This window comes from Megalopta genalis, chromosome 6 (genome assembly GCF_051020955.1).
Source record: "Megalopta genalis isolate 19385.01 chromosome 6, iyMegGena1_principal, whole genome shotgun sequence".
Lineage (NCBI taxonomy): Eukaryota > Metazoa > Arthropoda > Insecta > Hymenoptera > Halictidae > Megalopta > Megalopta genalis.
The window spans coordinates 14,957,122-15,245,479 of record NC_135018.1 but is presented as its reverse complement, the minus strand read 5'-3'; the positions used below and the strand labels follow the sequence as shown (position 1 = coordinate 15,245,479).

The 288,358-nt window shown below is 38.2% G+C and overlaps 11 protein-coding genes, 2 long non-coding RNA genes and 1 other non-coding gene across 42 annotated transcripts in view; 5 read left to right on the top strand and 9 right to left on the bottom strand.

Annotated features, from left to right (window-relative positions):
- LOC117219282 (uncharacterized) overlaps nt 1-27,557 on the bottom strand; it is a 359,703-nt gene extending 332,146 nt beyond the window's left edge. Inside the window, exons 1-3 of one of the 2 annotated variants that reach the window (XR_004489983.2) lie at nt 27,171-27,557; nt 26,617-26,785; nt 25,931-26,062 (exon numbers count right to left, since the gene is read on the bottom strand). This is a non-coding gene — a long non-coding RNA (uncharacterized LOC117219282). The remainder of the gene's footprint in view (nt 1-25,930; nt 26,063-26,616; nt 26,786-27,170) is intronic. The other variant, XR_004489986.2, reaches the window with a different exon arrangement.
- A 5,457-nt stretch (nt 27,558-33,014) lies between these two features.
- Nucleotides 33,015-46,114, bottom strand: Enoph (enolase-phosphatase E1). Of its 2 annotated transcripts, XM_076523264.1 has the most exons (7): nt 45,859-46,114; nt 44,587-44,688; nt 43,205-43,392; nt 42,694-42,826; nt 42,323-42,446; nt 40,755-42,245; nt 33,015-33,298 (listed from the first exon to the last, which is right to left on the bottom strand). In XM_076523264.1, exons 1-7 carry the CDS (start codon nt 45,961-45,963, stop codon nt 33,186-33,188), a joined length of 2,256 nt encoding a protein of 751 aa, XP_076379379.1. In that variant the 5' UTR covers nt 45,964-46,114; the 3' UTR covers nt 33,015-33,185. The 2 variants fall into 2 exon arrangements, with proteins under 2 accessions (XP_076379379.1, XP_033324349.2); XM_033468458.2 differs by lacking the exon at nt 33,015-33,298 and having other exon boundaries at nt 34,855-42,245; nt 45,859-46,113.
- A 1,819-nt stretch (nt 46,115-47,933) lies between these two features.
- LOC117219488 (uncharacterized) lies at nt 47,934-52,124 on the bottom strand. 2 transcript variants are annotated; one of them, XM_076522722.1, is made up of 4 exons: nt 51,065-52,124; nt 50,890-50,957; nt 50,627-50,753; nt 47,934-50,467 (listed from the first exon to the last, which is right to left on the bottom strand). In XM_076522722.1, the coding sequence occupies exons 3-4, from the start codon at nt 50,741-50,743 to the stop codon at nt 48,044-48,046; spliced, it is 2,541 nt and encodes an 846-aa protein (XP_076378837.1). In that variant the 5' UTR covers nt 50,744-50,753; nt 50,890-50,957; nt 51,065-52,124; the 3' UTR covers nt 47,934-48,043. The 2 variants fall into 2 exon arrangements, with proteins under 2 accessions (XP_076378837.1, XP_076378836.1); XM_076522721.1 differs by having other exon boundaries at nt 50,890-52,124.
- Nucleotides 52,125-52,575: 451 nt separating this feature from the next.
- On the top strand, nt 52,576-56,692 carry LOC117219448 (actin maturation protease). Of its 4 annotated transcripts, XM_033468628.2 has the most exons (5): nt 53,173-53,424; nt 53,494-53,575; nt 53,632-54,081; nt 54,158-54,490; nt 54,569-56,692. In XM_033468628.2, the coding sequence occupies exons 3-5, from the start codon at nt 53,867-53,869 to the stop codon at nt 54,768-54,770; spliced, it is 750 nt and encodes a 249-aa protein (XP_033324519.1). In that variant the 5' UTR covers nt 53,173-53,424; nt 53,494-53,575; nt 53,632-53,866; the 3' UTR covers nt 54,771-56,692. The 4 variants fall into 4 exon arrangements, with proteins under 4 accessions (XP_033324531.1, XP_033324519.1, XP_033324539.1 ...); XM_033468640.2 differs by lacking the exons at nt 53,173-53,424; nt 53,494-53,575 and adding an exon at nt 52,576-53,034; XM_033468648.2 differs by lacking the exon at nt 53,494-53,575 and having other exon boundaries at nt 53,173-53,354.
- A 395-nt stretch (nt 56,693-57,087) lies between these two features.
- Nucleotides 57,088-195,967, bottom strand: KrT95D (phosphofurin acidic cluster sorting protein KrT95D). 9 transcript variants are annotated; one of them, XM_076522717.1, is made up of 13 exons: nt 195,773-195,923; nt 126,588-126,653; nt 93,529-93,832; nt 90,701-90,985; nt 86,845-86,977; nt 83,967-84,122; nt 79,716-79,820; nt 69,614-69,882; nt 67,972-68,177; nt 66,576-66,923; nt 65,636-66,033; nt 65,397-65,579; nt 57,088-64,901 (listed from the first exon to the last, which is right to left on the bottom strand). In XM_076522717.1, the coding sequence occupies exons 2-13, from the start codon at nt 126,599-126,601 to the stop codon at nt 64,768-64,770; spliced, it is 2,535 nt and encodes an 844-aa protein (XP_076378832.1). In that variant the 5' UTR covers nt 126,602-126,653; nt 195,773-195,923; the 3' UTR covers nt 57,088-64,767. The 9 variants fall into 9 exon arrangements, with proteins under 9 accessions (XP_076378832.1, XP_033324293.1, XP_076378830.1 ...); XM_033468402.2 differs by lacking the exon at nt 126,588-126,653 and having other exon boundaries at nt 195,773-195,966; XM_076522715.1 differs by lacking the exon at nt 126,588-126,653 and having other exon boundaries at nt 79,716-79,817; nt 195,773-195,966.
- Tre1 (Trapped in endoderm 1) lies at nt 139,910-259,117 on the bottom strand. Of its 6 annotated transcripts, none has more exons than XR_013033635.1 (7): nt 256,296-256,885; nt 254,345-254,495; nt 253,669-253,922; nt 252,555-252,801; nt 249,258-250,908; nt 248,732-248,918; nt 139,910-139,958 (listed from the first exon to the last, which is right to left on the bottom strand). XR_013033635.1 is itself a non-coding variant. In XM_033468564.2 (5 exons), exons 3-5 carry the CDS (start codon nt 253,799-253,801, stop codon nt 250,260-250,262), a joined length of 1,029 nt encoding a protein of 342 aa, XP_033324455.2. In that variant the 5' UTR covers nt 253,802-253,922; nt 254,345-254,495; nt 256,296-256,885; the 3' UTR covers nt 249,054-250,259. The 6 variants fall into 6 exon arrangements, 1 of the variants encoding a protein (XP_033324455.2); XR_013033633.1 differs by lacking the exons at nt 139,910-139,958; nt 256,296-256,885 and adding exons at nt 248,113-248,583; nt 258,883-259,117; XR_013033632.1 differs by lacking the exon at nt 139,910-139,958 and adding an exon at nt 248,113-248,583 and having other exon boundaries at nt 253,669-253,927; nt 256,296-256,886.
- On the bottom strand, nt 198,048-200,052 carry Yif1 (Yip1d-interacting factor 1). Its single transcript, XM_033468606.2, has 4 exons — nt 199,867-200,052; nt 199,466-199,551; nt 199,009-199,347; nt 198,048-198,949 (listed from the first exon to the last, which is right to left on the bottom strand). The coding sequence occupies exons 1-4, from the start codon at nt 199,895-199,897 to the stop codon at nt 198,425-198,427; spliced, it is 981 nt and encodes a 326-aa protein (XP_033324497.1). The 5' UTR covers nt 199,898-200,052; the 3' UTR covers nt 198,048-198,424.
- On the bottom strand, nt 200,510-200,581 carry TRNAC-GCA (transfer RNA cysteine (anticodon GCA)). Its single transcript has one exon. It is a non-coding gene; the product is annotated as a tRNA-Cys (tRNA).
- LOC117219480 (uncharacterized) lies at nt 201,151-227,573 on the top strand. Of its 3 annotated transcripts, none has more exons than XM_033468659.2 (15): nt 201,151-201,327; nt 208,661-208,996; nt 210,300-210,634; nt 215,055-215,331; nt 216,011-216,259; nt 217,402-217,826; nt 218,582-218,837; nt 218,923-219,932; nt 221,089-221,946; nt 223,059-223,447; nt 223,543-223,881; nt 223,962-224,038; nt 224,417-224,571; nt 224,790-224,860; nt 225,973-227,573. In XM_033468659.2, exons 2-15 carry the CDS (start codon nt 208,791-208,793, stop codon nt 226,135-226,137), a joined length of 4,812 nt encoding a protein of 1,603 aa, XP_033324550.2. In that variant the 5' UTR covers nt 201,151-201,327; nt 208,661-208,790; the 3' UTR covers nt 226,138-227,573. The 3 variants fall into 3 exon arrangements, with proteins under 3 accessions (XP_033324550.2, XP_076378829.1, XP_076378828.1); XM_076522714.1 differs by having other exon boundaries at nt 224,777-224,860; XM_076522713.1 differs by having other exon boundaries at nt 201,151-201,412.
- On the top strand, nt 228,087-241,734 carry LOC117219382 (cyclin-dependent kinase-like 4). Of its 5 annotated transcripts, XM_033468530.2 has the most exons (7): nt 230,365-230,433; nt 231,011-231,096; nt 235,656-235,845; nt 239,013-239,360; nt 240,080-240,346; nt 240,410-240,568; nt 240,846-241,734. In XM_033468530.2, exons 2-7 carry the CDS (start codon nt 231,047-231,049, stop codon nt 240,987-240,989), a joined length of 1,158 nt encoding a protein of 385 aa, XP_033324421.1. In that variant the 5' UTR covers nt 230,365-230,433; nt 231,011-231,046; the 3' UTR covers nt 240,990-241,734. The 5 variants fall into 5 exon arrangements, with proteins under 5 accessions (XP_033324403.1, XP_033324436.1, XP_033324421.1 ...); XM_033468512.2 differs by lacking the exons at nt 230,365-230,433; nt 231,011-231,096 and adding an exon at nt 228,087-228,379; XM_033468545.2 differs by lacking the exon at nt 231,011-231,096 and having other exon boundaries at nt 230,346-230,433.
- Nucleotides 242,577-245,748, top strand: LOC117219364 (galactose mutarotase). Of its 2 annotated transcripts, XM_033468488.2 has the most exons (6): nt 242,577-242,782; nt 244,105-244,221; nt 244,360-244,571; nt 244,653-245,023; nt 245,100-245,525; nt 245,584-245,748. In XM_033468488.2, the coding sequence occupies exons 1-6, from the start codon at nt 242,577-242,579 to the stop codon at nt 245,662-245,664; spliced, it is 1,413 nt and encodes a 470-aa protein (XP_033324379.2). In that variant the 3' UTR covers nt 245,665-245,748. The 2 variants fall into 2 exon arrangements, with proteins under 2 accessions (XP_033324379.2, XP_076378838.1); XM_076522723.1 differs by lacking the exon at nt 244,105-244,221.
- LOC143259617 (uncharacterized) lies at nt 245,751-247,636 on the bottom strand. 2 transcript variants are annotated; one of them, XM_076522725.1, is made up of 2 exons: nt 247,019-247,636; nt 245,751-246,048 (listed from the first exon to the last, which is right to left on the bottom strand). In XM_076522725.1, exons 1-2 carry the CDS (start codon nt 247,046-247,048, stop codon nt 245,803-245,805), a joined length of 276 nt encoding a protein of 91 aa, XP_076378840.1. In that variant the 5' UTR covers nt 247,049-247,636; the 3' UTR covers nt 245,751-245,802. The 2 variants fall into 2 exon arrangements, with proteins under 2 accessions (XP_076378840.1, XP_076378841.1); XM_076522726.1 differs by having other exon boundaries at nt 245,751-246,045.
- LOC117228235 (uncharacterized) lies at nt 246,090-247,580 on the top strand. The gene is made up of 2 exons (XR_013033636.1): nt 246,090-246,823; nt 246,943-247,580. It is a non-coding gene; the product is annotated as an uncharacterized LOC117228235 (long non-coding RNA).
- A 7,700-nt stretch (nt 259,118-266,817) lies between the features above and the next one.
- LanB1 (laminin subunit beta-1) lies at nt 266,818-286,333 on the bottom strand. 2 transcript variants are annotated; one of them, XM_033468022.2, is made up of 12 exons: nt 286,026-286,333; nt 283,812-283,945; nt 282,343-282,387; nt 282,065-282,151; nt 280,778-281,003; nt 279,670-279,966; nt 277,508-278,987; nt 276,842-277,037; nt 274,706-275,152; nt 273,734-274,241; nt 272,564-273,647; nt 266,818-271,322 (listed from the first exon to the last, which is right to left on the bottom strand). In XM_033468022.2, exons 2-12 carry the CDS (start codon nt 283,876-283,878, stop codon nt 270,351-270,353), a joined length of 5,409 nt encoding a protein of 1,802 aa, XP_033323913.2. In that variant the 5' UTR covers nt 283,879-283,945; nt 286,026-286,333; the 3' UTR covers nt 266,818-270,350. The 2 variants fall into 2 exon arrangements, with proteins under 2 accessions (XP_033323913.2, XP_033323922.2); XM_033468031.2 differs by lacking the exon at nt 282,065-282,151.
- Between the last annotated feature and the right edge of the window lie 2,025 nt (nt 286,334-288,358).

Below are 288,358 nucleotides of genomic sequence, written 5' to 3'. Positions count from 1 at the left end.
ATAAAAGCATCGTTCGTACCCCTAATTATCTTAATTTGCATCGGATAATGAACGCAGCAATTAAAAATAAAAGAGGAGCCCCGCGTCGAGGGACGAGTCGCTCTCTCCTCTCCTCTCCGCTCCCATCCTCTTCACTCTCGTCCTCTTCGCAGCGAAGAGATTGTAAACACGGATGAACGAAGGCTCCGCGAGCGCGACAACGTGACAAAAGAGGGTGGCGACGCGAAGGGGGGGAAGGAGGAAAAAGGATCGAGACGACGACGCGCGAAAATCGGGGTGGCAATCGAGTGCGCGAGCGGGTCCTGCACGCCTAGGGTTAATGAGTCACCGGGTCAATTAGATAGTCCCGCACCGACCGATGTGAAAATAAAACTACCGGGCTGTTGCGAGCCGTTCAACGTCCCCTTCGGTCAGAGGGCCAAGTCATTTCACCTGTGAACTCGGTGATTTGTTGATCGCTGTTGATCGCGGGCTAATCGATGCATCGAATGTCGCCAGGATCGATCGCCGGAGACGATCGAGTCCTTGGCGACGCCGCGAATGATCAGTGAATCGACTGGGTATCTGAAGAATTATTCTTACACAGGATGTTTCGTCTAACCGAGTGTAGTAAATTCTCCCTAATTGACGCTCGGCTTAGAAACAAGAATGGACAATTTTGGAAGAGCAGGTACGATCAATCGAGCCTTGCGACTCGTTTTTATAGTTACCGAATGTCAACCACTATAAAAACTCCTCTTCCGAAATTGTCCATTTTTGTGCACAATCAGAGAGTGTCAATTAGAGATAATTTACTGTGTCACAGTATGGATCGAAGCTACGAAAAAAAATTGTTTATACAAAAGCTGTTCAGTATAAGAAAGGTGTCTTACGCAATAACTCGACAATTTTTTCATTCACATAATGGCGGAGGATATTCCAAGGACAACTTGACTTATTTAAATCAGATCATACATTTTCTTTTCCGTATCACGACTGTACCCGGTTAGGCGAAACACCCTGTATACATATGATCTCTATAATATTCTATTAACAAATATAATACGTTTTTTAAATTTTCAAAAGTACAGGTTCCCATTTTTCATATTGAAATAATTTAACGACAGTTTTTACGCGCGCACCAATGGTTTTACGCTACTCATTTTCGTAAATGCATAAATTATGGCGCATAAACTATTGCGTACGGATGCAAATGCACGTTTTATGCGTATTCCGGATTTTATGCACACACGACAAAAATGAATCGACGACATGCGGAACGGTGTAAACGTTAAAAGAATTTACGAATACCATAATTAGACTGCGAATCGTTACGCAACATAGGAATTGTCAGAGTTAATTGTAAGAAACATAAATTAGATAAAAAGGACCTTCCTTTTTTTTAACAATCTGTAATTAGTGGGAAATAGAGTAACGATAACCATAAATTCTACTAACGTTTTTATAGATTATAAAATCGGCAGTCTAATTATAATACGATGTACAACTTCTTCAAAGCATTAACGAACAAAATACAATTTTCGTTCGGAACAGAAAAATATAATATCTTGATCGCAGAGATCTTCATGCAAAATAAAAACCGTCTAATCGAATTCTGTGAAACATAAATTCGACAAAAACGTCTCTCCTCGTAAATGTATTTTCCCATAAATGCATAAAATCCGCGTACTATTGATAACAACAATGAAATCTCTAAAATGTAAAATCGCATAAAAGAAAATAATCCACTTAACGAATTATAAATCGTCTGATCGGAGAGCACATTTACCAAAATGATCCGACCCTAAAACCTGTACACGAGAAAGGGGTGTTCGAGTATGTAGGTTGATAAGGGCAAGGGCTACCGAGGTAGACAAAGTTGCGAGGGTTGGACGAAAGGGTTCTTCCACAAAATATCGCGCAATACTTGCCGAAGCTTAAAGATGTATTAAGGATGTATTCCGGTGTGAATCTTTGAAGAAATCGAAGTTTTTTACATTTTCTCGAAGAATATAGGTTCGAGAATACGTGTGACAGAATCTTATGTCAGACCTCTTAAAATTAGAAAAGTTACAGATTTTATTCTTGAAATTTGATTATGTTTCGAAGTAGCCGATGTCACCAAATTTAACGTTTTCCAATCCAAGAAACGATTAAATGTATTGAAACATGCATAACTAAACGTGAAAAAGACGTTACGCAAGAGGTATTATGCTTTCTTCGCAAGAAAATCCCAAAGAAAGTTAAACGGAAACGCAATTCATACTAGAATACTCCGTTAACAAACAGTGTCGACCTGGTAATAACTACTATTAAACAAGTTTGTGACAAAATTTAACGTCGCAAAAATATTCGGACAGTGAATGAATTACATTAATTTTATATAAAATGAAAATCTTTTTAATCATGTTATCATAGCATTAATATTTTGTCGGTTTACCCTTTTGTTTAATTACTTCATGTAATCGCTTGGGCATGTTACAGATGATTTTATTTAAATAATCCGGCGAAATCCGTTTTCATTCGTCTAACAAACGTTGTTTTATCTCTGTTGTTGTCTTTATAGGTGTTGTACGAATTTTGCGGTCCAATTGATCCCATAAATTTTCAATTGGATTTAAATCAGGCGATTGAGGAGGAGAATGCAATACTTTTGGGCAATTGTATAATAAATATTCCTGTACAATTCTGGCCTTGTGTTTAGGATCGCTGTCCTGATAAAACTTCAAACTGTACGTATACCCATATTTATAGGACTTGTAATTAAATTTTTTTTTTTAAATGTCCAAATACTTCATTTTGTCCATAATACCATCGATAAAAACTAGTTCACCTACACCTACAGACGAGACCCCACTATAACTATAACCCCACACTATTACACTCCTACCACCGTGTTTCACTGTCGGTCTTAACTTTTAAATGTTTAATTCTGTATTTACATTACGCCACGCCATTTTTTGACTGTCGGATCCGTACAGATTAAATTTGCTTTCATCCGAAAATATTACATCATTCCACCACCAGTTGTCTTTGTAAAAATATTCTTTTGCAAAGCTCAATCTCTTCTTGCGAATTGCTTCATTTATGTATGGCTTTCTACGAGGAACTCTTCCGTTATAACCATAAGTTTTTAATACCCGTCGTACTGTGTCCGGGTGTACCTTCTTCCCAGATCCTACGAAGAACTTCTTTGTTAATTTTGTAGCAATGATCGAACGTAACCACTCGTAATTCCGCGATGGAATCGATCGCAAATGCTCTAAAATGGATAAAAAGCAAACAAATAGAAGACAAACAAAACAATCGAAAAGACCAGCTATCGAAAGAAAATACCAAAATAAATATAAGATCAAAAGATAATCTCTTCCCAAGGCCCACACGAAAAAATATCAATTCCCCGGATACAGGTCAATAAAACTACCCTCAGAATTTCAATATGAGCCACCCCCGGCGAACGATAATGGCGAAACGAAAAGACCGTTAATTCCATTGCTCTAATCCGCTGTTATCGATGAGAACAAAAACTTCGCCGAGTGAATTTCCCGGCGACGGTGGCGGCGCCCTTAGGAGTCGCTTCGCACCCGACGAAATCATTATTCTAAAACGCAGTCGGCCCTTCTAAAACGCCACGGTTTTTTCTATTCTATTAAGAATATTATTTTCTTCCGCAGAATCGTTCTCCCGCAGTGCCCGAGAACGCGAAGACCAGAAAGGAAGAAGCATCCCCCGATCCGACTGCTGTCTACCCCTCTGCCGTCTCTCTCTCTTTCTCTCGAAGACTCTCTCTAACTCGCTGAGCCTCTCGTTCCGTCTCTCGGGGGTCTCACCCCTTCGCTTTCTCCTCCTCGCTCACGGGGTTCGCAACCTGGCTCCAACTTTTCCTTTTCTACCTCTGTCTCGCTCCCTCGCAACCCCTAGATCCTCTCCTCTGATTTTTCTGTCCCTCGTTCTCTTTAACTCGCCCCACCGACCCACCCCGGCACACGGAGGGGAAATTTCCTCTTCGTGGGTCCTCCCTCTCTCTCTCTCTCTCTCATAATATTTCTTCCTCTTTCTCTCTCTCGCTCTCGCTCTCACCCTCTCTTACTCTTTTTCTGCCTTTCTCTTATCCTTTGTCTATCTTCCTCTCTCTCTCATACTTTCTCCTTCTCTTTCACACTTTTTCTCTCACTATCTCGCTCTCTCTCCCTCTCTTACTCTTCCTCTGCCTCTCGTTCCCATCCTCTCTTACTCTTTTTCTGCCTTTCTCTTACTATTTCTCTCCCTTTTTCTCCCCTCTCTCTCTCTCTCTCTCTCTCTCTCTCTCTCTCTCTCTCACGTCCTCTCACCCTCTCACACTTTTTCCCTCACCCTCTCTCGCCTTTTCCCTCCATCTCTCTCACTTTTGTCTCTCTGTCTCTCTTTTTCTCTCCCTCTCCGTCTCTCCAATTCTCCTCACTCTCTCTCTCTCTCTCTCTCTCCCCATCTCACCCCCCTCTCATTCTCTCTTTCTCTTTCTCTCGCCCGGTTCTTCGCTCGCTAAGCCCCGCTGATATTACTCGGCGAAGAAATTTCACGATATTCCTCGGCGAGAGATTTATAGAAAAATTAATTATGCAACTCTCCGGATCCACCCCACGCCCACGCAGGCCCGCGTCAAAGGTTACGGGCCGGAAGGGTGATACCGAGCCGTGTGCCACGCGTACGGACCAACGATCGCATTTGTATCGATTTTCGTATGTTTCAGTCGTTGACCGGACAAGAAGACGCGACAAAATGTTTCCGAGTCACTCCAAATTCCTCACCGAAGAAATCGTCGTCTCTTCGGTGACCGATGTCGCATCGCCGCGTCACGTTGCGATAATGATATCCGGCGATATTAAGCAATTGTTGGAGTCATTTGTTTCAGAGTTACGCCCGTCCCTCGATTTACGCGACAGTTCTTTTACGCGAGTCTCTTCTTCGTGAGAAAGTAAATTATGACATTATTTAGTAGGTTTCGACTGTTTTTATAAGAACCGTATTTAAAAAACGGGTTTAAAAATCGATTTCTTTTATAATCTTGTCGAGTTCGATAAACGGTTTTAAAATCGTTTAAATACAATTTTAAACGTTAAAATTCGTATGTAAAAATTCATTGTTTAATTAGAAACGTCAATATTTTGACTTGAAATTGCCTCAGCCATAGGCATGTAGTAAAACCGATATCTTCGTGAGTCGGGCAAATGCCTGACACGCAAATCCAGAAACGCATGCTATTATAATGATCATTTCTAATACGAGGCGACTGACAAAGTAACTAGAAACTTAGATTTAATATTTGATGCACTCGAAACGATGAAACCGATTCCAGAAGCCGGTGAAAAAATATAGTATTGTTTTTCTATAGTATCGTAATATACTATTGTTGCTTTCTGGAGTTAAATAAGCTTCGAGTGCAAAGGGTTATATTCGCAAAATAAGAAATATATTCTTATATATATATATAAGAATATATTTCACGATTTGCGTGTCATTATATATATATATAAATGTAACAATCAATGGTAAACTTTCCGAAACGTTTCTCACATCGTTGTAATATGTATTTTGAAATGAAGTGTGAATTAAAATATGTATTTAAATGGAATTTATATATATAAATTAAATAAATCCATTTAAATACATATTTTAATTCACACTTCATTTCAAAATACATATTACAACGATGTGAGAAACGTTTCGGAAAGTTTACCATTGATATAATATAAATTCGTATTGATATATATATATATAATTGATATATAATTATTTATTATTATTTTATTACATTGATATATATATAAATTCCATTTAAATACATATTTTAATTCACACTTCATTTCAAAATACATATTACAACGATGTGAGAAACGTTTCGGAAAGTTTACCATTGATTGTTACATTTATGCTTTAGTGTGGAGATTATTTTTGCTTACGATACGATTCAGGAAACAAATTCAACGACCCGCGAATCGATTCGGATTACGTTTTACGGCAATTTTTCGGCGATTCGTCGTTCGAGTGCAAATAAATCTCGTTTGTCAGTCATCGTATCCGGAAGCATCGTTAAGTAAAAAACGTGTTCGTAATAGCGCGGGGTCTATAACTTGCCGATGGTAATGGAATTTAAATGGAGGATATTTTCTCGGTGTTTTGCCTGGTGAAATAGGGTGCTCTACTATGTGCTAGGGAGATCCGCGAGCAGCCTGGTACATAACACTGACCTACAAAGTGCCGCCTCCGTATGGGCGCCCCCGAGGTTCCACGTAACGCGCTTGTACAGAGCAATGAATAAGATATCGCGATCGATTCATTGGCTGACAACTTCGCTCCTGTCTTGTTAACAGGGACGAAGAGGAACGATGGTGAGTGTCGGCTCCGGGTACACGGCCCCGGTGTAAATTGACGGAACGTGATTTCGCTTTCCGAGAGTTTCATTCCGATCGTAAAAATGTACAATGAGGAGCATTAAAATTTGATTAAAATCTTTGGCCTTCGAAATGTTACACGGGCCGCTATAAAAACATGAGGTCCCTTCGTATAGCGACGAACGGAGGTTGCCGCTGATTTGGCAGCGGCGCCCATGGGCGACACCGGAGCGACACTGCACGGTGTTCGACTCACGAAAACCGGAAAAATTATTTCAGTCGTTTTTGGGAGAGCGAACTATAGGCTTAGAGATGAAACGATGTCAAAAAAAGTCACAGGATAATTAAATTTAGGAATAAACTCATAAATATTTATATAATATAATATATATAATATAATATAATGTAATATAATATAATATAATATAATATAATATAATATAATATAATATAATATAATATAATATAATATAATATAATATAATATAATATATAATATAATATAATATATATAATATAATATAATATATAATATAATATAATATATATATAATATAATAATATATAATATTATATAATATATATTTATAATACGTACAATATAGTTATAAATTGTATTAATTATACTAGATATTGAAAGAGGACGTTTTGAATATTTGGAAGCCGAGACGATATAAAACGAACGAACGAAAGAATTCTAACGTGAGATATTTTCAAATCGGTAAACGCAAATTGTTCCTCATTACGTTTTTAACGGAATGCTTTATGAATAATTACGATTTCCATAAAAGATCCGCGGTCTGATCATCGGTGTGCTAATGACACTTTAGGTTTTTGGTATAGTGTGCCAATTATGTGCTTCCATTTCGTACGGTGCTCTCTTATTGACGCTTCTGGACGTTTCCAGAGTAGGTCTAGATCAGGCTGCCCGCAAATGGAGTCCTTAACTAATAGAGGACAACGATAGCGGGACTCAAAGATTCTTGTAAGTGGCAGTTAACCCATTGGTGACCGTAAGCATGCCGGTACACTCTCCGACGTCTAGCCGCCTAGTAAGTGGTAGCCATATTAACTCAGTCGACGTGGACATAGCTCTATCAAAGAATTCCTTCGACCAAAAATTGGGCCAAATACTTCTCAAAAATACTTCTCATAAAAAAGTAACCAAAGAGTAAACTAGCCAGCAGACCTAGGTAAACATACTTGAAAAAGTATTAAAAGTAGTTAATGAAATTCTCTTATTTGTACGAAAAATAATATTTCGATATTTCGATATTAGCTCAGTCGACGAGGACATAGCTCTATCAAAGAATTCCTTCGACCAAAAATTGGGCCGAATATTTCTCAAAAATACTTCTCATAAAAAGATAACCAAAGAGTAAACTAGCCAGCAGACCTAGGTAAACATACTTGAGAAAGTATTAAAAGTAGTTAATGAAATGCTCTTGTTTGTACGAAAAATAATATTTCGATATTTCGATATTAGCTCAGTCGACGAGGACATAGCTCTATCAAAGAATTCCTTCGACCAAAAATTGGGCCGAACACATCTCAAAAATACTTCTCATAAAAAAGTAACCAAAGAGTAAACTAGCCAGCAGACCTAGGTAAACATACTTGAGAAAGTATTAAAAGTAGTTAATGAAATTCTCTTGTTTGTACGAAAAATAATATTTCGATATTTCGATATCAGCTCAGTCGACGAGGGCATAGCTCTATCAAAGAATTCCTTCGACCAAAAATTGGACCGAACACTTCTCAAAAATACTTCTCATAAAAAAGTAACCAAAGAGTAAACTAGCCAGCAGACCTAGGTAAACATACTTGAGAAAGTATTAAAAGTAGTTAATGAAATTCTCTTGTTTGTACGAAAAATAATATTTCAATATTTCGATATTAACTCAGTCGACGAAGACATAGCTCTATCAAAGAATTCCTTCGACCAAAAATTGGGCCGAACACTTCTCAAAAATACTTCTCATAAAAAAGTAACTAAAGAGTAAACTAGCCAGCAGACCTAGGTAAACATACTTGAAAAAGTATTAAAAGTAGTTAATGATATTCTCTTGTTTGTACGAAAAATAATATTTCGATATTTCGATATTAGCTCAGTCGACGAAGACATAGCTCTATCAAAGAATTCCTTCGACCAAAAATTGGGCCGAACACTTCTCAAAAATACTTCTCATAAAAAAGTAACTAAAGAGTAAACTAGCCAGCAGACCTAGGTAAACATACTTGAAAAAGTATTAAAAGTAGTTAATGATATTCTCTTGTTTGTACGAAAAATAATATTTCGATATTTCGATATTAGCTCAGTCGACGAAGACATAGCTCTATCAAAGAATTCCTTCGACCAAAAATTGGGCCGAACACTTCTCAAAAATACTTCTCATAAAAAAGTAACTAAAGAGTAAACTAGCCAGCAGACCTAGGTAAACATACTTGAAAAAGTATTAAAAGTAGTTAATGATATTCTCTTGTTTGTACGAAAAATAATATTTCGATATTTCGATATTAGCTCAGTCGACGAAGACATAGCTCTATCAAAGAATTCCTTCGACCAAAAATTGGGCCGAATATTTCTCAAAAATACTTCTCATAAAAAAGTAACCAAAGAGTAAACTAGCCAGCAGACCTAGGTAAACATACTTGAAAAAGTATTAAAAGTAGTTAATGAAATTCTCTTGTTTGTACGAAAAATAATATTTCAATATTTCGATATTAGCTCAGTCGACGAGGACATAGCTCTATCAAAGAATTCCTTCGTCCAAAAATTGGGCCGACTACACGGCGATCATTTTATTCGGGTCGCGTTTCGCGTACGCGATTTATCGAATTTATTCGATAATTTAATGTAACGTTTCGAATACATCAACCGGATTAGCACTCGGAAGATTTTTTCCGATGTATTGTACATACTTAACCAGCAACTCGATGCAAATTTTTGAAAAAATCGCGACTCTGCCGTACAAAGCTAAACTGAAGTAAAAATCATGATACCGCTGCGAAATTTTGCAGGATTTAATAAATAAAAGATTTCGTGCTTTTATTCGTGTGCGTTTTCCACGATCGCCTCATTATATATTCAAGAATAAATTATTAGGCAACATCGCCGAAGCTAAATTATTGTTCACCAATCAGACTTATACGTTAACAAGCTTTTTAACGACTGCGTCGTACCTAAAAGAAGCTTAACAACTTACTTCTAAACGACGATTCCAAAAAGACAACGCGGACTACGTCACGGTAGCGAACTTGTTGCTTAACGAATAAAATTCCTATCGCCATTGAAATATTGATCGAAAAGCCCTCGAACTGCTGATCTCCGAGCTGCTAAAAGAACGTTAACGCTCTTATAAAATGCTAAGATATCCTTAGCTACGAATTCTACAATTTATTAAACGTAATCTATAAAATCTAATTAACCCATTGTGAACGAGTTCTCCTGTTACTAAGAGAAATAAGGTACGTATCAAAGTCTCGACACTTAACTGAGAGAACAAAGGAGTCTGACAGACTCTGCTGTAATTATTATTGCTTGTTGCTTCTGTCATAAGTGGTTCTAGAAGTTATTACTAGACCGCGAATTTTATGCACTCGTAACGAAAATGTATTGATCGAATACAAAACAGTGGAAACATCAATACTGTTGGATCAGCTTTAAATTGTGAAAATAATTATGAAACGAAATAAATATCTACGTAGTCCCAGTTTCTTGTAAACAGCGCAGACTATTTTTATTTTGCATACAAATCCGCAGTCAAGTTATTACTTCGATTACCTCCCTCTCTCCTTGCCACCCTCTTGTTAAATGTGCAATACACGTCGTATTTAATTTTTACGTAAAAATTACCATTCTACGTAAAAATTATCATTCTATGTAAAAATGTTCATTCCGTTTAAAATGATTATCCTTTGTAAAAATTACCATTCCATGTAAAAATCAGTGAATTTTGAAACAATCCACTTTTTAAAAAGCATTTAATATTTGCAAAACTGACAATAAGATTTTGATAACAAGTACGCAACGAGGATTTTTAAGATCTCACGGCGGGATTCTTTCAAATATAATAACGAAATGAGAAAAAATTAAATTTCTTAAAAACTTCTCCCGCGCACAGTGAGTTTACGAATGTGCAAAGTGTGTGTGTGTGTGTGTGTGTGTGTGTGTGTGTGTGTGTGTGTGTGTGTGTGTGTGTGTGTGAATTTTCATTTCATGTAAAAATTATCTTTCTATATAAAGATTATCAATTATAAAATATCATATTAATGTCGTGAACAATATATTTGAATATATAGTTATCACACAAAACTCGGATGTCCGTAGTTAAATGTTAAAGAACCGGGAAAATTGACGATATATATCCTGAATCCTTTCGTTACGTATACAATCAAATTACATGCACGCAGCTTCTGGAACAAGATCTACAATTGCAATTCTCGTGGAACACGTCGGCATTCGTTCACGAAGGATTAATAATTTCCGAAAGCTGCGAAACAGTCCGCGGTAGGCAAAACGCGTGAACATGGGAGCAAGATCAGTCTAATAATATCTCTGTAGCCCGAGCGAATGGAAAATTGCCAAGCACAGTCGACGAATACGTTTCCATTCGGCGATACGAACGAATGCCGCGGATTCCGGAAAGATAGTGGCAAAGAGCCGACAATGCCGAGCGTTACAAGGGTGAATGTAACGAGGGGTAGCAACCGCAGCCGGCGGTTGTCCTTTTCCTGACAAGGTCGCCCGGCTATTGCTCGGCGAAGATGCACCGATGCATAGATTACAGGCTCGTACGTGATACTACGCAATTTCGGTGGAAACTGGTTTATTCTAATACAACGTCATTGCGCCTCACCAGACAAAATTAGTCCAGTCCCGGCGAATACCGGGAATTTACAGGGACTTCTGCCACCCCCGATCTCCGCTCGTGTATAATAAGTAACTTCATTCTTCCGGTATCGTTCGCTGTGCACATTCTTAACACACTATACGCGCGGAAAAGGTATTAATACCTTTTTTAAGAAATTTAATTTTCTCGAACGTCATTGTTATATTTGAAAGAATCCCTCTGTGAAATCCTAAAAATCCCCGACGCGTATCTGTTATCAAAATCTTATTGTCAGTTTTGCAAATATTAAATGTTTTTTAAAAAGCATATCTTTTCAACATTCGCCGATTTTCCTCCGTTAGACGTTGAGTAAAGCTCGATCTGTGACAAGCGGATATATATATAGTGTGTTAACATAAAAATTAATCAAGAATTAACTACGCGCTTCCAAGTGCCCATCGCTGTACTTTCTAGGAAAAGAAATTGTTTAGAGACAATTACGCGAAATGTAACGACGTAGTAGGTACGGTTTTTATCGTTCTAGAACGTGAAGGAAACGCTACGAATGCGGAACTCTCGATGCGCAGCGAAATATAATTAACGCCGCGAAGGAAAAGGAAAAATAATTCGCAGCGGAGTGTTCGAATTTCCGTAATTTGAAATTTTAACCCGATGGAAGCGCGAGAGCGGGCGAGACCGGCTCGCGCAAGTTCACTCGAAAGTTCACGGAAGAGAAAAATTAGTAACACAGATTAAAAGCGGAGACGCCGCTATCCTGCGACGCCGGGCGTCCTTAAAAAGCGCCCCTCGGCGCCGCGCGAGAATACGGACGCGACAAAAAAACCTCCCTTCTAGCAGCCACCCTAAAACCGACCTTCCTGAAAGGGGAGTTTCTCTCTCTCTCCCTCTCTCTCTCTCTCTCTCTCTCTCTCTCTCTTGTTCTCTTCTCTCTCTCCCTCTTTCACTCTCTCCGGCTCTTGTAATTTCCTAGCCGATGCTGCTTTACCGACATAGGGGACGCGATCCAAAAACTTTTCGTGGCACAACTACCCCATGACGTCACCCCATCACGACAGACAACCGGTTCGTATTACGGACATCGAATTCTCCCTGTTTTCCTTCTCCTTCGCGTAATTCTATTCGACGGACCTGTTCCGTTGTTGTTAATAAAATAATAAAATGCAAATGTTTATGTAATTTGTGCTTTTTTATTAATAATAATATAATGATATATTATTATTATATAATTATTATATAATATTATATTAAAATATTATATATTATATTATATATTAATATTATATATAAGTATTTTATATAATATTATAGTATATAATATATAGTATTTTAATAATATTAACATAGTATTAAGATAATATAGTATAATATAATTATAGTATATTAATAATATTAATAAAATACTTATTATATATTTGTAAAATCAATTAAGTATTTCCAACAGCATTTCATTTAATACAGAAATAAATTACTATTTCAAACGAAGTATAATATATGTAACGAAGTTGAGAGAAACAGTATTTACAAACATTTGTATTTCTCTGTTGAAATATTTTTAGCCAGCGCTGCTATAGCCGGGAACCTTGAAAAAGGGAAAGCGAATTTCACTGGGCGGGACGTAAGTTTGTTTTGGGCGTTGTTTTGTTCGTGGTGTGATCGCACGCATTAGGGTCAGTAGGGTGCGCACCAGTTTCTGTCACCGTCTTGATTCATTACGCAGAGGAATCCCCGATTCGTGACTCGAGGTCGTTACCACGAAAACCTGCCCGGCAGTTTTGATGAATTATTAGTTCTTTCTTTTTTTCATTAATGCTGATTCCGGCTCGCGCCATGAATACGAAATGCGGCCGCTTCGGCGACGAGTACACGCGTGTACGGATAATTGATTAAACGTGTTTTCGTTCGAAAGAAACTTCGCCCGGTTTCATCGGAGCGATATCGCGTTATATATACGCATACGTGCACGCATACATACATACGTACACACATAGATCCTACGAAATAATGGTAGAAACTTCGCGTACTTGTAGCACGCGGTAAAACAAACGGCGAAGATTTTTCGAACACGTGAAAAATCGATAGCCTCTATTATGTCGCGGGCCGCCATTAGCTCTGTAATATAATGGAATATAGAATGCGGATTTTAGGCATTTATGGTGTTCGTCGTTAGGCTGGCTACGGGGAAATGTGAATGTTACCCGCGGCTCTACGATATTTATATTCTACTTCGTACTTCGTTAAAACGCCGATGGAACGTTTACAGCTTGATCGCATTAACATTAGTTTGAAACGTGTGGCCAGGAAATGCGAGGATCGACTATGTACTCCAAAACGTCGATAACGATGTCCCTTCGTTACACAGAAAATCTGTAATCCTACCAAGAAAAGTATAAACATAATTTTGCATACATTCCCGAACTTCACCGTACGCTCTTTGGTTACCGTAATAGTTTCAACTGTTTATAGTCCTCACGCTACAAGACGACACCGTTGTGTTTACATTCCCCCTCTTACTAGCTGCCCCACTGCCGCAGCTATCGGTCGCTAGTGACCGGCCAATAGCGACCGATAGCTGCGGCAGTGGGGCGGCTAGTAAGAGGGGGAATGTAAACACAACGGTGTCGTCTTGTAGCGTGAAGACTATTCAAATTCACGCAAGTAGTTGTAGACTACTATTATGATTAATTACTAAAATTAGTAGTTAATTTTAATTTTATTATTTTTATATTTTTCACAGCTCGCGACCCATTTTTCAGACACTGTGCCGTTACTTCGGTTACTGTTTACTATTTTACAACTTAGTTTTCCCCTTCTTTTTATGAACCTTTACCTCTGTATTTTTATTTTAACAATAGTATTACTTGTATATCTGGTAATCTTTCATTTATTACATTTCCCGTACAATACATACTCATTATATCTGTTATATATTTATTATATATGCCACATTATTTCTTACTTTTTGTATTATATTATCAAATGAGGTACAATGAAAAAGCGATTGGAGTCGGGCTATCACATATTATTTTATACTTTATATTTTTCTTTGCCGTTTTTATTTTTTATTTTTATATTGGTTGTTGACAATATTAATAGACTAATTTAAAATTTGATAAATGATATTTCTTACTTATATTAATGTCATCTTTTGTTAAAATTCCCTTATTTATATTACGCAATTGATTATTAAAGACTCGTGTCGGGGCTCCTGTATTTCGCTCAATGATTTTGGCTTTTTATTTTTTCATTTGGCTGATTGTTATTTTTATCGTACTCGTGCGACGGCTATAGAAAATCTCTGCTTTTATGTAACAAAGGATCTTTGATCTGCGCATACACGAATAAAATTATTATTACCATTACTATTAATAAAGTTCTACGAGAGATAAGAGAAGGATAAAAGGACAACGGAGGTAAACATAAACAACTGGAATTAGCAAAGAGATATACGATGTACGGAAAAAATAATCTGCAGTTTAGGGACTTAATCCTGAAACAAACCGCGCGCTCATATGCCTCTTTTTGTTAGTTGCAAACATTTCGACGCGAGACAATAAAACTTGTTGCCGCAATGTGGAAAATGTCGATGTTCGGAGACTGCATATTGTAAACGTTTTGGTAATCGATTAACACGGATGTGTTCGAATCGTATTCATTGACAACGCGTGCGCGCGGGCGCTGTTCCTCGGCCGTTCGACACGCTGCGCTACACGTTTTGCAAAATTTTTTCGCGCGCCCGAACAGTCGCGTTTAACGGGATTATTTGCGGCAGGGTCAAGAGCAGATCGCAGATTTTCAAATTCCGCGGCCGGCCGCAATCGAATTTCGACGATCTCCGTTACGCCGATCGATTTTACGAGCCGATTTGTTATCGTAAATTCGCATTAAATCCGCCGATAATATTCGGATCAAATATTTCCCTGCCGGCGCGGCGGGCGCGGGCGGCCGCGGCGGCGATGTCGGAACGCATAAATCTGAAATTTACTTTTAATCTGGAAGAAAAAAAATTGCGGTTCTCCGTCATACTTAACCGCGGCGATTTTTTTGCCGAATACCAACCCCGACCCGCGGGCGTTTTCTTTCGCAACTTCCGAACGAGGCGCGGTAATTATAGTCGCAAAAGTCAACTTAATTAAAGACCAAGCAACTGTTTCGGTTCACATGAGAAAACGGGATCCTTCCGAATAACAAACTGGCGATGTCCCTTAAATTCCTAATCGATACCATCTCGCCAGTCCGTTCTCTTGCGCTTTAAATTTTTTACGACGACCCGGTCAATATTTGCGATACGACCGGGGATTCTAGTGATTTTACGCCCCCTTGCAATTCGAAACCGAAGAGCAAGTGTTATTGTTCTTTCGAGCGCAAGAAACGGCCTCGAAATAGTCGCCCTTTATTAAGCTGACGCGGGGTGCAATGGCGCGCGAAAAATGTTTGTAAAACAACAACGGAGATTCTGCCGCCATTTCGACGTGGCAGAACCGACGATCGAGAATTCGTATCTTCGCCGAGCATTTGTTTGTGCAAATTAACCGGCGCGAAGGTTGGCGCGCTCGTTGGCGCACGCGGAACACATTTTCAAAAGTGTGATCCACTCGACAGCGGATTTTATGCATTTACGTGAAATACCGAGCTACGAAGACGTTGCAAGAATTTAAAGATATTGTTGCAAACAATACATTGCGATTATTGATACAGGAAAGCCTTTTCCAACTATCTCATATTTCTCACGATTAACTTTACTTAGCACAATTTTTATTTCGCGTACAGATCCGCGGTCTAGTAATCAGTTTCACGTTGACACGACACAAGCAAACACAACGTAGGAGAACCAATAATAGGAAATTTATGACATCGGTCGATTTCTGCTTTTGCAAATGAACTTACGCAAATATGAATTTCGATGAAGCACGGCGAGTTTACACCCACGTACAAGAGACACGAAGGAACGAGGATTAGTGTTCGTTCGCGCACAAAAACATTTTCAAAGCAGTCACTTTCACGTTGATATAAAATCTAAAAATAAACGATCATAACGCAGGAGAACCAATAACAGTGAGTTTATGACATCGGTCGATTTCTTCGTTTGCAGATCAATCTTCGTAAACGTGAATTTAGATGAAGCATACCGTATATTACAGCTGCGTACATGTGGGAACAGTAATTTCTCCCTAATTCGCGCTCAAATCGCGCACGACAATGGACAATCTGAGAAAAGATTTCTCAGTTTTTTTATAGTTGTTAACAATCGGTAACTATAAAAACGAGCCGCAAGGCTCAAATAATCGTAGTTTTTCTTTTAATATAATAATAATAATCGTATCTCCACTTCCGAAATTGTTCATTTCTGTTTACAGGCTGAAGGGAGAATTAGGAAGAATTTACTGTACTCGTTTTTCAGTTTCTTTTCGAATGAATCTTGCAGTAGGAATATGCGATTGTTCAATAGCACACCTATAACGGTCTAGAAACGTTGCGTAAAAAATTTTGTTCCGCCTATCGATTAAAATATGTTTCTCGAACCGGGTATTAATTATAGATTTATCTGACCTATAAAGTAGCAACGCGACCGTCGCTTCAATAAAATATCAGGGGTAAATCAAATAATAAATAATCAAGCAGAATTAATGCCGATCTAATAATACAGGCCGCAAAATAATTATACGGAACATTTCCAAACTATTCTGCTGCATTTTCCCAATGGATTCGAATAATTGCACGCAAGATCCGACGAAAACAAGCCGAACGTATATAAAAGGAACAATATCTGATCGTGCATCGATTAAGATTCCATGAATAAATTACTAATAAAAAGTAATACAATCTCGTTTGATTTGCTCTATTGCTAAACGATGAAATCTCGAGCAAAAGGAAGAAATGTAAGCGCGATAAAAATAATTTCTAGATGATAATAATAATAATAATAAAGCAATAGAAGGATATCCAAATCAGAAAACTAATAATAATAACAGTGATGACGAAACAAAAATAGCGATCGTTAACATTTTATCTAGTGGAAATCTATTAATAGGCTCCTGAAGCTCTTCGTCGTATCAAAGAGGTGCTTTGAAGTCTTCTTTTAAATAACAATATCGAAAGATATTTTTAAACCGCATTGCTTGAGGTGGCTTGGGGGCGAGTGAAATTGCAATCGCTCCAACATAATTTACTCGAATGAAACCTTACGCAAACCTGCCGCAAGAACTTTTGCGATTCGTAAAAACAACGAAGTTATACATATAATTAGCAAGAGAAACTTCAAACGCGTTTTTCTCGAAACCATGTTTTCTGATGCGACTGACGCGATATCTCAAGATCCACTTACCCGGTCGTCTTCGAATTTGGACACAATCTTCGATAAACTCGTCGCTGTCGCATTTACCATAATTATCAAAGAATGTTTTCTAATCGTTTCGTGTGTCGCGGCAGTACATTTTCGTTGCACTCTTGTTCCGTATAATTCATGCGGATGATTTTTATTTCGCATAAGCGTCCGGAGTCCGCTAATGAGATAATGCTTTCGACGATTGTTGCATTTAGAGGTTTCCTAAAACCAACGTTGTGTACAGAATCACGATCGAATCACACGAGAAATTATTATCACAAGGTAATTCAATTACATTATAAAACAATCAAATTGTAATTCGTAATTCAGATCTGCGTTCAATTAAATTACAATGCAATTCGTAATTGCCATTCGAGAACAAGTACACAGTGCTAAGTAATTAAAATACATTAATTTAATTAACTACGATGTGATCGAATCAAAATTACGAATAACAGTGCAATTGAAGTAAAATTACGAATTGCGATGTAATTGAAGTGAAGTTACGACATACGCGGGAAAAATGTATCTCATTTCATCTAAGTTCCGGACTGCAATTTGCAAAGTTTGTATTACAATTACATTGTATCACAATTGCATTGTATTTCGATTGCATTATATTTGAATTACGCTCGTGATTAAGATAATTGTCAATTAAATTAACAGAAATATTTGAATTATATAAATAAATTACAACGTAGTTGAATCACTTTGTTGTTGAAACACAATGTAATTAAATTGCAAGATTGAATTACAATGTAATTTAGTAAGTCAGTGAGATACTGTCTTCGATGAGTGTCAGAATTAAGAATTTAATTTCAGTGTAATTTAATTTAATTTCAGTGTAATTTAATTTAATTTAATTTAATTTAATTTAATTTAATTTATTTATATATACGGCTGTGCACCCATTTTTACAATAACAGTAACAACAATATATCTTGCTTTGACCTAATCTAACATAACCTGACATAACCTGGCATAATCTTTATAAAGACCTGTTTTAAGTTTTGTCACACTGGCTGCAAATATGTCTAGCTTATCGCTATTGTCGTTAACGAACAGAAAGTGAAAGTGAAATTGAAATTAAAATTTCGTCTTAACCTTAACTTAACGGGATCCAAAAGAATGGGCCATCCGCAGGACTGCCCATGGTTTTCTGTTGATGTCCGATTGCACGCTGCGGATTCTTTTCACCTGCGACAGCCCAGGACGGGGAACCAGCCCCGGCGGAAGGCTTAAATATGCTTCGGTATACACGTGAAATATCTTTTGGGTCGTAGCTTAGGGTCGGGGACACAAAGTTTCGACTCCGGCAATTCCACAGGCTAAAGGAATTTCCAAGGCCCCTTCGGGATAATGGGCCATGGGCCACGGACCGAAGGTTCAGACCTGTTTGAACTCGGCTCCGAACTTATAGCATAGGCTACGACCGACGCTAGGCGACCGCCTCCCGAAGTAAACTCGACCCCTGTGTGCTTCAGGTAGATCGAAGACAATTTAGCCGAGCTTGGGATTCGTTCGACCACGAAATCGCGATTCTCCGCCGAAAAATTAACGAAGCTCGCCTCTGTCCGCCGTGGAGCCAAACTTGACGGAAAGAGACGTGTATTCGTTAACGAAATGATTTTTGCCGCGTGAATGTACACGTGCTCTCGCGGAGCAACTTCTTTATGATCGGGCCGAGCGATCTGAATTTTTGTTGTCATGTTAGACGAATTAGTTTACAATGGTTGAGAATATTGTTTCCAAACATTCCAATTGGTAAGCATGATAAATGAATTAAAAAATGATGTACCTTCAACTTTGTTATTCGAGCCTACATTATGAAAAATGCATTTTGTAAATCTCGGTTATTTATATACATTATTTATTCACATTGACCAATAAATCAGTCCTTCTGCAATTTCAAAAGAAATTTAAAATATTTAAGAACTGTTTAAACTGTTTAAACTGTTTAAACTGTTTAAACTGTTTAAACTATTTAAACTATTTAAACTATTTAAACTATTTAAACTGTTTAAACTGTTTAAACTATTTAAACTATTTAAACTATTTAAACTATTTAAACTATTTAAACTATTTAAACTATTTAAACTATTTAAACTATTTAAACTGTTTAAACTATTTAAACTATTTCTCAAAGAAATTTAAACCATTTCAAACAAACAAATACTTTCACAAGGCATTTGTCTAACTTCTACAACATCGGTGCCACTTTAACACACCCGGCAATTAATGTTTCCCTAATTATCGTAAAATATATGTCCAATAAGACAAATCCGTTTCCCAGAACGAAATCACGAAAATCGATGAATATTTTTTTAACTCGTGTATGAAATATCGGTTTCGCCAGAGTCCGCTTTTTGACCGAGCAGCAAGAAATGATGAAAGAGAATTCGCTTGAACCGGAAAGGCCGATCTACTTTCTCGTTTTGCGGTACGTCACTTTTCGCCTGGAATCATAATGAATTTCCCCTCGATTTTAATTCTAACAGAAGGTAGAAATTTGGTAACGCAGTGGAACGACGGCGCTGTTTAACCGAAGATCAAAGTTCGCGTCGTGGAAAGACGTGGTCTCCTTTTAAAGGGTCATGGGGTTACATTAAAGTTGACGTCGTGTTGCGAGCCCTTCTCGCCCTACCTACACACTTACGTCGGAAAAGTAGACAAACAGAACGAAGGAAGATTGACCTGTGCAACCGAGTGCTGTGATAGCAAGTTAATAACGACGACCGGAGTTCCTTGAAACTTGCACTCTGCGCGTAGCAAGGAGTGGTCAAATCTTCGAGGACGAAAATAATAATTAATGTTACTAGAATTATTTCATTCAATTTTTCACGAGTCCAAAAATTCACTACGCTCGTAGGATTTCGTATGCGCGAAACTTGGCGCGCTCTACTGGAAAATCAATATGGTCTACAGCGCTACCATCTACAAATCCATTGTTTCATAATAATAACGAGGCCGCAGATTTTTACGCAAAATAAAAATTATCTGCATCGAATGCAAAAAATAGAAACCGAGTAGCAACTTTATTCTTCCTTTAATTAGCTTAATAGGTGATGAGAAAAATACACTAACGTTTTAAAGTGCTTCTAATTTTTACACTATTTTAAAGTCTAGTAATAACAGTGAAATTATTTTCATCGGTATTCTAATAAAGAGACTGCTAATTTTATACGTTCGTAGCCAAAATGAATAGCTGAAGTATCAAACTGTGAAGACACAAACAGTGTTTAATAATATCGTAACACTATTTCGAACTCATCAAAATTATTAAGAGAAACAATTTATTTTTATACAATCGCCTCGGAAAATTTGTTATTTCGCACAAGGATCCGCAGTCTAATAATAAACCGATCGATAGAAGATAAGTTTTCTCAAAGATTTCTTAAGAAATATTGCAATCTTGAATAATATAAATCAATAATTTCTCTTCGAAACAAAATGATTCTGAATATAAAAAAAAGCATTATCAAAATTACTGTTTTCTACTCGGTGTGTGAAAATCCAAGCGGATGCACAACCCCGAAGCTCTGCGAACCAGAGAACAAAGTGAATTTGTTGCATTTACAAAAGTTTCTACCAATTTAGTCTTGACTAACGACGTATGCTGCAACTCAAAAGCCCTGTTAACTAATTGCAGCACTATTGCTGAAGCTTTATGATTGAAAGTCGATGAATCACGATGGAAATTCATTTTCTCCTCCGACTGGCACGGTGGACTGGAAATTTCTGGAACCAAAATTGTTTTAACGTTGTATCAAGGTTTAAGGTTATGTTTTAGTAGGTCGTTGAATTCGTCACGATACCACCTGGAATATCATCGAGTCAGAAATTTGTATTAACATTAAAAAAATCGAGGTGACCATCATTTTTACAAAAAAAAGATAATATTTGCAGAAAACTGAATACTGACCAACTTTTGTTGGAAACTTTTTACAAGCTCATCGGAAATGTCGAAAAATGTGAAAAATCACGGTTCGTTTTTAAATAAAATACGAATCACATTTTTCGAGACAATATAATTAATTAATACTATTAATATATTGTATACCGTATTTATACGTATACATGTGCTACTAGTATGTATATAGTAATATACATAGTACATGTATGTATACAAATACTGTTGGTATCTATTTGTTAAAAATATCGTACACGCGAAGGTTGCTAGAGGTTGTCCCTAACATTCATATCCTCTTCTTAGCAATTGTTTAATAATAATTTCATATAAAAAAAAAAGATCCGATGCTTATGAGTCTTAACACATTTCTTAAAACCGTTCTCAAATTTCGAATTGTTATAAATTGTACGTTAGTTGTATATGGATTAAAAAATGGATCGCAACCAGATTAAATACACTAAATATATTGCCAATATGCATATACAAAACCATCATTAAAACCCGTCTTCTAATATACTAATAATTAATATGCGAAACATTTAATTTTACTTTCAATTTTGTATTTAGAACATATCTGATCATAGAATCATCTAAAACGAATATAAAATAATATTTTTAACTTGGCTATGCTGCAAAAGTTTATCGCATTGTGGCAAGAAAATGTTGTGTAGTATATGAGCCGTTTATTTTGAAAGTGACATAAGTCACTTTACCGTAATGAAAAGTGGCAATTCTTTAATGTTTATACGAAATTACTTATACTGAGAAAAATATCAATATCCTGAGATAACAAGTACAAGTAAATCTCCTCGAAAGTTAGCATCCATATTTTGAAACGGTGTTAAAACGCAAACCCTTAAATATATCGACTTAAAAACAAAGTGACTTACGCCACTTTCGAAATAAACGGCTCATATTGAACTTGAAAAATTGCGTTCGTACACAGAGAGCGGGTTTCCAGGCCACAGCCGACTGGACGTGGCAATCGGATCGCCGCGAATTTTCGCGAGAAGAAAACCCTCGCCGGAAGAGACGCATTAGCAATTAACCTCGCGACGCGGGTCGCGCGAGCGGCCGCGCAAGATACGAGCTTTTGAGTTAATTAAGTGAATATTAAATCCCGTCGTAGTAGATTCGTCGAAATTCTCTAACATAAACGCGAGCCCGCGTTTCCCGGCGTTACAGGAATTCCGCCGGGCCATGGGAACCACTCTTGCGCGCAAACATTTTCAGATTGAATTCGCGGGGGAGTAGATCATTAACGTAATTATAAAATCAGTGGCGGATCCGTCGTAATCTTTTCGCCGGCAGGACCGTCACGTTCGACGATGGGACCCGTGACAGACGCGTTACAGTCATCGGGGAACGTCATCCGGAACTTTGTTACCCCATATTTGCCGTAGAGGCGAACACGTAGACTCCTTCGACGCCCGCCCGAAAACGGAACGTCGAAATCCCAATTAAATTTGCAATTCAACTTGTCATCGACGGCACGTACGAATTTGTCGGGAATGACTCGGAACCGTTCGCGTTTAATTGCGAACTTATATGATCATCGTTCGTCGCTCGCTTCTAATCCCGGCGTACGTTTCCCGACTCTTTTCAATTCGTTTCGTAAATGCAGGGCCGTGTAACGTTACAATAACTAGACCGCGGATCTTTGTGCGAGACAAGAACTTTCTGCGTCGACTGTAACAGACAGATTCGACTGTCTGTCTTCGATCCCTTCTGTAATGATTTCATCGAGTTGAAAATATGATACATCGATTTTCTTTTGTCCGGTTTTTTGAAATTGTTCCTATTCGTTTTTGTCGTAAATGTCTAATAATAACTATAATCTACAAAATAATTCATTTCTTCTAAATCGAAACAAGATTTGTTTCTTTTTCTTTCTGTTGTCAAAATGTTAAAACGAATGGAAACACGCAAGATATAAAATTGTTTTTTCCTTTTTTTTTGTTCTTGGTAGATCCTTTCTCGCACAAGAAACAAAAATTGTTTCTTTTGTACATCCTTTTTTCAGGTAAGCTTGATTTTTCGTTTTCAAAGAAGAAATTTAGGAAGCCTTTTGTCTTCCCGTTACATTAACTATTTGCCGTTGCGTTAATTTGCTACCGACGATGAAGCAGAGATAGAGAAACAAAGATATTGTTGAGCAAGATTACTCTCTATTGAATTCTACTGTAATAATTTAGCGCTACAAATCTATTGTAACCGCCTACCTAGAACAATCGACCGGGTAAACAGCGAGACCTACCAAAGTTGCTCAAAGTACAGTAATGTTCCAACTAAAATTGGGAATTTGTTCCACTGAACGTTTGCTGGACAAGGACAGCGAACCGAATGTAGACTGTGAGCAAGATAGATCAATAGCCGCGCGGATGAGACGGATAGTACTAATCCGAAGTTACACTTCAAAACACGGCGGTAGTGCTACAAAAAATTAGAGGCTGTCGTGGCCGGAGTAATAACTGAATGGTAAAACAGAAAACTTAATGATAAGGAAGACACACAGATCTTTGCTTTCGAATGTTGCAAATTCCGTATCCGTGTGCTGCTGTGCATACTATTCATTTGCGAACTAAACTTAAATGAATTTTCATTTCACGAAAATTGAGTATACCGATTACTTTGCTAATTTATTGGCTATCCGCCTACGTGGTAACATAAAGTGTGTAGTACGATTCTGTAAAAGAAGCTGATTTACATTCTCTGAAGTTTTAATTCTGCCTCTCCACAAAAAGGAAACCTAGAACAATATAACAGTCACGGCATATACAAAAATTCTGTAAGAATTACTAAAATGCATTTAGGATAGAAAAAATCATAATGCTCCAGGTTCTACTGCAGTACTAATTGCTACTTTAACGCTTAAGTGAGCTATTGGCATCACTGCAGCCCTATCCAAACCTGTGCCAACAATTATTTAATTTATACAGCAACGTGAAGACATAGGTGAACTTGTATTATCTTATGGCTAGCCTGCGGATCCCTAAGTAAAATAACCCAAAATTCATTTCTCGACTTAACGCTTTATTCACCGCAAGCCTTATAATGGAATCTTGATTATTTTCATTTCTAATAAAAATATCAGAAGAAATTGTTGCATTAAGTTCGTCCAAATAATTTGTTGAATTATGGACAAAATTTTCATCTATTTAGAACGGTTTATTAAGAAATTTTCACTGTTCATCTTTGATTTTGAAAATACCGTTAGACCTTCTATATTGTGAGAGAAATTCGAAACAGATTAAACAAATACTTTCACAACGTGTTAATTGTGCAATTAACATAGACCCCACGTCTGCGAAAGCATTATAATATTTCAACGTCTGTGGTTACCGGTTAAGGACCCTTCGGTTGCTACACCGCTTTTAAGAGATCATCGAGTCATCATCGGTGACTTAATTAATTTCTAAAGATAATGGACCATCGAGCACGATGGTGAGTTCGTTCTCATGTCACGGAGAACGTCGTCTGCCGGTATTTATACGACGATCGTCGTTTACCGGGCGACGTGTACCTCAGACGGAGAGGAGGAATGCGCGCAGTTGCAGCGAAAAACACTGCAAGGACGCACGCCGGATGCTCATCCGTACACGCTGGCCGACATTCAACAAGTGACTGACACTGATGTCGCGCGAACGACATCCTGCATCCTCTACCCTGCGAGTCTTCGGGGTTGGAGAGGGAGAAGCCGAGGGGGGCAGGCCGATCGTTTTGTTCAAAGGTCAAGATCACGTGAAAAATGTTGTATGTTGCTCGGCCGTTTCGACGCGTCCAGACGAACGATGTAACGACCGGCGGGCAGTAAAACGCAGCCGCTACCGAACCACGTTTTATGTAATCACGACGTCTGCGAAGGAAACTTTACCGCATCCGTAAAACCTAACGGACGCCTCGGCATGCTTCCCGGTTTTTCCCGCGGCGTTTTTCCGAAAAAATCGACGCCAACGCGCAGACCGGAAGCGTCGGCGCACGGTGCTAATTCGCATAACGCGCCTCTACGTGTTCGCAAAAATAAATGTTATCCAACGCGTTACCGTTGACACGGGAATACGGCTTGAAATTTGATCACGTTTGGGACTTTATTTTTTGTAAATCATAAAGCGTTTCTTCGAGAGACTTTAGAAATGATTTTGTACGTGCTAATTTTTCCATTGGAAAATGCGCGGTAAAGCTTGATATGCACGAGGCGCATATTGCGTTCATTAATTTTTGTCAGAGACGTAAGAAACAATGATATTTTTAATTTTCATGCTGTTGCGGTGTCCTCGATTTGTGCGGAGAAATTCGATTTTTTCAGCCGGTTGTGTGTGTGTATTACTCTGTTAATTCATCGATATAGAATTTATCAGCTGGGAAGAAGCAAGGGAAGAGAGAATGGAAAAAAAATATATCCGTCGTGGATTTCAATAACAGAGCGAAAACGCGGGCGCAATAACGCGATGCGACGGGGTTTAATAATTTACCAATTGAAAGTGCAATTACTCACCGCGCTCGCCAATAATTTCAAGTGACTGAAGGGCCCGCGAGACACAGAGTATCTCAAGGGTTAATCCTGCCGATAACGTTGCGGAGATTTCCAGCCGATCGATCATCGGCTGGTTACGCCAATGCAGCTACCCTATAAAACCACCAAAAATTAACGCGAAGCGATAATTGCCGCACCTATTCCTCGAAATGCACACGACCATTCTCGCGCGAGTGCTTCTTGCGTTCCACGGAGCTCGCGAACGAGCTGGTAAAGTGTACTAGCAACAACGATACGAAACAACGTCGTTATTTTTGCCACTTGCTGCTCGAACCGTTGATAGAAGTGCATTTATTAGGGTACCGTACAAAATCAGTTCGGTGGCAAATATGAAACATGTTCTAATTCCACGAATTAAGTTGCGTTTCGCTGCACTCGTTCTCGTTTTTAAATAATAAAGGTTATGTCAAGGCTACTAATATATAGCTATATATATAATATAATATATATAATATAGTATATAATATATATAATATAATATAATATATAATATAATATATATAAATATAGCTATATATAGCTATATATAGCTAGCTACTATATATAACTTAAGGCTACTAACTATTAATAATAAAGGCTACTTTCATTCACCACGTTGGAGAAGCCACATTTTAAACAAATCAAGTAACGAATGCAATTGTACTTACTTACGACCCGATACGATGACATCTGATTCGAACTAAATTTAATTAGGCTACGTGTTTCGTTTCATCGGGTGTCAGGTGACCTCGTCCTTCCGTGTTCGCATTATTGGACAATTGGACAACGCTATTTATCATAATCCCGCATTTACCATTTCGCGAAATTATGGATACGCTGCGAATAAAACGCTTATAGACTATACTAAAATAAGGCTATTTAGAAAATATGTTACCGAAAACGTAATATTGCAATCTATTGTCCGTTGTTGTCAACGCACGACCAATATTTAGAACCAGTGTCCTAAGTCACACTGTGGAGATAGATGTTTCAGTAATGTTACGCAAAACGAAATCATCATTCTATTACTCTGCAGTTAAATCGAAAACCATTTGAAGCTATATAAAATATTTTCTTCCTACAGACAGCGGACTCGGCACACTGTGTCTTCACACTTTGACACGCGAAGTACAACCACTTCGGTTAATAAGCAAAGGTTTATCGGTTAAAGGTTTATTATCGAAAATGCTTGAAATGGCAAACAATGCCGGAATTTATATACCTTGTTTCAAATTCGCGAACAACGGAATTGTTTTGCCATGATCCATTTCCAATTAAAAGTTCGGGAACGTACTTGACTGCGCCTTATTCTGGGATCGTCATTAATTATAAATTGAGCTCGGGCCGAATTAATTGTAAGAAAGGATCACGTGGTAGATCGCAAGTTAAAATAGACTATTGTTACTAAACGCAGCGCGTGTGCAAACATTTTCTAAGTTGCCCAATGGAAAACGTGAGATTGTTCCGAGAACGATCTTACAACGTTCTAACCTCGAATCGCGGCCGTTCACTTGCGCGCGCGCGCCATCACCGAGCGATGGCGCTCTTTTCGCAAGGCAACAAGGCTCTCGCGACGCAGCACAGCATCGACAACGAGAATTGAATTTGCTTCGCGACACGATCGCCTTGTGCGTCATTTGCTCCGGGAACTTGATATGCTTGGCTAAATTTAAAGAATCGCCTAATAACCATGCCATGGGAACACCGAACGGCTCCGTGGAACACGTTTGATATTATATCGAGCAGCAGCTTCGTTTCCGGAGATTGCCGTAATGGCAGCGCATGCTGCACGGGGCCCATAGGCGCGTAAATATCAGCACGAATGAGCGGCAACGAGCGAAGGAAAGGATCGTAGCCTGTGCTCGTCTCAAAGCCGGCACGGCGAGAAAGGGACAGAGAGAGATCGAGAAGGAAACTAGTGACAAAGAACGAAAAAGAGAAAGAGAGGCTAGCAAATAGGAAAAGAGAGAAAGAAGCAAGGGGCCGTCATAATTCCTTGAATTGAACGGCGGGTTATTCTCCACCAAGGTTAGCGACGCAGAGGATGAACGAAGCAGGCAGGCAGAGGCAGGCAGGGCCAAATAAGCGGGCTAGCAACCTAGCGGACAGACTAGCATGCAAGCAAGTAAGCAAACGAGCAAGGCAGGCAAGGCAGTCAGGCTGGCCAGGCAAGCAGACAGGCAAGCTGGCTGCCAGTGAGACGCAGAGAAGAGAAAAGCGTGAGAGGGGGTACATGACGAGTAGGACGAGAAGAGGTTGGGTACGAACGATACGGCGAAGGGAGGGAGGGGAATCGATAGAACGACAAGGACGGCGCTCGCGAGTATATACCGCAGCACGGCAGCATCAGGCGTCGTCGACGGTACATGGACTGCGGTGAGGCGGGAGGAAGGCAGGAGGGTGAAAACGTTTCGAGGCGTCCCTGGCTGGCGGCGCCACCGTCGCGTCGCTGTAGAAACGTGGTACCGATGCCCCGCGTTGTTATATGTGTGTGGGATAGCGCGGTAACGACGTAGAATAAGGCGACGTTGGTAGTGGTAGTGGGAGAGAAAGAAAGAGAGAGAGAGCGCGAGGAGGAAAGGTGGGGGAAACGTCAGGCTGGCAAGCTCGTGGGAGAGAGAAGTGAACGGCGGCGGATGAGAGAGCTCATGGGGCGACAAGGAAGGGGATTGGTCGAACCGACGATACGATTGGGGGGAGGAAGGAGGGCGACACGATCGGGTCGGTAGGCTGGTAAGAGAAGGAAGGATAGAGCGAGAAGGGGGAGAAAGAGAGAGAGAGATAGAGGAAGAAACGTTGATGTCGAGCAGTGAGCTGAGCGAAACAGACTGACGAGGGGAGTGGACGGGTGGTGGGTCGACAGGATGGGAGAGGGACAGAGGAGTAAGGGGAGGCAGAGCCGACTTTATGCAGCTGCGGGACGATAACAACGATGGGCTACAGGACCGCCGCTATAGCTGGGGAAATGCCAAATGGGCTACAGGACTGTGCCGGCCTAGCTGTACGTTCGCTCGCTCGTAGTGGCATGGCGGACGGGCGGTAGAGAGAAGCAGGCAGGAAAGGCGGGAAGGAGAGAGGGATTTCAAGCGGTCGTCTCTTCTCGTCTGCCTCTGCCTCTGCGCTCTACCTATGTATACCTACCCGTCCCGGGTGCACTCTCCGGGTACTCTTCTCTCTACTGCCTGGAACGCACCGTCCTGGCGGTACCTAACCTCTGCTGTTTTCAACGGCTAGCACTCTTACTGATGTTTCTCGGTATCGAAGCACGTAGTCGCTTACGCAGACTTCGATGTCATTCATCTTGAGCGAGGCCAATCATTGTCCTCTTTTCAGGGCCTCCATGTACTTTGCGAATATGATATTAACGCTACAACTACCAGACGGGTCAAAATCACTTGCATTAATCTAATCTTGCTACTGTATGCCACTGTACGTCTATTTGTACTGTTAAATATGGGATTATAATTTAATCTGTAGAATTATAAATAAGCCTCAATGTCCTGATTTCAATTGTAAAGCACACTTTAAAGCACACTGAACTATTCTTCTAGAATTATTTGTTCAACCGATGTGTCTGTAGAGGATTTGAGAATTAAGAATAAAAGATTGAAGTACCAACATTATCTACCAATTATATACATAAATGTTAAAAGACAGTAGAATATTACGTCTTATCTGTACACGGGATCTCGCCATTAAAGTTATTTCAATTCGTCAGGCATACTATACGGCTCGATGAGTTACGTTCTCAGAAGGCGGGTAATCTTTTTGAACGCGCGGCTGCGTGTGGCTTTTCGGTATGAAATATCTAGACCACCGTTTAAAATATCTTTACGTGGCTAAAGTAGTGAAACTTTATAATTTCTTGTAGAACTAAAAAAAAATCAAGTTCCCTATTCATACGAAAGCGACGATATTCGTGAGTTAAAATTAAATTCCTCCCGGTTACGGTAACACAAATTCAGATACACATAATGGAAGCTTTACCAATAAACAGCAAGAAAATTAGTTTTCTCTCTCTAGTTATTTTACAAAGTATATCGCGACCTTTCTGTGATGAGCACAAACGGCAAGACAGTTACCACATGAGGAACAGAAACGAAGGACACACACATATATATATACGTATGTATGTATGCATACGTAAAGAATACGCGAACCGTGAAAATCCATATTTAAAACGCCAAGGCTTCGCTCTTCACAAAATAAATTAATAATTCGTCGCTCTTCTTTCATTCCTCGTTATACCCGAGTTATCCCATTTCCCGAGTCTAGCCACGAAAATTTACATAGAGTCTTTCGTAAACTGTCCTGTTGAAGATGAGAAAGTAGATTTTTCAGGTCATTGCTGGGCGAACGATGGAATGTAATAAAATTGGAACGACCGATTAGCATGGCTGGAAAGAAACCTTTGCCGTGTGTTTGAATTTGCCGCTGATTGCCATAGGTGGATATATAGGCGCGAGAACAGCATGCTTTCGACAATCGTCGACGAGATACGTCGGTCCACGCAATGACGTCAGAGGCTGGTCCAATCCTGTCGTGTACGTCTATAGCCCGATCTCATCCTATCCAGAGGGAAGGAGTGGGAGAGAGACGGGGAGCAAGAATCGTATACACGTAGCCGAAGTGGAACAGAGTTAGAGATACCATACACGTGTACAAGGTACAAGAGAAAAGCAGAGGCAGAGAAGGAGAGAGAAAAAGAGGGAAGGAGGGGAGAGAGAGAGAGAGAGAGAGAGGGGGAGAGAGAGCGAGTCGCAGAGGGACGCAGAGCCAGCAAATGAGAGGGCAGTCCGACAAATAGAAGAAGAAGACAGTTCGAGTTCCGCTCTCCTGCTCTTAGGAGACGTTGTGCACGCCGATTCGAGCCTTGCGATATTGTTACCAGGACTGTTCGCTACATTGTTCAGAATTTTCCCGACGGCGTGACCATCGGGATAAACCTCGACTTCAATCTCGAGTCGCACTTGCGTACAAGTCTATGCATTTCTCTTGCTAAAAAATTGGTTTTCGAACAAAAGAACGAGTAAGGATCTGGCAATTATATCCAGGATACGAATGCCGAGACGCATATTTGCCTTTGTATTGAAATTTTCGAATTACGTAGAATCATTTTCCTTTTTTTGGTAGAATCATAATTCGGTCCGACAGAATCGATAACGATACAAATAAATGCAGGACCGTTTACAAGACTCTACCTTCAACTTAATTTGCCATACTTTGCGTATATGTTTTCGGTATACTAATTATTCTTTTAATTATAATAATGCTGATTTAAGTGCGCGTACCTGTCACCTGGGACTCCTATATCTATAATTACAAGGAAGGTTCGGTGCTTCCCAGAGGGCAGCATTTAAAATTTCAAGTAAAAATCCCGCCTTCCGCAGTTCATTTACATATTTATCGACCGGCGCGGCGACCATAATGAATGGACTTATCAATTGGTTCTCTCTTTGAAATTGTTTATCACCGGTGTGAATTGAAACATCCGATAATTGAAAGTCAAATCTGTGAATATTTCGAATAAATAATACGCGAAGAGCGCAACAGACAAACATAAATTCATTACTTAGAACGTAATAGCAGAGGCCCGCGAAATTTAAAATCTCATACAACGCTTTATACTATACACGATATTCGTATGGAACGAGGAGGTTTAAACTAAATTTCGTAATCGATGTTTAATTCGCCGAATTTAATTTAGCAAATAGGATATCTCAAAATACACGTTTTGGCATTACTGTCACTTTGCTAATTAAAATTGCCGTTTAATTAACGAAGTTCTGAAGTATCGAATTTTTCAAATATGTTTATTAATTCAAGTATAAAATTATATTTCAATATCCATACATACTTTACTAATAATATCGCGATATTAAATTCATAATTTTCATCGGTCATCAATTTCTCTCGCACTTAGAAAATTAAACGCAGGTAATTTCGAATTTGTCGCGAACAAAATACTTCATTCCGGTTATATGGTACTTTTACATCATAACTATGTACAATTAATTTATTACACTTTTACTTTTGAGATTATCAAAACCTGTTAGCATATTTTCAGAATATACTATAAAACAATTTCATACGTAGAAGCCATACAATAAATAAGCTTTTTTAATACCAAGTGTTATGATTAAGACTAAATACGTTTACCATACGAATGGATATGCATAATTTTTTACATACGAATTTAAATTTTAATTAGAAGCGTAGTTTGAATATCAGTCGTTAGCCAGCGCATGCGCACATGCGGTAGTTTTTTGTTCCTTGAGTTCTTTACGGAAAAAAATAACAACGAGTATGAAATGCGTTCCACACGATTAACCTATTGCATCACATTGCAGTGTACAGTCACTTTAGAATTTAAATAAACATTACTTCTAAACAGAATTATCATAGCAGCTGGGAATAATATATAGTTTAACAAATTTGACTGTAACCTTTTAAACAGTACTACGTCAAATTATGTATGCAAATGTAGACAAGATCGTATAGACATAAATGAGTGGAACGCTGGAAAATCATCTACGTATTGTTAAATATGATTATTATAACATATATTTGAATATTTTATACCAATATGTAATAACTAATGCTATTAAACACACTGTTTTAACATTTCAATATTCACAAATCGAGCAATTGGAATTTTCCTTGCGCTAACTCCTGAAACAGTGCTAGCAGCTCCGTCTAGTAGCGGTACCATAAAGCTCTGGATTCAGAAATTTACTCGGCCGATAAATGTACCGCCATAAAAATTCAATTAAAAAATTATTTTTAATCTAAAGGAATTTGTTTTCTTGGTATGTTTACCAATAGATATTTATAATAAATATTTACTACAAACTTCATATACAAACGCCCTTATACAACCAAAATATACTCATTTTCTATAAATTTTAGCAATCAATTAGAACCAAAGAGATAAGATGAAAAGCACATAATGAAATTTTATTATTATCCATACAAATTTTCAATAACTAAGACGTAAGAAGATAATGATATGATCAAATATAAATATTTAATGATGCATTTTAAGTAATCAATATATAATAACATATCAAGACATATATCTTTATTATATTCCTCATAATTATCTTTACTTTGAGATAAAAATGGCGACAATAAGATATATTATATCCGTTATATGTACAAATAGCGTATCTTTGGTATTTGTTAGTAAAGATTTCCAGCAATTAAAAATAACGTGAAACGTCAATACAGTTGCACATCACTTTTTATGAAAATATGAAACAACATTACACTTTACCATATATATACAGCCAAGTAATGTGCGTTTTCTCAGCGAAGTCGTTTCAAAATCAAACCTGATCACCGTCGAAACTAAAACATAAACAAAAGAGAGAGAGATGCATAAATACACTTGTCTTAAAAAGAGATAAAAATAAAAGAGAAAAACATTCCACGTTAATATACCCCCGTAAAACAGCGTGTGCAGTTCCATTCCACGTTTAGATTTTATATTAGCGATACGCGAAACGCGAACTGTGGCGAACATGGAAATGGAAATCAACGTAGAGGGGTACACTTAACCAAATAAATGCACCGACTATAGAGGGTGCAATTAGACGGAACCTTCGCGATGAAAAGAACTTAATAAATCTACGTACGAGATATCGTAGTCTAACGAAACCCAGCAATGGGAGAAGAGGTTATATTGTTCGTAACGTAAAAAGAAATAAGCTTTAAAGCATATACCCGTGGCCGTGGACATAAACCTCGTTGTGCCGGCGAAAAAAACCTTAGACTTGCATCGCGTGCAGTAAAACCTTTCGAACTGAAGCGACTATGAAACAACACTTTTCTTTTTCTATATACGGACAGGCCTCCGTTCGGTAGGAGAAAGTTTAAATGCTTGCGGCCTTTAATTGTATACAGGGTGTTTCATAACACGGGGCACCGCAGTGCGAAGTAAACTGAGAGGACAAAAAGCAATGAAAGAGAAGTTCGTATGGCCACCGTGTGCGCCCCGTTTGACCTTGTTCCTGAGTTATACAGAGTCGTTTTTGTATTCTGCCCGAGTACAGCTGCTTACCTTCGTACGAAGTGCTCAAAATGGCCACCACCGATCTGAATGCGAAACTACCTCTCCGCGTTATTAGAGCCTGCTAACCTTTCCAAGCATTTTTCGAAACAACTCTACCAGTCGAACTCTGTGAACTAATTTCGATCGTACTTTGCGACTAATTCGGGCAGAAATGCAATTATAATTCGAGGACAGGGTCAAACAGCAAATTATCCTTGTTTCAGTGTCCCCTACGGCTTAACCTGCTAATCAGGGAAGACGGGTCAACGACCTGGTTAACAGGTTAAGGAGACCCAACGTTATTACACACAATAATTATGTTAACAAAGTAAAAGTGTAAAATGAGTTTATTCGTATCTGTTCTTGTATGAGAAAAATCCATTTTGAAAATTAATTGAATATTAATGTTGCTCACCCAATACTGCTTGGCTAATGCGTTTTCATTGTTCCACGTCATTAATTAAATCCACCACATTATTAGAATACATTTATCAGAATACAGGTAGTATGTACCGTGTTGTTGTTTTACACTCACGGAATCCGAGATACCGTATAATAAACGTGAAAACAAATTCCGAATTTATTTTTACATGAGAGATAAATTTTTTCTTTCTCAAAAAACTTATCGACTTTTTTCAGTCCTGCTGTCTCGTCCATGTGAAATTCGAACCATTCTTGCGCCATTCTTTCACCACTATATTCTTAAACCTAATTACTCAAGTTGTATTGATTGTATTGAACATAAATGCAGCAGGCAATGCTTATCTCGACGATAATCTCGCTCTTCCTTTCAATGTCGGATGACACAAAGATTCAATAAAGGGCATTCATCGAGGAGGAAGCAACTATCCCATACATTCGAACAATATGTATTTCAAGTACCAAATATTCGATACATCTTGTTCTTAAACATTACGTCGAAAGAAAGAAAAGAAACGTTGATTTCCATCCGGTCATCGTATTATTGCTTCAAAACGGAAATTGTTGTCCGCGAGATTTAACGAATCGGCTGCTCGAGAAAATTGATAGTGTTCAGTGCGCGCAGTAGAATGACTTAGCACTCGAGGATCGATCGGGCGAAAATGCGGTTGCGCCTAATGATATCCGCTAGCTCGGGCCAAAGAGTAACGTGAAACCAATTCGCAGAAACAATACACCGGGGCAATTCAAAGTTTTTTCAATCACGTACATCGATACACATTACGTTTTTTTTTTGTTCTTTAATCATATCTATATTGTTTCTTTAATTCTAGTGTTTACGGACGCTAATCGTTTCTTAATCTTCGTTTAATAATGCAAATACCACGATATATACACCTAAACAAAATCTGCAAGTATGATGAATGACTTGAACGACAGTGATTTCAATACTCTTTCTCTTCTCTTCTCTCTCTTTCTCTCTCTCCCATTCACACACACACACACGCGCGCGCGAGCGAGCGCGCGCGCGCGCGCGCACGCTTTCTCTCGCTTCGATCAAACGAACTAGTGCGTCGTATACAAACACGAGGAACGATTTAAAGAAAGAAATGCTAAGGCTCTTCAGGTTCTAGTTGCAAAATCCGTTTATTTTGCTCTACGTATGCAGTCGAGAGTTCAGAGAGAACAGAATCATCGGATTCAGTCTGTACACAGTGTACAATCATCATCTTTTCTTGTATTATTTCCTTTTGTTTCTGTGGAGGGGTCGGTAATGTGACGTTCTCATTTCGTTTCGCCCGATGAGCGTGTACTTTTAAAGATCCCGCGACCAACTGAAAAATGTCGAATATCTTTTGTGCCTTCGACGTGAAACACACCCGCGCACGGACACATACACACGACGCACACGCACACGTTAGTCGTTTAGAGCACTGAAAAAAAACCGGCAAAACGGTACAACACTACAATTGTTTCGTAACATAAAAGCCGCGAAGGGCGAGCGAGAAAGAAAGAAAGCGGGTGAAATAAGGCAATACAGAAAGAAAGCGAGAAATAAAGCAATACCGAAAGAAAGGGGCGAGGGGGGGGGGGGAGAAAAAAAGAGAACGAGAGAAAATGAAATAGGAAAACACGTCTGTCGAAGACACCTGGCCGAGAAAAGAAAAAGCGACGGAGATTCTCCGTGGGGGAAGAATCCCTTAATCGAATGACGCCTCCGCCGGAAGGTGATCGTTAAAAAGTAGTCAATTAAGTCCGTACATTCTCTCCTACGCTTATATTGACGTATTACATAAAATAGCCAATGAATTACAAATAAAACTCGCTAATCGTTACGAAGCTATTGTTTGTCGGTACTCCTTATCCTCGGTACTTAAAAACGTCTTATTCAAGGTATCTAATAGTTTGAAGAGGACAACGAGAGTGTCATACGCATATACAACTTAGGGGGCAGCTGTTTTCTTCGTAAGCCTGGGCGTTCGTCGGGAAAAATTGATCGCGACCGCCCTCCGATTACAAAGCCCGCGCAACTGCGTGTGCATATCCGCGAGTTCGAGTTGATTCGAAACGGAAGAGTAAAAGAGGAAAGAGAAGATACACAGAACGTGTTCGTGGTTTCGAGGAACGGGCGACACTTCGTCGCTTCTTCGTTCTTTTTTGTTTCTGATTTTCGAAAAAATATCGAATGCAACACATTCGTGTGACTGGCTGAAGTTCCGATCGGTCGATCTCCGTTCGATCCGTGAAATAATAAATAACAAGGCGATTAATCAAACGGCCACACGCGACCGTGCGCATGATCTTTCCTCGCTGATAAATACGTGGAACGAAACGTTGCGTTTAGCGCATATACAGGGTGTATCTCGTAATAAAACGGTACAAACGGCAGACACCGTCTTAAGAAGTCGGAAGAAACGAATCGAGGCGCGTTGGGAACGGTGGCTTCCGGCCTCGGTGCACCGTCGTCGCCGAGGATACTCGTTTCGACGGTGCGCGAGCAACAATATGGGTTCAAAAAGAAATTCAGAAGTCCCCGGAACTTCCCTCTGTCCCTTACAAGAAAATAGTCTTTCTCGTTATAAATTATTATTAGTATACATTTTCGTATAACGAGCGCGTCTTTAAAATCCGTCGCCTCGGGGACGAGCCCCGCGAACGATCGACACCGATCTCCGACGGTCTCGATCCGGTTCCCCGGGATCATCCGCTTTTCGATTGCACCCCCGTGAGACGCTCTGTGTGTATCAGAGCTGCCGTATCACGCGCCGGGTTCTATGAAACGTTGTTCTGAATGGCCTACGATGATTCGTGACGTGTGGTGGTGGTGTTGCGACCGAAACATTTTCACTGTTCAAACTTACAAACATCCGACAATCGACGCGTCGCGGCTCGACGCTGAAATTCGTCATTACCTCGATCCTTGTCCGGATCCGGCGTTCATAGGAAATTAGCCAAAAAAGCACGCAAGCGTCGTGTGACGCGGCCTTCGAAAGCCGCGAAAATATTCATTTTCGATCTCGCGAAGGGGACGCCGAGCCGCGAGGTGCCGAACGCTCTCTAAACTTAGAACATTAACCACGCTATTATTAATAATTAAACGACCGCACGTGTTCCAAAGAAAGCTACACAGGTTCGTTGACATTGAGCATCCGTGAAAGGAAGCCGAGCGACAGGGGCCGGCGACTTGCGGCGGCAACGAGGACACCCCCGGCTATCGACGCAACAAGAGGAATGGATGATATGAGACGATGATGCTTAGCGGATGATGCCGTGAAAAAAAGTCGACCGGGAATGATCGATGGCGCGGGCCGCCCGCCTCCTGTCGCCGACCGGCTTGCGATTTTATTACAGCGATGGCAGTCGATTCACATCTGTTTTACGCGAGGCGAGATAGACTTACGAAAATACGAGTCGTTATCAAAAATGAACGATTAAAAAAGATTCATTATTATGGCAATATGTCGGCAGTTTTACGATTATCCCAGGACTCGGTGGTCCGTTTCAACGGGCCGTGGCCGTTTTTTACGCAGGACAGGGTGTCTCCATAAAATCGCAGTTTTCGTTTCCTTTGCTTTTTTTTTCTTTTTCGTTTGAGCATCTCGAGGACACATGCGTCTTTTCCAGTGAACTTGCAAACCGTGATTCGTTCGACTCGCGATCCCGATCGGAAATCGTTTCGCGCGGCCGCCCCGTGGGCGGACACGTCGGAACCGAACCGATTCGAATCGAATCGACTTCACCGGTCTTACAGCTATACGATTCCCCCTCCGGGCTGTTATAAGTGTCATTGACGAGGAGTTCACCGAGAATTCGATTTCACTTCCGATTCCGGGTCGTGAATACAATATATACGTATTAATTATATATTGTGTTTGTTCGTTCGTTCGTTCGTCCCTCCCCCCTCTCCTCGAGCGAAGAGGCGGGTTTTGTGCAACGCCATTAAAAAACTGATATCGAGCATTCGAAATGATCTGTGTTTTTCTTCTGTTCGTTTTGCCTTTTTTTCCCTTGCTAGTCGCGGTGGACACTATATAAATAAATGCGAGGTTTGTCGAAGTGTCCTGTAAAATATGCGTTCGTTTCGAGTCTCACAATATAATCGTTAGTGACTATACATGTACGTACTTATAGATAACGAGGTCTAAAAACACTCTGACGTCGCACATCGTTTATCTCTCGTTTATGTTTCTCATTTGCGGATCGTTGGATTTCCTTAGCAGTAAGCGTTGCCCACGAAATACGATCGAGTGCACAAGAATTAAGAAGAGAATCGTGTAAATGTTGTGTGTTTGGCTGTGTATAATGAGTGTGATCGCGTATGGGTGTGTATATGTGTGTGTGTGTGTAAACTTTGATTCGCTCACAGTCTATTACTGTCTTCACAGTGACTTGAATCGGACAGGACGCGTTTGAATTTCTTTTTTCCAGTAAAAAAAATATAATAATTATAAGAAGAATAATAGTAATAATAGTCATGTTATATACGATGTAGCCTGCCAAAACAAAATGTGATTGCTACGCGTGAGCAATAATGAGTCGTTTCAAGTTTCCCTATGTCTACTAATATCGTTAAATCACAGTCAATTTTGCAGGAATGGATAATAAATAAATAAACGAGTCCTTGTTAAATCTGGAGAATAATTTACGAATCCTAAAAACAATGATCGCCACATTAACAGACCACATTAGATCGCAGGAATGAAAGCGAATCGAGTTCCAAAAGTCAGTGTTTTCGTTATCACACATACATAATTAAAGAGCTCGACGCATACTCGCGATGTTTCGTTTATATTAGCGTTTCCTTCTTTTCTTGTTGCTGCTTTTTCATTTTCGTTTTGTTCCAATCATTCGAGAACGATTGAACGTCGACGATTATTCGATTACGATACAAAATGTAAGAAAAAGAAAGAAAAACAAGAAAACTAGAACAAAAAATAAAAGGAGAATGTGATGCGTGTAAGTCCAACGTAGTTGAAAGTATTACCAACTAGATTGTATACAATTCGATAAATAAATGTCGCAAAAGAAAAAATAGGAATACGATGTATAGAAACATCAAGGTAAGTCACGTCTGTGGCCACTGGGACTCGAATAAGTTAACGTTTCTTCACATGATCGAATCAAGTTCAATAAAGGACCACCAACTTATTCGGCTTCAGACCTGTAATTCCAAGATCACTGTGTGTGTGTTCGTTTATCTTTCATTTATCCGTTTTATAAAATTAAGTACACAAAAGAGTATGCAAAAATTATAGTGTATAGTCTAAGCCAGCTACTTGTTCGAGGCATTATCAATTCAGTCTTAAAAATCATAATAGTCTCAAAAAAAGTCTCCTGTCATGCTAAACTAAAAAAAAGGATCACCAAGTAAAGAATCGTTGAACGCTGTACGCACGTATATAACCGCATTAAACAAAAAGAGATTCGAAAAAACAGACAAATTCATTCATTTGGCACAGGGTACATACATTCGGTATTTCGGCATACTCCGTCCGTGATGAGTTTCCTATCCTATTATGTTCTCATACTGATAACATTCCGTTTAGGCAGTATAAAAAGAAGATCTCATTACGCATTGTAAAATTGTTATAGAAAAAGAAATAAAATAGAAATAGAGAAGACAAAATGAGAAATACTTGTAAACAGACTTGGTACAGCGAATGACATGTTCGATTATCTTTAGACAATTCATAATACAAAATGCATACCACCGTCTCAATCGTTAGAAAAATTCATCCTCTCGGTAGAAAACGTGCCAAGTAAGGTAAATAAAAAGAATACAGGCCGAAAACACAATCAATGGAATAAGTTAAACAACTTACAAAATACGAAGAAACAAAAACCTTTTACGACCATCTCTCTCTCTCTCTCTCTCTCTCTCTCTCACTCTCTCTCTTTCTGGGTGAGCACAATCAACAAGCATGATGCATCCAAGTTTATTTAGCCGTGAAAGATAATCGAATCTGAAACACGCTGCGGATGTCAGTATCATCGTGTCCCTTCGCATATTTTTTTCTTAGCATTTTTTCTGAAGAAATAGAAATCCTATGAACTTCATTCTTAAATTAAACGTATTACTTCTTTTAACGTCATACGATTTATGTAAGGTGTAGGGAGCCAACTTTTTCAGTTTATACCTGCGGATAAGTATTGTGGGTTGGGGTTATGTATGAAGGACTTCTTAAAATGTATTAGAACAAGATTAAGACGTCGCAGCTACAACTACGGGGGGAACAACGTCAGGTTCGCCGGCACCGTCGGCTACCGTGGAATCAACGACCTTTTTGACTTTTATAGACTCGGCGTTCGCCTCGGAGGAACTCTCTGGCTCACCGTTCTGTGCAGATGTGCTTTCGCTGGCTGCTGACGAGTTCACCGTTTCAGACGATGACCCCTCGTTCAGTCCGTTTCTGTGCAATTTGTCATCCGACACTGGCACGTCGGTGTCTCCATTCTGCGTCGTACCGTTTAATTTCTTCTTCTCGGAATCAACTGTATTCGTGTCCTTCACTTCATCTACCACAACGTCTTCTTTCACTGGCTTCTCCTTCGACTCCTGTTTTGTTGCGTCGCCGCTTGCTTCCTTTTCCTCTGCTTCTTTCGCAGGTACAGCCGCAGCCGCAGCTACCGCTGTTGCCGTCGCTTCTTCTGCCTCTTTCGTGTTAGCGGCCTTGTCAATAACCGGCTCTGTTTCCATTTCCTGTTTAGTTTCTGTTTCCGTTGATTTTTTCGCTTCAGAGTCCGCCTCTGCTTTGCTACTGGTTGCTTCTGACTCTGTTATCGTCGGCGCGGTGACTTTTTCTATGTTGGTCAATGGGACATCGCCGTTCTCCACTGGCTTCTCCTCTGTTTTCGCGGTCTCCTGTTTCGGTTTCATCGTGGTCTCCTCGCTCTCCGGTTTCTGCGCCTCTGCCGTACTGGGCTTGGCTGCCTTTTCAGTGGATTCCTCGCTCGCCTCTTTCTCAGACTTTTTCTTAGGACATTCCTCCGCTTTCTCTTCTACACTGTTACTACTGCTCTTCTCTTGCGACACGCTCTCGTTAGTTTTTACATCTGGTACCGTGCTATCTTCAGACTTTGTTTCTTTCGCGGTTGGCGTGAGTTCTTCAGTCTTTTTCTCTTTAGCGGGAATTTCTTCAGACTTTGATTTAGGCTCACTTGTTGCAACAGGTTCCACGGGTTCACTGGCAGTAGGAGTGACTGTTACAGGCGCGGGAAGCTCTGTAACCTTTTCTGTGTCCATGGGTTTACATACTTTCTCGGTTGCCATAGATTTGTCCGTCTCGCTCTTCGATGATGTTGTTAGTGTTGACTCGGTCTTACTGTTTACAACAGGAGCGTTTTCGGAAACGACTGGTTTTGTACTCACCTCTGACGGTTGGTCCTCTATTTTCTCTATTACCGCTGACTCAGTTACGGTATCGGTATCCGGCGTTTCCTTTGCATCGGTTTGCATCGGTTCATCCACTTTCATGTCTGTGCTTGGCGTTTCTTTCGCGTTTTCGCTTGTTTCCGCTGGAACAGTTTCGGCTTTTTTCGGCTCGACCTTGTCGTCCTTCTTCTCACTGACGTCAGACATCTCAACGTCCTCCGAGGTATCCATGGGTTCACAGGTATCTTTGTTGACGACGTTCGCCTCCTTGGCCGTTGCCTCTTGCGTTTCTGTTGTCTCTAGTTTCTGTCTCTTCGTAGATGCTTGAAATGTTAAGTCCAAGAAAGATTTGATCGTCGTGAAAGATACTTTATCTTCATCTGTTAGAGGAGCGTTACCCTCGCGTTCTACCAGCACTGCCGTTAGACCCGCCTCCTTAGCCGCTGCCGCTTCTATTGTGGAAAAAGACCATTGTTATATGTGTGTATCATTGCACGATTTTGATATTGAAACATTGTGAGACACTAACCTTTGACGACGTCAGTGAGAAAGATTATAGCTGATGGATCAGCTCCAATTTTATTTAATATATTCTTGTAACTACTAGTTTCTTGCTTCGCGCCTACTTCGGTATCAAAATAACCACTGAAATGCTGAAGTAATTGCTTGTTATTATTCTGTGTTCCATTATATGCACACAAGTTGAGTCAATAAGAATGGTTTGAAACTGTATTAATTTAATGAATTATCTTGGACAGCACAGTTTGTTTAAAACGATCAATGTATGAATAATCAACTATTTTAGACGAAAATGCTTGTTGACTCATTCTGTACATTGTCATGAAGAATATTGTCTATTCTCTACATGTATCACATGATATATTGTAAAATAGAAGATACCTTAAGTAAATCTCCATGTACAGAATGTCCGAACAGAAGCTTTTGCGCTTCGACGCTACCACTTGAATAAACATAGACCTTTTTACCGTCATTCGTCCATGCTTCTAGTGCTTTCGGAACATCTTCATAAACACTATATAAATAGTTCATTTATTATTATTCTAATAAATAATTAATTTATTAATTGTTTATGTATTAATTCTGTGTTCGTGAAACTGAAGTGAGCCCTTACACAACATATTCACCTCACACATGTGACAATGGTATACAAATCACGTGTATATCATAGACTTGCACAATTTTTTATTTTCGTACCATTGTTAATGGTATACCATTCTAATGTTAGTAAATATGTAGTATATAGTAATATTTAGGAGTGTATTAGTATGTAGTATATATTTGTAGCACACTTACAAATATATTATTAATACTGTTCAATTATTCTATTGCATGTACAGTACAGAGTACCTTAAATATAAATATACTTCTATAAACCGCATGAATAACTCACTGTGCTTTTACTGCTCCAGAATTGTAAGCCTCACGCCACATATGTCCCTGTAATTGTTTCAATGCGCCAGTTTTACGATCACCATCCATTTGCCATAATACATTTTTGACCAATGATTTCTTCTCTTCTTCTGTATCACCAGCAATTGGCACAAATCCATCAACTTTATCTTCTTCATCTTTCTTAGCCTAAAATAAAAATGTTAATTTGTTTTGAATATATTTAAAAAAAATTTTAAATAAGCAACTTTTCTTTATAAAATATCACGTGCTTCAGTTATTTGAAACATATTGCGGAATAAATAATTATTACTATTTTCAAGAATTTGTACAAATGAAACTGTGAAATAAAAGAACTTGCTTTAGTTCTAGATTAAAAGTGCAACGCATCATATTTTGTTTTGTATTATAAATTTTGTAATTTTTCTTGATGAATGTATTTACCATTTCTTATCTAAATACTATTATTATACATTTCTTGTATATATATATTAAAAATTTGCAACTCTAAAGTCGATTTTATTCAATAAAACTATAAGTATTGTGTGCTACGTTAAGAACGTCTCTACTGTATTTCAACTACGCGAGTATCATCATTCTTCTTCTATTGCATCATTCTATTGCTAATTCAGTTTTGCGAAACTGAAACACTGTCTCCTATTTATTCGGTTAGATGAATCAGTTAGATTTGTGTTCCATTATATGATGCAGAAAGTGTAACATGAAACAAAGGTACTTAAAAAATTTCTTAAGTCCATAAAAATGAAATGATTGATTGAAAAAAATGCATATAATTTCCAAAAGGTAATTGAGAAAATATATATATAATTTCTCCAGTAAGAATTGAAATCAAAATTATTAATGTATCATGGTGAACAGTCAGTTGAGTCTCAAGTTTCATACATGTGCAGGCTAGGGTAGTAAACTTTTGGAACAAAGAATCTTCTCAGGTCAGTTCCTACTACCTAACCACCAGCTGCCACTCTCCTATTATGCCATTGGTCACCTTCCAAAATTCGTGATTAAACTCATACAGCTTGATTTGTTGTAAACACATTATACCTATTCGTAGAAAATTGTAAAATTTTTCATTAAATTTGATTTTTTCGAAAACAAAATCTCACGTGTAAAAATTTTAATTTTCTATATTCGACGTAGTTTTTCGTATAAAATTGCTCTCCCGCCGCATATAACGCGAATAATGGAACACTTTGTACTTCAGCTGTAAACAATTACTACCACTATGTTGAATAGTACAGAATTCTGTATGCCAGAGTTCCAAGAATCTTTCAATAATACCAACCAAATGAGAAGACATTATTTATCACGATAGGTCAGGTATAATCCGTAAACATGTATTTCCACTTTACTTGCAATATTTACCTGTTCTTTTAATTTCTCGAAATCCTTCTTGAATTCTTCATCCTCCCATTTACTTTCGATATATTTGCTTAAATTCTCTCGCACGTACGGGAAAAGGACATCCTGCAAACGAAGGCGAGTATAAATATATCCGAAAGTATAAAGTTTTTTGCGGTTCGAACTAGCGGTGCTAGAAAACTACAAAATTTTAAAAATCGAGAAATTTCGGCTCAAACATTACTTTGAATTAGCGAAAATAAAATGCAAAGGGTCCAGGCTTTTATACGAACCAGTTTTCGAGGTACGAAACCGGAAATACTTGTATACTGACTTTTTAAATATGGACTTATTTTGATACCGACAATCGATTTTCAAAACTTTTGAATTATTTTGTCAAAATATAAATAACAAAATGGACAAAATCATCGTCGGAAATTAGCATTAAATATCGAAAAGCAATTCTATCAATTTCTTAAATATGGGGAAATGCCATTGTTGCTGTCTAGAAGAGAAAATGCAGTTAACAAGCACCCAAAAGGTTGTTCTGTGCGGAGGCGTCGTACGATCACGAATGACATGCATTTTTAGGCCCTACCACGAATTTGTTACAGTTTACATTGTAATTGAATAAAGTATCGAAAACTCGTATCAATCGCGTGTTTACTTTTATTGGAATTTTTCTAGGAAAACAGCATGGTTTTTCGAGTTTTCGTAGTATTCTAACCCCTTGATCGCATAACGCGCCGTTACAATTTCCGTTATTTTGAAAAATCTCAGCACGGAAAAGGCGCTTCGGAACGATGGCCTGCAACCCGTATTTTACGTGCCGTCGAACAGCCGATACTTTTGCGAAACACGCTCGGTTTGTTTTCACTGGAACATCCTGCGGGGAAGGATTACGATATTATGCAGAAAAAGGAGAACGAGCGAATGTAGTACGAAATGCCGGTGTGAAAAATCGGATGCAACGGGACGCGAATGTGTTGCTGTTCGAGGAAACAGCGGCTGTTACCTTCCATGAAACTCGCTGTCTCACGGACAAGGAACCTGAAACTGAACTGGATTTCAGCCGGCATACTGCTCCGTAAGAGTCGCATACAACACGCGCGAAAGCATCGATCATGCATTTTCATCGTTGGAAAAACGATACGATATCGTTCGCGGATTTCCCCGTGAGAATGTGTATGCGGGATGTATTCGAATCATTGGGTACTGTCAGAAAACGAGTCGGAAAGCCGGTGAAATGCGAGAACCGTAGGGCGCGTTCTGCCTCACGGCCATGGTCTTTGTTACCTTCACGAAGCTCACGCTGGTCGTGGTGCCTTCGATATCAACCAAGATCACCGTTCCCGAAAGCGATGTTTCCTCTTGATCCTGAGTACGCTTTTCCCCGGCCATTTTCACGATTAACTCGTCTTCGACCGTAGGATAAATAACAGATATATCACCTCGGTACGTTCAAGCACGGTGTATATGTCGACGCGTTCTTGTTGAGAGCCGGCGAGTAAATTCGCTGCCTGCTCTGCGCCGGTGTGCGCGTGTGTGTGCGCGAACCTGCCTCTCCCTTCGTCACTACTTACACCGAGTCACCAGGATCGTAGTTAGGCCGACTGGCACTCATCTACAAAATTCGCACATGCATTCTTGTTTCGTCGAATAAACAGTATCATTCGTCCAACTATACGCGTTTTCCAATGATCTATTAGCTGCATGCAGCTTAAACATCGTTTACGATGCCACTTTCTTCGCTTCCCCTTTAGGCTACGTAAAGACTGTAAATTTCATTCTACGATAAATAATTAATAAAGGATCGTCGATGTTCGCGATTCTAATGTGTAGAACGATGAAAAATTTCGTAAACATTCGGGATCGTCTTGTTACGGTAACAGCGATGGCATTGTTTCAACGATCTTCGCAATAATTTCAAGCGTTTGACAACAATGGGGTTTTGCATCAATCACTACTTGACGAATAGCAATTATTCTTGCGTAGAATGATCGATCTGGAAAGTAAAGGCATCTAAAACATAAACTGGACAATATTAAATTGCTAAAAATACGAAAAGTATTTGAACGATCGAAAGGGTATTGGGTTAGATTGATACGATCCTGTAGTCTGGACGAAAATCACGTAACAGTGTTGGTGAATATGTATTCGTAGAAAAGTGTGCGTTCGTATTCGTGTGAATCGCTTGCTTCCTTCAGCCAATGAACGGGATTGGCTTGCGTCTGTGCGTTCGCAGCACGACATTATTCCTCCGCAAAAATTATTTCGTCCAACGATGATTGTTAAGAGCTAGAGTTTTAAGAAATTTTTGTTTCAGGGTCTTTTAAAATTCGTACTCTCTCTATTGGGCACATTTCTCGCGCAAACAAATGTATTGTTACAGCAAAAAAGCAGAATGAATATTGACTTGCTCGAACGTTTTCCGATATTACTCCGCGGAAAAATAGTCCCTCCATGTGTTATTTTTGTTGATTTTTCGAACAATCGCAAAAGTTTAAAAGATTTTTAAATGAGAAGAAATGTAAAATACACGATCCATACATGATTTTACGCAATTAATACTTATTTAGCATGTATACAGTTGGAAGTGTGGTAAGCGTATCGCGAATACAAGGCAGCAATACACAGCTGGTAAGTGCGACCACCTGATTTTTGCGAGACAGCGCCGCGTCGCACGTTGAGGCGCAACCATTTAAATTTTGACATTTGTTCCAACTGCACGTGTACGCTGATGATAGCTATATATAAAACCTCTGCGCATGCTACATTGTTAATAATCAACATTAATTTACGTCATTATGTTTGAATAACGTCGGCAAATAAATTTAACTTTATAACACTCCAAAATGTATTCTTCTCTTTAATACAACGTTAAGAATTTTGATATAAAGGAAGACTTACACATTCTAACACGCAGTAAACTAAATTATTATTGTCATAGTTCGTTAATATTGAAAATTTAATATTATTTTATAAAATATACATACGTAGGCAGCAAATGAAAAATAAAATTTCTAAATTAAAAAATATAAGCATTTTTTATTTATTATAAATTATCTTTAACAATTTCTATGTAACAATGAGAATTAATTACTTAATATTTTGTACATAATTTAATAAGAAAAATTACAATACGTCTGTACATATTTAATAAATTATATGTTTGTGTATTATACAATACACGTAGTTTAATATTAAATATTATAAAATTACAAAAACAACGGTGCAAAACAACACGAAAATTATATAAATTCGATAGAATTTAACGAATATGATCGATAACAAGTTTTTCACATTAATTTCCAAGTGTGAAAATATGTTTTGAATAAATAAAAGTGAGGAATTAATAAAAAGAAAAGAGATAGTATCGTTATTAATTTAATAAGTATTATTATAAAATTGATACTAACGAAAATCCAAATTGATACAATAACAAAAACATTTAACAGTAATCCTTCATTTATAGTTTGATCTATGCCTCTTCACTATTTATACTTTGTAGTTCCTTCAATTTTTCTCCAAGATGTTTATTCAAATGGATTCTAACTTCCTGTTGGCTGCTACATTTCTCCTTACACTCAGGACATTCAGGATCTTCCCCGTGTTCCCGTTTCCGATGCTTGGACCGATTATTATATGTAGAAAATGATTCTCCACAATCTGGACACTGATAAGGTTGTTCACCTGTGTGTTTTCTACGGTGATGATCTCTGGAATCTTTTCTTCTGAAACGCATGTTACAATATTCGCAAACATACGGTTTTTTCCCAGTATGCAACAGCACATGATTATACAAGGATTTTGTATCATTGAATCCCTTTTCACATTGTGCGCACTTGTAGCGCCTTTCGCCGTTGTGTTTACTGTTGATATGATTCACTAGAAGTTGCTTAACTCTGTAAGTAGTGTTACATGTATCACATTGATAGAGTGGGTCTACTCTTCCTTCGTGTACCCTCTCTTTATGAGCTTTTAAAGACATTTGATGTTTGAATTTTTCGTGACATTCTTCGCATTCGTACCACGGCTTTTGTTTTGTAAGAATTGGATCCTGATTATTCAATTTATGAATTTCGATCATATGATACTTCAACATACGATATGTTGGGAAGTTTTCTAAACAAATTGGACATCTAAATACTTCTGGTAATGTCACGTTTTTATCGTTTTTCCAATGCTTTTCTAAGTGCTCGTTCATATTCTGTTTTTTACTGAATGACTTATTACACACATTGCAAGTATATCTATTATTGGAAAAATGAATCTTCCGATGTAGCTTCAACGCATTTGTGGTTCTACATTTTTGACCGCAAACATCACATTGATAGGGTCTTTCACCTGTATGAATTCGATGATGTTCTTTCAACCTAGCTTTTAATTGGAACGATTTACCGCAGTGTTCGCAAATATGAGGCCTTGCGCCTTTGTGAACGAAAAGGTAATGCTCGTATAATGAATTCTCTGCCCTAAATTCTTTTCCACAAGTACTGCAAACGAATTCGTTCATGTTTTCATTGTGCCTCATTTCATGAAACTCCAGTCTTTCTTTTCGTACAAAGTGTTTTGGGCACTGAGTGCAGTGATATTGTCGAGGAGAGATTACTTTTGTTTCATTGCCATCTACCATAAGAGAAAGAGTAGAGTCTTCACAGTCGGCACATGTAACTAGATCATTAATAGCATCGGCATTGAAATCGGAAATTATTTTTCCACAGAGATTACAGTTTACAGAATGTTTCCTCTGTTCAGTTTCAGCTATAGCTTTTTGTATGATATCATTGTTAATATTATCATCGCTAGAATTAACTTGGATCTGTTTCACACCTTTATGATTGTACATTTTTTGATGACCATTTAATCTGGACCTTTTCGCAAATAATTTCCCACATTCTGTACATATGTAACGTTGTAAACTTTTATGCGTGTGAAAGTAATGATCCCACAGTAAGTTTTCATTACTTGTTTCTTTACTGCATAATGTACATATGTACTTGTACATTTTATCTAATTTGTGCCTCTCCATATGAAATTCATATTTCATGTGGGAAAGATAACGTACTCCACAAAATTTACAGACATATTTCAAGCAAGATTTATAAATATCATTTTCTTCTTGAGTCTGATCCTTTTCAAGTGTGTATAATTGATTCACGTGTGAATTTTTGTTACTTTTAATATCAGTTTCGCTGTCTGCTTCACAAACATTGTCACTTTCTGGTTCAATCTTTATTAAACTGTTCATGGAGTCATTGTTATAGACCAATAAATTTTCATTAGATTCGTACATTTTCTTCAATTTTAGTACTTTTGTAAGACTACTTGAATCTTCATAAAATTCAGTTTTAACGAGTTTTCTTTTTCTTCTTTTCTGTGTCATTATTTCTGAATCTTCTTTAACGGATGGTCTATCAAAACAATTTGCATCTTCTTGTTGTAACACTGGTAATGTAAAACTCACTTGATCATGCGAATTTTCAATGTCTTCTATGTCTGTCATTTTACTTACATCTTTAAGATGTACATTGTTATTCTTAATATTATTGAAATGTATTAAATTTTTATGTATTTGTATATTTTTCTCTTTTAAAATATGTTTCTTTTCTGAATGATTTACCATAGCTAATGCGATTTGAAAGGTATAATCACAGCCTTGAGAATTACTGACTAATAGAATCATTAAACCAATTTTACAATTAGGACATGTATATACAGCATCATTATGAATCTTTGAAAAGTCTGTCATTTCTCTAGATAAGTCAAACAAAGATTTTATCTGTGATTCATCCTGTAATTCTTTAGAATATTCTAGTACATCTTCAATGAACTTGTTGCAAAGAATAATTTTATCATAGCATGACAAACATATATGCTTTGAACCATTATCATCAATAGATATCTGCAACAATCATTGAAATATTAATTTAGACGAATTTATTATTATTATTGATTATATAATTGTTTGCAGTTTTGATTATGTAAAATAGAAAAAATTAAACCTATGTTAGATAAACAATTTCAATTAATTAAACTTTTAAATTTCAGAAAATTAACATACTGAAATCGGTAAAACTTCTGTAATTTGGTGTATTAAGTCAGATGATTCTTCAAAAATATCTTTGCACTTTCCCTCTACGAGATTTATACCGCATAAACGACATATCAATGCATCCATGATTGAATTTCTGTAAAGTTTATTGTTAAAAACAATTTATACAGCAGAGATACACATGGTTTTTATTGTTTTTTTTTTTACATTAATACATTGTCTATTAATTAGTTGTATTTGGATCATATTATACTGTACGATGGTATACTTACATACAATTATAATGATTTGTTTACGATTATTTTATGTCATTATAGAAACAACACCAAGTATAGGTTATCTGTATTGTATAAAATATGATTTTTAAATATATATAACACATAACTTGCTAGATTGTTCTTGGTACGTTTCGTAAAACATTTATAAATAAGAAAATGGAATTTTAACCTTAATTACAAGTTTCACAACACTGTTAAATGTTGTGAGATACATATCTACATTATAGTACATTTATTATGTCTTTTTATTTTGTGGGTAACGTTTATTAATGTTTCAAATCTTCGATAGTGTCGACTATATACATGTACATACAGAAATCTTGATTCCAATTTTAGACCAATAAATTCGCGTTCTCGAATAGTAACAGCTTACATGAAAAGGTAGGCTTCAAGATGTTTTCGTTAATTCTACACTCGCCTGGTTTTCCAAGTGTATCTGCACCCTGATTGTACGTACATTAAAGCAACAAATATTTGCGCACTCTTGATTTGTATACAGTATCTGTGTATTTAGCTGCATTACGTTATAAGAAAAACAATAATATAATAGTAGTTTGGAAACATGGTCATTTATATGGACCATGTTTATTTAATAATGTTTTCCTGAACATAGTCGTAGATATGATATAAAATAAGAATATTAATAAAAAGAATGATTCGAAATCTAACGTAAAATAATATCAAATTTAAACATAAATCAGAACATGCGAATAAAAACCGCAGTGTACAATTTTCGCAAGCGCTTCTTCTATCATATATAACATTCGTTTTCCAGTTTCGAATTCATGAGCAAGGACAAAGACATTCATTTGTACTCATGTATTCTCTGTGCCGTTTAACACTATGATACTTCAGAAAATGGTTTCTCAGCTGACCATTGTCTATGAGAAGAGAACGACAGGGTGACCTGAACCTGCCTAAACCTAAATATTCTCAAACCATAGACAAGATATAAGAAATAGATTTAACATCTTGCGGACTTTTATGTCACGGGGCTGACTGCATTACTCTGATTATACTACAAACCACAGAGTCGGTAATACAGAACCGTAAATGTATTGTGAAAAAAATGAACCGAAAAATGTATTGCGTGCTAAAGTGGTACCAAACGGCCAGATCCAAGTAATTTATAGCGTCTTGTCTGTGCACAAGTATGTGCACTGAAAATCCAAGTGTGAACATATAAAAAAGAATGTTTTAAAAACACAGAAATATTAATTTGTGAGCTGAATGGTCGCACCTCATTAAACGACCATGTTGATTCCAAATATAAATGTTGCAAATATAAATCATTTAATCATTTTTATACGTAACTAAGTCAATGTACATTGTTGCGTTTATTATTTGTACATACAAAGCAATGCTTCTATGCCTGACCCATACAAGTATGTACCTTGAGTACCATCCGTGATTAAAAAAGGACAACGAAATAGTATTTTGTTTAAAGTAAATGTTCAATTAAAACATTCAGAATTTAAATATTGTGCTTAGGTGCTTAATAACATTTTTAATCAGAGAAACTGTTAAATTGTCTTTAAATATTTCTCGCTTGAAATGGCAAGGCAGCACTGTTCAAAACTCAGCCGTGGATTGGCGGCGAGGTTGGTAGCTTGGCCAATCGGTTTCTGTGCTGTTATCAGACAGATTCGAAAGACTTTATCTGTAGTCGTTGCATGAGTGTACAATCTCATGCGATACGTACAGAAATCCCTGCACCTGTTCCAGTCCAGGTCACAGTGAAAAGAGATAAACAATATATTTCCCGAGGCTAGGGTTCTTGCAAACAATGCGCTTACCTAAACTAGTGGAATCATTTGCGGAGCTGCAGCGGTTACGAGAAATTTCTTATCAGACTGTATAGCGCGACGTACGCCTGCAAGTAAGGCACAGTTTGCTATGTCAGCCTGAGAGCTCCTCGAGAGAGGAACGAATTGGAATCGTATTGACCGAGTAATTGCCGTTCGTAAAAAAATCGCTGCAAACCTACACGAATTCTTAGTATCGTCACGCCAACGTGCTCGAGTGTTAATTCTCGTTTCTGCTAAAGAATTACATAATGTACGTGCATGAGTCACAGGGTGTATAGGAGGGACGTGTAAACGTCAAAATCGTGCTGCCTGTGATTTTCTTGTATTCTAGGTACGGTAAACAAATACTGACTCGCCCGGTCGCTCGTTTTATCATAATTATATTCATATATTATATTAATATTCACGAACACCGACCAAACGAAATTAAATCGGTAATGGATTCTTCGTACTGCAGAATTCAATCACCGTTCACTATTCCGTTCAATGTCGGTCGTGCAATGTGCTGCCATTAGAATTTTCGCAGCGAGTAATATTACTTCGTGTTCGAATTTGTAAAATTCATTCAAGACTTTCTGTATCAAAGTAAAAGTATCTTTGTTCTTTATCGCATCGAGCAACCCGATAGCACGATAATAATTACATTCAGCGGTATTGTCCGAGATTCTTACAATTCACGATTATTGAAACAATGACAGATTGGTGTAACATATTTCTCAAGGTTAAATGACTAATACACAAATGCAATTGTGACAATTCATAATATATCTATTCATTTTTCCACCTGCAGCACGTTTAATCGATTGAACGCTGACATTTAAAGTTTTTAATCCACGGGACATCATCCGCATTTTCGGGCACTCTGTTCTGCGGTTCGTTTCACGAATCACGTTGCAAATTGCATGCTCTATTTTTGTTGATATTTTAGCTCGGGCCTGTCCAAAGTATTCCAAGGAACATTTGCAATGAACAAAGAGCACTATGCTGTCTGGCGGTGAATGGAAAGGATACTATTGAGAAATGGCAATTCTCAAATTGAAAATACTGAAGTATAGGTGCATGATTTCATAGCTGTGGGATTGTCGCCGTTGCACCATAACGTTCAACCAGGTATTTGTTCATCGAACAGAATAGTTGTTCGTAAAGCATTTATCTTGCGAGAAATGCCAGCACCACCTCCGCCACTCCCAAGTTTGCCAGAGGCACCTATGTGTGAAAAAACAGAAGTGAGCGATGCGGATTCTTTGCCTTCTTGGGCCAAGATTACCCTTACTTCTACAGAAGCAGAGATCGAAAAGTTAATAGCACAAAACGAGTTAAAAGATGCGGAAGTAACATATTTTTGTCAAGTGGAACCAATTTTGCAAGATGGGCCACAGTAAGCTTTAATTTCTATTTAGCTGGACAAATCTTACTAGATATTGTATACAATGTAATGCTGTATTATTTTGTAGATGCGGTTTGGTGGCACTCGCTATGGCATCGCAGGAGTACACAAAACCAGTCTCTGTGAGCCAACTTCTAGCAGAAGCCCGTGTTAGAGGCTTCACGCAACATGGAGAAGTATACAGCGTTGATTTCATGGGCACGTTAGCAGCTGAATATTTACCTGATCATAGACCAGATATTTTAGTAGATCTACAGCAATGCCCGGATACTCTGACTCATGCTCTAGCTCACGGGGCTATGGTAATGATCCCATACGATTCTGATTTCAACCACGCTCCCTGCTTGAAAAGAGGTCATAAATCTCACTGGGCACTACTCGTGGGCCTAATTTCATCTAGGTACACTTTCAGTTATATATACATGCTATTTTTTGAACAAGAAAATAAAAAGGACTGGAACAATTATCCATGTTTCAGACAAGGATATCATGTCTTAGCGCGCCATGGAAAATCACGTCACTTAGCTTGCTGGCCGTTGCGCGATTTGATTGAAAGTAATGGGAACTTGGAAGAGGAAGGGACAGCCAGACATGCTGGAGGATACGTTATACCAAAGGGTGGAGTCGGTGGTCAAAGAGGTCTGCGCGGTAGGGCACTGGCGTTGCATCCATACATATAAAATCATGTACAAGAATCTGTAGGTAATTGATATCACAGTGAAAGACAGAAATTACTTTCTAACATTACTGTATCCATATTACGGTATATGGTAAATATTCAAAGCGTAACAACATTTGCACAGCTGCCGCAAAATTCGTTTATGAGATGTGATGGTTCAAGGTGGGATACCATGTGTTTAAACTCGCATCGCAGAAATCTATTCGATATCCGGTAGAGAGTATCGGTCTTCGAAATTTTCGTATTAGATAGAATATCAGATGATATTTCATTCGTTAAGCTCTCCGACACACAACGTACATAATAATAATAATAATACTAATAATAATAATATCATGTGTTTGACTTACATGCACGCGAACTACTTCGAGAAAAAAATAAAACTTTCTTTTATGTGTCGAGTATTAAACTCTTCCTGTGATGCAATACGTACTAAGCATGCGCGTAAATTTAGTCTGAGAAACTGTAGACGTACGTACAGGTGCATGGATGGGCGAACGTGAAGAATTAACGAAAAAAAGTCTATAAAAATATCTATATTGAATAGCTATCTAAGTGTACTAGCTAGGAAGTTATCGAAATCGTAACTAGCTGGGATGAACAGATTTAAGTATATTTATTTAGCGGCGGAAGAGATCGTCAGAAGTTTTTCGGTAATTATTGTGAATATTTTTTTTATGTTGGCATTATACGAATAAAGACTAAATCCATCGCAAGAGTCTCGCAGATTGCATTTGAGGCAATGAAACTTAATGTTCGTGTGCTATATCAGATTGAGCGCATTGCTTTTAAGATGAACAATCGCCTAAATTCAAACAACTATTATACAATAATATGACTACTATGCCAGACTTTTTACCAAATATTATACATACATATATATATTATATAGACATATGTACAAGTAAAAATCATATAAATCGATTTTATGTCGCTATATCCACGACAAATGTTATCACGGTATTTTGTTGACTATCTCGAAAGCAATGTGCTTCTAAAGAGGAATCTTACTGTGTGTAGATTATATAATATGCTTGTTTCACTATTTATTTACTAATATGTAAAGTATGGGCATAGTCCTCATAATTTACAAATATATATATATATACACACACGGAATTATAAAACCTGAAGATACTTTACGACTGGCTGGTTTCTTCAGTTGTGCGGTATCTTCAACGTTTTCTATTAAATCTGTCAGTAAAATGCATATAGCAGGTTCAAAACAGATGCTATAAATTTGTAGACACATTGAATGGTTTCGAATCGATTAAATGAAACCAATGATAACAAAAAGAATAAAGTGTACCCAAGTGCCGCCAAAACGTGAGGTTCATTTATTAACAGAAGAAAATCGTACACTGTGCTGTTTGCCCGTACAAGTGTCTCTAAATTTAATGTCGCGACGTATAAATCGAATTATACTCTGTAAAACAAACTATTTATTTCCGCAAGATGCGTGTCTCGAAACATCGATGAAGATAATCAAAATACGTATTTTCCTGCTCAAACTTCTGAACCCCAAGTCACGTTCATAGGAATCGTATAACGTCTTCCGTTACTTAGCATGGTACGGTCTTTCATCGTAGAGGAACGTCGAAGAAGGGAAACTCGGTTTAGGAAAATGTTTCCAGTCGGTTTCGTGATTTCTGTATTTCGATCTGTTTCTTATGAAAACAGGGAAGGCTATCCAGGAGTTCTATTGCGCCTAATTTTTGTATGCAATACAACGCAATAATTACCTATTGTATCACCTGTGATCCAAAGTGCAACAATAGCCGAGCGGCACATTTATTGTGTTACATTGTAAGAGATTAATATGTGATCATTGTTAATTCTTGTTTCTTTGTGTACACGCATTTTACTTATTTGTTATCGGTTTTTAGCTTTAACCATGATAAATATAAAGAATGTTATAATTTATACACATGTTTGAATTCGTGATTTATTTTATATTACGCGTCTCTTCCGGGTCAGCCGGAAGAGCTGACGTGCAGCCAAGTGTTCTCCGCGAAGCGTATCCGATGTGCATTGTTCTTCCCTCTTGATGCGTTTTTGTTAGCGAGAAAATGTGAGACAGGAGCGAGTATACGTGGTGTTCGCGCATTTGCTAGCCAGCTTTACTAGGAAGAAACGAGAGTATAAAACGTTGCAGAAAAATACGTGGTATTCTCTTCTCCTCTTTCATCTTTTCTTCCATAGTGATCTCGTTCGCAAAGAAAAATGCTGATTAATAAATCCGTGAACACCCTGTACACGAAGGAAAGAAGATATTCTCTGGAGGGATGTTAATCCAGGTGCATTGGAACGCAATGGAATACTAAAAACTGCGTTACATTTATATTTCAAGCTTACAAACATCAACAACACAGTTTCATCTTTCGTTTCAAAGGTTTCAGCATTTCCCGACTGTCGCTCTCCTCTACATACACAGTTGCCATGTTTTTTTTTTAACTATCTCCCAATTATATTATATGTCTACTTGTGTCCTGAGATGTAACGCAACGCAACAGATTCTACATTCACACCTGTAGATATCGTTGAACAGCCACGTGGCCGCCGAGCCGAGACGACGATCCATGGATACTGCCGGCGGTGCTCAAGGACGAAACTATTGTACAGACGGTACTAGCACATCTCTCTACGAAACGATCTACAAACTTATATTGTCATTTTTACGCATTGTACTCTCTGCGTGCGGAGAAACATCTCTGATACAAACAACGTCGTGCTATATAATAGTATAAAACAACCATACACGCCCAGGACACAAGGCGTCTATTCTATAGGTCAATCCTTTGCTGCCTATTGCTGTCGCACAGTGATCGCAGATGCTCGGCGGACATGTCGTGTGTGCCGACATGTTAACAAACGCGAATATGACTGTCATAACACCGAAAGGATTCATAACAATGATAACCTGTATCGAAACATTACGTTTAATAATATGTATCACATATAGGTATTTCGTATTTATTATATCAACAATAGGGGAGTTGAATTAAAAAAGGCTAGCTGATTCACTTTATCAGAAATTTATTTCCAGCGTCTTCTATTTTATCTCTCTCTTTCTCTTTCTGTCTTTCTTTACTCGTCTCTTGCTCGATCTCGATCTAAATAAATCTGTTTTTAATGCGAGTTTCTCTCTCTCTCTCTCTCTCAACGTAATTAACTCTTAGAAACCTTCTTCTATTTAGCATTTTATGAAGCTCGCTTAAAGAAATACAAATGTATACATATGAGCCGTTTATTTTGAAAGTGGCATAAGTCACTTTGTTTTCAAGTCGATATATTTAAGGGTTTGTGTTTTAACACCGTTTAAAAATATGGATGCCAACTTTCGAGAAGATTTACTTGTATTTGTTATCTCAGGATACTGATATTTTTCTCAGTATAAATAATTTCGTATAAACATTAAAAAAATCACCACTTTTCATTACGGTAAAGTGACTTATGCCACTTTCAAAGTAAACGGCTCATATATTACTATATGGGAATCTAGGGGCGTTATCGTCATCTGTGATTTAATTTATTGCTCGGTAACGAGGTACACATGCATCACTGTTGTTACTAATATTGTTACGATACGACGGTGTAATTTTGGGGATTTTCACATTTTTGTGATTTGTCACGACGATAATGTAGGCCAAGTGTTCATTTTAGTGTAGAATTTTGAAGAGAAAAGTAAGTAAAGTAGTTTTGTAAACAATGTTCATCAAATATGGTTACGTTGAAGACGTTATGGAGGGTACTGGTTATTATCTCTTCTGCAGTGTTACAAATTATTTGATAAAATGATAAAATAAACGATTAACAAGTTTTCTATAACACAATTGCGCTCATATTGTGCCCTGAAGGCAAAAACAAAATAACATTACGTCTACTAAACTAATAAAACGTACACAACGATGCTAGAGCGTTAACATTGACGCCATAAATAGTTCCTTTAACAACATTCATATTATTTCTGCAATTTTATATTATCGTTAGAATATTATTTATTCAACTTTGTATATTCGACGAAATCTTAACTAACGTAAACACGAACAAAACGTTAACAAAAATTAAAATCAAAATTTCATCCTGTCATTTCACGATATAAAATTTTATCCGTCAAGGTTAATGATCGAATCATTTAAAAAATTCAAATCATTAAATAATAATTTATCGATATAACAAATAGTCTGCAAACAGTGACATTTACAGAACTAATCTTCAGGTTGAACGAATTTAATATCTACGATAACATTTCATTAAATTGAATCAAAAACTTTGCAGAGAAATTAAACGTTTAATCTTTAATCAAAAAGAAAAAAAAAGACTCATCGATAGGAGAGACATAAGAATAACACAGAAATTAACAATGGATATTTCAGAAATCTTTGAACAACGATGTGCGACTGAGAAGGGAATTTGTCATGTGCGTCAGTTTAATAACTGAAAGAATACGTAGCAAGCTTCACGATAGAAGTTCGAGGATAGACAAAGGAAAGAAAGAGACAGGTACGCGCAGGTATGCAGCGGAAGTACCGTCGCCCCAGCAGCCGTATTCGTTACTCGCCATCACTCGTCTCCCGTCCGATGGGATCATTGACAGCCCTTTTAATTGAACTCTCTAATATCATTGATAACAAGTTTAATAATATGTACATGTACGATTAGACGCCGCCGTTTGTAAGCAGTACAATAAAGACGTCTAAAAAACCTCGTGGAAATGAAGACGCCATCTAATGATCCTTAGTCGCTGTACCAAACACGCGCGTTTAATATATTAATTACTTCTTTTAATTATTGTAAGCTTTGAGCTTGGACGTTGCCCGCCCACACGTGTGTGTTAAATCTTACTATACACCGACGAACAATAGCAAATTCATTATTAATATTATTATTAATATTATTATTTTTTTTTGTCTGTTTCCTTTTAGAATACTTCCCCTGGCAAACGTGTGCTGACGGCCGTCGAGCTCGGACCCGCGAACGAGTCAAGATCGTTGATCGTGATCCAGACGCTCGATAGAAGATCCCGTTGGGTCGCGATACATGCCCAGCATACGATTCTACACATACACGGTGGCCCGACAAATCTCGCGTCGATCGAACGCGGTTCGAATTGCAACAATGGTCTCATATTTTGACTAGAATCTGGAAATTATCATTAAGTCTTAACGAGCGTGCGACTGGCCGGAACACACCGTGCGTCAAAGAGAACCTTACGGAGGGCGGGGGAAAAAAAGGGGAACAACAAAATGGAAAGAAACGAACGAAAAAACAATAAGTCGCGTTTTAAGGCTCGGCCGTGAGCACGCGTTACAGGCGTTGTCTCGCTCGTGTCCCTTACACGACAGTGGTGTCTTCACAGAGTGATAAGATACGGGACGGGTTTTTCGCGCATACGCACCCAGAATGGCAGTTTGCAGTAACGTAACTATGTCCGTGGAGCAGCTAGTGGGGCGGTGTTATTGGTCGAAAGACGTCCAGGACGCGACGAGTGCGTTACAAATTTTTGACGAGCTATTCTTAACATCCGATCTCGTGACGGCAGCTAATTATATACGTACATTAATTTTTCACAGTGAAATCATACAAATTTTTGTGAAATTAATGCCCTGCGATCAAGGTACCCCGTATTTTATTCAAAGACTTACTTCACTGATGCTCTAACTTCGCCGCGCACGCTTGTGAAAAATCCGTCCCGTGTCTCATAGTTTTAATTACGATCCTAAGAAGAGTCAATCGCGCCGTTTTACAAAGCTTATATATACGCAAACTCGACGACAGACAACGGTCGACGGGCTAAACACGCTTATAGCATTTTCAATTGCACGAACGGAAGGAAAGAAACATCAGGGGCCGGGGGGAAGGGAGGGTGGACGATAAAAACAGAAGGTTTCGAGGAACATTAAAACATCGTAAAATCGCTTACACGCTATGTCGAACAGGCTACTACCGTTGGAAAAGAAAAGATGAAGGAAAAGACCAGTTCTATTTCTGCCTCAATACTGAACGTTCGCGGGCCTACGAATGATAAATTTATAGTCTTTTCGAACACTTTCACAATCACGAGAACGAAAGTATGCCTTATACGCGACTCGTGACAGCGTCCTCCATTTTGGATAAACGCTTTGGATTCGCGACTTTCGGGATTATCACGATTAGACTGCGAATTTTGTTCTTTTATTAAATGTACAACATACTTAAATTCTTATGTTAATATCAAACATGATCTATAACAGTTAATTAGCTAGTATATTGCGAATTTTGTTAATTCATAACAAAAAAAAGGTCTTATTAAGATTATTGACAAAAAGAGTAACTCTCTATTTAATTTTTTACTCGATAAAATCGACGCAAACATTTTTCATAAAGATCTGATGTGTAGATAATTAAACATTGTATTATATTCCAAACGTAGACAAATTTTGTGATTATCTAGACGACAAATTTGAACGTAAGATAATGTTAATATTCCAGTTGATCGCTCGATAAATTATATATATATATATATTTCTTTGCTTAAAGATCCACAGTCTAATCAGCCTAATCGCTTCGAGAGCGTATAGAGGCTCTGCTTTGATCTCTGCAAAACTGTTCAACCATCGGAAATGGGTGACGCTGTCGTCGACGGTGAACCGCGACGGAGAATCAACGATATTGTGCAAAACTGCGAAGCAACGCGCGAACAGATGTGCTTGGATGCTTCAAACTGTGTGGGAGCGTATAATATCTATATATGTATGTGTATAGAAATATATACATACACTGTATGGCAGGTTCGACTGCTGAAAACAATTCAGCATGCTCAACGAAAGGGGACAACGTATGTCGTGTAAACGCAAGTGCGATCGTCAGAATGTCTCGTCATTGACTTTCGAAGATTCGTGTGTTGTTGCACATTCAAACGGGATGAATTGACTATTCAAGGTCAATCAGGGATGTTGCCTACACTGAAATATTTATCCGTAAACTCTAATCTTCGGGAGTCGAGAACTTCACTTCTTCAGGATCAGCACTGAAACTAAACAATTAATTTTAATATTTAAAACTTACAGTGATCCTGATAATTCGAAGTGGAAGTATACACTTCAGGAATGCTATTCATATCTCCTTAGGGTACAAGAATTCTAACTTTTCGTTAGATCGTTTAAATTTTTGTTAATTAAAATAACTACTTTCTCTGAAATTTCGGCAACTCAAAATCGTTTAAATTTTCCAGAAAGTTCAGGCTGAGAAATGTCTCATTGCGATGACTTAGCGAAGATTGAAGCAGCTGCACTTCAAACTCCACTTTCCCGTACTTCAGTTTCAACCCTTACGTCATGACCCACTTCCAACATGAGTTTGAAACCTTCCCCTGTTGTTAAATTGAAGAATTGTTTGGGATCTCAATTGTTACATAATTTTATTGCTATTTCATTTGCAAGAAGGCTTTGGTTAACAACATAAGGGGCGAATGAATGAATTAATGACGAGAGTTGACACGATTGTCTTGCAACGACTATACGTTGCCATCCGTTAGTTTTAAGTCAACTATTTTTCCGGGAGTTCGCACAATCAGGATACCGCTCTTAGCCGTTAAAAATGTAAAATGTAAGACTACGTTAGCAGTTCGATACTTGTTAAGAACTAATTGCTGACTAGCAAAGAACAGGAGAAGTGGACTATGCATATGTATGTACACAGTGAGGTGCAAAAATATTCGTACAGGAAGCGTGAGAATGTAAGAGATGTATTTTTATCTCGTCTCGCTTGTGCCTCTAAGATTTAATTGATTTATAAATTTTCGTACTGAATGCTTTACCGAAACAGTGTTCAATGAATTACAAATAATTTTCATTTTTAGTTCCCAATATTCGAATCTTTGAAAAACATTAAAGTATTCAGAAGCAAAATAAAACACGTAATACTACAGAATGCTGGCATTTTTCTGCTTATTGTACAGTCATTTCTTGTAGTAAAACTTACATTTGACGCAAGTTTATAAAGAACTGTCCAAATACGATACACACAATTTTTCTAGGCGAATGCCGATGCGTAATTATCAATATTTTTTTTTGCAAGTAGAAATTTGTTCGTTTTCACGATTACACTATTCGAACAACTTTGATCCTCGCTGTATACGTAGATGTAGGGTGTGCAAGGAAAGACTCCACTGCTGATGTTCCTTTGGCAAAACGCAATCGCCATCGTTAACGGTTCGGGCGTCGTTATCGCTTCTTGCTAACAGAATGCCGCCTCAAAGTCTTATCTTTCCGTTTCGGGATTCTCGGGGAAATTTCGGTAGGCGTTTTGCCATTCTCTTTTCTTCTTTTTGTCTTTTTCTTTTCTCAATTTGGCATTAGGCAGTCAAGACGACGGCTACGTCGCTGGAAACAGTAAAGCACTGTTCTAGAATCTTTTTTCGTTCTCTTTTCTTCACGTAAGTTTCTCGTCTCGTTGCTATGATCAAAAAGGAAGAAGTCGAAAAAGTACGTTTTCTTTTAGTGTTCTACCCTTACGCTAAACAGTTTGTTCCTCCCCGAGGGAGAACTTGTTCATTGTTTTCTCTGTTTGCTCGCTCTCACTCGCTCTCACTCTGTTCCTAATCCTACGACAACGTTAACGTTAGTTCCTATCGTTTATCATTTTCTCATGATATGGTTTTTAAGGTGCGAAGGCTGAAGGATAAGCTAGCCGGACTGTTGCTCGCAGCGGCGCGTCGTTCATTTCTCTTTCGTTACGACAGTGGAAAAGATTCGAATGAAATCATAAACTCCGTCTTCTCGCGACGGAAACGTGCAAGCCACTTTGCGTTTCGACCACTTCTCTCTGTGTCTACGCGAGAAGAGTCTGCTCGTCCTCTTCCGCTCTCGCATTTCAACGGCTTAACGATATATAATCGCGATCGAGTACACACGTACTCTATCGAAGATCGGGAATCGAGTTCTAATATAGGAATAAAGTATTAAATAATAAAATCTGAAAATAGAGTATTTAAACTACAGCAGCCTGGGGCTAAAAGTCTATAAAATGGAATACAAAAAATACGTCGAAATCTTAAACGAGAAAAGGAGTATAAGAACTAATGAGCTATTTTCTTCGTCGTATCGATTTCTATCTCCCGGAGGCTCGCATACTGTTCTCGTCATTCTCTTTCCGACGAACCTGTGTGTACGTGTGTACGAGTGTAATTGTGTCTCTATCGGCGTACGTCACCGACCATGTTCACCAACGTGGTTTGTGCGCTAAGAGAAATGTTTGCCTGTATCACAGACTTCTTCGATAACGTCGCTGGCCGCGCCCCGTCTATCGCAGAACCGCGTTAATTAAATAAATAGATAATTTAATGACAGAAACTTTCCCTCCCCCTCCTGCTCTGCTTTCCCTTTTGTCGTTTTTGCGATTTAGACAAAGATCTATCTTAGCCGTGCACCCGCTATAAAATCGCGCTGCGTTTTCTTAAAAAGTCTTGCACAAACGGAGAGTGAATTTCATATTAGAAAATTTCTTGTCTGTGCTCGAACGATTTCCTATTCGAACCAGATGCGGCACATTCCCATATAACCAACGAAATCCATGGACTGTAATCGTGTCCTTATAATTTCAATACGATATGTGTTACCGTCTCTATATTCACGCGCGCTCTCGTTTACTTTTATACAAAGCCGATAAAATTGTTTCTTAACGGAGGCTATAGATTGCAACAACGGAAATGAAGAAAACAAAATATAGAAATTGGCAGAATTAGGATACTTGCCTGGTCGGCTCCATTCTCGTCCAGTTTCAAAGCGGAGGACTCTGTATTCTGACTACGCTTTTCTCTACTCGCTGCATAAATTTTCTCTTTTTACCTTTCTTTCGTGTCTTTTTTTTGTTTTTGGTTTGTTTCTTTTGTATCTACCGGTAGGATTTGATGGTTATCGGGTTTGCGCGCAAGCTTAAGCTGATGATCCTAATTGGCAATATCGATGAACACAAATAAACGGTAAAACGTGTGTCCTTTGACGGGTGCGGGGGAGGTTTTACGTCGTGTTCGGAGACTGCTGTTGAGAACTGTACTCCAAGAGGGCTATCGGGAACGTCTTGATGTGCGTTTGCCACTGCGCCGATAGTTGGAAGAATTTCACGCCGTACCACTCAGTACCGTCGATGCTCACTGGAAATACGAGAGCACGATGTAATTAAAAATTGATTAAAGTGAACAGTATACAGAATCGTTGCTTAAAAATATATCTTCAAACTATTAAATAATTGCTGGTGCGTTTATGCAAAGTATTAGGTCTACCGGAAAGTTCTGTCTGATAATGTCATTGCAAATTTCAATAGATATGCACATATTCATTTGAGACATATATTCTTGAAAAAAATGTTGCTCACAAATTGCCATCACGCTGGCAAGAGGTCATAAGTAACGACGGAAATTATATTGTACAATAAATATTACTAAATTTATGAAAAATCTATTATTTCCTTTCATTTCTCAAACGGACAGAACTTTCCGGTAGACCTAATAGAATAGAATCTGTTGTTTTCTCTGAAGCACCTAGGTTGAACCACCTTGAGAAAGACTTTAAACATCATTAATTAAGTTATGCTTGTCAAAATCTGAGCGACCCACCTCTAAAAGAATCAATTGCCTCTCCGAACTCACCTCTTAATGGAATGTTATGAGTTTTCGCAGAACAAATTAGTCGCGTGACGCCGTCGACCGTTTGACTCTTTGGCTCGTTTTCCTTTTCTTTTTCTTTCTTCTTGCCCAACCTCATTACTGTAAAAGTAGCAACGTTATGGGATGATATTACGTGAAAGAAAGCAAAAAGGAAGTAATCTGAAACTGTTCAAACATCCTTCATTAAGTTAATAGTCGAACATCGTGTCGCGTGTACGCACTTTTCTGTTTTTTCTCCTTGGTCGTGTAGTTCATGGACAAATGGTTGCCGTGCGTTTCCCCGAGTGGTGGGAGTCTTTGAACGTGAAGGGCCCTGAACGCTTGCCTCAAGGTGTTCTTGCCCTTTTCACCCTGGGTCTGCTTGCTCCAGTAATCGAGCTGCAGCTCGACCGGTTCCCAGCCTTCCCTCATCGGTTGACCAACGTTGGGACTGCTCGGGGGTGTTAACCGACCTGGTGGAGGAATCGGCAGACCAGCGGGTGGCAAAGACGGCGGCGAGCCGGACATCGTTGCGTTGGTTTCGTCCAGATCCACCGAAGCCGAGGAACTGCTGTCCGGGCAGCCCACTCGCACGTCGTTTATGAACGGGATGAATATTTGGCTGCTGTCGTCTGTCTCCCTGTGAGCACATCAAATATTTTACTATTTACTGCTTTCAACATTTCTGCGATCGTCTTGTAAAATTTCCGAGTACGGAACACCAAGTGAAGCTCCCGATCATCCGTGTAAATTCTTTAAACAATAGCTTCTCATTTTCGAGAAAAACAACGAACATGTTCTGTGTAACATTTTCACGAAGCACCGGAGTCGTGAACAACAATCAATAATTTTTTAAAAATATTCTTGGCGAAAAATAAATAACAAGCTCCCAATATTTTGCAGCTGACGGAGAGTCTCCCCTTTTTGTTTCGCCGGAGATAAGAACTTTTTCAGGATTTTCTACACAAGTATAGATCCGCGAGGTAAATAATGTAAAATTATAAAACTGTATTTTCACCGAATCTAGTGTCGCAATTAAAAATGTCGATATATATCTGCAATCTATTAAAAATTATTCGAAAAGAAGGAACAGCGGTTTTTATTGTATAAAATTGACGCAAACAATTTGATATTTCGCAGACAGATTCGCAGCACGATGCTGAAGAACGGAAGGTTGATTACCTGTAGGTAACCATGGCTTCACCGATTGGCAACAGCAAGGTGGTTCCAGAGACAGCCAAATACTCTGCCACCCTCACCGCGCACTCGCCCGCACCCCCGCCCTCCCTGTCGAGCAGCTCCTTCCATTCCTCGCCAAAAAGCATCGAGTACTTCCCGTCTATCGAGCTGAGATACTTCGACAATGTGTTGGAACCCAGAGGCACGACCAAGAACTTCAGATAATTCTGCCAATCTGGCGGCCGAAAGCTCAGCAGATCCACATAATGGCGTAGCACCGCGTTCACGAAACAGTCTCCACCGGCGATCACCACTTTGATCGGTGCTGGGGGCTTCGCCGAGCTATTGCAACTACACAAGAAAGTATTTCTCAAAGAATACACAAAATCTCAGTCTCGATGCATACTTCATTTTAATTTCAATAAGGTTATCGCTTTCATCAACTTTTCCGTTCTCATTACGCAGGATTAGACACACAGAAGTTTCAAATCTCCTTCTACGAATTTATAACGAAGAATCTGAACAATTTAAGTACTATAAGAGTAAACGATCGTCGAAATCAATTCATTGTATATTTGTTTAACCATTCGAGTATCATTCGATAGAGAAATATGCCTGGACTGTGAACTTTATTTATTCGCAAAAATTAGTAGACACTAGTACAAAGCAGTACGAAGCAACAATTAACTCGTTGAAACTATCAAGAGTAAATGATCAAGTTCTGTATTGCAGAACATTTTAATTTTGCATGAAAGCCCGCAATCGAAATATTCCTATAGAAAGATATCTCTCGATCGGTGAACAGGAAAATGGAGAAATATTTGATGTTAAAAGCTGAATCGAATTCGACTGGCATGATTAACCCTTTCGGTGCGAGCGCGTTGTCCGCCGTGACACTCCCACTGTACGGGGCGCCGCGCCGAAAATGCGCACATAACACAGGGTCAGTGCAATTTTTGTACGAAGATTTTCTTAAGCGTTAAGTAATGACTGTGCTTAATCCGTTTCTAAATCTTTCTTTAAATGTTTCCTGTAAACATTCTGTAATATGTACAGAAAATATGGCTTACATAGATACCAGATGTATTAGGCACTCGTCCATATTGGTCATCAGATGGATGCCGGATATATCCGGCGCTCGTACCGAAAGGGTTAACGAATGGGTGTACAGTAAATTCTTCCCAATCGTCCATCAGCTTCTACACAAAGATGGACAATTTCGGAAGAGGAGATACGATTTTATTATTATAGTCGCCGATTGTCGACAACTATAAAAACGAGCTCCGAGGCTCGTTCAATCGTATCTCCTCTTCCCAAATTGTCCATTTTTGTTCTCTAGATAAACGAAGGATTCCAGTTCGGCGGGTGGCAAAATTGATTGAAAACGAATGATAGTTACAATTTTTGTATTCGTGTGACCAAACATGTGAACGTGGCACGAATGTCAGCAGGGGAGGCGGTGGTTAGAACTCGGTGGTTCCTTTCCTGAAGCCTCGCGGCGAGCAACGCTCCACCAGGATCCGATAATGAGACCAATGACACCGCGTCTGGCAGACTGTCATCGGGTAAAACGCGGCTTAATTGCTCCACTAAGGCTTTCCTTGGCTGGAACAGTGTACAAGTTTATCAATATTGAATTAAAACACAGCTGGCTTAACCCGTTGCACTACGATTTCTTTCGCAGCTACGTTGATAAGCACTTTCTCTATCTTCGATGATGATAGAAAAATCAAAATTTATCTTTAGTGGGATTACGTATCGAAATCGTCGTCGCGAGTCTGACTCGTTGCCGTAGTGCAAGGGGTTAAAAGATCATTCGAGACGTGAAACTCGTAAGGCAAGAAATCTATTCGTAATCGCACGAACTAAAATCGTTGTTTACAGATTACAGAGAGAAAGGCTTCGTGAAAATTGTAGACAGTGCTCCACAGTTGTGTTCGACATACTTTCTCCTTCTAATCGTCCACTACCCCTTCCTCACCCGAGCCGCATATCAAGTGAACACACGAAGAGAAACGTTCTACAAAGGAAAATGAAATTCCCTGATCAAAATTCCTCGAAAAAAAAAGAAATATGAAACAGACAGATTGAAATTTTGGCAATTCGTAAAATGAAAAATGTTTGTCCCCGAGAAAGTACGCTACATTCGATACGCCGACGATCGCTTCATCCGCTTCCCCAGAAGCTACGAAAACTTTCGATCAACCCTTTGCCGTGTAACTTGTTCACCAGCCCGAAATATCCCACGAAACTCAAGTATAAAAGTCAATAAAACCAAAACTTCAGAGTTAAAGTTGATCACGGTGACCAGCTACATCTTCAACCCTTTCAGAGTCTACAAATCCGAATGAAATTCCGCTTAATTAGTCAGCTGTTTCCGACGGGTATACTCGTCGAGAACAGCTAAACCGTTAAGAAGAACATATTCTTCGACATTCATCATTAAGTTATATATTTTACAAAAGCGTTGCTCATTTAACCAAAAAATATGAAGAAAATCAAACGTATACTGCAGTATAACTACAGTGACCCGCATACTTTTCAAAGAGATTTCAACAGCTAAATCGTTAAACGAATAAGCTCTTTGAACACGCTTGAAAAACGGTATTACTCCGGCACGACTGAAATGGCAGTCGTCGTGTCAACGCTAAACCAACCAACCCCTAAAAGTAACTAGCGTAAAAAGTGCGCCGCTTTATAACGACGATGAAATACTTCATTTATTCGGACCGTTCTCCATTTTTATCGTAACGTATGCTTGAATCAAGAGATCCGTCGAATCATGTTCCATGAAACAGTTACGGTAATTTCAACAGCCTCGAAACAATGAACGCGAAACCGGTAGGTTTCGCGACGAAAAGAAGCAAACTCTGAAATCTTTCCAAGCGCTGGGCTCATCGCGCACGGCAAGTGGTTGGAAGAGAACCGTGCCCGAGTATGCGTGTGTCGCATAACCGTGGAACACCGTGCGGCCTTTTTCTCTGGACGAACGAGTGCGTCGCGACGGACTTATTCTTTGTGCGGAGTGTGGTGCATTCTACCTCGGAGCTATTCAAGTCGGCGGGTGGCTTCAAGTCTACGCTGAGGCTGTGCTTTTTAGACTTATTGCTACCCGGCGTGCCTCTATCGCGGGCAAAAAGTCTGGTCCTTTTGTCCGAGCCCTCGTTTTTATTGTGCTGCTCGGACTTCGGCGGCGAGCCCGGCACGTAATTCGGGGGATCGTTCGCCTCGTGATCCGTCCAATTCTCCGGATGCGAATCACTGTCCGCTCTCCGGGAGCTATCATCGCTTTGCCTATCCACGCCTCGCTCTGCAATGAAATTTCATTACTCTTCGCTGCAGCGCGCGACCATCCGATGGTTTCGCACCGCCCGCGCCGCAAGCCCGAGACCAACCCCGTTCAACCCCCAAAACAATCGCCCATCGAAACCGACGATTGTTTCCTACGCTTCGAGCCGTTCGTCCATTCGCAGCAGCGCGTAATTTTCGCGCGCGCCGGCTGCCTTCGGGTTCTTTAGTTCTCCATTCGCGGAATTTTGCCGCATAGTTTCCCAACTATTTCGCTTTTCGCCGGCTCGCGCGAGCCACGTTTCAAACATATCTTTCGCTCGGCGCGCCGTCTTTTTGCGAAATTATTTTCGTTCCGAACATTTCCCGATATCTTTCTGTCGACCGAAACGTTAGATCGAGAACTCAGGAAAATTCTCGGCGGTTTTCGGGTGCAGAAAGTTTTACACGTTCGATCGGAAACAGCAAAAATAAATGATACGAGCATTCTCATTGAGAAACTGTAATTCGATGCAATGGATTTGCCGCTTTCCCGCCGTTCGGTTACCGAAGAGTTTATTTACTGCGATTTGAAGCATTTTTGACTCGATCAGGAACGATTTATGCTCGAAGGAACAGACGTGGGCTTTTTGTTGCGGAGAGGTGACATACGCGCTTGCAAATTAGCGATCACTGGAATAATGTGTCCTTATTGTGGCGATAAGAATTGTGAAACGGGACACTGGTCGTTTTCGATTGGATGGATGAATGACTTTTTTGACAAAAATGTTCAAGATCAGATGCGACAGAGTTCGTACGGTATGTAGATTGTTAAACGATACGATTATTAGATCGCGGAGATGTATGCGACGTATCTTTATTCGCAAGTATCGGTCTGAAAACGTTCTTCAGAAATAGATTTATAAACAATTCTTCTGATTTCAGCTACTTTCTTTTTACGTTTGAATTTAAGAAACAACATTTTACCTACATAATGTTATATTTTGAATGAAGAAAGAAAGAAGTAAACAGATACATTTTTAATCGAGAAACTGAAGACGTTGGATAAACATTGAAACGAACGGTTCGTTCTTCCGTCAATTGTTTTCGAATTGAAAACGGAGTGTATCGATAATATTCTTTTTTTTATGAACAATTTTTCTATCCTATAAACGCATGCAACTTCGCATAGTCTAGCGATTAGTATGAATTATTTATAGCTAGTAGTGTAGCGTGGCCTTTGTACATTCGTAATTTATGTTACGTTATTGTACGAAACGCGGTATTAGTGTTAACAATCTATACAGAATACTTTGTTTCATAAATTATTCCAACGCAAAGTAACGTAACTTGTGCACGAACATGTATGTTATGTATTACTTTAAGAGACATGCATGAATTGTTTTGTACTAACTGTGACACAAACAATTAAACACAAAAAAGACATAAAAAGTATTGTCGATATATTATTTGTTCGAGTAAAAATTATCACTGAACAAGTCCGCGTATTTGCTTATATTAAAATTCTCACCTATTGGAACGACTACTAATACTAAGGTTGGCTGCATTCGTATAAAACTTTATCGTTATTCTACCATTCGATGTCATTACCTTCTGTACAAAATCTTGTTCGATCTAAAACATTCGATAACTGCGTTAAATAAAACGACTTCTTTTTTATAAATTCTTTGCTTAAAAAATACAGCAATTTTCCCTAATCGGCGCTCCGATTGTGCACGAAAATGGACAATTTGGAAAGAGGAGATACGATGATTCGAGCCTTCCGGCTCGTTTTTATAGTTGTCAAAAATCGGTAACTATAAAAACGAGCCGTAAGGCTCGAGTAATCGTATCTCCTCTTCCCAAATTGTCCATTTTTGCGTATAATCTCAGTGTCAGAGAGAATTTACTGTGCAGGCCGTGTTTCGCCAAAATGTCTGGCAATCTGAAAATGGGGGATCCCTGAGGTCATTTGAAGTAACTTTTTCCTTGGCGCAAATGCAATCCGCGGCTTCGTTTACGAGTTATTAACGAAAAACGATGACCAATCAGAGTCGAGCTCGGCTGGCGCGAGGCGGCCGAAGCCGAGTTCCGCTTATTGGCTCGGCCGCCTCGCGCCAGCATTATCTCACCTCTCATTGGTCACCGTTTTTCGCTAATAACTCGTAAACAAAGCCGCGGATTGCATTTGCGCCAAGGAAAAAGTTGCTTCAAATGACCTCAGGAACCCGCCATTTCCGGATTGCGATACATTTTTTGGACATCCTGTATATATGTATCGGTGAGTCCAATCTACGCTAATTTATGTACAATCTAAACATTCTCCGAACCGAACCTCTCCACGGAATTCCCGAACACCAACTATACTGTTCGTTCGCAGAAGGTGGTCTCGAGCTTGCAGATAGCACAGCAGCAACGCGGATGACACCGTGTCAGCCGGCTAATTCCCGAAGGAACGGGCACGTCAATTAGATCATAGTTTCCCAACCTTTCAGGCTAACTGTCCTCTCTTCAAGGCTATTAGTGTTCAGCGCCTCCTTCGAGAGATACACTTCTCATTCGATTTTAATTCTTTTAATTTTAACCATCATCTGTTCCTCGTTTTCTCGATATGCTTTGTCCTTTAACGTCTTTATACAACGACAGAAGATTTATATGACAGAAGAATACGTGGTGAAACTTGCCGATTGTCCTCGATAGAAAATGAACGAATAAGACAGGACGAAATTGAATTGTCCACATTATTCGCAAATAATATACAGCGATGAATAGACCGCGGATTTTATGCATCTATGACGAAAACGTGTGTAAAATCGTTTGAAAAATTTCGAAGTACTGTTCTACCATATTCAGGCCGAATCATAAATAACTTGCGATGCAGCTAGATAGAATTCTATTGTTCGTATCTTCTACCAGCTATGAGTCACCGGGACAAACGAGCTTTTGCTTTCACTGAATAGAAAAGGATTCGAAATAAGTAATTTATTAAAAACATAAAAATATAAATAAAAGGACAAAGAAAATAAATGTCCAACAATAACTATTTGTGACTCGACCTAATAATTAAAATTATCGAGACGCGAGATAAATGTTAAATGCTGCTTACAGCTCGTGCGCGCAATTTTCATTTTGCACGAAATGTCCGCGATCTGGTGATAAAAAATCGATACGATAGAAAGATGAAAGTTGAATATGTTCGAACGGCTCTCGTCATCGAGAATGGAAGAACGAGGCTAAGCGAAACGTAATTGCTCTCGAATCAATTTGAAAATAATAACAATAATAATAATAATAATAATAATAATAATAATAATAATAATAATAACAACACAATAGGAGGATGCATAAACTTCCGAACAGTTTTTTACAGAGAATTGAAGAACAAGATGAAGTAAAAGGCAAAAGAAAAAAAATTGTTCGTATTGTTCGCGGACAACGAGGCGATGCCCGGAACCATCCTTCTCTCGGTAAGAGAAAAAGCGAGGAAAAATCGTGCGAAATTGCCACGAGAGACGTACAAGCGGCGAGAACTCTGAAAGCGAAGCGGATATTTTCGAGGGCCTGGTGGTCCGTCCGATCGCCGTTTTCCCGAGTTGGGAAACCATGAGCTCGATTGTTACTGGAACACAGCATACCGGATTGTCCGACGGTTAGTCCCGGCCACACGGAATGCAGAACGTGAACTTACTAAATCGCAATCAGGGACATACCGGCGCGTCTCTCGCGCAATGACACATTCGTGCTCGACGCAGTTTCGGTTTCTACATAGAACAGGTATCGTATGTTCGCTCGGAAACGATCGATCGCGCGTTGCATTCGACGGCGTACCACGGAAACGAAGTGTTAGTCTAAAAGTAGATACACAGTAATTGATAGTAATAAAGATATATATATATATATATATATATATATATATATATACATACATACATACATATATATTGTATATATATGTATATACATACGTACATACATACACACATATACCGGGTGTCCCGCGACACCTGGAAAGAGGTGATTCCCGAGGTCATTTGGTCCTGAGATCCCACAATTATGGGACACCCCGTATATTCACTACACATTTCTTTCTCCCTATATATGTATATGTATATATATATGTGTGTGTATATATATGTATATATGTATATGTACATACGTACATACATACACACATATACCGGGTGTCCCGCGACACCTGGAAAGAGGTGATTCCCGAGGTCATTTGTTGCTGAGATCCCACAATTATAGGACACCCCGTATATTCGCTACACATTTCTTTCTCCCTATATATGTATACGTATATATATGTGTGTATATATATGTATATATGTATATACATATGTATATGTACGTACGAGCAGATAGATAGAGACGGAAACAGAGAAGAGGCCAGCGGACAGGATTTCGAGTACGATTCGAGATAAACGTCTATTTACACATACAGAGAAGCTGCGGATAGCCACACATACGCGCAAAGAAACAGAAAAGTCTCCTGGCAGGTGTGCACGGAGTTCGATCGAGCTGCGAGAAAGAGCGTCCATAGGATGCGAGCGGTACTGTATCGTTTCTCACGGCGAGGATAGAACAAAACGCATTCACGGCTGTACAGTGCTCGCAGAAAAGCGATCACAAAAATAACGACTACAAAGTGATCAGATGCCAAAGAAACGTTTATTTTCTTTCTTTATCTCTCATTTTTCTCTCTCTCTCACTGCAACGGTTACATTCATTGTGTGCGGTTTTACATCGTTTACAACTACTGCCGTCTGTTGCCGACTGTTCGGATGCGATGCAAGAACAACAGAAGTTTTCAAGCGTTAGAGGTAAAAGCGTGGTCCACCCTCGGACGGGCGTCCGGTCGTTGGCTGCAACGTTTCAGCTATGCCCGAGCCTTCAATTTTTACACCGGAGCATGTACTCTGTGCATTCGCGGCAAGAACGAGCGAGCGAAATCGCGGTCAGGTTGAACGAATCCAACTGGATTTCGTTCGATGATTTACGCGACTTCTGTTTTCTTAGTTTGTCACGCGGGGGAAACAAAGTTGCAACGGTTTTATTATTTTTATTGGATGTTACGCGCTCGATTTTGTAATTAGATGGTGCTGCTAATTTTGGGCGATTACGCTGGAGAGAATTGCGTTTACATAATTGCGCACGATAAAATAGATGGTCGATCAATTTTTAAAGACCTGTTCGACGGTGTTCTTGTTAATTCGAAAGCTCGATGACTATTCGAACATAATTCTCGATTTATTAAATTTTATTCCAAATATAACGGCGATCGCACAGGTTATTATGCTATTGGGTTGGCAACTAAGTAATTGCCGATTTCAGTTATAGATGTATCTCACTCCCATTTTTATGATATCCGTAAATGTTATATTATAAAATTATTATTATTATTATTATGTTATTTTTTATTATCCGTGAATGTTAGCAACTGGACAAATTGAACGCAGCGAACAAGGAAAAGCGACCAGAATTGGTCGATCGTAAAGGTGTCATTTTCCAGCAGGACAATGCTAGGCCGCACACGTCTTTGTCCACTCGGCAAAAATTGATGGACATTGGTTGGGAATTGATGTTACACCCACCATATATCCCTGATCTCGCGCCATCGGATTACCACTTATTTCGATCCCTGGACAACTCCCTTCGTGGTAAAACTTTTAACGACGATGACGCTGTAAAATCTCACTTAACTCAGTTTTTGGCCGAAAAGGATCAGACTTTCTACGAGCGTGGAATTTTCAAGTTGTCAGAGAGATGGAAAAAGGTCATCGAACAAAATGGAAAATACATTACAGATTAAACTTCGTTCCAAGTAAAAAAAATTTTTTATTTCATCGAACAAATCGGCAATTACTTAGTTGCCAACCCAATATAATGATCAACGATCCGATGTAACCGTACAAGCTACCCCTCGTGTCGCAGTGAATCGTCGTCAAAAATTTACTCACAATAATTATATTTAATCCCATGAGAGAATTGATTGTAAACGCTCCAAGTTAATAAAAAAAGGAAAAGATTGATTAAAATTATCAAAGTAAGAAATTCCTAAGAAGAACGAACAGCTTGGATTGCTTAAGAAATTCTACGCGGAACGGACGAACGGAAAACGAAGAAGAAACTTCGTCGAACAGATAATTAACTTTCGAGACAGTAGAATTGGCGAGTAATGTTCGGACACGCCGCTTAGCGTCTCGTCAAAAACGAACTTTCGAAGTCGATCATTCCCGGAAAGCGAGGTCTATTAAAAAACATGTCACCGTAAAATTTAACAGACAAAAATCGCGTACAATCGTCGATCGAAAAATGTCGAAAGAAGAGCGTTCGACACAGGCCGGGGTCGGATATGGCACGTCCGAGGGTAGAAATGTGGCAGAATGCGAAGTACGGGATGCTTCGATTATCCTTGCATACGATCGATTCAATGGTCATACTTACTACGGACATCGAATTGTAATTGCAAAGATCAATTGTTTGACCAGGCTCTACTTGCGAAACTACTCGGGCATCTAATTACCGAATTCTTTCGATCATGAAACACCAAGCTTCTGCTGACATAGCAGGGTCATTCATGCGCTGGAGTTCCTTCTCCAATCTACAAAATTGCGTACACACTGGATTTTATATCGATCGTATTTATTGCGAGCGAGCAGGGTTATCATTTATTTCTAACAGCGAAAATGAGATCCCGAGGTTGATCGTCGGACGCGCGACAGTTTCGTTTTGTTCGAACGAAGCTTGAACGGTCTCGATGCTGTTGGGGCGCACGATACAGCCAGTGCCGGGCATGGAAATCAACTACGCGAGGCGACGCATGCGCAGGGAGTCCCGCGCAGCGGCGTGGTACGTCCACCGGGCGAACATTGTTATTCTGAACCACGACGGCGACGCACCGTGGTCCCAATCGATGGATTAGCTGTTCGCGACGATTTTAGCTATGTTTTAAGACGCAAGGACAGCTTTATTATATAGGTCGTTGAATTCGCCTTGACGTCAGCTCTAACATTATTAATGTAAAAAAGATATAGTAACGATTAAATAATCAATTTAATTTTTAATTTAAAATATAATCATATATAATAATCAATTATTAAATAATAATCAATTTAATTTTTATTTTAAAAGAAGTTCTTCTTTTATTTCTTATATTGATGTTTATAGAACACCGAGTATCGATTAATTTTTGTTCGAAACATTTTGTTGTCGAAGCACCGGAAATGACTGAAAAATTGCGATAACGGGTGAATAATAAATGATGTTTGTACATTTTTATTTTGCCAATGGTACGTTTCACGTACTTAAAAATACTATCGTCCATGAGAGATATTGCTTATAATTTATTTGAACATTAATATTCAATTGACTAAGGAGAATTGTCAACGTTTTATATAATTAACAATTAATATCTTTCGAAAATCAACACATCGCGCTTTCTTTCGAAATGCTACTTCAAAGTACTATTTCTACGTACTTTTACCTTATAATCGTACCAACAATTATCAATGGAACAACAACAATATTCGGTAATGACGAAAATCCTACTATAATATCCTACTATATATATTATTCACATGTCATTGCAATTTTACAGTCATTTCCGGTGCTTTGACAACAAAATGTTTCGAACAAAAATTAATCGGTACTCGGTATTCCATAAACATCAATATTAGAAATAAAAAAAGAACTTCTTTTAAATAAAAAATTAAAGTCACCTCGATTATTTAATCGTTACTATATCTTTTTTATTTAATAATGTTATAGCTGACGTCAAGACGAATTCAACGACCTATATAAAGCTGTCTTTACGTCTCAAAACATAGCTAAGATCGTCGTCGTAGCTCAGAATTACAATGTTCGCCCGGTGGACGCTCCACGCCGCTGTGCGGGTCTCCCTGCGCATGCGTCGCCTTGCGTAGCTGATTTTCATGCTTGCACTGGTCACAGCGACGAGGTCGACTCGATAAGTATAAAATATGGAATAGTACAGGGTAATCCAATTAAATTGGAAGCCGCGAGCGCGGAAACCAGCGCGGACAGCAACACCGTGACGCGAGCATCACCGACCATAAGTATCGGGGGTCGTGAACTATGTGTCTATGCCTTCTCTTCCCCCACAGCTATTCTTACCAACGTGGTACAGTTACCTCCCCATTAATATTCTGACACCTTTTAAAACGCGGATAACTTTTTCAAAACTCGATTAAACGATTTGAATATTTTTTAGACAACAAAGGCACTAGTATAGTAGACAATGATTAAACTACTTATTACAATTGAACTACTTGTTACAATTATGCTACTACTTCGAGTGACAAAACAAAATAAATAAAATTTTTTTATTTATGACGGAAATTTGAAAAAATGGCTTTCGTAGATCTCGGTAAGATATCATGCATGCTGTAAATTCCATCGAAATCGGGCAACACAGAGTCAAGTTACAAGCGTTAGAAGATTTAAAAAACTGCAGACTTCTCACACTTATTGGCGTTGAAAGTGTCAAAAATCGGGGCGAAACTGTGATTTTGTCAAAATATACGAAACACAGTCGGACTAATTTTATTAACGAAACGATGATTGTTCGTGGTTTCAAACGAACAGATGCTGTTGCTATCTTGTGAATAATAATTGCAATTAACACAGTTACGTAAAAATACATAATTATAGTTACGTGGAAATGAATAATTACAGAGTTACGTGGAACTAAATAATTACAGTTACGTAGAAACAAATAATTATGGTTATGTAGAAATAAAAAGCTGATACGGAAAAATATTTTGAAGACGTTAAATCATTTCCAAAATAATATCGAGGATAGCTTCGAAAGTAGCATAGATAAAAATGCAAATGTTAACAGTAGCAATTAAGATTGGCAGATATGTGCGTTAGCTAAACAATTATTTCGGAAGACATTAAAACATACGATCCTTCCATAACGCATTTATACGATAAAAGTAACGAAGGAAATTCTTGGTTAGATCAGAGCCCAGATACTTATGGACGGCGGTGAATCATTGGGGTAATTACTCTTTCTGCTTGCATAAATGTACAAATTTAATTGTATCTGTTTTATTAGCTATTTGGGCTTGTGGATGTGTATGTACTGATTTTTCATCTTTACCGCTTGAAGTAATTTTTTGAATCTCTTCATATCGTAGTCCAACAAAAATCGTAGAAAATAGCACAACAAATTCGGAATCATATTGTGATCGAACTTATAGACGTCGGTCTAAGTGAATTAAAATAAAATAAAATATCTAAGTGAATTGAAATAAAATAAAATATCTAAGTGAATTAAAATAAAATAAAATATCTAAGCGAATTAAAATAAAATAAAATATCTAAGTGAATTGAAGTAAAATAAAATATCTAAGCGAATTAAAATAAAATAAAATATCTAAGTGAATTGAAGTAAAATAAAATATCTAAGTGAATTAAAATAAAATAAAATATCTAAGTGAATTAAAATAAAGTAAAATATCTAAGTGAATTAAAATAGAATAAAATATCTAAATGAATTAAAATAAAATAAAATAAAACAAATAAAATCTTGGAGATAGAAAGATTGTTAAGAACGTTTTTCAAAAACCAGGTGACAATATTTTGGGGAAAAGCGATTACAAAGCACTATCAAAAATCGTTCTACAATTTTTGCTCCTCGTCGCATTTCTAATCTACGGGTAGAGCAAGCAAAGACCGTCGTCTGACCAAGAAACTGGTTAAGAAAGAACGAGTACCATGCTAGATTTACGCAGCCATGCTCGCTTAGTGAGAAGCCAGAGGTCCTTAAAACGATCCAGCTAAATTATCCTTAAATCCTGGACTACACGAGGCACGACGATGTTTCCGTATACGTATTGTTTTACATACCTGGCGTGGTGTGTCCGACACGGTGTTTCTCTTTAGGTGGCTGACCTGCGCTCTGTTGACCTACGGCCGTCGCAGAAGTGCTTCCGGTCTCCTCGTTGGTTACTACTACCGAATCGTAACATGCAACAATGCAAAGCCAACCCACCAGACTTTCACTTAGTTAAAAAAGATCTGGACCTGTACGGGCTACGAAACGTTTTAGCCGGGTTGTATTTCTTTACTCTTAGCCGCCTAATCGCCTTCGGACGAGCGATAACAATGGCGATCCTAAGCGAACGTCGACCCTAATACGAAGGGTGACTCGAGAGTTCCACTGGAAACGGTCAGATTAAAATGCAAAGTCTACGGTGGGATCGGAACTGTTGGCGGTTCCGGGGGCAAACCGTGTCCTTTCGTTGTTAATAATAAAGTTTGTTGATCGACAGCGGATGTTTATATGAACAATTCAAATTGTTCTTCATCGATTGCGGCAAACATCAGTCGAATAGAAATTTCTTCCTTCTTTTAAAAATTTCAGTGCGTCGAAAGTAACGCATAAATGTTCCTAAATTCTTTGAATATTTTCATTGTTTTAAAATTGTTGTCGTAAATGCATAAAATCCGCAGACCAGTGTTTACCATTTGTTAGAATTTGTGTTTAACGAATAGACTGTGGATTTTCATGAAGAATAAAAATAGTCTGCGACGATTGCAAAAAATAGAAACTGAATGGAAAGTTCTTTCTTTCTTTAATTATTTTAATAGTTTAGAAACAATACATTGACAGTTTTGAATTCTTTTAATCTTTCTGCTATTTTGAATTGCAACTACTCAATTTTGTCAGAAATGCATGAAAGCTGCACTATATTAATGAATGACTGATAAAACATTTCTCATTCTTGCTTCTATTTAATGTTTTTGCATTGCTTATAAGACGATCAATAAATTTGTGTGTAAACATTTATGAATAAAATGATAGAAATGAATTGAATTAAATAAATTTCTGATAAAGTTTAAGTTCGCAGACAAATTTATAATAAATTAAAAAATTATGCAATCATTTGTAATTAGTATAATATATTAGTATATTTAAATTATCTACTCATTCATAACAAATTTAAAAATGATGTATTCATTTATAATACATTTAAAAATTATATATTAATTTATAATGAAACTTAAATATAAATTTACATAAAATTACATAAAAAATATATAAAATCATATATCAGAGAATTGTTTAAAAAATTTTGATTTGCTGATCTTCGAATAGTTAAAAAATGGAGGAGCTCAGACTTGTGTCGTGATGTCTAGTATTTTTTTGTCGTTCCTATTGAATCATCCCTCTCGTTCCGATTATGATTTTCGCCTCGCCGAAGGCTTTCCTCAAGAGGAACACAGCTTTTTCAGACTGCAATTTTTCGAAGTGGACACGGCTTGTACCCGAAACCCTCAACAGTGAGAACTCTACTGGGGCGTGGATCACGAGAATCGTTCTGGAAATGTTGAAATGTTTCCGTGTACGTTGGCTGCCATATTGAATCCATGCGCGACCCCTAAATTCGTACGATATTTCCGAAAAATACAAAGAATATTCTCCCTCGTGGCTGGTGCCCGAGGTTCGAATTATTAACGCATGAAATAGAGTGCCAAGATTGATGAAATATAAATAAAATAAAATTATTGACAAAATAATATAATAGCTGCGATCTCTACGAACTGTGGAATGTCCTTGTTATTTTCAAAATTAGAGGGGACAATATTTTTATTCTTTCTGTTTGGAATGCAATATCAAAGAAAATTGAATTTTTCTTTAATTATAAAACGCACGCGTCCGAACGATTCGCGAACGATCGTTTCGTATTTCAAAATTTTCAGATCGATCCTCGTAACGATTTGTCACACGTGGCAGGGGTGGTTTTACAACAGACTGCTGTCTCTCTAAATAATTTGGGCAATAATGTGGCGTGTGTCCTCGAATGATTCGTCGATTAACGAAACAGACATATAAAAGTGCGGTATATGGGTAGAACATAGCATAAGCCAGGTCACATGAGAACAAACATTACTTGTAACAAATAAATGCGAGACGACGGGGATATTCGTTCAGGACATAATTAAACGGCCACGTTCAACGGCGCAAAGCGACGCAAACGTTTCGGTAATTATTCCTTAACGTATAGCTCCTAATGGCGAGGCTTTCGTCGAACGAAATGAATCGAAATGAAAAAGGTACTGAAAAACGTGTGGGTCGAGGAAAAAATTCGTTCGAATTTGTTTAACGACGTCTGCGAACCTGCTTTCCGCCGAGAAACCGTGCTTATTAAAATTCCTTCGGAGCTAATTAAAATTTGTCTTTCACGAAGTTTCCGTACTCTTCTTTCGTAGTCTCGTTACCTACCTCGTTAAATGACACAAGCGTGCTCGTCGAGTCAACGCGTGCTCCGATCGTAAGAAAGTGAATTCTCTGTACCAGTTAATCCACCGACACTATCGCGTGCTCCGTACACACGACGATGCGATATTAACGGCCACCAATTAGGCGCGATGATACGTCATAAATCTTCGTTAATCAGTGTTTAAATCGCGATTTATGAACAGCCCGAACGAGATTTTAACGATACGCTTCTTAATTAAGCGATTATCTTATCTCTCATCCGGAATTGTAACTTTTGTATTTGGAGTCGCTTTGATCAATTTCAATCTCCACGAACGCCGACTCGATATCGTCCTCGCGAAACTGCGCGCGGCATCCACTTCATTATACGTGTAATACGCGAAATTGAAACGATTCACCTCTGACATTTTCATCGGGGAGATCGATCCCCCGTCCGGAACCAATTTAGAACTATAGCCGAGAACCGTTTAAAAATTCACGGTGCTCCTAAACGTCGTTGAAATCCGAACGGAACCTGTTCCTCGAGCTGCCGACGGGTATCGGAAAACTGCAACAGCCATATCATGCTGCATCACCAAGACGTCAACATTATGGCCGAAATCGTGAACGAACAAAATTACGAGGACCCTGCACTTCCTACGAACGCGGCGTCGATTCTTCGTCAATCGTTCGCCGAGACTTATTCGTTCGAAGCGTGAACCAGCGACTGTGTCTCGTGTCGAGGACAGCTTATTCGGCAGTGCCGCAGGCTGGGTCGATCGTACAACGATTGAAAATTGCAGAAACTGCTTAAAATCGATACTTCTATTTTGAATCGTTTACGCATTTGTTCACCATTGTTCTCTGCGATTTCATCATTTTGAATGTATTCCCGTGTCACTTCTGCATCTAATTCCTATCTTTTATAGTAGTTTATTATAACTTTGATATTCTTTAATAAATGGTATATTTTTTGAAAGTGTTGTGTATAAAATATAAAGAAGAATGTGAAGAACAATATGAGGAAAAATATGAGGAAAGATATGAAGAAAAATATGTGGAAAAATATGAGGAAAATATGAAGAAAATCAAACATATACGGTATAATTACAGTAATTTGCACACTTTTCAAAGAGATTGCAACAGCTAACTGTGGTTAACGTATCGTACCTGGAGTTACTCATTCTACAGTTAATTATTTAAAAAATCATTTTATCCTTATCGAGCAACGATAATGTTCATTGAAATAGTAGAAGTTGTGACACAGAATACGTGTAAAAATACGTGTAAATTCCTACGTACTTAAACCAAGATCACTTTATAGGATGATATTCTAAATTAGCAATATTATTAGGAATTAAGTAATATCTACGTTAAATTAAGCAGTAATTTTCATGTATCGCTTTGCAAAAGTCAGAACGGACAAAGGAGTCTATCGATCGTCGGTCGAAAACATTCTATACCCGCTAATAATTATTTATGTTAAAACTTGCTTCGCATGGTGCAATAAAATTCGTCAGTTTACCCGATAGACCCAGCCGTCGGCGTCGTCCGTCCGCATCGCGTGATTTGTAGGAGTTCGTAGAAAGTGCAACAACGAATTGCGACTGGTACTCTTTACTCTCTAGCAGAAGCGAGTTCGTGATACAATACTCTGTGAATATACGTAATACACCATTCCTTACCGTGTACCTATAGAACAGAAGGGACATTTAGACCGATTAGACGCAGGGGCCCCGACATTGCATCGTTAATCTCTTATCGGACGGTCCGTAACGCGCGTGACTTGTCGCAGGAAGCGGATTCGTGGATTTTCGTATCGTGATGTCACGCGTCACAAAAGTTCTCTCTACGGATTTGCACGGACGTTCGCGTGGATTCATCCGTTTACTTACCGGAATGAGGTGGCGCCAGAAGGGATCGACTAGAGCTGAAGAAGGGACGCAGGGACGGCTTAGGCGTGCTGCTGACGGACATGGTGTCCAGCTCCGGGCCACTGTCGGACAGGTCTTCCAGCTCGTCGAACAGCTCCTCGATCTCCATGTCTCCACCTATGAAAAGAACCCAGCGCGTATCGTTAACCCTTCGTCTCTTCCATCGATCTTCTCGAAAGGGTTGTGTCAAGGTTATCGCTTAGAGATATTTTGTTCCATCTTAATTCACTTAGATATCTTATTTTATTTTAATTCACTCGGACCGACCGTCTATAAGTTCAGTCACAATGTGATCTTTAATTTTGTCTACTATTTTCTACGATTTCTGTTGTGGACTACGATGTAAAGAGGTTCAACAAATTACTTCAAGCGGCGAAGATGAAAAACCAGTACATACATCCACAAGTCCAAATAACTGGTAAAACGGTCACAATTAAATTTGTACATTTACGCAAGCAAAAAAGAGTAATTACCCCGATGATTCACCGCCGTCCATAAGAGAGTATCTGGGCTCTGATCTAACCAAGAATTTCCTTCGTTACTTTTATCGTATAAATGCGTTACGGAAGGATCGTACGTTTTAACGTCTTCCGAAATAATTGTTCAACTAACGCACACATCTGCCAACCTTAATTGCTACTGTTAACATTCGCATTTTTATCTATGCTACTTTCGAAGCTATTCTCGATACTATTTTGAAAATGATTTAACGTTTTCAAAATATTTTTCATATCTATATAATTAATAAATAATCTATATAATATCAGCTTTTTATTTCTACATAACCATAATTATTTGTTGCTACGTAACTATAGTTATTTATTTCCACGTAACTATAATTATTTATTTCCACGTAACTATAATTATGCACTTATGTAGTTGTTGACAGTCGGTAGTTGTAAAAACGAGCCGCAAGGCTCGAATAATCGTATCCCCTCTCCTCAAATTGTCCATTTTCGTGCACAATCTGAGCGTTAATTTGAGAGAATTTACTGTACTTTGATCAGTCTTTTCTCTACAATCCTGCGCGTTCCTCCGTTCCGCTCGACAATTCTTTCGTTAGGCAGTTCGAACGTTGGATGGATACGCGCAGACAAATCTTTGTTAACATCCCAGCAGCGTTTATAGCGTCCGTAAAAAGTTGTTTCAGATCTGCGTTCCGTCATTCTTACGATAAATTAAAAACCTCGATTTTTCTATTTTCGATGAACGACGATACGCGACTCTATTACAAATATAATTAGAATCGAAGAAAAGTTTCCTTCGCTAACGAAAATATTCGCTCGCTCGCGAAGACAATAATGGAAGTGCAATGTTAGACCTTGTTAATTTGCACGATTTTTTGTGTTCGAGAAATCTGCACGTAATGAAGACGATAATGATAAATCGACGACGTGCTATGACATAAAGAGAGAAATGATTATAAACGATAGCTGCGAAAGCCGCTTCACGTATCGATCATTTAAAAACATCAACGGTCACGAAAAGGTGTCGTTCGTGACATTCGAATTGTATTTTTCTTGTAATTGATTCTTGTAGTCGATTGTAACCTAATCAACTGTGTAACGTTCGACTAATTAATACGAGGTGGAACGATTACTGTTAACGTCACGTTTTCAAGTTATCGGAAACGGCAAACGGCGACATCCGTTAACCGTCCGTTAACGCGTTCAATCAATCGTCATTGAACAATCGCAGTTACTGATGCAGCTTTAACCGTTCGTAACGAGTGAAAATTGGCTTGTATTACAAATTATTTAACGTTCTCGTTGGACAAGATTTGATCGTCGATTACCCCGCTCATTCTAATTAGCTCGAGGCTAATTTTCCGCAACGCGGAGCTACTAAAATTACGAAGGAACAATGGCATTCGCCTGCTACCACGAAACCATGGTAAATCCACGAGTAAAAGTACCAATTATGGAACGATTCTCAGGAGGTGTAACATTACCATCGATTACGTTACGATTAAAAGTGCTACTATTGAATATCTATACTACTTCGAAATATTTATTTAATGCGACTAAAAAGCAACACGAGCAAAATAGAGAAGTACGAGCATGTACCGAGTGCATTGTCCCCCAACAAGCAACAGATTCATACATATTCTTAATTACAAGCATCGGTTTGAACCGTCTGTTGAGTGTAACATATGTTTTTTGTTATTATAACTTTCAATTTATACGGAAAAGATTTAAGTGAATAATTAATTTTCTCTTTCATTCTCTTCTACGTTTGCTAATAGAAATATATGTATATATACTTTAAACCATGCAACATTAATGTTATAAATTTAACCTAAACCTGTAAAATTACATTTTTTCTTCATTTTTTATTTTATTTTGCATCGCATTTTATTTATTCGCGTTCTTTTCTTAAAGCCCTCTCCTGTTTCATTATTCGTTGCTCTTGTTTTACTTACCCGTATGCAAAATGAAAACTCGAGTTTTACATACTACATATCTACAAGGATGTGACGTAACAAGAGGAGTTAAATTTGTTTTACCTTCGGTGTAAAAAAAAATTCGATGAAGAAAATCGCGCACGTGTTCGAAAACACATTCGAATAAACATTTTCTTTTTCGGTTGATCGTTACACGACGGCATTCGTGTTAGTGAATTTGTAAAGAACAGTGTTCAATGATATGGGCAGAATTTTTACACTCAATACTTAATGTACTCTACCTATTTGTTATTGTATTATTTGTGCTACTGTTTCAAGAAGGGGCCCCGATCGTGCGGGGTTTCATAATAGGTACTCACTTCCGCATAATTTCGAAACGTAAATTCGTCCGCTGGATTCTAGCAGATATTTCATTGTCGAATGTTCAATATTCACCTGAAAGTTTCTGTCCGATCTCTTCTTGATCCTGATCAAGATCCTCGGATACCCTAAACCGTCGTTTCAGCAGGGCTATGAACTTCTGCTTTAAATTCCTTTGCTGCAACAGCGACAATCGTTCAATTAAACGCTGAAAATCATAGAAACGACACTTATTAGCGGGATCTTCTGAAGCTCTTTTTGATAATTCGGCGTTATGAGATCTCTTGTAATCTAGTGTTTTGGAAACGAAAAAAACGAGAGAGAAAGATAGAGATAGAAAGAGACAGAAAGAGAAACACGAAACATGTCGCGACTGCCCAAAAACAGCCGTCCACGCTGTTATGATTTGACGAACACTGTATACACAAGACGAAGCATAACAGAACGACTTCAAAGAGACTCCCAAAAAGCCGACTCGGCGCATAAAAATAGTAAAGTAAACGTTTAGCAAGCTTAGTAAAACGTCGAAAGTAAATTGTACCCCGTTTCGTGCACGGTGTTCCAATAATGTCCACTGTTTAGTGCCGCGTTTCCCGACTACATCTGCAACAATCTTCGGGCCAACACTAATTAAATTAACCGACGATTTTAGGGGTCTAGGCGCGCGTGAACTACCGTTCTAATTTTTCCAACCGTTTAGTACGGTATCGCTTAAATGATACAGAATTGATGGATCGTCGGTCACAGTTGACTTTTCATGTTATAAAAGCGACAAACAAAATGGCGCGACACAAAAATGTACGTGTTTAAGCTGGTTCTCGGAGCTACGTGAAAATATCATGGAACAAGCGTTTTACTTGATTCAATGGAAAAATATGTTGGATTAGTTAATTTACTGGATTGACGAAAAATATTGTGGACTAGTTAATTTACTGGCTTCGTTTAATTAACTGATTGGATTCATGAAGAAATACGTTCGACCAGGGAATTTACTGGCTTAATGAAAAATATGTTGGATCGGTTAATTTACTAGGTTGATGAAAAATATGTTGGACTAGTTAATTTACTGGCTTCATTTAGTTAATTTATTGGATTTATGAAGAAATACGTTCGACCAGGGAATTTACTGGCTTAATGAAAAATATGTTGCATCAGTTAATGTACTGGTCTAATGGAAAATATACGTTGGACTACTTCATTTACTGGATTAATGAAACATATGTTGGATCAGTTAATTTACCGGGCAAATGAAAATATTTGCTACTGGCTTAACGAAAATATTTTGATTAATATTTATATATGAAAATATTTTGATTAATAATTTACTGGTGTCAATTTCTACCGTTATCAATTGTCATTCAAATTATCTTATCCTAGAATAATGTAATGCATATCTCAAGTACGATCTATCAGTTGATCACCGATAAACTGCGTCGATCAACATGTAGGTCGTGCTTCTTCTATGTTTTTAGGATAAGGTAATTCAAATAAAACCGCTGGTACCGTGTTGTCAAATTAATCTTCTAGAGTGGTAGACATAAAAATTCACAGGACCACGGACAAAAAAATAGAGAAGTCCCCAAATTTGTCGGGAAAAATATTCTTCACATTCGGAACCATTCGAAAGAACCAGCTAAAACATCAAAATGCATGGTTTGTTTTGTAAATCAACGCTGCAAATCTGAAGTAAAAAATCGAGAAACAGAACAACAAGCAAGCTGCGAATCTTCGACAAAGTGTAACAATAATTATTCAAATATGGATTAATAAAAGTATAGCAAGAACTTGCACTTCGGTATCTTCTAACGAGTGATTCAAACAAACAGTTTCAATCTTAACTTCAAATTTTTGTCTTTACAACACGCCGTGCCTAATCAACTGACTGCGAATTTTACGTATTTCTGGCAAAAATGACTGAATCAGAAAGAAAATTGTAAATTTATTATTATTTATATATATTATTTATAATATATAATATATATATATATATATATATATATAAAATTAATATATATATAATATATTATTATATATATTATATATAATATAATATAATATATATTATATATAATATAATATAATATATATTATATATAATATAATATAATATATTATTATATATATTATTATTTATAATATTACAAATTATATAAAATTATTAACCCTTTGCACTCGAAGCCGTTCTAACTGTAGATCTAAAATCATTTTTCTGACTTACAGTATTTCCAATTTATACGACAAACTGCATTTTATGCATATGAAATTGAGTTATGTCACTCATACAACAGTCATACTTTTAACAATTTCTTAAATCTATACTTTGTTAATATAAAAATTATTTTGGAACGTGACATAACAATTTTAGCGGTGTCTCTGAGTCATCGCTCGGATGCAAAGGGTCAAAATAGGAAAAAAGATCTTCATCCGACTTGCGTTTCTTATAATCGACACGGACAATTTTTATTTCGCATGAAAATCCGCAGTCTACGAAAAACACACGGCGTTACAATGAGATTGTTAATAGTCCGGATCTCGAAGTTCCAAGGTGTCGTCGATAATTGAGCCGTTTATTTTGAAAGTGGCATAGGTCACTTTTTCAAAAAAATCGAGTTAATGGTAACACTAATTACAATTTAACGGTTTCTTTTCATTTTAAACAAATTTGCAATCAATAAGTTGAGAACTATTGAGATTTGTTCGAGAGAAGTTTTGCTAATTAACAGTATAACAAACATGTTTATTTTGAAATTGGCGTAAGTCGCTGTACTCAGGAAATTAATTGCGGGGCTTAGTGTAAAAGAAATAGAAACGTGTGATAAGTGTGTATGAAGTATTGTTTTGAATTATTTTCAGTATTTTTAAAAAAGTTGTGATCACTGGACTTATTTTTATAAGTGCGGAAGAATAGCGCAGTTTTGTAAATTATATTATATAATATATATATTATATATATTATATATTATATATATTATATAATATATATATTATATATTATATTAATATATTATATATTATATTATATTATTTACGCTGGATCTCGTCCTGTTTCTTCAGCAAAATAGAAAGACATGATGGACTTGCCTAATTATATACCCCTATATACCACAGTTATTTAAAAAATTTGAAACAAAACACGATTTCCGAGGACTTAATCACTCCTATTGATGACGAAAATTAAATTGAACCGATGTATTTTCATAGAAATTACTTATACTTATGTTTCAAAATGTACTAATTATTTTTGTATTTTATGAATATTAAAATAAAAAATACTTAAATCAAACCTTTATATTAAATATGTTCATGGTATAAATTATTATTATATATGTAATGTATTCAACAATTTTAGTAAATCACTGTCCTTTCAAAACATCACTTCAGTAAAATACGTCGGACAAAATTAATATATATCAGTCATTTTTCTAAACTATTTATTTCGAAAGTGGCTTAAGTCACTTTACCGTAATGAAAAGTGGTGATTTTTTAATGTTTATACGAAATTATTTATACTGAGAAAAATATCGGTATCCTGAGATAACAAATACAAGTAAATCTTCTCGAAAGTTAGCATCCATATTTTTAAACGTGTTAAAACGTTTAAACCTTAAATATCTCGACTTAAAAACAAAGTGACTTATGTCACTTTCAGAATAAACGGCTCAATTAGGAAAAGAAATTTTGTTCTCGAACATGAGAATTGAACAATTGAATTTCGGCCAGAAATTATTGTTTCCGAGACCACCGTGGAGTGGCAAGTTTGCACGTCACGGTGCGGGAACACATAACCGAGACAAAGTGGATAGCGGAAATGGTGGACGACAGGGGTCGATAGCTGTGTCCCAAGGGTGGAGAAAGAAACGTTCCCCGATGGGTGCGATCCGCTCGACAACGACGAGAATTTAACAAAGCAGAACTAATTCGTTTCACGCACCCTGGCGTTCGGAATCTTCGCTCGGCTCTTCCGCCTGTGCATCTCGAGAGTCGGCTCGCTGTCGCTGCCCTCCGCCTCGCCCTCCGAGCTGAACTCCTCCTCTTCGTCGCTGTATTCCGGACAGAGTCTTTCGTTCGGGTCGTTCATCAGTCTTTTGTCCTGGTCGACCGGCTGCGAGCTCAACGCAACCACGCTGACGCGAGCGAAAGCAACCGAATGACCGGCGTACTTCTCGGCCTTGTAAGATACCAGCTCCAGCTCCAGGTCCATCTGCTTCTGTAGAACCTGCGGACAGAAGGGTTACGAGCGATTAACATTACAGACAACTGGCAGCGATGATGAAGGCGAACTTTGACAGAGAAAGTAAGACCTTTTACGCCAATAAATTGACAACTTGAGCTATACTTATTATTCTTTAACTCGAATATTTACTTTTCTCAAAATACTGGATCTCTGAAAGCACAAATTTCATTAAAAAACGCGATGTAAGGAAACTACATGCGTGCATATATTACTGCGATTATCTATCTATTACTGTGTGCCAAATACTGCGGACGTTCCGATTACTGCGTGTCAAAGTTGGCATAACCCATTTTCTTTTAAATGTACACACACAGCTACAATTCCTAGGATCAAGATGTTCTCACTGTAGCTCTTTACAAATTAGGTATAGGTACTCTACGATTAAGCGTGCTTGCAGCGGCTCATCGAGAACTGCACTGTATAGGTTAAGCTAATTAATTAATTAATTAAACCGAACGCAGTTCGGTAAAGCATCGCAGTAATATACACACATAGTTTAAAACTATGCGCCAAATACTGTGTTAGTAAATAATATTTGAGGACAGATGATACTGAGAGTGTATGCCGATTTTTGATCAAAGTAATGATTAGTTTATCTAAAAAATAACGCTAAAATGAATAGTTTAATATTAATTACTAAAATATAAATGCCTTTCGAACCAGCGTCCACAGCTGCCGTTACAAGTGTTTCGTAAGACTCAACGTTTTCATAAGCTTCCGAATATCAAAAGTCAATAAATGAATTAAAACTGCGATTGCTGTTACTTGCATGCCACAAATTATCAATATTAAATATATAAAAATTATAAGATTCATTTTCAGAAGATTACCCACTATAAAATATTAGATTTTATTATTTTTATAAAATACCGCAGTATTTGGGGTGTCCGCAGTAATACCAATACTTACCATACTGACCCTACATATCCACTTACCCGAACTTTGACGAACATTCTTTTGTACGAGCTTGCAATGTTTCTACTTAAATATCTAGTAAACTAATAATTCGTTGACACGCGAGGTCCAATATCTTTTTGCTCGGAACGATGGATTGAACCGATAAGTGTGTTCAAAATTATATGACTCCGTTTGAAAAAACAAAGTTGACCTTCGTTTGCCTTGCACGCGTTCACTTACGGAACAAATTGAATTATTTTATTGAATTGAATTACGTCCTGTTGCCCCCTCGAAACCATTTAATTTCTGTAGCAAACATTCCTTTTATGCAGTGTATAATCAACGAGTTATTTTCATTTATAGATTAAAATCGGACACTCTGTGCACGTCTTTCCTAGTCGAAGTGTCAATAAAAAGAACAAAATATGACACGTGTTCGTGAGCCTGTTAGTAGTAGACATCTTCACCTGTCGGTCAAAATTGTGCAGAAAGATCGCATCGAAAGAAAACCAACTCGGAGCTAAGAGACCAGATTGGTGGAGCGGAAAGAGCGAAATCTTCGACTTAATGCACACCGGTGTTCCGCGATAACGTCGCAGCAACGACCGACGCTGCCCGAATCTTCCGTACTCCTTGACCAGCAAGAATTTCCATGGCACACATACTGCGCTCGTTCTTGTTACCCGCGCGATCTATTGCGTTGGCAACTAAGTAATTGCCGATTTGTTCAATGAAATAAAAATTTTTTTTTACTTGGAACGAAGTTTAATCTGTAATGTATTTTCCATTTTGTTCGACGACCTTTTGCCATCTCTCTGACAACTTGAAAATTCCACGCTCGTAGAAAGTCTGATCCTTTTCGGCCAAAAACTGAGTTAAGTGAGATTTTACAGCGTCATCGTCGTTAAAAGTTTTACCACGAAGGGAGTTGTCCAGGGATCGAAATAAGTGGTAATCCGATGGCGCGAGATCAGGGCTATATGGTGGGTGTAACATCAATTCCCAACCAATGTCCATCAATTTTTGCCGAGTGGACAAAGACGTGTGCGGCCTAGCATTGTCCTGCTGGAAAATCACACCTTTACGATCGACCAATTCTGGTCGCTTTTCCTTGACCGCTGCGTTCAATTTGTCCAGTTGCTAACATTCACGGATAATAAGAAATAACATAATAATAATAATAATAATTTTATAATATAACATTTACGGATATCATAAAAATGGGAGTGAGAGACATCTATAACTGAAATCGGCAATTACTTAGTTGCCAACCCAATAGCATAATAACCTGTGCGATCGCCGTTATATTTGGAATAAAATTTAATAAATCGAGAATTATGTTCGAATAGTCATCGAGCTTTCGAATTAACAAGAACACCGTCGAACAGGTCTTTAAAAATTGATCGACCATCTATTTTATCGTGCGCAATTATGTAAACGCAATTCTCTCCAGCGTAATCGCCCAAAAGAAAACCGGAATCCGACACGCTAACAACGGAGGCGGAGTTAATGGTAGTTAAGCTAGCCCCTGTGGTCAGCGCGCGTGTTTCGGTTTCTCGAACGGTCGCTTATCAAAGGGTTGATAATGCTGTAGAGGGTGACGGTCCGGCGGGTTTTCATCGACCTACCTGCGCCATGTTGATGACACCCTCGGCCAAGGTCTTGTAGCCGAGCATCGTGCGATTCTTGTATCGTTTCCGTCTCTGCAGCAGTATCAGCAGCTTGTTGCCGTCCCTCTTCAGGAAATGGGGATACTGAAGGGCGAATTGCAGCTCCAGCTCGGTGTCCAGCATGCCGCCAGGAGGTATGGCCATCTCGTTCGAGCGCAGCGTCCTTTTCGAGCCGTGCATCTTCACCGCGATGCTGATGGAAGTTAGATCGGAGCCAAGCGGCCGTAGAATCACCAGCCGGGTCAGGGTCAGGGAGCACAGTCTGGAACACAGACGGACCTTTGACTTGCCGTTTTCTCGTTAACAATGGATTTATTAGCTAATAGATTCGGCCCGGCGATATGGCCGCTGTACACGACATCGACGACTTAATTGGAAACGACGCGCGGCCGTGCCGAGCATGTTCGCGCTTTGTTATCCAACTTGGACTGCGTGGGGGTGGATGGCGAGAGGGGGGGGGGGATAACGAGACTAATTGTCCGTCTTTTGTTCGACTTATATCTTTTTTTCGGGCTTAATCGCTTGCCCTGCAGATTTCGAACACGATCCGCTAAGTATGGATGTTATTCGGGTTTTTGAAAGCGCAATCAAATCCTACCCTTCTGTCGACAATTTTTCAACATGAGATAACAGTTGATAAACGATAAATACGAACGGTCCGTTTTAGGAGTTTATTTATTATAATTTAAACGTGCTGTTGCACTGTTTTCAATTTTTTTAAATAATTAAAGACGAATATCAAAATAATTAGATTTCAAATAATTTAATTGAAAATAGTTGAATAAAAATTGCCTGTGTTAATTGAAAAGGACGTGGATTACACGAAAATGTCCATGCTTTTTTAATAATCGTAATAAATTGAAAATAATGTAACTAAGTATCCTGAAATTGTTCTAATCTCTTTACGGTTCTGTATCTGACTGATTTACAAAAATAAAATAAAATAAATTGTCATTACGTTAAGAACAATAGAAAGAGTAATAAGTCTTCAAGGACTATTTTCGAGAATATGTTTCGACAAAATTAACGAATAAAGCTGATGAGAATTCTGATAATCGTTAATTGTATAATTGTTAGAATGGTCCATCGTCCGAGGATTATTTATCGACGATGAACGAAAAGATTGCGTTTATTTAAATCGACATTATTCGAGTAGACAATAAGATGCAGGAAATTCTGAGGATACTAAGCCGTGATTCTTCGAGCCTCGCGGCTCGTTTTTATAGAAACTTAGGAAAAAAAAACGATGACTTGACTTTTTTTATTTCTAATTTTTTGCTACGATTCGAAGGCAATTCGGAGGGCATGTGCCACGATTCGAAGGCAATTCGGAGGGCATATGCCACGATTCGAAGGCAATTCGGAAGGCATATGCCACGATTCGAAAGAAATTCGGAAGGCATATGCCACGATTCGAAGGCAATTCAGAGAGCATATGCCACTATTCGAAGGCAATTCGGAGGGCATATGCCACTATTCGAAGGAAATTCGGAAGGCATATGCCACGATTCGAAGGCAATTCAGAGAGCATATGCCACTATTCGAAGGCAATTCGGAGGGTATATGCTACTATTCGAAGGCAATTCGGAGGGCGTTATTACACAGGCGTAGGACTAGCACAGGGAAATTCGCAGCAACCCGAAATTTGGCATTTCCGAGAGAAATTACTGTACTGACCTCGCTGAGATTTCCTACCTTTCGGCTGAATAAATTCGAAGAGCGCGGTTTGATTAGAACGCTTAGCATAGCAAAGGCTTTCCGCTCGAGCGAGTCCGAAGGATACAAAGGGGCGTAATCGTCCAGGAATATCCTATACACACATCACGGGTAGAACGAATCTATATTTCATACGGCACGGCATCGCAGTGACGTCTTTAAACGGACATGATTGTTATCGCTGTCTACGTACCACCTGATCGATACCACAGTACCACCGTTTTTGCTTTGAGCGTCAATTCGGCCTCGTTTCTGAACCGGCGCGTCCCCGATTCCCTCGCTGAAAAGTCCGCGGCTTCTGTAATTTCGAGCGAGCCCTTTTTCGGCATTCATTCTCGTGGACGACGAAGCGCCGCGGCGGACTTTCAATCCGCTGGATCTTTAATTAACGACCTCGCGGCGGATTCACCGGCAAATACCGTATACGCGGCGCGGTTTTTTTCCTCCCGTAAGGACCATCGAACGCGTGCAGCCCCCTCTCGGTATCGTTTTATATTTCGATCGAAATTCAATTAGCGGAATCTCCAAGTAAAATTACTTGTACGACGGCGAATGGTTTCGCGTTCGAAACTGCTAAATGCTACCGCGGAATTAATCCTTCGCGCTCGAAGCCGTTTTAATACGAAGCCGTTCGAAACGTGGACACAGATAGCGGAGAAATTATTTTGGACCGCGATGTAACAGTTTCTTTTTTGCGGTGCCTCGGAGCCGCCGCACGAGAATTAACATGCAAATAATTAACTATTAACCGGACTGTCAATTACTGAGAGTACTGTCGTTTCGGTAAATATTCCATATTTCCAAACGAATGAGTGCAGGCAGGTTTTTTAACGTACGTAAATGGTGATTAAAGTTGTTTGTTATTATATAATAATGGGAAACTTTTTTTATACTTTTAAATTGAGTCCCATATTTGTTAAAAAGTATTTATATAGCTACAGATCATATTAATAACCTTACTCCCAAAATATAATACATCATATATAATATGTATCATATACAAAATACGATAATCAAAAACCTTTTTCATATTGTAAGAAATATTCATGTAGTTCTCTAAATCAGATTAATAACTTCAATCACAGAAAACGTTTATTATATAATATAATAATCAAAAACCTTATTTATTATATTTTATATATGTATAATATAGTATATAGTATATCGTTTTATAACAATGAATATATTTTATTTATCCGAACTTTGCACGATTTCTATTACAACGTATGCTTGAATAAAGAAGAGTATTGTAAATTTTCCTTAATTTTCCTTCAACTTGTAAACAAAAATAAATAATTTGGAAAAGGAGATACGATTATTCGAGCCTTACAGCTCGTTTTTATAACTCTTGACAATCGGCAACTATAAAAACGAGCCGCGAGGCTCGAATAATCGTATCTCTTCTTCCATTTTTGTGCGAAATATATTTTTATCATTTTATCATGATTTACATTTTATTATATAAATTCTCCCCAATTGACGCTCAGATTGTATATAATACAATTTCTATATATTATACAAAAATGGACAATTTGGGAAGAAGAGATAACATTTTATTAAGATTAATTATCAAGATTAATACAATTATTAAGCCTTACGGTTCGTTTTTATAGTTACCAATTGCCAACAACTATGAAAATGAGACGCAAGGCTCGAACAATCGTATCTCCATTTCTTAAATTTTCCATTTTTGTGCACAACCTAAGCGCAAATTAGGGAGACATTACCGTGTTCTTCCGCGTCGTATTTATCCGCGTTCGACCGCAAAAGCTTGCCCGTCTAATGTAACTTTAGGCGGCCGCATTTCAATTTTAATTCACGGCGATCGCTCTTAACAAAGGGAAGAACGTTCCGTGCAATGTCAATTTCTTCGGGTTCGCCTGTGAGAGTGTAAACTCGCGCAAACTCCCACAGTGATCGGCGGACGACGACGCGCTCGAACTGGAGCACACCGTAGACAACGTCAGGTAATTGAACCAATGCGTGAATAAAAGACGAGCGTCTATTTAAGCATCGCGGCGTGTATCTTTTCACACAGGGGTGTGCGGTGCTTCCAGGAAACGGTGACGTATCAGCACGAACGCAATGAATTCACCCTCTTTCGTCGTGCGCTGCCATCCATTATGCAATGCATTTCCTTTGCCCCGACGTCGCACTGCTAAGTTCGTATTATTATAGCGCGAATCGATCCTTCTTTTTTCAAAGCTGGCGTTCATTATGGCCGCGATCGAGCCGAGTCCGGCACAATACCTGTTCGGACCGAGATCGAAGTATGGAAGCCTTCAACGAATTTAACCCTGATCACAAAGAGTGCGACGAGTTGCTTGAAGGGGTATTCTAGTGTGAACTTTCGAAAAAATCAATTTTCTTTTTTTCTTGCATATTCTTAAAGGGTATGTTGGGTTGGCAACTAAGTAATTGCCGATTTCAGTTATAGATGTCTCTCACTCCCATTTTTATGATATCCGTAAATGTTATATTAAAAAATTATTATTATTATTATTATGTTATTTTTTATTATCCGTGAATGTTAGCAACTGGACAAATTGAACGTAGCGGTCAAGGAAAAGCGACCAGAATTGGTCGATCGTAAAGGTGTCATTTTCCAGCAGGACAATGCTAGGCCGCACGCGTCTTTGTCCACTCGGCAAAAATTGATGGATATTGGTTGGGAATTGATGTTACACCCACCATATAGCCCTGATCTCGCGCCATCGGATTACCACTTATTTCGATCCCTGGACAACTCCCTTCGTGGTAAAACTTTTAACGATGATGACGCTGTAAAATCTCACTTAACTCAGTTTTTGGCCGAAAAGGATCAGATTTTCTGCGAGCGTGGAATTTTCAAGTTGTCAGAGAGATGGCAAAAGGTCGTCGAACAAAATGGAAAATACATTACAGATTAAACTTCGTTCCAAGTAAAAAAAAAGTTTTTATTTCATTGAACAAATCGGAAATTACTTAGTTGCCAACCCAGTACATTTGACAAATAACATCCCCCGGAACCTCACATGCGAACTCTTAAAATTAACGAAGTTACGGTTGTTCGAAAGACGACGCGACGATCTTTTTCATATCATTAATGATTCATATTTTGATCAAGATTTTAACCCACGGGCTAGATTTTATTTAATTTACTAATAATTATTGAAAGTTTCGTCCTTCTGTTGTTATATATTAAATAAAGAAGTATTGAACTGCTTTTAGCAATTTCCTACGATTTTAAGCGACAGTCACTGTAAGTGTCAGTTATGTTATTTCATTCGCAAGTATTTTTGTTCTCACCAGAACGGATAAAATCGCGTAGGCCAGCGTTTCAGGCAAGACACTCCACCGTGGGACGGATAGAAATGCATAAAATAATTCAGCAGGGAACTACACATTTCCTATCAAAGTTTCATGAAAGCTGCCGCTCGGACTGTGAAACCGGCGAGGGTCGTGTTTCGGAGCAAATCGATGGCAGCGTGCAATTGGAGCTTGAGGCTTATGACACGGCAATTATACAGTAGTGCCCGTTTAATAAACGCAGGCTGCATCCGCGACGCGTCTGTTATCCGGGGAGCGAGGTGTCCTGGGAACTGTCAGCTGCTGTCTTCCCTTGTTTCGCTCGTTTCTCGAATACGCCGAAGACATGAGTCAGAGACAGCGAGCGTGAGCGACGCGGAGAGAAAGGTTCGAACAAAGGTTCTAGGGCAAGTGTAGGTATTACTGCGGTTTCTCAATGAAGGCGAACTTTGACAGAGAAAGTAAGACCTTTCACGTCAATAGATTGACAACTTGAGCTATACTTATTATTCTTTAACTCGAATATTTACTTTTCTCAAAATACTGGATCTCTGAAAGCACAAATTTCAATAAAAAGCGCGACGTAAAGAAACTACACGCGTGTATATATTACTGCGATTATGTATCTATTACTGCGAGCCAAATGCTGCGGATGTTCCGATTACTGCGTGTCAAAGTTGGCATAACCCATTTTCTTTTAAATGTACACACACAGCTACAATTCCTAGGATCAAGATATTCTCACTGTAACACTTTACAAATTAGGTATAGGTACTCTACGATTAAGCGTGCTTGCAGCGGCTCATCGAGAACTGCACTGTATAGGTTAAGCTAATTAATTAATTAATTAAACCGAACGCAGTTCGGTAAAGCATCGCAGTAATATACACACATAGTTTAAAACTATGCGCCAAATACTGTGTTAGTAAATAATATTTGAGCATAGATGATAGTGAGAGAGTATGCCGATTTTTGATCAAAGTAATGATTAGTTTATCTAAAAAATAACGCTAAAATGAATAGTTTAATATTAATTACTAAAATATAAATGCCTTTCGAACCAGCGTCCACAGCTGCCGTTACAAGTGTTTCATAAGATTCAACGTTTTCATAAGCTTCCGAATATCAAAAGTCAACGAATGAATTAAAATTGCCATTGCTGTTACTCGCATGTCATAAATTGTCAATATTAAACATATAAAAAATTGTAAGATTCATTCCTAGAAGATTACACACTATAAAATGTTAGATTTTATTACTTTTATAAAATACCGCAGTATTTGGGGCGTCCGCATTAATACCTGTACTTACCCTATCAATCCTAAAGGGATAACTGCGCTCTGTTCTCTTTACGCAAAGTCCCTTATTTTCTGAGAAACTGAGCTCTGAAAAGTTTCTGATTCACAGACATCCATAAAAACGATCCAATTTAGGGATTACAATTTCTAAAGAGATCGTAAAATGTTGACATATCCGTTGTCAAGCTAAAGCTGTCTTTAGGATTTCGAAATTTCTGTTCCATGGAATCGGTACAGCGCTCGATCGTGTCTCAGAAGAATAAAGATCGTAATCTTCCAGATAACGTATCTTTGTACAAAGAATTTCCTCCGCGTGAAGCGCGTCAACGCGTAACGTAAACAGGGATTATGAAATTGCGTCCGGTGAATAAGTTTCTATCGGCCAGAATGCAGCTAAGTTGAACCGTGAAATTTCATCCTTCACGTGTTCAGCAAGGATCATCGTTCGTCTTACCGAGCGTAGGACCTTGGAATTTAGACATTTCCTCGAACCTACGAAGTTCGTTCAACTCGGAACATTTTGTTACAATACCAGAGTTTCCAAGTAATAGAAAAATGTTTAGACAAAGTCATTCTCGATGTTCACTTTTAAAGTGTACATTTTTAAAGTCTTTAAGTGTTTCGTTTTTTAGAAATTTCCTTAGAATTTAGAAATTTCCTCGAACTTACGAAGTTCGTTCAACTCGGAACATTTTGTTACAATACCAGAGTTTCCAAGTAATAGAAAAATGTTTAGACAAAGTCATTCTCGATGTTCACTTTTAAAGTGTACATTTTTAAAGTCTTTAAGTGTTTCGTTTTTTAGAAATTTCCTTAGAATTTAGAAATTTCCTCGAACCTACGAAGTTCGTTCAACTCGGAACATTTTGTTACAATACCAGAGTTTCCAAGTAATAGAAAAATGTTTAGACAAAGTCATTCTCGATGTTCACTTTTAAAGTGTACATTTTTAAAGTCTCTTAGTGTTTCGTTTTTTAGAAATTTCCTTAGAATTTAGAAATTTCCTCGAACCTACGAAGTTCGTTCAACTCAGAACATTTTGTTACAATACCAGAGTTTCCAAGTAATAGAAAAATGTTTAGACAAAGTCATTCTCGATGTTCCTTTACCGATTGGCATTTTTAAAGTCTCTTAGTGTTTCGTTTTTTATTTTTCAACACATTTTTTAAACTGTGCAGCACGTTGAATTTGTATACGATTTCTATCGATAACCTAACCCGTTTTGTCTAAACTGTGTGTCGAGTTTATTACGTTTAGCCACTCATTCAACTTACGTTAAACATACACTAAAAACGCACGAAATATTAGGTTGTTCGGAAAGTTCGTGCCGATTTTTGATAGGTGGCGTAAGGACAGGTCTGAATATATCAGAACGATTATATATCTGAATATGTATTATATATTATATACTATATATTATTATATACTATATACTATTATATATTATATACTATATATTATTATATACTATATACTATTATATATTATATACTATATATTATTATATACTATATACTATTATATATTATATACTATATACTATATACTATTATATATATATATACTATATATTATATACTATATACTATATATATTATATACTATATACTATTATATATATATACTATATATGTTATATACTGAATATATCAAACGACATGCATACATATCGTGAAAGACGGTACTTTCAGGCATATTTGGAAAAGAATTTGGTTATGATACGTTTATTTTTGTCAGTTTTATACGCCTTCGAATATGAAAGAAAACAAAATGCGCGGCCTCAGGAGTCTTTGATAACTCGACAAAAGTTGTTGGAGCTCGTTTGAGATATTCTACCCCATCCATCATATTCACCAGACCTTGCGCCCTCTGATTCCCACCTATTTCGATCGTTACAAAATTCCCTTAATGGTAAAAAGCTTCAACACTTTGGTCAAGATAAAAAATCACGTAGGAAAGTTTTTCGCTGAGAAACCTGAGAGATTCTGGCAGGACGGAATTTTCAAGTTGCTTGAAAGATGAAAAAAGGTTGTAGAAAAGAATGAAACCTACATATACATACATATAATATAATAAATGTATACTAAAATTTAAATCTCTTGCGCTTCAATTTTCCTTCAAAATCAGCATGAACTTTTCGGACAACCCAATACATACACATGTCGTACAAGTCCGATCACGCAACTTTCTCGTGGTGTACCTTGGGTGATTCCAATGCCGGCGGCGCATTTGTGATGTAAAATGCCATAATTTAGCAAGAAACAATCGTAGCGATTTAATTCGACCCTTAAATTAAAGGGGAAAGCGCTAATTTTGCGATGCTGTGAACGGTATGATCGAAAAATATTTGTCCCAGTCCGTAGAGGCCGTTGAACTCTGCACTTTGTCGGTATCGCGAACATGCCGTCAGATTTACGATACCACAATCATGGAAGCGCACGATATTAAAAATTGGAATATTGTCTCGTAAAGTAGAGATTTCAAGCTTCAATTTCAAAGAAAATTCATAATTTTATGATAGCTTTTAACGGAGTTACAGCTGTTCGAAGATTGACAATCTGTATTTCGGTGTGAAATTAGCGATGCTTTAATTTTGCTGTTGAGTGTACTTAACTACGTAATATATCCTTACGTAACTATCTTTTCAAAAGAAGTTTATTTGCCAAATTCTGTATTACGTGACAGAACTATTTATAGTCTATTTACTATTTCAAAAATCTGTTTTTCCCGGGCCTGGTCGGGGGGTCGTGCGAAGTAACGCCTACTACATAGTCATTTCGACCGGTCGGCGCGACAAGAGTTAATTGCGTTTTCATAGGTGCGTCAGGAGTTAATTGCGTTTTCATAGGTGCGTCAGGAGTTAATTGCGTTTTCATAGGCGCGTCAGAAGGCAGGACGGCGCATTTTCACGTATCGTTTGATAAAAGCCGAGGGGGCCGGCACCTACGGCGAAATAAATAGATTAACGAGACCGCTCTCCGCGGAGAGAAATCGATCGAGCTGGATCGATGTCGAGCGCATCGCGGTGTGCGTATCGTCGCGACAAGTCAACCGTAAAGTGCGTCGCGGTATCGACCGGCTTCGGCGGGGCTCGGCTCGGCTCGCCTCGGCTCGGCGAATCCACGGCGCACCGATGTGTCGCATGAATCACCGAACGCCGTCACGGCTGATGAATGAGCTTCGCGTCAAGTACCCCGTTGAAGCCTCCCCCGCTCCTTGACCCCGGCCCTCCCCACCGCCGCGCTTCGACACCGGGTGGCACGTGATTCGCGTACGCATCTTGACCTCGCTGCACCCTTCTGCGGTGTCGTCGAGGTAATCCGGGGATTAGCGACACCGCTTTTTTCCTCTTGGTCTCGCCCCCTCGACCCCGCCCCGGAGACCTTTCGCCTCCTGATGCGCAAATTCGCACCCTTCCACGGCGTTTCTTCGTCTCCTGTCCCACCTTCTTGCGGAATTTCGACGACAGAGTAAGGACTATCGCAGCTTACACAAGCTTGTAAAAAGCTAAACAGCTTGTAAATAACCAATAAGGTAAAAGCATTACGTTTTCTTAGCACATTTTGCGCGGACGGGAAATCAGTTTGGAAAATGGACACTTTTTAAAATGACATTTAATATTTTCCAAATTAACGATAAGATTTTGTTAACAAGCACATGGACTATTACAGCTTACACCGCTTACACAAGCTTGTAAAAAGCTAAACAGCTTGTAGATATAACCAATAAGGTAAAAGTATTACGTTTTCTTAACACATTTTGCGCGGACGGGAAATCAGCTTGGAAAATGGACACTTTTTAGAATGACATTTAATATTTTCAAAATTAACGATAAGATTTTGTTAACAAGCGCATGCCGAGGACTTTTAGGATCTCAAAGGGGAATTCTTTCAAACATTCTTTCTATATAGCGATATTGAAAAGAATAAAATTTTTAAGAAGGTATTGATTACTTCAATGAGTTGCCAGTAATACATTAATATTGTCAAATCGTTTATATTATATTATTATATTATTTATATTATTATATTATACATATTATATATTATATATATTATATTATTATATAATATTATTTATATTATACATACATGAAATTCGCAGTTTTACTACGACAACACCATTAAATTTGCCTGACACATTCGGTCGTTTCGTGCTTCATGGACGCACATAACTCATAAATGAATAAAAGGCCGCAGTCTAGTTGTGACAGTATCCTTAAAGTCTGACATTTTCAATGTTTAGCGCTTTATGGACACGCTTTTGCCGTAAACGCATTAAACGGATAAACGTGACACAGAACACTAAACACACAAGTGGAATTTCAAAATACTGCAGCATCGCTTTCACCGTGCTAACGCGATTAAAAGAACAAATCCGTTTTCATTTAATTACTGTTTGAAATAATCGATGATGAAAATATTTATTATTATTATATAATATTATATAATATAATAATATATTACATTTATTATAATAATATTATACAATATTATAATATTATTATATTTATTATAATAATATTATATAATATTATATATATTATTATAATATATTTTATAATACAACATTATAATATAATAATATATATTTATTATATATTATTCATTAACATATATTTATATATAATATAATATATTATACTATAATAATATTTATAATATATTTTATTATTATTATAATATTTTATATAATATTATATATAATATTATTATATTATATTTATTATTTATATATGTCCGCCGTACGGCTTACTCTCTGTTGTGTCCGTCTCGCATTAGTGTCCCGTTTGGATTTTCGCAGCCTGGCAATGACGAATGATGATTGTTGCACGCAAAGGGAGAGAGCGCGCGCGCGCGCGCGTCCGTTTCTGTGCTTATAGCACTCCGAATGAGGCACGCGTCAGTGACCGATGCCCGGCACTAAATTTTCTGTTCGGCCAGCGCGTCGGCTACCGATGACCTATGGCACCGAATGTATCAAGTGGCAATTGATTGCGTAGCGCAAATGAAAGGGCGAGCAAAATTAGCTAAGCGCTTATCGTGTCAACACGCTCGCTGCCGGTGCTCGATTTGTCAATGGCGCCGCGGGGATCATCGTGGCGCGCGGCCCTGACAGCAATAATATTAATTACAGCAGCGGACCCGATCAGACAACAATACCTGTAATTTTCTCCATTTGGTTAATGATCGCCCCCGCGGACCTTTGCGGGAAATGCAAATGTTCTGCGCGGCAGTTACGGCGAATGGGACGCAAATAAACAGTTGTTTTCTTCTCTTGAGCGTTTTTTATTAGACAGAAGCAGAGTCGGGCATAATTTTATTCGGACCACGGCTAAGAGACTGTCGAATAAATATCCAATCGAATACAAATTTATCTCGACAACAATTGATTTCGATTAAGATTTCATTGAATAAAATGGTGTTTGTTATTGAATAAGTGAATACTTATTGTTGGAATTTTAGCCTCGAACAAAAATTAATTTATAGTTTACTTAGTAAGATATCTTCAGTTAAGATATCGGTTTACATTTCGCCGGCTCCGTCAGCGGGCAGCGACGGTGACGTAATCTATATATATTAGATGCCGCGATACATCATCGCCGGTACCTTTTGATGTACTTCGTGCCCTGACCGTCACGTATACAATGTAAGACGCGACAAATAAAACGTCTCTGATTGGTGGACACGACGAACCCAAAAAGAGTATAAAAGAAGCGTTTCTTCTTACCGGACTCTCAGTAGAGTTTGATCGCTCGATCGGTTTCGCTCATATACCTTCTTTCATTAAAGAGAATAAATAAAGTCCTTTTAAGCAAAGTATTAGAATCATATTCATTTTCATTCCATAATCCCAATACTTATTATAAGTAACACGTATAAATATACGTGCAGGAATTCGTTCAGAAAATAATCGATTGGAATGAAAACGACAGAATATGAAGTGTTTTTACCATTATTTGTTGGCCAATTTTCTTTCCTGTTAATTTTTAAGATTCATTTGTTTTTCGAACGTTGCATCGGAAATTGTTGTCGTCGCGAAGATAGCAACTAGTATGCTGTTACAGAATTACGTAAAAGTAAACAACAGTCAATAAATATTCGCATTATTGTTCAAATAATTTTGCAATCTCTATCCAAATAATTTATTAGGAACAATTGAATTATTATTATTATTATTATACCAATAAAGGTAATTGAATTATTACTACCTATTATTATTATTACTTATAATCCCATAGGTAATTGGATTAGTCTTAATCTAAGCTATCATGGTACAACGATAGAAATATGTAATTTCATGTGAAAAAACATCAATGACCTTGAAATCTCGAGAAGTGCGACCTTTAAGAGAAAAACTATTCTCATCGCAATACCTGTCCCCTCGAACCTTGCAATTTGTTCCTCTAGCATTTTTGAGTATCGTTAACCATAATTACCTATTATTATTATTACTTATAATCCCATAGGTAATTGGATTAGTCTTAATCTAAGCTATCATGGTACAACGATAGAAATATGTAATTTCATGTGAAAAAACATCAATGACCTTGAAATCTCGAGAAGTGCGACCTTTAAGAGAAAAACTATTCTCATCGCAATACCTGTCCCCTCGAACCACGCAATTTGTTCCTCTAGCATTTTTGAGTATCGTTAACCATAACGGAATTATTGCATTGTAACAGCTTTAACCCCAAATCGCTCTGTAGAATGAGTTCCACCTTTCTAAAAATATAAGATTAAGTTTTTTCAGTAATAGAGCTTACCCGACTCGAACAATCCGACTTCACCCGATGAATTATTCAGAAAGAGATTTTATAACACGTAAAGGCAAATAGCCGGTTGAATTTTCACCGGAACGAATCTTCGCTTTCCTTGGCTTATCTGTGCTCTAAATATTCTGCCGGTTGAAAATTCGTCGCTTTATCTCTGGCCCAAATTCATCGTCGAGTACGAAGTCGATGTTTCGCGTGCACAGCATTGATCGGCATATCGGCGACAGGAGAATATGTAACTTCTCGATAAGACCGGTAGATTTGTCGAGGATATTCGTTAACGATGTTCGTGTCCTATCTTTTTTTCATCGGCGAGTAGCGGCGATCGACGGACTATGGGAACGTAGGGCGCAGGTTCGGCGATAAGCTTATCGGCCCGTTTCGTGCGCAAGAGGGAAAAAGATCGAAGGGGAGAAACCTTCCGGGGCTGTTCTCCCCGATCTGAAGGAGTTCGTTCGTTATCGTCGATATGAAAACTTCAGCTTCCATGACTCACAGTTCCCCTCGCCCGTATCGCGGGAAGCCGGTTCGAAACTCAATTTTCTGTTTACCGCCGCCTTCGTATCGCAGTCGCCCTGCGGCACGGTCACCTGCTTCAATTAATCGAAATATTAAACCGTCCCGCCTCGCGAAATTGTCGACGTTTCGTTCCCGAGTCAACGCTGGTTTCGACAGCTGACGAATTTATGTTGAAGTTTATTCTTTATAATAAAATGGTTATCCAAACCGAACAATCAGAGTACAGTGTATTCAACGTAATGTAATATAATGCGATGTAATGTAATGTAACGTAATGTAATGTAATGTAACGTAATGTAATATAATGTGATGTAATGTAATGTAACGTAATGTAATATAATGTGATGTAATGTGATGTAATGTAATGCAATGTAATGTAACGTAATGTAACGTAATGTAACGTAATGTAACGTAATGTAACGTAATGTAACGTAATGTAACGTAATGTAACGTAATGTAACGTAATGTAACGTAATGTAACGTAATGTAACGTAATGTAACGTAATGTAACGTAAGGTAATGTAAGGTAATGTAATGTAACGTAATGTAATGTAATGTAATGTAATGTAACGTAACGTAATGTAATGTAATGTAATGTAATGTAATGTAATGTAATGTAATGTAATGGAACGTAAGGTAACGTAATGTAATGTAACGTAATGTAATGTAATGTAATGTAACGTAATGTAACGTAATGTAATGTAACGTAATGTAATGTAACGTAATGTAATGTACCGTAATGTAATGTAACGTAATGTAACGTAATGTAACGTAATGTAACGTAATGTAATGTACCGTAATGTAATGTAACGTAATGTAATGTAACGTAATGTAATGTAATGTAATGTAATGTGATGTAATATAATGTATAATATAAAATAATATTAACTGTATACATATACATATATTAAAGTTTATGGAACGAAACAAGAAATGCGCGTTGCTCCGCGACCCGGATGAAACTGAAAAACACGACGTTTATAAACTTATAGCGTCACAACAGTCTTTTCGACCGTTCGACCGCGGCACCGCCGAAGACTCGCAATCAAAACAAACGCTCCACGCGTTAACACTCACGCGACCATACATTGTCGACTTTCACAATTTACGTGTCGATGACGATGAAAGGATGCAAGACTCTCACGGCGAATGCGTTTGTTTTACATTCTAACAAATTGTTCTGGAACCTTTTCATAGGTTTTATTTATGGCAGTGGCTGTGGAATTTTGTTTGAAAAAAGTTCTTGCCTTTATGTTGCAATGAGAATACATATAAAAAGAATTTCTGAAAAATAGAAATGTTGAGACAAATGGAATTCATAAGATATAGCGAAAAGAACAGGAATAGATATTATTCTTGAAAGATCATCGCTAGATTGCGGATTTTACAGGATTTATGGCAAGAATGATTAGATGATATTCAAAACAGTGAGAAAACATTTAAGCAATTTAAAAGTATCGCGTTCAACGTACAAATCTTATTAAGAAAGAAAATAAATATTTGTTAAGCCTCCTGTATTAGCTGTGAATGCAGATTTACAAAACAACGGAGATAAAACAACGTTTGTTAGACGAATGGAAACGGATTTCGCCGGATTATTTGAATAAAGTCATCTGTAACATGCCCAAGCGATTACATGAAGTAATAAAACAAAAGGGTCAACCGACAAAATATGAATATTATGATAACATGATTAAAAAGATTTTCATTTTATATAAAATTAATGTAATTCATTCATTGTCCGAATATTTTTGCGACGTCAAATTTTCTCACAATCTTGTTGATCGCTTATTATACAAAAGAACATGCGCAATAAATAAACAAAATTTATGTTTCTACTTACTTTAAGAAGTGTTTTATTATATGAGAAGACAATTGATTAAATAATACTATCTTAAACAATAAAAAGGAGCAATAATTCTTGTAACAATATCGTGTCCGAATATTAACACGTTCCGTGCCGAGCTTTTTTTACTCGAATCTTCACACTTTGATATTTTACTAAAACTTGATGTATTACGTGCAATTATTAATTCTCGTACACATAACAACGTAACAAAAACTTATCAACGCCCATTCTTGCGGTGGAAATTGATTCTTCGGTTCTAAATTTCTTGTAAACAATTCGTTCAGTTCACTAAGTAAACATGCAAGCGTGTACCATCGATGGTACACGTGGCACGGAACATGTTAATGCGTGTCACTGTACATAGGAAAATTACGAGCAGAATGGGTACACGAACGGTAATAGGTACATATTTACCGTGAGTAACATATAAATTGAATAAATAACTTATAAATGTATCTTTACGATATGGATAATCGTAAATTAAACATGATAACGATCCCGAAGATATTTCCGCGTGGTCACAAAGCGGATATGATTCGGTGTGTACAGCGCACGCGGCACTTCAGAATATGAAAATGCGAATTCGCGCAAACGTTCGGACTAATAAACGGCGTGAATTATGTAATCTCCGGTTCATTTCATTAAAATGTTACGCCCGAACGCGTCCAATCAGCGTAATTCGATGATGCACAAAGGTGTAGCGAGTTCGTCGGTGTTGAATGGTGTTAAAACAATAATCCGGGTATACCCGTGCAAACGTCGACAATTCGGTCTAAACTTCGCGTAGCGGGGCACGAGACACCCAGAAACAGAAAATAACATTTTCAGAAATGAAATCATACATATATTTATGTGTAACGTTTTCATATTTTACGGACATTGAATAAATGAGAAAATTTATAAATATAAACGTAATTATAGAATACAACAGTTAAATATAGATATTGAAAATCGATTTATCACCGCTGACAACTAATTTCCAACAAATGCAAATTAATTAATCACTAATTAAGAACAAATTAACGATAAATTAACCAGCAATCAAAAACTAATTTCTAGGCTTTATATAATTATGCATTATCTTGTTAACATGAAACATTGAGTAAAATTATTTATTTGATAATATTTATAAATAACAATATAGTTATAAACTAGAAATATTACACAAAGAAGAATAAATATTCGATATACTTTCGATATACTATAAATGAATTTTGTGTGAATAAACTTTTTCCCGTTCTTGAGACATTTTCGTACGAGACCCCTATAGCATACAATGGCTATTATAATAATCCCTCATGTACTATTATAACAATCTCTCCAACTATGAACTACAAATTAGCTCCTAGTAGCATTTAATTCTTTTTGCACTTTAAAGTTAAATCTTTACCCTACACAACGACACCAATCGAAGTATATTCCCCTTCTACTAGCTGCGGCAGTGAGACAGCTACTAAGAGGGGGAGAACGTAAGCGCAAAAGTGCCTTCTTGTCGCGTTAGGACTATACCGAATTCCACCGCACTCGTACCAAAAATCGAGAACGAGCAGAAAACTATTAAATGACATACAAGTGAACAAAAATGAATGTACTCTCGAGATGAAATTTTGAAAAATTCGAATAAATGCTTAATACGGTTATTCCCATCAGCAATTGGTTAAGTGAAGAAAGTAACAGCACTGTAAATAACAATTTTATATGACGATTTGAGACGAGCATCTTTGATATCGTGTAGCCGTGTTAGCGATTAATAAAAATTAATGCAAAAAATGAAAACTTGTGCGGCGCAACGGCAGGCGTAACAGTGCGCGTTTGCATCGAACTCGTGGGAACGATTCTGCGTCCTAAAATTATTTGATAACGTCTGCGGCCGAGGCGACTCGTCTGATAACGTATCCGCGACATTCAATGACCGGACGGTAATTCGCACCGAAATCCGGCAATTATATAGAGCATTTGCATAATGTCCGTCGCCACGGCCGCCAAAGTGGCCAGCGTAATAACAGGCTACGCGGTTAGGCCTAGTCTCTCCTCCTCGTCAATTATGCATGTACTTATGCCACTCGCAATAATCGTCGCGTCGCGTCGCGGTGGCAAGCTGCCTAATGACTCTGCCGCCGCGTCCTGTGTCAACCTCTCCGCCGATTAAACGGTTCATAAAATACGAGCCGAGTGCGCGCAAAACCTTGGATCTTTGTCCGTTCGTTATCTAGGGAGCGAATGGGATGATCGGTGACCACGATAACGGCAACGCAATTTACCCATTGTCGCATCACGCACAGCCGCGAGACCACCTTTGATTATTTCACGATGCTTTTATCGGTTGTGGAAAATTCCAACGCGCAGCAGGATGCATTTTTATTGCATGCGATTGGGATCTTTTTTTTTTTCGTTTCGCAACACGCCGGTATACTGTCGCTTCCGCTGCAGGACCTTCGGTCACGTCTATTGTTATCACCGTGGCGTTCAACCATGCGCGATGTATTTGTATTTTATCCGGTTCTTTTAACCGTCTTTGTTGCGGCTTCTTTCAAAAGTGGTTCTAACCGACTTTATTTTTTAAACGCCTTTATCGCAGGCTGTTTCTAAAGCGTGTTTATTTTACGTTGCTTCAAAAGCATCTTTATCCTGGGTTATTTTTATGTGTTAGATTAGATTTTGTGTTACATTGTTTTTGGAGCAATTTTATGGTATATTGTTCTTAGTTTAATTCTATGTTATATTGTTTTCAAAGCGACGTATGTTATACCTGTTCCTGAATCACCTTTGTTTTATCTTGTTTCCAAAGCGTCTTCAATTTATGTTGTCTTTGAAGCAACTTTATGTTACTTTGTTTTTGAAGTATCTTTATTTTATCTTGATCCAAAAGCATCTTTATTTTTCATTCTTTTTAAAGCAATTTTATGTCATACTGTTTTCAAAGCAATTTATGTTATATTATTTCTAAAGCAATTTTATGCTATATTGTTAATGGAGCAACTTTATGTTACTTTGTTTTTGAAGTATCTTTATTTTATCTTGATTCAAAAGCATCTTTATTTTTCATTCTTTTTAGAGCAATTTTATGTTATACTGTCTTCAAAGCAACTTATGTTATATTGTTTTTAAAGCAATTTTATGCTATATTGTTATTGGAGCAACTTTATGTTATCTTGTTTTTGAAGTATCTTTATTTTATCTTGATTCAAAAGCATCTTTATTTTTCATTCTTTTTAGAGCAATTTTATGTTATACTGTCTTCAAAGCAACTTATGTTATATTATTTTTAAAGCAATTTTATGCTATATTGTTATTGGAGCAACTTTATGTTATCTTGTTTTTGAAGTATCTTTATTTTATCTTGATATTCAAAAGCATCTTCATTTTTAATTCTTTTTAGAGCAATTTTATGTTATACTGTTTTCAAAGCAACTTATGTTATATTATTTCTAAAGCAATTTTATGCTATATTGTTATTGGAGCAACTTTATGTTATCTTGTTTTTGAAGTATCTTTATTTTATCTTGATTCAAAAGCATCTTCATTTTTAATTCTTTTTAAAGCAATTTTATGTCATACTGTTTTCAAAGCAATTTATGTTATATTATTTCTAAAGTAATTTTATGCTATATTGTTAATGGAGCAACTTTATGTTACTTTGTTTTTGAAGTATCTTTATTTTATCTTGATTCAAAAGCATCTTTATTTTTCATTCTTTTTAAAGCAATTTTATGTCATACTGTTTTCAAAGCAATTTATGTTATATTATTTTTAAAGCAATTTTATGCTATATTGTTATTGGAGCAACTTTATGTTATCTTGTTTTTGAAGTATCTTTATTTTATCTTGATTCAAAAGCATCTTCATTTTTAATTCTTTTTAGAGCAATTTTATGTTATACTGTTTTCAAAGCAACTTATGTTATATTGTTTTTAAAGCAATTTTATGCAATATTGTTATTGGAGCAACTTTACGTTACCTTGTTTTTGAAGTACCCGTATTGTTGGCTGTTTCTAGAACACGTTTATTTTATGTTGCTTCAAAAGCATTTTTTTCTCATGTCGCTTCGGAAGCATCTTTGTTTTACGTTGCCTCAAAGTATGTTCATGTATCACCTTATTTCTAGAACAACCTCGTTACATCTTCTTTCCGAAGGCGTCCTTATTTTATCCTTTTCACACAATATTTTTATTTTATCCCCGTCTTCTACTTAAGGCGCACCTTCAAACATCCTCCAGTTGGTAAAGGAAACTTTTCCAATTTCGATAACATAGTTGGAACACAGTGAAAAAAAACGAATACTTCGGAAGACTTGTTAACGATGCTTCCTAAAGCGATGCTAGCCTTCGTCAGCAGTGGTTTACTAAGAGAGCAATAAATTGTCCGTACAAAACGTACAGAGAAACAATATTACAAGAACGACGTTTCTTTCTGCCGAGCACTATAAGCAGTGGTAATTTATCGATTCTATAAATGCACATTACTTAATAAGGTCGAGACCAACATTTACATTTCAATCGCACCGAGATGATCGAACAAAAATGAAAATCATGCGACCGATAAGTGTTCAATGCTTCCACGTGGCAAGCGTAGGATTCACCTGATAAATGTACAACAATTTTCGTCTATATTACTTCTTTGTATTCTTACGACAATGCTACTTTATAGCAGAGTTGACCGTTGTTCAGATGAAATCTGGTTCCAAAAATATTTCGTATAAATTCTTCGAATATAATTCCATTCGAGTATTTCGAACAATTAAAACTTTTGAAAGAAGGATTACCGATTCTTTCTTTTCACATTATTTCAGTAAATGCCTATATATTTTGAATAAAATATCGAGTAAGTTCTCCGAATATTTCGAATGAATTCTTCGACTATTTCGAATAAAATTGTAAAGAATAAAATAATGTAAAGAGAAAGAGTCAACGGTCTTTTTCTCCTACAAATTTGGTTTATTGAATAAATCACGAATACAATTTCACTCGAAATATTCGCAGATTTTCGAAGAATTTATTCAAAATGTTCGAATAAAATATTCGATTCTTAATTCGTTAAATAAATCAAAATTGCGAAGCTCAGACTTCTGACTCTGAGGTCGTGATTAAAAAGTGTTCCACAGTGTTCGACATAATAGTCAACTTTCCAATAGCAGGAAACGCAGAAATGCCGCCACGATCGAATGAATGAAAGAAATCGAAGTTTTAATTGGCCTGCGAACTGCGAAATTTCGCGACTAAAAGGACGCTTGCGAAACCGCGTGCGCACGGAGATCCCGTCGGCTTTATTCAAGGGCGACTGTACGATGGCATTTTCAAGCTGCCGATCCTCTGCCAAAATGCTATCCGAAAGGAACTCGCGTGATGACAAAGCCCAGCGCGTCGTTGTGTCGCCGGCTTCTACCGGCAGAAATAAACCAAACGATAGTATTAACTTGCGCAACACGCTAATTTAATTTTCAGCAACTCAGCTCGGTCTGTCGTCCTCGGCTTTGCCCGCCGATCACGAACGAAAAGGAATTTTTCTTTCCTTGTCGGATGATCGACGGAGAGACCTTGTCCCCCGAGCGTGGAGAGCATCTCCTTTCCCAATTAAACGCGGTGAATCATGCGATCCGATTGATCCGTATCTTTGGTAGCGTTGACAGTGGGACAGACAAACTGCTCGGCGTGCTGGAGAGACCGATAACGTCTTCTTGAAGGTTTACGCTTTCCTGCAGCGATCGCGCACAAACGTTGATTAATGTACTGCGGACTTTCTGCGTTTATGACTGCGCGGGCGGCGAACACAAGGGGACACCTTTTAAAACGGTGTAATCTTTTTTACTTCGGTACAAAATATATATATATATATGTCGATTTTTCTGTACAAACTGAGGATCAATTAGGGAGAATTTACTGTAACAGCAAAATTAGAAAAAGATATTTATATATATTTATTTATATATTTATATATATATATAAATATATAATATAATATAAATATAATAATAATATATATAATAAATAATATAATATAATATAATATAATATAAATATAATAATAATATATATAATAAATAATATAATATAATATAATATAATATAAATATAATAATAATATATATAATAAATAATATAATATAATATAATATAATATAAATATAATAATAATATATATAATAAATAATATAATATAAATAAATATTTATTTATATATATATTTTTATTTGTATATATAAATATCTTTTTCTAATTTTGCTGTTACAGTAAATACTCCCTAATTGATCCTCAGCTTGCACAGAAAAATCGACAACTTGGGAAAAGGAGATACAAATATTCGAGCCCCGTGGCTCGTTTTTATGGTTACGGATTGTCAACAAACCATAAAACTTCCCCTAATTGACTCTCAGGCTCGTTTTTATAGTTGTTGACAATCGGTAACTATGAAAACGAGTCGCAAGGCTCGAATAATCGTACCTCCTCTTCCCAAATTGTCCATTTTTGTTACCAAGCTGAGGATCAATTAGGAAGAAATTGCTATACTTGGAATGACAAAAGGAATAAAACTCGCATTTTTTTCACTTTTTAATCCGAGCTTATAAGTGAGTTTATTTATTTATTTTGTCATTCCAAGTAATAGTAAAATTTAAAAAAATATTTTAGTTGGTGTATTGTAAATCAGTCCTTCTATCATCTAAAAAAAATTCAAATTATTCACTTATATTTGCACCCCCCTGCCCTCCATTGGAGATTAAAGTTAGGTATTATTCGAATAAAGTTATCGCATAAATATATCGCGAATAAATTATTATTCGCATATCGTATTTGCATATTTCTATATTAGAAATACTAGAAAATAAAAACATACAAACACAGCGTTTTAGGGCTGTTGTTTAAAGAGATACGCTATAATTAAAAAAAAAGCTTAACAAAACATCGTATTTGTATATACTTCTATATCATAAATAATAAAACTAGAAATTTAGAACCACACATGGTATTTTATCATTAATTATGGAATGCATACGTTACTCTATAATTTTACTATAAAATCTATGCATTTCATACTGAACGACCGATTATTTCGTTAACTTTTCGTTTACGTATCGATAACAATGTAAAAGTTACTTCGAATTTATATTTACGCGGATCGCCGTAGTGTTGTTCTCTCATTTGGCGTTACGCACAGTTAACGCAGATTCGCTTTGGATAATGACTCGACCAGTAACGACTGCGCATCGATAACGTCGAAAATAGCATGCCAATCGGATCGCCGCACGTGCGATATTATTTATTCGTAACTAATTCAGATTTATGTAGGATCGCTCAGCCACCACGGTCGGGATAACAACTTCGTCGAGAAATTAAAACTTACGCGGCGCTCGTTAAAATGTAAATTTCCATCTCTCATAACCAGAGAGCTCCGTTCATATTCCTCGCACTGTTCGGTGTTAATCAGATTTGCGCTCGCATACAAATCACAGATCGAACGACGCATCTTTTTTTGTTTATGCGACTGATCGATTGGAAATCGTTGCACGATCGTTGCCAACATTTATTTATTCATCTATTGAATATGTACTGGAAATTATCTCTCTCTATTGGTTATAAAAGTACAGAGCATTAAGTACGTAAAAAGAGAAAAAGATAAGATAACCGCAATTTCTTAAATTAATAATCAGACACTGCGGATTTTACGCATTTACGTCGAAAACGAGTAGATCGAAGATCGCAAAATAGCAGGAACATTTATACAATTTCAAAATATTATTGTACCACCGTCGACTCGTCGGAATGATTACGAAAAGAAATTAACGAGGAAAATTTTTATTTTATTCTCAGCATGCGTGCAAGTTCACGAGATCTACGAAATGCATTTTTTTAAATTTTCGTTATAGGATCAGATAAAAAGGTTTGAAAAACAGCAATTTTCGATTCTTTTATCGTGCCAATAAAATTGCAATTTTAGAAAATGAATTTTTTAGCCATTGTCTACTAATCCCTCTAACACCCCCCCCCCCCAAATTGGTCCGATTATAAAAAGGTTATTTCGCTTTGAAATGTGTGCGAATACTTTCTTTACCAATATGCTAATTGAATGGTTCGTTTCGGGCCGACGCGACGATTTTGCTCATTTCTGCACGCCGGATTTTTTCGTTCATCGCGCGGACAGGCGGATGAGCCGTGGGAGACCAATCAAGTGGCCTGCTCCATCACGCGATTCCAATCCCCCGGAGTGCTCAGTTCGTGGACATCTGAAAAATGGAATTTACAAGGGCCGCGCGCCTGTCAAGATTATTTAATCCGCGTCCGCTGTTCGCCACGATTTCAGTGGAAAATCCCGAATATTTATTCACAATTCCGTCAGCGAACGTCCGCACAATTTTTATGCAATTTATGCATTTAATGCCAATGTAACTCCATTAATTCGTTTTAATCTCTTAAGCGGGAACGACGACTACCGCTCGCACACATTTTCTGTGCAAACCCGGCGACGGACGCGTATTTAAACGATTAAGAACCATATAAATTTTTTCTGCTAATAAAAGACACTAAAGAAAAAAAACTGTTGAAGTAGATTATGATATTTACACATTCTCTTGCGTTTTCTTCTTGTGTCATTCTAGTTGTAACGAATTATTCGAAAATAATATAATAATATTGGAATGGAATTTAAAGAATTTGTACATTTTGTTCACAATAATCTTTTTTACGTTACGAATTGTTTTTTTAATTTCATTGTAACTTGAGAATATTTGTCTATTTTTATTTATTATTGACATTGCTTTGTCAATTTGTTCCATTACAAATTGAATAGTGCTCACATTTATATCAAATAATTAAATGTATGAAATAATAGAAATGTTTCAGTTTATATTTCATTTCAGAAAAATCGATAGATGAAATTAATCGCCAATCGTCGATAGAAAGAGGCAATTCATTTTTCAATGGAATCGTTTATTATTTTTGTTATATTTTCATAATAAATATATTAAATATATCTTTTTATATTAAATAAATTAAATATATTTTTATATTAAATAAATTAAATATATTTTTATATTAAATAAATTAAATATATTTTTATATTAAATATAATAGAAATTAAAAATCGTTAATCTCATTTAGCGATTAACAGTAATATCTCAATCGTTAATTGCGACTAATTATTAAAAGAATGCAACCGTTAATGGTAATTAACGATTAACAGAAGTAATCGAAGAAGACGTCGATTAATTTTTTGTCCAACTCCGATTGAATACAAACTGTACAGTATCGCGCAAAAACTAGTCGCTGACTTTGATCACAGAAAACAGATGAAAAAAAACCTGCATGCATAAAATAGTAAAGTAAAACTGCTAGTTCCTTCGAGAGTTAGATTGAATAGTTTCACCTGCTACAATTAGTGGAAGCTGAATTTTCGCTGGAACATTATTAAACAGAGCAATAAAATTGTGCGACGCTCGAATGCGCGAACGAAGATCATTGAAATCGACCTATCGCTTATTCTTTATTTGTTAACGGCGTGATATCTGATACGCGTAACGGACGTTACCGGTCCTCTATTAACACGAATCGCTGGATAATTGTATTTGATAATTACACAGCGAGTCTATAATCACAGTGTGTTTGCATTCGTGCAGTAAATAACGCGCATCGAATTGGTTTCACGCGAATTTCCGTTACACCGGCTTCCCCGCGGATGCAATTCTCAATGTAAACCATCCCGATCGACTGTAATTCGTGTTCGAGCTTTAAATTAACATTTGCAGAAACGTGGCTGGTATTTTCGCTGCGCGCGATATTAACGAATTTTCTTCCACGCGGATATTAATTTCGCAATTTCGATAGAAGAATCTCCTTCGATTGGATAGCGAGCGTACAGAAATAATAATTATTTTAGTACAGCTTCGCGAACAAATTGCTGTACATTCGAATTGCTGTACAAATGAATCCGTACTCGAATTAAGCGTTATTCGAATAAATTCTTACTCTTAACGATATTTTTTAAACGATTATTGAGAATTCCTAAATATTAATTATTTGTAATGAAATTCGTATTATTTTATAAACAAGTACATGAATTCATATTGAATTTAGAAATTGTATAAATCCACTGCAATTCAGATTTGTAACACAAATTCATTACAATCGAACCTTATATTAAAAAGACTAAAAATAAAATATTAAAAATTTAAATTTCTATTATAAATCTATTACGATTAAATTGTCTATTCAAATTCCTCTAAAACTCAATTACTGTCTAAATCTGTAACAAAAAATCCATTGCAATTGAACTTTATATCAAAAATTATAATTTTGATTGTACGATTTGATCACATTGCGAAAGGTTTATTTTGAGGAATGGGTTAACTTTATTCGCATTAAGATGATTTCGACATGCGAGAGGATGAGTAAAGCCTGCAAAAGAGTTAATCGAAAGCAGTAGAAAGCTAAAAGGAATTAAAAAAACGTATTATTTTTGATCCATTGAAATTATTATAGAAAAATCGTGCTTAGTTTCTATTTTTTGCGATTTATGCGGATAAATCTCATTTCGCATAAACATCAGCGTTTCGATGATCCGCGAAAGGACAGACTTGAGAGTGGAGAAGAAAGCGTCCTACTAAACGATTAATTTTTAGCGCAACACCTGTATCGTTTTCAGTCGAATCGTGGACCCGAGTTCGAGTAAAAGGAGAAGAAAGTATTTTATTTCGAAGGCAGAATCCCGGGTGACATAAATATTGACACCGAACGGTTCGCGGACGCGTCCTCCGCCATAGTAAACGCGACAAGAGAACGCACGGTTGTTGCTGTAGGCGGAGTGCCGGGGCCCGCGTGCGATGCTGAGCGAATCTGCACAATGCATGTCGATCGGGAAACGCGCGAGACGCAGTACGCGACGAAATGCACCTGTGCATCCAGAGGATCCGCGACCGGTGTGCCACATCCATTGTCCGCGGCGTCGTAAACAATGGCAGCTCTCTCTCTCTCCCTCTCTCATTCTCTCTTTCTTCCTCTCTCTCTCTCTCTCTCCCTCTCTCATTCTCTCTTTCTTCCCCCCCCTCTCTCTCTCCCTCTCTCATTCTCTCTTTCTTCCTTTCTCTCTCTCTCCCTCTCTCATTCTCTCTTTCTTCCTCTCTCTCTCTCTCCCTCTCTCATTCTCTCTTTCTTCCTCTCTCTCTCTCTCCCTCTCTCATTCTCTCTTTCTTCCTCTCTCTCTCTCTCTCTCCCTCTCTCATTCTCTCTTTCTTCCTCTCTCTCTCTCTCTCTCTCTCTCTCTCTCTCATTCTCTCTTTCTTCCTCTCTCTCTCTCTCTCTCTCTCTCCCTCTCTCATTCTCTCTTTCTTTCTCTCTCTCTCCCTCTCTCTTTCTTCCTCTCTCTCTCCCTCTTTCTTTCTCTCTCTCTCTCCCTCTTTCTATCTCTCTCCCTCTCTCTCTCTCTTTCTATCTCTCTCCCTCTCTCTCTCTTTCTATCTCTCTCCCTCTCTCTCTTTCTATCTCTCTCCCTCTCTCTTTCCCCCTCTCCTTCTCTCTCTCTCTCTCTCTCTTGCTTTACTCGGCGTAAAAGACGCGAAAATAGCACGCCGCGCGTTAGCTTCTGCCAATTTCTTTGTAGAACCTGCACCGATTTATCGCGTCCATCCGCCTTGCGATCTAGCCGTGTGCGCGCGATAAGATCTCCCGCGGCGGACAGTCGCGGGAGACAAAGCGTTTTGCGCAGGAGAGCGTCGTCGCTCGTGAAACTTAACGACAGCGATGTCCGATGACATAAACGATGATGAACAATCGACTGATTGGATCGATCGATTTTACGAAACGCGTCAGCAGTTTGTGGAAAAAGGTTCAAAGATCGGGAAGCTTGAGACAGAGTTGAGCGAAATGTGAGCCGATCAATCATTAACGATCATAAGTGGTTAGTTGTTATTAGGCTGCGTATTTTTATGTGGAATAAACATTGTCTGTATGAATTTCAGGAGAGATCGAAACTAAACAGCGAGATAGTTCTGTTTTTCGAATCATTTTAATAGATTATTATAAATTAGTTATAATAATTAACAAGTTATTGATTTATTAATTAACAACGTGTCGGACTATCATTAGTTTCGACGTAATAAAATAATAAACATTCGAACGGCCGTCGGCCCTTTTCGACAAAAATATTACCGAGTTTGCTCAGGATCATTCACCATTTTATTTATTAATTTCTCTCAACATATTTTTTAGATGTACTTCCTCTAGACACGTTAGCATTTCTATATGAATAATACTGATAAGAACAGTAGGGAAAAGTAGGCTAACTAAAAATGACTCGTAGAAATTGTGTCTAATATTGCAGTTACTTTGCGCTGGCAGTAACGCTGCAATTATTCGTCTTTTTGTAACACACGATTAATTTACTAGTAACCGAGTAATGTTTATTAATCTCAAAATACGAAGTGGTTCGTGTTTAGATCATTATTAGAACGTGCGATCATTATAGATTGTGAATCTTAAGCATTTGCGACAGAAGTGAATAACAGATAAAACACGAAACTGTGAAGATAATCGAAACATTTTAGGATATATTGACACGCTATTGCCGACTTATTGGAAGGACTGAAAGAGAAATTTCATTTTTATTTTATGTTTATTTCATTTCTGTTCCTTGATTAGAAACTTCTTTCCGATTGACTCGGAAATTCTTTGCCTGGCATAAATCTATCGGCAGCTTAGCGATCGCTGTTTAGTAGTGGGTGTACTTTCCGTGGTGACTGTACTTCACACTCGTTGCAAAAATAGAGTAAAGGCGAGCTGTTCGATCGATTATTTTTCTTTCTTCCGTCGAAGAACCATAAGAGAGTTATTAGCAAAATCTATGTGCCATGGGAAGAATTTTTGAATAGCTCATAAATTACTCATTTTTTGAGCAGCCTCGAGCCTCTCCAGCCTCAGCTCTGTGTAGACCGCTTAGATGCGATCTCGGTTATTTTCACGCTTGACAGGCTGCGAAAGAGGGACAGAGTGATCCTCGTTCGGTACTTCAAAGCTCTTTGCGGCCGGGAATGGTGCAACAGCATAAAAATTTCAAATGAACCACGTTCCATTACTTTCTGGACTTTACAGGTCCCTTTACTTTATTTAATATTATAGTAGAATCGTTGGTAGAATAAAAGAACATTTCTATCGTCTCTGTAACCCACAAATCAGAATTATGCGTTATTCGAACGAATAATTATCTGAGATCATTATTCGAACGAATACTTTCCACTCGAATATTTTATGCGATTATAATTGTTGAGTGTTTTCCTTTTTACGTAATTTTAATAAATCGATAAACTATGAAAAGACTCCTTACACTCTATCATTTTTATTCGAATCGATTATTTTCCTTATAAATTCCTACACGAATAAATTCTTATTCGAATGAATTCGAATATTTGAATAAAATCTTATTCGCCTAGATTTTTATCTGGATAGATTTTTATTCGTTAGTTTTTATCTCTTACTTTAATTTAAATCAATTATTTCCCGTACGAATTCTTGTACGAATAAATTCTTATTCGAATAAAATCTTATTTAGATGAATTCGAATATTCGAATAGAATCTTATTTAAATTGTGTGTGTGTGTGTGTGTGTGTGTGTGTGTGTGTGTGTGTGTGTGTGTGTGTGTGTGTGTGTGTGTGTGTGTGTGTGTGTGTGTGTGTGTGTGTGTGTGTGAATTGGAATATTCGAATAAAATCTTATTTAGATGAATTCGAATATTCGAATAAAATCTTATTCAGATGAATTCGAATATTCGAATAAAATCTTATTCGTCCAGATCTTCGTTTAGATGAATTTTTATTCGATTGGATATCATTTCGATAGCGTCGAATAAAATTCTATTCTAATCGAATTTTTACTCTACAAAAATTCGCAGAAAAATCAGCGATCTACCAAATTACGCAAAGACGAGAGAATACAAGATTCGCCGTGCATTAAAATCATTTCGCGAACCGATCGATCAGAAACATTTTGTTCGAAAATATCCGATAGAAAATGCCACGATCTTACAAAATTGTTTACCGAACGTCACGAAAAAATCGCGAGCGTAACTTCTGCAGAAACCGACGGTTCTGGTTTCCAGCGGTTGAGTCAACGATTAGAGAAAATGGTATTGGACAAAGGACCGCGGTTCTTAACTGAAATTACATCCATTTACAGTTTCATGAGCTTAAAAGGGCGAGGACGCGTAACGTTTGGTTACCGTTACGCTTTCCGGATTGCGACATTTAAAGCGTTGGCCGCGATCGACATTTCCGACAGGATTCGCGTGCAAGCTTGTAGCTCCGCGCGTTTGCCACTGTGTGTGTTTCAGTGTATCTCTGTGTGAGCGTGTCCGTGTGTGGTAGACAATGCGAATAAGAAAGAGGCTGTGTCGCGACCGTGCCGAACGAATTCATGGTCGAAGCCATGGGATCGGCGACCAGAAAGTTTTCTGCTGCTGGATCTAAGTTTACCGAATTGCCGATTTCACTCTCCGTTTTTTTATTGTGTCGAATCGAACGCACCGCGTGTGCTTCTCAATCGGGATTTCAAACAATGCGCGCTTACTGCCTCTCCTAATTAGCCAATGCTAATTAGCCAATACTCCTAATGCCAATGCAGTTTACGGAAGATCGATCTCGATTCTGCAGTTTTTTGTTGGCGGCGCGGTTGACTTTAAGAGCCGGATAAATGTTGAAATCGTTTATTCTATTTATTCGGTGGATGGCATTTTCAACCGACTCGTAATGTGTGATTTCAAATTTAATTAATCGAATTATCGATTTTTATTAGATAGAACATGTTTTAATCGTTACTTCAATTTAGTCAGTGGTTCAATGGTGAGTCGAGTATTTTTCACTCAAATTATATTTCTAAAGTGTTTGAATGAAATCGTCGACTTTTATTACACAAGTAATTACTTCGGTCAATGTTTTCCATTTATTTAGTGTTTGAAAGGTTAGTTAAAGGAAAACATGTTTCTCAATTTTAACTATTCATTAGTAAATTAACTAAATCGTCGATTTTTATGAGTCTGGAAAATCTTGAATTTCATTTATTCAGCGTTTTCATTGTCAGTTGAATATTTTAATCAATTCAAAATATGTGTCCAAATTAAGTTGACTAAATCGTCGATACTTATAAGACAGGAAAATCTTGAATCGTTTCATCAATTTATTCAGCGTTTTCATTGTCGGTTCAATATCTTCATCAATTAAAAATATATTCCTACATTAAGTTGAATTAAATCGTCGATATTTATGAGACAGAAAAGTCTCGAATTGTTCCCTAAAATTTTGCGTTTCAATTGCGACTTGAGCATTTGAAACCGACTCGAAACATATTCCTAAATTAAGTTGAATTAAATCGTCGATTTTTATGAGACAGAAAAGTCTCGAATTGTTCCTTAAAATTTTGCGTTTCAATTGCGACTTGAGCATTTGAAACCGACTCGAAACATATTCCTAAATTAAGTTGAATTAAATCGTCGATTTTTATGAGACAGAAAAGTCTCGAATTGTTCTTTAAAATTTTGCGTTTCAATTGCGACTTGAACATTTGAAACCGACTCGAAACATATTCCTAAATTAAGTTGCATTAAATCGTCGATTTTTATGAGACAGAAAAATCTCGAATTGTTTCTTAAAATTTTACGTTTCAATTACGACTTGAGTATTTTAAACCGACTCAAAATATGTTCCGAAATTAAAATGAATTAAATCGTCGATTTTTATGAGAGAGAAAAATCTCGAATTGTTCCTTAAAATTTTACGTTTCAATTGCGACTTGAGCATTTTAAACCGACTCAAAATATGTTCCGAAATTAAGTCGACTTAAATCGTCGATATCTACGATACAGAAAACTCTTGAATCATAAGAAGACAGTTTTGTATCTGCTACCAGGCGAGAAAGTAAAACCTCCGAAGAACATTCAATTTTAATCAAGAAACGATTCTTAACAAAACATAAAATCTCGTTTTTAGCTAAAACCAATAACGTTAAGAGTAAAAAGAAAAATGACGAGCAACATCCAGAGACACTTCCAAATAAGAATGCTCAGCTCTCGTTGCTGTTCACACGCAATTATTACGACGAATAGAGATACCGTCGCCGTTCAGATCGTGAATAAAAAATAAATTGAATCATCGATTGGTAAACAAATTATTATTCAACGTGGTTCTCGGTGTGACAGGAGTTACACAGTTTCAATGGAGTCGCAGTCGCGCCGGAACCGAGCATAGCCAAATACGACCGAATCCGATCGGAGGAAGGTAAACCGAGCACCGCGACGAATTAAAAGTAAAGTAGATTGGAATCGCGCGTGTTTGAACTGGTCCAATAGGACCCGCTGCGTTCCTGGAATCCGTTTGTTTGCAACCCGATCAACGGAGTCGGGCGTTTGCGCGACGATATCGATATGATCGATATCGGCTGTTCCGACGTTCGTTTGCTATTTGCATTGCAAACGACGACACGCAACGCGCGGCTCGGAAATCGGAGCGACTTGATTTCGACGCGATTGCATCGGACATCGATTTCTCTGCGAACGGTCGCGTCGCCGATGCTGCGCGCGCGAAGAAGAAAGTTTGTCGTCTAAACATTCTTTCACGTTCGAAGGACGACGACGCCGGACGGGGAACAAATATTTCGAATGCTCGGACGGCTAATTAACAAATCGCTGTTCTAATTCAATGCTGAGACATTTGACAAAAAAAGAAACGTGATTTAGTAATACATATTACTGTACTACGTTTGTGTATGTATAATGCAATATTAACGCAATAATGACTCCCATTAATTGAGCCGTTTATTTTGAAAGTGGCATAAGTCACTTTGTTTTTAAGTCGATAATATCGACTTAAATATATTCTATTTAAGGGTTTGCGTTTTAACACGTTTAAAAATATGGATGCTAACTTTCGAGAAGATTTACTTGTATTTGTTATCTCAGGATACCGATATTTTTCTCAGTATAAATAATTTCGTATAAACATTAAAAAAATCACCACTTTTCATTACGGTAAAGTGACTCTTATGCCACTTTCAAAATAAACGGCTCAATTATTCCGACACCTTTTAAAACGCAATAGCTTTTTTCAGAACTGGACTAAACGACTTGAATCTTTTTTTTTAGACGACACAGGCAGCAGTCTACTAGACCATAATTGGAATGCTTTTTTGAAATTTTGCTATCGCTTAGAACGACGAAAGAAAATAAAGAACTCTCGTTTTTTAAATTTTCATCTAAACCTGTGAGAGTTAAAAAATGTGTTCTGTAGATTCATTCTTGACGAATCGCTGGGTTGTGCATTCAAAACAAGCCCGGATTTTGAACTTAAAATTTGTTAAATTCAGTGATGTTTTTGCTAAATTTTGTAAAATGTTTAGACACGGGAATTCTACGTTGCCCGCGGTTGTAGAATTAATATAAAAAAACCATGGTTCAACGCGTAAACTAAAAATTGCGAAAAAGTACGTTTTTTTAAAAAATCACGGATAAATCTAATATCTTTCGAACGTTGCACAAAGTTCCATCGAACATCGAGCACTGCCAAAAAATCCGTAATTCCATTGTAAACGTTTTCGATGCGTAACTCACGTTTTTCTCGTCATAACTTTGGTCGTCGGGCAAAGCTGCTGTCAGAGAACAAATGCGTTTACGAACCTGCAAAACGAAGAAAAAACACGTTTAGCAATGAAATATACATGATCGAATCGTTCGTTCAATTATTTCTCCATTATTCATCGAGTTAAACACCGACAGATTATTTCGCAAGCAACGCATATTTCGCCGCGAATTTTCCAAGTTCAATCACGTTCTCACGAATAATTAATTTCACTTCGGTACAACGTTTTTATTTATTTGATGCGATGAACGTAGGATTGAACGCGTAGCTTTCGTCGAAGCTGTTACGCTTCGAAGGCGATCGAAAGATAAAACATGATACACGACATTGTATAGCTTAATTAATTTTCGTCTGCGTACGAGGTCAAGCGTCCGCGACACGTGAAATTGGATCGCAAATATCGCGATAACGATGGATCTGGAGAGAATACCTTCCCCTATCCAGGGGACCAGGGTCGGGCATTATTCGAATTGTTTCGAATAAATATTTATCTAGAATAATTACTCGATTTGTTTCGAGTAAATATTCTAGATAATAATAATAGTAGTAGATGATAATAATAATATTCTATATATATATATATAATATTATTATTATCTACTACTATTATTATATATCTAGAATATTATATATATCTAGATATATAATAATAGTAGTAGATAGTAATAATAATTATAGTAATAGATAATAATAATAATAATAATAATAGTAGATAATAATAATTAATAATCTAGAATATTATATATCTAGATATATAATATTCTAGATATATAATAATAGTAGTAGATAGTAATAATAATTATAGTAATAGATAATAATAATAATAATAGTAGATAATAATAATTAATAATCTAGAATATTATATATCTAGATATATAATAATAGTAGTAGATAATAATAATATTCTAGATATATTATTAAATATTATATATATAGAATAATTATTCGATTTCTTTCGAATGAACATCTATCTAGAATAATTATCCAAATTGTTTCGAATAAATGTTTAACCAGAATAATTATTCGATTTGTTTCGAGTAAATATTTCATAATTATTCGAACGAATTCGTCTTAGTCGAATATTTTATTCGAACAAATAATCATTCATTATTCGCGACGAATTATTTTAGCTGTTTATTCGAATAAGTTATTTAAATAAGTTATTTTAATCGATGAACTATATGGATATTATATCAGCATATTTTATCATTTTTATTGAAGTCGATTGTTCCCCGTATTAATTACCGTACAAATAAATTCTTACACGAATAACGAAGAACACTTCTTATTCGGCTGAATTTTCGTTCGAATAACTTGTTGTCCGGATAAATTTTCGCTTCGATAATGTCGAACCAAATTTCGCCCAGCTCTGCAACGGACGAGCATGCGTCGCAGAGAAGACGACGCGTTTCGATAAATCGCCAGCTGGACGACCACTAGGATAAGTACAAACGCGATTACATACATATATATATATATATATATATATATATATATATATAAGTGAAACGCGAACGCAGCGTTCGTTTAAATTTTTGCATTTTTTTTCATAGGCATTCGACGAGCCTGTCCCTCGTTACCGAACAATCATCGACGGCGTAACAATCGTCGTTTGTTGCGCAACCTTAATTACCCGCGCATCGGTGATTATGATAGTCGTTCGGATTAAATATCCCGAGAAACTGAGGCTATTATCTCATCCGCGTGGCGCCGAGATCCGCGTCACGATCATCTTAATGAATTCTTTCCAACGGAGAAACGCCGTGGACTCGCAATTAATAACAATTCAACGCTTCATCGGGCAAAATACGTTCCTATTCGTTTCTTTATCAATAGTTCCGCAGCATCGGTCTTCTTCGCAGTCTCCAGTCGTTCTTTCATTAATCCTCACAGATTCCCTTATTACGCGATTACGGATTATTAATCTCTCTCCGGACCGGTCATCGATTTAATCAAAGGTTTCGTTGTTCCTCTGACACTTCGATTCATTAGTCTTCCGTTCGAAGAGCCCGCGATGATCTTTAGTCGTAATTAGACTGCGGATTCTATGCATTTCGGAGAAAAATGTGTTGGTCGCACATAAGACCGTAATGATGTTCTAATGATGTTGTTACGTTATTTGCAACTTATTACGATCACTGAAAGAGGTAAGATCATTCTGACTAACTTATGTTTCTACCAATCAACTTAGACCATTCGAAAGATCATTCTAAATAATTCATGTTTCTTACAATTAACTTATATCATTTTTAGTTTGCATAAAGATGTTGATATATGTATGTATACATACATAATTATTGTTTGTTAATATATGTATACATACATAATTATTATCTGTTAATATATGTATACGTATTTACATAATTATTGTCTGTTAATAAATATATACACATATGTACAATTATAGTTTATTAATATATATACAATATTATTAATATAATATTATTAATATATATCGATATAATATAATCTACATATATATGTAATTATTAGACTGCTGATTTTATGCTTTTACGATAGAAATGGCCAGCAATAAAATACGAAAATCTAAATGCATCGGATTACTTAAGAACATTGTCGGACATCTCCTCTCCAATTCATTAGAATTATGAAAAGGAGAAATATATTATTATTCAACTTCTTCTTTCCCAGTATTGAATTAGATAATTTTGCACGTATAAAAGATGTTGCATTTTAACGTGCCAATAATCGCGAATTGGTCAATTATTAAAAATGTTAATTCAGCTACGATACCGTTAAGATTGTCACGTAACAAAAATGAAAACTATCTTGTAAAACGATTTACAAACAAAGCGCAAGAGATACAGGAGTGCAAAAATGATGGAAATTCTATCGTGGAAACGTTAAAGAAAAATCTTGAAATCGGACCGAGAGAGAGGAGCACGACCTAAAACTGTCATTCCTTGAACAGACATCTTTGATTCATATGGAAACTGTTATCACGGCGAACCGAGAGAAAAATTAGAAAATTTAAACGAATCGTTCGCCGATCTATCCCGCTTTTCTCGCGGCTCCATTCTCATCCCTTATTTAATTGAACTTATTATTCGGCGGTCTCGATCGTGTAACTACTTCATCCGCCACTTTTCCTCTGAACGCTGCTGCGCCACTATTTCCAATTTATTCATCGAACATCGTCTCACTCGACGATATCCCCGATCGATGCATCTCTGGCGCTGGCAGGAAATAAATTGCATTTAAAAACAACGAGGCACTGGTGGGCCCGTCCGAGGATTTTTAATTGTCCGGTCACGGAAATGCCGCGACATGTTATAATAAATATCAATAATCTACAGTGCGATCGAAGCGCGATTGACACTTTTTACAGGATATTTCAACTTGCCGATAACAACAGCGATAAAATAGGACATATTTGCAGCGAATGTCACAAAATTCACAAAAGTTCTCGCATACTGTTTACCTAATTTACTGATTAATATCATAATGACATAATATGTATTTTTGTTCCGTTACTGTGAAAATTGCTATTTACCCGTACGTATATAAAACAAAATAAAATAAATTAAATTAAATTTCTTTAAGATGTTAAAGGGATCAGTTTACTAGACAATGGCGAAAAAGATTGTTTTCGCAAATTGCAATTGGTTGGAAGGATAAGAAAACATTATTAACATAAACATAAAAACATGTCAGTTTCTTTTCTACGCAAGCATGAGAATTTTATGCTTTATATATTTTATATAATATTAATAATATTATAATTATATAATATTATTTATATTATTATAATTTATTATATAATAATTAATATTCTTAAGAATTTATATTATATAATATTATTTATATTATTATAATTATAATTTATTATATAATAATTAATATTCTTAAAAATTTATATTATTATAATTATATAACATTATTTATATATTTTATCCAAATCAAATTCCTTTCTTTTTCGGTGTGGCGTTTGCGTATTATTGCTCGAAAATAAAGCAATTCAAGCTATCTCCGAAGAAAAAGAATTAAAGATACATATCACATACGTCCGCTGTCATTTTGCCCGGGACTGTACCAGCCGTGCGCCAAGAATCAACGAAATCGCGATCTATTATTTTTGTCCGGTGAATGGAGACAGACGGTATCGATTGTATGTTACGTCGGACCAAAGACGCTTATTCTTCGCGATATAGGATGCCCTTCCCTGTAATCGCGCTTTGTCGACCTTTTCGCAATCCTCTTTGCCGCCCTGGCGTCGACCCGGCCGAAGTATTGGCCGGCTGTAAACACCTAGGCTGGGAAGGTGTGCGTAACCTGTCGAAGGGTCCGTGTCGCGTAAATGAATTACGACGGACGGAAGCGAGCGCGACACCCGTTTCCACGACCACAGAACAGCCTACGTACGTCAAACCCTGTAGGAAAATGTGTCTCCCTATTTACGTCTGTTCGGAATTTCATATTATCGATAAAGTGGTCTTTTTGACGAATTAATTTCTTCATGTAATGTTCCTAAAAAGATTGCGATTTATTTTGACAGAAAAATTTTTGGATTGAAAAACATTTGAAAAATGTACTTGATAAAATATCTACCAATAATAAAATAAGTATTACTCATTGAACAAACTGCCTACCAATAATAAAACAATTATTACTCGTCAAGTAAACTGTCTACCAATAATAAAATAATTATTACTCATTGAATGAACTGTCTACTAATAATAAAATAATGACTGGTCATCAAATAAAATGTCTACCAATAATAAAACAATTATTATTCATCAAGTAAATTGTGTGCCAGTAATAAAATAATTATTACTCATTAAATATACTGTCTACCAATAATAAAATAATGACTGGTCATAAAATAAAATGCCCACTAATAATAAAGCAATTATTATTCACTAAGTAAACTGTCTGACAGTAATAAAATAATTATTACACGTTAAATAAACTGTCTACCAATAATAAAATAATGACTGGTCATCAAATAAAATGTCCACCAATAATAAAACAATTATTATTCATCAAGTAAATTGTGTGCCAGTAATAAAATAATTATTACTCATTAAATATACTGTCTACCAATAATAAAATAATGACTGGTCATAAAATAAAATGCCCACCAATAATAAAGCAATTATTATTCACTAAGTAAACTGTCTGACAGTAATAAAATAATTATTACACGTTAAATAAACTGTCTACCAATAATAAAATAATGACTGGTCATCAAATAAAATGTCCACCAATAATAAAACAATTATTATTCATCAAGCAAACTGTCTATCAGTAATAAAATAATTATTACACGTTAAATAAACCGTCTACCAATAATAAAATAATCACTAGTCCTCGTATAAAATGTCTACCGACAATGAAATAATCGTTGGCACTAAAATAAAATGATCGCCGCAGCCCGATGACACCATCTGACGACATAGATCAAGCTGATTACGAAAATTTCGAGGAGCATTATTTTTGACAAATACAATTAGGTCGAAGTTGGCATACGATTACCATATACAGTGGCTCGCAAACATTTGTTCCGGGAAAGGTGGACGTACATCGTCCGAGCCTACATCATTGTAATTTCGGAATTTAACTTTGAAATACGAAAGAAATGTGTCACGGTTAAGCAAATACGAGCCGTAACAATAATTTTGACACATGCATTGTTTGCCGACAAGGCGCGGGAAAACGCGTGACTCACGCCCGCTCGCGCGAAACATCGCAGCTGAAATTAATGTGTAAACTGCGCCGCCGAATAAAATTGATGCACGCGACACGATATTTGATAAGCGAAAATTGGTGGGGCGTTGTTGACGGAAATTGTCACCGACGGATTGTTTGCTCTCGTTCCGGGGACACTCGACTTGACGGCGGCAAAGAATTGTTGGCTGTAATCCAGACAAATTGGCATCGGACTGTAGCATAAATTACAGTGCATAGTTATGAAAGTTCAGCGTTTATAACTTTGTACGCTCGGGATTGCGGTTATAGACCACGCGACGTTATTTAGAACTCTTAATTAGCTGGAATCGGTAGAACTTTTTTTTTATCCGATAGACAATCTCATTTTTCACTCGTTAATATAGCTTGAACGTAGGCCAAACAGATCAAATACAATCAAAAGATTTAGCCCACAATGAATTTACGTAACGAGCGTGTCATTTTCAAAGCAATTTTCATGCACTCGAAACGGTATCCAATTGATTGCACATGCTATTGCGGTGCGATAAAGAACAAACACCAAATCTACGTTGAAAACTGTTCGAAAGGCTCGTTTTATTTTCAGAATAATTTGCTGTGTATCTTAAACAATGCTTTTTTGAAATGTATACATTTATGAATTGAGTTTCACGATATTTTCTACGCATTCAAAACTTTGAATATTCAACTGTCGTCCGTGTGTGGGCGTGATAAAATGCAATGACCGACGGCATTTTGAAAGTAATTCACGGAGCCAATATTACACTCGGAAGAACTATGACGCGTTGGAAACTGTTAATCAAACACGTAATCGTATACATATATCTGATGGAACGCAATCACTGAAACCACGTTAAAAGTAATTTGTAATGGTAATTTCATTTCCAAAGCAATGTCTATGTACCCGAAAACGTGCTTGAAGTGTTCAATTGCGTGCTCGATAATATACACCGCCAAATCCGCTTCACAAAAGATTTATAGTGACCATTTTGTACAGTTGCGGAGCACTCGCAATAAAAGTCCGCGCTTCGGTCGCGACCGGTGGACCGAAAATCATTTAAAAATTCGTTCTCCGAGAAGAAATCGCGTTTTATCGGTACACGCAGATGCGAAGCGAATCAGCACAATTTTCCGCGGCACTCTGGGTTCCGGCGTCCAGCAATTTTTCCGTAGACAGAGCACACGTGAAAAATTCAATTTGCGTGGTCGCACAAGCATTCGCCGTTTAAGCTTCGAATCGCTTCCGGAACATTGGACGACGATGAAATTTCTTCCACTCGAACGCACGATCTAACGACCAATATACATATAATAATGCATATATCGCGCGTTTCGCCGACAGATATCCAACTCGCCGCGACAAGAATGACGAATGAACCGCAAAGACTTCCCATGGAAAGGCGCAATACATACGTCCCGCGGACCTGAGATCATTCTACGTATCACGAAAGGAAGAAATAATTATTTGAAATCATTCATTTCTATGTAGTTACAAATATAAATTTCTATAATTTTAATGGAGTTCTAAAATCTTTTTACAAACTCGCAAATAAATTTCTATATTTATTATAAACGTACTTGCGAATTTTATGTGATTTCATAGAAATTTAGAACGTTTGTTATTCGAATATTGATGGGAAACAATCGGCGCACCGTGTCGATTATTACGAAGTGACAACACATTCTTTTTGTTTATTCATTTTACTGTCCATATTTTTACACGTAACGTTAAATTAATTTATAAAAACTCTGTATTTATCCTTAAAAAAACGGATCAGAAATGAATAAATTCAATTTTATAAAATAAAATCAATTCAATTTTTGCAAAAGTTAAACCTTCGAATGGTCAGAAATGCTCAATTTTGCCATTTTTTCCGCTACTATGTCGTTTGTCTGATAGCTGACATTTTTTTCTTCCACGATCATTCGTTCTTTAGATACGTGCCACGTCATTTTCTGCATTCTTACCGACTCTTAAGGCACCTGTCATTTTCTTCTGTCACCATTCGTCATCGAGATATGTACCAGTTTTTCCAGTCTTCGTTAATGTCCAGATTATTTTGTCCATCGTTTTTCGTCCTCGTTAATTTACGACATGTTCAACGAAACAAGCGTATAATCTCTATCTCGAGACATTTATCATTTTATTTTATCGTTCCCAGCGTTCGTGAAACATCGTACCTTTTCTTGACCGGCCATTATTTCTTGTTTTCCTTAATTTATGGCGCGTTTAACGAAACGAGCGTTTCCCGGCCAGCTGGTCTCAAGACATTTACCACTTTTTATATCGTTATTGATCTTCAAAATGCACGACATTCTTTGACTCCGTCGATTTTAGCCATGCTGGCCATTATCGATAATCTTCATTAATTCGTGGCGCATTCAACGAGGCCACTGTTTAATCCAACTGATTTCAAAACATTTACCATTCTTTGTAACATTATTAATCCTTCAAAACACGCACAACATTCTTTGACTCCGTCGATTTTAGCCACGCTGGCCATTATCGATAATCTTCATTAATTCGTGGCGCATTCAACGAGGCCACTGTTTAATCCAACTTATTTCAAAACATTTACCATTCTTTGTAACATTATTAATCCTTCAAAACACGCACAACATTCTTTGGCTCCGTTGATTTTAGCCACGCTGGCCATTATCGATAATCTTCATTAATTCGTGGCGCATTCAACGAGGCCACTGTTTAATCCAACTGATTTCAAAACATTTACCATTCTTTGTAACATTATTGATTCTTCAAAACACGCACAATATTCTTTGACTCCGTCGATTTTAGCCATGCTGGCCATTATCGATAATCTTCATTAATTCGTGGCGCATTCAACGAGGTCACTGTTTAATCCAACTGATTTCAAAACATTTACCATTCTTTCTAACATTATTAATCCTTCAAAACACGCACAACATTCTTTGACTCCGTTGATGTTAGCCACGTTGGCCATTATCGATAGTTCTCATTAGTTTATGACACAATTAACGAATCGAGCGTTAAATTCGGCAAATTAAAATTACGACTCTTATATTAATATTACGAACTTTAACTTTATCCATCGTTATGAAACAATACAAATCCATTTTATCATTTTCAAAACATTTACCATTCTTTCCATCATTATTAATCTTTAAAGCACACGCGAAATTTTCCGCTTCAATGATTTTGAACGTACGGCTTATTATTCCCCGTTTCCATTAATTTACTATAAAACGATTCCCGAGAGCGGAAAGTTTCATCCAACTTCTAAGACCGTGTTCAGCCGTTACGGTTCCCAGTGACGCGGATAATTATTTCCTCGGTTAATAAAGCCTGTTTCACGATCGCCGCGTCGAGGTTTAACTGCGGATCAAAGATCGCCAGGCGTCGCTGTAAAACAGCGACGACTTTTCATTAACACGTTCCGTGCCGAGCTTTTTTACTCGAATCTTCACACTTTGATATTTTACTAAAACTTGATGTATTACGTGCAATTATTAATTCTCGTACACATAACAACGTAACAAAAACTTATCAACGCCCATTCTTGCGGTGGAAATTGATTCTTCGGTTCTAAATTTCTTGTAAACAATTTGTTCAGTTCACTAAGTAAACATGCAAGCGTGTACCATCGATGGTACACGTGGCACGGAACGTGTTAAACGAAGAAACCGCTTCGGATCGAAGATAAAGCTGAGATAAGGCTGCCGAGAAGCGCCCGAATTAATACGTATCGAGTACAATGGAAATCGTATCGAAACCATCGAATCGAACCGGCGAAGAGTGGACGCGTCACCCCCGCGTTACTATTGCACACGGAGTTTGGAAAGAATGATCGTCGCTTCCGTCGTTTATGACTCACTGTTCGACTATCTGGTGCGCCTAACGTAGGTGGAGAGGAGAGGCCAGATGGCAGAAGGGCGAACCAGGAAAGCTCCGCGCTAGGCGTCAAGAAACTTTCGCATAAGGGTCGAAACCCACTTACAGTGGCCCACAGAAGTGTTCGTACATCTTTCAAAACGCAATCGGTTTTTGCAAACTGAACTAAATCACTTGCATCTTTTTCAGATGACAGACGCACTTGGTCTACTAGACGATGGCTGAAAAGTTTTCTTTTTTAATTTTGCCATTACTTGGCACGAAAAGAAATAATTAAAAACCCTCGTTTTTTTAACTTTTTTTTAATATGAGCCTTTAACGAAAATTTATTGAAAATTTATTTTATTTAATTTTTATTTATTGAAAATTTATTTTATTTAATTTTTATTTATTGAAAATTTATTTTATTTAATTTTTATTTATTGAAAATTTATTTTATTTAATTTTTATTTATTGAAAATTTATTTTATTTATTTTTGCCTTTCGTACATCTCCGTAACTTATATCCGTGCTGAAAATTTAATCGTAATCGGTTAACCCGGAGTCGAGCTACAGGCGTTGAAGGATTTTAAAAATCACAGATCTCTTACAGTTTTTTTTTTTGGTGAAAATCGTGATAAAACTGCGATTTTTGCGATTTCTAATTTCTCGTAACTCGTAACAACGTGAACCGATTTCGATTTTTGAATTTTCAACACACATATAAGTTATCGAGATCTACGAAAGACAATTTTTTAATTTTCGTTACAGGCTCAGATAAAAAAGTTAAGAAACGAGAGATGCTTATTTCTTTGTCATTCCAAGTAATAGCAAAATTAAAAAAAAAAAAGCATTTCTGTCATCGTCTAGTAGACTAGTTCGTCTATCATCTAAAGAAAAAATTCAAGTCATTTAGTTCAGTTTTAAAATAGTTATTGCGTTTTAAAAGGTGTATAGACACTTTTATTAGCCACTGTACATGCCAAGCACGGTCACGCTCCGAGCCCGAAATATTCTTTCGTTTGGTTTTTACATTAACCTCTTAGGCACTATGCGCCACTATAGTGGCTTTGTTTGTTAAATTGTTAAAAGTTAAAACGCGTGTATCATATCTTTAAGAAAAATTATAATTTAATCGTCAAACACTTCATTCCAATGTACTCGTGTAAAGAACAGCATTATCCGTCACACATTGCAGTGCCGTATCATTTACGCGTAATTCGCGTTGAACTCTGCCGTACAGAGAAACAGCCCCGCGCAAAATTCAGCCGTGCCTAAGAGGTTAACCGTTTGCGTACCAGACGGTTCTGAAAAAACAGGATCGAAAAGCGCCGAAGAGCGCAATAGCTCTCCTTCGATTATGTGTCAAAAAAGGCTGAAGAGCGCAATAGCGCTCCTTCGATTATGTGTCGAGAGAAGCCGAAGAGCGTAATAGCGCTCCTTCGATTATGTGTCAAAAAAGGCCGAAGAGCGTAATAGCGCTCCTTCGATTATGTGTCGAGAGAAGCCGAAGAGCGCAATAGCGCTCCTTCGATTATGTGTCGAAAGAAGCCGAAGAGCGCAATAGCGCTCCTTCGATTATGTGTCGAAAAAAGCCAAAGAGCGCAATAGCGCTCCTTCGATTATTTGTCGAAAAAAGCCAAAGAGCGCAATAGCGCTCCTTCGATTATGTGTCGAAAAAAGCCAAAGAGCGCAATAGCGCTCCTTCGATTATGTGTCGAAAGAAGCCGAAGAGCGTAATAGCGCTCCTTCGATTATGTGTCGAAAAAAGCCGTAAAACATAAAATAAAACGTTATGAATGAAAATATATATACTATTAATTTAGAATAGGTAACAACAAAATGCAAATTGGATCACTGACAGCGATGCGACGCGCGACGTGTACATGCGTCTGAAAGACTGAGCACGTTTCGACAAATTTCGGGTGGGCCGTAGGTCGTCTGTTTCGGCCAAATGCCCTGGCTTTTCTCGACACAAAATCTGAAGAGCGCAAAAGTGGCTCGTGGTACGCAAACGGTTAAGAGTGTTCACACTGTGAGCGCCGCTCACATTGGCCGTGCCGTCAGGCCAATGGCTGTTGGCACAGCACACGCTGGAGCACAGAACCCGAGCTTGGCATGCAAGCGTGTTTCGACCGTAATCGTCTCTTCGTCGTTTATGGGAAACTCGTAACAAAGTTTATGCCAGAGAGGAGCATCGTTGAAATTGTAGCGATAGCGCATACGCGACAAAGATTTTCAAGTTGCTTCACACGTTGTGCGTTCTACGTTCCAATTTATCACGCGTCAACTTTAACGTGTTAGTTGTTCGCCGTACAGTGACTCCCGTTAATATTCCGACACTTTTCAAAAGGGGAAACTTTTTCGGAACTGAACTGAATGACTTGAATTTTTGTCAGATGATTCAGCGGTCAGTCTACTAGATCATAATTAGAATGATTTTTTAAAATTTTGCTACTGCTTAAGATGACGGAAGAAAATAAAAAATTCTAGCTTTTTAACCTTTTTATCTAAGTGTATAACACTAATTTAAAAAATGTGTTTCGTATGTCTTGGTAAGTTATATGCATGTTAAAAATTTCACCGAAATCGATTGATCTTGGTACGAGTTGTAAACAATTAAAGATCGCAAAAATCGCAGTTCTGTCCCGATTTTGGACACTTTCGATCAACAAGTGTGAGAAATTTGTAGTTTCTTACAATCTTTTAACGGTTGTAACTTGACTTTGCGTTAACCGATTTCGATGAAATTTTCAGCATACATCTAACTTACCAAGATTTACAAAACGCATTTCTTATATTTTCGTTACGGGCTCGGATAAAAAACTTAAAAAACGAGAATCTTTTATTTTGTTTTATTTAGTTTATTTTGACATTCCAAGTAATAGCAAAATTGTAACAAAATAGTTTCGTCATCTTAATGTACTAGTTCCTTTATCATCTAAAAAAAAATTCAAATCGTTTATTCCAGTCTTAAAAAGGTTATTGCGTTTTAAAAAGTGTCTGAATATTAACCTTTTAGGCACGACGCGCCACTATAGTGGCTTTCGCGGATGTCATCTTTCAGAACGACACGCCACTATAGTGGCTTTCGCGGATGTCATCTCTCTGGACGACGCGCCACTATAGTGACTTGCTCTAGTAGCTCACTCACTCATTGTTTGAATCAAATAATCGTCTTCATATGCATTGTTTCTCATTTCTTTTGTCTTCACATCGATTTATAACAGTCTACAGGGTGTCACAAAAATGTCTCGCAATCCGGAAATGGCGGGTTCCTTGGGTCATTTGAAGCAACTTCTTCCTTTACAAAAATTTTCTCCGAGGCACCGTTAACGAGTTATTAACGAAAAACAGTGACCAATAAGAATCGAGTACGGCTGACGCGAGGCAGCCCAGCCAACCAGCGCACGAAGTCCAGTTCCGCTCATTGACTCGGCCGCCTCGCGCCAGCTGAGCTGAAATTCGACCGCCTCGACCGCTGGCGCCGCTGGCTCGGCTGCCTCGCGCTAGCTGAGCTGGGATTCGACCGCTCGACCGCTGGCGCCGTTGTCTCGGCCACCACGCGGCAGCTGATCTCTGTTCTCACTGTTTTTCGTTAATAACTCGTTAACGGTGCCTCGGAGAACATTTTTGTGAAGGAAAAAGTTGCTTCAAATGGCCTGAGCAACCCGCCACTTTCGGATTGCGAGACATTTTTGGGACACCCTGTATATACAGACAGAATATACAGTATCAGACTCTGTACAGTACATATCAGACTCTGCCGTCCAGAGAAATAGCCTCGCGCAGAATTCAGCCGTACCTAAAAGATTAATAATGGGAGTCGTCGTAGATTATTATTCGACTCTTTCAGCATCGCGAAGATCTTTCTGATATTTGCAAAATTTGTGATTTTACTGTACCTACGAAGAACGAACTGAAGTGAAAAAATCATTACGATGCTGTGAAATTTTCTAGGAATTGATAAATAAAAGATTCGGTGTTTTATGAAGCAAGTATATGAAGCAAAAAATGATTCAAAAGAAATTCCACTTTGACGTTAATATACAGTAAGATGCTTAACTGAACTCATAACCGCAAGTTTCGTATAAATTATTATTTATTGCTAGGAGTACAGAAGGATAATAGAAATTAATATTATAATTATTTTTTATCACGGTTACAAGTAACTTAAGACACATTTTTCAATAATTAACATCTTGTTGTTCAGGAAATAAATGAGCTTGTAATATAAAAAAGAAGATATAATTAAAGATTAATTTAAGATTCTCATTCCTATGAGAATCATCAATTCCAATGACGTTACCGATTGTCAACAACTATAAAAACGAGATCGAGCAAGGCTCGAATAATCGTATCTCCTTTCCTCAAATTGTCCATTTTTGTGCGGAATCCGAGCATGAATTAAGGAGAAATTACTTCTTTTGTATTCGCCGTTCCGTGTCTCGTTCATTCATTCTTGCTGCGAACGCAGAAAATCCGCAGCCTAATTATGACGCAGCTTCGTCGCATTGTCCTATCGCGCGCCGTAAGAAAAAAAAAACCGGGACTGACAATGAAATCCGAGCGGCGGGAGCCGTGAAAGAAGTCGACGTTCGATAACCGTATACCGGTACCGAGAAAACCGCGAAAGGTCAACGCGCGAACGTGTATCGTTGCGTCACGTCAGAAATAGAGTGTGGATAAGGTAAATGTACCTGCTAGGTGCTGTGTCACCGTTACATCGTGCGCCACGTTAGCGAACTTTCGTTCTTCCGAGCGAGTCTCATTGTTCCCGTCAGGCTCGAACGGGTTCCAATCTCGCGCAACAAGAAGACACACGTCGAAGAAGAAGAAGAAGAAGAAGAAGAAGGGGGCGAGCAGAAGCGAACGTAATCAAGATCATTCCCAAGATGAGAATGATGAAAGCGTTTAAGAGCGAGAGAGCGAGTGAGATCAGAAAGGTCAAGTGCTGATCAACGGATTGACTTTCGACATAGGTTCCTACGGCGACTGAATTTGCATTGAATATTTCACCTTGTACTTGCCTCCGCTTCCGAGCGGCTGTGTTTTCGTCGCGCTTGCAATTGTTACCGCCTCCCAGGCAATTATTGCTACCCGTTCGTTTGACCCTCGAGGGCGGGTCACTTTGATTTCCTCGTATCTAAAACTATCCGAGACTCTCTCCCTCCCTCTCTCTCTCTCTCTCTCTCTCTCTCTCTCTCTCTCTCTGTACTCCCATTTCTTCTAACGATAATAAATAAGGCAAATACACCAATTACTGCGGTATCATGATTCGGTGTTCTTTATTTTAACGCATTGACGACCGCGTCGAAAATATCAAAAATTTCATAGAATTATAGTATTTTATCCAATCCAATAAAAATTGCAAAGCAAAGTTACACGACATCAATTTCTGTTTCGACATTCTTACCTCTTGCGAAGCTTAGTAAAATTAAGAAATTTATAATGGATCGGTTCAAAAATTAATTTTAAATAATTCTGCCACCCACGAAAGGGTAACGCGGCATTCGGTATTAATAGTGTTTTCTTAATAGTGCAATTGCGATACACTTTGTTAATGATATATATATATATATATAAATATAATATAATATAAATATTAGGTCTGCCGGAAAGTTCTGTCTGATAATATTATTGCAAATTTCAATAGATACGCACATATTCATGTGAGAAATATATAATAATATTGAAAAATGTTGCTCACAAATTGCCATCACGCTGGCAAGAAGTCGGACGGAAATGATATTGTACAATAAATATTACTAAATTTATGAAAAATCTATTATTTCCTTTCATTTCTTAAACGGACAGAACTTTCCGGTAGACCTAATATAAATACTATATATATCTATACTTTTGTAGACAAATCAAAAATTTTTGTAATCGTTTCGGACTTCAACAAATTATGTTATCGCAGCAATACGCTTCTGCGGAAAAATGTTACACTTAAATCGTTTCTAGATCCTGGAACATATTCGGAGGAACAAGGTGTATTGGATTAGTGTTAAAGGGAAGCAGTTTGCGGATTGGGAAATGGCACGAAATATGATCGGATCTGCCGCTGATAGGATAATGTTATTACATCCGGTTCGCAATTGCGTGCATCCGGTCTGCGATCAGTGATTCCTGTTTTGATCCGGACATCCGAACTGTGCGAGCTGCTATTTCCAATCTCCGCTAACGAAACAAGCCGAACGATCCTTATCAAACCAAATATCAAATATGCGTTTTATATACGCATTGTTCTCATCAATCGTATCAGCTTAGATCGGCTCGGATTGGAAGCTTTTATCAGCTTAAACCGGAAGCTGCTATATCCACGAATCGGAAGTAACTGACCACGGTCTGACAATATCGGACCGCGAACCGGATACGATGACGTTATCTTATCAGATAATTAGAATAGATCGGATAAAGCTGCGTTAATTGCGCTTCGAAATTGTAATCGTAACAGCTGTGAACGATTCAATTCTGAATTCAACTTAAATTTCGATTTAAACTCATTTATAATTAGACTGCGGATTGTTGTGCAAAATAAAAATTGTCTTTATTAGTTATGAGACGTATAAACTACATCGACAATTGTTTATTTTCTTAATCATTCTAATGAGTTGACCGTGATACTATAAATATGTAAATGTATACATAATATATAATATAAATATAAATATAATATAATAGTATAAAATATATAGTATATATATATATTTATATAGTAATTATATAGTATATTATATTATATATATAGTATATTATATAGTATATTATATAGTATATTATATTATATATATATAGTATATTATATAGTATAAATATAATATAAAGTATAAACGTGTTTTTGCCATTTTCCATTTGATCTATTCACTTTTGTGATAAATGCATGAAATCCGCGGTCTATATTTATAATTCTCTTGACATAAAGATAAATATAAGTTATCAGTAATCTAATAAATATTTCTAATAAATTAATAACTGGACCTCCTAATTCTGCGGTTCCCCAGAAAATTCATTTCGAAAACTTTTCGAACACATACACACACACACACACACATAGTACATAAAAATTACCTGGCGTGTCTGTGCCATAGCCTATCATTTTCCCCCCACAAGCACAGGCGCACACTTGTTGCTCGACTTTGAAACTCAATTTCCTCGAAAAACTGAGTCTTAAGCGAAAAACCTGCTGCATTCTTATTTTTTCCTGAAAGGATCGCCTCGCGCCCCTACAGATCATGCGGTAGCATCTTGTAAATAAAGAACCGCGTGCAAAGTAGAACCGCCGCCGCGTCCGACACCCTTCTCTCATCATAATTCTCTCTATTCCTCGGTAATTATAACTAATGTATGCTTTCGCAAACTTCGTACCGTCCGCTGAGCCCCTCGGAACAAAATGCTCGGCTCGTCCGCGAACTTTTCGGTTCGTTAAAAATGAACGAGTTTCGAAAACCGATTACGAAGAAAGTTGCTGAATTAATAATTCCTCGTAGAGAGTGGGGGAGAGGAAGAGAGACGGAGACGGAGGAGGAAGAAGAGAGAGAGGGTGAGGGAGGGAAAAAACGTGAGAGAGAGAGAGAGAGAGAGAGAGAGAGAGAGGAAGGGAGGAAAAGAGAGAAAGAGTGAGACGGAGAGGGAGGGAGAAAGAGAGAGAGAGAGAGAGAGAGAGAGAGAGAGAGAGAGAGAGAGAGAGGAAGGGAGGAAAAGAGAGAAAGAGTGAGACGGAGAGGGAGGGAGAAAGAGAGAGAGAGAGAGAGAGGGAGAAAGAGAGAGAGAGAGAGAGAAAGAGAGAGAGGAAGGGAGAAAAAGAGAGAAAGAGTGAGACGGAGAGGGAGAGAGAAAGAGAGAGAAAGGTACTGTGCAACGACAGGCCTCTAACGAAGCCATGTTCCTTGAAGATCGCTCAATTACCCTAGACCTTCGCCGCGACGTGTGTTTTTCAAGAGCAATCGATCCTTATTGTTCACCGTCGAGTACGATTCGCGTGTCGTTCCAATGAATCTTCTCGATTACCGATTTTCTCCGGATCGCTTATTCGGTCTCCATCTACTCCTGCATGCACAAACCCTCGAAAAGTACTTATTTAAATGATTATGGACTGTTATCGCGAGACATCCTTCAGAGAACGACCTTCTGGCGCTGAATGTATAAGGCTTTTCAGAATGCAATTGCGAATCATACAGTCGATGGCGACAATATTGGGACACCTTTTTAGAACGGAATAACATTTTTAGTACTGGATTAAACGACTTGAATTTTGTTTAGGTAACAGAGTGAGCGGTTTCACTATCTTCATCTTCCAGGTCTCGAGAATCCTTTTATTATTGCACTCGGAGGATTTTCTCGGATGATCTACCAGCAATTTTTTATTCGCAATTCATTCACATTTATTCTGAAAATAACGGGACAGACGAAATAATGAATGTATTTGAAAACGATTTGCTACAAAGTCGCACAGGTGACAGATTTTACGAAAGAAAAATGTTTAATCCTGACAGTAGCATAATTATCAGCAGCCCTGCTACATAGAGTGGACATCCGAATACAAAGAGGTAATAAGCATCTTCCCGTTGCGTTTCTCACAGAGTGTCTGTTTAACGTATGCTGTCTTTCATTAGCCGTTGTTTGAAACTAGACAGACGTGTCCCGTTTGAAGCCCGAGTAGCGTATCGTCGCAATTTAATAAGCTTTAGACCCGAGAACTTGCCCGAGGTACGAAATTCCCGGACGAACTCGATGCCAGAACCGATTACAGTAAATTCTCTCTAATTGACGCTCGGATTGTACACAAAAATGGACAATTTGGGAGGACGGGCTACGATTATTCGAGCCTCGCGGCTCGTTTTCATAGTTACCGGATTGTCAATAACTATGAAAACGAGCCGCAAGACTGCAATAATCGTATCTCCGGTTCCAAAATTGTTCATTTTTGTTCACAATCTGAGCGTCAATTTGGGATTAATTTACTGTACTCGCAGTCTAAACGTCAATTGCAGCGACAATTGCAAGGAAGCCGAAGGGACATCAAAGAACAACGAACGATCGAACCGACACATTCGTGACACTGAATAGTGTTTATATCGCATTATCATAGCAACGATACGTGACGCATCGAGATGCGCCCAGGTGTCCAGATTGTATAATACTTACGAACAGTAACGCGCACACGCAGAATTCCCATGAATTCTCCCGTGCAACCGCGCGCATCCCGCCTACTCGTAATTTCTTATTAGACGGAATCCCATCAGATTGCAGCGGTGCGTATTTGCACCCACGGATGCAGGTGCGAAACATTTCCGAGAAGAGAACACTCCGAAAGCAAATTAATTTTCATCAACTGCTCGGATTCGGCGGAGCGAAGAACGCAAGCTATGGATCGTGTCGAACGATGAGACGTTACACGACTCCCTTTGACATTATTACGCGAAAAAATAATTCAGAGATGATAATTTGGCTCAACTGGGAGTCTTCAGTTGTTTAGACAATGTCTAGCTTGCATGAAGATTTACAACTCGATATTTCACAGAGAAGCTATCTATATATATATAATAATAATTATTATTATATAATTATATAATTATTATTATAATATAATAATTATTATTATTTGTCTAAAGACGAATTATAATTTACACGAATGCTGTAATATGTTTAAAGACTAATTACAATCTCCAGAAATGTTGTAATATCTCCAAAATCCAAATACAATTTCAGGGGAGTCGTAACATATTAAAAGTTCAATTATAATTTACAGGAAAGCTGTAGTATGTTCAAAGTCCGATTGCAATTTAGGGAAAAGCTTTAGCATGTTCAAAATCCAATTATAATTCACAGAGAAGCTGTAATACGTCAAAAGTTCATTTGCAATTTGCAGAAAAACATGTATCATGTCCAAAATTCAAATCTAATTACCAGAAAACTTGTAATATGTCCAAAGTCCAATTACAATTTAAAGACAAGCTGTAATACGTATAAAGTCTAATTAAAATGTACAGAAAAGCTCTAATATATCACGAATTTTTTACTAACTTTGAAAAGTCTATCCGCGGAAACTTCTTTTCTGCCTCCTCTTTTCCTGAACGATCCATTGTTCGTCCACTTTTTCCATCCACTTCTTTTCTTCCATCATCGTTCTGAATTGAAAAATGCATTTTCCTCTGTCTCCATGTCGGATCTTCCTCTGTTTCCACTTACTATATGTACATTTTACCTATACATGTATCTCTCTAGCCTTATCTTCTTCCTCATCATCCTCCTCTTGTCTTTTGACCTCCAATTCGAAAACTATCGCTCTAATTTCATCGACCATTTTCAGTATTACTGTTAACTCTGATTTGTGAATTTTCAGTTTTATCTTAAACTTTGACTTGCCAATTTTCAGTTTTGCCGTTCACTTTGTACCATTGATGTTCAGTTTTACTGTAAACTTTGACTTGTTAATTTTCAATTTTGCTGTAAACTTTAACTTGTTAATTTCCAATTTTACTGTAAACTCTGATTTGTTAATTTTCAGTTTTACTGTTAACTTTGACCTGTTACTTCTCAGTTTTATTGTAAACCCTGATCTGCTAACATTCAGTTTTCCTATGAACTTTGACCTAATAATTTTCATACTCGTTTGATTAACACCTCGATTTTGTCCTCGATCATTTCTTTTCATTTTCTAATCCGCTTACAGATATCCATTCCTTCGTAAATCTCGGCCACATCTCGCTCTCGCCCATTTTCATTGCCATTTCATTTCACCAGCCCGTTCTTAATGGCCTCTAATCTACCCTTTCTAGCTTTCCTCGACGTTTCTAATCTTTCTCCGCCATCTTGCCTGCTCTTCCCATTCTCCCACCAGCTCCGTTATCTCGTTCCTTATCTTCGTAATCTCCACTTTCTTGGCTCTTTCTCCCATTCTCTCGCCTCTTGTCTTGTTTCTAGGAGAAATTCTATCAACACTGCGCGGCGATAATTACCGATTTTGTGAAGACTTCGCGACGGAAAATATTACACAAGCTTCTTATTAACAATCTCGCCCTTTAAAAAATTTAAAAAAAAATCGATCCTTGATACTAAGACTGCTCGAATCACGAAAATTGTATACCAGGTGTATCGTTAACTTTTGCACACATTTTTCGAGCATCTTTATTAATCTGACAAGAAGCAGTTTACAACGAAAGTTTACCGGTTTCCTGTCGGCTACACGATAAAACATTGAATTTAAAAAAGATACGTCATTCTTTCAATTAAAGAAATCGAGGTCATCTTGATCTCTTTAAATGGCATTGCATATGTTTTACTTCGCATTATCGTATTTCGCGTCGAGACGAATTCAACGACCCTGCATAGCAGGGGTGTCAAACTCAAAAGCTAACTTGGGCCAAATAAACAATGCAAAAAAAAATCAATGTTCATAGAAACAAATATTTTTATTTTGACTAGTACATTGTAATAAACACATATAAAATTAAATTATTGTTTACGTCCTGATACTTGACATCAAAAATGTTCTTCTCGGGCCGCGAGTTTGACACCCCTGCTGCATAGTGACGGGGAAAAAAAAAAACGTTTCGAAACCGTGCGAAGGATTTGCGTTCTATTAAGGGTACGATAGCAGCCTGAAAAAAAGACAATCTCGTTACTTCATTAGACACTTCGCCAAGCCGCGTTTTACGAGATCGATAACGCTATAAATGCATGAAATCCGCAGTCTATTCGCGTCGAATCACGCGGCTAATTATAGAACTTTCAAGAGGAAAAAAAAATGGGAAAGATGAGGATCGTCCGACGATTAAAAAAATCCTGTCGGCGCGATGCTCGCGTTGCACGAAGGTCGAAGAAAAGTTCCGACCAAGGTCACGACCATAGGTGCTACTTACCCTACTTCCAATTCTAATTTCGGATACGGTCTGTATTATAGATAGCGACTCCGCGTCCCGTAGTACGTTTCGAAAATAATAAAATTAGAAACCGCGGAAGAGCCAACTCGCAAATAAATCCTCCGGATGCCAAAATTAAACGGCGTATCAAAGGCGAAGTAACAAACATTAACGAGCACGGGACTCGAGCACCGGATTGTTGGAAGTGGAACAACGGATCATCGGTCATCTGTTTCGCTTGTTAGCCCGGACGAATGTAATTCGTCTTTCACGCTCGACTTCCAGCAATTGGAAACGCTATGTTGCTGAGTTCGGCATTATTCGAATAGAATTTCATTCGAACATTGCGAATTTGTACAAAGTTTTATACGAATAAATTTTCCGAATAAATTCTTCGTATATGGTTTCATTCGAATAAATTTTCCGAATAAATTCTTCGTACACAGTTTTATTCGAATAAATTTCTCAAATAAATTCTTCGTACACAGTTTTATTCGAATAAATTTTCCGAATAAATTCTTCGTACACAGTTTTACTCGAGTAAATTTTCTAAACACATTTTTTGTACACAGTTTTATTCGAATATGTTGGGATTATGGAATGAAAATGAATATGATTCTAATTCTTTGCTTAACACGTTCCGTGCCGAGCTTTTTTTACTCGAATCTTCACACTTTGATATTTTACTAAAACTTGATGTATTACGTGCAATTATTAATTCTCGTACACATAACAACGTAACAAAAACTTATCAACGCCCATTCTTGCGGTGGAAATTGATTCTTCGGTTCTAAATTTCTTGTAAACAATTTGTTCAGTTCACTAAGTAAACATGCAAGCGTGTACCATCGATGGTACACGTGACACGGAACGTGTTAAAAGGACTTTATTTTATTCCTTTATTGAGAGAAGGTATATGGGCGAAAACGATCGAGCTACCAAACTCTACTGAGAGTCCGCTAAGAAAAAACGCTTCTTTTATACCCTTTTTGGGTTCGTCTTATCCACCAATCAGAGACGTTTATTTGTCGCGTTTCACATTGTATACGTGACGCTGGGACCCCCAAACAGTCAGGGCACGATGTGTATCTAATGGTATCGGTGATGATGTATCGCGGTATCTACTATATACAGTTTACATCACCGTCGTTGCCCGCTGACGGAACCGGCGAAAATGTAAACCGATATCTTAGTATCTTAGTACTAAGTAAACTATAGATTAATTTTTGTTCGAGGCTACAATTTCAACAGAATAAATATTTCGAACAAATTCTGTTATTATCTTAATTTGATAAAGCTCTGTTGGGGTGACGTAATGCACGTAAGACTGAGCTTCGAAATGTAGAAAGAGGAGAACAAAAGAAATCGACAAAGTCACTAAAACGATTAGCCGTCACGAATAGTTGGCTGACACAATTATTAGAGCCGTAGAGCGTCCGGTGGGATTCAACTGTGTATATGTATGTAAGTACAATAGACTTAAACAATAGATTCGATTAAAAGAAATATGTCAGACTTTCACCCGTTTTTTCAATTGCCTATTTATTGATTTATTTATCATTTTCTAACCTGCGAGTACAACGTGAATTATTGCAATTGAAAAATTAAAGATGATTTTCAACGTTTCTGGCGACTTTAATATCGCTTACATTGAGCAATATTTATTCGTTTTATTCATTTTCACGGACCGTCTAAAGATGCATCGAAATTCTTCTTTATTAAACAAATGAATATTTCCTATCAAGAATCGTAAATAAAGAAATACCATTGCAAGACACTGGAGTCAAATAAATCTTTGTTTCTTTGTTTAATAATTACAATAAATTGATGATACTGTCAAGCTGTTCTTCACTTATTTATCACTATCGTAAGTGCATAAAGTCCACATTCATTCAATTTTAAATATTTTCTTCGCATACGATAAATCTTATCGTATCATCTACATTCATCATCGAAAACATTTGTCCACGTCAAATACAACTAATTACAACGATAAAACCTCCAAATCTTTCCTTTTCATCTCGCGCAACCGATAAATCACATTCCAAAAATCGACGATCCAACAAATTGATCTCAGCAGACTGAAAATAATGCTGAGAACGTGACCGGTTCGAGTACGTTCGTGCGAACACTTTCTTGCATTTCGCAAATGTCAAAGATGCACGGAGAGATCCTCAAAGGGATTGCGAGCGAACCCGGTTGACAATTCGAAGCTATCCATCTTCGAGGGTTGAAACGCGCGACGTTGTAATCTCCGATCGTCCGCATAATCGCAATCAGCATCGCGGGGCTCTTTTCCGAGCGACAAAGGTGACGGTCGGCCACGCGGGGACGCTACTAATTATACAATGGCGCTTCAACTCGATGGCATTCGCCTCGTTTGCTCCTTTTATCCGACCCGCGCGGGTTCCCTGCAAGACGACATCGAGAATCCCATGACTCGCTGCTGGGGCAGAACGAAAAGGAGCGGAAGAGAGAGAGGAAGCAAACGGGAGAGAGCAAATGAGAGAGAGCAAACGGGAGAGAGAGAGAGAGAGAGCAAAGGAGAAAGGGAGGAAGCAAGAAAGGGAGCAAGCAAAAAAGAGAGCAAGCGAGAAAGGGAGCAAGCGAGAAAGGGAGCAAGCAAGAAAGAGAGCAAGCGAGAAAGGGAGCACGCGAGAAAGGGAGAGAGCAAGCGAGAAAGAGAAAGAGCAAGGGAGAAAGGGAGAGAGCGAATGAGAGAGAGAGAGAGAGAGACAATCATGACTCGTTGCTGGGCGAGAGCGAGAGGGAGTGGAAAGGCGACAAAAGAGAGAGAGAGAGAGAGAGAGAGAGAGAGAGAGAGAGAGAACAAATAAGAGAGTGAAGCAGACCTGAGCAAATTTTATTTGAAAAATTGAAAATGATACATCAAATAACGTTACTTCAAAACTAATCACTGGACTGCGGATTTTATACTACTTATGACAGAAATGAATACATGTGAGAAAGTAGAATGATAAAAAAGACTTAATAATATCGATATACATACATACATACATACTACTGTCGACCTACCAACATTATTAAAGACACAACGCAATTTCTAAGTTAGTTCAATTTTTCGCGACAGCGTCTGAACACTGTTATTCTGCATAAAGATCCGCTATTTAGTGATCACAGTCATGGAAATAATTATGAAATAAAACAACACATTATTTGAAATAGTAATTCGAATACTACAGTGAATACAAATAATAGATACAAATACACATAGTATTTATTTGAAATAGTATTTGAAATAATGTTACTTGCAATATGGCTAGGTAGTATTTATTTGAAATAGTATTTATTAGTTTGTAATAATTGTAAATTAATATTATATTATAAATTAATAAATAGTATTTAGTAGTTTGAAATAGTATTTAAAATAGTATTTGAAATAATGTTATTTGCAATATGGCTAGGTCTGGAATAAGTGAGTGAAAGAACGAGAAAGGGAGAGAAAGAAAGAGAGAGAGAGAGAAGAGGAAGAAAGGAAGGAAGGAGAAGACCGAACCGTTTCCTCCAAAGCTCGACGCGTTACAGCTCGTTGAATTATCGGGCAAAAATTTGCGTGTGGCGGATGCCCGTCCTTTTGCCCGGAGATCGATTGCTCGCTTCGAAGTAGCGATAAAAGGTGAATAGAACCGCGGAGGGAGAGGACTTGCGTGAACTTGTGCAAAGCCACGGCCGTCTCGACGAAAGTCGAACGATTTCCAGGACCTATTATGTTTCCAATAACACGCAGTTATACATACATACCTTCCCATCACAATTAAATCGAATTATATGTATAATAGAAAATTCGTATAAAAATCAATTCAGATCCATCATACTCAGATGAGAAGAATCAAATAACGTTTCAACCGATTGCTATTATATGAGCCGTTTATGTTGAAAGTGGCATAAGTCACTTTGTTTTCAAGTCGATATATTTAAGGGTGTTGGGATTATGGAATGAAAATGAATATGATTCTAATACTTTGCTTAAAAGGACTTTATTTTATTCTGTTTAATGAGAGAAGGTATATGAGCGAAACCGATCGAGCGATCAAACTCTACTAACTGTCCGGTAAGAAGAAACGCTTCTTTTATACTCTTTTTGGGTTCGTCGTGTCCACCAATCAGAGACGTTTTATTTGTCGCGTCTTACATTGTATACGTGACGGTTAGGGCACGAAGTACATCAAAAGGTACCGGCGATGATGTATCGCGGAATCTAATATACAGGGTGTCCCACAATTATTTTAACAGCCGAAAATGAGGGGTAGCTGAGGTCATTTGAAGTAACTTTTTCCTTTGCGAAAATGCAATCCGCGGCTTTGTTTACGAGTTATTAACGAAAAACACTGGCCAATGAGAGGTGACGGTGCGAGAGAGAGAGTCCGCGAGAGAGTACGCAGCACGAGGCTTTGACAGATGGTCGGGACGGACTCGAGCCACGTTCGAAGTATTGAACAAATCACGAAGCGAGAACTTTCCGGATTTTTTTTTACTACGTGACAGTGATATTTTGAAGAAAAACGCTATTCACCTTTACTTTAGAATGTCTGAAGAATATTTACTAATTTTTCGGACCCGAAATAATAAGTAATTTAACCGTGACGGCCGTTTTAATTTTCTAGTGTGCATGACACCTCGTGTGTAACATATGAAATTTTTAAGCAAGGTGTACAGTGAAGATTAACAAAGTACGTAAATGATATTTTACGTTAATGGTATTTTATTTAAATAATTCCGTGTCCAAACATAGTTCAACGAATGATTCGCAAAGCTAATTTAATAAATAATAATCGTGTTAAAGGATGTAAGGGATATGTTTGTTAGAGAAATATGAAGAATATTATCAACAAGAAACTCACCCATTTAGTTGTAAAATCCACTTCATGCACGAAAATGTGTGCAGGAGGATAGTGCATTGACCTCGTACAATGTATGATGAACTGCACAGCTGATCTGTATCCGACGGCGACGAACAGAAGGATATCTCCAGGCAGGCAATTTCAACGTTTACTTTCACTGCATTATCACTAAACACTGATCACTTATCAATAATATTTATGGACCAACTTTCCTGGGTTAATATGTATGGCCCTGAAAAGAGCCGATTGTTTTATGCGACGCGTTCGAAGTTCATATCGTTAAGAACACATACCGCGTTGACGGGATAAACTGCGGAAGACTAGCACGATGGCTGACAATGTTCGCGTTCGATGGAAAACAGTTGAAATTCGCTCGTAGGAGAACGAAACACAGTCGGCCATCGTGCCAGTCTTCTGCAGTTCATCTCGACAACGCGGTACATACGTGTCGTTAACAGTGAGAACTTCGAACGCGTCGCATAAAAAAATCGGCTCTTTTCAGAGCCATACATATTAACCCAGGAAAGTTGGTCCATAAATATTATTGATAAGTGATCAGTGTTTAGTGATAATGCAGTGAAAGTAAACGTTGAAATTGCCTGCCTGGAGATATCCTTCTGTTCGTCGCCGTCGGATACAGATCAGCTGTGCAGTTCATCATACATTGTACGAGGTCAATGCACTATCCTCCTGCACACATTTCCGTGCATGAAGTGGATTTTACAACTAAATGGGTGAGTTTCTTGTTGATAATATTCTTCATATTTCTCTAACAAACATATCCCTTACATCCTTTAACACGATTATTATTTATTAAATTAGCTTTGCGAATCATTCGTTGAACTATGTTCGGACACGGAATTATTTAAATAAAATACCATTAACGTAAAATATCATTTACGTACTTTGTTAATCTTCACTGTACACCTTGCTTAAAAATTTCATATGTTACTTACACACGAGGTGTCATGCACACTAGAAAATTAAAACGGCCGTCACGGTTAAATTACTTATTATTTCGGGTCCGAAAAATTAGTAAATATTCTTCAGACATTCTAAAGTAAAGGTGAACAGCGTTTTTCTTCAAAATATCACTGTCACGTAGTAAAAAAAAAATCCGGAAAGTTCTCGCTTCGTGATTTGTTCAATACTTCGAACGTGGCTCGAGTCCGTCCCGACCATCTGTCAAAGCCTCGTGCTGCGTACTCTCTCGCGGACTCTCTCTCTCGCACCGTCACCTCTCATTGGCCAGTGTTTTTCGTTAATAACTCGTAAACAAAGCCGCGGATTGCATTTTCGCAAAGGAAAAAGTTACTTCAAATGACCTCAGCTACCCCTCATTTTCGGCTGTTAAAATAATTGTGGGACACCCTGTATACAGATTACGTTACCGTCGCTGCCCGCTGACGGAGCCGGCGAAATGTAAAACGATATCTTAACTGAAGATATCTTACTAAGTAAACTATAGATTAATTTTTGTTCGAGGCTAAAATTTCAACACGCCCCCTCAAAAATTAAACAAGAAAGAAATACTTGATTTATATGTAACAAAAAAATATGTATGTCTAATATTCTTATATTTATTAACTAGATATGATATACCTTCTCTCTTCTGGGGAAATACAATATGGTCCAACATTTGTTGCTGAGGGTCAAGGGAAACCCAGAAAAACCTGACCAGACCATTTACTTCTTATAATAATTGAACACAAAAAAAAATTATATTATTGTACGCCCATTCCAACTCTCATTTGGATGAACTTCTGTCCTGGAAGTGGCTTGGTCAGCATATCTGCCAATTGGTGACCTGTTGGAATATATTTTAATATTATCACTTTATTCTCTACCTGCTCTCTGGTGAAGTGGTATTTAATATCGATATGTTTTGATCTTTTGTGACCAGTTGGATTGTTTGCAATACTAATACAACCATTATTGTCTTCATAGATTACTATGGATTCTGACATATTTACTTTGATACTGATTGCTAAAGATTTTAACCATAATGCTTCTTTAACTGCTTCAAACAAAGCCATGTATTCAGCCTCAGTTGAAGAAGCCGCGACTGATGATTGCTTTTTCGTATTCCAACTAATTGTACATTTTTCAAACAATTTAAATATATATCCTGTTGGGCTTTTTCTATCGCACATATCGTCTCCACCCCAATCTGAATCAGCATACCCTGTCAAGATGTTATCATATGTACCTCTTGTGTACGTTAGCTTGATGTCTGTCGTGCCTTTCAAATATCTTAAAACTCTTTTAAGACATATCCATAATTCCTTATTCCTTTTATTTGTGTATCTGCTCAAAATGCTCACAGCTACACATAGATCAGGTCGCGTACAGATCATAATATACATCAAACAACCAATAACATTTCGACAAGGTGCCTCATATTGTTCGTCTGAATTCCAACTAATTCAACTGAATTCAGGGCTTCATAACTAAGCTTACTTTCAAGTGGAGTATTTATGGATTTACAATTATCCATATTAAATTTCTTTAATACTTTTCTAATATAAGTACTTTGGTCTAGAGTTATATTTTCTCCAGTCTTTTCAATTCTAATACCAAGAACCAATTTAATTTGACCAAGGTCCAGCATTGAAAACCTGTTCATTAAGTAATCTTTGAAGCTATTCATTGTTACGATATTTGCTGTCGTAATTACCAAATCATCGACATATAAAACTACATAGATATTTTTAGAAATATCTTTTTTATCTAAAACATAAATACAGTGATCAACTGGGGAATTCTGAAAATCTATTTCTTTAAGAGCCTTTTCGAATTCTTCAAACCAACATCTTGCTGCTTGTTTCAATCCATATAAGGCTTTATTTAATTTACAAACTTGATTCTCTGTTTGCTTTCAATTCCCTCAGGTACTCTCATATAAATTTCCTCTTTTAATATACCGTTCAAAAACGCGGTTTTTACATCCATATGATGAATTAATAGATTATATTGATTAGCATAAGCAATTATAAATCTGAAACTTGAAATCCTTGCAACCGGAGCAAAGGTTTCATTATAATCTACTAAATACCTTTGGCTAAACCCTTTTGCAACCAACCGAGCTTTATATCTTAATGGATTTCCAAATTTATCATCTTTTATCGTAAATACCCATTTACAATCTACTATATTTCTATTGCTAGGCCTTGATACTAATGTCCAAGTTTTATTTAGCATAAGAGGATTAATTTCTTTTCTAATAGCTTGTTCCCATTGTTCCCTATCATTTCTGTTATTTATTTCCTGATATGATGCAGGGATTTCACAAACTACCGATTGTGCACACATCATATAATCAATCTGCATGTCCTCCTCATTATATGAAATGTGCGGTTTCCTTTTAATCCTATCACTCCTTCTTGGTTCTGATAACATTCTTTTATTGCTATTTTTACTATCTGTATTTGTATTGTTATGAGAAGAAGATCTATCTACTGTCATTTCCATATTACCATTATGGAATTTTTCATTGATTCTGTTCGGATTTATACTCTCTAGTTTATCTGTTTCCCCTTCAACAGACTTACTAGATTCACCCACTGATTTTTGACTTTACGTCAGAAACATCAGTTTTACTTTCGATATTTTCCGAACTTGAACCATCTGATTTCCCATTATCAGATTTCTTTAATTCCTTTATTGAATTTGACATTACGTCAGAAATTTCAATTTTATTTTCCAAACTTGAACTATCTGATTTCCCATTATCAGATTTCATCAAGTCCTTTATTGAATTTGACATTACGTCAGAAATTTCAATTTTATTTTCCAAACTTGAACTATCTGATTTCCCATTATCAGATTTCATCAAGTCCTTTATTGAATTTGACATTACGTCAGAAATTTCAATTTTATTTTCCGAACTTGAACTATCTGATTTCCCATTATCAGATTTCTTCAAGTCCTTTATTGAATTTGACATTACGTCAGAAATTTCAATTTTATTTTCCAAACTTGAACTATCTGATTTCCCATTATCAGATTTCATCAAGTCCTTTATTGAATTTGACATTACGTCAGAAATTTCAATTTTATTTTCCGAACTTGAACTATCTGATTTCCCATTATCAGATTTCATCAAGTCCTTTATTAAATGTGTAGCAGTAAGAACGGCGTCACCCCCCCCAAAAAAAAACTCTTATCTAAACTTGCACCGGCTATCATTGCTCGGGCCTTTTCTGTGATCGTCCTGTTCATTCTTTCTGCTACACCATTTAATTGTGGGGTTCGTGGAACAGTCAAGTGATAACTTATACCCTTATCTATACAATAGTTCTTCATCTCATTCGATAGATATTCTCTACCGTTATCACAGTACAAATTAACCAGCCTCAAATTAAAATGAGATTTACATTTTGCAACATAATCTTTAAAAACATTAAAAAGTTCTGATCTGTGTTCCATTGAATATGTAACACAATAATGAGTGTACTCATCTATGAATGTCGCAAAATAATTTTTGTTATTTATTGTGGAAGGAGTGATTGGACCGCACACGTCCGAATGTACTATTAACAAAGGTCTTTTTATATGATTTTTATCTTTTTTCCTTTTAAATGGCAATCGTGCTTGTTTCCCATTAATGCAAGCTTCGCATAGGTTATTATTTGGTATTATTTTATTTACCAATTCTACATCGCTAATCATTCCTTTATTTCTTAACTCTAGGAATTTACCTTTTCCAATATGTCCTAAACGCTCATGCCATAGTTTAAAATCACCTTTGATAATACTGTACATTTAGACTGAGTTCACTTGTTCATGCATTATTTTAAAATCTATTGTAACAAGATTGTTCGAGGACTTACCCCTGATGATCACCTTACCGGATTTAAAAATCTGTACACCTTGTTTATCAAATACAATCGTATTACCCATACTTTGCATCTTCGATACAGAGAGCAAATTATATGGTACTTCCGGCGAATATAGGACGTCCTTCAATTCTCCTGCGACTCCTGTGTCACTGATTACGTTCAGTGTGCCCCTTTTTGTTGCCGTGATGTACTCTCCAGATTTTGCCACCGATATCCTAGTAGGTGTCTTCAGCTCCTCGAAACGTGTTGCCAAGTCCTTCCTATTGATAATATGGTCGGACGCTCCTGAATCCAATAAAAATTGAATCCATTCTCTTCCATCTTTACTGCATTCCACATGTCCTGCCATGAATGCAAATCCATCTGTATTTGCAGCATTTGTATTTTGCTGCACATACTGCACTGTTTGTAATGTTCTCCTGTTTTCGCTATTTTTATAGTCCATGGCTCTCTTGTGGTAGTAACAATCCTTCTTTATATGTCCCATTTTTCCACACTGGTAACATTTTGTCGCATGTGTTGCTTTTGTCTTCATGTTCGTAGATGTTTTATTGCGTATTTTAAAATTTCCATATTTTTTTGTTTTCATAGGAAAGTTTTGATTTGTGAATCTCCTTTCATTATTTTTTTGTTTAATTGCCTGGAGAATCTTTACACTCGTATCGGCATTCTCATTTAACAATTTCACCTCATGATCCAATAGTCTGTTTTTTACGAATGCAATACTTAAGTTGTCTTCAGCTAAAGTTTCAATAGCTGTTATCACTCCATCATAAGATGATGGAAGTGTTAGTAATAAATGAGAAATTGCATCTATCTCTTCTAATTTTCCTCCAGCTGCTTTCAATTCAGTGATTAGGTCGTCAAATGTCGTGAAGTGTCTCATCAATTTGGTATCACTTTGCAATTTCAAGCTCAGTAATTTCTTCCGCAGAGCCAGTTGAGTGGCGAGACTTTTTCGCTCGTACAAATTGTCCAAATTCTTGAAGATTTCTCTCGCATTGATTTCTGGTTTCACGAAACATAGTAACGAGTCTGCCAGATACTCTGTAATTATGCCTTTAACAGTTCGGTCCGCTTTATCCCACTTCTCCGTTTTATTCTGTGGTGGTTCATCGTCGATTACGTGTATAATGTTTAATTCTGCCAGCACAGCACGTACACGGAATTTCCAGACACTGTAACGTTCACCATCGAACACTTTAATGTTTCGTTTTATACCCGCACTTTCCATTGTTCTCTTTGCACAGTCCTTTTACACTTAACAAAGTTAATTAAAAAAAACGTTGCCTGGGCCCATAACCTGTTGGGATTATGGAATGAAAATGAATATGATTCTAATACTTTGCTTAAAAGGACTTTATTTTATTCTGTTTAATGAGAGAAGGTATATGAGCGAAACCGATCGAGCGATCAAACTCTACTAACTGTCCGGTAAGAAGAAACGCTTCTTTTATACTCTTTTTGGGTTCGTCGTGTCCACCAATCAGAGACGTTTTATTTGTCGCGTCTTACATTGTATACGTGACGGTTAGGGCACGAAGTACATCAAAAGGTACCGGCGATGATGTATCGCGGAATCTAATATATACAGATTACGTTACCGTCGCTGCCCGCTGACGGAGCCGGCGAAATGTAAAACGATATCTTAACTGAAGATATCTTACTAAGTAAACTATAGATTAATTTTTGTTCGAGGCTAAAATTTCAACAAAGGGTTTGCGTTTTAACACGTTTAAAAATATGGATGCTAACTTTCGAGAAGATTTACTTGTATTTGTTATCTCAGGATACTGATATTTTTCTCAGTATAAATAATTTCGTATAAACATTAAAAAATCACCACTTTTCATTACGGTAAAGTGACTTATGCCACTCTCAAAATAAACGGCTCATATTGTACTCTGGCGTCGAACCGTTTAACTCTTTGCACTCGAGCGGCGAGACTGAGGCGCCACTAAAAATTGTTATACCATTTTTCGTTCAATAATTGTAACAGTACCAGATTTGTTGTATTTAAAAAACTGTTAAAATTAAAATTATTGTACTTGTAAATTGACACAATTTCAGACGCATAAACTGCACTGAATCGTGTAAAATACAAATACTGCAGATCAGAAAGCATCTTTTGGATTTCGAATTAAAATAGCTCCGACTGCAAAGGGTTAACCCTCGCGCAGCCGACACCGGGTCACCGATGATGACTCGGAACTTGAAAATATGTTTATAAATTTTTACGTTCGACTCCCTCTCCTCCCTGTGTTACAAAGATCATTAGATAACATCCTGCACCAAAAAGTTCGGCGCAAAGCGAACAATGCTAGAAGATTCAGCCACGGGTCGAAAGCGACCCGATGTCGGTTCGCCGTTCATTTTTACGTCGGCAATTCGAGGGTTAAACGCTTCAAATCCTTCGAACAATTACGAACGAACATACGCCGGAAAAATAACCGAAACTCGAGCTCGCGCTTCCGAGTTCGCGTTTTTTTCAGCTTTTTTCTTTTCTCGAGCGTGAATTTTTTCCAATTTTTCATTGAAAAATCTGTTCCACCGTGTTCCCGTTATACCGCAACGGCCATCGAACTGTTACAGACGTTTCGAACGAGAATTGCTCGTTAGAACGTACAATAAAAAAATACCGACGCGATACCGAGTAGGCGCACGTCCCGGGGTGTATCCGACGCTTCAAAGGAGGAGAAGCCTGTCCTTCGAAGTGCCACAAGACCTTATTATTAGCAATTTTATCGATCGGACATGGATCACATGTCGTTTGAGTTCCCGTCACCAAGGTCTTTGTACACACGGGGGTTGGGTTTGTTTTTTTTTCTTTTTTTTTTTTTTATTCCTACCGAACGACGTACAAAAATTTAGGACAGCCAAGAGGACGAGCTCCGGAGATCGTCGATAGGTTTCGCGAAACGAGGTCGAGATTCGTGATTAGGATTCCTATCGCGATTCCGGGGATCTGCTCGGATGATTAGAACGTCGCGCAATGAATAATACATCCGAGGAAGCACGTCGCTCGGAGAAAACGGATACATAGATCGTTCGTTTATCGTAGCGATTCCTTGGAAAATGTGTTCGGCTGGGATACTTGGAGCAACAGCGACTTAGGGTCGCGTCAGAAGTCTTGCCGATTGTGATATGCGATTATATTTTTCAGCGACATTGAGATATACGGTAAATTCTTCCGAATTAACCCTCAGCTTGGAAGCGAAAATGGACAATTTGAGACGAGGAGGTACAATTATAACCTTGCGGCTCGTTTTTGTAGTTGTTAACAATCGGTAATTATAAAAACGAGCCGCAATGCTCGAATAATCGTATCTCCTCTTCCCAAATTGTCCATTCTTGTGTACGAGCTAAGGATCAATTACGAAGAATTTATCGTATTCCTCTATTTTCTAATAATCGCGACAGATTACGATATTTTCGAAGAATTTCCATATGCACGTTTTATATTTTCTAATCATCCCGACATATTACTATAGTTTCTCATCATTTCCGCTCATTGTTACATTTTCTGATCACTTCGACATACAGTCGAAACGCAATAACTTTTCTAAAACTGCACTAAATGACTTGAATTTTTTTTTAGATAATAGAGGGACTAGTATATTAGACAATGACTAAAATACCTTTGTCTTGTAATTTTGCTATTACTTGGAACGACATAGAAAAATCACGAATTTGAACTATAATAGATTTTTAATAGAAATCTAAATAAAAAAAATTTAGATAAAAGAACACGGGACTAATGTCTCGAACTGTCGAGTTATTAGGAAATATCTTTTCAATATATTTAAGAATACATTAAAAGCGTGACCAAATTTAATTACAATGAACTTTTATTATGAACTTGAACTATAACAGATTTTTAATAGAAATTTAAGTAATCCACTGACAGTGGACCGATGTCTCGAATTTTGTTAAATTAATGTAGAAATATCTTTACAATATAATTAAGAATGCACTATGTACCTTGCATCGTGTGTTCACTGCTCTGTTGGAAAATAATTTCTATACTGTAGAATCGAATGAATTGTTATCCATTGTCTACCGCCGTGCTGGAATACGCGAAGAGATACGAAGAATCCGTACAGTACACGCTCGAAACGGACACAACTGTATCTGCGTGCGAAGCTTTTCAATGCCTTTTTGCACACATCCTCCGGCAGTGCCAGATTAGGCATATTACGATAGAGATAGGTGAACGGTAGGCGTATCAGAGTGATTTGCATAATAACGCTGCAACTGCTTCGGGCGCGAGTCCGCAAACTACGGTCGTTACGACTTGATCAAATGATAAGCTGAGCACTATCAAAATTTAGCAGTCTGATGGCTAATGGACGCGTCGATTCGTAACGTTTCTCGGACACGAACAACGATATGACAATCTAAAGTTCTCTACTCCATTCGTCCCAACGATTTTTGCCAATAACGAAACATTTTTCTTTTTAGAAGAAAGTAAAGGGTTTCTGAAACGTTATTTCGTATTTTCTTTTTCAACGGGAAACACGACATGTTTCCACTGAAAACTGATATCCAATCGGAAATTTTATTGTACTCTGGTTTTTAATTTTATTGTTTCACCCGTGCACGATTTCAGGTTTCAAGTGGAATGCATTTGATAACGGTCGCGTTGTTACACCGACGATTCGATTTTTCATTTTAAGTGATTGAAATGAGTGGAAAGAGGATATTCCAATGAATTTTTATGGTTGTATTATTCAGGCATCGAGACACAATTTATATGCATATTGCGCGCGTTTCAACGAGCTAAAAATTCATTTATATTCCGTGGAATTGTGAATATAAAAAGCGAATGTAGACTTTTTGACAGTTTCTTTGAAGTGTAAACGTTTTAAAGTGCAAACATTTTTGTCGTTGACGTCGTGCACGCTTTTAAATTTCGAGATGGAAATTCATTTTATATCCAACGCGAATCCCAATTAAATTTCAATTTTAAGCATATTAAATTAAATTTCCATTCAGTCTAAGTGAACTTGCACATTTCCGTGCTTAAATATAAATCGAATTCTCGTCGCGAAGTTTAAAGGGAAGTTGAATTAAATTTACATTCAATTTGAAATTTAATCATAATCGGTTATTTAATTTAAAATAAATTTAAATTAAGCTTAAATTAAGTTTCACTTTTCCGTTCTCTCGTGCTTAAATATAAAGTGAATTTTCATGTCGAAGTTTAAAATCCGTGAGGTCAATCGAAAGTTTCACACTTTAGAAACATTTCTGCTTTAAATTAAATCAAATAAATTTAATAAATACGACTATTTCTTAATTTATATCGTTCAAAAGAAAATATTATTTTACTATAAACACCATTTTATAGTAAAATTATATTATTTTACTTGAATACTAATTTTGAAAATATCGTACTTCTATATAAACGAATTCTTACAATAAATATTCCTTTCATTACTGGAAGACTAATAAAGTAAAAAAGTAAAGTAACTTTTACGAGTACAATACAGAACGAAATTGTATTAACAGTAAAAATAGAGTAAGAAAATAATAATATACATAGATCGTTTATTAATTAATTTCATTTTTAGCCACAGTGTGGCAAAAGGATTTCATTTCGTTTTCATCTTTTGCTTCGTACTATACACATACAAATCTATACATATACTACATATATCTATAAAATTTGGCCAAATTACTCGAACTTTAACTTTTTATTATTTTATAAATCTATATATAAATTTATTCCAATATAAATAATAAAAAGTTAAAGTTCGAGTCATTTGGCCAAATTTTTAGAAAAGTTGTTTCGTTCAAAAAGGTGTTAATAAATGTTATCGTTTCTGTAAAATTTAACAAATTTGGTTCAATCCAGAAAAAAAGTTATACTGTTTGAAAAGCGTTCAACTATTTTATCGTTGCGCGCTGTAAAATTCAAGCAATTTGCTCCAATTTGGGAAAAACGTTATTCCGTTTGGACAGGTGCTCGGCTATTATCGTTACTCGCTATAAAATTCAAACAATTTCGTCCAATTTGGAAAAAGAATTACATTCCTTTTATAAAGGTGTTCGACCATTATCGTCGCTCGCACCACCTGAAGGGAACTCGGTGTCGCTGGTGAGTCGGTCGTGAAAAATAATTTCGCCCGTTCCAATGTTCCGCATTGCACCCGTTTGATTACGTCACTGTTTCGCCCTTGCCAACCGCGGGCGCGCACTCGGTTTTCCTTTTAAGCCGGCAACAGTTGCGCCGCACGCCAAGGAAACCTTAATTATACGGTACAGAACTTTTCCGCGGCGGTGGCTACGAAATTTTCGCCCGAAATGAATGGAAACGAGCAAGGAGCTACGCTTTGTAAGTAGGGACGACTTATCCACCCCACGAACGGAGAACTGCGAAACGCTCGGGTTTCGAACACGAACGTGTCAGCAATTCTCGTCCGAAACAATACTTCTAACATACTAATTTTAATCACGAACATCTTGAACTGCGTTTCTCGCTGGCCAGAGTTGAGTAAAATTCTATCTTCAACAGCGAATAGCAAACAAACGTTTTATTTTACATCGTGCAGGTGTTTTTGAAATAAACTATTTTATTTGCTCAAAAGAATGTATTTTCAAAAATCAAATATTTTATTTACTCGAAAGACTGTATTTAAAAAAAAAACGAACATTTTATTTGCTCAAACGAATATATATTTAAAAATAAAATATCTTCTTTGCTCGAAAGAACGTACTTTTAAAAAATAATATATTTTATTCGTTGCGAAAAATTTGTAAGATAATATTTCAATTAGTATTTCATTCGAAAAACACTAGAAATATTCGTCTACAGTTCGGAATACTTTATTTACTGAATTTATAATCAGCTGTCTAACGATACGATCACAGGGTGGTCGTACAGGACGGTCAACTCTTTGAAATAACGTTCCCGGTACAGTTCTAACAATTTCATTTCTAAAATATTTCTCGACTCGCTTGCTGTCTTTATCATCGCATAAAATCGCACCGATTTGATATTTCTTCGTCGAAATTAGCATTTTCGTCGGTGGTGATCATTGGAAAAATATTCTGCACATTTGTCCTCAATTATTCATTTACCAAGGTCGCGTCAACGGCTGGGTCATTAGTGACCTAATGACATCGCGTTTCCGACTTTATCCGTGATGCAACAATTTAACATTTTACCCGACAGAAGCCTGTCAACCCCTCGACCCTCGTGCCCTCCGCATGTACGAGCTTACTGAATTGACAAACACCGTGTAATAATCTCGTAAACTTGTTTAAATTTAGAGGCGCATGTGTTCTAATCACGTTTCAAATGAAGCCAAAAAATTGTCGCGAGATTTCAGAACATTGGAGCGTACAAATGAAAATATGATCTCTGCGATAAGCCGATCGTAATTACCATATTTGCTAACTAACAGAAATATAGATATATAACAGAAATATGTAATATATAACTAACAACTAACAGAAATTAACATAACAATTTTTCCCCATCGATGTCTTCTCAATAAGTTGCAAATAATACATCGATTGCACCCTTAAATTCTTATAATCCTTAACTGGTGCGATAATTTTCACAAAAATCTGGTACACGTATCGGGGTCATGATCGATCTGAAGTAAAAAGTGCACAAAGATATGTTAATCCAATTCTGCGATAAACCATTCATATCGTATTTTATCATCATCTACTTTATAAAATAATAAAACACATTTATTACTAGAAAATAACGACCTCGGCACAGATCTGTTTAGCGTTAATCTTTCTACCCGCTTTAAATTCGTTTCTACAATGAATGCATAAAATCCTTTGCCCGGTAATTACTAGACCAAGGACTTTATGCACCCGTCTCGAACAGCAGAGAAATTAAAAACATTTAACCCACGGACGACGGACCATTTTCAGAATTGTACCATCGACGGGATGTTTATAACTGAATAATTCTGAGCTTTTTATTCGGCAGTTCTTCAAAATATATCTTTGAAGATATTTCTTGCAGACTTAATAATATATAATATTAAGGTATGATATAATATTACTGCTTTATAATTATAAAGCAGTAACTTTAGTAATGAAAAGTTTAGCTGACTTTAATAACAAAGCTGAAATAGAATTTATAATAATAAGAATAATAGAATATTCTTATAATAATAAGAATAATAGAATATTCTTATAATAATAAGAATAATAGAATATTCTTATAATAATAAGAATAATAGAATATTCTTATAATAATAAGAATAATAGAAGCTGAAACAGCAATTTCTTTTAATTAATTGCCGAAAATTGAGTAATCGAGTAAACTATTTAAATACTCTGGGTCAGTGCTGACCTAGCCACCGCCTTGCGAGGCTTAAGAATATCGACACATTACTTTCGACCTACTAAAATAATTGAAGAAATAATGCATCGTTTAAGCCACCCTTATATTTTGCAACAGATGCTGACAGATTTTTAATCTGCACGAAGATACGCGGTCTATTAATTACCATCGAACAATTTAACCAAAAAAATTGTTAATCTCGTCAGGAAGAAAAAACCGTCGAGTAATCGCGAACAGGTCGAGCGTTAAATTAGTCGGGCAAATCGGAAAAGCTAGACGGAGTCTTGGAAAAGGTCACAAAAGCTAAATCTGCATTTCATTATGAAATACGTGCGAGCGCGTTATCCGAATGCATCGGCGAAACTCGTTCGAAACGAAAAGATCGCGAACGACGATGACGCCGTGGTTATCATCGTTTAAATGATTCTAGAAACACATTTTTCAATCGTGATTAAACACGTGCTGGAATAACGCATGTGCCGGATAATTATCGCGGAACGCGCACACGTCGTCTTTGCGTGCGAACGATCCGTTCCGATTCGATGAACTAACTGTCCGCGGAGATGGATACGGTGCTCGAACCGACCGAACCGATCGTACACATTGATTTCATCGATCGGTGAGTCAGTCGACGGTCGAAAAGTTTTTCGCCAACAGCGCGAGCCGGGGATTAAGCGCATAGAAACGGTATCAGCGGTTTTTGACGCTACTTATCGTTCCTCGGAAGCACGGGGCCAGATCTCGTAATTGATAACACCGCGAACCATTACCGTATGCAAACTATCGCGAACAGAGCGATTAATTATATCGAAGATTGTGCGCAATCTATCGTACAGAAATTATTATCCGCTGCGTATGCAACAGGAGACAACGTCCGCGGCACTCGCAAGTTCTTTGACATCGTCTGGTACGCTTTCGTTGCCGTGTCAGAGGGGTGAGAGAATTTTTTCAATCAAATTTCCAGATAAATTAATTGACTGTTTAATGACCAGGATGTTACGGCGGCGTTTACGAGGAAAAATAAGTAGGCGAGATAGTAGGCGCTATTAATAAAATTTAACGCATTGATTATATTGTTTGTAATCGGTTAAAATTATCCAAGACGGGAATAAATGTTTATGCAGTTCCTGCCGCTTGCAACCGATGCACTTTGTATTTTGCATAAAGCCGTGCTCGAGACTGGTCTCGTAATATTCGTTCAACTAATTACTTGAAAAAGATCGGAGTATTCGTTCAATTGCAGCGATCACCTCTGACGAAGTTCCATTTGTCTCACGATTTATTATTCGCCGGCAGTTGTCTAATTTTAAAATCGAGGTTGATATTTTTTAGACAATAATTCGAAAGCGGCAATAATCGAATTCCTAATTTTAAAAAATTATTCGGATTGATTTAATGTAATAATAAGTTGTTGCGCGTGAAATGGCGGATTTCTAAGTGAACATTAAATTCATAAACCGCCATGATAAATCGATCCAAACAACGTTTCAAACTACGAATCAAATTATCGTCGCTTTCGAATAATTCTTTAATCAATTTCTGACTGACGATTGTTAAAATTAGAGAACTGCCGATGAATAAATCTACGGTTAAATAAATGAACATTCGTTAGAATCTGACGGTGTAAGAAGGTAATTGCTGTAATTTAATCGTACGAATAAGTTGTTCCAATTTCGCACAGGTTTTACGGGCAATGGCGCGGTGATCAACGTTAATTAGGTATATCTGGTTTTATTTGTGCGCTGAACGATGTCCAAAAGCGGAGGACAAAAGTGTCGTCGTTAACGTTTCAGAAATAGGTGTACCAGCGTCGATCGGGAATTTAATTCCCATCTGGCAATGATCGTTCAGTACGGTTGCCAGAAATGCATAAATCCGTCCGATAAGAAGTGTTTCGCTTGCTATAGGCCCCGACCTTGCATGTCCAAGCGATCCGCGATTACCGAGCTATTATTCCCTTCCGCTGACGGCGTGCTTAACACTTTATAGGTTTTCCTTCCAGCTGTAAAAACTTTTTCCTCCGTTTGCTTCATGCTCGCGTAGATAGCGATCGATCCACCACCACTTTGATAGCAAATTCCGATAGCGGGGATCGCGCTTGAAATCGACGCGATCCCCGCCGCCGTTCAATTGCGAACCACTTTACCGCTTAAATCCAGTTCGAAAATGGAATTTTTAAGCCCCTCGAAATTAGTATGGAAACAATTACAATTTGATACGTGACTGCGCCGCCGAACAATTAGTTTTCCTAACGTCTAACTTCGTGTAAGAATTTCGTGAAACTTTTATGAAATCGGACGACGAGAGCTCGCGATTCACATTTCTTTCGATCCTCGTAAGCTTCGCGGTAATTGCGAGAAGGATCCTACGGTTTCGCTCATTTTCCCTTTACGTTGCAAAATAAATTATGGTTCTTTCACAATCTCGTATTCTAAAGTAATGGAGAATTTATGTTAGTCAGACAGGCAGGAAGGAGTTAAATGTTTCGGTGGTAATTTCGAAACAGAAAATTAGTGTTCTTACTTTGAGGGACAACTTACTTTTCTTGAAATTTCCAGATGAATTTATAGAAACGAATTAAAATTAAATAAATTTGTAATAAAATTTATGGTACGATTTAAAAACTCATAAGAAATCATCACAATAATAAAATCATAAAATCGATACTCATAAAATCATCATCGTAATAACATTTATAATATACAATCTAACATTTATAATATAATATAAAATTAAACAGTACAATTCGAAATTTATGCATAGAAAATAGTATTTATTAAATATAATTTCTGAGCGACACCGTGAAATTGTACCTGTACAATAAACTATGCTCCATTGACAAATGTCGCAATTTAAATGAATTCATATTACAACGCAGACAATAGGAGATCGAACAATTCGTAAAAGCTAAAATGAATTCACAGATTATCGTATATGTGGATCTTTAGGTAAAATAAAAATGATCGGGGTGTCATTCGCAAGAAGAAAGAGCCAAGTAGAAGTGTCTTCGTCGCTTAAAAAGCTAAAATTAATACACAAATTATTGTATATGTGGATCTTTAGGCAAAATAAAAATAGTCGGTGTCATTCGCAAGAAGAAAGAACCAAGTAGAAGTGTCATCGTCGCTTAAAAAGCTAAAATGAATTCATAGATTATTGTATATGTGGATCTTTAGGCAAAATAAAAATAGTCGGTGTCATTCGCAAGAAGAAAGAATCAAGTAGAAGTTTCTTCGTCGCTTAAAAAGCTAAAATTAATACACAAATTATTGTATATGTGGATCTTTAGGCAAAATAAAAATAGTCGGTGTCATTCGCAAGAAGAAAGAACCAAGTAGAAGTGTCTTCGTCGCTTAAAAAATGTTCACAGATTAAGATGTATTATGATTCCAAAATTCTTCTAACTTTTCTAGCGTCTTTTTCATCTAACCGTAAATGCATAAAATTCGGAGTCTCCCAATGAACATCCATTTCGTACAACTATCGTTATCAAATTTTGCATAGAAATGTACAGGCTGCTTCCGTTGACACATGAATGGAAAATCGACGGAGCCGCTAATTTCAAGGCTCCGCTTCATTAATCTTCGCGACTAATGGTACAACTATGCTTCCACCACACGTATAGACGAACGCTGTTTCGCGAGCGGTTCTGATTCCGTAAAAGCAGAAATAATATTCGCGACGGGGCTTTTCAGCTCCATTAATACCAGCCTCGACGGTATCTCTAAATACCAATGTATCCGTTTTCTTTTCAGGGATAATCCGACATCGGGTAATGACGTAAAAATGCGCCCCCGTTCGAGAGAGACTGCCACGAAAAAACGGTCTCTCGTCGGTCTTCTCCCGACAATTCATCTTAAGAACGTTCCTCGGCTGCACAGAGTGGTCCGCTCGAAAAACGGACGCGCATAAATCTGCTGGCGTAAATCAAGCCGCGAGATACGATCCGGGATTAATGTGCTTTCTATAATGAAAATATGACGCGCCGTACCTACGGCGAACCGAGGATTCTCAATAATTCATGAAGCATCGAGAAAATCCTTGGAAACGTTCGGTGCGGTTCGATGTTTTTTTGTTCTATCATTTCTCTCGATGGTCTTTGATAAAAAGATACTTAAATGTCGTCGTTAGGTGATTATTATTATTATTATTATTATTACGTATTTTATATTTTAATATAATAATAATAATAATAATATTTTATTATTATTATTTTATTATTTATTTTATTATTATTATTATTAGGATTATTATTATTATTATTATTATTATTATTATTATTATTCATGACTCCGTGTTGATCAAGATTAATGATATTGCGAAGAAGAATGTCTTAGGCAACATAATATTTTACTATTATTAAATTAAATAATAAAATATTTTATTATTATTATTTTATTATTTATTTTATTATTATTATTATTATTATTATTATTATTCATGACTCCGTATTGATCAAGATTAATGATATTGCGAAGAAGAATGTCTTAGGCAACGAAACGACGTTCTTCCCTAATTTTAGATTTGTCAAGCTGCTGCCTCCAGAAATTCCACAGAATCGAAATGATCTAATGAAGTCGAAACCGCGGTATCATCACTGTTGCAAAAGTCAACGACGTTGGTCGTACGACGAGCACGAGCGCGTGGAGCGTTTGTTTTGATTTCGGGTTTTCGGCGGTCGAACGTTCGAAGGGGGACGGTGACGCTATTAGTTTGTAAACGTCGAGTGTTTTTCAGTTTCGTCCGAGTCGCAGAGCAACGCGCAGTTCGCGCGTTTCGTGTTCCGCAGACTTTTGTATGTACACTGGTGGACGAAACGATGAAACACCTCAAGATTTTTGAACATCTATATTTGAGCCGTTTATTTTGAAAGTGGCATAAGTCACTTTACCGTAATGGAAAGTGGTGATTTTTTAATGTTTATACGAAATTATTTATACTGAGAAAAATATCAGTATCCCGAGATAACAAATACAAGTAAATCTTCTCGAAAGTTAGCATTCATATTTTCAAACGTGTTAAAACGCAAACCCTTAAATATATCGACTTAAAAACAAAGTGACTTATGCCACTTTCAAAATAAACGGCTCATTTGTACATATGCATACGTGGAAAATGAATACACAACAAAATGAGACGTATTGAAGGAATTATAAATAAATCGTTCGACCCATTTGTTATTTACACAAAAAGGAATGAAATGTTGTGTGGACAAAATGATAAGGCACTTTAAATATGAAATAACAAAAGCATTAAAATGAAATAAAATTATATAGTTTGTTTAAATTTTAGCAATGTGTGGACTGTCCTTTACGTTGTAGGACTACGTTGTAAAGCTTTCTCAAGCTTTTAAAATCGTAGATTTTAATTCGGACACTGTATTATACCTTCGTATAATGTTCTTCTGAGATTTTCTCAAACATTCTCGATGGTGATCAGGAGTCCTTGCTGGCCAATTTAAAACCTTTACATTTTCTGTTTCAAAATAATTTTTTACTATGCTATGCTACTTTACTATACTACTTTACAAGCGGTATGCACAGCTGCATTATCTTGCTGAAATATATATTTTGTCCCAGCAATTCTGCGAGCGTAAGTCTCTATCTGTTACTTGATTAAATTTAAGTAGACAGCGCTATTCATACGGCCTTGAATAAATTTTATTTCCGTCTTCCCTCTATAGCCGATACCTACCCATATTACCGTATCACCGCCATTATTCGAATTGTTTCGAATAAATCTTTATCTAAGACGATTATCTGCGTGAATTCTTTTTAGTCGAAATTATTCCATCTATTTATTTGAATAAATCTTTACTTGTGATGTTCTGATATAAGCCAAGCTTGGACTTAAAATAATAGAAAAATATTATCTATAATAATATATAATAATTTTTAATAATATATATATTATATTATTAAAAATAATAATATATATTATATATAAAATAATAATATATATTATATATAAAATAATAATATATATATTATATAAAATAATAATATATATATTATATTATTAAAAATAATAGAAGAATATTGTTAACCTGGCAAAAAATTGGCTTACACCGCTTTCGCATTAAACGGCTCAATCGTTGGAACAGATAAAATGCGGCACGGAATTTCCACGTGTAATAGAATTTAAAGAGGGCGTTTGTTTCAACGCGTCCATCCGTTCTGAGCGTAAATCGGACGAGACCAGTTCGCTAGTGCCGTAAAACGCGGAAAACGAAAATACTGTTCCGACGGAAAGAGGAACGGCACATTAGCCTAATGAAATCCGTGAAACGTACTCGTTAAAGGCGATAAACTAATTTGCTTTTAACGCGAGCCGTGATTCACGGGACGCGAGGGAGATCGTGCCAGCCTCTCTTTCCCGAAATTCTATTCTCCCAGTTTCTCTTCTCCAGTTTCATCGGGTTTGACGATCGTCTAGCAGTCCAGTAATTTGCGAGCGTTCTCCATGGTGTTGCTTTTTTTCGCAGAGAGTTGCGCACTACTCCTCCGAAGCCATAAACTGGCAGAAGAGGCAAGAATTCTGTTTTTTCTACGTACGCGGTGTTGCGCATTTTTCTCTAATTTCGAACAGTGGATTTAACGAAGTACAGTAATGTCTCCCTAATTGACGCTCAGATTGTCCACAGAAATGGACAATTTGGGAAGAGGAGATACGATTATTCGAGCTTTGCAGTTTATTTTTATAGTCACGAATTGTCAACGATTATAAAAACGAACTGCTAGGCTCGAACAATCGTATCGCCTCTTCCCAAATTGTCCACTTTTGTCCACAATCCATGAAGCCATAAACTGGCAGAAGAGGCAATAATTCTGTTTTTTTCTACGTACGCGGTGTTTTATCACGTAATCGTTCTGCGGCACTAACGTTGTGCGCATTTTTCTCTAATTTCGAACAGTGGATTTAACGAAGTATAGTAATGTCTCCCTAATTGACGCTCAGATTGTCCACAGAAATGGACAATTTGGGAAGAAGGGATGCAATTATTCGAGCTTTGCAGTTTGTTTTTGTAGTCACGAATTGTCAACGATTATAAAAACGAACTGCTAGGCTCGAACAATCATATCCCCTCTTCCCAAATTGTCCACTTTTGTGCACAACCCATGAAGCCATAAACTGGCAGAAGAGGCAATAATTCTGTTTTTTTCTACGTACGCGGTGTTTTATCACGTAATCGTTCTGCGGCACTAACGTTGTGCGCATTTTTCTCTAATTTCGAACAGTGGATTTAACAAAGTATAGTAATGTCTCTCTAATTGACGCTCAGATTGTCCACAGAAATGGACAATTTGGGAATAAGGGATGCAATTATTCGAGCTTTGCAGTTTGTTTTTATAGTCACGAATTGTCAACGATTATAAAAACGAGGCTCGAACAATCGTATCCCCTCTTCCCAAATTGTCCATTTTTGTGCACAATCTGAGCGTCAGTAAGGGAGACATTACTGTACATACAATAAGGAATAATATTTTACGTAAAATAACTTGCGTACGAACGCAGTAATCTGTACAAAAATTCGATAAATTCGAAAAATTCGTTATACGATAATAACATCAAATGAACGTATTGCCATAAAGAATTTCGAGCAATAATTCTACAAAGAATGCATATTGGAAATGTACGAAGAATCCGAGCATAAATTGCAGTACATTAGAAACGTGCAAAGAAACCAACCATAAATTGCAGTACGTTAGAAGTGCACAAAGAATCGGACCATAAATTGCAGCACATTAGGAACGTGCAAAGAAACCAACCATAAGATTGCAGTACATTAGAAAAATGTGCAAAGCAACTAACAACGATATATCACAGACAATGACGAATAATTTGCACGTACAACGAAACGACGAGCGCAATTTGAAGGAAATAGATGTGCAATTCTTTCGAACACATTTATTATCGCCGAATCGGAGAAATAAATATTCGTGTGATGTAATAGTATAGATAGATCGAGGTGCTAGCAGAGGGCCGGGCTCTTTCCTGCGCTCGTTACGCGGGTTCGTTCGTTCGTTCGACAATAACGACGAGGCTCAGACGAAAGAAAAAAGCAATATCGCGAAGATCGGGTTCAGTCACCCGTCGCAAAAAAAGCCTAGGACTCCTGACCGAATCGATCCGGGTCACCGGTTCGATCGATTAATTCTGTCGCATGTATTTGCCTGCGCCCCGTTTCTCCGCTCGAGTGAATGGTTTCTTTATCCCGCGATAGTTGAGAAGCTGACGGACCTCGTGCTACGGGCATCTGGATTACGCTCTCTCCCACAGTATACGCTGGCTCCTTGTTACACTGTCCGACAAAATCAAACTTTTTTTCTGGGTTCCTATAGCCACTATGAAATTCTTGTAGAGCTTCGCTCCCTGAACAAGAATCCGAAAACCGAATTGCTCCATCACCCTCGGTTTTTTAAATGAACGAACTTTTGTAAAAACCCAAAATTTTCGACAAAAATGAGGTATTGCATGAAAAGTACAAACGTTAGAAAGTTCTAATTGGTGTTAAAAGATAGAGGAGAGCTTCCCGAATATAGTGGCATGCAATTTATTAATTGTTTTTGGTCCTAAATAGCAATGAATTGATGTCAAAGTTTAAAAAAGTGTCGACGTGCGCAGTTTCTCCGCAATATTTTTGTATTTTTACGAAAAGTTTTTTGTTCAGCACGAAAACTCTACGCAGGATCGGATTCTGTAGACATTTCTGAAGAAGAAACGGCCCGATAGAAGTGTCGGAACGATGTACATTTTGAGTAGGTCGAGAAAATGTTCGTCGGCAACATGTACACGATGTTTCGCCGCCATGTGCTTCGCTGCTCGCTTCTCTCTGTCCGACAGGGCGAAGCTATGGGTAATCAACATCGATGGAGGGATCCAATGGGGCACCCACTTAGTGTATGGGGCGTGCCATTTTTTTTAGTACTTCAATGTGCTGTCTTTTTTTACATATTTTTATGGATAATAATCACCAAACTGTGAATTATAAATTAAAAATGGAGAAATAATAAAAGAAAAATAATGAACAAAAACTATTCATTTTATTCTGAATTTGTTCGAATTACAAGTATATCATGTATACAGTTATCATTTAAATTATAACGATAATGTCCGAGGAACACACGCGATTTCCCATTCGACGGCACGTCCGGTCGGACATTGCCGAATTTTGGGCAGAGGTTAAGTATTTTTGGTACATTATCCGCGGTCGTTATCGACGCTCGTGAGTCATATGCTAATAACAAGCATGTTTGTCGTGTCGCGAGTGTTATTAGTTCTCGTAATCAAGTTAGCTGTTCAAGAGCTTCTGGAACATAACCTAATATGCTTCTCCGTTCCGATGGAAAATTCGCTTCCGTGATTCATTCTACTCGGAAAATTAGTTTCCCGCGTTGTTGTGACCAGTCCGCGGTGCTTCATGCGAAACAGAAATTTCCTTCAGAAATCGCAACAGATAGGAACGAAATTTTCGTTCTTCGTTTAATACTTTTAGCGATGTGCTAATAATATATAGATGATCCTTAAATTTTCTCAATCTCTGCACCGATTCGAATTTTACGTAAACGCGTAAAATCCGATTTCTTGTTACGACCGGTGAATGAATCATTGAAGCGATGCAACGAAGCTCTAATTTTCTAAATTTCTAAATTCTCGAATTCGTATTTTCTGATGCGAAGTATGCCGAATGGATGATCGGAGATCGATTTTACTTTACAGCACAGTAAAATAACAAAATGTTATAGTTATATGCTAAACGATCTCATATGCGATTCAAACGCAACAGCACTTTATTAACATAAACGAACAGAATCGAATCTGATATAATATGATCGATACATGAACGAGCTGAACGTATGAAGCGAGCCGTTTATTTTGAAAGTGGCATAAGTCACTTCACCGTAATGAAAAGTAGTGATTTTTTAATGTTTATACGAAATTATTTATACTGAGAAAAATACCAGTAACAAATACAAGTAAATCTTCTCGAAAGTTAGCATCCATATTCTTAAACCCTTAAATATATCGATTTAAAAACAAAGTGACTTATGCCACTTTCAAAATAAACGGCTCAAGTATCGAGTGCATAATAATCGATTAGGATGTTTAAACCTGCAGAAAACGGCGACTACTGCAGCGATATAAATTGACAAAAAAAATTTGTCCGACGATGTATCAAATGTACCAAAACGTGAGATCCTAGAGATGCAGAATGGTTGGAAACGCAGTTCGATCTGAACTTTTCTTTTCTTTTAATTGTCTCATTTACGGTAGTTGGTAGTTCGACACCCGTCGTGTCGAATATTAACAAGACTTCACATTTTCGCGCTGAAACCGCAGGCAAAAATAGGCTACGCGTATGCATTACATAAACACGATGAGTCAGGAAACAGGTTGCCCGTATTTCCGTTGTATTTGGTTTTCTTCGTGAACGGAAAATATGAAATTGCGCGGTGACCTTAGAATTCTATTTTAATAACCGACTTACATCGATCTTGCGTAGGACTACCAAATGAGACCATACAAAAATGGCATTCCCAACACCGGTTATGTAAGTTACAGCCCCGGACAAAGCGAAGCGTGTGCGCGATCTTCGATCTTTTAAAGATAGCTTAAAATCTTTTCATTTTCGAAGAATTAATGTGCGCAAACGACGCGAAAAAGAAAGGAATTTGATTTTGAATCGGCTCGTTTCCCTTGATTTCCACTCTAAAAATCACACACAAGTGAATTTCGAGGCCGAAATGATAGCACACTCGTAACATTTGTAATTAGTGCAGAAAGGAAACTCACGTGTTTATATAATATATGTTAATATTAATATTATTAATTATTAATTAATATTATTATTATATTATTGTAATAATATTAATATTAAAATATAATATTAATATTAAAATATAATATTAATATTATAATATAATATTAATATTATAATATTATTATATATATTATTAATATTATAATATTATTGTAATAATATTAATATTATAATATTATTATATATATTATTAATTAATATTATTCACGATGCTTTGGCAATTATTTATACGAACATTACGTAAATGTTATATTATTTTTAACGCTTGTATATAAATCATTACACAAGAGAGCGAATGATCGAGGTGCTCGAGACAAAAGGCAGAATATTAAAGATGGAACATCTGTGCTATTATTTTGTCCAGGGACTGTACTGTAACCCCGATTATCGGCTACACCCTTTTTTACGTTGCTTTTCATCAAGTCGAAAAATACCCGCGTCGCAAATAAGAATAGTAGCGCTATCGATTACCGTGCGAGCTTTCTGAATCTGCGGGCAACAATGCTATTATCCATAAGTATTAAACGTGAACGATTTTTTCAACAACAGGGAACATCGGTCTTCGTAGCAAAAAAATATTCATGTAGACTTTTCTATTACCACTTCTTCTGTTCAAGCTACTTTACCAGTTGCAATCATTTTGTATTGTAAATACGCATCGTATCGTCATTTAATAAATACTCGAAACACTATTAATTCTTGGTACAGACATTCTCCAATTTTAGTAAACAATTTCTCCAATGGTCGCAATAACGACGATTACGAGCGTTCGTATATTGTCTATACGTGACGAAACGAATAAAAATATAAAGTTTAGAACATTCGAGAAGATCCATTACATTCGAGAAGCTGTGCAACTTTGAACTCTAAGTCTCGAAGTCTAAACGAATGTGATACATTTATTAACCCCTTGCCGTACTTTGACGAGTCCGACTCGTCATGAAAATTTCTATTATTAACTCATCGAGTATAGATGTTATTTTGTCCTTTAAAATTGCAATAAAATTCTATTCTTTTGTCGTCAATATTTAAGCATTCAAGTAAATTTAGGTGCACAATAAGCATTAATTTCTTTTTCTTTCTAAGAAATTATTAGAATCGAAAAATTTCTAATCGCAGTAACTGCGAAGAAAATGGTATGTCAAGGGGTTAACATGAAATGTCTCTGGGAGCAATGTGCGTTGGCAGACACGTTCCAATATGTCTCTACTACTTATTTCTGCTCTAGATTCTGCACAATAAGATCGCCCGAAGTCGGCGACACCACTGCTGCGACTTCTTCCTGTCATTCGAGTGCTATTCTAAATACAGGATGTTCTACAAATGATGCATGTCTCTGAAAAAGAAGGGCCAAGGCGATTCGAGGTAACTTTTTTTCTTCAGCGAAAATGTCCGCCGTTCTTTCGTTAACGAGCTATCAACGAGAAACGTTAAACTAATAAAAAAAAATTTGTGAGAACACACGTTTCTTTTTTATTTTATTTTTATTATTCCAAGCAATAGCAAAATTAGAAAAAAGTATTTTACTATTAATAAATGATAAATTTACTATTTACTATTTATTAATAAATTTACTAATAAATTTACTATTAATAAATGTAACGTCGTTAACTAGTACTTTTATTGAAGTCCACTTTTATTGAAGTATTTTCTTTTATGCTTTTTCATAAACTTTACAGAAAATTTCGCGAATTCGGTATCAAATGGTTAGAAAAAATTTTTGTGGTATTTTAAGAATTTCCGTCTTTTACATATGTTTAATTTAAAAAGAAAATAAATACTTAATTGAATTTAAATACAAAAATTTGATACGTCTCGTACGATGAATATAAAAAGTTAATTGTGCTTGAAAATGAACAAAAGTCACGATGAATTGGCTACCCCACAGTAATTGGCTCCACTAACAATACGCTACAAATCATTCTTGGAAACGAACGATGGTTCGTAAAGAGCGCGTCCGACAGAACGTACACATTTCTTTGGTGAAACTTTCGACATTGATCCTCGATATAATAGTTTGCCCATCTAGGCTAACTACCCCTCGGACTCTACGACTGTTTAGAGGACAGCCCTTAGTAAAAAGAGATTGATCCAATAAACCGACAGCAAAGTGAGATAGAGTGTCATACGGTGCTCGCAGAATTTCCAGTGTCCCTCGTATATTGTGCGGCTAGAAAACTTTGATCAATAGATCGAAAAGATTCGTTCGATGGGACCGAGTCCTGCTTGATCTGATATCGCAAATAGACCGGCAAACTTTTCTGCGAATTTGACCCAGAAATCGCAAGTTCGAGATTCGAGATAATTTGGATTCTTGTTCCCTCTACGAAGTATCTTCATCGAGTCAAATCTATGAAGTTACATTATTAACACTTATTATAAATAACTTATCATAAAACTTATTAAAAAATAGCACTTATTATAAAATAACACTTATTAAGCACTCGATGCTATGTCAATGCAAAAACCTAAAAAACACGTTTTCTAACGTACAGTACTTTCATTTTCCATTAGTTATTGCGACTTACAGCGGAGTGCATAATTATAGACTCCAAGTGACTTTTGCATTGTTCCTGATATCTGAACGACAACTTAACAAAATATCATATTTTTATACTTATATTTTCTGTTATTTCTAATATAGAAGTATACAAATACGATATTTTATTAAGTTTTTTTTTTATAACATGTCTCAACTAGAGGGATTTTTTTAAAACTGTCTCATCTACAGTGCTCTGAATAATTATAAACTCAAAGTATCTTTTGCATTTTTACCGATATTTAATTTAATTTAATTTGGATGTTTTGTCAAGTTTTTGTTTGAATATCACAAAAAAATGTAAGAGTTACATCGAGTGTGCATATGAAATTGAAGCTATCGACACTTATAATACACGTTCAACACGTTCGACTCTTAGATGTTAACAAAATTATTTTGAAACGGTACAACAATTTTTACTGTCGCTTCAAAGACAAAACTTAACTCCGTTTAGTCCCCGATTCCTTCTGGTTCCTGTTAATTAAACGCGAGACGCTCGAACACGTCACGATAATAATTAGTTCGTAAAATCTGGTTGTACGAAAAAATATGCACGAGCAACGTAGCCGCCGATGTAAAAGAAAATATTACACGGAGCATAAGCATCGGTTTCTTTAACGGGCACGATTGCAGAAAGTCTCGCGTGAACGAGGAATTATTACAGGGAAAACATTCCGAATAATATGAAGCACAATGAGATAAAACACGGGATGTTGCAATCAGCTGTACTTCAGCGCGGCTTATTATTGGTACGAAATCCCGTGACGGCTTCAATGCAAATTCGAAACCGGTTACGGCTCGAGATAATAGCGTTTATTCGATCATTTCCCAGGCTTGGATCGCGGGAAAGCAGAGCCAACACAGCGTCGGAGTAACGCATAGATATTATACCGGGCTGTCTGTCGATTGGAACAGTAAATCCCGAAGGAATGATCGTAAACGTGTAACGCAGCGATGGTACTCCATGAATTACGGGCTATAAATGTTCCAAACGGTTAGCTTGCACGCCGCCGAAAGAACGCTATTGCCCCGAAATATTCATCGACACCGACACCGAAAACTTCCGATTACGCTTCGCTCGATTAATTATTTTAAATCGCAGTTTACGCTAACTCGCTGAATCCGCACGATGATATTTATTGCGTGCGCTTTTCTCGAAATTGGAATCGGATGGTCTCGACAACAGAACTCTTCGCTTCGCAGGTGGAACAATCACAATTTACAGTAATGTCTACAGATTGTGCAGAAAAATGGACAATTTGGGAAGTAGGAGATACGATTGTTCGAGCGATAAATCGATTACGCGGGCGGCGAACACAAGGGGACACCTTTTAAAACGGTGTAATTTTGTTTACTTCGGTATAAAATATCTTTTTCTAATTTTGCTGTTACAGTAAATTCTCCCTAATTGATCCTCAGCTTGTACAGAAAAATCGACAATTTGGAAGAAGGAGATACAATTATTCGAGCCCCGCGGCTCGTTTTTATGGTTACGGATTGTCAACAAACCATAAAACTTCCCCTAATTGACTCTCAGGTTGTGCAGAAAAATGGACAATTTGGGAAGTAGGAGACACGATTATTCGAGCCTTGCGGCTCGTTTTTATAGTTGTTGACAATTCGTAACTATAAAAATGAACTGCAAGGATCGAATAATCGTATCTCCTCTTTCTAAATTGTCCATTTTTGTGAACAATATGAGCGTCAATTAGAGAGACATTACTGTATTGCGATTCGTGCAATTATCAGCCGTCGATCATTTTTGTCACCGATCAACGGACAACGGATTTTATGCACTTATGGCGAAAAACGGTCAGCAAGATATAGACCAGTGAAGAGAGATCAGAAAAATTTGAGAATGTTGTTACGCTGTTTTTTAATTTATTTTAACAATTAAAAGAAGAAATACATTCACGCTTAATTTCTGTTCTGTGGAATCGATGCAGACAATTTTTATTTTGCAATGAATCCGCACTCTCCTAATCAATCATCACTGAATTTCTTTCATATCGAAATGGACTTCTTAGAATTTCTTAAAACAAAAAAGAATGTTTTTTCAATATTTAATTGCTTCTTTCTTTCTTAGAAAATTATTAAGCACGAGAAATGTCTTAATGAGCTTATTCTGATCACTTTGATGAGCTTGATCCGATTACTGTGATGTTGGGCTTATTCTAATCACTTTAGTGAGCCTATTCTGATCATTACGCACGTCTAACAGTTTTACATTTAAAACAATCTTTGATTCACTTACTATCTTTCAATCGCATAAAATAGTACCGTTTCTCGATTATTTTGTTACCACTTGTCAATTATAGATATATAACTGTACTAATTCTATACAAGGGAATTATGCCAGTAAACAAATAAATTAAAATTAAATTAAAATTAAATTAAAATTAAATTGAAATTAAATTAAAATTAAATTGAAATTAAATTAAAATTAAATTAAAATTAAATTAAAATTAAATTAAAATTAAATCAAAATTAAGTGATTTAAAACGTGACTGCAACAAAAATCGTTCATCGAAAGTTAGAGAAGCCAGTTAGACAAAATTAGACAAAGTTTTAGCAGATGTGTCGCTGCGTAATTGCACCCGATGCTCTGCACAATTGGCATGCGTTTATTTCGACTATCTTTAAGTATCGCTAATTACAGACTCGCTGACTCGCGTATCGTTTTTCGTACGAATTTTCTTGGAATCATTAAAACGTTTCTCTCGCCGGCAGTTTCTTTGCCTAATTATCCCTTCCAGCGCGGTAATACAATAACCAATTGACACGAAAGGTATGCGCCTAATTAAAAATGCCGTTCCAGGTTCCAAGAAACCATTGCCATCGAATATACCGGCAATAAGGGTAATTTGCACATTGTGCACAATAGAGCCACCTCTCAAATCCTAGCTCCATTTATGATTGGCGCTCCACCACGCCTTTTATGGTCACCCCGCTATGCACCCCGCTATCTGCGCGATGCAGTTCTCCTTTCCTGCAGCCTCTATTAGAGGGCTGGTTCGACTCTGAATCGAGCATTCGCTGCTCGAACAACCCCGGCTCTCGAATTTTCGTTCTATTCGAGAAACCGACCCGTGATTCAATGACAAACGTTACACGTTTACGATCCAAAAGCGTCAGAGAAAATGTTCGAAACGAATAACCAACTTCTGTTTGGCTCTGGTTTCTTGCAATGGGCAGAGAGAATTTTTATTTTAGTTCATTCAACGCAAAAATATGTTCTTTCGGATATGGTTTTGACATAACACCCTCAACGCTTTTTTTAAAAAAGAGAATACAAACATCCATTGATTGTTAAAAAAAATAAATATCCAATTGCGTAAAAAGACATACAATTCCACAAAAAAATATATAACCGCATAAGAAGATTAAGACGAGTTGAACTTCCAATCGAGTGAACAATTTTTGTAATTATTTTTATATGAATTAATATAATAATTAAAAGTGAAATATATCATATAATTATTTATTAGCGATGCACATTTTTCATTAGAGGAATATAAATGGAATTATTGTTTTCCAATGTTATTTTTGTCCATGGGACAAACGGACTGTGGCCTCGTGGCAATTCATTTGATGGAACGAAAAACAAAAAAGCCGAACTGCAGTCGCGCGGTGATTGCACGACGCGACATAACAACGGAAGAGATAATTGTCGAATCCATACAGTGGACTCCGGCTGGTTGCAAAATATGAAAAACCCGTCACCTCTCACCGAGAAAAATTTGTCGAATATTTATCGCCGCTGGCAGCCACCGTTCGCACGAGTTTCAACAACGTAAACAACTGGAGAGACGTATTTAACGACCGTTCGGAATTGCAATGTTACTCCGCGAAGAGAGGCATGCTTCCTCATCCGTTGCACACAACGATACAGCCTGTGTGCGGCAACATAAAAACGTCGGTACACCGTAATTTTTTATACCTTCGAGAAGATTACGGTTTGTTACAATCTTGTCGTGACAGCGCGCCAACAAATTTTTAACACGCGCACAAAAGCTTATCGATGAAACGACACGTTGTTGTAATTTTACTTGGCGCGCGATTAGAGACTGCGTCGGAAGTTCTTGACCGACGATATTGCAAATAACGATGCAGCGTTGAATGTAATGGAGAATCGTCGTTCGCTTCGAGCTGTTTCGTTTCGATCGTGCGATCGAGACGGCGATTAAATTAATTCTTTGCAGACGAAGTTATTGTAACTATAAAACCGAGACGGTTTGACCAACCATCTATTTATTTTGAATGAGACGGTGACAAACTTCGTTTGAATTGAAAATGAAAGATAACTCGTTCGAAGTAATTCATTATTTCGTTACTTTCTTATTTCAGGTGTAGTAAAGAGATAATCCTCAAAGTAATATAAAATGAAAAGATGCTATATCTTATGAAATCTTCGCCTCAATTTGCTTTAGACAAAACTCTCTCTCTTCGTAAAGATATAATATACGGGATGTTTTAAAATTATGTTACGTCCGAGAAATGTGGAGTTCCTGAGGTCATTCGAAACAACTTTTTCCTCGGCGAAAATGCAATCCGCGGCTTCGTTTACGAGTTATTAGCGACAAAAACATTGACCAACGAGAGGCGAGCTCGGCTGGGGCGAGGCGGTCGAGCCAATGAACGGATCTAGGCTTCGTTGGCTCGGCCTCCTAGCGCCAGTTGAGCTCGCCTCTCATTGGTCGGCGTTTTTCGTTAATAACTCGTAAACGAAGCCGGGAATTGCATTTTCGCTAAGGAAAAAGTTACTTCAAATGACCTCAGGAATCCCTCATTTCTCAGAAATAACATAATTTTAGGAGACCATGTATGATAACATATAATATAATATACAAATAATATATAAATATAAATAATAATATATAATAAATAATATAAATAATAATACATAATAAATAACATAAATAATAATACATAATAAATAATATAGATAATAACAGATAATAAATAATATAAAAATAGAATTATTGAAATAAGATACAGCGAAAATATTTCATTACGAGAAATCTTTGCAGCAGTATGCTTCGAGTGAAACTCTTTTCCCAAAAAGCTCATCGTTAAGAGATTTTTCCGTGAGACCATCCAATATTGACGCGAAAGTAGAGCTGTGTTATTCATTAGAAAAATATTTCTTATTAGTAGATAATTGCGTTTATCAATTTTCTTCAACACATTTTCTACTATACTTCTAACTAGACACGATAGTTCTTCGATAAACTTCAACGAGACGAATGAAAGTTTCCATCAACTGTCGGGAGACTAAATGAACAAATAACAATATTTATATTAATTTATATTTATATAATATATTTATAATATACAGGGTGTTCCACAATTATTTTAACAGCCGAAAATGAGGGGTAGCTGAGGTCATTTGAAGTAACTTTTTCCTCTTATTATAAATATTTATAATATATTTATAATATACTTATAATATATATAATATATTTATATTAATTTTTATTTATGTTAATAACTCTGAATTGTACTCCAGAGGAGTTTTTCGTTGCGCTACAGAGTCGCTGTTCGTGCGCGAAGGGTTCGTAGGCAGGCCGATCGAATTACACGTGTTTTCTTCACGTGTGCCGCGGCCGCTCGCGTTTTTTGTAAAAGGAGCACACACGCACGCAGCAGTCCAGAATTTAATAGCGATATGATTTATTAGCGAGATATCGCGAAAATAGACGCCGCCGAGACGCGCCGCGGCGATTCGCGCGCGTTCCGTCGTTCGTGCCCACTGATATAACAATAAATAGCCTCGAGAGCATTATCTCGGAAGCCAGAACGACAACGGAACGGTGAAAAACACGATAACGCCCGTTGCATCTGGTTACGCACGTTTAATATGTTTTTGACCCCGATGTCGAAACCGATCTGCGCGTCGCTTGGCAGGTCTTGCCAAATTGGTGTAACGTGATTCTGAGCGATGTAATCGTACTTGCTGAAACGCGGCGAAGATACAATGAGAGAGAATAGCGCTCGTGCAGCGACGAGTTAGTTAACCTGGTCACACTATTATGAATGAAAACAATGAACAGCAGCTGCAGATTAAATTGTTCATTGCGAAGATCAGCAATTTTCTGACAGCTTCTTTTCAAATCGAAGATCAACAGAGAACAAATTAAAAGAAAATATTGTTCAAACCGACGATATTTTGATGCACGATACAACAGATTATCTGGATCAACGTAATGTTAACAATTTCTCAGAAATTAATATTTGAGAAAAGAATATACAGGGTGTCCCAAAATTATAGTACTTCCTGGAAATGAGGGGTTTCCGAGATCATTTGAAGTAACTTTTTCCTTAGCGAAATTGCAATCCGCGGCTTCGTTTACGAGTTATTAACGAAAAACAGTGACCAATGAGAGGCGAATTCGGCTGGCGCGCGGCGGCCGAGCCAACGAGCGCACGGAGCTCGGTTCCGCTCATTGGCTCGGTCGCCCAGCGCCGAGCGAACTCGCCCTTCATTGGTCAGTGTTTTTCATGAATAATTCGTTAACGGTGCCTCGAAGAGAATTTTTGTAAAGGAAAAAGTTGCTTCAAATCGCCTCCGGAATCCCTCATTTCTCGGAAATAACATAATTTCGAGACACCCTGTATATACAACTTAGTCATGAAAAGGTCTGTCAACGGTTCCCACTAAATAAAGTGTTGGACAACAATTTCGTCGTGCTACGATCTTTTCACGAAAGCTTCGAAAAAGCAATCGAATCGTACACTCTAAATCGAATGAAGGAGAAAAAAGGAGCATCCGTGCCAATTACAAATTCCCTCGGAATTTTCTCAAGTGTGAAGCCCGTCTTCGTGAATGCAATTACACAATCATAGCGAAGTGTAATAATAAAAGGCCGGAGCCCCCGACAAAGAGAGCTACGTCGCCCGCAGACGGGTCTAGAAACGAAGTTCCCGTAAAAAGGGAATGGAATCGCGGAGTGAACAGCGATTCAAAGGATCGCGAATCGATTCTCGCGGTCGAGGATCCGTACGGCCAGTGAAAAAGCTTCTATCAGCGGCGTCGTCGGGCATCGAGAAGAAGAAACAGGTCGCGATTGATATTTCGCAGGCAACGTGCACGACAGATAACATCTCCCCCCCCCCCCATCCCGGTTGGGTGGTGATTTGCGATTAGTATACCCGTCCGGTCTGGTCGTAACGTGTCCGAGTTCGAGGTCGCGGCGGACGGCGACGCATTGAATACACGCCTGTTCTGTTCGGGGGACGCTCGTTCTCATCGAAAAAGTTCCCAGGCGAGAAGAAAACAAGCGATTTATCGTTTAAGCTCGAACGAATGGCCTGTGCTCGGGATCAGTGATCATGTATCTATCTTTCAAATTGACTCTTATCGCTCTATTACGGGGCCCGGATCGCTCCTGACCGATTTGCCTCGAATATTTCACGGCCAACGAAACGGCGACGCGATCACGGTCAATGCTACAGTTGCTCGCCAAAATATGTACATCCGGACGTCTTCCAAACAGGAATAACTGTTTCAAATCGTATGAATTTCTTTCAGATTCGCGGAGAAAAAGACCTCTATTTGAGCCGTTTATTTTGAAAGTGGCATAAGTCACTTTGTTTTTAAGTCGATATATTTAAGGGTTTGCGTTTTAACACGTTTGAAAATATGGATGCTAACTTTCGAGAAGATTTACTTGTATTTGTTATCTCAGGATAGTGATATTTTTCTCAGTATAAGTAATTTCGTATAAACATTAAAAAATCACCACTTTTCATTACGGTAAAGTAACTTATGCCACTTTCAAAATAAACGGCTCATTTGAAACAATACAAACGGAATTTTAAATGATTCAGATATTGTTGCTGCGTCAGTAGTGTTTCCCTGCTTGTTTATATTTGTTGAACCTGTCGAATTTGATCTCTTTCACAATACGTAAATCCTATATTTTACAGATCAATTATTATTTCTTATATTTTACACGTCAATTAACAGGCGAACTTAATTTTTTTGTCATTGTTACATGTGGCGTGTTCTCTTACAGACATATATTTGTGGACTGTACTTACGGTGAACATGAGTGAACATACCGATAGTTCATTTAACCCTATAACGACCTCTGGGGCTGTCGGCGACCCCACAAAATTCTAAATTGTCTGCAAACATGTAGATAAATGCCGAACCATTAAGGTTATTATATTATTATAATATTATATTATATTATTATATTATATTATATTATATTATATTATATTATATTATATTATATTATATTACATTATATTATATATTATATTATATATACGATGTATAATAGTAATAACAATAATAATATATGTATGTGATCTCTTAAGTATTGCATACATATTACAACGCAACCCCACAATATTACTAATGGTTCCAGCTTCTTGCAATTGATGCAAAAAATTTTGATCGACATAAAGCAGTTTAATTATTTGCAAGAATGTCAAACGATGAATATTTCGAGACCTTGAATTTACACTGTACGATGTTTCTAGAAATTAGAGATACTTGAATAATAATATTTGTGTCCGAACGGACACGGGCTCCGCCGTCCGTGCGTTAATTGACAAAATAGAAGTAAATGTGAGGAAGAGCAACGTCGCGGGACCATAATTTTTGGCAAATTCCGTTGATTCTATAATCCAAACAAAAGCGGCTGTTTGCAGACCGTTACCTCGCAAAATATGGAAGCAGACTTTCCCGCGTTACGTGCCCAGCCACGGCACACGGAATCACTTGCGCATACAAAGGAATAGGTTTTCTCGCGCATTCCCACGTGCTTACATTTCACTTACAAGCTCGTTAATAATAACCGGCTAATTAGGATCCAGACGAGTAGACCGCCGCGCCGGTCTCGAACAGCAACGGTCAACCATAGTCGCGGCCTTGTTCACGGCTCGTGAATCATTTAGAATTTTTATCAGAATTGTAAATATTTTTCAAAGGCTGTCTCGCATGGAGGAAAACGCCGCGAAAGCTGGAACACACGCCGGTGAATTATTCAACGCGAGAAACGATCCCGGGATTGATCTCTTGCCTCGATGCGAACCAATCCCGTCCGTAGCTTTTTTGCTTTGATAAACAATCGAATCTCCGGTATGGTAATCGCATGCGAAATTGAAGAACGAATACTAAAGACTTGCGGTACAGAAAGGTATGGAAAGCGAGCTCGACTTCTAATGTAGCAGAGGCTTTTCGTATTAGTTGGAGAACAAATGTTAAACCTTTTTCTAATATTTGATTTAATATTTAATTTAATATTTAATTTGCTATTTACTTTAATATTTAATTTACTATTTAATTTGCTATTTAATTTAATATTTACTTTTATATTTAATTTACTATTTACTTTAATATCTAATTTACCATTTAATTTAATCTTTGATTTAATGTTTTATTTAATATTTAATTTGCTATTTACTTTAATATTTAATTTACTATTTAATTTGCTATTTAATTTAATATTTAATTTACTATTTAATTTGCTATTTAATTTAATATTTAATTTACTATTTAATTTACTATTTACTTTAATATCTAATTTACCATTTAATTTAATCTTTGATTTAATGTTTTATTTAATATTTAATTTGCTATTTACTTTAATATTTAATTTACTATTTAATTTGCTATTTAATTTAATATTTACTTTAATATTTAATTTACTATTTAATTTACTATTTACTTTAATACCTAATTTACCATTTAATTTAATCTTTGATTTAATATTTTATTTAATATTTAATTTAATACTTAATTTACTATTTAATTTTATATCTAATTTAATATTTGATTTAATATTTGATTTAACATTTGATTTAATATTTGATCTAGTATTTAATTTAGAATTTAATGTAATATTTTATTTGTGTGATATTTTTTATTATTTTAGGATAAAGCTTGAAAATGGCTTGCATAAAAAGGTTGCAACAATATTTTATATTATTGGATTTTACACAATTTTTAATTCATCCTTCGTTGTCCATAAATTTACTTTCTTGACTCGTACTGACTAACACCGTATCCGCTTTCAACGGCACAAATGTGTTACAATAATTTTGTAGAATTTTCAGAAACGTTTGAAAAAAAATTATAATCGTTAATAAAATTGGACCGAGGTCGTAGTCTCGTTACTTAGAAGTTATAGTTTAAAAGTTAGAAGTTTCCGTTAGAAGTTTTCATTTCTCTTTTTCAAGCAGAATCGGACGAACGTTGTGTAAGGCGAATTTTACCATTATCGGTGGCACGGAACATTAAGCGTGCATCACGTTCCCCGAATAATTTAACGAGGCGATACCGGCGGATTTGCAAACAACGCCATACGTGTCACGCATTATCGGCAATGCTCCACATATTGGGAACGTACACGAAACGTCGGGGCGTGTGATTTCGACGGACGATTTTACGGCGAGCTCTCTGCCGTCTTTCCAAACTCCGCCGGAATCTCTCGCGTGGAAATTACAACGATTCACGACGGTATCTTCTGGGGAAATGCAAGTTTCATCCTTTCATTTAACTTGCTCGGGTAGTAAATTCCGGCATCCATCGACGACCAACAGGTGGACGGACCCCGCGCGTACATCGCGAGGACCGCCTGCTCTCGCCTATGTTAAGGCGTAATGTTTCACAGATATTGCGAGACGTTAACGAAGCCGCGGGACAGCAACAATTACCGTCGACAATAATTGTAATTATCGCAGGCGAATAATTTTGCTGCAAACCAGGTTCGGTATGCGTGCTTCCGCGGTTAAGCGTCATAAACTCGAGGTCCAGGCATTGTGTATTCACGGTGGGATAAACCCGTAACTACTTTCCAAAGATGTTGCAATTAGGATACAATGCTACGCGTGGCACTGTTTCTATTATTAAAATTCTAAAGGACGGTCGCACAACGAATATACAAATAGTCATTTTTGTGAACAGTTTTTTAAAAGCCGAAGGTGAGCAGCGATTCATTTTCTGCAACAATTTTTCTAGATAAAAATAATTCATTGAATTCTAGCACTATCTTAGAGCGCGTTCTTCAAAAATTTTCATAAGGTCAAATTTTATTTTAAATAGTAAATAAAAAGATTACGAATTAAATTAATATTTCATTTGCAGATAATAATTACGCTTCGTATTCGGTTAAAACATCGTTTAAATAATTCCACAAATAATTTATTTATCATTTCTTATTTGCAAATAAAATGTTATGCTTTGTTCGAATTTAGGTGATTCAAGCCCCTTTTAAGGCGGAATATGTGTTCCAACCACGCTTTTCTAAGAAAAAAAATTCTTGTCCCATATCCAAACGTTTCTCTCTGCATAAATATTTATGGGTCGAGAACTTTCAGGCACAGTTCTTCGCAAAAGAATTTAATGAATTTTATGAACAATTCCGTATTTGAAACAGCAGTGGAGCAGTTTCGAATGGAAATCGTCGCTTTCTACAATATCATTTTAATGGAGGCTATTCCAAAATAGAGGCCAACATGTTCGCAGTTTTCAAATTCCATTGGTAACTGCTCTCAATAGAAACAGAAGTTTTTGTTTGAATCGTTCGATAGAAAACCATCATTTCCTGTAATCTGTACATAAAATGGATTATCTAAGATAATTGTTCCATAGAATTCTTTTTGGTCGAATATTTATTCGAATGACTAGCATTCATTATTCGTCATAAATTATTATTCTATTTATTCCAATGACTAGCATTCATTATTCGTCATAAATTATTATTCTATTTATTCGAATAATTCTTTAATAAATTATTCTATTTATTCGAATGATTCTTTAATAAATTATTCTATTTATTCGAATAATTCTTTAATAAATTATTCTATTTGTTCGAATAATTCTTTAATAAATTATTCTATTTATTCGAATAATTCTTTAATAAATTATTCTATTTATTCGAATAATTCTTTAATAAATTATTCTATTTATTCGAATAATTCTTTAATAAATTATTCGAATAGAGATTGTAAAATGATTCGAATAGCAATGCGAATAATTGTTGACTGTTCCTCTGTCCTCGCACAATTTTAATAAATTAACAAGCTATGAAGAAACACTTTATGTTCTATCATTTTTATTGAAATCGATTATTTTCCGTATCAATTCCTATACAAATAAATTCTTAATCGAATAAAATCTTAACGGATACATTTTTCTTTTAACTCTTATCCATCAACGAAACGAAACTTTCCCCAACTACGAATGTAGCCCAACAATTGCTACCATTTACACGAAATCTACATGCGATTCCAGCACAAACTATCGCAAAAGAACGGTGAAAGTAATTATTTCAAATGAGAAGCTTCCCATGCTAAATGATAATGTATTAAGAAAACGAAAGGAACAAGTTCCAGAGCACTTTTAGCATCTAATTTATTGTACATTAAAATACGTTTAACAATTCCGAAGGAATGCATAATAAAGTTTCTCAACTGGCACCGTCTCTGTGGACACGTTCGCTAATTGAGAACGCCGTCGGGCCGAAAACTTCCAAGAACTTGTACGAAATCGAATTCCGAAGACAATTCGTTTGAATTGCACTTTCCGCTGTCCGACGGGCTGAATTAGAGCATTGTAACGCGTCCCCGCGATTCAATGGGTTTTCGAGCGGCCAATCTGATCGCGGATAAGCTCGTCCAAACAAAAGGGGATTGTCTTCGGAACCCGATATACGGCTAACTTCCGAAACCGAATCGCGGTTGACACAACAGAGGCTGAGGGGCCCAACTTCGAGGCGACCAGCACGAGCGAAGATTTAATAACCCCATCCCCTTTCTACGGCCACCTCGACGCTTCGCTCATTGGGAATTTAATTAATGGTCTCTTGAAAATGATTCATAATTGATTTCTCCACATTTCGATGAATTATTCAACAGCAATGTCGATTGGTAACCGAACAGATATCGTGAGAAACATAATTATAATAACATATAATATATATAATAAGTATAATAAGTATATATTAAGTATATATATATATATATATAATAACTTATTATAACTTATTATATAATATAATTTAATTATATATTATATATATATATATATATATTTATATATATATTTATATATACTATTATATATATATATATAGATATATATAATATTATATAATAAGTATATAATAACATATAATAACACCGAGGTCCTTTTTCATATAGCGTTGCCATCCAGAAGCTTATCGATTGCTTTTTTTAATAAACCGCGTCATATCACAAGAATTTTCTTGTAAGAAACTGATCCGAGAATGTTACAAGTAGACTGCGGTGTTTTTACGCAAAATAAATATCGTTTTAACTTGGTTACGAGAAACGTAAGTCAGATGACAGTGTCTTTGCTCTTTTAATCATTTTAATGAGTCGTACGTAATATAAAAAATATTCCGAAAATTTGCTCGTATCTTTACAATTTTATTATCGAATTAATCGTTTCTATGAATAATGCATAAAATCCGCGGTCTAATTATAAGACTATTATTATTAGACTAATTATAAGACTGTATATTATATAGTTATATTATATAGTATATTATTATTAGTCTTATTATAAGACTATTATTAATTATAAGACGATTTTTTTTTTAGAATGAAATCATTTTCGAGAGATCATTAGGTGAACGAGTAACGAACTAAATTGAATTTTCCAAAACGCGTCGAATCGTTCGAGTACTACATACCTTTATTGGAAAAAAAACTATCAAACCAACTGTTTACGCATCGGCTCCGGCCACTCAATAGGCTTATCTTTTAATCCTTTTTATAGTCTCGTACGTCCTGCTTTTAGAAACTCTTATCGAACTCGTTAAATCGCCCCGAAAAATTGAAGGTTCCGAAGTTACTTTAATACGAAGATTAGTTCGATAAGAGAAATCATAACAGCACGGTCTCCCCGAGTCGGTAAAAGAGATTAAAATAAAATCCAGGCGAGTAAGTTAAACCAATAAGTCAGGAATGACCGCTCGACGGTCGCCGATAAGGATATCGTCCTTCTATAAATATCGCTTTTTCAAGTATAATTTGTTAGTCCATTAAATACAGCAATTACGAGATGTGATACGAGCACGCAACGGTAGCCAAAGGTTTAACGTCCGATTTTTCTTTTTCTTTTTTTAACGTTCCGACGTGTTGCGATAACTGCGCGAAATTATCACGTACAAAACGATAGTATTAAAACGAACGCGTCGATGTATCGCGGAAACAGGCATACGTGCATACATATTCCCTCGCGTAAGAGTGTGGAACCGAAAAACACCGATATTTTTGAAGTGGTGCAATTTCGTTTGCCACTGCCGCGCATCGTTCGAGTACGGGATTTAACGACTTCTTTAGCCATCGATGTTTCAGCATTTACGACAGCAATATTCGTCGGTTTTGACGTAGAAGATATGCGTGGCAAAAAATAGGAACACATCCTTGCCTCACGGAACAGCCTGCCGAGCGATAACAACGACTCAGGAGATGTGCAGGTAGCATGGTGGCATTATTCGAACTCTTTGGAATTAACCCCTTAACGTGCACGCTCGAGTTAACTCGAGCGCGCTAAACTGGCCGAACTGTGCACACTCGAGATAATTCGAGCGGCGTTGTACTTTATGTTGCTATCATTTTTCACACTCGAATGCAATCGAGAATTGAAAATAACAATGTGAAAGCAAAAAAAAAGACAATCGTTTTATTGATATTTATCATTTACATGGGATTGTATAAGCTATAACACTTACTTATTCAAGTATAAAATATATCCTTTTTCTACTTATCACTTACGACTTGTCTCTTCCTTGTGAGCCATTTTTTTCACCTTGTCGCTCATTTTTCAATATATATTTTACTAAAATATAATGTAAAATAAAATATAAATAATAATATATATATAAATATGATAATAAATATTACAAATACTAGTATTGTTATTATTTATGTTTTAAAAGTATAAATAAATATTTTTACTGATAATAATGTTTATTCTGAAAAAAATGGGAATTCGAAAAGAAAGATAAAAAATGTCGATGTGTGCGTGTAATATTACAATATTCGACTATTTTCTGCGATGTTATCAAAATCCAAAATTGCAATAAAAATTTTGATTATTTTTGTATTTTTGTAATTTTCTTGCCAAGACAACGTTCTAAATTGTGTATTTTTACATTAAAAAAAATTGATCTTTTTTGGCCGGCCTTTTTCAAAAAACTGTGCATTAAGGGGTTAAACTCTTTCGAAACGATTAAATCCTGAGAACAGTAAACGTTTCAATATCTATATTTATATTATTATAATATATATTTTCCGATTCAACGGTTTGGCAACACTGCACAGAATTCCCCATCAATTGTTGCAAAATCGTGCAACGTCAAATGACAAAATAAAGATGAACTAACCCCCGATCATCGTAAAGTCATAAGTAAGAACGATTTTATAAACCTCAGCCTCATGATTTCATTGGAATCTCTGCGTAACCGTGTAACATAAACGATGTAAAAATGAACGAACGGACGAACAACTGAATTACTCGTCGACAGACACAGGAGAACAAGTTCAAATCTTTCCGGTAGCTCATAAATAAACTGTTACATTAAAGCTGCAGCAGTTATAACATTCTTTGGAATATCGCAGAAATTATACGATTCAAAATAAAGCAGACTGTTTACTATCCGAAATACCTACTGTGTCGCACTCGGCAGTGGCACGGACACAGAGGCTCGGTCAGGTGTTTGTGTAACTGGTTGGTAAGATTCGCGCCTAACCATTCGTCGCTGCACGGTCGCGCGTTTCCATCGCGGTAGCCCGCGCGTATCGTTGTACCCCGCGTTACGCGTCCTTCTAATTCACGGATTGTATCTGTGAATTGTTTACTCGCTGCGCAAATCATTGGAAACGTCGTAGAAATCGAAAGAACAGAAACGCGGGTCGGCCGTCGAAGAGGACACAGACAGTCTCGGTTCGGATTATATGCGTGACAGTCGGGAAGCGATAGCGATAGCACGATAAAGTTACCGAGAAAGCAAGGATCTAGATTACGATCTTTGTTCGGGGATCTGTCACACGTCCGATTGACAGCTAGCAGCGAGAGCTGTACACACAGAGCGCGCCACGCAGTCCCAAGCAGCCTCGCGAGACACCACGCACTCCGAACGACCAATGGCGCGTACATATCTTTCTAAAAGAAACACGTTAATCTCGCGCAAGGTCGACGTCGTGCGCGACGACGGCCGCCCTTGAGACAAGGGTGCGAACGGAAAAATACGAGCGACACCGGGGGGAAAAAAAGGGCGTGTGAATGCCCGCCGAGTTCCTGGCGTCCACTCTTGACACGGTGTAATGACACGAATTGCTCGGTAAAAACGTGGACCGACGTCGGATCGAGCGCGGATTATCGATTACCTGGGTATGCAGTCGGGCGCTGTACGGTCCACTTCCCAGGTGGCGAACAGCTTCATGGGAACTGGCCGGGTGGCCGGGGCTGTCGTCTTCGTACGCTCCGCCATTTTTGGCCCGTCGGCCCACAAATACACTCCCCACACCTTCAGTTCACCGCGGCTCGCGGCTGACTGACTAAGCCCGCTCGTGGCGCCATGCGAGAAACCGCTCGACCGACTCGGCGACCAGTCACGGAAACGCACGAAGACACCTCTCGGATAAGACGTCAAGTAAAACGATAGTGCGCTCCTCTACACGGTAGGGGCCCCTCACGCGCCGGCCTGCCCCCTTCGAGAGCGTCGTTTTGTCTTTAAATCATATATGTATACTGCTAGACACGGCGTGCGTATAGGGCGTGTATAAGAAATCCGAGAGTTCAGCGAAGCAAAGATAACAATGGTTGAAACGTTGTGCGTGCGTACGATAACGATGTAGAATCAAAGCGTATTATTCAATTAATAAAAATAATCAGTATCAACGTCTCGATGAAACTTTTTAAATACATTCCGCGAAATTCTAATTCTCGAAGTATGCATATTTCATATTTAGTCGATTCAATTTGTTTTCAGAAAGCTAAACATTTTCGCATATTCATCAATGTCGAACGTTAAAACAGTTTAACGCGTTTAGAATATCAATGTGTTACTTTTTCGAAATTATAGATTGTATATTATACCACGGTGTACGTATTACACTTGTTCACTCTGACGTCACGTAGATGATTTCGTCGTTTGCTTCAAAAAAATGATCTAAAACCTTGTCTATAGGGATATGCGGTTTAAGGTTTTGCCCAATCGTAGCGAATTTCTCTGTAACTGTAGTGCGTTCGTGGTGAAAATAACGCACAAAATTACGGAAGAGAACAAAGAGTTTGCAACCGGCACATGCTAATAAGTTTCATTTTATTTTGCTCAATTCATTTCACAGTGGGGACTTTTTTCTTTATTATTATGATTACATTATCATGCTTAATATGTTAGAAAAAAATAGTTAAAAATTTAAGATTTCAAACCATTTGTGTCACTATAGAAACAAAAAATACCACCAAAGAAAGTATTTGAACCAGGTATATTTTTCAGTGAAGCTCTTCTTGCTTGCAAATGCGTGCAATTTCAAAAATTGTAAATTTCTGCAATAATTGAATTATACAATGGAGAAATATGAGTTATTCTTAATAAGTTTATGTGATTATATTTTCCATCTGAGTTTAAAGAATGTCAGGCAATAAAAATGATCAAGATTTTGTTCAGCTTCTATGCATTACTCAGAATATGTACTCTACAAGAATCCGGTCGTCATTAAATAATTTAGTGATTAGTTTGGAATAATGATTGAAAAATATATAAGGTGGTTACAGTACCTAATTGTTCCGGACATTACAATGGAAATAAGAAACGAAAGAAATATACGAAAACTTGAGGGTACTAGAAGAAGTATAGTGATTTGTAGAAAGAAGAAAATTGTACTAATCTGAAACAGGTACGTAGTATGGTTTGAATTACGCGCACAATTCCTGAGTATCTGCTGCATTCGTTGCAGACCCCTACTATCATGCCGAGCAACAAGATGAATGGGGACACATTATGATGTTGTCTCTTGGGAGATAACTTAGTCACCGCTGAAAATACCTTAGTGACATCACATTTCCCCCGTTATCTTTCCTTCACTGGATTCTTGGATTTCCTATAAACGTACTATACACAAATCGTGTATATTTGGATACAACCATGAATGAGAAGTAATATAGAGCAGTCCTAGTAGGTATAGCGAGGTTTCTGTTTTATCGACTGCATGGAGAACAATACCAGAGACGAAACTTGTATTGGAATAAAAATCTTTGACCACAGACCAGGTATAGAGTAGATTCAGCACTTAATATATTTTTCTGTTCCATGAAAATAGGGCTCGTCTACTGATATTTGAAAAATTTAAGTTCCTTAGTAAGAATCGAGTATTCTATACACCACATTTGTATTACGCTACGTTTTAATAAATTCGAAAATACTCGAGTTCTATTAAATATGTTTACATTTAGACTACTGCATCTGAAATATACTTTTTCTTATGCATTCGATAAAAATAAATTTTTTGACACATTTTCTCTTAGAAATTATCATCCAAAAATTATTTAGGAGGCGATAGACAATTATATGATAAGATATTACAAATATGTACAAATATATATATATATATACAAATTTTTTAATTCATAAAGAATAGGTAAATCAATACACAATAGTTGCAAAAAATATTTTTAATGACATTTACTTTACATTATTATATATTATAAAATTTAAAATACAGAAAATAAAATTTCGTACATAAGGAAACTTTATTTGACGAAGCCTAATTATTTCTGTACAAAGTCTTACAAGACTTAGAAAGAAATAAAAGTATTAATAATTTTACGAATGTTTTCCATAAATACGCGTGCTTTACTGTATATCTAGATCTAATGTAAAAAAATTAAAGCACTATTAAAAGAAATAGGATTTTCAAATTACCACTAAGGTTTCTGAAGAATTGTTTATTACAAAAATGCGTTGGTGACATGAAGAATCAAATAAATATACGTATCCTGTATTTCAAAACCATTTTTCCGGTTCCCTTACATGATTATATCATGCTATGAGACAAACACCACATTAACACAGGTTGTGCACCTGCTACAAAGAATATAAAATAGATTCTTCTTTTATTACCGGATGCTGTGTACGAACTGTCGTTCCTCGGAAGGACTCTTAACTTCAACGACCGTGTCACGAAAAATGCTAAAGATATACTGCAGTACAGCAAAGTCATATAATAACCGAATGTTCGGAAAACTAACGAAGCCAGCAGGGCCGCGTTAATTCCGACGTATTTATAGCCACAATAAGCCAACAAATCTAATGTCGAGAGACTCGTTTCGAGATGCATGACATAGAGACTTATTAACTGCACTACAATTTCTACGATGTTCCACGCGAGAGCAGAACTAGCTAATGTACTTAATGGAGTGAAGCGGTCCTGAATCCCTAATACTAATGCAGCTATAACTATGTATGTCACAAATGCCATAGTTGGAATATACATATCCAGAGCATTTTTCTCAAAGCGTGGTTGCAATGGTATGTCCTGCTCGTACCTGACTGACCAGTCCTGTTGAAGATATTCACAGTTGACTATCGTATACAAATTATTGGATCTAGAAAACTTACTTTCTGAGAAAATGGGAAGAGCAGCAAAGACAGTTTTGTAAGAACGTAGTTTGTATCCACAGCAAAATAGTATTTCAAAGCTGTGACAGGCACATACTTTTCAAATGTTTGACTTCCATATCCCATTAAAGCATTGCCGTATTGCATAGCCACATTTGTAACAACTGGCTCTGCTAATAACTGCGTTGTAAATTGTGGCGTTGAATATTGTTCACTAGGTGGCATAGTTTCAGTAGATGGATAAGTTTGCATTGGCACTGATCTGAATCCATACGACGATGCCTGTTGTTGCGGGATATTAAATCCATATTCTGGCATCATACCGTTGTTCATAGGAACCTATCCACAAAAGTAAAGCTGATAACTCTGTGTACTTGTTATATAATGTACATATAAATACATAGTGCCCATTAATAGATTAATTTTAATATTATAGAGTTATAGTATGTAATTTTACCTGTTGATTATACATGTATGGGTTTTGGGGTATAGACGTTGGAGTTGATAAACCAGCCGACGGATCTAGTATTCTTTTAGGTCTCCCTGTTTCAAATGTTTATTATATAAATAACATAATGAGGCAAAATGTAATCTGGATTTTACTAAATAAATGGATATACTAATCTGAATATATATATTAAATAAAGAAAACTTAAGTAACATAACCTCTTTGGATCACACTATGTCCTTGTATGTTTTTACGTTATTACAGTTTTATTGAAAGTATTGCATACTAAGAGTTAACATTCGCAGTGTTACTTTAAAATGAACTGATAAATACAAATCATAAATTATATTGACAATATAAAATACGAAACATATTATTCATACTGCTGCTGTTCATACTGCTAAACTTACCCCGACGTGCACTCGAATGATTGTAATTCATTGTTGCAGTTGATCTTCTTAATTAGTAGACAAAAACACCTAATTTTAATGCTACTTTGACAGCCTATGGTTTTAATCCACTACTTGCAGAATGAACATTGAAAACAATTCACGTTATACGTCGCCATACTCCGTTATTCACGAAGAAGTCTCCCCCTACAATGTGCATATGTACATATTATGGTTCTGTCATCTTACACTTTACATATTTATCAAATTACTGCAACATCGAAGATTTTTCTTTTTCTTTTTATTTACGTTAATAAAAATACGTCATTCAATTTGATAATATTTAGAATAGATATTGTAATTTACAGTCGCAAAATATTTTGATAAATTTTATTTATATAACGAATACCTATCTAGACATAATCAGTAGGGTTAATGACGCTAAATAAAAATGTACTGTTTTACGAAATCAATATTAAATATAAATAAAATAATAATAAAATGCACGCATGAAATTATTTTTAGCAATATAAAATGCAGTTATCAGAAATACATAAACCTATTACAGAATTACAGTAATAATTCGAAATATCTTATTAGATTAGTAAAATATCAAAAAATGTTACCATAATTTACTAATTTTTAATGAAAAAAGAGAAATTCAAGGGGGTACCCGGGTTTGAACCGGGGACCTCTCGATCTGCAGTCGAATGCTCTACCACTGAGCTATACCCCCAATTGGTGTACTGATTTCAAAACTGGTAAATTGGTCGCAAGGAAATTTCTTCCACATCATTTGTTTACATAATCATCTGTTACAGGAATTTCCTAAGGATCAACCCCTCAAAATATATGTTTCATATTTCCTTAACAATCTTGTATACCACACATCTTAATCTTAAAAGAAAACCATTGAGTCCTTAATGGCAAACTAACAAATACTCTATGGTCCTAGCAATTATACATTAACTTTACAGTTTTATATTGAAAAGTTTTTGTACTATTCCTCCGTCGATGTTTAAACACTTTCTTCACTGTATGAACTTATATCTCGCACATTGTCACCAAGTTTCGGCATCTTTCATTACTTTATCATTTCTTCTTTCGTTACTTTATTATTTCATCTTTCGTTGTTATTCTATTATTTCATGTTCATTATTTAACAGTGATGTAAATTAATTTTACGCGCCGATGGTCGCAATAATTTGAATAAACTAGCGAGTTCTATCCTCCGACGCAGAATTGTGCATTTTCTGTTTCTATTGATACGTCACTGACACAATGGTAACTAAGCAACCCTTACATTAACTGTTCGCAGTATCAGAGGGTTGCCAGTGCGCGTCCCACCCTCGCGTGGTGCGGTTCATAATCAGCAGGTAGAGGGAACCTCGTGGAAGCGTCATTCAGTGTCCTAAACACACCTGAAGGCATACATCGCGCGATGGAAAAAATTCAAAAGTTACCGCTACCATTTTCCCGAAAGTAAGCTTCACGTTAAATCACTTTCCTCGGCAAACGTTTGACATACGCCAAGCTGAACGACTTCTATTTTTCATCAGAAGCGCACGTGTGTAACACATCTATTAAGAAACGATGGTCCTATGCAACCAAGTGCACTGTTTATGACGAACAAACAAATATCGATACACATTCTTACGTTTTCTCTTCTTTTTCATCCTCTGGTACTGCAACAATATATTACTGCCACAAATCCGCAATAGGAAATTCTTCTATCTAGAAAAACTTGAAATTCTCTTAAGGAGTTGAATGAAAATTGTTGCATTAGAACGCATGGACTGCGCGCAAGGGTTCAGAAACATAGTTTAAACGTTTACAGATCGCATCCGATCGTTTTAGAACGGATGGGATCGTGGCAAATACAGATAAGACAATTAGAAAATTGATTTTACCTGTTTATCCGTTGTGATTGCGCATACAGAACAATTTTCTTTTTCGCGATCGTCATTCACGGATCGAACGTTACCGCGTATTCCGAAACATTTCGAATAAATTCCGTAAGCCCGTGTGAATGAATCACTCTAACAATAGGGTCGTTACTATCGCACCAGTCAATTAACTCTGAAATTGCACTAGATAAGCGGAGACACATGCTTCATATGCGTCACATGCACGTAAAGCACAGGCTATAAACACGGCGTTACATACCATAAATATTAATGCTCCACATACCTGTACAACCACCTACGATTTAATTGAACTTTTATTCTCTTCCTACGACGAACTACCGTACTTGCTATCAGTTTCATATATTTCTTCGACGTGAAATCCGTGCGCGTTTCATTGAACGGTGAAAAGCGGAAACGCGGGGTTCATCAATCAGTCGCAGATAGAAATCAGTTGCCGTTCAATTTTCCGCGACAAGGCAGCTTCGAGAGTGAACGTTTAAATAAATTTCCATTTCATTCTCATTCTGTTCGCGGGAAAAACGCGGATATACGTACGCGGGTACACGCTCGCCTGAACTCTGCATAGTCGTTCCGCTACCGTGCCTTCGGTGTCGATCGCGTTAATCGTAGATGGATCATCGATTCGGTCCCCAATAGACACGATGAGTCGAGCGTTCTCACGGTGTTGGCCGCACGTAATCTTACATGAAACTGGAGATGTTATCATTAAATATTAACGACGCGCCATCACGAAGAGCGAACGGCCTACGCGAATTATTAACGGAGCAATAACGATCGACGTGCGGCACGGTGAATCAACGAAATAACGATTTTCAGTCATCGCCGCGTTAAGGCAACACGTGCACACGTGGGTTCGTTGTACGTGTGTATATATATCATTAAACGTGCGCCACTTTGTTAGGGTCGGCCACTCTGATTCAACACCTCTGACCCGTAACATTGCTTCGCATTTTCCTACCATACAACCCTCTTACGGACATTCTTATCTATTCGAAGCGGCTGCGTTCCATCCAGCGTTGCTTAATTCACGCAGAACTCCGAATCTCCGCCGATAAGACGCGAAATCGCGTATCGAGAACGAAATGCAACAGAGGGGAGGGGGGGGGGGGGAAGTTCTCGTAAATGGACTTGTTATGCGTTCATAGCGATGATCCAATTTTGGAATACAGAGGAACAGATTAGTAGCGTTTTCCGTTTACTTTTATCGCCGATAGTCTTCTCATTGACGAAATTACTAGACTGCGGATATGATGCATTTACGGCACGAACGAGTAGGTGCAATTTAAAACAGTGTCAGGACTAAGAGAAACGGAGAACGTTGATGCATTCATCCGAGCGTATAAAAATTATTAACGAAAGAAGAAAACTCGTGCTAAGCAGCTATGTCTCGTAACTGATGAAGACCATTTTTATTTCACGTAAAGAACCGCAGTCTATTACTTAATCTACGTAATTGCAATCAGTATGAAAAATCGATGGTTTTAGTTAGCATTTTCGATTCATTGACCTATTCAAACATCGATGAAGATTGTTCAAATGCTTTCAACTGCACGATTTAATTGAATATTAAAACTGAACTGAAATTGCAGATCGTTCTCATCGATCGCAGCTAAAAAAAAATCAATGCAGGAACAATTCAGGTTGTTGTAAAATTCTGTCAAGTTCAATTATAAATTGCAGGCTAATGGGCCAACAAAATGATTGGTCTCTAGAAAAAAAATCAATTTATTCGCGAACGATTTTTCGTTCCGGTCCCCTGCGTTCCCCCGGCTACTTTTTTCAAATCGATATGTCGCAATTACTGGACGCGCAGTTGCACAAAAAGGGGCTACTATCGTGACGATAATTATTCGTCGCGAGTTCCGACGCTCGAGACGCCGTTAGCGGTGTTGTGTAACACGCGTAACGACGAATTCGGTGGCTCTTTTTTTTTTCTTTTCTAAACAAGTATTACAACCGGTAACATCGTCCGTCGCGTGCGGTTCTTCGCAGTCGGAAGAATCGCGGCAAGAATTTGCGTCAGCGCGAAACAGAATCTAGAAGGGATAGATCGTAACTTCAAAACCGCTATCGATTCTCACGTACTGTTGCACACATTATAAACTGGCTTGAAGTCTGGCTCCGCGATAGCGTGACACGTGACGAGAAACAGCCTAAGAACGTAGATAGTGCTGTTTAAGAACGGCAGTAACACCGTTCGAATTGCAGGGGGAAAATTGGCCCGATGACACACATGCCCGTCCGGAACCGATTTTTGCGTTTCACGTGCAGGACGTCGCCTGACAAACCCGGTCCGTCACTGTCGACCGATTCTCGATTCCTTCGGCAAATCAATCATTTAATTCGTCGGAAAGCTGTCGCGCCGGATCATTCTAATCGGACTGCGGATCTTTATGTAAAATTCAAATTCTGCGCATCGATTGCGGCGTACAGGATTTATACGGAAGCTCGTTTCTCGTATAAATAATGCGAAACGGTATTCCCAGATTATACCAAGGTCTTTGCTGTGTGTTCTCTATTTTCACGAAGGGTCCATTACACAGCAAATAAATTAAATCGAACAATTAGATATTTAATCCGCATATTTTTCCCTACGAATTGTGTCGTAAATCAAGTTGGTTCGGTTATAAATGCAAGGGCGTAGCTTCGCGAAATCTGATACTTTAGGCAACTTCGGTTCCCCTCTTCTTTAACTTCAATTTCCGCGAATTGAGCCACGAGAACGAACGTTTGCTCACACGATCCTAAGCTATTAACGAAGCACGAGGAACGGGTAAATCCTTTGACAGCCGCTATATACATATATATACGCGTCGTCGCTCCGCGATCATCGTTGACGATAATTTGATTGAGATTTTTCATTTTCGAAATGTACTCGAACCCGACCCGAGCTACCTCGTGGATAGCTTCAAGGACACCCGTCGACAGCCGATGGAAGCAATATCGGTTGGCGCTATCACGCCAGTGGCGTGCACGGCTGTCCAGTGTTAATTTCTTATCAAACTTCTTTTCCCTTGGAAATTAATCGATTCATATCGCTCTATTTCCCGGGCACATACTCGACGGTTGAACGCCCAACTTTCGGATGCGCTCGCTTCTTCCAGCGTTTCCCGGCTTTAGAACCGCGGCGGTAAAGTTTCGTTGATTTTAGGCTCGCGACGACAGAATTGGGTTCCGCGTTCTGTAATTCGTTGCGCGGCGCTTCATCGGAAAATACGAACGCGACCGATCGCGATCAGCATCCTTTTATCAATCGTACTGTTCCTGTTAACGCACGAACCTTTTTTTCATTTCGCTTCAAGCTAACGCAAAGGCGAGATTTCTTTTCGTTCAATCCTTGAAGAATTATAATATTATAATATAATATCGTTATTATGATCCTTATATAATTATAATATTATAATATAATATTGTTATTATAATCCTTATATAATTATAATTTTATAATATAATATTATTATTATAATCCTTATATAATTATAATATTATAATATAATATTGTTATTACAATCCTTATATAATTATAATATTATAATATAATATTGTTATTACAATCCTTATATAATTATAATATTATAATATAATATTGTTATTATAATCCTTATATAATTATAATATTATAATATAATATTGTTATTATAATCCTTCAAGGATTAAACAAAAAGATATTATAATATTATTAGAAAAATATGTTATAATATAACATTATAATAATATTGTAATAATAATAGTTCATTTAATCGATTGGCGCCCTTTAGCACACAATGTAAAAGATGTTAGAAAATATATAGAATGAACCTTTTATGTTATTTTATTCTTTTTATTAGCTGATGTTTAAATGGACGTATTTGTTTATCGAAAAAGAGTTAATCCAAAGCGAATAACAGCTGTGCTTAATTTTGAATCTCCACCGATTCCACAGTTCCGCGTAGTAACCAGTTCTCTCGCGATAACTAGGCCTCCAGGCAATTAAAGCGACTGAGACGAATGAGCAGCTGCGCCTTTTAGCATATTCACTTCTTCTCTCGCTGCTTACCACGCTTTACGAAGCATAAATTGCTACTGTGGCTCTTCATTGTCCAAACGTACGTTCGCCATCCAAAGATCGACGATTCAGTGTAAACCGGAGAGTGCAGCATGGATTACGTAAATTTTATTTTGCGCATAAAAATATCTGCTGATGTAATTTAACGTCTCACGTCATTGATCGGAACAATTTTATTCAAATGACGATTGCTAAGCGAATTTCATGGATCTCGAGCGAACGCATGTGCAAAAAGACGCAGCGAAATAGAAAATGTATTCATTCTCATTCGGTTAGATAGATGTAAACGAAAAGGAAATAAAGAAGAAATAAATAAATCTTTAACGCAGATGTCCATGTTATTTTTAATCTAGTAAAATTATTGATGCAAAAAATAAATTTCTGCCAATTTTGAAAAGCGACCAAATAGATATTTCGAAATTCTTTGTCGCAATGCCTGTTCTATTTGGAATAGAATGAAATCATTGAGGCGGTTCTATTCATCTTCAGACAATCGATAACAAATGAATACAAGTGAAGAAAAGCCGTGAAAAAATGAATACGACAAAATTGATATTCCGTGCATACTGCTTAACGGGGGATCATTTTGTATCCGTGTAAGACAAGGTATAAATATTATTTTTTTCCGTTCGAGCTATATTGATGTATACAATGCTGTTACATAATATATTTCGGTTCCTATATTAATGCAGAAACAAATTAGAAATAATTGATAAAAGAACATTGTTAGTACAAAAATGCCTGTTTAAAATTCTGTGGACATGTTTTCACCTTCCCTCAACACATATTCGTCCGCATGACGAAAATTCGTCGTTTCGCAAACAATCACCAATAGCCAAATGACGAAAATTCGTATATTACAGAAAATAATTGATTCTTGTTCTTTTAATTCTCATTAAAACCAACAAAGCGTACACCAAAATTCGATCCACCCGGCAGACTAAATTATGATTTACGTAAACATAAATGCGTTAAAATAATGACCGCAGGAAAATTACCGAAGGAATATGTGTCAAGCGTGCTACAATTAATATGATACTATTGCTATTTCGAATAACATCGTTGCTACGGTGAACGGATCGCTGTTTTCATAAATCGGTCGACGAATTTCGGAAATCGGATGACCGTCGACGGTCCGCCGGATCGCGGCGCAAAAGAAGAAACGGTAAAATTCGTCAAGACGCGACCTTGCCGTGAAATCCAGCATAATAGTTCCCTACGGGTGATAGGTGTTGTGGCGTTGGGTTTCTATGGCAGCGAGTGACCTGGTCAGTCCACCACGTGGACAGTAACCGAGCCTTAAATTCGGGTCGAGTTTAGTGATAAGTTCCTGATAGGATCTGCGATCGTGTCGGGCCGTCTTCAGGGAACGAGGCCTCGGTGTCTGTCAGTCAATTATTAACCAAACTATTCTTTACATCGGCCTATAGAATGAGGTTTATTAGAAAACTGGCCGGCCGATCGATACCGCCTTCTCTCGTCCCGGGGACCAGCGAAAAATCTGCACGCGTTCTCATCATCGTTTATTTGTCGCGGCGCGGCCCGTCGTTACGGAATCACCGTTTCCGTATCACTGCGGCCGAGCAGACAACACCTGCCATATCCTTGTATCGGTGATCATTATTGGCGAGGCTTTCTCTCTGTCGGCCGGTCATTCTCAATTACGCAGCGGCTGTGTTTACTCCTGCCGCGGTAACGGTAGCTTAAACCGTTTCGCTCAGACAGTGGAAACGGATACCCGGGAAATTGCACGGTGAAAAAACGGTAGCAAAACCACCGGACATTGTAGAAACCGGCTCCAGACTTCCAGCTGGCCATAGACTGTCGTTTTGAGGATTATAAGTTTGTGCATTTATTCTTTACTGAATTAATTTTTATGAAATTTATGAGATTTATGAAATTTATGAGATTTATGAGATTTATGAGATTTATGAGATTTATGAAATTTATGAAATTTATGAGATTAATCTAAAGAGAGACTGTTCTTCGTCAGTTCTTCGTTTTCAATAGTTTCCCCACTTGAAGAGACAATTTTTATTCACCGTATGTCTTCATCTATTTTCATTTCTAGATTTTGATAACGGTAAAATAATATTTTATTTCCATTTAGAAGAAAGAATCATATGAAATCTTTGTCATAAGCCTAACCCGTTGTTGCAGCGCAAGGGATTATGAATTGAAAGTACTTTTCACCCTTGATGATAAGGCTGGAGAAATTGTTCAATGAGCATCTTCTATACAACTGCTGACTTCAATTTTTACTATAGTAACATCTAGAGAAGTTTGTTCCACACGAAGATCCACAATCTAGCAAAATTTTTCGTATCAGCGTGCAACCAAACTTCCTTATCAATAGACCGCGGATTTTATGCATTGATAGCAAGATGAGTAGACATGATTTAAAACGGTGTCAAGAGACTAAGCTCATCGAGTTAGAATGACCGGTTTCACATTTCGTGTCATAAAGTTGGCTGAAATTGTAACAACATTTTTCAGAGAGAATCAATGCATTTTCTTAATCCGATCATACATTTTAATGAAAATAACGAAATAAATGCAGTCTTTTCGTCGTTATAAATCAACAATTGTTTGCTACTTTTAGGGCTCGGTAGGCTTAGCGTTAAAATAAACCGAGAACGTATTAATCCGAACTTGGAAAAATGATCAGAGAAAGAAAAGGACTTCGGCTCTTACGTCGCGCAATCGATGAAGACAATTTTTATTTTGCACAAAGATCCGCCGTCCATTTATAATATTTGCTCGTTTGAAACGTGAAACGAAATTACACGATGTCGCAATAATCGTGCGATACTAACGCAGAATTCTGTTCGTTTTTTCAAAGAACTGACAGACTTTAGCGAGCGGTGTGGCACCGGACATTCTCTTCGGCGCGATGAGTTCGATCCGTCGACAGGTCGAAAGATGCTACCGCGCGAGATCAGGCTAGCTTCGAACCGGTGCCAGAGACGGGCATGGACACTAAGACTCCGCCAATCCCGTTGAAGGTCCAGGAGAAGCCAAAACCGAAGCAGCCGGAAAGTGTGGCCGACGTGTCTCTGCCCCCGCTGACACCATACAGGAATCATCGACAGAAACAGAAAACCACCGGGACTCAGTGGTCGCGTGATGCACCAACCGCCATACGTTATCAGGATCATCAGAAAAAAAGGCCTTACAGGTACACTTGCTCTCCCTCCCTCCCTCCCACCCGCACTTCTCGATCGATATGCATTTCTTCCGGCGTTGTTTAGACCGGGTTTCTCTGTTCTCGACTCTGAGTTAACCAATTTTCACGCGCGAAAAATATTACATTTCTTCGCCAGAAATTATCGGAAGACAAAACCAGTCGCTTTTCCCCTGTCTCTCGTTCGAATATCCATTTCTTCTTTCGGAATGATCACTTTGATAAAACATTGTCGAAGAACAAACTGTTCTAGTATTAATGTGAAACACTTTAAAAAGGATCATTTTGGTGAAATTTCGCCAACGTTCCAACTTATTAATTTTGAACTCCTTAGAAAGGATCATTTTGGTGAAACTTTGATGTTCCAAGTATTCGATTATTAATTTTGAATTCTTTGAAAGGGATCATTTTGATGACACATTGGCGAAGTTCAAACTGTTCCAATGTTAATGTGAAACTTTTTAAAAAGCAACATTTTGGCGAAACATTGATGAAGTTCAAGCTGTTATATAAATATTAATTTCGATCTCCTTAGAGAAAGGATCTTTTTGATGAAACTTTGCTGAGGTTCCAATTGTTCGAATATTAATCTGGAGTTCCTTTGTGAAAAGGATCATTTCGATAAAAAATGAATTAAGTACAAACTACTGAAATATTGATTTCAAACTCCAACAGGATCACTTCTAAGAAAAAAATTGCCGGAGTTAAAGCTACTCGGAAATGAATTTCGAAATTCTTAAAAAATATCACTTCGATGTAAAATGATTGAAATTCAAACAGTTATAACTCCGCGAAGAAATGTCGTACAGCAATCTGCCTAGGCTCATTTTAAAGCGTGAAGTTTTCTCTTTCAGAATCCAGAGATCATTTTCGTCAAACGTCTCCTGTAGCGGAGGCATGAAATTGAAAACATTGTATTTTTCCGTTTTCAAAACTTCTTTAAATCTTTGATTCTATAATTGTTCAACAGTTTCCGTCGTTGTTAACAAATTTCGTTCAAGCCAAAAATTAGCGCGAACTTGAAGATTGAAGCTTCCCCTTTACAGCAATCCCTTCAATTTTAATGCACGATTGTTTCTTTCGAATTGGTCGCACTTTGAATCGAAAATGTGGAAAATAAAATATTATCGAGTATCGATGCTTGAAGCCGAAATAAATGGCGAGTTGACAAAAACAATAATTCATAATGGGGTACTCTACAGTAGAGACTACCTTTCAGCCCCGATTATTTGACAACGGTGAAAAGTTTCCGAATCGTTTGATCGTGGTAGTGAGAAATGATCGTTAATTGTTGCAGAGTGTTGCAAATCGGCGCGACGCCGTTGATGCACGCCTGCCAGCAGGGCGACAGAGCGAGAGTGTTAAGATTGCTGAAGGAGCAGAAAGAGACGATAGGCTACAGGGATCGGACACTGAGGAGTGCTCTGCATTATTGCATGGACGCTGGAACCGGAGGTGCCGTCGCTGCGGCGGCACCGGAACTGGTAAATGCACCCGACGCCGAAGGACACACGCCACTTCATTTAGCAGTTATCGCCGGCGACACACAATTGGTGGCTGTCCTCCTAGCAAATGGTGCCGACGTTAACGCTAAGGACTTGGAGGGGCACAGTGTTCTTCACTGGGCCACTGGTAATTCCTCCTCTTACACCTTTCGCCATATTCCGATCGATGACTCCGACGAAATCCGCCGCGACTCGTTTCTTTTCCAACTTATCATTTGTGACAGACGGCTTGGGACGTTACTATGAAAAATACTTACTCTAAAAAATGCATCTCTCGCATTCGAGCCTATTTCCATTCTGCGTCATTCTTTTCGTTTTATACGTAGAAAATTGAGTCTACTTTAGTCTTATCGTTCTTGAAGACGGTCACGAGAACATTCGGACACTTTTTAATACGGAATCAAATATCAAAATATTGGACCAAGTGTCTTGAATTTTGTTTAAACGTTAGAGGAAGAATCGTCAATGAAAAATTAAAAATAACAACGTTAACCGATTAACCACAAACGAGATCTACAAAATGCATTGTTCAAAGGTTAATTATTCGCACAAAGTAAGTAAGAAGGTAAGGTAATTATTATTTATTAAGATAAGGTTAATTATTCGCACAGTAAGAAGATAATAGAAAACTCATATTTTTTAACTTCTTCATCTTCTTATTATAACAATCAATTTTGATTTTTTTCAAAAATTTTTCGACGATTGTTTGTAGTAAACGAGACTCTCTAACATTTGAAGAGAACTCAAATCATTTGGCTCAGCGTTTACATATTTATTCCGTGTTCAAACATGTCCGAATATTTTTGCGACTGTACATTTTTTCAAATTCATTATATAAGGTCCTTAAGTATCCTAAAAATCGTTTTCGATAAGGGCGTAGCAATTTTCGACGGTGTCTCAGAGTCATCATCCGATTGCGAAGTTCAATTTTTGGAGCAGCATCCACATTTAAACAGAATTACAATGATTATTTAATACCCTTATTGTTCACTATTCATCGAATACTTTTCAATAGTTGCCAGAGAAATGAGCCGTTTATTTTGAAAGTGGCATAAGTCACTTTGTTTTTAAGTCGATATATTTAAGGGTTTGCGTTTTAACACGTTTAAAAATATGGATGCTAACTTTCGAGAAGATTTACTTGTATTTGTTATCTCAGGATACTGATATTTTTCTCAGTATAAATAATTTCGTATAAATATTAAAAAATCATCACTTTTCATTACGGTAAAGTGACTTATGCCACTTTCAAGATAAACGGCTCAAATTGTGAACATTTCAACATCAATGAGCGAAACAGCTCGTGTTGTACGAACACTTTTATTTCTCCATTTCACAACATCCACCGAAACTAAAACTTCTTTACGTCGTTTTCGTCGACGCCTGCAATGCGAGACGTTTTAATCGACACTTCAAACCCGACCTCTACTAAAAATATTTCATAGCTAAATCTACCCGCGATTAAAACATTATCAGAGAAACAATTAACCGACACGTTTCCCGGTGCCGCGAAATTTCATCGGCGCCGAAACAATTCCCGAGAAACGCGAACGGCGTGGCGGCGATATGCAGTTTTTACAGCCGGACCACCCAGTCAAGGATCATGACATCATTATGGAAATAAGGGAGAAAAAGATTGGAGTACGCGCGGGAGGCCGAGCCGGCTCGCGAATAAGTAAACTTCGGTGGGGAAAGGTCAGAATCGCGAACGTCGGGAGCTCTAACGATAGTTGAAAAGCTGCGGAAACCGTGAATTACGGGACGGTATCTTTTCTACGGATCTCCGTTGGCGAAACATTGCAGGGGGGAGGGGAGGGGGAGGTCGGTGGAGTATTGGTCAAGTAAGGTTAGTGGGTCAGTTTCGGTGACGACATTCCGGTTCGCCGGTGAACACGCGAGACCCACGCCGAGATAATCCTCGAGATTGACCATAGTCGTCCTTGATGTATTCAAATGACCGAAGATTTATTGCGGACCACCGCGAACGCCCGGTTCAGCGATTCCGCGCCGAGGAAAAAGTTCTCTAATCAGCGGCTGCATCTGTGTAATTCCCGGGCCGTCTCGTGCGAGGACGCAAACAATTCGCGCGGCGAACTTCTTGGAAAGTTCCGCTTCGAGGCCGGCTGATTGCTGCTCCGACACTCTCGGGGTCTAATCGTCTCTTCGACGGATCAAATGCTAAACGACGGTGTCTCACGAGCCGATCTTTTTTTTTCGAGTGATGCCGCGCCCACGGTTATTGATAGGTTCTCACGGCGAATTTAGCGGGGTCGTAAGTCCCGCTTCGCTCGCTCGCGACGATATCGACGCTGAAGATTAAGATCACACCGGTTTCACACAGGGTTTCTTTTAACGCTTTACTTTACTACCGGGAGCCTATTAATTTTAAGTAATAATTTGTTGTCACATTATACGAAACCAAATAATCGTTTAAATTGCTGTCAATTTTGAAGAATTTTTTAACGAATTCTCAACCGTTGAACTTCGACTTTGGCAAACTGCATAAAATGTTAAAATTGTTGAAATTATAGAGTTCTGTCATTATTATACATATACAATAGGTCTCGGAATTATTTGCTCAAATTTGAAAATTAATTATTGCGCTAATCTATTATAACTTTCCAATTGTTTTGGCGTGAACTTAGAGTAAACTTAGAAATTTAACATTGATTGATGCGCTATACAAATGTAATGCAGATTTGGATCGTGATGTTTCAATTGGATCTCTTTTCGATTTCGCTATTTATCGTGTTCTCTTCGTTTCCGCTGTTTATCGTGTTCTCCTTATTTTCGCTGTTTATCGTGTTCTCTTTATTTTCGCTATTTATCGTGTTCTCTTTATTTTCGCTATTTTTCCTATTCCGCCGATTCTAGTTGCGTCATAGGATAGTGGAATCGGGGTACAGACCAATTGCTGTGCGCCTTTCGGTTATAAATTAACTTCATATCTGTCGACTAAAACGTATTCAACTTTGTTATTCTTTTATCTCTGTTTATTCTCGAATAAAACAATTTAATATATCTTTTTAGACTAATACAAAGTTAATCATGCTCGAAAGTGATCACTGTCGAACGTTCTAATTGGTTTGTAGGTGTGTCTGAAATCGTCTTTTAGTCGAAAACGCGAGAAACTGCCATCGGAAGTAGCGTTTCGGAATTTTCCCACGTGACGTCCGTATGTTTGGATTATGATGAAGGCGGTCGTAAACGATTCGAGGCATCGCTGGGCCTCGGCAAACGACATCGACTTACCTCGCGGGAGCCATGTTTGCTCGATCGGCGGATTAGAATTTGCGACAACTACACCAGTCCATTAACACCTTCGGAAAGGCCGCGGTTTACTATGGCATTCATAACGGAACGTCGCGTGTGCCCCGACATTCATGATTTTATGAATGTCGGAGGACCTTTCGAGATGCTTTACATATTGGTTTCATGACGGATTAGCGTTGCTTAATGTTTTGTTCTTGCAAGAAAACGACCCGTTTGACGGCTTGTTTGCCTCGGTATTACTTGGTCGAATTATTGCGCTGGGTTCGCAGGGTGGTTGTTGTCGAGAGCATTGTTTGCAAATTTCCTGTTCTAATATATATATATATATATAACTCGCGTGCAACCGAGGCCGGTTATTAATTCGAGAATGCATGAAAAAATGTGCGTTCTCAATTTCCTGTTCTAATATATATATATATATATATATATATATATATTAATTTATACACGAAAGACACAGCAATTGGTCTGTACCCCGATTCCACTACCCTATGACGCAACTAAAATCGGCGGAATAGGAAAAATAGCGAAAATAAAGAGAACACGATAAATAGCGAAAATAGAGAGAACACGATAAACAGAAAAGTTTATGGTGTATACATTTGTTAAGTTTCAAATATAGCGTATCTCAATCAATGTTAAATTTCTAAGTTCACGTCATATATATATTAGAACAGGAAATTTGAAACGCGCATTTTTTCATGCATTCTCGAATTAATAACCGGCCCCGGTTGCACGCGAGTTTTTCATTATTGAGCAGGTTTGCGCAGAGCTTTTTTAAACGGCATCGCCATGACCTTTCATTTCCTTTGCGTTCCAACATGATAATAAATAATTCATGCTACCTTATCTGAAAAACAAGCGACAACAGTTTGCGCGCCGGGTGCGGGTTTCGCGGGCAGACTTTTTCGGAAATAAAATCCCACGGGGTCGGCTGGTGAATTTATTCGTTCGCGAATGAATATTTTTGAATTTGCGATCAGCAATTTCAGCGCTGCGTTTCGCCAGATTTGAAAATAAATTCTGACGTTAACCTGTTCAGCGTGTCGAATCGAGTCGGGAAAATGCAAAATGCATAATGCAACAAGGTTGGAAGAGCGCTCGCCATCGATCCTGCATCAATTTTCATTAAACGAATTGCTCCGAGTTTGTAGAATTTTAGAACACTCACTTTCTTTAACAAAATCGTTTGCGCCGTGAACGCTGATATTTTCTCTGTCGAGACTCGATGTTTGATTGATGTATTAATAGACTTTCACTCGAATTGCATTCAGTGTGCGGCGAAGCGGAATGCGTTCGCCTGGTGTTAGCAGCAGGCGCTCGTCCTTCGACTCCCGATCTACGCGGAGGATCTCCGCTTCACTATGCAGCTCAGTGTTGTGGTGCGGCGGCTACTGCCGAGCTGGCAGTGCCGAAGAAAGTTGGCCTGAAAGTCCTCCAAACGCTTTTGGAATTTGGAGCAGACGTGAATGCGAAAGATGAAGACGGGAGGCAGCCGATTCTGTGGGCTGCGAGCGCCGGTAGCGTTGAAGCTGTCTTAGCATTGGCTAGGTAAACCTTTGCTCCATCAGATTGATCGGAACTCAGACAAAATCCATCTTTGATAATATTCAGACGCTGGGTATACATCAGAAAACTTCTACGCAGATATTTCTTGATTTTTAACATTGCCTGTTTAACTCCCGGCATCTAAATTCTAATTTACCAGCTGCCGGTTCCGATTATTAACTCTTTGGGGCACGGTGGGATTAAAAATGTCCCATCTTTTCTTTTTTTTGATACACGGTAATGCATTGTGGGACACTTTTAGACCCATCTCGAAATATTGCAATAGCTGCATGCGCATTCACGAGCCCATGTGGCACGGTGGATTGGACTATTTAAGTCCAATCCTATAGCAACAAATTGAATTCAACTATTATTATCTTTTTTATGTTTTTATATTATGCGATTACTTTGTTAATAAAAAATATACCAATTTCGTTTCATTAAAAACGCAATCGAATGTCTGTGCAACTGTGGGTCTACTTTATTCTCTGAAATCCTGTGCCCCACACAGAGTTAACCGCTTGAACGTATCAAGATCCAAACATTGAGAACCATCAGCTATCACATTATTTTACTTGAAACGTGCAAACGTTTCTCACGAACTTTATGAAAGATGATATCTTCATTTTGCACTGTGCAGCTTGAGAATTGATGTGCTCTAAGACCAATGATTAAAATGTAGAGCCGGCGGTTCAGCTGCCGCAGGAGCTGCAGACAAGGATGGCCTCACGGCTCTCCACTGTGCTGCATCCAGAGGACACGCCAGGTGCGTGGAAACTCTGGTGAATATGTGCGGTGCACACCCCGATCATGTCGACGACAATGGTTGCTCGGCGTTGCACTATGCGGCCACCCTCGGCCATGCTGACGCCACAGCTTTGATCCTTAAATTGGGCGCTGATCCTAATCGACAGGATCGCAAGGGTAGAACGTGAGTAGAGCAAAGACAATAATTGAAATTTTAACACTTTTTGCCGTAGAACAGATAGCTAAATTATCTTCCTCGCCCTTGACCCGGCAGTACACGCGTGGAATTCTGAAACGAAAGTATTCACGTGGGGGAGCTCGTAGACCTCCAGTAAAAAAGTAGCATTTATTGGTCACGATTGGACTGCGAATCTTCGTGCAAATTCTTCATTTCGTGCGTTATTTTACGAAAATCAGAATAAAAGAAAATTTTTCTTCGTCGATTATAAAATTATTCATTGTAAGAGGAAAATGCTGTTAGACCTTGTTAATTTACACATTTTCTCGCATTTTAAACATCTGTACATGCGAAAAATGCATAAAGATCTGCGATTTAATAATAATATATGAATATATCTATATACCAAAAAATTATAGCACTGTCGGGAAATGAGGAGTTCCTGAGGTCATTTGAAGTAACTTTTTCCTCAGCGAAAATGCAATCCGCGGCTTCGTTTACGAGTTATCAGCGAAAAACATTGACCAATGAGAGGCGAGAGCTCGGCAAACGTTAGACAGCCAAGCCAACGAGCGGACGAAGCCCGGTTCCGATCATTGACTCGACCGCCTTGCGCGCCAGCTGATCTCGCCCCTCATTGGTCACTGTTTTTCGTTAATAACTCGTAAACGAAGCCGCGGATTGTATTTTCGCTAAGGAAAAAGTTACTTCAAATGATCTCAAGGACCCCCCATTTCTCGGAAATGCCATAATTTTGGGACATATATTTGATATCTCTTTATTCAAATTGAAGCAATATCATTGATATAATGTAAATACGAGAAAGAGATAAGGCGGAGGAGAGCAAGGACTCCCCATTTCTCGGAAATGCCATAATTTTGGGACATATATTTGATATCTCTTTATTCAAATTGAAGTAATATCATTGATATAATGTAAATACAAGAAAGAGATAAGGTGGAGGAGGATTTCCCAATGGCGAGCGGTTCATTTGACCCACAGGTGTGTACTGCCGGGTTAAGAACATGAGAGGGGAGGGGGGGGGGGGTATTTTTACACAGTATTTTGCGATCGGCTTTTTCATGTTATGAATTATTATATGTTATGAATTATTTTGTTTAATTACATCACGATTCAATAAATTGCAGACCAGCGCTCTGCGCAGCAGCCAAGGGTCAGCTGGAGACCCTGAAGATCCTAGCACAGCATGGCGGCTCTCTATACGCAAGGACAGTGAGAGGAACCGGCGTCGCCCACGAAGCGGTGGCATCTGGCAGAATCGAGCTGATAAAATGGCTGGCGAAAAAACGCCCCGGTACCTTGGACGTGGCCACGCACGATGGAAAGACACCGTTGCACGTAGCTGCTCTGCACGGGCATCTAGATTGCTGCAAAGTCCTTTTGGACAACGGCGCGAGGATCAATGCGGTGCTTCGCACCAGCAAGGGCAACTTGATGACTGCTCTGGACGCTGCGCTTTATAGAGGGCACAGAGACTGCGCTAAATTGATTCAGATGCACGGCGGGACCACGGCGCACCAGCTGAAAATGCAGAAGACCGTACCGAATAAAGGTCAGGTTAGGTACATATACTTGTGACTTTCGTTTATTTTCGTTTCTGCGAGGATAAGTGGCGGCTTCTTGGGAATACGGAATGTCACTGCGGGACCATGCCGAATATTCCGTGGTCATGGAATATTGTTGGATATGTGGTTCAAGATTGCAAAGACGATTTCGCAGATGAAGCTAAGAAAATTGAATACACTGCTGAGAAAAATAATAGCAGACAGAAATTTTAGGTAAAAATTGGCCAACTTCGACTGACGATAACTCCGCGAGAAATCATCGCAGGATGGTGACCGTTTTCTTAAGTTAAAGCTTGAAATCTCTACTTTGAGATGCTGTTTATAGATTTTAAGTTTGTTGCACTCTTGCAACGATAACCCTTTACATGCGAGGCCGTGTTTGTTATATCGACAATTGCCAAGTTTGACGAAACGCATGGTCTTCCTAAAATTTTTTTCGGTGATGCCGTTCACAGTCGAACGAAGTTTCATCCTTCCCCTTTAATTTGAAAAAAATGGAACATGGCTGCGATTTTTTTTCGCGAAGTTACAGCACTTTACAGTGACCCTTGTATGCAAGGTTAGGTGAGAGTTAGATCAGCGTACAAGGTTACATTGAAATGTTGTAACTTTGTGAAAAAAAATCGCAGCCATGCTGCTCTTTTTTTAAATTAAAGGGGAAGGATGAAGCTTCATTTAACTTACTTAACTTAAGCACACAAATATTCCCGTCGACCGGACTTTTAACTTGCAATGCGTGCAGTGTTCGCAGCGAGGCTGCAGATGAGGCACGTGGACAGCAGCACAGACTCTGAAAGCAGCCCTCGTAGGCGAGATCGTGGCCACAAACTTCCGGATCTGTACTACGAAGAGCGATGGATCGAGAAGAGAACACGCCGAAGAGGGAATTTGCGGAAGCTGGTCCGTCAGGACAGTCGCAGTTTCAGCGAGGAGGAGGTCAGACTGTCGAAGTCGTCCTCGAAGAGAGATCCAAGGAGGGCTCGCAGCGAATCGGCACGGTAACGAGTGTCCCCATAAGATCGATATCGCGCAATTAAAACAACCTAATTATTAATTTCATTCGTAATCGTTCTCTTGCTTCAGCTACGAAGAAGACGATACGGATCAGAAGATTCGTAGAAGACGAAGTAAAAAGCGGTCGGCGAAGTCGAAGCGCGACTCCAGCGAGTCTTCCATCGAGTCGGAAAGCTGCGAACCCATTGACGAGCAGGCTAAAAGAAGGTCCGAAAGGCGAAAGGAAGTCGGTAAAATGGACAAGAGCAATGGGACCGAGGATAGAGAAGAGTTCAGAAAAGAAGACGAAGAGGAGGAAACGGTGAGCGACGATAGCCTGGAAGTGGTAGTGGTGAAACGGTCCCTAGAGAAGAAGTGTGAGAAGGTAGTATCGGGGAGAAGGTCGAAAACGCCCAGGGAAAGTTCGAAGGAGACGAAGTTCACCAAGACGCACAGAAGTACGAGAAGAAAGCTGAACTCCAGTAGATCGAAGTCGTCCAACAATGGCGACAGTACGACCGATCGGATGCATTCCTCTGACAAAGGCGCGAAAGAGTCACAGTTCCACGAGACAGGCACGCCGAGGACATCCGTCGACGAGGACAAGGACACCCAGGAGAAGATCATCGAAAGTCGATACCGCAGAGACGTGACCGATAGCACCAGCCAGGAGACCGTCGAACGCGTCGTGGTCACCGCTATGGTTCACAAGGATCAGCCTCCGGACACGCCAAAATCCGTTCTGGAGACCTCTAAGGAGGTCACTTTCGACGATAGATTGCGAACGGAGATAATCGAGACGGAGGAAGTGATTAGGGACGTTGGATCCGGTGCTGGCAAAGTGGACGATATCGTGGAGCACAGCGGCGAATCTGGCAGCAGTCTCGTGACAAAGGCAGCCAGCCTGAGGAAGGGCGTGGAGGAGAGGAGGCAGCAGATCACGCAGGAGAAGACGCAGCGTGAAAGCGACAGGAGAAAAAGTGGGGACGAGGGTGCGGGGAAGGACGACGAAGCTAAAAAGGGCACCGACGACGGTGGACAGGACAAGAGAACGGACGAAGGCAAGGAAGAGGACAAGGAGCGGGACGAAGATGAAATAGGTAAGACTCTGGACGAAGTACGGTGTTCTTTTCGCAACTGGCGAAAGATCTCTGCCATAACTGGCAAGATTGCGTCTTCGGACAAGCTCGGCAATCGAGTTAGCGAGCGAAGCAGAAGATTGCAACTTTTCTAATTTTTTTCAGTCCGTTTTACGAAACTTTCACCATCGTATTCGACTCGTTCTGCTGATTAAATTGACACCAAACACGATACAAATTACGGTTATATTGGGTTGACAACTAAGTAATTGCCGATTTGTTCAATGAAATAAAAAATTTTCTTTTACTTGGAACGAAGTTTAATCTGTAATGTATTTTCCATTTTGTTCGATGACCTTTTGCCATCTCTCCGACACCTTGAAAATTCCACGCTCGTAGAAAGTCTGATCCTTTTCGGCCAAAAACTGAGTTAAGTGAGATTTTACAGCGTCATCGTCGTTAAAAGTTTTACCACGAAGGGAGTTGTCCAGGGATCGAAATAAGTGGTAATCCGATGGCGCGAGATCAGGGCCATATGGTGGGTGTAACATCAATTCCCAACCGATATCCATCAATTTTTGCCGAGTGGACAAAGACGTGTGCGGCCTAGCATTGTCCTGCTGGAAAATGACACCTTTACGATCGACCGATTCTGGTCGCTTTTCCTTGACCGCTGCATTCAATTTGTCCAGTTGCTAACATTCACGGATAATAAAAAATAACATAATAATAATAATAATAATTTTATAATATAACATTTACGGATATCATAAAAATGGGAGTGACAGACATCTATAACTGAAATCGGCAATTGCCAACCCAATAGTTACTTTGTATAATAAGCAATTAGTTATTACACCAGTAACTATAATCATAATTATATCGTGTTTGGTACGATTTTAATCAGAAAAACGAAACGATTACGATGGTAAAAGTTTCATATAAGGAATATCGTCGATCAATATCCTTTGCTACGTTCATAATCCCACAAAAAAGTTCAGCACCTCTGTCGTAACTGTCACAGGGCAGACCCGAAATTGCGCCAGTTGTGCAGACAACGCCGTACTATCCTTTAGTCTTAACACGATCATCTCTAGCCTGCGCGTCTCTGAAACCGCGATATTTTAAGGAAACACCTGCAATTCTCTGCAAACTTTCTGTAGAATCCTCTTTCTAGGCAGGTTAGACGCACACGCGACAACCGAGACGGAAAGCCCCACGCTGGACTCCCAAAAAGACTACCATCGACTGGACACCGAGCACGAGGAGGACAAATCCGAGATTGCCACGTTGAAGTCTGTCGACGAGAAGACGGACGCGTCCGGGCGCACTTCCAAGGACGAGCAAGAGGAGTCCGAGCAGACGAGCAGATCTGAAAGTCTCACCAGAGATTCGCAGAGAGGGGATTCTACGCCGAGAACAGCCGTGGAGGATATTCCGCCGTCGGACGATGAAGAGAAGAAGTCGACGGTCGATGATGCCGGAAGTAAATCGAAAGGTAGACGAGGCAGCGTGAAGAGGAGGCCTTCATCTATCGATGAGAAGAAATCGAAATCGTCCTCCGCACAGTCCAGCGAGAGTCCTCAGAAGAGTAGCCGAAAGAAGAGAGAGTTCAAGAAACGGGAGTCTTCGACGAGGAAGAGTTCGTCGAAGTCGTCGGAGAAGGCCAGCGAAGAGGCCGCGGAGGAGGCTTCGCAGTCGCCAAAAATGATGACTGCTGAGAGCAAAGAGACGGACGTGATCTTGATAGAGGATTCGAGAAAGGAGTCGCCGGATGACAAGGAGCAAGCTGATTCGGCGCGAGGGAAGTCTGTGGACCTTTCTTCGGCGTCCAGGGATTCCGCGTTGATGGAGGAAGCCGATGATAGGTCGCTGAGCGTCGACACGCCCGTTGCCACGAAAAGGAAGCTGACGGGCGAAGAGGAAGCAGTAGAGGCGTCGTCGCCGACGAAATCGAATTTGGAGGATGAGGCGAAGGAGTCCGAGGAGGCTAAGAAGAGCAAGAAGCTGCCTATCGAAGATGCGTTTGCAGCGGGTGAGCGGTCGAGTGTTATTTATGCGTACAGGGTGTCCCAGGTTTTAATGTTCAAACTTTGTCAGTATATTCTATGGCACAGAGTACGAAAAAAATGTTATGTAAACATAGGTCATATAGAGCTTTATTAAGAAGTTATAACAAAAATTCGTTCAATGAAATGAAAGAGAATAGAGACGAAATTCGCACGGTCATAAGTTCGATCTTCGATCGATGTCAATCATGTATTTGTCAACAACGGTAGACGTTTTGAGATGTGTTAATAAACACAGCTTACATAAACACACGGCATGTGCTGATCTATTCAAGCCAATGCTCGCAGTAGCAGCAAGTTGATTACTATTTCTATTCTGAACTTTTGTTATAACTTCTTAATAAAGCTCTGTATGACCTATGTTTACATAACATTTTTTTCTTACTTCGTGCCATAGAATACACTGACAAAGTTTGAACATTAAAACCTGGGACACCCTGTATATTATATTAGGTTGCCTTTCGATGGAACATGATTAGGTGTACAGTGACGGACAAAAGAATATTTTAGAAAAATGATATTCGGTAAACAGTAAGCACGTTAAAATAATCAGTAATATACCAAAGAAGCTGGAAGCTGCGACAGATACTAAGGAAGGACAAACAAAATATTAGGAATAAATAATTAGGAAAACGTCTAATTAAATCATAATTAATAGACTATGGATATTACGCGTTTATGGCAAAAATTGGGTAGTTATGATTTAAAGTATTATAAAGATTAATGGAATTTAAGAGTGTCGATCTATTATACGTAATCTATTAGAAGGATTAATGAAAAAATGAACTTGTTATTTAATCTCTATTTCTTGCGATTCGTGCAGACAATTTCTATCTTGCATAAAAACCCGCAATAATTAAACTTACTTTTGTCCGCCTAGATTTATCACTTGCACATAACGTATGAAAAATTGATCACTGTTATATAATATACATTCCTTCTTGTAATATTGTATCGCGTTTAACCATACCGTCTGCTACGTAAACATTCTTTCGTCCGCCATTGTATAATTTCTGAATGCAATTACGTTTCATCGAGTATGAAAATAATATTTTAAAAGAACCCGCGCGTTCCTCAGAGAAAGAGAGCTTCCGGTACATCGACGAAAGTTCCTCGAGTTCGCCGAAGTCTGCTCAAATGAGACGGTCGAGGCCCTCGACGGGAAAAACAAGGACTGCCGGAAGATCGTCGTCGAGGTCGAAAAAATGTCTCTTCGAGAGCTCGGAGGAACGGTCTCCCGACAGAAGCGCCATAGTCGCGGTCATCGAGAGTCCGGAGTGGGACGACGAGGACGAAGAGATTGCGAAAGAGCTCCGAGACGTGATAGGGGAGGACGACGAGCACGAGACGGAGCTTGAAGAGGACAACGAGATCGGCGTGGTCAGGGTTCTTCCTAGCACCAGCGAGGAAGAAACGTCTCGCGTGGGCGCTGATGAGAGGGCCGAGGATGCTGACACTTTGCCTCAAGTGAGAATCGATTGAACAGAATTTTGATGCGAAACGATTATCTACGAATTTGCTGATCGATTGAAGCGAACAAATTGTCTTTGATGCACGACCAGGTGCAGCCCAGCACTCGCACGCGCGTGACAAGGATACAAAGTCCTGAGGAGAGTAGAACGAGCCGGTTGCAAGGGAAACAGCGTCGTGATAGCGGCGGTAGGGACAGCGGGATAGAACCTAGTCCGAGGGTGTCGAGGATACCGAGGAGAAGAATCATGAAATGTTGTCCGATCAGTGCTAAACAGCAGGCTCTGAACATGGAGACTATTACGAGGGACGTGCAGATCAGTTTAAGACGATATCACCTGGAGAGAAAAATCTTTTTCCAGCTGATGGAGCTGAAGAGGCTGCAGATACGACATGGCAGAGCCAACGAGCATGTCTTGGTCAAGAGACAGGTAAATCATTCTCGGTCTATGCTCTGAAAAGATCGTAATGGATCAAGACAAGAATGTCGTCTGATTTTATTGTGTTTCAGGTTGACGCCTTCCACAAAGCAGGAATGTCTGGACCAACCCTCGGGGTGGCAAAATACGACCAACCCTTAACCTTCAGGTTATTTCAGATATTGTCGTTCACGGTTCACTGAATTACCGACTAAACAAGATTGTCACTGTTGCCTGCAATTTCAGGCAGACATTCTTCGATATAAAGCTATTTTACATTGTTTGCGTAATTGAAGAAGAGAGTACAGTAATGTCTCTCTAATTCACGATCGGATTATCCACGAAAAGTGGACAATTTGGGAAGAGGAGATACGATCGTTCGAGCCTTGCAGCTCGTTTTTATAGTTGTTGATAATTCGTAACAGTAAAACGAGGCTCAAGGCTCAATTTAATCGTATCTCCTCTTTCCAAATTGTCCATTTTTTGTGCGCAATCTAAGAGTCAATAAGGGAGACATTGCTGTATAACGGATGTATTTCTTTGTCAGACACTTCGAGAGCTTTTTGTACGACCAACTGAGGAAACTTCAAAGAAGGCCAGCCACCCCAGACTTCTGCACCGAAGCGAAACAGTGTACCCAGAAAACTCATCGCTGTCATCACGCAACAAGCGCTTACACTTCTTTCCCCGTGTACACATATCGTATGTTATCCCAGTATATTTTCGAACAAATGAATTTCAGAATTCCGTATCCAACGATCTCGAATCAATTTCCAAAGATCAGCGCGTGGCTTTGTGCTTGCGCTGTATAGCTGCTTGAAAATCTCGCGAGGAAATGGAATTCTGGAAAAGGGAATTCAATGATGACGATCTTGGAAAGGAGTCAGTTACCCTATTGTGATTGTAGATTATAATTGCAGTAGGTGGAGGCGGCCAAGAACCAGCAGATCTTCTTCCGAAGATAGAAAGTCGTGGAAAGGGCCAAATGACGGTAATTTTCCTTCATGTAACCCTTTGCCCTCGAAGCCACACTTTTAGCTTTAGCTCCAAAATAGTTTCATCGACCTGCAATGTTTTCGTTTTATATACATATGTCAGTGCATTTTATGCGTATAAGATTGAGACACTTTTGACGTATACCCGTCGAAAACAGCCAATTGGTTAAGAAAGATACATACTTTGATATTGTTCGTTAAATTATATGTTTTATAAAAATGTCGTGTTTAAACCAAATATGAAGAAAAACGAACATCTGCGGTATAATTACATTAATTTATACGCTCTTCGAAGAGACGGCAACAGTATTGTTGACAGTTCTTTTCAAATATTACGTAAACATATTTGTATATACAGGGTGTCCCAAAAATGTCTCTCAATCCGAATGTAGAGGATTCCTGAGGTGATTTGAAGCAACTTTTTCCTTAGCGAAAATGCAATCCGCGGCTTCGTTTACGAGTTATTAACGAAAAACAGTGACCAATGAGAGGCGAGATCAGCTGGCGCTAGACGGCCCAACCAACGAGCGCACGGAGTCCAGTTCCGCTCATTGGCTCGGTCGCCTCGCGCCAGCTGAGCTGGGATTCGACCGCCCCGACCGCTGGCGCCGTTGGCTCGGCCGCCTCGCGCCAGCTGAGCTAGGATTCGACCGCTCGACCGCTGGCGCCGTTGGCTCGGTCGCCTCGCGCCAGCTGAGCTGGGTTTCGACCGCTCGACCGCTGGCGCCGTTGGCTCGGCCACCTCGCGGCAGCTGATCTCGCCTCTCATTGATCAGTGTTTTTCCTTAATAACTCGTAAACGAAGCTGTGGATTGCATTTTCGCTAAGGAAAAAGTTGCTTCAAACGACCTCAGGAACCTCCCATTTCCGGATTGCGAGACATTTTCGGGACACCCTGTATAAAAATGATTTTGGAACGCGATTGAACAATTTTTAGCGGTGTTTACTCGAATATTAATCGAAAATTTGTCGAAACAAATGCATATTTAGAAATTACTGGCTCGATACAATTTACCTCTTACAATTTTCGTATTCTCAGAACAATTCGACTTTTCATAGACCGAGATCGAGGTTCAAAGATTTTTCAAAGATTTCTGTTTTTCGACAGGTGGAAGTGACGCACGGAGAAGAGAAGCAAATAATAGCTCTTCCAGCTGAAAGACTGGACCGCACAAAGAAATATTACGTCACGTTCACCGTCAAAGGGGAAGCACACGAATCGGAGAAGCCTAAACCGGCGGCCGGTATCCAGAGAAATGCCAAAAGCGTTTGAGAAGACGTCGACGCCAGTGCCTTCGCGTTTCCAAACAGATTCGCTTAACACGTTGACTGCCATAGTGGTTCCGTTGGCTCCCCGACGGCATTTAACAACCAAATTGCGGATGTTTGTGCGAACATTAATCTCTACGATCCGATTTCGCTGCAATCGAAGAAAAACGAATCCGTCCTCTATCGAGAGCCGCCAAAGATTCGAGCAAAATGAATGCCACGTTGAATTTCGTTAAACCGTACGCAATGCCATGATTTAGACAATCCCGAACGCCATAACTGCATAGAATCCGCAATTTCACAACAGCCGGGCGCTATGAAATTCTTGTATAATTGTTATCCGAAAACGAATGCCGTCGAACCCGATGCAAGAATTGTTCGATTTCACGACGAATTCGTTTTCTGTTCTCGTTAACAAGCCTACCGTTCGACGAGTGTTCAATGTTACAGCGAATTAAGGCAAGATTCGCGATGTTCTTTGGGCAGACGTCTTGCTAAAATCGTACAAAACGTGTTTCTATACTTTTCTACATAATTTTTTATTTCTGTTCTCGTCGACGGCTCAATGCCGGCGCAGTTCTAACGCCGAGCCTATCTATCGAGCTCACGAATCGAATACGTAATTCTATGTATGTATTATTATAACCGAAAACAGGAAAACTGCCACAGTGAGAAGTTTATGTATAAATTTAAATTAAGCGCGTCGAATCCGATGCTACGTGAACATTCCGTTGACAATGTAAAAAAAAGAAACTGTTAAATAGCATGAAACGATTGTGTTCCGAGCGATTATTAGTGTAAATAATTCGATGCACGATACTTGCGTACCATTGAATTGTGAAACATTTAACGATAGCATTCTACGAAATTAACGTTGTTCGAGATATATTTCTTACAAAGAGTATATTATATTTTCTAACGCTTTCGCGACCGTTGACGCAAATATCGTGTTGAACGGGATAAGTAACAAAGCGCAAAATTATACTTTGACACGATTATTAGCCTAGATAATAAATAACCTATTATATTTTCTTAAAGCGACAAAGTATTTCGAATTTGTAATATTTTCGGCTTTTTTGACATTAAGATTCATCGACATTGTCGAAAAAAAACAATATGAAACTTGGTCAACGAATTCCAAGCGATTAACAACTTAATTCGAACAAACAGATTTTTCATCTTCGTATGCTCGTTTGAACGATAACGTCGAAGCCTAGTTACCATCGGTCGCGACAGCGTTAAGAAACATTTCGAGTTGTTACATCTCTATCGAAGTTTATCGGATTTTATCGTACCATGTAAAATATGAGACATTTCGTTCTTGCTAAAGCAGGGACCATGCAATAATCAACGCGCACATGTTCTGTATATTTGTGTAAAGGAAATACCGTTACAAGTGACATGTAATTCTGTGTAAAATAAATCATTCTAACTGCTATAGTCCGCATTCGATGAACACGAACACGAACATTCCTGGAAAACAAAAAGGGCTATGCAGGTTCGGATCGACCGTTGCTCCGCAAAAATAAGCCGGTCTGCGAACAACTAAACGCAACGAGCCTATTATTTCGTATTCATAACAATTTCGACGAGACGAAGGAACAACAACAAACGGATCGATAACGTTTCCCCTCTCGCTAGATAACACGAACGACTACATATAGATTGCTTTCTCTTCGCTCGAATTAGTTACAAACGAACAATGTTCGTGCGAATATTTGCAGTTCGAAAATGTTCGAACATTCGAATAAAATAAATATGAACGTTCGAATAATATAAAAATGATTCGCGCCGGATATCACTGGGCAAAGAGGTTATAAAAATGGCCGAATAGAATTTCTCTCGTCGTCCAACCCCCGTCGATATCGTAAAAGTAAAAGATGCTTCGATATCCGCTGAACTGTTGCGAACGTATTGACAGGTATAGTTATTCCCGTCTGGCTGAGCTTCTACCAGAGCTATCGATCAGCGCGGTGACGTTGTTAAACAAATGGTTCGGAACGTCTAATCAAACGATTTAGCTGGCGAAACGTGGGTGTTGTTGGTAATGACTACCACGGGCCGGCCTGTCAATAATGCCGTACGGTCAGACGCGATCAGCGAAAGTTAGAGTGAAGTTCTCGACGATGCATCCTGCGTACGTCGTCCATCGAGCGAGATTTTTCTGAGAAACACCTTCGCATGGACAAATGGCTCCAAGATAGAAAGCTCTGGCTCTTCGGTAGCACGCTACCCTTGCTACCAAGGTAAACGGTTACTATTTTACCGATTCGCGCGACCGTGAAACCCCGTGTAAACCAGAATTTTCCGATGTTTACATTAACAACAAATTCGGAACTGTGGAAATATTATTGCAAGATCGTTTTTTAAATGCAACCGACTGTCGCTTCGATTGTAGATCGAAATGTTTACAGCGACATAATCTTTTGTCATTTATTTACACAGTAGAAATTATTTGCACGCGATGTCAAATATATCTTTGAATTGTTTATTGCTTGTAGAGTGAACATTGTATAAAAATCATGCAGTAAACGCCATATTGTGCAAAGTAAAATTCGAAGATCACAAAAATGCGTTACTAATTGAAGATCGAGGATTTTTGGTTTAAAGGTGTAATTTTTGCGACGAAGTCGAAGATTGTGATAGCAATATTGCGATCGTATAAAATATTTTCAAGACTCCGACGTGAAACTAACCTCACAAATGGTATTTAAAGGACAACGTGCGGAATTCAGTTTTATTTGATTGAAAAGAAGTTGTACAACTAAATATATAGTACAGGAACGTGTGTAGAAACACTGAAATTACACAGAGATTTAATTCTTTTAATAAAAACGTCGCTTTATAAAAAACAAGGAAAGCACGTTATATTTATTGAAATTGTTGCATCGTAATATTGTAACTGTATGCTTACATATTTTGGTAGAAGAATATCAGCAGACAATTTATCGTATCTTTCTTACATAATATTTAAAATGCTTTCTTTTTTTACTAATATCGAATTATCGATTCGCTTTACTATAATTAATCTATTATTGTTCAGAGAATAGAATCGTAACAATGACAAAAAACGAAGCTAGCATTTGAAACACAATTCTTTATGGAATGCATGACTTTGACATTGAATTGAACTGATCGATTTTTTGCTAGATGGTTTCAGCACGCAAACTGTAACGTATACGGTGTACGTCATCATTTGGTATACATGTATCGAATAAAATTCATGGATTCGTCCGCGAAAAGAAAGTCTTTTCACTGCGCGTTTCAAAAATATAAATTACTGAATTCGCGTGACAATGGTGTTTATAAAAAATGTTGTATATCTAAATATTACATCTCTATTTAAGTTAGATACGAATCTCAGTTATTACAATTATCGATCGAACAGGACGATATTAACATATTAATATACTGCACGTCTAAGTTAATTTAAAAAATTCCTGAAAGACAGTACGATCCAGCAGAAATAAAGAGACCTGTTTGAAAAATATCCAAAGCCTAACTATAGATGTTTAAGCAACAACCACACGGTTGCTTTGGAAATTCGATGTGAAAAACTTACGTTCTCCCTTCAGAATACGTGTCACTTCGTATCGATCGATTTTTCTGATGTAGCAGTCGAGATAGGGTGACCAAAGAATAAATTATTTACATGTTACTTGCATATTTTACATCGAACATCCACTTCGTTCTCGGAAGAGGTCCAACAATGTAGACATTTTCCATGAACGTCGCGACACACTTCGTTTTAACAAGCACCTTAAAAATGCAATATTGTTTTACCCTCGAAATACAGTAAATTCTCCCTAATTGACGCTCAGCTTGGAAACGAAAATGGACAATTTGGGAAGATCAGGTACGATTATTCCAGACAATCGGTAACTATAAAAACGAGCCGCAAGGCCCGAATAATCGTGTCTCCTCTTCCCAAATTGTCCATTTTTGTGCGCAATCTGAGCGTCAATTAGGGAGAATGTACTGTAATTCCTTGCAAGCTATGATTCTCGTGTCAGCTGCTAAGATTGAGCACCAGAACAATTCGAAGAGAGTTCGCTAAACTTTGCCGGAAGTTCTATAAGTCCTGTCGCCTCCGCCGTCACGTGGCTATGACGCCAAAATAGGTATTATAATGTTGTTCACGGCCATCGTTCAAACGTAGACAGTGTTGTAGCGTGGTATCGATTGTCAATAATCAAGAGGACATTTGCAAAGTGGTGTTCCAGGTTTAGTAACGTTCGGTATGTTCAACGACAAGGATCCGTTGTCTACCAAAATCCATGAACACCATCATCCGATTCTTGTACGTATACATTCTTGCGGACAACAAATGTGTACAGAAAACGTAGCAGTATTCATTCGTCAAACCTGTCTTTAGTGCTACATTTCGCGAGTCAAACAATATCTTTCTTCCTTTAATAATTTCAACAAATTGAAACTATAATAGACGTTCTTAAATTGTTATGATCTGTCCACTGTTTGAAATTGCACCTACTCATTTTTATGAATAAAAATACATTTTTTCTTTTGATATTTCTGATAAATTGTTGTTTTGTCATCACAATTAAAAATTTCAGGCTATTCATTTTTGTCACGAATGCATAAGATCCGCAGTCTAATGCGTAAAATTGTCAATCTGATCACGGCGATCTATTAATTGTAACGATTTCTAAAACATAACAAAAATCCTGCCATGGAAATGTATAAATTCCAAATATTATGCTGTGCATTATACTGTTGACTAACGGCATGCACAAAAATTTATCTAATTTGCTCGAGGAACTGTTAGAGGCTGGGAAAAGAAAATTGGAGAACCTCCCTTAATAACATCCACTAAGAACCTCCATTGTGGATTTCTAATTGTTTCTCAATTTCAATAGAAAATTATGTAACGCGTGCATCGAAGTTCCGGCAACATGGAAAAAGGTCAAGACAATAAGGAACACTCTTGGGTCCTAATTCCAAGGTATCTCGAGCGCTAAATCAATTCCATTACTTTTCACTCGCCTATAGCACGCGAATCCCCTAATGCCAATAACAGCAGTGGGATTCGCTTTATTATTTTTCAAGTAGCCTACGACATGACGTCCGTGACAAAAATGCCACCTTGTCGATCACGCTAGTATGTCGAAGCGAAAGAATTATTTTATGATCTAATTTCTGAACACGGTGTCCTCCAATGAAACAACAAAATAATTCCAAATTTGAATTTTTACAAAATGTAATTCAATATTATATTATATACGATTAGTGAATACAATTGTTGAATTAAAATATAATTGAATTATATTATATTATAATTATAATATAATTAATATCATAGTGTAATTATCATTTAGTACAATTAAATTATATTTTAACACGTTAATGACCGCACGTGTACGCAGCCAAACATCGCCAAGGGCCGGCGATATTTTTGAAGAATTAATTCGAAAAAACTTTATGTAAATTCATGAAATAATTCAACATGTGCGAACAAAAACATACAACAACAACAACACTAACAAAACATTTAATGCAACAAATTTAATATTTTTCCTTGTGATATTTATTAAAGCACGACACACATGTTTTGTGAGCGGCCGTTAAAATGTTAATTGAATAATTGCATTTACTATTCGAATCTCGAGTTAATTGGTCAGTGAAATTAGCCGACAGTATAGTGCGACGTAATCACGGAGATCGATGAAACGTTGTAAATCGACATCATTAACCTTCAAATAGCGACGATGCATTTTTCACCGATTTAAACGTTCAACTTGCCGCGTTATTTTAAATTCGTCAGCGGAGTTATGTCGGTGTCCTAATTAAATCCCATATGAAAATTTCAAAAGCGTCGAGTATGGTGGATTATCACTTATGCTTGGTTCGACATGGTCAACGACTTAAAATTCGCAAATTATGGCCAGCGCGTGGCACTTTGGTAAGCTAAATCAATAAATTGTCGGTGCTTACGCGCATCCAAACTTCTTACAAACATAATACACTAATGTAGCATAAGAGAGTAATTTATTCATACCGTTTAGAACTTTGCGAGGTTAAACGCGTCGCCACATTCTCTTTCTCCCTCTCCCCTAAACTCTTGTTTCATCTGCTTTGCATTCTTGCGCACCGAAAACGACCTAATCATTTTCACAATTTGCTAATATTATTAATCGTGTTCTCGCATTTGTAAAGTAAACTATAAAGTTCTGTATTCCATTTAAATAAAGCGCAAATCGCGAAGAAATATATTTTGTGTGCTATATTTACGGATTTCGATTTTCGTGAAACAAGTCGAAAGTATTGAAAATGGATTTTTCGTAGAATGTTTCTGCATCTATAATTGACGAAACAAGCTCAAAGTAAATTTTCCGCTCTATATCTTTGCGTTTGTAATTACAGAAACGTGTTTAAGTTGCTGTAAATTATTTGCTGTCCAACAACATTACCATTTTCTTCTTGATTTGTGCTGCTTGGCGTAACGTGCTCGACAAAATTCTTTCAACTGTACTTAACTTCTATTTGCTGTGGCTTATACGTATTACCTTCCCCTATTTTTCTTATAAATGTATCATAAATTGAACGAGCAAAAAGATGGAAAAAGTTGCCCTAAACCTGGCACCGAGTAATAAGGTGATCGAGTGAGGAAGCAAAGACCGTAAAACAAAGCAAGTAACAAGCTCTCTCTTATATATATTTGGTTTATTTCTTCACTACCAGAATTGCATAATAAACTTTTGAAATATCGTTCGCCTAATTATGCCACGATGTGTGTCGTTTCTCTCGTATAAACACGCTCGCAGCATGCAAGCAGATAAAAATGTGTGTCGCGCACCGCCGAGGCTGGTGCAGCAACAAAAGTTTGGGTTGCAAGACGCGATTTATCTCGATCGAGCCGAACCTTCTTGCAATTGATATCGATCGCCAAGTAGGACAACTCTCGTAAATAAATCTGTGCGATTCTCGTTCGCAATTGTGCCGGGAAAAATCGTTAGCTTTAATATTGGGTGGGCAGCATGAAGTTTTTCTATCAGCCGGCCAGTGTTGCGATCTGAGATGCGCGTGCGCCGGATCCGATTCAAATAAACCGAAAGCCACGGGGGAGCTTGACCCTTGGTCATCGTCGAGGGTGCAAACAGTTTGGTCTGCAGCCTTTACCGTGATAGCATGCTCTTTACGCAGCAGTTCACCTCTTTGCCATGCCTCGCCAAGTATAAAAAGTGGGTACAATGCCCAAATTCGATCTTGACCGTCGGCGAAATTTCGATCGAAGATTGTGGCAACAGTCCTGAATCCGACTAACTCGGTGATCACGAAATGTCGTTCTTGCGTAGCCAAAGCTTCGCACCGTTTGCAATCTGGTTTCGTGGGAGAATGTCGTCAACTTCCGACGGTGTAACAGTCGTTCGTCTCATCAGAAAATTCGCGAACCTAACTAAAATCTGTGAACATAATCTGCGTCGACATTTACATGGCGAACAGAGAATCTTCTCAGATTCAAATGCCAAGTTCTCTTGTAAAGGGTAGTTCCTATAAAAACATTTCTTTCTTGAACGGTGTATGTGTCCATTTTGACACCCGATTTGCAAAAATTATTGCCCAACAATTTATTTGCTATATATTTATTAATATTGCTATAATATATTAATATTGCTAATATTGCTATAATTTGCTGTATATTTAATATTATATTTTATTCACTATTGCGGATCTTTCTGTGAAATAAAAAATGTCCGCGTCGGTTAACAGCACAGACGAGCCAAGTATAATTTTCCTTCTTTTTTTTAATAATGTCAATAAATTGAAACTTCTTAGCTTCTCTCGATTTCATCACATTTTTGCCGTAAACGCACAAAAGTGCTACTGTAGAACTTTATGAAAATATTAATTTTCGTGAGCGGAGAAATCGAAGCAACATTTCTCTTTATCATATTAGGAATTTTATCGGTATAAACATGCAAATTTTGTTACGCTTCTTTAAATATTCTACTTTCATCGAGTTCCGGTAGGTTAACAGTGCCATAAATCCGCGATCTAAGTATCTCGATCACTTGAGATGTTATTTGCTCTAAACCTGATAAGATAATTCGTATGAAAACAGTGTACCTTAGAATGTATAGGGTGTCGAAGGAAATAAGTTGAACACGTAATATCTGTTGGTGGCTCATTTCGTTTTCGAGAAAATTCAGTTTGAATTTCAGCTGGACACGCACGTCGCGGGATAAAAGTTGGTCAACTTTGCCGGATCATTACTTGCCGTTTCCGCTTACTGGGCACTTGTATCAAACGCGGTTCTACCACTGATTTCAACTCCTCCATTTACAAATATTTACGTGTTTCTTCATTGAAAGTCGTCGCTTTTTTTTTAATGAGACATATCTGTATCTGAAGTAGGAGATCCAAGTGGATCGTGATAACACCGTGATCGTGATTACTAGAAATGTTTCTCTGCAGTTGAAATACGACTAACGCGATTCGTATTTCTTTATTTTAGTAAAATTTATCTTATTATTTTGATCAATGCTCTGGAAAGACCCCACGTTAGCTATACGCTATGATTTCTCATCGGCAGCCAAATAAATGCTGATTCGCTTCATAATTTTGTGACGTTCAATTACCCAAGGGTATCGGTAATTGACTATAATACAATAAGACAATAATTTTGCATGTCGAAAAATAATTTAGAAATACTTGACAACTTTTCAAAGCCAGACCATAACTATTGTTAGTCATTTCTGTTAATTATTTACAAGTCCAATGGCAGATAATGTTTCTAAGTTTTCCTTTCGCGATAGGCAAAGCTGCTTAAAAAATGGATACGTGGAAGAAGTTTACTTCATATTTCCTAGCTATCGTTACGTAATCGTCTTCGAAGCATTTTTTTAATATTGAATATATGTAGAGTTTGTTCTACACACAGTCTTAACGAATAATCTCGTTACTGTCTATCTATCAAGTCGGTGACATAACGATCGTGACAGATCAATCGAGATTATCATTGCGCTTCAATAGGAACACACGTGCATTCGCATGTTGCGATGCATTGGCGATAATGTCCTTGTTTGACTCATAACTGTGTCAAATATTTCATGCCGATATGGAATCGACCGACTATGTTGTTAAAATTATCTACGAATATCTTTCTTCGCCATTTTTTAAACGGCAATTCCGTTCGCGCGTCGTATATAAACTTTGAAATACTGATAAATCTATTAAATAAATCTATTAAATCCGCCGTTCTTAGATAAAATTGTTTAGTGTCGCGAATCATTTTTATTTCATGACACTAATTTCAAATAAATCAAATGGTGATAAACTAAATGATAATAAATCGGATAACCAAATGATAAATCGGGTAATAAATCAAATGATTTAATGTCATACTGTTATCAAAATCTGAAGGTATATTAATCACTGATAAAATTGATGTCCCGCCGAATTTTATGTATTCGGACACAGTGAGATTGTGGGAAATTCGTAGATAATAAGCATGCTTGTCGCCGTTCTTCTAATACTCATGGGAAATTTCGCTTTTTTTTGCAGGTCACGCGCGCCGAGCAAGGCGATGGAGCGATACGAACGGCTGGCGCGACTTGGCGAGGGTAGCTATGGTGTCGTCTTCCAGTGCAGAGATCGGCAAACTGGAAAATTAGTGGCTGTAAAAAAGTTCCAACAGACCGAGGATGATCCCCTTATACGAAAGATCGCGCTGCGCGAAATACGGCTACTTAAGGTCAGCTCCTAAAATCGAATCGTCACCGGTAATAACCAAAATCATTCTTTGCAATTTCTGCGATCGTAGTTTGCACGGTAAAAATACTGAAAACTTACTTAGGAAATATAAGAATATTTATCAAAAATACGAAAAATACTTATACCTCGAACTAATAAATGTTAAAAGGACAAATTTCCTTTTGTTATATTTTTAGGACATTATTTCGAAGAATTTTGCTCGAAGCATAAAGATTTCTTAAAATAAAATCTTTCATTGCATATTATTCCAAGAACTATCTTCATAATGAGAAAGAGAGAGAGAGTTTTGCTTAATGTAAAGGCTTTTAAAATAAGATCATTTTGTTGCATATTATAAAATCAAAATAACGAAATAATTCACTATCTTAAATTGCTATTATTTAAAACAACAGTCCGAAATTAATGATTTCAAACAGTCATTTGTTATTTTCATTTCAAATAAAATTGTCCAAGGTTCAACCCTTGTTTGCATGCCTCGAATGCAAGGATCTAGAAATCTGTAGCAATCCGGCTGTTCGTTATCAAGAAAATTCGACAAAATTCAGAAACGCACCAGAAATAGCTGCCTGATAGCTGACAAAATGGTCGAGTTAATCCCTTATACCCAGAAATGTTAGCATTTCGACGAAATCTTGCCCACGGGTTTAAATCGAAATCCGGCGGACCGCGTGCTGTAGTGGTTTATCAGAAAATCTATGGAGGAAGTTTTCTACCTCTAGTTCCTACATCGGCCGATGCCTAGGCTCCCTGCGTCCACACCAAGGGTGAACGACCCCTCGGAAATTGAAAGTACGGAACCCCTGGCCGGCTGTCCTCCGATTAAGGAAATCGCGACGAAGATCGTCGATCAACGGGCCGGTTCGATCGATCGGCGACTATCGATCGATCCCGGAATTTTTCTGGGCAAACAAGTAAAAATCGCGAGGGAGTCTTCGTAATCTTACACGGCCATGTAACCGCATAAATCGACGGCTTGCTACAAGAAGTGGCCAACGGTCAATACCGCGGCGGTCAATATCTTAGCGTGTTCTCCTCTCGCCGACCTAGCCTTATCGAAATAATCGGAGGGCTCCCTACGAAACATATGCGCATTCAAACGAGCCTCCGCTCCGCTCTGACATTTCGCCTCAAGGATATTTTCCCTCCGTGCGCAAAATAAATCCGGGCCGCGATGTTAATGATTTCCATCCGGCCGCCGCTTTCGACTGTAAACTGGTAACACGTGGCCGCAATCGCCGCGAACTTTCCGCGGACTTTTTCTTGCGGGTCACGGAATTTTTACGCTTCCCCGAAGTCGCTCGTTTCCTCGGTGACGTTTTCACGATTTGTTTCGGCTCTTGAATCGGTTTCGAATCTGCACGGTGTTCGGGAATTTCTAATGTTCGCATTTTAAAATGCTTTTTTCTGGAAGATCTAGCAGATTTTTGGAAAAACTTTCATTTTCAACCGGCCCGCGAACTGGTCATTTCGATGTGTGCATTTCAGCAGGTAAGATTGCAATTCGAAGCAAACGTCTGACTTAGGAAGGATTAATAGTAATCATTTTCGCTCATTTATACGGGTGAAAAATCTTTTGTTGCAAGAAGAAATAAGCAAATAAAAGAATAATGTATAGCCGTCACACGCGAGTACTATAACAATAAAAATATATACACAATGAAAATCTATTAATAAGTTCTATCTAAAAGAAACTTAAACATTTTTCTTTTTTCGAATATAATTATTACGAAGAAATTATTTGTTTACTAAAGGTTACTTGATAAATCTTCTGTTTTAATTGACGATCTTTAGTAAAATTTTCTACGTGCTGATTTTGCTACTGTAAATTTGTAGAACTTGTTTGAAACATTTAACATCCGTCGCCTTAGACAAGATTCCTAAAAGCACTTTGATCAATTTTTACGGTATTTTACAACTTACATTTATCGTTAACTCTCGGTTCATATTTTAACATCTTACTTCGCTTTTCTTTACGGAGAATAAAAGCATGTGGTAACACACACATAGCGAATTTTATAAAAATTTCAAGATTCCGGAGATTGGTTCTGGTGACGTAGCGTTGTTAGGGTATGATTGAACAACGCATTAAGGTTGCAATTTTTCTCCCGGACATTTCTTGGCAAAGTGGATTACTTAGATCCATTTGTCCTGTTATTTAGGCTCCGATAGCAATCCGCGGAGTACATAAATGATTAGGCTATACCTCCAATTAGGAAAGAACTAGGGCGATACGGCTGTTAAGGGTGGACGAGCAGAATACTATTTTATAACCTGGTTCATTCGTTTATGCCGAGATCTACTTGATTCTCGTCGTTGCAAGCAAATTTTTCCTCGGCTATTTGTAAGCTCAGTGAATTATTTGTAAATGGCGGTGTCTTATTCAACACTCTTATTCTAACACTCGTAAGAAATACATGTCGGGTAATTAACACAGGGCATGGACATTGAAGCGTAAATGATGAAATTATGGTTTCATATTTTTCTACAACTTGTATTAATATATTGCGAAGTTTACATAAGTAGATGGTAAATGTTGCACCGGACGGACCGTCGGCCATTTTGTACGTCCGGGTCCATAAAAATTGATCTTCTTCAGGACCTCAAGTATTATTATTATTCTTCAGGACCTGCTAGTATTTATAACATTCAATGTTCCTTCTTCAAAAGTATGTCCTTTTGATCACTCTTTTAAATTATATGTATATTATAAATTCATAACCATTCAACATCTTTGCGATACGACCAACGTATATATTAATAACTTCTGCAATTTTTAACAAAATGTCCTGTCAAAATCTGTACCGATACTTCAGCCATGTGTAAACACACGTGCAAAATTTCCGATTACTAGATTCGCTAGTTCCCTTCAAATTAATTCCCAAATAGAGCACACCTTCGTACAATTACTGATTCAGTCTCGCGATAAAGATTTCCAACAGCACCTCACTCGAACACGGATATCATTCGGTGCTTAACCGATGCTTAAACACTGAAATATAAATTCTCTTCTTCTCTTCTTCTACTGAAAGACGATTAAGATGAAAGAAGTTCGAATGTCTGTAAAGGAAACTAATGCGCCAAGGGATTATTTCGAAGAGCTTGATTTTCTAGATGCTCGGTAACATTGCGATCATGTTCACATTGCAGAATCTGAAACACCCTAATCTGGTCAACCTACTGGAGGTATTCAGGAGGAAACGGAAGCTGCACCTAGTCTTCGAGTACTGCGAGTACACCTTGCTGAACGAAATGGAGAGGTACCCGTGCGGTTGTCCAGAGATAACCACGAAGCAGCTCACGTGGCAAATTCTGCAAGGCATCGCGTATTGCCATCGGCTGGGTTGCGTCCACAGGGACGTCAAACCCGAGAACATTTTGATCACGGCGGACGGCGTGGTGAAACTGTGCGACTTCGGTTTCGCGCGAATGCTCAGCCCCGGTGAAAATTATACAGAGTACGTCGCAACTAGATGGTACAGAGCACCCGAATTGCTGGTAATTTTATGGATAATTAAGAACGAGTTTCGTTTTCTTACCTAGCTTCGTTTACTTCGAAATGAATCTTTCGTCGCGATAGAAGGACATAAGAACGTAAAACATACATAAGATATAAAATGATCGACTAAATGTAAAAGCTACAAATGGAATTTATGACAGAAGAAATTTAGACGTAAGAACAGAGATCGTATGAATCACTAGGGTAGCGGAGCCGGTTACTGTGGGGTGATCGATTGCTTTATATTTATCGAATAAGACGTATTACATTCTTTCATCCTTTTCTTTTGTTTACTTTGTAATAAAAAGAAAGATGTAACACATCTTATTCGACAAATATATAAATATAAAGTTGCTTATGTCCGTAAACAAAGGCACAGCAATTGGTCACCCCAGAGTAACCACAGCTCCATTTATAAATATAGGGAAACTTCAAATAAAATGTTGCCATAAGAACCGAGATGTAGAATAAATAACTAAATGTAGGTCGAGAAGCTTCAAATAGAAATTGATGCAGCATTCTCAATGATAATGCTAAAAAAGATCTCCTTTCAAGAGAAAATGATCAGATTACGTTACCGAGGGTGACTTCGTTCAAGTTTGAAATTGTTGCTGCTACTAGACCAATTGATCAAGAAATAGTCATCGATAGATAAAGTGGACATGGAAAGTAAATAGATGATGGGAATAAATATACATAGAAAATTCTGTTCTTTCAGGTGGGAGACACCCAATACAGCACACCTGTAGACGTGTGGGCGATCGGCTGTGTTTTCGCGGAATTAATTCGCGGCGAAGCATTGTGGCCGGGTAAATCGGACGTGGATCAGCTGTATCTAATTCGACGAACCATCGGCGACTTATTGCCAAGGCATGTGGCAATTTTCCAACAGAACGAGTTCTTCGCTGGCGTTACCTTACCGACACCTCAAACACTTCTCCCCTTAGACGAAGCGCTACCGAATAGAGGAAACATTATCTTACAGGTACGCGTTTGTTGCACTGTTCCTCCGGAATATAACTGTTTATTCGGACCTCGTATCTTTCAGCTCGACTTTCTTAAGAAATGTTTGAACAAAGATCCGGAACAAAGGTGGACCTGCGAACAACTCCTACAGCACACCTATTTCGAAAACTTTCATTTCAAAATGCCTGAAGCTGAAATGGAGGAGTTTGAGAAACTGAAAAAATACAGAGACCGATCGAGGGTAAGTGCATCTTCGTGATTTTAAATGATCGATTGAAATAGTGATAAGCAGATTTCTAACATTCCAGTATTTACAAAACTTAGTACAATTTGAAAAAAATTTAGTAAAATTATTGTCTAATTTTGACCCGAATAGAACATTTGATCGATCGGATCTCATTGTCCATAAATTGGTACACGAAGGTTCATAGTTGCCAGTCTATCTAACAATTTCAAAATCCTGTGTATAGCGAATGTGTACTGTAGTCTGTTAGTTTAATAATGATATTGCGTTTTAGAATAGCAATTGCAGCCAAATATTGCCCCAACTTCCCAAGGCTGGTACCTCGATACATAGTCAAAACGAAAGTCGACCGAAAAGCTCCTCTATGCATCAACGGCAGGATTTCGATCACCTGCCTACTATTAAAGGTTGTAATTAAGGTCTTCTGTGATTATAAAGTACTTGTACAGGATGCCTGCAGAACTGACTACATTTGTTTTTGGAATCTAATGATGAACACAGTTCTGATGAGAAAAGAAAAATTGTGAACAATGTCTTGTGAGAGATATTATCGAAAGGTTTTGCGTACCATAAATTTTTCTATTTTATTTCCATTTCTACCGAGTTGTAGGCTTCGCTGGCATAAGACAGCTAAACTACATTTCATGTTCAATTACATAATACAAGAGTTCATTGCACACATGCTTCACAACACAAAACCTAATTGTAGAGATATTCGAAAAAAGTCTTGATACTTTTGATTTAATAGTAACGGAAATTTGCCTATAAGTTCTTATGCTGCTTATTATAACTTTCAAATTAGAACTATGGTACACAAAAAGTATCTTCACGATCGTTACTAAGAAGAAATATATCTCTATCTGGGTAGATATGCAAATGTCTGATTGTTAGGTCAGTTTTGATCTGTTAGATTCTAAACCAAGGTATTTTAGTTTTGGGAACATCCTGTATGCTATATATACATATACATATATATTTATTTATTCAAACTTTATAAATATTCATTATGAAATAATTATTATTATGATCTTTTATTTGTATTTGCACATTTGTCTTTGAAACACTAATGATTTTGTTGTATTAACATGATTTCCATGTTGTATACATATTTATTATTGTATGTACATTGTATGTACGTTTAGAATAAATTTTTGTACAAAATATTATGTGTTGCATTCTTTCTATTCCTAAAGAGGTATAATAAGTTATCTGTTCCCCTTGGATAAGGTAAATAATTATGTAAGATTAGAAACACAACCAATATAATAAATATTTAAATGTATTGCTGTTTTCTCATAGTTGTTTCGATTCATAATGTAGAAAATTTAGAAACATATATAAGAGGCGTTGAACTATTCATATTTACATTTCCACAGATGAAGATTTGCATTGTACACACAGTACATATTCATTGTACATAATGTAATTTTCTATGTAGGATACTAATATTCGAATGTCACTGAAACTTCATTCTTCTTTTGACTTTACATTACGTTGGAACCATCTCACAATAGGATGTTCATGTCTGATATCGGGTGGTACCTGCATTTGCTGCAAACGATACCATCCAACATGAAGTGCAGTAAATGTAATTAGAAATGCAGCGATCTGAGTCTTAGTACCCATTATTATGTCAGTTCTTTATCTCTTAAACGCACTTAAAATAAGAATGTCCAGTGTCTCCTTCATCAAACTATTCTTAAGTTAAAAACGAGTTTCTATAGCAAAAACATTATAAAACGTAACTTTTCTCGTATTTTATAATGTGCAATATTAAATTGATGTACTCAATATAATTTACCGTTGAGACGTACTTTATTGTCAATTCAAAATTACTTCCAAAGAAACACGGCACCGGCTAACGTGGTTATAAAATCTCTTACAGGTTATGTACGCTGTTCATTAATCACTTTCATCGTGATACCTATAGATAAGCAACTCATGCAAAAAAAAACTTAAGTTTTGTTTTTGAGCATAGTAATATACAACAGAGGTATATATAAGAATGTACACCTTATTTGCACAATCAGTAAAGTACAAGCTTAGACTATGGACGGTAGCTATTGGCTCGTCGAGTGCATTGTTGAGAGCTTATCATAAAACCGATCGCTACAGGTTGCTTCGAATCATTCTTCGTGCTCCGTCGGGGAAACACCATTCATATCATCCGGTTAAAAAATTTATTTCGAATCAATCGAGTACATATACGGGGTAAGCAAAACTCTACCATTTCAATTTATTTCTAAACTATATATTTTATGAAAAAAATGAAAAAGCCGAACAAGTCGATTTTTTTGCCAAAATAATATAAATCATTGCTAAAAAAAAAGACAGGTAAGTATTTCTACGGAACCGAACATATGTTTATGAACTCTAATATCGAAAATATTCTGACTTTATATTGCAATTTTAATTTTCTTTTTTCGCACATTTAATAATTCTCACCTGTACTTAATTAATCTTTTAATATTTCGATTTTCCTTTTGATCGTGATGCAATGTTTTTAATTTATAATAACTGACAGTATTATTTTAAAGAATTTTAAACGCTGGAAAAAATCTGGAATGGAATCAGAAATTATAAAATCACAGTGATAAAAGTTTACATAATTTTTAATTTACGTCCGTAACACGAGCGTATAACTGATCAAAGAGACTGACATACTTTCAAGTGTTTTTCCAGCGTTACGGCATATACTAACGATGCAATCCGTCATATTTTCAAGCATCGCGATAAACTTCTTTTTTTTGCAAATTTGTAGTGGTCGTAATTACAATAATGACAAGTTTTTATAATTATTGATTTTGAACTCCACAGGACTGCATAGTCTTATTACGTTGTTTTCGTACAAAAACTCAAGGTCACTTTCATATCCCGACAAAAAAACGGAATATTGAAAAATTAATTATTGCGCTATGTACTCCACTTTGTACTAAATACCCAGTAAGCAATATGTCCTGAATTTGATATAAATCTGGCCGTACACCGTTATAACACTGTGTCGAATACCGAGGTATCCGTTACCGCATTTCACACAGTATTTGGCATCAACGTGTTCATGTCAAACACGAGCCAAAAACAAGCCAAAACTTGTAGCGCTGCCACATTTGTCACACGAGTGTGACCAACATGTCCTCTCCAAACGATATTCCGCACAAATTTGCCATTCATTTGGCAACTCAATGTGTCTAGCGCCAAATATCAAGCAGAGTCTCCTTTCAGCAGAGCCTTGACACCAAATTCACATAAATTTTCTCGCAAAGTGCACTACCAAGCGTTTCACATGTATTTGATTCAAGCAGATTTGGCTAACTGGACAACTTTCGTTTGAAATAATATTTTATACAACAAACAATTTACAAGAAAATTTACACGTAGCAGGATCATTTTATTCCAAGTATTTTAATTTTTAATAGAACTAACACGGAGTTGAATTTATTTTTATTCTTTCTTAAACAATTAAATGTGTTTCCCAATTGCGTTAACAAAATCACGTACGTATCTCTAAAGTTTGCTTTTCTGTAACTCTGAAGTGGACTTTGGGCTTCCAAAATGAACTCAAAAATTACAACAACACTATTGATAAATGTAATATTCATTGTTATTAATTTGGTAAATGAGAATCAATTTTTCGTTGCATCGTTGGAAAGGTAGTGAGATAATCAAAGTCTATCTAAATAGTTATACGTATCGAGACACATATCGTTAAGTAATTGTCAGCATGAATTCGAACAGGGTCGCGGCGGCCCACTATAGTCCACTTAAGGGTTAATTGTTCAACCATTTAGATCGCACGCCATGGGTTCGAGTTGTGACCAGCCAATTACAGTCGAAAAATGGGGGTCTGTGAACGGACAGAACGTCGAAAAATATACGTTGAAAAATAAAGCGGGTCAAGAGGTAGATATCGCAACGTACGGCGCCACAATAACGTCCGTCAGAACACCGGACAAGCAGGGTAACATTGCGGATATTGTCCTAGGCTTCGATGATATCGAAGGTATCGCGAACATTGTCTAAAGGTTTCATTCTATCTCTGTGCTTTGTGAATTCTTCACAAATTTGCTTACTTATTTGTCAGGGTATTTGTCGAGCAGTAATCCATACTTCGGCGCGACGGTGGGACGCGTCGCGAATCGGATTGGTAACGCGCAGTTTACTTTGAACGGAAAGGTATACCATTTAGCAAAAAATACTGGTACAGATACACTTCATGGAGGCATTAAGGGTTGGAACTCGAAAGTATGGAATGCTACTCTTGTTGAGAACAACGTGCTGGTATTGTCGCTTCTCAGCGAGGATGGAGATGAAGGATTCCCCGGTGCTACTATAGCTACGGCTAAATTTTGGCTAACAGATGATGGAGAATTACACGTTATCATGACCGTCTTCACTACCAAACCTACCCCTATTAATTTGACGAACCATAGTTATTTTAATCTGGCTGGTCATGTGCGTATGTTAACTACGTCTAGATGTAGTTGTAATTTAAGGGACTACAAACTGATACATACGCATCACTTTTCAGAAAAGTAACGCAAAGGAGCTGTACGAGCATGTAGTCGCGATAAACGCGGATCGTTGGACGGTTACAAACGAACGAAGCATACCTACGGGAGAAATACGACCGGTGGAAAATTCCATAATGGATTTGAGAAACTCGACGAAGCTTAAAGACGTGATCAACAAGGTGCCAGGCGGTGGCTACGATTACAATTTCTGTCTACCTGAGACCGACTCTGTGAACGAGAATAAGTTCGTTGCCAAGGTTTCACACCCCGCTTCTGGGAGATATTTAGAAGTTCATTCCAATCAACCTGGTGTACAATTTTACACAGCCAATTTCCTACCGGCACAAGGTAGCACTCCTATTCATGGGAAAGATGGAGCAGAATACTTTAAGCATGGAGCACTTTGCTTGGAAACGCAGAACTACCCGGATGCTATAAATCACGTAAGTATAAAAATGCAGTATAATAAATTTTTTATGTTAATTTTGAAATTTGTTGCAGGGAAATTTTCCGAACAGTGTACTGCAGCCAGGAGAAACTTATCGTCATTTTGTTACATACAAATTTGGTGTAACAAAATGAGCAAAGAATGTAATTTTTTATAAAAACTTAAGAATATTCTGAAAATGTAATTGTTTGGTATAATATATGATCATTTGCAACGAACCTTATTGTTTGCATTGTATTTTGCCTAATGTTCCATATAAAATATAATTCATACTACTCGGACAGGGAAGGAGGAAGATTGACTTCTAAAGGTCGATGTTTCTTGTTAGATATGGCATCTGTGTCATTCAATTGCCTGTCTTCGCGTTGTTGTTTTATAGACGTGGTCGAAGGTGTATACCGATTGGAGATCAGTCCTTCTATTTGATAGCCGATAAAACCGGCAATACCAGCAACTATAGGAATTCGTCTGTACGTGCTGATTGTACTGACAGCTCTTAGAAAGAGCGGCCACATCTTCTGAAATCAAAGCACAATTGCAACATATGTTACTAATTTCCCCTACAAAGGAATTGGATAAAAGATGAACTGGTTAGGTTAGGATTTCTCTACGAATTGTTTACCGCTATTAATAAATGACTAGCCACTGAACATTTAACAGTATTTATCCAATAATACAGTTTTACATACGCTGTTTCAAGTATTTTCTCTCAAAATGCCTATTTGGATATTAGTGATACCAGTACGTCAAGCCGCATGTTCAAATCTTTCAGAATATCTCATAACGTAGAACGTACGACACTCTACGCTATACTAACACAAGCATTAAGATAAATTAAAATCAACGATGTGTACAGAAACCATTTGACTAGTCTGCTTTCACTATTATGTAGAAAAGAAATAATAGTCGATTATGTTCACAAAATAAATAGAAACCTGCAAACTACGTGTGGATCATAAATAAAATCATATGCATATGCTTAGCGAACCGTATAAGAGTAAAAGATTTAGTTCGGGAACCCTGCATTCTGCATATGTGGTCGATAGCGTCGCCTCTTGCGAAGAATCAAAGAAGTTTCGGTCGGAGTCCGTACAGCGCCAATTAGTGATGCGGTAAAGTGTTCAAATTGTTAGTCATATTACCGACAATCAAACTTCGCTCCTAGTTTGAACGTTTTGCCACTTATATTGGTGCTATACAGATCCTGGACTGAGCTCTGAGATTTCACCTCAAGGAGCGCCACTATCATTGGCAAGCGAAATTAACTTTCAGAAAACGAATGCCAGCTGCAAAGTAAGACATTCCTCTAATTTTCCTCTTTGGCTCGGTTTTGTGTGTGTGTGTGTGTTCTACTGACTACATACTTGAAAATTCACAGGTGTACTTATTTTGTATAATGCTTTTTATTACAGAGTACTATTTTTCCCAACTTATTTTCAAATTCAAAAATGGAACTTTGTCAATTGCGAACAGATATGACATACTTACGGGAGAAATACAACCGGTGTAAAATTCCATAATGGATTTGAGAAACCCGACGAAGCTTAAAGACGTAATCGACAAGATGCCAGGCGGTGACTATGATTACAATTTTTGTCTGTGGGAGAGTGACTCTGTGAACGAGAATAAGTTTGTCTCCAAGGTTCACTCACTGCTTCTGGGAGATATTTAGAAGTACGTTCCAATCAACCTGGTGTATAATTTTACACAACCAATTTCCTACCGGCGCGAGGTAGTACTCCTATTCATGGGAAAGATGGAGCAGAATACTTTAAACATGGAGCACTTTGCTTGGAAACGCAGAACTACCCGGATGCTATAAATCATGTAAGTATAAAAATACAGTACAATAAATTTTTTATGTTAATTTAAAAATTTGTTGCAGAGAAATTTTTCGAATAGTGTACTGCAGCCAGGAGAAACTTATCGTCATTTTGTTACATACAAATTTGGCGTAACAAAATGAGCAAAGAATATAATTTTTTATAAAAACTTAAGAATATTCTGAAAATGTAATTGTTTGGTATAATATATGATCATTTGCAACGAACCTTATTGTTTGCATTGTATTTTGCCTAATGTTCCATATAAAATATAATTCATACTACTCGGACAGGGAAGGAGGAAGATTGACTTCTAAAGGTCGATGTTTCTTGTTAGATATGGCATCTGTGTCATTCAATTGCCTGTCTTCGCGTTGTTGTTTTATAGACGTGGTCGAAGGTGTATACCGATTGGAGATCAGTCCTTCTATTTGATAGCCGATAAAACCGGCAATACCAGCAACTATAGTGTTGATTCTACTGAAAGCTCTTAGAAAGAGCGGCCACATCTTCTGAAATCAAAGCACAACTGCAACATATGTTACTAATTTTCCCTACAAAGAAATTGGATAAAAGATGAACTGGTTAGGTTAGGATTTCTCCATGAATTGTTTACCGCTATTAATAAATGACTAGCCACTGAACATTTAACAGTATTTATCCAATAATACAAATTTACATACGCTGTTTCAAGTATTTTCTCTCAAAATCACTATGCAGATATTAGTGATACCAGTACGTCAAGCCGCATGCTCAAAATCTTCCTGAATATCTCATGTCGTAGAACGTACGACACTCTATGCTACACTAACGCAAACATTAGGATAAATTAAAATCAACGATGTGTACAGAGACCATTTGATTAGTCTGCTTTCACTATTACGTAGAAAAGAAATAATAGTCGATTTGGTTCTTGAAATAAATAGAAACCTAGACACTATGTGGGGATTATAAATAAAATCATATGCATATGCTTAGCGAACCGTAGAAGAGTAAAAGATTTATTTCGGGAACCCTGCATTCTGTATATCTAGTCGACAGCGGCGCCTCGTGCGAGGAATAAATGAAGCTTCATTCGAGGTCCATACAGCGCAAATTAATGCTGCGGCAAAGTATTCAAATTGTTAGCCACATTACCGACATTCAATCTTCGCTCCTAGATTGAACGCTTTGCCACTTATAAGTGGCGTAACGGCGAAACGGCATTTTGCGCGGCAGGACGAGTGGCGACTTTATTACAATCATAAATATAAATAATAAGTAATAAATTGATAAGTTTAATGTCAATAGATTGATTGAAAATTGTTAAAAAAAATATGTTTATAATCGTATAACATATTCGTTTTGACGTATAATATATGCTTTTTGTAATACGTACCTTGATTCTTCACTAATATACACCCATAAAACAGATAATATTTAAGTATGATTATTACAATGTACAAGGTTGCGACGAATGAAAACTATCCAAATATAAATAGGCAACGCGGTATTCGACTTTACATCAGTGCACACAAATACGTGTTCCAGTCTGGAGTAACAAGAAGTAACACACAATCATGAATCTGCAAAATTTGCACTTGCTATAGTAGCTACTCAAATTTTAAATTCATTATTCAAATAAATTCTCGCGGAGTATATTATACCCTGCACATGTTAACTTTTCACGGAGCTTCTAAAAAGAAATTGCACCTAAAAAATCGTATAGAAAAGTTTATTTATCTATTGTTTAAAACAGAGCTATAAATTAGAAATAAAACTACGTAGTCTAGGTAGTATCGACGAAATACTCTAAGCATATGCACAGCAGACAACCGATCGTTATAATCATAGCAACTGGCAGTCAATGAGTTACATTATTCACATATTTTTGGCTTTTGACCATTATTACAATTTTTACATACTTCTTATAACAGTTCCACAGTTGGCTTCTCACCATAATTTCCCATTACTGATCTCTACCTGTATCGTCGCCTTTATTAACTGTACTGGACTAGTTGCACGGCATGACTGCAACTATCAAGGCACTTTTCACTTTTCGCTTCCTTCGCTATGAATCTTCACGAAATCTACAACCACTCTTCAATAATCCTTTAATACCAAGAACTGTTTTAATTCGAAGATTCTCCATCAATGGCCCGACGTTACCAATTAGTAGCCACCTCCTACTATGTCACCGACCGACTGTATAACTGCGAATCGTGCAAATGAGTCCCACCTTGAATCCTCCATTTCCCCAAGATTAAGGTCAAGGTTATGTCAAGGTAATGTCACGGTTATGTCAAAGTTATGTCAAGGTTATTTCAAGGTTATGTCAAGGTTATTTCAAGGTTATGTCAAGGTTATTTCAAGGTTATGTCATATGATCATTTGCAACGAACCTTATTATTTGCATTGTATTTTGTCAAGGTTATGTCAAGGTTATGTCAAGGTTATTTCAAGGTTATGTCAAGGTTATGTCAAGGTTATGTCAAGGTTATGTCATATGATCATTTGCAACGAACCTTATTATTTGCATTGTGTTTTGCCTAATGTTCCATATAAAATATAATTCACACTACTTGGACAGGGATGGAGGAAGATTGACTTCTAAAGGTCGATGTTTCTTGTTAGATATGGCATCTGTGTCATCCAATTGCCTGTCTTCGCGTTGTTGTTTCATAGACGTGGTCGAAGGTGTATACCGATTGGAGATCAGTCACTGAAGATCAGTCACTGGAGATCACCGTATAATTGCGAACCGCGCAAATGAGTCCCACCTTGAATCCTCCATTTGCCCAGGATTAAACGGACAATGTTTGTCGTGCACAAAAATCCTTAGACACGCGTATGAATCCACAGAGTTCGAAGGATTTGCCACGAATCGTCCAATCGCTTTAACCAAGACACCCTCAATTATCAACTCCTCAGGTGCCTTGCGGCGTGGAGATCTTGCTCGAATGCGAATGAGTAGGTTTGGGTCCGATGGTCGGCGTTTTGCTCGACACTGGGCACAAGACCTGCTTGTAAGCCTCTCTGTACAATTTGTTAGTCCCTGCATAGATGAAAGGGTTGATCACAGAAGAGGCCCAGGCCAGGATCGACGCGATTACGTGTATGACCGGCACTTTGATGTCGTCGTCGACCACGTTGACGAACATCAACGGCATGAAGCAGAGGATGAAACAGAGGAATATGGTCAGCATCAGTTTGGTCACTCTGGAGTCCTCTCTTCGCTGGATCCCGTTCGTTTTTCTTCGGGAGACGCCACTGTGGGCTTCTAGGTTCTTCCTGCTCTTTCTCACGCGCCAATAGATGCACAGGTAAGACACGCTAATTACTATACAGGGCACGATGAACGCTAGGACGAAGAGGAACTTTTTCGGGCTGCGACCGTCCTTCTTCAGGATCGTGCAGGAGAAGGTGGTCGTGTCCAGACCCATCTGCCCCCAGATCCCTAACAACGGTGGCAGCAGCAGGCAGAAACTTACGGTCCAGATGGCGATCAGCATTATTATTATCCGTTTCGTGGTGTAGAGTTGCGCGTACATCTCCGACCTCGATATCAGTATGTACCTGAAACACGAGGGTGTTTTAGTTTCTGGAACACTTCGATGTCTTGCTTTCAGCTTACTGCCGATTAGCAATCCGAAAGGATTGTGCTCGACATAATATAAATATATTAATATAAATATATAAATAATATAAATATATATATATATATAATATATAAATAATATAAATATAATATAATATAATATATAATAATATATTATTTAGGATTCAATAATGTGTACCACAAACAAAAAAACAGGGTCGGTCACGCGCCGTGTCTTTTCACGGTTCGGCGAAACGTTTGAAGTTGTGCCAATCGCACACTTCTTACGGATTGTAAATACAACGACACCCGTTAATATTCGGACACTTTCCAAAATGCAATAACATTTTTAGAACTGGACTAAACGACTTGAATTTTTTTTTTAAACGATAGAGCGACCAGTATGCTATACCATAATTAGAGTGCTTTTTTTAAATTTTGCAGTTGCTTAGAATGATAAAAGAAAATAAAAAACTCTTTAACTTTTTTTTATCTGAGCCTACAGCGAAAATTCAAAAAATGTGTTTTGTAGATCTCGGTAAGTCACATGCACGTTAAAACAATTAAAGATTAGCACGCATCGAGCTGGTTTCTGCGCCAGCTCCTTTAGCTACTAATAAAACAATTAAATGACGAAAAACGAAAAATCCTGAAACACGTATCCCCTATTCTAACACGAGTCTAACCAGTTATGTTTATATTTAGCCCGACTGACGCACCAGGTCATTTTTGGTCATTTTTGGTCCAATATTTTTTTACCACGTCTCTCAGACGTGGGTTTTAGTGGCCCGTTTATCGTACAGCTTTCACGTATTTGTTTGTTACGAGAACCGAAAGAAATACTTTCTACAGTTTCAACAAAATGTTTCTTTCCCGGATTATATCCTAACTGAACAAAAAACTGGCGAACCTGTCGACGAAAGATTTTATTTAATAGAAGAATAAAGATTTTTTTTCACGTGAAAACGTTTCTTTTTTGAATTAAGCGCATCGAACGAGAAATTTTGTTTCTATAAATTACTGTTGTTTTATTACAAATCAATATTTCCAAAATCCATCGTTTAACCCTTTGCACTCGAGTGGCGAGTCCGAGGCGCCACTAAAAATGTAAAAGAAGCTATTAAAATTGCATTGTACTTGTCAATAGGCTCAATTTCATATGCATGAATCGCAAGAAATTATATAAAATAGAAATACTGTAGATCAGAAATCATGTTTTCGATTTCGAATTCAAACAGCTTCGACTGCGAAGGGTTAAATGATAAATTAACAGAATCGTCGTAAACTTTTTATTCGAACATTTCGGACGATTCCAAAATTCTTCGAATAATATTTCTGAATTTGTTGCTTCGCTTTAAACGCACTGCATAATTCGTTGATACAATTTGCCGTCGATGAACTCGCGCGCACCATCGGTTACACCTGATACAACATCTATTTGATACTATTGGGATGAGCAACAGGCGATTAAGTTCCCCGCAGAGTAACGCCGAGTTCGCGTATTATTTCGATCCAGCGTATTAGTTTCAGTCAGCGTATTTAATAGTATACTTAAATAAGATAAGATATCGAGGAATATCGTAAGATCGCTTTTTGATTTATTCAATAGGCTTTGGCCACGAACCTGTTGATCGTGATGGCAACCATGCTCAGCAACGAAACCGCGACATTTCCGTAGAAGAGCAGCGGAAATATTTTGCACAGCGTTTCACCGAGGACCCAAGCTTCGCGCAGAAAACGGCTCGCAGTCAGCGGCAGATTGAAAACCGAGAAAATCAGGTCGGAGATACTGAGACTGATCACGAAGGCTGTCGTCGCGTGCCGTCTCAGCCGCGTGTACTTCAGTAGCGCGATCACTGTCACCAAGTTACCTGCAATTTGCACAAAACATGAAATAGTCGTTTTTCATTCACAGGCGAAACTAACAAGTTCGCATTATTAAAAAGGAAAAGAACTGCGCGTCTTGAGACGTACGAACAAATTTGCAAAATCGGGGAACGGAAAACGAGCGAATTTTTATTCCGAACGAAATGTTTATTCCTACGAAATGTATCTGTTTTCAAGAACCAATAGCACGTTTTAGTATATTGTATAGTGAGCAAAGAGTCGTTAAAGTCCTCGAGGGAGGATACAAATGCGGCTAAGTGGATAATTAAAAAAGGAGGCATTAATAATCCGAATTCTTGACACTCGGTGGCGCGAGTTAAGGGTGTTAATAGCCGTAACTCGCGAAGAAATAGCCGTGGGTCAGCAGAAGTTCGTTTGACCGCAGAATTGGAACGATTAATTAAGGAATCAACCATCGCGGACGGACAAGTGTACTCTAATTTCTTGATAGACTGAATTATGAATAATATAGCCTATTGTTAGGGAAACCAGAGGCCGGAGCCCGTCTCGACAATCCGCCTCGGCGCGAAGTACATATATCGTCTTTCGAAGCACGGTATAATCGGTATTGCAATAATCTCCGTTTGAACTCTTTACAGTCGATGTTACCTCGACGCCAAAATTAAATGTTCCATGAAATAGAATTTCATCCGACCCAGAAAATTGTATAAACGGTTACGGCAAAACGGGACCATTTGCTCCTGACGCGTTGAAATCTTCAACAGTGTTTCAAATACAAACTTGATTGAATTAAATATTGCTGCGTGTTATGGAACGACGATTTCTAGCGGCGTCGCGGCGTTCGCGTGCGAAGAGTCGACGTGCGTGGATGAATCGTAACGAAATCTTACCCGCGATTCCAACGACGCTGAAAATGATCGCGCACACGGCTGCTAGGATGGTGACCCATCGAGGAAAATGCTTCACACTCTCGCCACCCAATGCCACTCCGATAATCGTGCCGTTCGTCACCGATCCGTCCATGTTTTTTTTTTCTTTTTTCGATAATGTTCACGCACTCTTTCGTCGCGGCTGGTTTCCAGTACGTGAAATGCAAAACGGGACGAGCACGCTTCCGTGAAAAGAAGACGTCATTAAGGAACACCTGCGCTTAAGATCAACACAGCTTATTTACTACCTTTTCTGATTGTTACATAAAACGTTCCAGCCTCTGATCTTGCGATCTTTATTTATGAACGCTTCGAGGAAAATAAACATCACGCTGCATGAAATTCAGAAATATGTACATACATACTCCAAATGCAATAATTTTCAAGTCGAACGCGTCGATGATTCGTCGTGTGAGTTAAATGCGACTTACAATTATTAACCAAAGGCGACAACAACGAAATCGTAACGCGTTTCTTCGCAGAAGAGATCTAATTATGAGTTACAATTTACAAGTTACAAATTAATTGAAATTATTCCGAGATTGACAGCAATCGTGGCACTGCGCCTTGACTTTCATTTCTAACGAGGCAAATAGATCGTGCAATAAATTACACGGCTCCATATAATGTCACTTACGTCGTCGTTATTCCGATCTCTATCATTGTGTAAATCCTGCAAATCGATTATTCGCGTACGATTTTTCTTTTTCGTATCGAAATTTTTAATGAATTCGATCCTCTTGTTCTTCTTGATGGTTCTTCGTGGTTCCTCGATCGATTATCAATATCTAAACACAGAAACAGACGAGAATCAAAGATACTGATATCCACATCCTTGAGTTCATATTTTGTAGTACAAAAAGAAAAAGAGAGAGAGAGAGAGAGAGAGAGAGAGAGAGAGAGAGAAAGAAAGATGAGATAAAATCACGAGAAAAACATGAGAAACTGTTGAGCTGTTTCTTTAACAGATAATCCATTCATCCGTCCGCCCCAATTAAAAATTATCGTCACACGTATTTTATTCGAAGAAAGCTATACATTTTCACTCGACTTCTGTTTCTCACAAAATTTTGCACAAAGATCCGCAGCTTACGGATCACTATTTAAAAACAAACACTGCTTTCTAGGAAACCAAGACGAGAATTTCCACGTTCTAATTAACACTAAATCTGGCCGAGTGTTAAAAACGGCAAACAAGACATTTTACAAAACTACCAACGATTTTGATTTCGTTATCAATTCGATCACCGTACGAAATTCAGTGTTAACACTTTGACGGCAGATGACACACACATACACGCGCACGCGTCACCCGAATTTCCAACTTTGGTCTCGATAAGTTGCGCTCAAGTTCTGCGGGAATGAATGCCGCGAGACGTTCCACGAATCGGGAAATTTGTGCGGAACGTTTGTAATTTTCGAGGTGCCCCGACGCCGACGTGTTAATTAAATTGCGGCCGCGACCACGTGTGTTCCAGTGATCGCAGAAATTGCAGTAATGCGACTAGTTTCGCGCAGCGAGCGACGGGGGAACCATTATTGGCGAGCGAACCGTTCTCGATTTACATGCGTTCGTCTGTCGGACGATCTCCGGCAATGTCTGGAACGATTAAATACACGAGGGTTCCTTATCCAGCGAGCCACTTGAATTCATTCTCTCTCGGCTTCTTCTTTTTGCCCGTTCGTTAGCGGCTGCACGCTTTATCCGCGTCCTCCTCTGATTTTCTTGCGACGCCGACGATCCCGCGACATCGAAAAAACCGAAGAGTTTCTCTCCACTCCTCTTTCTCTGTTTCTCTGTTTCTCTCTCTCTCGCACACGCAGAGATCCGTGTCTCTTCCCTAAGAACCCTTTCGCGGTTGAAAAAAAGCTATCAATGAGCTTTGAACTTGTTGCGACATCCTCGTCAACTACACACCAGGAAATCACGATCTTCGACCTTGTCTCGTCGACACCGAAAGCTCGCTGTTGCAAATTCGTTCGAAATGCAAACGAGGATTTGTTCGTTGAACCTTTCACTCCATTCGAGAGACCTGTCCCGAGCTTTCACCGATAAGAGAATTATCGGGAACTCGGCGACCTTTGACCTCGTTTCATTGAAATTAATTGATTCTCCGGTGGTCCCGAAACGCACTAATTACGATCTTCGCGTATATTAGATTTAGCTCGGGTTACATAGTTGTCAGTTAATCGCACCGTTTACCGACCGTTCGTTATTCGATTTCCGATCGATCCGAGATCTCATTCTTCCCGCGACTATTCTTTATGGAAACTTACTCGTTCGCTCGGTTATTCGCGAACGAAAAGAAAGCGTAGCACAGTCCCCTGACCAACCAGAGTGCACTAATTAATCACCGAGATTGTACGCGATACCCTGGAAAAACGTCTCCATTTATCATCGGCTCGTTCCAGTTCCTTGCAACATCGAAGTTGCAATTACGGTTCGCGGATACTTTCGTTCACCGTCCTACGATACTCTTCTGTCACCAGAGAAAGAAAAGAAAAAAGAAAAGAAAAAACAGCAACCACTTCACCTTCGTTGCCATCAACGGCACGATAAACCATCATGAACAAACGCAAGAAGTTACCTCCTCAATTTCTCCAATTTATCGGAAAATTCTTGCCCCGCGAGCACTTCGGAAACATCGTCTTCATTCTTCTCGATCCTAGATGCTCGTCGATTCGATTCCACTGTTTAACCGATGTTCTCAGTGTCCGTAATAATCGCGAATTTCGAATGAAATTTGATCGGATGTTCTCGGTAAACACGACGTTGAGAATGCTTGCCGGGAGAGCTCGGGTGTTCTCGATCCCCTTTGTTTTTAATTTTTGTTCGACGACACGGGAGAAGCGGCTTCGTCTAGCTAGCGCAACGAGCGCTCCTCAGGGACTGACGGGACTCTCTCGGTGTCGATCTTTAGCTCCCCTTTTACAACGGGAGTACACGAAGCCTTCTTATCTGCCTCTTCTTGATTTAACTCTCCCGCTTCCTCTCCCGCTGCCTTTTTCCCAGCTCTTTCATATTCCGCCGCCGGGCCGGTAGCCGGGTTCGCTCAAGCACCACTGGCCACCGAGGAATCCTAATTAATTAATCTTATTGAGGACCATTGTTAGGACGAGGCCTCGAGCCTTAATCGGCCGAAACGATACTTCTGTCAGCCGGGGCCCGGCTCGGTGAGAATTTCCGCAACCTTTTCACGCTACCCCACGACGATTTATTGCGGATTCATCGCGGATTCATCGTGGTTATCCACATTTCCAGGATCTCGTATCGAAAACGGATGAAACAACGCTGCCCGTGCAATCTTGGTTTGGATATCGCGTTCTGAAACGTTGCTTCGCGGTGACGAGAAGATAATCCATTTACGCGCAATAGAATTAGTACGCGACAGAATTTATGCGCGAATTAACTTTGGTTTAGGAACTGGATGGGAATACAGCAAATTCTAATTTTCTTTCAGCTTTTAAACAAAAAATGGACCATATAGGAAGAGGAGATACGATTATTCGAGCCCTTGCACCTCGGTTTTATAGTTGTTGACAATCGGTAACTATAAAAACGAGGTGCAACGACAGTTATCCTACAAATACAATAGATTCTCCATAATTTTCTTTTAGCTTGTAAACAAAAATAGACCCTTTGGGAAGAGGAGATACGATTATTCGAGCCCTTGCACCTCGGTTTTATAGTTGTTGACAATCGGTAACTATAAAAACGAGGTGCAACGACAGTTATCCTACAAATACAATAGATTCTCCATAATTTTCTTTTAGCTTGTAAACAAAAATAGACCCTTTGGGAAGAGGAGATACGATTATTCGAGCCCTTGCACCTCGGTTTTATAGTTGTTGACAATCGGTAACTATAAAAACGAGGTGCAACGACAGTTATCCTACAAATACAATAGATTCTCCATAATTTTCTTTTAGCTTGTAAACAAAAATAGACCCTTTGGGAAGAGGAGATACGATTATTCGAGCCCTTGCACCTCGTTTTTATAGTTGTTGACAATCGGTAACTATAAAAACGAGGTGCAACGACAGTTATCCTACAAATACAATAGATTCTCCATAATTTTCTTTTAGCTTGTAAACAAAAATAGACCCTTTGGGAAGAGGAGATACGATTATTCGAGCCCTTGCACCTCGGTTTTATAGTTACCGATTGTCAACAACTATAAAAACGAGGTGCAACGACTCGAATAATTGTATCTCCTCTTCCCAAAGGGTCTATTTTTGTTTACAAGCTAAAAGAAAATTATGGAGAATTTATTGTATTTGTAGGATGACTTTTTAACAATTTCGCTAGAGGAAGCCTGTGCGTTGGATTTTTGGTGGCTGTGTTATGTCCGAAAGATAATTTAATTATTTTCTTTCGGGTAATTGGATTGAACAATTCTGGTAGCTTATCAGATACATCGAAGCCAACATTTTGGTTTGCGGACGAAATTACTGTAGTCGTTAAACAATTTATTTAGAAATCCATCGCTGTTCGATGTTTAGAGAAATGTTGAAGAATATTACAGAGAATTGGTAAATTATATCGTGTTCGAGAACTTGTTGAGTCTCTTCACAGGTTTACAGGTACTAGACACTTTTCTTAATTAAAAACCAGAACAAAGGAACACTTAGTTCTTCAATTCAAACTGTTTTTCAATCCTCAGTCGCTGCTCGTTGTCGCAGTTCAATAAATAAAGGGACTCGGACCTCTTTAAAAATAAAAAGTGCTGTGAGTTAAGACAAGATTAAAATTGACGACGATCCAAAGTAAAAATGAATGTGTCAAATTCGAAATTGACGAATAATTTAGAAATTGCATTCCAAAGAATTTAATTACGTAAACCAGACGAGAACTTTTATAAAATGTTTCCGCAAGTTTCTTTTCGGGATAACAAATATTTCCTGCTTTCTAAAACAAAATAATCCTTAATTTTTCAATGCAAATGATCTTTCAATCCTCGTCAATCCCTCAACGTCCCAATTTTTGATCAATAATTTCTAAATCCCTCGAAAATAAAAATCTCTAGCGAATCCGTGTATGAAACACACTATTTTTCGAATCCGCTGTGAAATATCCAAAAAATTGACAGAAGGGATGCACGAGGATTCTTAATCCTCGAACATCGATAATTAACTACATTGCTATGGTTGCAATTGCAATTGCATTACGCTTACAATGAACGGTGTCAAAGTCGAATCTGCACCCTTCGGAAGTCACCCCCTTGTTTCTCCAACTTTTCCATCACTTCTCTCTGCTCCAGAAACAACGATACAATTGTCCGAGTAGAATTATTAATTTCTCGCGTGTCCGTTAATTTTGATTTGGAGCTACGGCCGAAAATGCACTCCGGATCTGCACAATGCACCCTGCGATTCCTCAGGTATGGCCTTCCCCGTGTCACGCGCACCATCGACTGCCGGCTGTTCCTCGGAGTGTGGCCGTAGCGATGCTGGAAATGGTCGACGGCCCGGTGGTCGAAACACCATCGGCACGTGCTCGAATTAATACCGTCGACAGGGTGCGAAAGGGGATGAGAACCGACACGAAGAGCGCCGCGTTCCCGAGCGTATCGTTTCCCGGCGATCCATTAATTCTTGTATTAGCCGGCCAATCGAACTGTTACAGAAATATCGATTAATAATTAACGGGGCTGCAGCACGTGAATTTAGCAGGCACGTTCCCCTTTCGTTGACAGGAAATTATTTGCAGCGGCGAACACCTTCCGATCGCGCATCGCTCATACTTATAAAAATTCGCATTTCCGTGGAAAATGTGCGGACGTACACTTACGAACAAATTGAATAATGTATATTTCTTACGCCTGTTTCTAGTTTTTATTTATTTCTATTATTTTACTATTTTATTTTACTTCGTTATCCAGCGAATTGTCTTCGCCAATATTTAAGTTTTTTCTTTTCTAATTATTTAATAGAAGCGGAAATAGAATAGAAAGAGTTCTTGAATGTATTTTTATTCAAAACGGAATGACGTATTTATGAAAACTAACTAGCAAGTTTCAATTTCATTATTTTGAGCAAATTCTGTGGTGAAATTCATTTACGATCTAACTAATTCTATCGGTGTACCATATTTTTAAAGATTATTTATTAAAGGTGAAAATAGGAAGGTAACATTTTTTTAAAGAATTTAATTCATGTGTATTTATTAAAACCAATTACAATTATCATTTTGTTACCTTTTTGAGCAAATTGTATTCGCCATGTAATTAATTCTACTCTGTGGCGAACAAGTGGCGTTAAGTGTACAATATCACTGTTTTTTTAAAATAATTTCCTAAATGTAGGAGCAACAAAAAAATATCTTTTAACAGCACTTTTAAAAATACATTAATATTTGCTGTCTAATTAAAGTTCTCTTGATATTTTATTTTCTAATAAATAACATTGAAAGTATGCAACGTTTTTTTTTATTGTTGATTAAATTCGTAGAGTCCCTACTAATATTCTAATTGTTCGACGTCCTTCCACGAAGTCGCGAAGCATGCGGCTGCACATTGAAATGAGTTCCGCCGCCGACTGTAAATTTCATTATAGCAAGACTTTTTCATAAATAATCCTGAATGCAAGTCAACCCCCCGTCGATGGTTAATTGTAAGAATGGCCATAGCGAGAGAGAGAACTTGCGACCGCGTAGGCCAGCTGCCGGCAGCCCCGGCACAAAGCCGGGTCCAAACAATCGAAAGGAGCGGTCCAACAAACAGAACTCACCCCCCGCGGTCCCCTTTTCATCCCTGCGATATGTTTCACCTGGCTTCGAACCCTGCGATTAAACGTAATCTCGAGGAATGAGCGTCCCTGCAGCAATTCGCAGAAAACCATAGACGCGTTTCTCGTTTTATCCGAGGATTGGAATTATTATTCAAATACTTGGAACGCATCACGAGCTCACAAAGAAATCCTCCAAAGAAATTTCAAGTTAATCATTCGTAAGTCGCCGAGAGAAAAAAGGCCGAGACGATCGAGGCTTTCGAATCTTACGTTAAATTTTAATCGTCTCAATGTTTTCAGAGATTATAAGAGAGAAGATTACAATACAATTTCAGTGTTTGTATATATTATTGTAGATATATATATATTATATTATTATATTATTATTATTATTATATATATATAATATTAAATAAATAATATTAAATATATATTATATACACATTACATATATACAGGGTGTCCCACAATTATTTTAACAGCCGAAAATGAGGGGTAGCTGAGGTCATTTGAAGTAACATTTTCCTTTGCGAAAATGCAATCCGCGGCTTTGTTTACGAGTTATTAACGAAAAACACTGGCCAATGAGAGGTGACGGTGCGAGAGAGAGAGTCCGCGAGAGAGTACGCAGCACGAGGCTTTGACAGATGGTCGGGACGGACTCGAGCCACGTTCGAAGTATTGAACAAATCACGAAGCGAGAACTTTCCGGATTTTTTTTTTACTACGTGACAGTGATATTTTGAAGAAAAACGCTGTTCACCTTTACTTTAGAATGTCTGAAGAATATTTACTAATTTTTCGGACCCGAAATAATAAGTAATTTAACCGTGACGGCCGTTTTAATTTTCTAGTGTGCATGACACCTCGTGTGTAACATATGAAATTTTTAAGCAAGGTGTACAGTGAAAATTAACAAAGTACGTAAATGATATTTTACGTTAATGGTATTTTATTTAAATAATTCCGTGTCCGAACATAGTTCAACGAATGATTCGCAAAGCTAATTTAATAAATAATAATCGTGTTAAAGGATGTAAGGGATATGTTTGTTAGAGAAATATGAAGAATATTATCAACAAGAAACTCACCCATTTAGTTGTAAAATCCACTTCATGCACGAAAATGTGTGCAGGAGGATAGTGCATTGACCTCGTACAATGTATGATGAACTGCACAGCTGATCTGTATCCGACGGCGACGAACAGAAGGATATCTCCAGGCAGGCAATTTCAACGTTTACTTTCACTGCATTATCACTAAACACTGATCACTTATCAATAATATTTATGGACCAACTTTCCTGGGTTAATATGTATAGCTCTGAAAAGAGCCGATTTTTTTATGCGACGCGTTCGAAGTTCTCACTGTTAACGACACGTATGTACCACGTTGTCGAGATGAACTGCAGAAGACTGGCACGATGGCCGACTGTGTTTCGTTCTCCTACGAGCGAATTTCAACTGTTTTCCATCGAACGCGAACATTGTCAGCCATCGTGCTAGTCTTCCGCAGTTTATCCCGTCAACGCGGTATGTGTTCTTAACGATATGAACTTCGAACGCGTCGCATAAAACAATCGGCTCTTTTCAGGGCCATACATATTAACCCAGGAAAGTTGGTCCATAAATATTATTGATAAGTGATCAGTGTTTAGTGATAATGCAGTGAAAGTAAACGTTGAAATTGCCTGCCTGGAGATATCCTTCTGTTCGTCGCCGTCGGATACAGATCAGCTGTGCAGTTCACCATACATTGTACGAGGTCAATGCACTATCCTCCTGCACACATTTTCGTGCATGAAGTGGATTTTACAACTAAATGGGTGAGTTTCTTGTTGATAATATTCTTCATATTTCTCTAACAAACATATCCCTTACATCCTTTAACACGATTATTATTTATTAAATTAGCTTTGCGAATCATTCGTTGAACTATGTTCGGACACGGAATTATTTAAATAAAATACCATTAACGTAAAATATCATTTACGTACTTTGTTAATCTTCACTGTACACCTTGCTTAAAAATTTCATATGTTACACACGAGGTGTCATGCACACTAGAAAATTAAAACGGCCGTCACGGTTAAATTACTTATTATTTCGGGTCCGAAAAATTAGTAAATATTCTTCAGACATTCTAAAGTAAAGGTGAACAGCGTTTTTCTTCAAAATATCACTGTCACGTAATAAAAAAAAAATCCGGAAAGTTCTCGCTTCGTGATTTGTTCAATACTTCGAACGTGGCTCGAGTCCGTCCCGACCATCTGTCAAAGCCTCGTGCTGCGTACTCTCTCGCGGACTCTCTCTCTCGCACCGTCACCTCTCATTGGCCAGTGTTTTTCGTTAATAACTCGTAAACAAAGCCGCGGATTGCATTTTCGCAAAGGAAAAAGTTACTTCAAATGACCTCAGCTACCCCTCATTTTCGGCTGTTAAAATAATTGTGGGACACCCTGTATATATATATATATATATATATATATATATATATATATATATATATATATATATATATATATATTATAGAGTACAAATAAAATACTTATACTCTAATAAAATAATATATCTAATAATATATATAATATATCTTAATAATAAAATATCTGTATTGAATGTTTCGAGAACAAAACGTTCCTCGAATTGTGAATAACAATCGGACTCGTTATTTATTTTATTTCAGCATCCAATGAATGGAGGAATGAATTAACGCGATGTGCAATATACCTTCGTGCATCGCTTTTTATACGATAGAATTAATATACAGATATTTTTCGAACTTAAAAACAAAACGATGCATTATATTTATTTAAATTGATTAAACTTCCTACTTTGAAATTCTCTTATAAATAGGCTTCCGAGCTCTCTCATTATATTGTGTTCCGAAGATGGACAATCATTATCTCGAATTCATCTTTCTCGTTTCTTTTTCCTTTCCTTCCCGTCACGGTTGAACTGTTCACTGTGTTTCCCGAATGTGGCAGAGGATCGTCATGGAAATGTCTAACGAAATCCACGAATGGCCCGAAAAGTGTCCAACAACGGGCTGTTTTGCATAACCAACCCCGTTTCCGGACCGGTTCGTGTAACCTGCTCGTGGAAAAAGAGGAATGCACCGTGAGAAGAAGAGCATTCTAACCACGGTTTCCAGAACAACGAGAGGCTGAACATTTCCTGGGACGGAAAGATCGCGTAATCGGGCTGTGCACACAGTAGGACCATCTTACCTCGTCGCCTAATCGTCGCGGCGATGCATCATCTCTTTTCGGGGGAGAATTCATCTCGTTATCGGTCGGTTGTCCCTTCGAAAACAATCCTCGCGTTACACGCCGCTGTTTCCCGCGGTCTATGTTGTTTCCGTGTCCACAAACAACGGGCCGCAAATGGTACCCCGAATTTGTTTGCACCCCTAAAAACCTTTTCCCTCGTTCTTCCTTCGACTTTTTTTTATTCTTTCGTCTGAATGAATAAGTTACACATGGCGAACATAAAAATTGTTCGAAAACTATTTTGCGACATTTTGCCATTTTCCGGCATTTTTTCTATTACAAGTATGCACATGTTGTTTCGAATGCAAAATAAAAACAGTTGGAACAATGTTACGTTACGATGCGAGGAAAATTATTTTTTTACAGAACTGTTCAGTTCTAAATTAATAGATTCGAACGTAGAGGCCTTTGGTGCTCGGGAGTCAAAAATGGCCCTTCCAAGAAGACGAATAAAGAGAACAAAGTATCATTCAAACGTTAATTCAGTACATTTTCCGACGTCTGTGTCTCAAGACACAAAAAGCCCCATTTTTATTTTCAAATGCGTTTAAATTGTGAATATAATATCCTTGTAATAATGATGATGATGATAATAATAATAATATTAATAATAATAATAATAATATTAAATATTATATTCTACAGTTTGGCGATGCTTACTATTTTATTGGAAACGATTAGAGGGGGACAGTTTAACGACACACATCCAATTAGCAATTTTCACCCCGATAGCGACTGTCATTTTTGTATTTGAACCGGAAAGACGAAAAATCGGGGCGCGAGTAGAATCGACTAATGCTCGACCACAGATACCCTAATCTTTAACCAATAAAAATGGCCGCCGACGGCAATAAATCTCGGCGGTCTGTCCGAGCGAAGATAAGGACCTTGAATTACGCATGGAAAAACGATAAACAACACACCGAGGCAGAATTGTGTTTCTCACGTTGTGGTCCAATTAATAAAACATGCTCGTGAACGAGCTATCGTAACACCAGGTACTTGTACGCTTCTCACGGGGGTTCGTAGAGACGTGTAGATTTTTTCAGGCGTTCATTTCCATCGTCAACAGTCTCAAGATCGACTCCCAAGAATTTTTCTCCGGGCCCGCGAGCGCCGTCTTTCATATTTTTTTTATCCTTCTCGTGTCGTTTACTTAGAATTTCGTGCAGTTGCACCAGCAAAGTCGCACGTTGGACAACCACTGCCGGCTGTCCTGAATGAACTCATTATGCATAGACCCACGAGTCCATACACCATTTCGATTCAACAGTGCTGTCTATTCACGGAGTCCTACAGCGTCTGAGCATGCCACTGAATGCCGAAAGGGCGACTTAAGGGCGAGGTGGGATAACAAATGAAAAAAGAGGTGCGCGCAACCCAGGGATCTTCAACTTCTATCGCCCTTAACACTTTGGCTACCGGATGCCTATTAATAGATCTTTTAATGAACGTGCTGTATCAAAAAGGAGCTTAACAATTTTCATCCGAACAAAAACCTGCGATCACCGGAGCGATATCCTAAGAGACGTTACTAGAGCACGTTCCGGCAAGATGGCTTTCTAATTTGTCGACTGAAATTACTGTTGGTTTATTAGAGCATTTTTTTGTTGGCGAACATTTTATCGTTAATAGTTAATCGTTAGCTGAGTATTGAGTCATTACCGGTGTCATCGGCGTTACGTAAGCTCATCTTTTACGTCACTAATGCAAGCTCACCGTCGATATCACCAATATAATTTCATCGTTGGTGTCGATAATGTAAGCTTATCATGGATGTTACTGATGCAAGTTCATTTTTGGTGTTACCAACGAAAGTTTATCGTCGATTTCACTAACGTTAGTTGACCCATTACTTACGGTCGCTGTCGGTGTCATTAACGTTAGTTCATGGTGCAATTTTATTACCGCTGATGCAATTTCATTACCGATATCAAGAACGCAAGTTCATTATCGGTGCAACGATACCACGAACTCGGATATACGTGTTTGCGTTCAAGTATTAACGAATTAAAGATCTCCACAGTATTAACGTTTTTGCTGAAAGTTTTTGGAAGTTGGAGTAGGAGTAGGAAGTTGGAGTCAGATTTATTTCGTCGATGGGCCTTCTTTGCTCCGATGATTAATGCTTCCACGGAATTATCGGCTTTAAGATCGCGGTAGCTAGTTCAGGAAGTCGATGCTGCAGGACACGTCAAGCCCTTTGACAGGGGCATAGAACGATGGGGCACACGTGTAGATCGAAACCAGACTCTACGATAATAAACTATAAATACTATTTTTATAAAGAGACGCGCCGTTACAGAAGCTGTTCCGGCCGAAACAAAATATACCGTGACCAGGGAACAGTTTTTCTGTTGTGATACATTGCTTCTCGCATTACCGAGCACACTACGAAACACATTATCCACGTTTAACAACGACCGATGTTAATTTTAAACGAGAACTCTCGTAACATCTTGTTAAGAGAAAGTAAAATTGAAGAGGGCGAGTTTAACCCTTTGCACCCAAGGATACTTTAACCCCGAAAATAAGACGTTCCTTCTGACTTGGAATACTTTCATTATGTAGCAATTTATTGAACGCAAAAAAGAATCAAAGTAGAAATTCCATTGATTAGCGATTTAGTAATTTTTAGCGACGCCTTAGAGTCGCCATAAAACAGTCGGTTAGATTTCAATGGGGTCGAGAATCTGGTTGTTTTGAAATGTTTTTTTAAACATTTTTCTACTACCAACCTGTATTGCAACGCGATGTCTCGCGGAGACCGTCGAATAAAGCTGTTTATTTTGTTACGAATTGTTTATTTTCGTTCGAATTTTATCGCATAGATGTTGATCGAAGACCGTGAAATAAACAACTTTCCGTGGGATCAGCTTTTAGCAGGAAGCTCTTAATACCGTGGGCGTTTTATCATTCGTGTTCCCATATTTCCGGCGAGCTCTTTCCGTCTTTTCAGCGACGATAATGCCCGCGCTAAGAAAATATTGTTATCACGCTCGAGAGCCCACGATATTTCGTATATTCTCGCTAACAAAAATTTATCGTTCCGATAAGATTCTTCCCCCGGGCATCGAACAGACGTGGACATTAAAGTGTGAACTCGGCGGTCAACTATTTAATTGTATTTATTTATCTAATATATAATTCTCTATCGACGCATAAACATAAACTAGTCGTTAAATACAATTGAAAACTTTTGGTGTGGTTATAGCGCTGCGCCATTTTCTCGCACGAACAAAGCAGATTAATTCGATAATGGCCATCGCTGACAAACATCAATGCCTCGATTGTGCTCTACTATATCGATCTATAAATAACTATTAATCCTGTCTCGTTTCTTCGTCTGCTTAAAATTATTACCCTCGCTACTGTCGCCGCAAATTCGCGATCTTTCCAAAAACTAAGAAACCACGATTTGTCTAATTTGCACATCTTTCTGACGAAAATACATATATGAAAATTGTACAAAAATTCGCCTCGCGAACATAATTGTTGATCCTTACAATGATTTCTTCTTGCAACGCTATACTATTATAATTATTAGACTGCGAATTTTATGCGAATATACTATTCGCCGATCCATTGAAATTGTCGAGAAAGGAACAAAATTTCTATTTGGCTCCAGTATCGTTAAATTAACGTAGAAAGAAACGTTGCACCCGCAGTCGAGTGTTCGTCAGGAGAAACATGCGAAAAGGGAATAAGTAGAAAAGATCATGATTTTACAGACACTGTTTAAAAAATTGGCACGGATAGACTGTACTATAGAATGTACTGTAGAATGAGCTATCTTATAATATGTATACAGGGTGTCCTAAAATTATGGTACTTCCGGGAAATGAGGGATTCCTGAGGCCATTTGAAGTAACTTTTTCCTTAGCGGAAATGCAATCCGCGACTTTGTTTACGAGTTATTAATGAATAACACTGACCAATGAGGGGCGAGTTCAGCTGTTGCGAGCCAATGAGCCGCCTCGCGTCAGCCGAGCTCGCCTCTCGTTGGTCAACTCGTAAACAAAGCCGCGGATTGCATTTGCGCTAAGGAAAAAGTTACTTCAAATTGCCTCGGGAACTCTCTATGTCCCGGAAGTGCCATAATTTTGGGACACCCTTTATTATGAAAAGGCATAGCGGTGTATATTTACAGGCTATAAAGATAAAAATTCTGCGTCGTAATAGTTATTGCACCGTGTCCAGTAAAACCATACTAGACTTAAACACTGAATTGTAAACATTATAAGTACAAAAACTCAGTTTGCGACATATAAAACATTCTCTATTGCGCAAAGAAAAAGAAAAAGAAAGATATCGGTATCGATGGCTTATCTCTGCGCCACAACTAATTAAGTTCAGTCATCTCTCTTGAGTAGCATGAAAGTTTTGCAGTGCTTACGCTTATGCGAAAACGAGTTCTTCGATTATTTTTGTGATTTTAATCGTTCAATAACGCGGCTATCGATCGGAACGAAGTTACTGTTGAGTAATTCGAATCGTTTCTGCACGAACTTGAATTAATCGAGAAATAGTTGTTAGCTCCGGTATATAAACGGAAAAGTTCGCCAATAGATTTCTAATCGCTCGAATCAATTTCCGACGTGTCACTGTTCAACCTTTCGCACTCGGAGCCACGTTGACTGCGAAACCTGGAAATCTCATCAAGTCCAGAACAATTTGTAAACGAAACACGAATGATTTAGATGCGTATCCAGAATTTTGAATTTATTAAAAACGATCGATCTTCGAAGAATGTAAAAATTGCTTCGAAATATCTCAGACGGTAATTTCTAATAGCGCTTCGGAGTTATCATTCGACTGCAAAGGGTCGAACGACGCGGCGCCCGCTCGAACGACGATTCGTTAATTAGAAGTCGATCTCTTATGTCCTTACGAATGCATTTTGAACATTGCTGGGCTGAAACCTGTCGAGCAGTTAACAACAATCTATCGAAATCGTCTGACGAATGAAATGACGCGCAACGCTCTCGATGGAAAGGCGTTCGTGCTCTTATCAATTCGTTTTGTACACGGATCTCTGACTCATCAGATCAATGATACTCGTCCGCCTCTCTCGGCTGCTTTCAAAGAGGTTCTCAAAGCGACTGACTCTCTGTCTATGCGTATCCCGAAATTCGTCGCGCGATTCTCATTAAACTGTAATAAATGCAGAAAGGTTGACCATCCTCTTGACGCGTCAAGATTCCGTAACAATAGACAGGGTGTCCCGAAATTATTGTACGATCGAGAAATGGGGGGTTCCTGAGGTCATTTCAAGTAACTTTTTCCTTTGCAAAAATTTTCTCCGAGGCACCGTTAACAAGTTATTAACGAAAAACGCTGACCAATGAGAAGCGAGCTCAAGTAGGCGCGCGGCGCGCCAAGCTAACGAGCGCGCGAAACCCAGTCCCGCTGATTGGCGCGGCCGTCTCGCGCCTGCTGATCCCGCCTTTCATTGGTCAGCGTTTTTCGTTCATAACTCGTTAACGGCGCCTCGGAGCAAATTTTTGTAAAGGAAAAAGTTGCTTCAAATGACCTCAGGAACCCCTCATTTCTCACTCGTACAATAATTTTGGGACACCCTGTATATGTATATATATATATATTCAAAAAGTTCGAAAAGACGGCCCACCGGGCTCGAAAAATGTTACAAATATCTACAGATACGGTCTAACAATAATGTGGCCCCGTCGTTACGTTTATGGCACTGTGCAATTGCTCCCTTTCAAATCCAGAATATCGCCGTTTTAAAATCTTTTAAATTACCTACTTTCTAAACTGTATCATCTCTGCTCTATCGAAATACGATTACGCCATGGTAAGCTCAGCACCGACGAAACCGATGCTCCAATGTACACATTTTTGGGCCCCTATACATATAGACCCCCCTCTCGTTAACACGTTGACCACTATGTTCGTTGAAAATAGTAGTAAATTATTCCTTTGCACACGTTACAATTTCGTGGACTGACAGCGAACCTTGTTAATAACTATACGTTCAACAACGACTCAAGATCATTCACAGTTTCGTCAAACATAATTTTCGAAGGTATTTCTTCTATACATACTGATTTTTTAATTATTCTCGGTAGAACAACTACTATACGAAATCGATTGGTATAAACTGATTAGTCGAACGATTGTATTTTTATATTCTGGGTCGAAATAGAACCCGGACAAACGCTTCCCAAATGTTAAAGAAGCGATTGGTGTGCCAAAAGCTCTGCAGTTACAGGCTCGTTAAATGCCTTTGATTTTGAAAGATTTTTCCTCGACTGTCTTTAAACTGATTTGAATCGTGATATAATTAAATAAATTGAGCGTTTCCTAAAGGTATGCAAGACCGAGAAGTATGAAAATAATAACGACTGTGCTAAATTCGGCGACGTTTACTTGCAAAATTAATCAAATCATTTCGACTGTTCGCGACAGTTCTGTGTTCACCATCAAAATCAATTCTTCTCTTTGGCAAATCAAATTTAATTAACATTTACAGAAAATCTAGAAAAAGACGAAAGGAGTGACCGTCCCGTTAAACTCGCCTACCTAAACTACTATGATCTTACGAATCAGCGGTGAACGTGTTAAGAAGATCCCGCATAAAACATCAAGCTATCGTCAAGAAAATTTTGGCTCCCGCAGGTGCTCAGGATGTGCATTGCCGATAGAGCTGAGCTTTCCTGTCGATCTCAGCTAGATGCTTCTGCATCTCGCCCATAAGAGTGTCGACCTCGGTCATCAGATCGGTCAGCATCCGCTCGTTGTCCCTGTAGACGCTCTCCATACCGTCGAGGTCCTTGAACTTGGTAGAGGTGTCGACGGTCAGCTCGGACGCCCTTTGCAGGAGCTTCGTGGCCTTCTGGATGTTGTCCTTGCTCTTGTTCACGCTTAGATCCAAGGACACGTCGACCTTGCGATACTCCTCCGCTAATTTCTTCGTCTTGGTGTCGACGTCCTGAGCGTCCTCGGCCACCTTCTTCATCTGTACGGCGATCTCCTGGTTCATGACGAAGTCGTTCTTCACCTGCTGCGTCTGCAACTGCTTCAGACGAGCGTCCAGGTCGTCCACCGTCTGCGTGGTGCTGTTCGCTTGCATCAGGGCGCCTCTTGTCACTTCTGCGATCTCCTGGAGATCCTTCTCCGACTTCTTCACGTCTCTCTCAGCCTGATCGATCGCTAACTGAGCGAGATTCTGCGCCTTTTGGGCATCGTTCAAAAGCACCACCACCTCGTTTGCTTGCGTTTGATTGCCCAAAGCGTACTCCTTCGCTCTGTCAGCTTTCTCCTTCAATTCCATAGCCAGATAGAGGTCGTCCCTGGTGTCTGCCAGGATCTTTTCAGGGTCGGTCAAGGAACCAACGATGGTGTTTATTCGCTCGGCCAAGTCCTTGATCTCGTCGGGTTTCAGCTGGATGTTCTTGTTGATGATCTCTTTCGCCAGGTCCCTGACCATCGTTGGGGTCGGCTGGTCCTCGTCCAGCGTGCTCTTGATCCGCTTGTTGATGTCGGATAGATCCTTCGTCACGTTGTCGGACAGGTTCCGCGCTCTCAGGGCGAAGTTGAAGGCATCCTGCGCGTTCGACCTTGCCGTGACACCGTCTCGGGTCACCTGGGCCAGCTGAGGATGTCAACGATACACGGATTAGTGCACCAGAAGCTCTACACGTTAACAAGATTCATTTATTTCACTACAGCAAGACTGTGTGATAGGCTTAATATTGGATTGGCAACAAAGTAATTGCCGATTTGTTCAATGAAATAAAAAATTTTTTTTTACTTGGAACGAAGTTTAATCTGTAATGTATTTTCCATTTTGTTCGATGACTTTTTGCCATCTCCCCGACAACTTGAAAATTCCACGCTCGTAGAAAGTCTGATCCTTTTCGGCCAAAAACTGAGTTAAGTGAGATTTTACAGCGTCATCATCGTTAAAAGTTTTACCACGAAGGGAGTTGTCCAAGGATCGAAATAAGTGGTAATCCGATGGCGCGAGATCAGGGCTATATGGTGGGTGTAACATCAATTCCCAACCAATATCCATCAATTTTTGCCGAGTGGACAAAGACGTGTGCGGCCTAGCATTGTCCTGCTGGAAAATGACACCTTTACGATTAACCAATTCTGGTCGCTTTTCCTTGACCGCTGCATTCAATTTGTCCAGTTGCTAACATTCACGGATAATAAAAAATAACATAATAATAATTATTATTATGGTATCATATCGGATATCATAAAAATGGGAGTGAGAGACATCTATAACTTAAATCGGCAATTACTTAGTTGCCAACCCAATATATTATCAAAACCTCCTCGTTGAGACTGAAGCTAATCCTTTTATTGGTTTCAATATTAACACTATGCCGTCCGGTGGCACCACGCTGGTGCCATGCAAAAACTATCTGTTGTATGCTGGTGGTACCATTTTGGTGCCATTTTAGAAAACTGAAATAACATTTGAACTATATTTTTTGGGTGTTAAAAAAGTCAGCAAGCTAACTATAGCATTGTGGTCGCTTTTCCTTGACCGCTGCATTCAATTTGTCCAGTTGCTAACATTCACGGATAATAAAAAATAACATAATAATAATAATAATAATTTCATAATATAACATTTACGGATATCATAAAAATGGGAGTGAGAGACATCTATAACTGAAATCGGCAATTACTTAGTTGCCAACCCAATAGTTCAACGAGAGCATTGCCAAGTATCAACTTTAAAAATTATTGCCAGATTACGCTACTCAAGATACTTCGGATGTTTATAGAATTAATGACCCAGTCCTGTGCCATGAAATAGAAGAAAGTTGTCAGGAAACTAAAAAAAACTCATCGTCAACAACGAGATTCTCAACTCACATTGCGCAGCAACTGTTCAGCCTCGTCCTTGTGCGTCTTCATCTTGGCCGCCTGCTTGTTAGCGACGTCCAACGCCTGGTTGGCCTTGGTCACGGCTCCAGCATCGCAGGACAATCCCCCGCAGAAACCGCACGCCGCACCCCCGCAGACGTTGCTGCAATCAGTGACATTGTCGCCGCACATCTGCAGGTTCAACCCGGGCATGATGCTATTGAACGCCCTCAGTTTCTCATCTATCACGGCCAAGGACGCTTTGTTTGCCTCCTGGGCCTCGTCGACGATGTATCTGTTCTTGGCCAGCAAGGTCTCCGTGTGTTTCCTGAACCTCTCCGCGTCAGCTAGCACGTTGCTGGTGTCGTTCGCCATCTTCTCGGCCTGCTTGGACTGCTCGGCCATTTGCTGGGTAACGTTTAGAGCACCGAGAACGTTCTCCTCTTGCAGCCGGGTCGCGTTCTCCTTCAAATCCGTGGCAGCCTGGTGCAGGTTGTTCGTCTTGTTCTTGATGTATTTCAGAGTAGTGTCGCCCAAGTTCACTCTATGATTGACGTTCTCTAGAACATTGTTAGCCTCTTCCAGCTGCTTGGCAGAGTTCGAGACGTTCGCCGATAGCACGGTAGCCAAGTCGCTGAGCTCGTCGAGGTCCTGGCTCCTGATGGACGCGCTGCTCACCAGACTCTTCACCTGGTCCAGCGAATTGATCATGTCGTCGAACTCCTGGCTGTACACGCCTGTGGTGCCGACCTTCTGGATCCTGGACGCCTCCAGGATCACTAGGTCCGTCTTGTTCTTCAGGCCGGACAGAGTTATGTCCCAGTTGTCGAAGCATTCTCCGCAGGGTGCGCACTGGGGCGCGTTCCCGTAGAAGCCCCGGTAACATTGGTCGCACTTCTCACCGCCGATTCCTTTCTTGCACACGCACATCCCGGTCTCTCTGTCGCACTGCTGGCTCGAGGACCCGGCGAGGTCGCAGTCGCAAGGATAGCACTCGACGTTAGGGTTGCCCCAGTAATTGGTCTGGCACTCGCTGCACTGCCTACCGCCGAAGCCTGGCTTGCACTCGCAAGTGCCGTAGTATGGATCGCACCTGAAGAATCGCGCAAGAAAGAATGTGGAAACATGTCGCTGGCATCAACCGTCTCGACCAATCAAGATATCGAAAAGATAAATTACCTGTCAGAAACGCTTCCAACAGCGTCGCACTCGCAAGGCTCGCAGCCTTGCCCGCTGGCAATCTTCCAATGGTTCTCCTCGCAGGTGTCGCAGAGCTGTCCGATCACGTGAGGTAGACACGGACACTGGCCACCGCGATGGTTGCAAGGTCCAGCTTCGCTGTCGGTCCCCAAAGGATTGCACTCGCACCTTTGGCAGTCCTGTTTCAACGCGTTCCCGTAGAAGCCTGCCTTGCAGATCTGGCAATTAGCACCGTCGGTGTTGTGCAGACATTGGAGGCAACGGCCGGTGTGCGGGTCACAGTTTCCGGGTGCTCGTAGATCGGTGTTGTTGTTGCAGTTGCAAGGCTCGCAGGTGCCACTGGGAACCTCGGGGTTACCGAAGTAGTTCTCGGCGCAGTTCTCGCAGCGGGGCCCGGTGTAGCCGTCGAAGCACTCGCAGATCACGTCGTGGGTCATTGAGTCCAGAGAACAGCTGTTGGCGTACGAGTGGCCGGAGTCCAGGGTTCCTGAAAGATTAAGGGAACATTGGGTAATGTAGCGATAGGGTTGTTGAAAATAATTGCTGGTTTCATCGATGACAGAATTGGATTCAAAACTTTAGGAGACTCCCGAGCTCAAGTTTAAAGGGAGACCTGAACTGCGGCTAAGGAAGTATCCTAGTTACAATAATATAATAATATTAGTTCTCAATAACAGACGACATCTTAATCAGCTTGGTACATGTGCAGCCTAATGCACCCAAACTTTAGAAGATATCTTAATCCTGGATTTTAGTGGATACCCTACTTTAAATGTCGTCCCAGATCCACACTTCCAAGAATTTCCAGCGTCGAGCTTCTACTTTTCAGAAGATCTTCTAGCCCTAAACTCTATGAAGGGACTTCAAATCCCAATCCTCGAAGGACGTCACCAACGATTGGGCCTGTTCAAAATCGAAGGATCCACGCGCATGAATTCGAGATGATCTTACCCGGACAAGGACAAGCCCTGCAAGGTATATCGACGCCAATCCTGGGATCGCCATAGTACGTCTCCACGCATCGGTCGCAGTTGTGTCCAGTGGTGAAGTTTCGGCAACTGATGCAAGCGCCGGTCTTCGAGTCGCAGCTTTCAGCATGGCCGTTGCATTCGCACCGTTGGCAATGCGGGAAGTTCCAGAAGCCAGGCTCGCATTGGCCGCAGGTTCTGCCATAAGTATTCGGACGACACTTGCAGCGGCCGGTATCCACGTCGCAGAAATTGTCCAAAGCGCCGACGCTGTCGCAGTCGCAGGGGATGCAACCCTCGGGCCCGAATCCGTACATTCCTGGCGCGCAACGGTCGCATCTTCTGCCGACCACGTTGGGTTTGCAAGGACACGGGCCGCCGTAGTTCTCGCAGAGGACGCTGTGGGACCCAGTGGGGTTGCACTCGCAGGCTGAAATACATTTTTTCGTAGTTACTAACATTGAACATTCGCCGGAGAAATTATCAACGACGAAATGGCGTCCTGACTTTTTGGATCGTATATATATATATATATATATATATATATATATATATATATATATAATCCAAAGACCTTACGATCTTCTTAAAAACACTGTTAACACTTTACCGAACGGTAGCGGTTCGAGAATCCTATGCCCTTCTCACCGGCCACTTAGAAGCATATTCTAGCTGCTGTCTTCGACGTTATTATTTATATCATCGTCTTCTGAATCACTGTATATTAGTCTTCTGAATCACTGTATCTAGTATATAGTGATCTATATCACTGTATCTAGTATATAGTGATCTATATCACTGTATATAGTGGTAATACAGAACGTCGCTTTCGAATCATTACATTACTGCTATCACTTTCGTCATCAGTACCACTCGCTGAAGAGCAGTGAAGACAATCTGACAGATCATCGAGATAAAACTCACCAACACTATCCTTTTCATTCATCGTGAAGGCTAAATTTTTATAAACTGTATAAAAATATGGGTGTTTTCAAAGCAAAGCAACGAGTATCGGAATACAAAATAAGAAATGCTTGCTGCTTGCTACTTGCCACTCTAACCTAATCGAATCTAACGGAAAATAAAAAAGTCGATTGATCGACTACCGGTCGGTAAAGTGTTAAGTATGACAGTATATGCTACGGAGTACAGTAATGTCTCCCTAACCGACGCTCAGAGATATGATTATTCGAGCCTTGCAGCTCGTTTTAAAGTTGTTGACAATTCGTGACCATAAAAATGAACCGCAAGAATTCGAATAATCGTATCTCAATTTCCTAGCTTGTCCATTTTTTTGGACAATCTCAATTAGAGAGACATTACTGTACATGCAACTACAGTAAATTCTCCCTAATTGACGCTCAGATCGTACACAAAAATGGACAATTTGGGAAGAGGAGGTACGATTGTTCGAGCCTTGCGGCTCGTTTTTATAGTTATTGACAATCGGTAAAAGTATAAAGAAACGAGCTGCAAGACTCGAATAATCGTATCTTCTCTTAGCAAATTGCCCATTTTTGTGCACAGTCTGAGTGACAATTAGGGAGAATTGTCTGTATCTTGCAATGGATTAGAAAAAATCGGTATACAGAAAATTTTGCTGAACTCAGAATGGACCAGAAGGCACCGTTGGTACCATCGGAAGATTAACTCTTTCGGTACGAGCGCCGGATATATCCGGCATCCATCTGATGACCAATATGGACGAGTGCCGAATACATCTGGCATCCATGTAAGCCATATTTCTGTAGGCCCTTTACAGAATGTTTACAGGAAACATTTAAAGAAAGATTTAGGAACGGATTAAGCACAGTCATTACTTAACGCTTAAGAAAATCTTCGTACAAAAGTGGACTGACCCTGCGTTATGTGCGCATTTTCGGCGCGGCACCCCGTACAGTGGGAATGTCACGGCGGACAACGCGCTCGTACCGAAAGGGTTAATAAGCTTTCCAACGATTGTCCTGAATCACGAGGAATCGTCGAAAACGTCGTTTATGTATATATAGTGATGTATATATATTATATATTTATATATTATTATAATTATATATATATATATATATATATATATATATATATATATATATATATATATTATATAACTCAACACACTTACAGTGTGCTCCGTCGTAAACGTAGTAGCCGATGCTGTTCTGATACTTTTTGCAAACATCAGGCACATTGGGCCAGACGGTGTTGATGTCGTTGAAGTAGTCGCTGCAACGGTATCTTTCGTATTCCTGACGGCGAAGTTCCCCGACGCCCGGTGTGCTGAAGAAAGGGATGTCCTTTATCCTCGGTCTCAGGACGATCTACGGAAGGTACACGCATGGTGTTACAGTATAGCAAAAGTAATAATTCCTAGTTAATTTAATAATTTAATAAATATTAAATTAATAAAGTAATAGTAGTTAATAATTTAATAAAGTAATATTAAATTAATAAAGTAATAGTAGTTAATAATTTAATAAAGTAATATTAGTTAATAATTTAATAAAGTAATATTAGTTAATAATTTAATAAAGTAATATTAAATTAATAAAGTAATAGTAGTTAATAATTTAATAAAGTAATATTAAATTAATAAAGTAATAGTAGTTAATAATTTAATAAAGTAATATTAAATTAATAAAGTAATAGTAGTTAATAATTTAATAAAGTAATATTAAATTAATTCAATAAAGTAATAATTCCTAGAGCGAGCGAAAATAAATCGTTCGTAAAGAGTGGTGTTCGCGGGAAGCTGCTGTATCGAAACATCAAGTTCCGCCCCTCTACTCACCGAGTCGACCAAGATCGACGCCGAGGGTGTGTCCACGTGGCTGTTGAACTTCCGGAACTGTAGCAGCACGTTATACCTTTTCCCGGCTTCGAGGCAAACAGCGGGCTCGGCGACGACGCTCCTGGACCTGACCGGCAACTGCGCCCACAGCTGATCATTCTCGGGTCTCCAATCCCTGCAGAGCCCATTAGGATCCACAGGGCTGTCCCTTTCGATGATGATCTGCACGTCCTCCCAGGGTCCAGGTTGCACTGGCTCGTATCGAACGATCACCTCGTACCACAAGGTCTTCCTGACGTCGTCGATCGTGAAGTTCAGCCCGGATCCTTCGAGAGCCTTCATGAACCCGGTTCCCGTCCACGTGCTGTTCCTGCCGTCGCGATAAGGCTCCCTGATCACCACCTGGCAGTTATCGGTGGCTCTCGCCAGCTCCCCCTCGTAAATCAAAAAGTCCAGGGAGCCTGTATAATAATTCTGTTCAGGCTGATTGCATGTTCTGCCGCTGATGTGAGGTCTGCAGCGACATTGTCCGGTGACGACGTCGCAGGAGTTCTCGTAGGAGCCTCCGGGGTCGCAGTCGCAGGGCTTGCAGCCGTCGGGATCTTCGGAGAGGCCCCAATAGTCTGGCAAACACTGATTGCAGTCCCGTGCGGTGACGTATCTTTTGCAGGTGCACTCGCCGGTGTACGTGTTGCATCCGCGGTTGTCGACGGTGCCGAGGGTGTTGCAGGTGCAGGCCTTGCAGCCTTCGGGGTTCGCCGGGTCGAAGTCCCAGAAGCCGTTCTTGCAGCGATCGCAACGACGCCCTTCGACGTTGCTCTTGCAATGACACCGACCGGGCTCCTCGCCGGTCGGAGCATCGGTGTAGGAGTCGCAGATCCCGTCGTCCAATGAACCGTCGAGGTCGCAGTCGCAGGGCACGCAGGCCTCCGGGTGCGAGATGTCTTTGCTAGGGTCGTGGTAGAAGAAGGGCTTGCATTGCTCGCAATTTTGGCCCGTGGTGTTGTGCTGGCAATTGTCGCAGACACCGCCCGACACTCTGCCGGATCGCTCGTAGACGGTTTCGTCGAAGTGACAGGAATTCGTGTGGTTGTTGCAGTTGCAAGGTCTGCAGGCGTTCGTCCACTTGCCCACCGCCGGCTTCCAAGGCAGATCGTTGTAGAAGTCCTGGCACTTCTCGCAGTTGAGGCCCGTCGTGTTGTGGGTGCACTCGCAACGGCCGTGCACCATGCCTTCCTCGTGGGGCACGCCGGGAAGCGGGACGCACTTCGAAGCGTGGCCGTAGCAGGAGCACGATCCTCGGATCACCATGTTCTGGATCGCGTAGTAGTACTTCTCGCGGATCTCGGCGCGATCGTCCAGGAGGTCGTCGCCCAACGTGTGCAGCCTTGTCATGTTGATGCGCAGATTCGTTATCTTCAGCTGGTTCTGCACCTCCTTCGAGTAAGGATTGTCGATTTCAAGGTTCTGCGGCAGCACCCTGGAATCACGGACGAGAGCTTGTAACTGAAATGTCCACGTTCCGCGAGATCCTAACGAGATGTTGGCTTTGCAAGGGATGCCTGATCCTTTCTAACTCCTTCTTTCTAATCTACAATTTCGATATAAGGACGATTACCTACCCTAAGACGTTATCAGCGCGTTTCCAAAACTTGTAAAATGTTTTGAACGCGAACCTAACGTGCGAAAAATTACGAAAGATTGTTATCTCAAGATGACTCCACATTTCAAATCGCCATGTATTATAACTTCGTAAAGAAATCGTACAACGACCCACCTAGGCTCATTTTGAAGAGAGAAACGTTCCCTTTCGATTCCCCTAACTTACTGTCTCCGAAATACGAACAATGAAAATATAAGAATAATGAAATAATCTCTTATCAAAAATTTTACAAATGCGTGCTCCGAGTTGCGAACACATTTTTCTTCGACTTCGATCGCTACGGGCTCGACGATTAACGTCGTCTCCGTGCAACAACCCGACAAAAAAAGATCGATGTACAAGCACATTTGTCTCGCAAACCAACCAAACGTTGCAGCAAAGTCTGCTTCGTCTCTGCATGCGCCAGAAGTCAATTAACGTGCCGACGTTATCGGTGATCAGGACCTGGCTCATACGTTTACGAGCAGTGACCACTGTTTGCCAGAGTGTATGCGCATACCTGAAGATAACATCACCTAAGGTTGACGGTGCCACGGCGGAGTATCTCGTCTCGCAGATAACGTCCGTCAATCTCTGCGGTGGGACGGTAGAAACCCCGGGGAAATATTGCTCGCAATTGTGCGCGAAATATCGATAGACCTTCCAGGTCTTCCCGAAATCGAACGATCGTTCGATCAACATCGCCGCTGGCCGGAACGTCTGGAAGCTGATGATGATGTGGGTGATGTGGAACTCCGACTCGGGATCGAAGCTGATCGACACGTTCTCCACGCCGTTCTCCGCTTGCCACCAGGTCCTAAAAGTTTCATTTCGAACATAGTCAACCCTCTGCGCCCCAGTGGTGACTCTAAGGACACCGCTAAAAATTCTATCGCGTCCTGAATTAATTTTTACGCTATCATATTTGTTCATCTTTGAAAAGAAAACAAACTGTTAAAAGTCCAACCGTTAGGCTGCATCTGGAGTTGAAATGGCTTCAAGTGCAAAGGGTTAACGTAATAAGCGTGATTCGTTCAATTGTGCAATATTTATCGAAAACAAAGTCTCGGGGAGTGGAAACCACAAAATTGATTCAGAGAATCGTGTCTTTAATTATAGTATATATAATAGTATATATAATAATACATAATATATATAATATATATATAATAGTATATATAATAATATATAATATATATACTTATATAATACATATAATATATATAGTAATATAGTATATATAATCGATGAATCAGCCGTCTATAAACTTTTTACAAGGGGTGATTCCGGAGGTCATTTGAAGTAACTTTCTCCTTAGCGAAAATGCAATCCGCGGCTTCGTTTACGAGTTATCAACGAAAAACACTGACCAATGAGAGACGAGCTCGACTGGCGCGAGGCGGCCGAGCCAACGAGCAGTCGAGGCCCGGTTCCGCCCATTGGCTCGGTCGCCTCGCGTCAGCTGATCTCGCCTCTCATTGGTCACGGTTTTTCGTTAATAACTCGTCAACGAAGCCGCGGATTGCATTTTCGCTAAGGAGAAAAAGTTACTTCAAATCACCTCAGGAATCATCCCTCTCCATGTTGGTTAACATAATTATGATACACTCTGTAGAATGATTCCTTACCCGCTGACGATGTTCTCGATGTTATGCTGTTGCTTCGGGTGCGTCGTGTCGCAGAAGAAGCACTTCTTCCGGTCCTTCAAGTGCGTGACAATGCAGTATCTTTCCGGTCCCTTGAGACCGCAAGTCGACGACGCCGCCAAACGATTTTTCCGACCGATTAACAGATTCCCAGTCGCCGGGTAACACGAGCTCTGCTCGCAAGGGTGCTTCCTCTTCATGTTCGGACCTGAGGAACGCAAAGAACGAGCTGAAACGGATTCTTTCAGGACGATAACGTCGAGTTAGCCACAGGTTGATTATCTCCGTTCCCTTCGGCCAGCTCCAGCATTGTTACTAGTACCAGCTACGGCGGTGAATGAATGGCTGTTATTTACGCCGGTAACCGTTAACGAAACGACCAGAGACCGTTGTTAGTTCGCAGACACCGTTCGACACCACCTCAACCAGATTAAGTCGATTAAACAGAGAGGACAAGTTTCTTGGTAGTCTTGTGGCGGATGTTTTGGTAGAATTGGACACTTTAGTTATCCGGTTAGCCAGTACAGTTCATACAAGAATTTTTGAACAAGCGAAAGAATTGTTGAAGTAAATAATAATAAATATAATATAAATAATAATAAAAAATATAATATAAATAATAAAAAATATAATATAAATAATAATAAAAAATATAATATAAATAATAATAAAAAATATAATATAAATAATAATAATAATAATAATTGAAGAATCCTTCTAATTAAATCATCACGTTCGAGATTATCGTTTAAAATGAAGTTATTACACGGTCCTAAAAGACGTACCATGTGACAGAGATAAGAAAAATATATGTTGATGCTGAATTTATAACGAATTCTGACAAGTTTGCTGTTTATTATACATATAGAAACAAAAACGTTCTTTTCGAATGTTTTATGCGTCTAACATTCCGTTTATGGCTTTTCTATGTTCTCCCGAGAAAAGAAATTCGATAACTAAAGCGTCAAATGTATTACCGATACGTTACATCGAGAAGAACGTTGTTAAACATTATTATTTTCAGCGTTATTGACTCTTTCGTTTTTTTTTTACTTCGATCTCCGGTATAGCGATCCAAGGATCTTCGGAGCGACGTTTGTTAACACACATCGAATGCGCGTGGCGGAAAAAGAAACGGGTGGATTAATTTTTTAATTCGTGTAACATCGTCATGCCGTTATCAGGGTTTTCTGTTTTTTTTTTTTGTTTTAGTTGTTCAACGACAGATTGCGTAACGAAGAAGATTGATGGAACCAACGAGAATGCTACCTCTTGGGCCAGGAACGGTCAGCCTTGGCCAATTATGGCGTTCCGCCGTCACCTCCATAGGCGACATATCTCCCCTCTGGACAGATCCTATAACACCCCGTTTTTATCTCGAATGCTTACTCGCACATGTTTGGGTTTACGTATGTTCTAATGACGCCAGTTTTGGAGATACCATGCCAAGCGGCATTTGCTAGTCCGACGGGAATTATACACAGACTCGAATAGAAATTATAAATCGCACGCGGTTTGGCTTCATATTTAATCAGTCAGTGACTCACCTCTGATCGGATGTCTTTCTCTGACATGTTGCCGGTCCGCAGCATCTAAAAATTAAATTCCGTTTACTCTTCTGTGTAAGAAATGGCAAAAATGTGGCAACAAAATTTAATTAAAATTCATTAAGAAATCGTTTCGAATGAGAATGGGAGCGTTTCACTCCCTCCTTTCCCCCTCCCCCTCTCTTTGGGTCAATAAGGCAACAAGCTTAAAAATCAGCAGTTTCCTGGCGAATTTTGAAGTACGCTTTCTTCCAGAAGCGAGAAAATCGAGAGCTGTAATTCATCGGTGAAAATTTTAAACGAGTCTATAGAACGTTATCAAGCACCGTTCTACAACCGTTGGAGGCTATCGCAAGGGACAGCCGGATGTTTATGATGTGGCGACTCTGGATCTAATCGTTGAAATGAATGGGAACCCTTAAATTGGACAGAAATCACTGAAACTGATTATTCCACGAAACTACGGTTCCATCGAAATTAGCATCTTGTACCGCCAAAAGTTCCTAAATTTCGTAAATTCTACGACAGAATCTGAACATCAATTATTTCGACGATTAACACTTTTAACAGAAAATCGTCTGTCACCGCAATTTGATTACGATTCTATTAGAATTTGTTAAGTATCATGTAAACGAAGCTTTCTTAGGATCTGCAAGCTAGAAAAACGTTTGCTAAATTAACACTTATCTTTTCTATTTGCATATTATCGAGCAAGTTGTTTCGATACGTCGGACTGTTTTTAGCGCTGATGTGGCAGTCGATGCGTTAAAAAAAATTAAGCGATCGCACAAATTGATTTCAGCGGAAAATCTGTTCGCGAGACTCGACGATTTTTTTTCCGAATTTCGGTAGAATGTGTGCACGGTCGGCGAGGAGTGTTTTTAATGGCCGACTGGGTGTTCGCGTTTTCTGGCTTCTAAGACGCTTAGATTTTGGAGACCGAAATAAACTGGAGGAGTTCCGAAGAAAGGCAGGTCGTGGGGTCAAATCGCTATCTAATCAGTACGGATAAAGTTGCTTCTTGTGAGAGCAATGAATGGAAAGCACGTTGCGATCGTGGATAGACGAGCCTCGACTATTCCAACAACATTCCAACAACATCCGTTCTAACTCGAAAACACTCTGATCATTTAAAAACGTTGCAAATTGTCCTCCAGTTATTTCGAAACGACTGTATACAAATGATTTCTCCTCGCGATCGAAGAACGATCGCGCGGTATATTGAAAAAATAAATAATCGATGAGTAAATAATTGATGTAAGATTTTTTTTAGAGAAATTGTAGATTTTTAAACTTGTCGTGATCTAAGTTCTCGTGGTCCGGAGGAAATATCGTCCAATTTTTGTTCGAGATTTCGACGTCCTACGAACAAATTATGTAACATTTGTGATAGCTAGATGAGAATTGGATGTCGCATGGGTTCCCGTTGGGTTAAATTAGATCGAACAAAATTGGAAAATCACACTTACTCGATGCGATAGTTAACAAAAATAGAAGTGCCGCGAGAATCGTCTCGCAAGACAATATTCGAGCCATTTTACTCTCCTCCCCTCGTTTCGAATTATCGGACGGAAGCTAAGAAGCCATGGGCGTGATGTTCCATCTGAAAGCGAAGAGATAGAACACTGTTAAATGTCGTTGCGGCCTTCGGAAATAATTCGAATGTTCTATATAAGCTGAAAATTTCAAATGCTTCTCTATGTAAGGATAAATAAAAGTATGCGTTATAATTAGTAGAAAATGGTAGCATTAGGTTTATTAAACTGGTATGAACGGCGTATATCCGATAGCATGAACGGCGATACACGCTCGTTCCAACACGTTTATTCTCATCGGTGCTTCGTGAATCATCCAGCTAATCCTAAGACGTCTCGAGGTTTCGCAACATTGATAGTTAACTTGTGTTAATACCGATGAACTGCCACAAACGAACTCACGAGATCCTTACGATTTACTATTGTTTTCGGAAGCCTATGAATCAGAACGCCGCCGACCGATGCCATTGTCCGTTTTATTGGCCCTCCTGAATGCTCCCTATTTCGCCATTATTTCGTAATTTATTGCTACTTCAAAGGAGAAACAAAGAAAGAATAGGCGACCTCGTCAAAATTAGCAAATATATATAAATCACTATTCCGGTGAGTTTACGATATGGACATATGTGCTATTTCTTTCTATTCTCTCTCTGTGTGCTTTTCCAATCTCTATTTCACTATTCTAGTACAGGAGAACGTGCCGCACCTAAGTGTTATCTAATGTTTATCGTTTGCAGTTTAACGACCGACTTGTCAATACGACTGTACTACATAAAATGTAAAAACGTTCCACTGCGAAAGCGCCTATCTGCTGTTGAATGGCGTTATCGAGACCCTTTTTTTTAAAGATATCCGTTTAATTAAAAATGATTAAAACGTCTAGATAAAATACGCTCACAAAATTAATAATTTTCTAAATGAACTTCGAAATTTTTTTTTTTTAGTGCGATTGTAAAAGAAATCGAATATCAAAGGTTTAACGTAAACATTCTTAATGACATTATTAATTGTTAAGTGCATTCGGGGGGAAGCAATGATCGCACTACTCTTTAAATTAATTCTGGAGCAGCGCTCGAAACATCAATAACGTTTATCGTTAGATCGCGAATTTGATGCTCTTTCACAATATACATGAGTAGATCAAATTTACAATAGTGAGTAGAGATTAAACGAATTTGCGGATACACGTATACGTTATTTTCAATTCACTAAAATTGCTAAAGAACGAAGGCTAATCCGGCCTCTATTCGTTAAATTAGGTGAACAATATCTTTATTTTGCTTGAAGTTTACGCGAAACATCTTATGAATAACGCTTTTATTTTGCATTAAGTCTACTTATCGTTTGTTACTCCGTTTAGCCACGCACTCCAAACCACCCACTGACAATTTGTTCAAGTAACTGTATTTCTAATTTTATAAAGATGAATTAATCCGTACGATAGGATTCTAATGTTACGTTAAAATCAATTTGCCAAGCGTGCGTACATTTTGAATATACAACCGCGTTGCTTCAAGAAAGAAATGTCTTCTGTCAGATAATTTTCACAACCCTCTTTCAAAATCGTTTCGTTCTTATGCTCGTAAAACATTATCGCAACAAATTATCTACAGCACGGTGGCATAGTTTACGCACAATTGAGTCGGTAAATCTGCAGTAGCTTCTCCTACATCCGCAACAATGACTCAAAATTAGAAATCACCCCTAGATAGATCCTGCCTCGAAAACAATTTCTCATTATACTCCATTATTACAAAAAAAAAAAATACAAGCAACGATATTAGATCAATGCGTGACCCAATGTCACAGGAATATCAAGAAATCGCACAAGAAGAACACCTTCGAATCTGCGAATAACATCTCCAAACAATCGTTCGCCCGACAAAAACTCCACACCGATTAGAAGCCTCGAGAGAAACCGCCAAAAAATCGCACAGATCCCGCGGTAAATGCTACAGACATTCCACGATACATCCACGAAGTGCAGACGAGAGCCAGCGGAGATCGATGCCATCGCGGAACGCAGCGAGAGCGCACTTTTCGCCGGCTGCGTCCGCCCGGGATGCATCGTGCGCTCGGTGCATCCGACACTAGCATGCAAAACGAGCATAGCAAATGCGTCGAGCCGCGAGCAGAGTTTACTCTTACCTAACGCGGAGAGTACGCGTGTCTCCGAAACGATAGTTGGCGCACGTTTGTTCGCGGGGCGCCGCGCGAGGATCCAGAACACGGGCACACAACGATCCAGCACGTGCAAAACCGATCGATCGAACGATCCACGGGCACTGTCGATCACCGACCGCGGACGATACGGCGTCGCACGATGGGAAATCGGATCGGGAATGGAACAAGACCGACGCCGTTCGACGCCTGGCGATGCTGACGCGTCCCTCGCACCGTTTCTCTGCTAAGGAGAGCCTCCGCAAACGGCCAGTGCCGTACGTAGAATGAGGCTCCTTTCTTCTGTCGAGAGAACCACGGTGCTGATACAGACCGAGGGGAAAGGTAATTGCTGCCTCTCCGGAACCAGAGAGTAGGGGGAACGATGCGGGGGCGTCCGGCGTGTAAAGCTTTTCGGACGATCAGCCGCTCGCAATTTCATTCTTGCGAGACGCTTTCTTGTTGCGGGCCTGGACGATCCCTGGGATTTCCTATTTTCTTGTCGGCTCCAATGGGACAAGGCGATGGCTGTATCTTCAGATGTACCATTTTCTTTACAGTTACAACGATAGAAGCTTCGCCATTGTAATCGTTTCTTCGAAGAAAAAAAGGATTAATAGACCTTTCAATGACTGCATCGTGCACGAGAGAAGCTCGGTAAATTTCTTTTAAATAACGAATTCGAAGGAAGATGTTACATCGAATAATTCGTTGAATTATAGGCGAAATTGTGCTGTCACCTTTGAACAATTTTTTGAGGGATTCGCAACCGTCGAATTTAGACTTCAAAAGGGCTACAAGTCGAAACTGTGTTCCAATTCGAAATTTGGAAAATGTTATCTGATCTACAGTATTTCAATTTTACACGATCCCGTTGCTACTTGTACATAGGACCTGCTGACTCGCGTATATTACTTGCATTTTCAACGGTTTTGAAAGTATAAACAGATTTAAGGCTTGTTTGAAAACGAAAAAACTAGTGATCTTGCGACATGTAATCTCCTTGCTGGTCTCAAGATGCATTTTCTTCATCTGCATAGTTTGTTTGTGACATACTGATACTATAGATTGTTTATAATATTTATTTATTATAAATGTACACATTAGTGCGCATAGACTCAAAATTTGGAGTTGTTACTGTTCGAAGAGTTACCGATCTTGCGTTTCATTTTCTTGATGCTAGACTAAGAATGAGGATGCTTCGGATTTCCAACTTTTAGGACGGTTTGGCCGAGACAAACTGTTCCGAACTATTTGTCATAGTGTTCAATTATTATTATCGCCGGTAACGTTTATAACCGTATGATTTATAGAATTGATCGGGATGGTTTTCAATGAACGGGAATTATTAAGCTGAAAGCCATTTGAAACCGATCGAAGATCCTTAAATCTGTTATTGCTCACCGAAATTTCACCGAAATGTTTTTGTTTAGTGCTTCTTGTATTTTAACGATAGCTGTTTAAGAATTTTATTAGACCAATCAGACTAAGAATCAAATGATCCAGTGGTTTTCTTTTTGTTTAATCAAAGATTAATTCTGTTGGAGCATAAAATGTTTCAGTCGTATTGCCGCGTAAAATATCATTTTGTGCGAACATTAAATATGTTGTATGCGTCTGGTATGGGTGAAACGTTCCTGCGACGTGTTTTATTGATTTAAGTAGCACTAGAACTACGTAGGCCTGAAACAGGACTCGGAATTAACCAGCACGCAACATGAGGATCGCTAGGGTTACGCCTCCTGATTCCCGCCCCGCGTCTTGCTCCGCGCTGTTCGCCTAATACACACACATATACAGCGACAGGCACACACGCCAAAGGTGTTCCGAGCCTTGACTTTACATGAATGAAGCTCCTTACACGAAAATCTTCATAAATGTATAAATGAAATTCTCCACGAATGCATTTCGCAGTCACAATAATTGCAAATTTTAAGAATCTTAGAGTTAATTATTTTAGTAGAAGCACTGAATTCGATGGGGCAATAGCTCTAATTCGAAGATTAATTAATGGTAAAGGCGCTTCAAGGGTGCTCGAATGAAGTGATAGATCAATTGTTAAAGCGTTTTTTTTCAGATTATGATGTCAATTATTTTCAGAAAATAATTGTGAAATATTTGTTTATAAAATCAGGTTCCTGTGCAGTGTGAAATGTTCAGAGATCGTTGTACATTCTCTAGCCGGAATTTCGAAAGCAGGAGCGGTATTCATTGAAGCAACCAGCTGGGTCGTTCTTCACACGTGCTGCACACTTGCATTCGTTTTCCATCGGCTCCCTTTACTCTACACTCTGCAGTCTACACAAGTCTCCTATAAACTA

What these genes read in the sequence shown, in the direction of transcription:
- Enoph (XM_033468458.2), bottom strand. Translation starts at nt 45,963, where the DNA reads ATGGCCGGGGAAAAGCGTACTCAGGATCAAGAGGAAACATCGCTTTCG. An exon ending in TCGAGAAATTAAAAGAACAG is followed by an intron (nt 43,393 to 44,586) that starts GTAAATATTGCA and finishes TTTTTATTTTAG; the next exon opens with GCTAAGAAAGATGAAGAAGA. An exon ending in TCTGGAGCAGTAAAAGCACA is followed by an intron (nt 42,827 to 43,204) that starts GTGAGTTATTCA and finishes CTATTTATATAG; the next exon opens with TGTTTATGAAGATGTTCCGA.
- LOC117219488 (XM_076522721.1), bottom strand. Translation starts at nt 50,743, where the DNA reads ATGGATGCATTGATATGTCGTTTATGCGGTATAAATCTCGTAGAGGGA. An exon ending in CAGAAGTTTTACCGATTTCA is followed by an intron (nt 50,468 to 50,626) that starts GTATGTTAATTT and finishes TGATTGTTGCAG; the next exon opens with ATATCTATTGATGATAATGG.
- LOC117219448 (XM_033468640.2), top strand. Translation starts at nt 53,867, where the DNA reads ATGCCAGCACCACCTCCGCCACTCCCAAGTTTGCCAGAGGCACCTATG. An exon ending in ATTTTGCAAGATGGGCCACA is followed by an intron (nt 54,082 to 54,157) that starts GTAAGCTTTAAT and finishes ATTATTTTGTAG; the next exon opens with ATGCGGTTTGGTGGCACTCG. An exon ending in GTGGGCCTAATTTCATCTAG is followed by an intron (nt 54,491 to 54,568) that starts GTACACTTTCAG and finishes TCCATGTTTCAG; the next exon opens with ACAAGGATATCATGTCTTAG.
- KrT95D (XM_033468402.2), bottom strand. Translation starts at nt 195,876, where the DNA reads ATGGCGGAGCGTACGAAGACGACAGCCCCGGCCACCCGGCCAGTTCCC. An exon ending in CGAAGATTCCGAACGCCAGG is followed by an intron (nt 86,978 to 90,700) that starts GTGCGTGAAACG and finishes TATGATTTTCAG; the next exon opens with CGTTTAATTGAACGATTGTC. An exon ending in GATCGGACAGAAACTTTCAG is followed by an intron (nt 84,123 to 86,844) that starts GTGAATATTGAA and finishes TTCTTTTCATAG; the next exon opens with GTGGAGACATGGAGATCGAG.
- Yif1 (XM_033468606.2), bottom strand. Translation starts at nt 199,897, where the DNA reads ATGAATTACAATCATTCGAGTGCACGTCGGG. An exon ending in TCATTCGAGTGCACGTCGGG is followed by an intron (nt 199,552 to 199,866) that starts GTAAGTTTAGCA and finishes CATTTGAAACAG; the next exon opens with GGAGACCTAAAAGAATACTA. An exon ending in TCTTCCCATTTTCTCAGAAA is followed by an intron (nt 198,950 to 199,008) that starts GTAAGTTTTCTA and finishes TATCTTCAACAG; the next exon opens with GACTGGTCAGTCAGGTACGA.
- LOC117219480 (XM_033468659.2), top strand. Translation starts at nt 208,791, where the DNA reads ATGGACACTAAGACTCCGCCAATCCCGTTGAAGGTCCAGGAGAAGCCA. An exon ending in CAGGATCGCAAGGGTAGAAC is followed by an intron (nt 216,260 to 217,401) that starts GTGAGTAGAGCA and finishes AATAAATTGCAG; the next exon opens with ACCAGCGCTCTGCGCAGCAG. An exon ending in GCGGGACGAAGATGAAATAG is followed by an intron (nt 219,933 to 221,088) that starts GTAAGACTCTGG and finishes TCCTCTTTCTAG; the next exon opens with GCAGGTTAGACGCACACGCG.
- LOC117219382 (XM_033468512.2), top strand. Translation starts at nt 228,315, where the DNA reads ATGGACAAATGGCTCCAAGATAGAAAGCTCTGGCTCTTCGGTAGCACG. An exon ending in ACAGAGCACCCGAATTGCTG is followed by an intron (nt 239,361 to 240,079) that starts GTAATTTTATGG and finishes CTGTTCTTTCAG; the next exon opens with GTGGGAGACACCCAATACAG. An exon ending in AATACAGAGACCGATCGAGG is followed by an intron (nt 240,569 to 240,845) that starts GTAAGTGCATCT and finishes ATTGCGTTTTAG; the next exon opens with AATAGCAATTGCAGCCAAAT.
- LOC117219364 (XM_033468488.2), top strand. Translation starts at nt 242,577, where the DNA reads ATGTACACCTTATTTGCACAATCAGTAAAGTACAAGCTTAGACTATGG. An exon ending in TTCGTTGCATCGTTGGAAAG is followed by an intron (nt 244,222 to 244,359) that starts GTAGTGAGATAA and finishes TCAACCATTTAG; the next exon opens with ATCGCACGCCATGGGTTCGA. An exon ending in AGGCTTCGATGATATCGAAG is followed by an intron (nt 244,572 to 244,652) that starts GTATCGCGAACA and finishes CTTATTTGTCAG; the next exon opens with GGTATTTGTCGAGCAGTAAT.
- LOC143259617 (XM_076522725.1), bottom strand. Translation starts at nt 247,048, where the DNA reads ATGGAATTTTACACCGGTTGTATTTCTCCC. An exon ending in ACACCGGTTGTATTTCTCCC is followed by an intron (nt 246,049 to 247,018) that starts GTAAGTATGTCA and finishes CTTTGATTTCAG; the next exon opens with AAGATGTGGCCGCTCTTTCT.
- Tre1 (XM_033468564.2), bottom strand. Translation starts at nt 253,801, where the DNA reads ATGGACGGATCGGTGACGAACGGCACGATTATCGGAGTGGCATTGGGT. An exon ending in CAGCGTCGTTGGAATCGCGG is followed by an intron (nt 252,802 to 253,668) that starts GTAAGATTTCGT and finishes TGCAAATTGCAG; the next exon opens with GTAACTTGGTGACAGTGATC. An exon ending in GTTGCCATCACGATCAACAG is followed by an intron (nt 250,909 to 252,554) that starts GTTCGTGGCCAA and finishes CTCGTGTTTCAG; the next exon opens with GTACATACTGATATCGAGGT.
- LanB1 (XM_033468022.2), bottom strand. Translation starts at nt 283,878, where the DNA reads ATGGCTCGAATATTGTCTTGCGAGACGATTCTCGCGGCACTTCTATTT. An exon ending in AGAAAGACATCCGATCAGAG is followed by an intron (nt 282,152 to 282,342) that starts GTGAGTCACTGA and finishes GGGGTGTTATAG; the next exon opens with GATCTGTCCAGAGGGGAGAT. An exon ending in GTTGGAAGCGTTTCTGACAG is followed by an intron (nt 273,648 to 273,733) that starts GTAATTTATCTT and finishes GCGATTCTTCAG; the next exon opens with GTGCGATCCATACTACGGCA.